This window comes from Rana temporaria, chromosome 1 (genome assembly GCF_905171775.1).
Source record: "Rana temporaria chromosome 1, aRanTem1.1, whole genome shotgun sequence".
Lineage (NCBI taxonomy): Eukaryota > Metazoa > Chordata > Amphibia > Anura > Ranidae > Rana > Rana temporaria.
In genome coordinates this window covers 354783581-355071938 of record NC_053489.1, presented here as the reverse complement: position 1 = coordinate 355071938, position 288358 = coordinate 354783581, and the positions used below count along the sequence as shown (strand labels likewise).

At 44.3% G+C, this 288358-nt stretch overlaps 1 protein-coding gene across 1 annotated transcript; it reads right to left on the bottom strand.

Moving 5' to 3' along the window:
- Window positions 1-90844: 90844 nt before the first annotated feature.
- Window positions 90845-287856, bottom strand: USE1 (unconventional SNARE in the ER 1). The gene is made up of 8 exons (XM_040321253.1): window positions 287639-287856; window positions 237446-237495; window positions 198538-198616; window positions 170158-170310; window positions 125246-125264; window positions 118715-118745; window positions 91512-91674; window positions 90845-91199 (listed from the first exon to the last, which is right to left on the bottom strand). The coding sequence occupies exons 1-8, from the start codon at window positions 287738-287740 to the stop codon at window positions 91017-91019; spliced, it is 780 nt and encodes a 259-aa protein (XP_040177187.1). The 5' UTR covers window positions 287741-287856; the 3' UTR covers window positions 90845-91016.
- Between the last annotated feature and the right edge of the window lie 502 nt (window positions 287857-288358).

The window sequence follows — 288358 nt, the reverse complement described above, 5'->3', positions numbered from 1 at the left end:
ACGATGTAGCATACACACCATCACTTTTTCACAACGCTCTAGCAAAGCGCAGTTCTGTCAATCACGCACAACGTCACTATAAAGGGTCGTTTCCATGCGGAAGACGGCCTCTTTTGCTGATATCGTGTTGCTGCGTGTTAGTAAAAGTTTGGTGAGAGACGATTCGTGATTTTCAGTGTTTGTGCTTTAAATTTCGTTTTCTGTCGTACAGTTTGTGTATTTGTCGTCGGATCTGTGATACAGTGCTTGTACTAAGGACGTATTTGTTTTGGCATTACGTTTTGTGTGCACGGTGCTGTTTAGCAGGTCGTTCTTCAGAGGCCATTCTGTACTTCAGGGCGTAATTTTTAGTCTGATCTGATTTGACGACCGTTTTCTAGCCATGTTGCGGGTACGAACTCGTCGCAGAGATCGTGCTGTGCTTGTTGTTAGGATGTGTGCTGCATCCCGGCGACGGTCCATGAACAGGGTGAGGAGGAGGTTGTGGACCAAGAACTGGTTGCTACGCAGGGACCAGTTCTCTCATATGCCTCTGCTGCGGGAGATCCAAGAAAATAACCCTGATGATTTCAGGAATTTTCTTAGGATGTCTGACCCCGTATTTCAGCAGCTTTTGGCTTCGGTGTCGCCATATATCACCAGGCAGGACACCGTTATGCGGGAAGCCATCACTGCTGAGCAGAGGCTAGTTGCTACGTTGCGCTACCTTGCAACAGGGAGAAGTCTGCAGGACTTGAAGTTCTCGACGGGCATCTCCCCCCAGGCTCTGGGCCTCATAATCCCGGATACCTGTTCGGCCATCATTCAGGTTCTTCAGGAGGACTATGTTAAGGTAAGTGGTGTTCTTTCAATGGTCAAACTATGGCCCCAAAAAAAAAATTAACCTGTTTCTAATATGCTCAGAATGTTCACTTTGTCTCCATGTATGCTGTTCTACACAATTTGTAAAGCCCTACATGTTTATTGTATTTAGCCAACCTGTCCATCATTCTATTTTGTGGCCAAACCCACCTAGCATAGTCCCTATACCCCCCTTTATTTGTGGCCTCCATTGTAGTGCTGCATTTTGTGTGTCCCTATATCCCCCTTTATTTGTGGCCTCCATTGTCCAAACCCCCCCCCCCCAGATTGTTTGACTACATACTAATATTTAGTTTTTTTTTTTTGTTAGTTTTTTTGGGGGTGGTTTCTCAGGTGACAAACTCATCTTGGGCCCCCCCTCCCCCTAATTATAGTTTTTGAACATCAGAGGGGGTGATTAATATGCTTAGTGTTCACACATTTTTTAATCTTAACCTTTTTTTTAAATTTTTTGGGGGGATCCCTTGAAATTGTAGATATATTCTGTTCACAATGTTTGTTTGAATGGATTTTTTCTTATCTTTCTATCCAGTTCCCCACCACGCCACAGGAATGGCAGACTGTGGCAGCGGACTTCTCCCAGCGTTGGAACTTTCCGAACTGCGGAGGAGCCATTGATGGCAAGCACATCCGCATTGTGCCCCCACCCCATAGTGGATCCCATTTCTACAACTACAAGGGGTTCCACAGCGTTGTTTTGATGGCGGTGGTCTCTGCCAACTATGAGTTTATGTATGTGGATGTTGGGAAAAATGGCCGGATGTCGGACGGCGGTGTCTTTGCGGAGACGGAGTTCGCCCAACGGCTTCAGTCGGAGGACCTTGCCTTGCCACCTGCGGAGGAGAACGAAGAGGGTCTGCCCTTCGTGTTTGTTGCAGATGAGGCTTTTGCTTTGCATGAGGCCATTTCCCCTACGCACCCTCACCCATGAGAGGAGGGTTTATAATTATCGGCTGGCCAGAGCAAGACGTGTGGTAGAGAATGCCTTTGGAATCATGGCCAGCCGATTCCGATTGTTTTTAACAGCAATCAACCTTGCGGAATACAAGTGGAATCACGTTATTTTATGTTGTTGCATTCTCCACAATTTTTTAAAAAGACATTCCCACAATTACCTCACGGTATTGCCTGATGAGGCAGATGTTGTGGCTCCGGAGCCGGGACGTGAGGCTAGCCATAGAGGCTTGGCCCCCCAAACCGCACGTGCAGTGCGTCAATCCTATGTGGACTATTTTATGGGGAGGGGGGCCATTGCAATGCCCGATCTTCATTAAAAAATAAAATATTCTTTTTTCTTGATTAAACAGTGTAAATTTATTTTGTATCTTTTTTTTTTTATTTTGTGTATTGTTTCTTTTTCCTAGGTTCTCATCCAGCCATGTGTTTGGGATGTCCTAAATTCCCATGAGTGTAAATCTTAATAACTCTACAAATATGCCTGAGTAATTTAATGAGTCAGCATTGATACCAATAACTACACACACATTTTTTGGAGTACATTTTTTTTTATTTTTTTTAATTAGTACAAAATAGAATCTTTTTATTATTTTTTTGTCTTTTTTTTAAGAAGTACAAAATAGAATCTTTTTATTATTTTTTTGTCTTTTTTTTAATTAGTACAAAATAGAATCTTTTTATTATTTTTTTGTCTTTTTTTTAATTAGTACAAAATAGAATCTTTTTATTATTTTTTTGTCTTTTTTTTAATAAGTACAAAATAGAATCTTTTTATTATTTTTTTGTCTTTTTTTTAATTAGTACAAAATAGAATCTTTTTATTATTTTTTTGTCTTTTTTTTAATAAGTACAAAATAGAATTTTTTTTTTTTTTTTTAAATTAGTACAAAATAGAATGTTTTTCTTTTTTTAACATCTAAAAGCCTTTTTTTCACAAACAAAATAAAAGGACCACAAACAATTAAACCCTCCCCAAAACATTAATAAAATTTTTGAGCTGATGTTCCAGCGTCTTCGCTTTGTGGCGAATTTCCCGGCAGGCCAGACGTATGTCCTCGACTTGGGCCCTGCATGTCAGAACCTCGGCGATGAGGAGCTGGGCACTATACGTGTCCAGTCCCTGACCAGCCCGATTTCCTCCTGAAATGTGGAACCAAAACATGTGTTAAAAGATTGTATGCCTATATCTATATTCCCTGAAAATGTGGTATATGTTACTTTACCGGATGTTGTGGCAGGTTCCCCTTCATCTACATCCCTCGGGGGTGTGGCTTGGTTGGCTTGTGCCTCCTGCCTTGCTGCTTCATTGTGCCCTACGAGATTGAAGAAAGGGAAAACAGGAGGTTAAAACATTAGAGCGGCCTGAAAGGACCCAAAAATATTTTAAATAAAATAAAAGATGGCAATATTGTTGTTTTTAAAAAGCGTTCAAAGAAGATAGACCAGTATTTAATCCATTCACAAAGTAATTTAAAATCTGGGTACAATTGGTGTATTTTTCTATATGTAAGCTAACCAAGTATCCCCTGGATCTGCTCACCCCTGTGTGTCACCCAACATAGGTTGTGATTGTGACAAACAATTGTGCTACTGAGTACACATGTTCAATAAAAAAATGATGAGCAAACGCTCCTTTTTCGGTATCTCAAGGTATTTAATTTTGTGCAAAAATAAGCAGAAACACATTTACATCAATACCAGAATTGAAGACACCTTTAACCCCAAAAAATTTCACAACTTTCATGTTTGTGTCGAATAATTGGTCCTAGGAGTCGTCGTTTATTCACCCCCAATTCCTACAATTATGTTTTTATTTATGATACAGTGCTTCAACTCCCCTTTGCACATGCAAACTAGGCATGATGCCATTTCTCAGTAATATGGTATTAGATTATTGAAAGTCAGCGAATGAACGACGACTACGACGACTGAATCATGCGTCCACATTCATAATATTAATTCTGGTCAACCTGCAAAAAAACACCACATGGCACAAAGAACACACCCAAATAATTAATAGACATGTAAAAAACGTACTTCTTCTTCGAATCACCCTATTTATTTTGGCGAGTTGGTGGGGTTCCCTCTTCTTTAAATCTGACCACCTTTTGCGCAGGTGCTCTCTGCTCCTGCGTCTTCCAAACTTCCGCTAGAGCCTACGGATAACCTTCTCCATTATTGTTGCCTTCACTTTATTTGGATGCATGTAGGGGCCATGCTTGGCATCATAGTCCTCCCTCCTCAATATGGTGACCATCTCCACCACTTCATTGAATGACATGTTGGAGGCTCTGCATCTGAATCTGCGGCGTGGTTGGGCCTGGCCTGCCTCCTGGCTTGAGCTGGAATAGACCTCCATGTTGTCCATCTTTTCTCCCTCACCAAACGACAGAGAAGGGGCGTGGAAAGGACGATACCGAACGTCAGGGGCGGGGTGTCGTGCGGAGCGTCACGCGTGCGTAGTGTAAAAAGGGATCGGACGTGTTTGTAAACGGCGTGCATAGTCTGTTGAAGAAGGCGGAAGTCACAATCTTTGCTAACGACGATACGTAAGTTATTTTTTACGACTTTATTATAGTGAAGAGGGAATGAGTTTGTGGGCTAGTTAGGGGAAGTAAGCTAGTGGCTTTAATTACATTAGGTTTTGGCTTCTGTTTCATGTGCAGAAAGAATGGATCCCTTCAAGGATGCGGAGTTCCTGACAGAATTTATCCAAAAATGGAAGGAACATCCTGTTCTGTGGCAAACCAAAAATACCATCAATAAAAACAAAGATGCCAGGGAAAAAGCAAAAGAGAGCATGCTTGAATTTCTGAAAACAAGGGTCCCCAACGCCACAAAAGCCACAGTGAAGAGCAAAATTAATTCCATCAGGGGCACCTACAGGGCCCAACGGGTCCAAGTCCTGGCCTCAATGAGGTCTGGGGCTGCAGCTGACTCCATCTACAAACCAACCCTGTGGTACTACAGTCAGCTGCAGTTCCTGGACGACCACATTGAGACCAGGGCATCCCTGTCTACCCTTCCCCCAAGAGGTAGCTCCCAGCTTCCCAGCAGCCAATCCTCCAGTCTTCTCTGCAGACAAGAGCAGGCAAGCTCGGAGGAAGAGCACGAGTTCCTGGAGGACCCCAATTGTGACCCATGGAGCATGGTATGTGTTTTTTGTATGAATTTAGTTAGTATATGACAAGTCTAGTAATAATGTTAAATTTCTGTTACTATTGTTCGAAATTCTAAGTGAATCTCCAAAATTTTGGGATAAGATCAATAGTCAGTAGTGGCAAAACAGGATGGGGCCAAAATTGGCCAATTAATAATGTTTCTGAAGGAGTGGGTGGCATTTTCGGAGAGGCCAGTAGGGGGGGGGGGGGGTAACGCAATACACCTGCAAGGGGTCCCAGATGGAAAACACCCTTTTTGAGTACGAAATTGACTACTTAATTTTTGGGGGAAAAGGCCACTTATTTCCAAAATTAGGCCTGCAACAACCCACATAATTCCAGGGGGACCATGTCTGAAGGTGTGTAAGGGGCCACATAATTAGGGATGGCGACCCTGTGTGTAATATATATTGACATTCAATTTGCATCACTCATGATTTTAAAAATGTGTGTGATTAATGACAAACACAAATAAACTATGTTCCTTTTTTTGATACACAGGCAGACCAAAGCCAGGAAGAGCCAGGGCCCACAGGGAGCCAGGAAGAGCCAGGGCCCACAGGGAGCCAGGGGGAGCCAGGGCCCACAGGGAGCCAGGAGGAGCCAGGGCCAACTGCAAGACAGGAGGTGGCAGGCCCCAGTGGGACCCAGGAGGCACACAGGCGGGATTCCATCTCCCGGATCCCTCCATTCCGCAATCCCGCTAAACGGGTCAGGAGTCTGCGCCAAATGGAGGAGGAGACCCAGGGACTGCTTCGCCAAGCTACTGCGGCCATCCGAGAGCCACCCAGTGAAGAAGAGGGGTTCGCAGCGCTCATTGCAGCCAAGCTCCACAATCTGGAGCAGAGCCAGCGTGTGCGCTGCGAACTCCTCATCTTCAAAGCCATAAGCATGGCATCCCTGGGGCAGCTCGATGACGACACCGACATTGTGCGGATTGCTCCTCCTGTCCTTGCTGCTCCTCCTCTTCATGAGGCTGCTCTGGCTCCTGGCACTACATCGCCTCCAGGAACCCAGCCCCCAAGGACTCGGGCTACAGGGAAGGCTGCAGAGAAGACTGCAGGGAAGGCTGCTGGGAAGAAAAAGCCCAAAAAATAAAACGGTGCCCCTGATGGAATTTTATGTTGACTCACAGGCTGAATTGGTGGCTTCGGGGACCCTTGTTTTCAGCAAAGTTCAAGCACGCTCTAAAGTGCTGCCTTCCTTGGCATCTTTGTTTTTATTAAGTTGTGTTTTTGGGTTGTCACCATTTTATTTGTTAATTTTTGGGCAGAATAAATGCACTTTTGAGTTATCAGCCAAATTTGACCATGTTTCTTTTCTGTAGATTTGAGAGATCATTAGTGAGTGGGCAGACCCTTTCCCGAAAAGTTCTTGGAAACATTAACAAGGTCAAAAAACATGCTTGTGGGTGAGTTCCACAAAAAATTATGTTGTTGCAGCCACTTCACACACTCCCAAATCAACACAAAATAGAGATTTCCACTAAAATTGGTGACAAAATAAAAAAAAAAAAAAAAAAAGGTTGCCCAATATATATATTTCAAATTTTGAAGATGGAAGATACAACTAAATAACAGAACACAAACATAAACATTATCAAACAAGAAAGAAACTACTTAAAAGCTTGTCATAACTATGTAACAAGATCAGCCGCAACAAACGTCCATTTTTGGGTAGCAGTTAAAAGCAGGGGTTAAAGAAGCGCTTTCTTTTCTTGTATATAAGCTGAAAAAGACCTAACGAATGTGCTTATTCCATTCTGAACAGTCGTTTTACCTGAATGAGCGCTGGCGTCTCCTAACTTGCTTCTGAGCATGCGCGTGCTTAAAACGACGTTTTTACGTACACACGGTCAATGTTTAGAACACAGAAAGCGACGTCGGCCAAAAACGACACATAAAATTGAAGCATGCTTCAATTTTTTTTGGTCGTTTTTTAGAAGACATAAAACGACGTTTTTGCCCACACACGATCAATTAAATTGACGTTTTTCAAAACGTCGTTTTTTTTCATCGCAGAAAGTGATGGTGTGTACGCGGCAATACTCTACCTGAATCTACCTATGAGTTTCCAGGGGCTAGAGAAAGAGTACATTTAAATGAGGGAAGCTTTTTCTTAACCGGCAATAGAGTAGACTTGCCTCCGGTAATCTATTGGATGTATTTATCCAAGTCATCCCCAAACAGGCGTTCTCCCCCAAAGGGCCAAAACAAAACAAAACCACTCATTCTCCAACAGAATTTTTATCCCAGTATTGTTGTATATCCTGGCTCCCTGTGTGATCCTTTGGTGGATGCGCTTTTCTGTCTCGCATTGGGAGCTGCGATGTGTATAAAGGGAGGCTTTTCTGTGTCTCCTGCTGTCCCCATCTGCTTTTTGGCGGATGGGGACACCTACACATCGGCACCATGTTTAGGTGCCAGAAGCGTGGTGTCTGCGTTTTCGCAGACGTAAACGCAGCTGGACGCACTTTACCATCTGATGGCATGGGGGTGCATTCATACATATGTGCCTCCCTAAGATAGTGGGCACCTCCTGCACTCACATATCAGCCATCCACACATGGTGTTGGGGGCGGAGCCTCATGGGTCCTTCCGGTGACTAAAATGGAGGTCAGGCATGGCTTGGATTTCATTTCACTCTTCACTGATGACACACACAGCTGTGGAGATTGCCTGCTGTGTCTTACTTTTATACTTGGGATATTCACCATACTCAGGTACTTGCTATATCCACCTCATTATATTCAGGCACACTTGCATTTCTTACACACAGCTCATTCCTTGAGAATTCATGATTTATTATTATTTTATCTTTTGGTTTGTTTTACTTCTTGATATCTTGGATTCCTCCACACTAAGTTCACCCCTTTCTTCTCTCTTCCTCTCTCATCTTATCACTTGCTATTACCCTTTTGTTATCCTGTTTTTCATCATCTCCAGGTCCCCACCATCCTGGACCCAGGCCCTTTACTGAGATATATACATCCTTATGCTAATACTCATTAACTTTACTTTACTATTTCAGATACCTGACAAACATTTATAGTTTATACTCCTGTATGGATTAACAAAGGTTTCTAGCGACACATCACTACACACACACTCACAGTTCACCTCTCTCTTCTATCCTGTCATCTGCTAGTATCCCTCTGATATCTCATGGTTCTAACCATCTCGCTACCATTTTTGGCCCAGGCCTTTCATTCAGACATAATTCTATGCTAATATTGATTGATTCTACTTTACTACTTTAGATGTCTGATAAAACATACTTATGTTCACAGTCTATACTTTTTATGGACCAATGAGGTCTTTACGGATACATCACTATACCTATGCCATGCCTGCTCTCTGTTTGGCCCCTGGAAGGGGTCCCTTTCTGACTCTGTCCCCTCAGCTCCCGGGTGAAGCACCTGCTGCTGCCGTCTTGGGGCCGCACACTTGTAGCCATGGTCAAGCTCAGTGGTGAGTATGGGGACCCACAACCCCTCCTGCCCTGTGCCTTTACAACTAATACTGTGCCAGATTGCCAAACATATTTACTTTTTCATCCTAGGTACAGTGTTACACACCCCTGAAGAGCGAGCTGGATCTTGCGAAACTAGGCTGGTCGGGTAGTACGATGCCCGTGTACTCTGTCCACTATTATACTTGTGTACTAATATTTATTGTTTATGTATCGTTTCAATTGACAATTGTTGGTGTTATCTATGTATGTAACAATTTTACTTTATGCATGTAAACAATTTTACTTGAATAAATTATATACTATACAATTACTGTTATCTTTACTGGCGGAAACGTTACCCACTTCATTTAAAGTCCCGGGCGAATCCTTTTGTTTTGACTATATGTAACAGGGATGGAAGTGTGTTACTGGGGACACCAGACCTTTCCTCTTTTTTCTTCTCCCCCAAAGGGAAACGCTGCCAAGTATTTCTTGCAGGAAGCCTCGGCCTCACAATGTTTTAACCAAAGTGACCTGCCCATCTGTACCTGCAGGAGATTCAAGCGAAATGCTTGTTCAACAGAGTCTATTATCGCATCAATCACAAATCACAAGGCCTTAGGAAGGTCCTCATAAACCTCAATCTCCTTTGTAGGGAGGCGGTTAATCATCTGCTTAATTTGTTCCTTGCGGAACTGATATATACCAATGGCTGTAACTGCAGGTTGTACTACAGCCCTAGCCGTAGCAGAGGAGGCTTTTAATAGGGACTCAAGCTTTTCATCAGTTGGATCCTTAAAACCCTGCACGTTGTCTAAATGACAGGTCAGGTTTTTGTTTGCACAAGAAATAGCTGCATCAATAGCAGGCACCCCCTATTTATTGGTGAAACCTTCCTCCATAGGATAAAGGAGGGAAAACTGCTTAGGAGGAGAAAACAGTTTGTCTGGGTGAACCCAGTCATCATACATCAGTACATCATACATCAGTTTATACAGCAATGGATGAACTGGAAAGGCGCATGCAGCCTGTGGGGATTTCCGGGATCCCAAAGAGGAAACAGAGGGCCTAGAAACTTCAACACAAGACAATTTGTAAGTGACACGAACCATCTCTGCATAATATTGCACCTGCATCTTTAGCGACTGGGAAGTCGCAGGAAACCTCTCATCCTTAGAATCCTTAGCCGTACGCGGGGATTTTCTGGTGCCTTTTACGCGCACTAGACCCTCTTTTCGGGGACATAGTCCTTACTGCAAAGCAAAGGTACTATCCACAAATATAAATGCAATCACTGTTGTGCTATAGTCTTACAATACACAAAAATATCAGCTCACTGCACAACCTGATGCCGAGTAGGAGTACTAGGTTTGCCGGGTTCAATCCACAGGGATGCTTACAGCTCACAGATGTGAGCAGGTTGCCCTTCTGGAAGCTCGTATTAGAGATCTGGAGGAGCAAGTTGCAACACTGGGTAGAAATGACAACCTTGAAAGGGGTCCTCTGCTCGCTGAGCAAGTGGTCAGTAAGGTTGATGTGGAGGGTGGAGGGGAAAGTCAGGATTATCAGATAGGGAGATGGGTTAATGCAGTTAGAGGGAGTGGAAGGGGCGTGAAGAAAGGGAAGGCCAGTCCTGTATTTGTGCATCAAAACAAATTTGCCAAGTTGGGTGATGATGTGGAGGTGGCAAACACAGAGGTGGCAGCCCTAGATGTTACTGCTACCCCTAACAGCCGGGAGAGCAACCCATCTAGTAGAGGTGGGGAGGGGAGTGCAGGTAGGCCTAGACAGTTGGTGGTAATAGGGGATTCTATAATCAGAAGGACTGATAGAATAATTTGTCGCCAGGATCGCTTCAACCGAATGGTTTGCTGTCTCCCTGGTGCCAGGGTTTGGCATGTGGTGGACCGGGTGGATAAATTACTGGGAGGGGCTGGGCATGACCCAGCTGTCTTGGTCCACGTTGGAACCAATGACAGTATACATGGAAGGTGGAGGCTCCTTAAGAATCAATTTAAAGAACTAGGCTGCAAGATGAAGGGAAGGACCTCCAAGGTGATATTCTCTGAAATATTGCCTGTGCCATGCGCAACACAGGAAAGGCAGGGGGAGATTAGAGAGCTGAATGCATGGCTAAAGACCTGGTGTAGGAAGGAGGGATTTGGGTTTCTAGAGCACTGGGCTGACTTTTCATTGGGGTGCAGCCTATATGCTAAAGACGGTTTGCACTTGAATGGAAGGGGGTCTGCTGTGCTGGGGGAGAGGTTTATGGGAATGCTGGAGGAGTATTTAAACTAGGATTGAGGGGGAGGGTGAATTAGAATTACATCGAGCAGACAGGTCAGTTAGTGGTCAGACATTAATGGAGAGTGGAATGGGGATAGATGGGGGGAGGGTTATGGCAGGTGACAAGAAAGTTCCCATGTTGCAAACAGCCATTGGAAATAATAGTGCCATTTGTACTACTATAAATTATATGAAAAACACCAGAGAAAAATGTAACAATACATTTAAGTGTTTGTTCACCAATGCCAGAAGTCTGCCAAGCAAAACAGGTGAGCTGGAAGCTCTGATGCATGAGGAGAGCTATGATGTAATCGGTATTGCTGAAACTTGGCTTCAATCCTCACATGACTGGGCTATTAATATTCCTGGCTATGCTCTCTTTCGGAAAGACAGGGTAAAAAGGAAAGGTGGAGGGGTCTGTCTCTATGTGAGAAGTGACCTCAAAGCAAGCGTGAAAGAGAACCTGGTTGATGGAGAGTGTGATGAGGCTGAAGCATTATGGGTGGAACTGCATACAGATGTGCGTAGTTCAAAATTAATCATTGGAGTTTGTTATAAACCACCCAATGTTAATGAGGAGGTGGAGACTCAGCTCCTTGCACAGATGGAAAGGGCTGCAAGGTCTGGGACGGTGATAATAATGGGGGATTTTAACTACCCAGAAATTGACTGGATTAATGGCACTTCTGGGACAGTTAAAGGACAAAAATTTAAAAACCTATTGCAGGACAATTTTATGGTGCAGTTTATTGAGGCCCCAACTAGGAATGATGCCCTGTTGGACCTGATAATTTCAAACCATGCAGAGCTTATTACTAATGTTCAGATAAAGGAACACCTGGGTAGCAGTGATCATAACATGATTTCATTTAATGTTAACTATAAGCAAGAAATACATACAGGAAATATTAAAACACTAAATTTTAAGAGAGCAAATTTTCCAAGGATGAGGGCTGCTCTCCAGGACTTGGACTGGGAGGGACTATTGGCACAGATGAACACAGAACAGAAATGGGAATTCTTCAAAAAGACTGTGTGGAACCTCACTGCAAAGTATGTTCCCATGGGCAATAAGTTTAAAAGGCTAAAAATAAAACCTATGTGGCTCACGGTCAAAGTTAAAAAAGCTATAAACAATAAGAAAGTAGCTTTTAAAAAATATAAAAATGAAGGAACACTAGTGTTGTTTAAATGTTACAAAGAATATAACAGGATATGCAAAAAGGAAATCAAGGATGCAAAAATTCAAAACGAACGACAGATTGCAAAAGATAGTAGGACAAACCCCAAAAAATTCTTTAAATATATTAATAGTAAAAAGGTGAAGTCTGAGCATGTAGGCCCCTTACAAAATAATCTAGAGTGGGTGACTGGGGACAAAGAGAAGGCAAATTTATTAAATGTTTTCTTCAGCTCTGTGTATACAATGGAGCATGGGGGAGCTCATGTCCAAAATGGGGGTGGGAGTGACACAGCCCCAAATCCACAATGGCTCAAAAGTGATATGGTCCAGAAATATTTAGACAGAATAAAGGTGGATAAAGCACCTGAACCTGATGGCATCCATCCACGGATCCTAGGTGAGTTGAGCTCTGTCATTTCAAAGCCACTGTATCTAATATTTAGGGACTCATTAAAGACAGGAATAGTACCACTGGATTGGCGCAGGGCCAATGTGGTGCCCATATTTAAAAAGGGAACAAAGTCTTTACCAAGTAACTATAGACCTGTTAGTTTAACTTCTATAGTTGGGAAGATACTGGAACGTTTAATAAAAGACCACATGGATGAGTTCTTGCTGGAAAAAAACTATTTAAGCAGCAGACAACATGGATTCATGAAAGACAGAAGTTGTCAGACAAACCTGATTTCCTTTTATGAAGAGGTAAGTAAAACCCTGGACAGAGGCGTGGCTGTGGACGTGATATATTTGGATTTTGCAAAAGCGTTCGATACAGTTCCGCACACACGGCTCATGTGTAAGGTAAGGTCTACAGGATTGGATATATCAGTTTGTAAATGGATAGAAAACTGGCTGAAAGACAGAATTCAGAGAGTCGTGGTTAATGATTCTTACTCTGAATGGTCCAATGTTATGAGTGGTGTACCCCAAGGTTCAGTGCTGGGACCCTTACTTTTCAATATATTTATAAATGATATTGGGTCTGAGATCAAAAGTAACATTTCTGTCTTTGCAGATGACACCAAGCTATGCAGTGGAATAACGTCCTTACAGGATGTCTCCAATTTACAAGCCGACCTCAATGCTCTGTCTGATTGGGCGACTAAGTGGCAGACAGGGGCGTAACTAGAAATCTCAGGGCCCCATAGCAAAATGTTGTATGGGCCCCCCCCCCCCTCGAAAAAAAATGAACTAATGCCATTGAACAACACATCTGGGGTAAAAACTGCACATACACTGACCTACCCGACTACTACACTGACCTACTGTACCTGATTCCTACACTGACCTACCTGACCACTACACTGACCTTCCTGATCCCTACACTGACCTAATTGATTGCTGCATTGAAATACCTGACCACTACACTAACCTGATCCCTACACTGACCTACCTGATCCCTACACTGACCTACCTGATCCCTACACTGACCTACCTGATCACTACATTGACCTACCTGATCACTACACTGACCTACCTGATCACTACACTGACCTACCTGATCACTACACTGACCTACCTGATCACGACACTGACCTACCCGATTCCTACTCCCACTTGCTGTCACTAAGGATGAGCTCCAGCGTGTTCGCATGCTACACGTGCGGAGCCCGCCAGGAAGTGAGCACAGCACTGCGCTAATCACAGCCAGGGAGACATTGTCCCGATGCTCGGCTGCAGAGATCGGGTAATATCTTCCTGGCTGTGATTAGCGCAGTGCCGTGCAGACTTCCTGGCGGGCTCCGCACGTGTAGCATGCGAACACGCTGGAGCTCATGCTTAGCTGTCACCTGTTAGTCAGTGTCCACTTGGCAGGGGAGAGGGCTTGGTGAGGGTGAGAGAGAAGGGGGGTAGGAGAGAGAGAGAGAAGGGGTGGGAGAGAATGAGAGAGAGAGAGAGAGAAGGGGTGAGAGAGAGAAGGGGTGAGTTGGTAGAGAGAGGGGGTGGATGGGAGAGAAAGTGGGGAGTGAGAGGGGGTGGATGGGAGAGAGAGGGGCTGGATGAGAGAGAGAGAGGGGCTGGATGAGAGAGGGCTGGATGAGAGAGAGAGGGGCTGGATGGGAGAGAGAGAGAGGGGCTGGATGGGAGAGAGAGAGAGAGGGGCTGGATGGGAGAGAGAGAGACTGGATGAGAGAGAGGGGCTGGATGAGAGAGAGAGAGGGGCTGGATGAGAGAGATAGGGGGGCTGGATGAGAGAGAGAGAGAGGGGCTGGATGAGAGAGCGAGGGGCTGGATGGGAGCTGGATGGGAGAGAGAGGGGCTGGATGGGAGAGAGAGGGGCTGGATGAGAGAGAGAGGGGCTGGATGAGAGAGAGAGGCTGGATGAGAGAGAGAGGGGCTGGATGAGAGGGAGAGGGGGCTGGATGAGAGAGAGAGAGAGGGGCTGGATGAGAGAGAGAGGGGCTGGATGAGAGAGAGAGGGGCTGGATGAGAGAGAGAGGGGCTGGATGAGAGAGAGAGGCTGGATGGGAGAGAGAGAGGGGCTGGATGAGAGAGAGAGAGAGAGAGAGAGAGAGAGGGGCTGGATGAGAGAGAGAGGGGCTGGATGAGAGAGAGGGGGGCTGGATGAGAGAGAGAGAGGGGCTGGATGAGAGAGAGAGGGGCTGGATGAGAGAGAGAGAGGGGCTGGATGAGAGAGAGAGAGGGGCTGGATGAGAGAGAGAGAGAGAGGGGCTGGATGAGAGAGAGAGAGGGGGGCTGGATTAGAGAGAGAGAGGGGGGCTGGATGAGAGAGAGAGAGGGGGGCTGGATGAGAGAGAGAGAGAGAGAGGGGCTGGATGAGAGAGAGAGAGAGGGGCTGGATGAGAGAGAGAGAGAGGGGCTGGATGAGAGAGAGAGAGGGGCTGGATGGGAGAGAGAGGGGCTGGATGGGAGAGAGAGGGGCTGGATGGGAGAGAGAGGGGCTGGATGCGAGAGAGAGGGGCTGGATGGGAGAGAGAGGGGCTGGATGGGAGAGAGAGAGGGGCTGGATGGGAGAGAGAGGGGCTGGATGAGAGAGAGAGGGGCTGGATGGGAGAGAGAGAGGGGCTGGATGGGAGAGAGAGAGGGGCTGGATGGGAGAGAGAGAGGGGCTGGATGGGAGAGAGAGAGGGGCTGGATGGGAGAGAGAGGGGCTGGATGAGCGAGAGAGAGGGGCTGGATGGGGGAGAGAGAGAGGGCGGGATGGGAGAGAGAGAGGGGCTGGATGAGAGAGAGAGGGGCTGGATGGGAGAGAGAGGGGATGAGAGAGAGAGGGGATGAGAGAGAGAGGGGCTGGATGAGAGAGAGAGGGGCTGGATGGGAGAGAGAGAGGGGCTGGATGAGAGAGAGAGGGGCTGGATGGGAGAGAGAGAGGGGCTGGATGAGAGAGAGAGGGGCTGGATGAGAGAGAGAGGGGCTGGATGGGAGAGAGAGGGGCTGGATGAGAGAGAGAGAGGGGCTGGATGGGAGAGAGAGGGGCTGGATGGGAGAGAGAGAGGGGCTGGATGAGAGAGAGAGGGGCTGGATGGGAGAGAGAGGGGCTGGATGGGAGAGAGAGAGGGGTTGGATGAGAGAGAGAGAGGGGCTGGATGAGAGAGAGAGGGGCTGGATGGGAGAGAGAGAGGGGCTGGATGGGAGAGAGAGAGGGGCTGGATGAGAGAGAGAGGGGCTGGATGGGAGAGAGAGAGGGGCTGGATTAGAGAGAGAGGGGCTGGATTGGAGAGAGAGGGGCTGGATGGGAGAGAGAGGGGCTGGATGAGAGAGAGAGGGGCTGGATGGGAGAGAGAGGGGCTGGATGGGAGAGAGAGAGGGGTTGGATGAGAGAGAGAGAGGGGCTGGATGAGAGAGAGAGGGGCTGGATGAGAGAGAGAGGGGCTGGATGGGAGAGAGAGAGGGGCTGGATGAGAGAGAGAGGGGCTGGATGGGAGAGAGAGAGGGGCTGGATGAGAGAGAGAGGGGCTGGATGAGAGAGAGAGGGGCTGGATGGGAGAGAGAGAGGGGCTGGATGAGAGAGAGAGGGGCTGGATGGGAGAGAGAGGGGCTGGATGGGAGAGAGAGAGGGGATGGAAGAGAGAGAGAGAGAGGGGCTGGATGGGAGAGAGAGGGGCTGGATTGGAGAGAGAGGGGCTGGATGGGAGAGAGAGAGGGGATGGAAGAGAGAGAGGGGGGGGGTGGTGAGTGAAATTGACCCCCTAAGCTGGCCTGCAGTCCTTCCTGTACACCCTGTACCAGCCCCTGTCTGTGGGTAGGTGTGTGTGATGCACCTACCTCCAGACCATCCTTGTCCTCTCTGTCCTCGGTCAGCCTGTTTCTTCTTGATGACAGGCACAGCAGGAGCAGACGTTGGGGGAAGGTGTGCAGGCTCTGGGACTGGGAGGATGTCACTGCTGCTCAGGTCAGGTCTTCTCTCACTCCCTCTCGCGCTGTTCCTTCCAGTCAGCCTCCTGCTGCTCACCGGGGCCACCACTCTCGGTTGTTGGCTGCTGTTCTCAGATGCTGTTGCTCTCCCTCTCAGTTGCTGCAAATGTGTCCCTCTCTGCTATGTCAAGGGGCGGCCTCGGTCGGAGCTCAGCTTTGTTGGGCCCCAGGAGGCAGAGCTGTAGCGCGGAGGAGGAGGAAGAAGAAGTGAAATCCTCCCGCGCTTTCAGCACTGAACACGGAGGGGGTGCACTGCAGCCGTGATGTCACTGGTTGCTACACGCCAAGCGGCACAGGCGTTAGCAACCAGTGCAGCAACCACCTCCTCCCTCCTGCGCAGCGTAATGACCAGAGTCTCTCTCTCACCGCCACTGATTATACCGATGTGAGAGAGAGAGAGACTCGGTTGGGACTGCAGTCAGATTTTCGGGCCGGGCCCCACTCGGCTGCGGGCCCCATAGCGCCCGCGTGGGTCGCTATGGCGGTAGTTCCGCCACTGGTGGCAGATGAGGTTTAATGTAGATAAATGTAAAGTTATGCACTTGGGGGCTAATAATATGCATGCATCATACATACTAGGGGGAGTACAACTGGGGGGGTCTGTAGTGGAGAAGGATCTGGGGGTTTTAGTTGATCATAAGCTCAATAATGGCATGCAATGCCAAGCTGCGGTTTCCAAAGCGAGCAAAGTCCTTTCTTGTATTAAGAGAGGTATGGACTCCAGAGACAGAGATATAATTTTGCCCCTGTACAAATCATTAGTAAGACCTCATCTGGAATATGCAGTTCAGTTTTGGGCACCAGTTCTCAAAAAGGATATAGGAGAACTGGAGAAAGTGCAGAGAAGAGCAACCAAACTGATAAGAGGCATGGAGGAGCTCAGCTATGAGGAAAGATTAGAGGAACTAAATTTATTCACTCTTGAGAAGAGGAGAATAAGGGGGGATATGATCAACATGTACAAATATATAAGAGGTCCATACAGTGAACTTGGTGTTGAGATATTCACTTTACGGTCATCACTGAGGACAAGGGGGCACTCTTTACGTCTAGAGGAAAAGAGATTTCACCTCCAAATACGGAAAGGTTTTTTCACAGTAAGAGCTGTGAAAATGTGGAACAGACTCCCTCCAGAGGTGGTTCTGGCCAGCTCAGTAGATTGCTTTAAGAAAGGTCTGGATTCTTTCCTAAATGTACAGAATATAACTGAGTACTAAGATTTGTAGGTATAGTTGATCCAGGGTAAATCCGATTGCCTCTCGGGGGATCAGGAAGGAATTTTTTCCCCTGCTGTAGCAAATTGGATCATGCTCCGCTGGGGTTTTTTGCCTTCCTCTGGATCAACTGTGGGTATGGAGTTGGGTGTATAGGATTTTACTGTGTTTTTTTATTTTGTTTTTTGTGGTTGAACTGGATGGACTTGTGTCTTTTTTCAACCTGACTAACTATGTAACCTTACAGCTCTGTGTCAATGCCGCTTACAGAAGGCTCTGGTGTGCTGGGCTTTTGAACCAGCCTCTTGGCACCTGCACGCAGGTGTCCTGCATTGCGCAAGGATCACTAGCAACCACTTTGGCCCTCCCCCATCCATGTCGCTATTCAGACAATAAAGCGCACTCCTGTATTGTGGCAGAGCCTGCAGCGAGGTGAGTGGTGTTATATTTGACTGACTTCACTGAGCATGTATCCTAGAAGGCTATGTAAGAAAACACCAGGTTTGCACTTACTCCCTCCAGTGGCGAGAACCAGGAAAGTCATCCTACTCCAAAGAAAACAATACATAAATAAAATGATCCTCTTCTTACCTGATTCACTCCGCAGGAAAGCTACTAAAAGTAGTTCCAACTTTCACCCATCATGGCGGGCAAGTTGTGCCAACCTTCAGGTTTATCATGGGTTTTATTAGAGAAAACCTCATACCTTGATTTGTAGAAGACTCTGCCAGAAACTTTTCGTGCCACAGATGTATTAGTACACCAAAGCCCAGTCCTCCGCAGAGAGACATTACAGGCAAACCTTGTTTCTTCTTACAAGAGGCCCGGGTACCAACCATATTAGGCCTTTGAAATCAGCCTGAGGAATGGATCCGGTTATAGCTCCTAGGTCTCCGCAGCCAGACCATCAAAAGAGCATTTTTCTTCTTAGCACATGTTGAACGTGACCAACCACTTTAACACTGGCGAAAAAACTGAGGTACTCTCCATTTGGGAGGGGTTATATAGGAGATTAACTAAATTTTAATTGGGTTTGCCAGTGTCCAATCACCTGTGGTGACTACATAACTCATTAAGTAATTAAGGCTCTGTGTCCCGTGTATGATCAAGAAAGATAAATTTTGCATATAATAGCACCTCAACATCTACTGGTTTCTCATTTGCGAGGGTTATTAGGACATTTAAGGAAAGTTATGTACACCTTTGGTATCACCAGGATTTCTTTAAAGCGCATCTAAAACCAAAGAGAAAAACTTCTTCCTTGTATTTCCAAATAAAACTTGTTTTGAAACTGAAATGTCCTTGCCTTTATCATCAAAATTTGGTTATATTCAAGATGTTTGCACACTTGTTTGTACCAGTCTCATGGACATGCCCTATTTTCAGGGACATCGGTTTTCATGAGAGAACCTTCAAAGATATCTCTAAAGCCAAAATCAAATGATAAGAAATTGTTTGTTATGCTAGTCAAGTCAATGAAAACAATCTTCCCAGGCAAATAGAAGCTCATAATTTTAAAGTGGCTTATATCAAAATGAATTTGCTTTGAACAAAGAACATTATATATTAGCTGTTATATTTTTTATATCATGACATGCTGCTTCTGCCATGCAAAATTGTCAGAAATTCTCAAGTCATGTGGTTTGATGAGTTTGTTTATGAAAATTATTTTTGATACAAAAATCTGTTTGTGCTTGATGGCACACCATGTCGGTACTTATGGTATGCTGTTGTTGTTAAGTCGTGTCCAACTCTTTGTGATCTCATGGGGCCGGATTCAGAAAAGAGATACGACGGCGTATCTCCTGATACGCCGTCGTATCTCTGAGTCCGGCCGTCGTATCTATGCGCCTGATTCATAGAATCAGTTACGCATAGATATCCCTAAGACCTGCCAGGTGTAATTGTCTTACACCGTCGGGTTTTAGGCTGCAATTTCAGGCTGGCCGCTAGGTGGCGCTTCTGTATGTTTTACACAAGGAATATGCAAATTAGGATTTACGCCGATTCAGAAACGAACGACCGCCCGGCGCTTTTTTTTTACGTCGTTTGCGTTCGGCTTTTTCCGGTGTATAGTTACCCCTGCTCTATGAGGCGTAGCTAATGTTAAGTATGGCCGTCGTTCCCGTGCCGAGTTTTGAAATTTTACGTCGTTTGCGTAAGTCGTTCGCGAATACGGATGGACGTAATTTACGTTCACGTCGAAAGCATGACGATTTGCCAACGTCATTTGGAGCATGCGCACTGGGATTCAGTCGCGACCGGCACATGCGCCGGCACAGTTCGTTCGGCGCGGGGACGCGCTTCATTTAATTGATACAGAGCCCCCTACCCGCCGAATTTGAATTCCGCCGGGTGATTTACGCTACACTGCCGCAACTTTACAGGCAAGTGCTTTGTGAATAAAGCACTTGCCTGAAAAACTTGCGGCGGCGTAACGTAAATGAGATACGTTACGCCAGCAGAAAGATCCGCTGATCTTTCTGAATCTGGCCCATGGACTATAACGTGCCAGGTTTTTCTGTTCTCCACTGCCTCCCGGAGCTTGCTGAACTTCATGTTCATTATTTTGATGATGCAATCTATCCATCTTGTTTTCTGTAGCCCTCTTCTCCTTTTTCCTTCCATGTTTCCTAGCATCAGGGTCTTTTCCAATGAGTCCTCTCTTTGCATTAGGTGGCCAAAGTATTAAGCCCTGTGCACACGATCGGTTTGTCCAATGAAAACAGACCGATGGACTGTTTTCATCGGACAAACCGATCGTGTGTGGGCCCCATCGGTTTGTTTTCTATCGGTGAAAAGAAATAGAACATGTTTTAAATATTTCCTATGGATAAAAAAACGATAGAAAAAAACGATCGTCAGAATCAAGTCGACGCATGCTGGGAAGCATTGAACTTCATTTTTTTCAGCACGTCGTAGTGTTTCACGTCACTGCGTTTTGGCACGGTCGGATTTTTGACTGATGGTGTGTAGGCAAGACTGATGAAAGTCAGCTTCATCGGATATGCAACGGAAAAATCCATCAGATTAGATTCCATTAGATATCCGATCGTGTGTACGAGGCTTGAGAGTTTCATCTTCAGGATCTGTCCTTCCAGTGAATATTCAGGGTTGACAGGTTTGTTCTTCTTGCCATCCAAGGGACTTTCAAGTCTTCTCCAACACAATAGTTCAAAAGTGAACTATGTGAAATCTCCATTAATCTACATGACAGGGCTAGGTGATGTCATCACACCGGAAGTCTAAGGTCGGCCATTTTAGGTTCAGTTTTTTTGTCTCCATTCTAATTCATCCCAAAGGTGTTCTATCGGGGTTTAGGTCAGGACTTTGTGCAGGCCAGTTATGTTCCTCCACCTCAAACGTGCTCATCCATGTCTTTATGGACCATGCTTTGTGCACTGGTCCGAATCATTAGGCGTGGGGTTGCTTTTCAGGGGGTGGGCTTGGCCCCTTAGTTCCAGTGAAGGGAACTCTTAAGGCGTCAGCATACCAAGACCTTTTGGACAATTTCATGCTCCCAACTTTGTGGGAACAGTTGGGGATTTTTTGCACATGTACTGTATATGTATATTTGTATTATTTGTTGGTGCAGCACTTTATTTTTTCTTATATTCTGGTGTGGAAACATTTGACAGTCACTTTTAGCAACACATTTTTTTCATTGGGAAGCCTTGTGCATCTTATTATATTATACTGGCTAGCACAGGATTTTTGTTTTTTTGGTGCATATTACAGATAATATCCCATCCCCCTTGTTTTTAGATGGCTAGTTGGCTGTGTATAGCCCACATGTATGACTTTAGAGTCACATGGGCTGCTCAGATGTGATAGGGAGAAAAAGCTTAGCATAGAAATTCACTGAAAACTGAGCATGTGCAGAGCTGCCACCACAGCTGCAAAGTCCCTAGCTGAATTGGGGACATGGACAGAAGGTAAAGATAGAGAGCCTAAAGCCTCGTACACGCGATCGCACTTCCATCGGACAAATCCGTGGATTTTTGTTCAAAGGGAGTTGTCCGTGAACTTGTATGCATACACACGGCAGAACATTTTCAGCCAACAAACACAAACGTAGTGACGTACTAGACGTACTATGTGGTTTTCCAGCTCTTTAGGGCCACCCTTTGGGCAACTTCTGCTAATGTTGTCTTATGGTTAGCATTGTACTTTGGATTTTAGTCCGACGGATTTGTGTACACAACGGTCGAATGATCCGACGTAACACATTTGTTGTCAGAAAATTTAAAAGCATGCACAGCCAACATTTGTTGTCGGAAATTCCAACAACAATTGTCCGATGGAGCATACAGACGGTCAAATTATCCGAAAAAAAAAACACGTCCGTCTGACAATTGTTGTTGGAATATCCGATGTGTGTGTATGGGTCTTTAGAATGAACCAGGGTTTTTTCAGAATACAGAAAATTCATCTCATAGTGACTGAGTGAGTATGCACAGCATGTAATACAGCATTTACAGATTTTATTAATTACCGTATTTATCGACATATAACACGCACATGCGTATAACGCACACCTTCATTTTAAGAGGGAAGTTTCAGGGAAAAAAACTTTTTTAATTTTAAATAAAGAACTTTGAAGCAAAATAAGTGTCAGTGCTTAGCAATGCTCATAATTGCCCATCATTGCAGCTTAATAAATGCCCATCTGTAGCCTCATAATTGCCCATCATTGCAGCTTGATCAATGCCCATCTGCAGCCTCACCATTGCCATGAATGCAGCCTGATCAATGCCCATCTCAAATCAGATTACTGCTGCCTCGGAGGAGGCAGGGGGGCGGGATGAGTGCCATCAGATTATATACAGCAAGAATCTCCTGTTTACTCGGTGGCCTCTGTAATAGCAAGTCTCGTCTCCTGGACTGGCTTCTATTATAGACCGAACACTGGTCCAATGCCAGCCCAGGAGACGGGACTTTCTATTACAGAGGCCACTGAGTAAACAGGAGATTCTCGCTGTATGTAATCTGATGGCACTCGTCCCGCCCCCCTTCCGGTCTCTCCGAGGCAGCCCAAATTGCAGTATTGGCGTATAACACTCGCACACTATTTTCAACCGATTTGCAGGGTGAAAAAGTGAGTGTTTTATGCCAATGTAGCACTACCCCCGAAGGAGCTGCTGGATATTTTCTCGCCTTCTCATGGCTATGAGTAAGCATCTATCTATGATGTGAAACATGTTAGCCTTTTTGTCCACTGTGTCCATTTACTACCATTGATTGGAGTGTTGCATGAATTTCTGGATGTCATACAGTTTTGGATTTTATCCTTTGTTAATTTTGTTTCAATAAATTGCCTATCAGACTGCGGCAGTCCAGGATCTTTTCTTCTTTCCACGGATCAGCGCAGAGTCTGCACCTGTCAGTGCAACAGGGCGGGAGCACAACATAGGTTGTAGGGCTTGGAGCGGTACTTTTTTCCAAGAAAGTATAGTCCCTCTGGAACTTCTTGAAAGGAAAAAAAAAGAACTCAGAGCAAGTTCTGCCAGTTCTCTTCTATAAATAGAACCAGGGGTCTGGCAAAGTAAGGGTTTTTCCCTGGTCATCAAGGGTAGTAATTGAATAGACCTGGTCATCCTTTCCGGGCCTCTGGATAACCACCCAATCAGAGTAAATATGCCGACCATAGCTCCAAGAGTCCCAACATCCCTCAAAATGATGAGCCATTATGAAAGACAAACTGAAATTCCTGGACGGCTTTGGCACTTTAAGGTAATCCCAAATGGCTTCCCGATACCATTTTTCATGATTTCCCTCAATCTCCTTCATAGTGGCCTCGGGCACATAAGGGAACTCCCACCCATAATCAAGGGCTACCCTTTTCATGAGAATCCTCTGTAGTCTAGCAAGTTTTGGCAAAGTACGGGAGTGCCCCAGTCCTGACATCACACAGGCCTCCGGAGATCTTTTTAGGATAGGTGTCATGGTTGGAGGCACATTCTTCCCTCCAGTAACGACACCTGCATTCAGCACAACTTCCCAATTCACGCTCGGGTTTTCTGCCCGCAGCGTTATATATCCCAAGGATTTATGGGAGAACGGTTCCTGAACTACAGGCTTGAATCTTTTATCCCATATCAGTTCAGGTAACCCCGAATCAAGCCAATGGTCATCTCCTGCATCAGATGACGAATCTATTTCAGAGTCTGCATACTCCTCTGCGGACAAATAGGTACGCATGACATTAATCACATTGCCCCCAGCCTGCTTACCAGATCCCGTTGCGGTCTCTATGAGGGCAACGTCCTCCTCGGAGTCCAGTCCCGATAGACACTGCGGTAGGCCTCGACCACGCCCGTAGGAAGCGTAGGAAGCCTTGACGTAGCCCACCTTCTTTTTTGGCAAGCATGGCAGGTGCAACCGCTGTACAAATAGTCTCCGTAGCAGCATCCACAGGTGATCTCTCCAGAGTAACTTCTTGTAGAACTTGAAACTGACAGGCGATCATCATCAAGCCTTTCAGTAAACTGTGCATCCTTCGATGAAGTTCAAGGCCTCTCTTGAGACACCAGCCTCGTGCTCGGCCTTCTCCAAGATAGGTCCTTCCTCCCTTAGGACGGTCAGCACAGGATCACCTTTCAATGCGTAGACCCAATCTGCCTACTGGGCCTACTCAGAAGATCACAACCCGGACCAACGTGGTCCCGGAGCCAGGATTACAGGAACACGCACCCCCGGCCAGGAGGGCCACACACAGGGGCAGTGGGATGACAGACTCAGGATCGACGACCCCAGTCCAGTGACGTCTGTCTCTTAAGTACCCCTCCCCAGCATGCACAGCTGGACGATCAACATCACTGATTGGCTGCCGAGTAGAAATACTCAAATCTCCTTGACCTAGCTGCTGCCACCCTTGGTCTGGAGTAACAACTACACCCCAGACGAACAATAGTGGTAACTCACAGCACAGCCATGGCTGGAACAGAAGCCAAATTTGCTCAAATGTCTGAGTAAATTAACTCTCAGACTTCCCTCTAAATTTACAGCAGCACCGGCTCAAAAAGGAGCAAGCCGCTACACCAATAAATACAGTATGTGGGTTTTACTGAAACTTTAACTTCTTCCTTGCTCCTGCAGACTTCCCTCTTGCCAGCCCCAGGATTTATGACTGGTCACACAAAGCTGCCATTTTTTTATCTGGTTAGGAATCTGCTCTTTTGCCAGTGTCAATTGCAGGGCCATCTTAATAGCATCATGGGCCCCTGGGCAAAGTAATGCTATGGGGCCCCTACAAGGTTGCCCCAATTTATGCACCTACTCTCAAGAATGGAAGTACAATATTTCTACTTTACAGCGTGTCACTTGCCACCATCACCTGTCAACAAATTCAGCGTGTCAATTGCCACCCCTCCCCTGCCACCAGATTCGGCGTGTCACTTGCCACCAAATTCAGTGTGTCACTTGCCACCATCACCTGTCAACTAATTCAGCATGTCAATTGCCACCCGTCCCCTGCCACCAAATTCAGCCTGTCACTTGCCACCGTCACATGCCACCCGTCCCCTGTCACCAGATTCAGTGTGTCACTTGCCACCAAATTCAGTGTGTCACTTGCCACCGTCACCTGTCACCAGGTTCAGCATGTCAATTGCCACTGTCACCTGCCACAAAATTCAGCGTGTCACTTGCCACTGTCACCAGATTCAAAGTGTTACTTGTCATAGTCACCTGTCACCAGATTCAGCGTGTCACTTGCCACGAAAGGATGGGGAGGGAGAAGGATGTGGGAGGAAGAAGAATGGGGGAGGAAGAAGGAAGGGGGAGAGAAGGAGGGGGGAGGAGGAGGGGGAAAGAAGGAAAGTGGGGAAAAAAGAGGAGAGAGGAGGAAGGAGAGAGGAGGAAGGAGAGAGGAGAAGGGGGGAGGTGGGGAGAGAAGGAAGGGTGAGAGAAGGAAGGGGGGGAGAAGGAAGGGGGAGGAGAAGGAAGGGGGAGAGAAGTCGGGAGGAGAAGAAAGGGGGGAGAGAAGGAAGGCGAGGGAAAAGAAAGAGGGGAAAGAAGGAAGGGGGGGAGAAGGAAGGAGGGGAGAGAAGGAGGGGGAGAAGAGAGAGGGAGAGAAGGAGGGGGGGAAAAGGAGGGGAGGAAAAGGAGGGGAAGGAGGGGGTCTGGTCACAGTGCTCACTTACTTGAATAGTCCCCGGGGGCTCTCAGTCAGTGACTTCTCTCATTGTGGTCTTCGGCTCCTTAATCTTCCCGCCCCCTCATCCCCTTCACAAACGTAGCGGCACACATGCAGGGAGAAAGGGGTGGGAGAAGGGATGTGTGTCATGCTGGAGGGAACGGGACAGGGCAGCGTGGGGATCCCTTCCAGGATGGCCACACCTTCGGAGCCGCTTTTTACTGCACATTGAGCAGTGAGGATGGAGCAGCTCAGCAGCCATGAAAGGAGGAGGAGGAGTCCAAGGAGAGGAGAAGCTGGATTGAACTACAGGTTTCCTGGCCATTCCGGGGTGTGCTACGGATGTTCCGCGAGTGGAGGAAGGTGTTTCTGAACTTTCTGGTGCTGTGGGGAGCCTTAGTTAGCTGGTATCTTTGGCGGTGATGTGGAGCTGTACACCGCCAAAGATACCAGCTAACTAAGGCTCTCCACAGCACCAGAAACGTTTTCCTTCGCTCGCGGGACATCCGCCGCACACCCGGGAATGGCCAGGAATAAATGCACCCTGTTCCCTACCAAGCTCCCTTACTTCTTTCCTCCTATAGAGCGGCCGACTACTCTTTCAGCGCACCTCGAGTGCACCAACTGACACTCCCCTGGCTAGTGCTATTTGACACGCTCTGATGGGGCCCCAGGTGAACGTGGGGCCCCCGGGCTGTGCCCAGTGGTGCCTACTCAGTAAGACGGCCCTGGTCAGTTGTCCTGCATTGTGCATGAGGATTTTGAGAGCCCATCAACATTTTTGGGGTAGGGGTTAAATGTTGGAATACGGAAGAGCATTGACTGCTGGGGGAGTGAGTAAAGTAAGTATTCCTCTCTCAAATGCCCCTAGGCCAGGCATGTCCAAAGTCAAGTTTTGAACGACCCACCTGGTTGTTTGGACATATATATCTTTTGTGGCCCCCGACGATCTCCCAGCACCGGGGCCACAAAGCCGGACAGGGACAGGGAGGAGGCAGGAAGAGCGCCGTACATACACAGGAGAATTTCCTGTTTACGGGTGGCCTCTGTAATAGAAAGTCCCGTCTCCGGCACTGCAATTGGACGACTGTTCTGTCCATCAAAGGAGGCGGGACTTCCTATTTAGGAGGCCGCCGTGTAAACAGAAGATTCTCCTGTAGGTAAACTTTGGCGCTCTTGGGTGCATTCCTGGCAACGGTGCTGCATTCTTGGCAATGGTGAGTGCATTCCTGGTAATGGTGAGTGCATTCCTGGCAATGGTGCTGCATTCCTGGCAGTGGTGCAGCATTCCTGGCAATGGTGTAGTATTCCTGGCAATAGTGCGTGAATTCCTGGCAATGGTGCGGCATTCCTGGCAATGGTGAATGCATTTCTGGCAATGGTGAGTGCATTTTCTGGCACTGGTGAGTGCATTCCTGGCAATGGTGAGTGCATTCCTGGCAATGGTGCGGCATTCCTGGCAATGGTGAGTGCATTTCTGGCAATAATGAGTGCATTCCTGGCAATGGTGGGTGCTGCATTCCTGCATTTTAAAATTAAAAAAAATCCTGAAACTTCGCTCTTAGGCCTCGTACACACGACCGGGTTTCTCGGCAGAATTCAGCAAGAAACTCGATGGGAGACGTATTCTGCCGAGTACACTTTTCGCCGAGAAACCCATCAAGGAACTCGTCGAGCCAAATAGAAAACATGTTCTCTATTTCCTCGTTGGGCAATGGGAAAATTTGGCTCGCCGAGATCCTCGGCGGCTTCACAAGGAACTCGACCAGCAAAACGATGTGTTTTGCCCGTCGAGTTTCTCGGACGTGTGTACGGGGCCTTCAAGTGAAGGTGCGTATTATACGCCAATAAATACGGTATATCCAAATAATACGCCCAATCTCATCTCTTTACTCACACACAGCCACAAAGGCAAGAGAATTCTTGTTGGGTAGTGTATTAGTGCTCGGACGAACACACTTAGACCGAATTTTTTATGGTTCAAAGAATGTCAGGCAAAATGGTCGGCCCTCACGCATGTTCACTTCATCAAATCTGGCCCTCTTTTAAAAAAAGTTTGGACACCCCTGCCCTAGGCTAAAAGAGCATTGGACCCTTAGTATACAGGGGATGATTTTACCAAAATATTTTTTTGTAAGCTGTCCAGGGTTCAGCTTTATAGATCTTTTTGAACAATATATAATATCAAAATATCAAATATTTTGCCTGTTCCTCTCAAGGTGGTGTCACAGTGGGAATGTGATGTTGGAGCTTTCGAGGAGGAGTAGTGCGAGGAGGCCTTGCAGGCTGTTCTCTGAATGTGGCTCAGCGCGTGTCGCAGCTCTATATTCTTCTGAGGGTTCACTATACGCCAGCTAGATTAGCTTTTTATGGTTCAAAGAATGTCAGGCAAAATGGTCGGCCCTCACGCATGTTCACTTCATCAAATCTGGCCCTCTTTTAAAAAAAGTTTGGACACCCCTGCCCTAGGCTAAAAGAGCATTGGACCCTTAGTATACAGGGGATGATTTTACCAAAATATTTTTTTGTAAGCTGTCCAGGGTTCAGCTTTATAGATCTTTTTGAACAATATATAATATCAAAATATCAAATATTTTGCCTGTTCCTCTCAAGGTGGTGTCACAGTGGGAATGTGATGTTGGAGCTTTCGAGGAGGAGTAGTGCGAGGAGGCCTTGCAGGCTGTTCTCTGAATGTGGCTCAGCGCGTGTCGCAGCTCTATATTCTTCTGAGGGTTCACTATACGCCAGCTAGATTAGCTTGCATGGGGGTGAGGTCGGATGCAGAATGTACCAGATGCAGTAGAGACCATAGAGATTTGATCCATCTCCTTTGGAGGTGCCCAAAGCTCCACCTATATTAGTCACAGGTAGGGATGAGCTTCGCGTTCGATTCGAACGTATGTTCGAATCGAACATCGATCGTTCGTCGAAAATCGAACAAAACGGGTCGTTCGCGCCAAATTCGAATGACACAAAACGTCCCATAATTCACTGGGGCGTTGAGCGCTGATGATTGGCCAAGCATGCTGTATGTCCCGCATGCTTGGCCAATCACAGCGCTCAAAAAACGAAGAGCCATAATTGGCCAAAGCCAGGGTGGCTTTGGCCAATTATGGCTCAGGGGGATTTAGTACACGCCCCCCACTATAAAAGGCAGCCTGCGCGGCTGCCTAGTGTAGTGTGTTGGCGGTTCTAGAGAAGATCAGTCAGTCAGACAGAGAGAGATAGAGAGATAGAGACACAGGGGTAGATTCAGGAACAATTTCCGCCGGTGTAGACTGAGATGCGCGGCGTAAATGCCAATTTGCGCCGGCGTATCTCCGCGCCGTATTCAGCAAACAATATTACGCCGTAACGTAGATTTTTTTTTTCGTTTGGACCTTTCCACGCCGGTGCGGCGTGGGCGCCCATTTACGCTGGTCTGAACTAGCGCGGCCCTGGTTTTTCTATTTTAAATATGCAAATGAGGGAGTTGGTCCGATTCAGCAAAATACGAATTGCCGGCGCAGGCTACTCCCGGTGCGTGTAACTCTGGTTTGCAGCGGAAAGTTACCCTTTATAAAGCAGGGGTAACTTTACACCACACTTGCACAGGTCAGCTGGAGAGCAGCTAAAGCAGCAGCGTTACAGACGACCTGAGCAACAACACTTGCTGGACAACACATAGAGGCGGTCCCCATGTTGGGAGAGGCCCTCAATAATTACAGCCCTCTCCTCTGGGCTGAAATTGGTCATCCGCCCACCTGAGGATTCCTCATCAGCCATAACTGCCCCACCACAATGCAAACGACCTAGCTTAGAAAAAAAAAAGCTTCAGTACATTTGCACCTGCAGGGCGGAAGTCTGGGCTGATTCATGGACTGGGCTTTGGTAGTGGGTCGGCGTAGCTCAGGGATCACGCCGGGGCGCAGTTCTGAGCATGTGCAGATTGGGGCATTTACCCCTGGATGTCACTGAGCATGTGCGGTCTAAGATGCGCCGCGCCGTGACCCCTGCGCCACGCTCCCCGCTTCATTAGCATAGGGAGCCACCCATTTTATTCTACCCCGCCTTACGCCGCGCTACGCCGCCTTACGCCGTGTAAAATCCGCCACGCCGGGGCAAGAGACAGAAAAAAGTTTCCTGAATCACTAGCATGCCTCTCTGCGCTGCTCCGGCGCAGTGTAAAAAAGATGCACTGCGCCGGACCAAAGATCTGCTGATGTTCCTGAATCTGGCCCACAGTGTCTTAACTAGATAGATAGATAGATAGATAGATAGATAGATAGATAGATAGATAGATAGATAGATAGAGTAGGAAGTGTAGTCAGTATAGTTAAAAGTACAGTTTGTAGAGAATATATTCACATCCTTAGGCGTTGTCAATATATTTATAAACTGTACAGCTCAGCTAGTTTATCTATTAGTATCTGTCAGGCAGGAGATTGTTCTACATGCAGCGCTCTAACGTGTTGTATTGCCTGCATTAGGGATTTACTTTAAATATAATTATTCTGTGTTATTTAACGTGTGCTAGTTAATTGCACACACAGACGCATTACCTGTTACTGCACGTGTGCAATTTATTTGCACAGAAGCGCAGTCGCTGTTAATGCAACTGGGCTATTGAATTGCACAGAAACGCAGTCGCTATTACTGCGTGCGTGCTGTTTAATAGCAACTAAAGGCAGTTGGTGTCACTGCGTGCGTGCTGTTAAATCGCATTTGACCGCAGTCGCTATTACTGCGTGCGTGCTGTTTAATAGCAACTAAAGGCAGTTGGTGTCACTGCGTGCGTGCTGTTAAATCGCATTTGACCGCAGTGGCTATTACTGCGTGCGTGCTGTTTAATAGCAACTAAAGGCAGTTGGTGTCACTGCGTGCGTGCTGTTAAATCGCATTTGACGGCAGTGGCTATTACTGCGTGCATGCTGTTTAATAGCAACTAAAGGCAGTTAGTGTCACTGCGTGCGTGCTGTTAAATCGCATTTGACCGCAGTCGCTATTACTGCGTGCGTGCTGTTTAATAGCAACTAAAGGCAGTTGGTGTCACTGCGTGCGTGCTGTTAAATCGCATTTGACCGCAGTGGCTATTACTGCGTGCGTGCTGTTTAATAGCAACTAAAGGCAGTTGGTGTCACTGCGTGCGTGCTGTTAAATCGCATTTGACCGCAGTCGCTATTACTGCGTGCGTGCTGTTTAATAGCAACTAAAGGCAGTTGGTGTCACTGCGTGCATGCTGTTAAATCGCATTTGACCGCAGTCGCTATTACTGCGTGTGTGCTGTTTAATAGCAACTAAAGGCAGTTGGTGTCACTGCGTGCGTGCTGTTAAATCGCATTAGACCGCAGTCACTATTACTGCGTGCGTGCTGTTTAATAGCAACTAAAGGCAGTTGGTGTCACTGCGTGCGTGCTGTTAAATCGCATTTGACCGCAGTCGCTATTACTGCGTGCGTGCTGTTTAATAGCAACTAAAGGCAGTTGGTGTCACTGCGTGCGTGCTGTTAAATCGCATTTGACCGCAGTGGCTATTACTGCGTGCGTGCTGTTTAATAGCAACTAAAGGCAGTTGGTGTCACTGCGTGCGTGCTGTTAAATCGCATTTGACCGCAGTGGCTATTACTGCGTGCGTGCTGTTTAATAGCAACTAAAGGCAGTTGGTGTCACTGCGTGCGTGCTGTTAAATCGCATTAGACCGCAGTCGCTATTACTGCGTGCGTGCTGTTTAATAGCAACTAAAGGCAGTTGGTGTCACTGCGTGCGTGCTGTTAAATCGCATTTGACCGCAGTCGCTATTACTGCGTGCGTGCTGTTTAATAGCAACTAAAGGCAGTTGGTGTCACTGCGTGCGTGCTGTTAAATCGCATTTGACCGCAGTCGCTATTACTGCGTGCGTGCTGTTTAATAGCAACTAAAGGCAGTTGGTGTCACTGCGTGCGTGCTGTTAAATCGCATTTGACCGCAGTGGCTATTACTGCGTGCGTGCTGTTTAATAGCAACTAAAGGCAGTTGGTGTCACTGCGTGCGTGCTGTTAAATCGCATTTGACCGCAGTGGCTATTACTGCGTGCTGTTTAATAGCAACTAAAGGCAGTTGGTGTCACTGCGTGCGTGCTGTTAAATCGCATTTGACCGCAGTGGCTATTACTGCGTGCGTGCTGTTTAATAGCAACTAAAGGCAGTTGGTGTCACTGCGTGCGTACTGTTAAATCGCATTAGACCGCAGTCGCTATTACTGCGTGCGTGCTGTTTAATAGCAACTAAAGGCAGTTGGTGTCACTGCGTGCGTGCTGTTAAATCGCATTTGACCGCAGTCGCTATTACTGCGTGCGTGCTGTTTAATAGCAACTAAAGGCAGTTGGTGTCACTGCGACTATTTTGTTACTTTACACTTGAGCCAAGTCGCTCTTACTGTGTGGTTGCTGTTTAATACCATCTGAAAGCAGTTGGTGTGACAGCGACTATTTTGTTACATAACACTTGAGCCAAGTCGCTCTTACTGTGTGGTTGCTGTTTAATACCATCTGAACGCAGTTGGTGTGACTGCGACTATTTTGTTACTTTACACTTGAGCCAAGTCGCTCTTACTGTGTGGTTGCTGTTTAATACCATCTGAACGCAGTTGGTGTGACTGCGACTATTTTGTTACTTTACACTTGAGCCAAGTCGCTCTTACTGTGTGGTTGCTGTTTAATACCATCTGAAAGCAGTTGGTGTGACAGCGACTATTTTGTTACATAACACTTGAGCCAAGTCGCTCTTACTGTGTGGTTGCTGTTTAATACCATCTGAACGCAGTTGGTGTGACAGCGACTATTTTGTTACTTTACACTTGAGCCAAGTCGCTCTTACTGTGTGGTTGCTGTTTAATACCATCTGAAAGCAGTTGGTGTGACAGCGACTATTTTGTTACATAACACTTGAGCCAAGTCGCTCTTACTGTGTGGTTGCTGTTTAATACCATCTGAACGCAGTTGGTGTGACAGCGACTATTTTGTTACATAACACTTGAGCCAAGTCGCTCTTACTGTGTGGTTGCTGTTTAATACCATCTGAACGCAGTTGGTGTGACTGCGACTATTTTGTTACTTTACACTTGAGCCAAGTCGCTCTTACTGTGTGGTTGCTGTTTAATACCATCTGAACGCAGTTGGTGTGACTGCGACTATTTTGTTACTTTACACTTGAGCCAAGTCGCTCTTACTGTGTGGTTGCTGTTTAATACCATCTGAACGCAGTTGGTGTGACTGCGACTATTTTGTTACTTTACACTTGAGCCAAGTCGCTCTTACTGTGTGGTTGCTGTTTAATACCATCTGAACGCAGTTGGTGTGACAGCGACTATTTTGTTACTTTACACTTGAGCCAAGTCGCTCTTACTGTGTGGTTGCTGTTTAATACCATCTGAACGCAGTTGGTGTGACAGCGACTATTTTGTTACATAACACCTGAACGCATAACTATGGCTGGAAGGACAAAGAGAGGCAGAGAGTCACGAGGGCAAGCAGGCTCTGCATCTAGAGGTAACGCTGGTGATGGATGTGGTGCATCCTCTTCAGCACGTGGCCGTGGCCGCTCATCCTTCTTTTCGGGAGCTGGCCGTGTTGAGCCTCAACATGCTGAGAAATTAGTTGAGTGGATGACCAAGCCGTCCTCATCCTCCTCATCCTCTCTCACACAGACTGATTATAGTTTGTCTGGCAAAGCAGCTGCCAAGGCGTCCTCTACCCTCTGCACAATGGGATCACACAATCCTTCCCTAGTCCCACCGTGTCCTCCTGAGGAGTCCCCCGAACTGTTTCAACACAGTGTTGGGTACATGCTAGCTGAAGATGCGCAGCGTTTTGAAGACTCCGATGACGGAACACTGATAGAGGAAGGCATTGATGTGAGCCCAGGGAGAGGGGGTGGCCGAGAGGGACAACAATCTGGGAGTGATGTTCCCCCAGCTGGAGCATACTGCCAGGTTGTCGCCAGTGATGATGAGGAGGGAGGGGATGATGAGGTCATTGACTCTACCTGGGTGCCTGGTAGGAGAGAGGAGGAGGAGGAAGAGGACGAGGCACAGGCACATCTTCAAAGAGGCAGGAAGCCCTCCAGGGGTCAGCTTAAGGGCAGTACACCAACTGCATTACGTGGCGCTGCTGTGTCTCAACGGTACAGCAAAAGTTCTTTGGTGTGGGCCTTTTTTGAAACCTGTTCATCAGATCCTACCTTTGCTGTTTGCAACATATGTCTCAAGCGTATCTCGCGTGGCCAAAACATCACCCGCTTGGGCACCACATGCTTGTCCAGACATATGTCGACCTGCCATGCAGCTCGTTGGCAGGCATACCAGAAAGACCCACACCAAAGACCAAAGCGGTCCTCCCCTTGCCCTTCTGTGACCTCAAACCCCACTAGACCCCCAGTCCTCTCTGCAGCCTGCACCGAAGGTGTAGAAATAGGTGTGTCACAACGTAGTAGTGGTAGTACATCCGGCCAATCTACTGATATTACCAGACAAATTTCCCTGCCCCAGCTGCTGCAGCGCCGAAAGAAGTACACTCCCAGCCATCCACATGCCCAGCGGTTGAATGCTAGCTTAGCAAAATTGCTAGCACTTCAACTGCTACCTTTTCAGTTGGTAGATTCTGCCCCCTTCCGTGAGTTTGTGGAATGTGCAGTACCTCAGTGGTAAGTACCCAAACGCCACTTTTTTTCACGGAAGGCGATTCCGGCTCTCTACCGGCATGTGGAAGGCAATGTCCATACCTCGCTGGACAGGGCGGTCAGTGGTAAGGTGCATCTTACCGCTGACTCATGGTCCAGCAGGCATGGACAGGGACGTTACCTGTCTTTTACGGCCCATTGGGTGACTCTGCTGGCAGCTGGGAAGGGCGCAGGTCAAGGTACAGTAGTTTTGGAGGTTGTTCCACCACCACGCCTCCAAAACACTACAACTGCTTGTGACACACCTCTCTCCTCCACCCCCTCCTCTTCTTCTTCCTCTGTGGCCTCTTCCTGTGGTGATGTTGGCTCAGAACCAGCCGTGCTCCGTAGGCGTACGACGGGCTACGCAGGAATGCAGGCCAAGAGATGCCATGCGGTCCTAGAGCTGGTGTGCTTGGGAGACAGGAGCCACACTGGGGAAGAGGTTCTTTCAGCTCTGCAGGGGCAGGCTCAGAGGTGGTTGACGCCACGCCAGCTGAAGCCTGGAATGGTGGTCAGCGATAATGGCACCAACCTCCTCTCTGCCCTGCGACGTGGAAAACTCACCCATGTGCCCTGTTTTGCGCATGTTCTCAATTTGGTGGTGCAGCGGTTCTTGGGCAGGTACCCTGGCTTACAGGATGTCCTGAGGCAGGCCAGGAAAGTCTGTGTGCATTTCCGGAGGTCATATAATGCCACTGCTCGGCTGACAGACCTCCAGAGGGAATACAACCTGCCCAAGAACCGCCTAATCTGTGACATGCCCACCAGATGGAACTCTACGTTGGCCATGCTGCAGCGGCTGCACACGCAGCAGAGGGCCATCAATGAGTACCTGTGCCAATATGGCAGCAGAACTGGCTCAGGGGAGCTTGGGTTTTTTTCACCACGCCAGTGGGCCTTGACCAGGGATGCATGTACTGTCCTGTCACCATTTGAGGAGGCCACGAGGATGGTGAGCAGTGACAGTGCATGCATCAGTGATACTGTCCCGCTTATTCACATGTTGGAGCACACCCTACGTGGAATAATGGACAGGGCCCTTGAGGCAGAACAGAGGGAGGAAGAGGAGGACTTCCTTACCTCTCAAGGCCCCCTTTATCCAGACACTGTTCCTGCTTGCCCACCTGGAACACAGGAAGAGGAGGAGGAGGATGAGGAAGAGGAGGAGGAGGAGGATTGTATCAGCAGCATGGAGGTGGAGCCTAGCACTCAGCATCAACAGCAGCAGTCTTCAAGGGATCATTTACAGTCCCAAGGAACACGTGGACTTTTACGTGGCTGGGATGAGATGGCTGAGGATCCTGTCGTCCTCAGTGACCCAGAGGACTGTGCCCCGAATGCCTCTGCAAACCTACGCTGCATGGCCTCCCTGATCCTGCAAAGCCTGCGTAAGGATCCTCGTGTACGTGCTATCAAGGAGAGGGATCATTACTGGCTGGCAACTCTCCTTGATCCACGTTACAAGAGTAAGGTAACGGATCTTATGTTGCCATCGCAGAGGGAGCAGAAGATGAAACTACTGCGGGAGGCCTTGCAGAAGGGTCTGTGCAATGCGTTCCCAGAACCGGGGGGATTACCAAAACCTGGCCCTGGACAACGTCTTGCTGAGGCTTCGGTGAGTCAGAGAAGGAGCGGTGGAGAAGGTGGCCGTCTGACCGATGCGTTCAGACAATTTTTTAGTCCGCAGCCCCAAGGTCTGACCGGTTCCAGCAACCATCGCCAGCGTCTGGTTTACATGGTCCGGGAATACCTAGCGGCAAGATCCGACTTGGACACCTTCCCCACGAAAAATCCTCTGGCTTACTGGGTCTTGAGGATGGATCACTGGCCAGAGCTTGCACAGTACGCAATTGAGCTACTGGCTTGCCCTGCATCCAGTGTTCTTTCAGAACGCACATTTAGTGCTGCTGGAGGCTTTGTGACCGATCACAGGTTACGCCTCTCCACTGACTCTGTTGATCGACTGACCTTCATCAAAATGAATCAGGCTTGGATCAACACCGGCTACCAAGCACCTGATGCTGATGTTACTGAATAAGAATTTTGTGTTGAAATATCAGATCCCTTTGAGACTGCTGATGCTGAGTGACTGTCCTGTTGTGCTGCTGATGGAATATCCTTCTCCTCCTCACTTTTCATGCTGTTAGCTAGTAAGAAATTTTGTTTTTCTGTGCTCCGCCACCAGTGCCTAAGGCCTAATTTTTCTGCCCCTGTTTAACAGGGGCGCCTAATAACAATTTTTGATGCAATACTTTGCACGTGGCCTAAGGCATCATTTTTCTGCCCCTGTGTAACAGGGGTGTCTAATAACAATTTTTGATGCAATACTTTGCATGTGGCCTAAGGCACAATTTTTGTGCCCCTGTGTAACAGGGGCGTCTAATAACAATTTTTGATGCAATACTTTGCACGTGGCCTAAGGCACAATTTTTGTGCCCCTGTGTAACAGGGGCGCCTAATAACAATTTTTGATGCAATACTTTGCACGTGGCTCCTTGTTGCGCTCCAATTACAGATATTGGGAGGGGTTGCAGTGTTATGTTGCGCCTACGGACACATTTTTATGCCCCTGTGTAACAGGGGCGCCTAATAACAATTTTTGATGCAATACTTTGCACGTGGCTCCTTGTTGCGCTCCAATTACAGATATTGGGAGGGGTTGCAGTGTTATGTTGCGCCTACGGACACATTTTTATGCCCCTGTGTAACAGGGGCACCTAATAAAATTTTTTGATGCAATACTTTGCACGTGGCTCCTTGTTGCGCTCCAATTACAGATATTGGGAGGGGTTGCAGTGTTATGTTGCGCCTACAGACACATTTTTATGCCCCTGTGTAACAGGGGCACCTAATAACAATTTTTGATGCAATACTTTGCACGTGGCTCCTTGTTGCGCTCCAATTACAGATATTGGGAGGGGTTGCAGTGTTATGTTGCGCCTATGGACACATTTTTATGCCCCTGTGTAACAAGGGCGCCTAATAACAATTTTTGATGCAATACTTTGCACGTGGCTCCTTGTTGCGCTCCAATTACAGATATTGGGAGGGGTTGCAGTGTTATGTTGCGCCTACGGACACATTTTTATGCCCCTGTGTAACAGGGGCGCTTAATAACAATTTTTGATGCAATACTTTGCACGTGGCTCCTTGTTGCGCTCCAATTACAGATATTGGGAGGGGTTGCAGTGTTATGTTGCGCCTACGGACACATTTTTATGCCCCTGTGTAACAGGGGCGCCTAATAACAATTTTTGATGCAATACTTTGCACGTGGCTCCTTGTTGCGCTCCAATTACAGATATTGGGAGGGGTTGCAGTGTTATGTTGCGCCTACGGACACATTTTTATGCCCCTGTGTAACAAGGGCGCCTAATAACAATTTTTGATGCAATACTTTGCACGTGGCTCTTTGTTGCGCTACAATTACAGTATGTTTGAGGGGTGCCCTTTTTTCTACAATTTTGCTTTCCCAAAAAGATAATGCCACCCCCCCACCACCCCTAAAATAATCGAGATATTGTTCCCACACAGCACGTGCGCAACCAGTATTAAATTACTTTGTTCTTATAATAATTTAATGTTGTGCAGGGACATTTCTAAACATGTGCCACTACTAGAGACACACAGCAGGTGTGATATTTGAAGGAATTTTTCATTTTTTTTTTTTCACTTTAAACATCATTAAAATCGCTGCTCCGCAAAAACGTCCGTTTTTAAAATATTTTTTTCGATTGATACATGTTCCCTGGGGCAAGACCCGGGTTCTGAAAGACGTTTACCAACATTAAATTGAATATTGGTCTTTAAAATGATCGTTTTTGAATTCGAACGTTCGAGTCCCATAGACTTCAATGGGGTTCTAAATGTTCGCGCGAACCCGCGGTCTGTTCGAACGTTCTGATGCGAACCGAACCCGGGTATGTTCGGCTCATCCCTAGTCACAGGTCCTGGATACCCTTGCTAGAGTCTTCCAGACTAAGATCCCTGCCAAACCTAAACATTGTTTGCTCGGTATACTAGACACACTCCCACTGGAGGACATCCATAAACAAGCTGTAGCGAGAGCTCTCTTCCAGGCTTGAAAATTGATCCTGAGATATTGGAAATCCACAGAACCCCCTACGTTGCAGGAATGGCTTACCCAAATGGGTGAAACTATCCGCTTAGAAAAACGTGTCTATCTACCAGTGGCGGCTGGTGAAGTTTTAGGATGGGGGGGCGCAATACCCCACCCTTCCACATTTGGTCCCTCCCACTTCTCATAAGCCACACCCCTTATAGAATCCACCACTCCATCCCCTGTATTCCACTTGCTTCCACTCAATGTCAGGAGTATACAGCACAGAGTATATAGCCCCAGCATCACAAATCATGGTATATAGCGCAGCCTTACAGATCGGTGCAAACAAACTAAAATATGACACTGTTAGTAATGAAGGACTCGAAATGGGCAGGAGATTACCAGAGACTGCGGACATACTGCACAAGATTACCAGAGACTGCGGACATACTGCAGGAGATTATCAGAAACTGCGGACATACTGCACAGGATTACCAGAGACTGCGGACATACTGCAGAAGATTACCAGAGACTGCGAACATACTGCAGAAGATTACCAGAGACTGCGGACATACTGCAGGAGATTACCAGAGACTGCAGACATACTGCAAAAGATTACCAGAGACTGCGGACATACTACACAAGATTACCAGAGACTGCGGACATACTACACAAGATTACCAGAGACTGCGGACATACTACACAAGATTACCAGAGACTGCGGACATACTGCAGGAGATTACCAGAGACTGCAGACATACTGCAAAAGATTACCAGAGACTGCAGACATACTATACAAGATTACCAGAGACTGTGGACATACTGCAGGAGATTACCAGAGACTGCGGACATGCTGCACAAGATTACCAGAGACTGCGGACATACTGCACAAGATTACCAGAGACTGCAGGAATTACTTGTCCTGCGACTTGGGACTTAAATGTTGCATGACAAGTCGTACCCCATGATTTCCCATGAGAACCGTTCATATCTGTGCGACTTCAAAGTAGTCCCTGCATTACTTTGGTCCCACATTGATGCAACTTGAGGTCCATAGACCTCCAGAATACACAGGCATTGCTTTAAGTCACATCAAAATTGCAGTAGAATTGTGCAACTTTCAGACTGCATTAGCCTGAAAGTCGCAAGATTCTGCCACAATTTTTTGGTGCGATTTTGCAGCGACTTGAAGCAATGCCTATGTATTCTGGAGGTCTATGGAACAGTTCTCATTGGAAATCATCGGGTCCAACTTATCCTGCAACTTTCCAGTCCCAAGTCGCAGGACAATTTGCAAGCGGGGGGTGGTGTGGTGTTGACGGCCGATATTTTCCCTGCACATTAAGTATAAAAAAAGTTTTTTTTTTAATAACTGGGGGAGTTGTCTGGTGGGGTAGTGTTAACGGCCGCTATTTGTGCTGTAATGAATTTTTACATAGAAAAGAAATGTTGTTAATAAGTGGGTAAATGAATTATAAAAAAAAGTTTTTTTTAATAACCGGGGGGGGGGGGGGGGGGGTCGGTTATTGAAAAAAACTTTTTTTGCACAGACGTGGAGCTACTCCTACAGCACTGTGCCTGGCGTCCCGCGCACAGACACAGTGCACATAAGGCCCTTTTTTGGATTTTTTTTTCTTCTTAAAGGGACAGATTTAAAAACATTTTTTTTTTTTTTTTACTGACTGGGGGATGGGGGGCGGCGCCCGGGCGCCCCTATGGACGGGCCGCCACTGCTATCTACACAGGGGTAAGAAAGGCAAATTTGATAGATTGTGGGCCCCATGACTGGACATTCCCGGACTTGCCCCATTGGATCTGGTTTATGACAGTTTATTCTAGCATCTGCTATTATTTTCACTTTTCCATATACATGCATGGGGAAAACGGAGTGTTCAGTTATTTGCAGTGGAGAGCGGGTTGCCATTGTTCTTTCAGACTGTTTTGTATAATATGTTGCTGTTCTGTATGCTGAAATTGTCAGATCTTTCTGACCATGTATGTGCAAATACCTTTTTGTGCTCAATAATCACCTTGGCCCAGATTCTCAACCAAGATACGACGGCGTATCTCCAGATACGCCGTCGTATCTCTGCGTTGAGCCGTCGTATCTATGCGACTGATTCTTAGAATCAGTTACGCATAGATATCCATTAGATCCGACAGGCGTAAGTCTTTTTCCGGCGTAAAGTTGCCCCTGGGTCTATGAGGAGCAGCCAATGTTAAGTATGGCCGTCGTTCCCGCGTCGAAATTTTAAAAAGTTACGTCGTTTGCGTAAGTCGTCCGTGAATGGGGCTGGACGTCATTTACGTTCACGTCGAAACCAATGATGTACTTGCGACGTCATTTGGAGCAATGCACACTGGGATATTTTACGGACGGCGCATGCGCAGTTCGTTTGGCGCGGGGACACGCTTCATTTAAATGATGCACGCCCCCTACCCGCCGAATTTGAATTCCGCCAGGTGATTTACGCTACGCCGCCGCAACTTTACAGGCAAGTGCTTTGTGAATAAAGCACTTGCCTGAAAACTTGCGGCGGCGTAACGTAAATGAGATACGTTACGCCCGCACAATTTTGCGCCGATCTACATGAATCTGGGCCCTTTTGTTTGATAAAAATATATATATATTTTGCCTGTTTCCTGGTCATGGAAGGCAGTATCAAAATCTTGGGTGGGCTGGGGTGCCCGAGGTTATAGCTGTTATTCTAGTGGTGTGATGTTGCTTGAGAAAGGCAGATTCATTTGTTAAGCTGCTTTTATAGAAAGTGTTCAGTTTGTAATTGTAATTTATAGTTGGCCACCTTCTTCAATTACCTTATTAAGACAAGTTGTTCTATTTGCACTTAAGTTCCCTGAAGCTAAAGTTCTTATCCTTAGAGATTTTTTATTGGACCCTGGTAAAGACAGATTTCACAGGAAAAAACATATTTTTCTATCAACCTCTCCTACTCCTCTGCCTTTACGTATACTTTATGTGAAATAATTAGGGCTTGGGACAATAGATGTCTGGAAGCATTTTCACCTTCTAAATTATTATTTACTTGTCAATCTGCCTCTCTTAAGTTTCTCACATATATTACATGTTTGCAATGGAAATATATAGCCAGATTCTTAAAGACTTACGACGGCGTATCAGTAGATACGCCGTCGTAAGTCCGAATCCGCGCTGTCGTATCTTTAAACGTATTCTTAAACTGAGATACGCTTCTCTTTTGCTAAGATACGACCGGCGTAAGTCTCCTACGCCGTCGTATCTTAGCTGCATATTTACGCTGGCCGCTAGGGGCGCATCCGTTGATTTACGCCTAGAATATGTAAATGAGCAAGATACGCCTATTCACAAACGTACTTGCGCCCGATACGCTGTTTACATAAGGCGTTTTTCAGGCATAAAGATAAACCACCAAAAAGATGGCGCAGCCCATGCAAAGTATGGACGTCGGAACAGCCGTCGAATTTTACGTCGTTTACGTAAGCGTACGTGAATGGGGATGGACGTAGGTTATGTTCACGTCAAAAGCAAGGAGTATATGCGACGGGATTCTGAGCATGCGCGCGCATGCGCCGTACCAACGGCCCTCATTTACATGGGGTCACAGGTAATTTACATGGAGCACGCCCCCTACCTGCCTATTTTGAATTAGGCGCGGTTACGCCGGGCCATTTACGCTACGCCGATGTAACTTAGGAGGCAAGTGCTTTGTGAATACAGTACTTGCCTCACTATGTTACGTCGGCGTAGTGCAAATAGGATGCGCTACGCCAGCATAAAGATACACGCCTCTACGTGAATCTGGACAATAGTACTTATCCTCTGAGTTCAATGCATTCTGAGCAACTGACCTGGAACAAGCATGCAGCAAATTAAGTCACAACTCCTGATCTGCATGCTTGTTCAAGGTCAGTGACTTGAGTGCTTTTCTGCTAACCTCTGGCCAGCAATATCTCCTGCTCTCTCTGGGGGTTATTTATGAAAAGCAAATCCACTGTGCACTTCCAAGTGCACTTGGAAGTGCAGTCACTGTAGATCTGAGGGGGACATGCAAGGAAAATAAAAAACAGCATTTTTGCTTGCACATTATTGGATGATAAATTCCCCTCATTTCAGATCTTCCCCTCAGGTCTACAGCGACTGCACTTTCAAGTGCATTTGTAGTGCAGAGTGGATTTGCCTTTAGTAAATCAACCCCCATGCGTGCAAGTAGCCACCCATAAACAGTCTTGAGGCTGCCAACAAATGTGAAAAGTTCCAGCAGCAAGACAAAGATGATGACACGCTTCAGTCTGATCACCACGTGCCTGCTTCATCAACTCCAAAGCATTTTACTACTGATTACAACATGTCTCATAGAAGCAAATTCTACTTGTCAAACCATTGTCACTTATAAATGAGGAAGTAGAGGTGTATACTGTTTGTCACTCATTTGTCAAGTCCTTTGCAAGCTTTGTGTCTGGGTAACTGCAATATCATAAGCAATACATCAAAATATCACAGCTACAAGATAACTTCAAAAACAGGCTAAGTTGTGTCAGGGAAATTTGACTGTACGCTATGCGCACACTATTTCTCCTGTGCTAATAAGCACCCATTTCGTCTAATGATACCGTATAATGCATCTTACCTTTAATTCTATTTCCCGTATATATCCCCAAGTAAATAGACCTCGCCACAGCTCATGTTCTCAGCTCCTCAGCATGACTGTCAGAGACCAGTCCACTGGTTCTTTTATTCCAAGACAACAAAATAAATTACAAACAGGAAGTCCTGGCTCCAACAGCCAATCGCCTCCTACACAGGATGTGACCTCACAGGATATGACCAAATAAGGATGTGACAACACAGGATGTAACAACACAGGATGTGAATGTCAAAACAGGAAAAATGAATTTATACAACAACCAATGAAAACAGTTCCTGCCGATGGGAGCTTATCTGCTGGTGTATGCCCATGGCACCACAAATATGTTGATCAGGCATACAGGGGTGACATGAGCGCACAGCCGCTAAACCGATAATGTGTTTGCAGAGCGGACACACCCCCAAGACGAACGTCTGTGCATCACATAGGGGCCCTTTCGCCGGCAGACATATCCTCACTCCGCAAACACCTTTCTCCAACCTGAGGAAGTTTTCCACTAACGGATCTCAACCAGTGTCAGTCTGCCCCAGTCAGCTCTTTAGAGCGGGTTGCAGGAGAACTAACACTGGGAGACACTATGACAATACATATTAAAATACATCTTCATAACATTTCCACAATAGTTCCTCCTCTTGTCATATGCTCTCATGTGTCCCTCAATGAATCTTGATCTTCTTCTTACACCTGGAAATGAATCAGTCCTTCCAGTCCATAAAAAGAAAAACACGGCTTGACATGTTCTTCGGGAGAGATGACATGGTGAGCTGTAGTAATCAACGGTCGGTCTGGGATCCTCTATGTCTAGTACATGGGTTGTGCTTCGGGCGTCTCATCTCATCAAGGAAGATGTGGTCATCTGCTCGGGCTCTGGTCACGGGTTCAATCAGGCAACAGGAGTACCTCACGACATATAGAAGGAATAGAAACAAAATTACATGAGTATATATATTCCTACTTCCTTCAACCACGATCCAATGAAAAATAAAAAATCTCCAAAGTTTCCCAAACCCTTAAAAGGATTCCAACCTTCACTCGCTATAGCTCTGGCTTCAACAGTTTAAATGAACACACTATCCACAATGGATGAGAATTGTTCAATTGTATCATAAGCTCAAGCCCCCCACCTTGTACATGTAGGAAACCATACCCAGACCTAGTTGGGGTTGTGAACAATTCCCTTCTAGCTGTCCCTGCCATTCTTACCTTCTCTCGCGCTGCGACATAAGATGCTGGGATGAGTTTTACCAGCACGCATGAACCTCTTGCATTGGGGGAATTACCTTATAAGTAGTGATGTACAGAACGCTTCGCCGGTGAATAGTTTGCGGCGATTTTCACATATGTTCGCGTTCGCCGCCGCCAGCGAACATATGCGGCCAAGAGTTCAATAGGGACAGGTATCTTTAACCTCAGCACTACTACACTCACGGAAGCGGAAAAAATTGTTTTGGATAAGGGGCTAAAATTTGTTCCTCCTAAAAGCCTAAATAAGTTTGACACGTTTATAGACGTCCAGAAGTTTGTGCGCAAGCTCAATATTCAACGCTATTTTCTGAGTAACCCAACTAGGCCAAACCTACCAGGAGTAACCTCAGAGATCATCCATACAGGCCTTTCGAACCCATCCCTTTTTAACCCTCCTTGCCCAATGGCTCCGAGTGTGAAAGTGTTTAGGGATTTGGTTTTGAAGGATTTGGATGACCTTCCCCCAAAAAGAACTTATTCTGACCCCAACATCAAGAAGGGCTTGAAGAGCTTATGCGAACGCAAAGATCTTATCATTCGCCCTGCGGATAAGGGGGGAGGGATTGTCATCTTGGACAAATCAGCATATCATGAGGAGATGCTTAGAATACTGGGGGACTCTGAAACCTACACCAAATTACTTTCAAACCCTACTAACAACTTTAAAACCTCTCTGACGAAGCTCATTGAAGATGGTACCCGGAAGGGAATTCTGGACAAAATAGAACGAGCCTATTTGGTCCCAAAAGTACCACGAATTCCGGTGATGTACTTTTTACCGAAAATTCATAAAGATAGTGTCCACCCCCCAGGGAGGCCCATTATCAGCGGGATCAACTCCATAACAGCACGTTTGGGCAAATATATTGACTTCCATCTCCAGCCCATAGTCAAGGATATCCCCTCCTACGTAAAAGATACTAGGCATGCCATCTCACTTCTTCAGGACATAGTGTATGAAGAGAACATGCTGCTGGTGACAGCGGATGTTGCCTCTTTATACACCTGTATCGCTCATGAGTTAGGACATAGAGCAGTTGAATGTTTTTTGGGGCGCTCAGAAACCCTCCCCGCTGCGCAAAAGACCTTCATTATGGAGCTCTTGCAGTTCGCTACTGCGCACAACTATTTTTGGTATGACGGGGAATACTATTTACAACGCAAAGGAGTGGCAATGGGGGCTAAGTTTGCCCCCAGTCTGGCAAACATTTTTATGGCCAAGTGGGAGGAGGATGTCGTCTATGCCTACAATCGACCAGAGGTAGTACTCTGGGCTCGATACATAGACGACATCCTCCTCCTATGGAGGGGGGACCTGGAGTCCCTTAACAATTTCATGGTCACCTTGAACACAAATGATTTGGGTATCAGGCTCTCTCATGAGGCTAGTTATTCTAGCATTCATTTTTTAGATTTGGAGATCTTTGTCCAAAATAATCAATTAACAACCAGAACACACTTCAAGAGCACCGACCGGAACGGTTATATTCCGGTCGACAGCTGTCATCACCCATCCTGGCTATCTTCGGTACCTAAAAGCCAGTTGTTGCGCATCAGACGTAACTGCTCGAATGCTGAAGACTACCAGGTGCAAGCGCAGATCCTTAAGCAAAGATTTGTAGATAAAGGCTATCCAGGTCATTTGGTCGATAGGGAAATCAACAACATAGCGACAGTTGACAGAAGCTCGCTCACTGTGGCACGACAAAGAGTGGTACGAGAGTCTAAGTTTAATAATTCTTTCTTCACCTCGTTTTCAGTGCAATACAGACAAATAAAGGGAATTATCTCTAGACACTGGAAAGTGTTGAGGAGTGATGGAATTTTGGGGCCATCCCTTCCCGAAAATGCCGGAATAATTTACAGAGGGGCCACCTCGTTGAGGAACCAGATCGCCCCTAATGTCCCTGACCCCCCCGTAAAGCCGTCTTTTTTTCCCCTCTCAAAAGGATACCATCCCTGTAGGACAGGGATATGCAATTAGCGGACCTCCAGCTGTTGCAGAACTACAACTTCCATGAGGCATAGCAAGACTCTGACAGCCACAAGCATGACACCCAGAGGCAGAGGCATGATGGGACTTGTAGTTTTGCAACAGCTGGAGGTCCGCTAATTGCATATCCCTGCTGTAGGAGATGCACAGTGTGCACCAATAACATATGTGGTAGGAAAAAAACTACAAGTTTTAGGTCTACCACCACGGGGATAGAGTACCCTATGCGTCACTTTTTCACATGCGCTACAACTAATATCGTGTATTTGATCACCTGCCCTTGTGGAAAACAGTACGTTGGTCGTACCATACGGAGCTTTTCCACAAGGGTAGGTGAACATGTGACCAAGATTTTGAAAGGCCGCACCAATCACACCGTACCCAGGCATTATGTAGAAAAACACAACAAAAAACTAGAAGGCACAAATTTCCAGATTATTGACAGGTTTATCCCCCACTGGAGGGGCGAACCCAAAGTCAGAGGGGTGTCTAGACTTGAGGTATTCTGGATCTACCAGCTGAAATGTTTTGTTCCATACGGGCTAAACGTTGAGTGGGACGTCAACGCCTTCATCAACCAGGCTTAGCGTTGTGTTTTCTTGATTTGCCTGGGTGATCTGAAATTGTTTGGATAGTGTGTGTTTTGTTGTTTAAATACATATGGAAGCCTGATAATCACACACCTCCTTTATAATTTTAAGTGGACAATATATGATGTGGCCGGTCTAAATGCATATAGACGATTGGTATTTTACATATTGTTTCTGTCTTTCCTTATTGTTCCTTTTGCTCAATGTTGATCCACTTGTCTGGAATCAAATCCTTGGGATCCACGTCTCCACTTTCCCAATGAATGCAGGAATACCTGGATGTGTCCATCCTTGGTGTCCATTAGAGGGAACTGTGGAACACCCAAATCATTTTTTCTGCTGTTAATGATTTCAATGAAACACTAACCCTAATTGCCCACAAGATGCCGCTGTCCTGTATGCAGGAATTTGCTTGCATAGCGTGGAAACGAGGCGTGGAACGCACTGTGACACGCGGACATACGGCGCTGTGTTATGGAGAGCGTGTGCGTCACGTCGCGGCGCTGCACGGATATATCCCCCGGAAGTGCGGCGTGAAAACGAGGCTTGAATTGCTTCGCGACACGCGGAAGCGCGGCACCATGATGGAGGTGATGTGCGCACGCGCATGACGTCATGACGCTGAGCGCTCTCTGTACCAATGGGCACAAACGAGGGGTGGAGAATCGAGACAGCGGCCAAATGGGAACTGATAGATATTCCCAGCACACATGCCCACTAGCCATAATGGCCCTCCCCACTACTTCCGGGCTTTGGAGGGCAAATCTAAACATGGGTTCCTGATTGGAACGCACGCCAGAGTCAGCTGTGGAGCGAGGTAAGATTGCAGACAGGTGGACATTAGGTTATATATTGGCAGTGGATGGCACAGACCTTTATACACACCCCAGTAGAAGTCCTTATAGCGACGAAACCGGTAGGGTATACAGGTCATACCGCCATCACCTGCACTAATTGTGGATTTATTTCTGTCCATTCACTGGACTGGAAAGTTTTTGTTTGCTGCATGGTTTTCTTTGGATTTTATTTGATTTTTTGTTGGACTTTTGAATTTCACTGCTGAACCGTTTTGCAAAACTTTTTTGTTCAGAGTGTTGTTTTTTATTCAGAGTGTTTACCTTTGAAGTGACACAAGTTTGAAGTTTTTATTAAAACTGTAACTTTTTACACTATGTGGAGCCCTTTTTTGTTTTTTTCACATACTCTGTTGTGATCAACCACCGATCCCACCACCTGATCTTTTTTGGAGAACACCTGAATCCTTTTGATTGTGAGTATAATCTTGCATCAGCCACTATCCCGAGACTACATAAGTTTGGAGAGACCTTGAAAGAATAACATCGCAAGGGCGACCAGAGAGGGCAATCGGCCCGTACAAGTATTTGGAGACCCACCCATCATATGATGAGCAGTGGGTCATTGGAATCTGGTAAGAGTACCCAGTTATTTTTCTCTCACAAAAGTCTGATTGGAGTGTGTTGCTGAAGATATACATCGCATCTATACAAGCAAAGGATCACATATATGTATTATTCCCAACAGGGGAACGGACTATACATAATTTATGTTGATTTATAATCATCCCAAATGATTTAAGATGTTTTTTCAAAAGGACTTGTTCTGAACCTATAACTTACTTGCCTTCACAGGCTAACTGCTATATTGTGCGTTTATTGAGTGTATTGACATCTCCCTCTAGGTTCCTAACAGGACACAATTGGTAATAGGTGTATGCTGATCCTCAGAGGTTCACATTAATACTCACACAGGAATATTTGCCTCACAGACACTTTTGTCTCCCAGGTGTACACTCCCATCCTACAAGTTTTATTCATTATTTGGGATCTCACCAAATCTCTAATCATTTATATAATTTTCACCACACTTCACGGTGTTAAGTACATATTTGGATTATTTCCAATTTTAGATTATCTCACTCTTTTTGGGTCCTCACCTAAGTGGAGTTGAGTTATATTGGCGCTACACTTTCTTTACATAAGCGATGTTCGACCCGTCTCCTATTAATTAACATTGAGCAAACTTTGACCCTCTACCTCACAGTCAGCAGACACATTCCAGCCAATCAGCAGCATACCCTTCCTCACTGACCCTCCCACCTCTAGGGCAGCATCCATTTTAGATTCATTCTGATTCTGCATTCTTAGTGAGAGGGACAGTGTTGCTGCTGCTGATTTTATAGGGAAAGCGATAGTTAGGCCAGTGTACTCCAGTCCTGAATGACTCATCTGATCTCTGCTGTTAGAACAGCACCCCAAACAGCCCTTGTTAGGGCTAATCAATCAGTCTGCTTTTTTTTTCTCTGTAATCTGTGCTGCGTGGTTTACAGAGAGAGACAGAGAGAGAGAGAGAGTATTTTTTTGGAGTTAGATAGAGCAGGCAGGCTAGTCAGTTAATGTTACAGTGTGTAGAGGATATATATACATCACCAGGAGTTGTACATATATTTATACACTGTATAGTTTAGTTAGATTAGAGGTGCAGGGTGCTGTGTAATATAAAGGGGTCCAGTGGTGCAGGGTGCTATGTAAAGGGGCCCAGAGCTGTGGGGTGCTGTATAATGTATTGTGTTGGCACAGTTGATAAGATATAAAAACAAAATTCACTGCAATACTAAATAGTAGTCCTTTGTCTGCCAGGGTGTCTTTGCCTCACAGGGTAAACTGTGCCCACCTGCCAGTGCCACATCTCATATCTGGTGGCACAGTAGCTTGCACGCATAGTACAACTAAACTAATCTAAAAAAAATGACAGGCAGAGGCAGGCCACCCCGCAGGGGCCGTCGGGGTCATGGTGCTGTGATTCCCTTTGGCCCTAGAATAATGCCCAGTGTTCAGAGGCCACGTACCCTGAACTCGAAAAGTTCTGAGGACATAGTCAGAGTTTGGTCTGTCACTGTGAACCCTAACCCTATTACAGACAGGGTTAGGGTTACAGATAGGGTTATGGTTACAGATATGGTTAGGGTTACAGACAGGGTTAGGGTTAGGGTTACAGATAGGGTTAGGGTTACAGACAGGGTTAGGGTTAGGGTTACAGACTGTAACCCTAACCCTAACCCTGTCTGTAACCCTAACCCTGTCTGTAACCCTAACCCTAACCCTGTCTGTAACCCTAACCCTATCTGTAACCCTAACCCTTACACTACCTGATCGATACAACATCATACCTGATGTTTTAAAGCACGTTATTCCAAACAATTTATGAATGTTAGGTGATTTATGCCCTTTATGGATTAAAAACAGACTCTGCGACAACTACGTAATTTTCCATGGGAGTTTTGAATGAATGAATGAAAAACGTATATAGCGCGTCACATGCAAACTGAATCGCCTCTGGGCGCTTGTTGTTCCTGTCTCTTGACATCAAAAGAACAGAGTTTTGATCTGTCTTCTGAAGGCCAGGTGGTTTTCCTCAAACCGAATGCTGGTTGGTAAAGCGTTCCATAGTCTAGGACCTTGGAAAGCAAACCTTCTTTCTCCTTTGGACTTGTATCTTGCTTTGGGTACCTTGACCAGATTTTGTTCGGTGGTTCAGAACGCGATTGGAACTTGTGTTTCAACATTCTTACATTTATCCCCCCCCCCCTTTTCTTCCTCATTACAACCTGAAGGAAGAAACGCAGGGAGTGGTGCAGGAAAAGAAAAAGAAACAATGAAATGGCTTATAATACTTTTACCTCCTTAGGCGTGTGTATTTATCCATGTGTACAGCTGTCTACATACACCTGCTTTCTATGTACATACACTTTCAGAAACTCCTTTGACCTGAAAAAAATACTTACAAGCAAAAATTGTTACTCTATCCTTCATATTTAACCTGCAAAGAATGGCAAACACTAATGACATTCCTGTACATTGGTAAATTGTCAATGACATTCTTTAAAACCAATTCAACTAAAACCCTCTGTAACCCTTACTTTCCCGTTCCTACAAAAATACAACAGCCTCGTCACATAGGAGGGTAGCTGCGGTAAGTTCGAACATATTCATGTTACTACATACAAACATTCAGATACAAATGTGGGGGAGATAATTCATAGTTTCCAAAACAAAACAAAAAAACTAAGAGCCCATTCACACAGGGGCAACACGACTTCTAGAACGACTTTGGGAGGCAACTTGGACACGGCTTGAGTACGAATCATCAGGCAACTTACAAGGCAACTTCAAGTTGCCTCCAGGACAGTACAAGGCAACTTCAAGTCGCCTCCAGGAGGCTTTCCAGTGGCCAATCAAACAACAATCAGCTCTATGGGAGGGAGGGGTTTGCCTGAGAAATGTATGTTATCTTCCTGTATTGTTGCTTCAGTTAAGACAGTGATCTGACTTCTGAGGCAACTTCCTTTGAAATCAATGGGTACAAGTTGCCTACAAGTCGCCTAGAAGTTGGATTGAAGTAGTACAGGAACCTTTTCTGAAGTCTGAGCGACTTCAGTAGTGTACATTAAGTCGGATCCCAGGTCGCCCCAGTGTGAACCGGCTCTGACTGCCAGAATGTTGCCTTCACTCTTTTAGCAATAGAAACAAATACAATGGGAAAAACATGCATGGACCAGCCATACAAAGTTCAAAAACAGGCATGAGAATTTTAACCACAAAAGTGTGTACTACACATCCATCATTACAGATTTCTGAAGCCACAGCTGAACTACTTCCAAGGTATTTTTATTCTGAGGTCTTGTACCTCCAGACATCTAAAAAACCTTCCAAAGGAATACACCTTACTGTACCCGCTGACTATATATGTCATTCTTTAAGGAGTCTCATGTCTGGAGCCCCAAACCCAGACCTCATCAGCGGTGCAGCTGTCTGACTGGTGTGGAGCCATCCTCCACTGCATGGACAGCACATTGCCCATGACGATTTAAAACACTTTTTTGGCGAACTCTGCGTCCAGAGAACCCTGCGCTTTATTTTCAGAGCGGTTATGGTTTGCGCCTTTATCACTATATAAGACCGCCATCGAGCCAGAGGATCTATACTGCTGCCTGAAGAACACTAAGCCCGAAGGTGGCATCCTCGTAACCTCTCACATTTACCTGGTAGAATTTAGTAAATGTATGGACTGAAGACCAAGTAGCAGCCTTACAGATCTGAGCCATGGAAGCCTGGTGATGCACTGCCCATGAAGCACCAACTGCTCTAGTCGAGTGCGCTTTCACCTGAAAAGGAGGGATCTTCTTTCGAATCCATCTTGCAATAGTGGATTTTGACACTACATACAGGATCGACCGGAACCTTAGTCTGAAAAGCAGAGTTAATTGTCTCCACCACCCCACTCCAATATCTGTGCAGCTTCGGGCATTGCCACCCCCCTGCAACTTTAAAATCAGAAAATACTATACTCGATGCCGTTGCAGTCATGCCTTCGGTGTGGATGCACTAACGAGTCAGTGGAACTTCAACAGAGCGTATGCCTTCCCTCCACCTCCGATCATTCTCAAATTTTTACAGAGGCTTCAGATGGAAGCAGTCGATGTGGTGACGATAGCACCCTACTGGCCAAGCAGGCCATGGTTCCCCCTCCTGAACCAGATGAGCGTTCAGGATCCGTTGCCTCTCCCTCTCAGGCCGGACCTTCTTTCTTAGGGGGCGACCCTGCATTCTTGTCCAGCGATACTGAGACTGATGGTCTGGTTCTTGAGAGGGAGAGGCTAGAGTCTCTCGGGTGCGCTTCAAGAGTAATTTCTACCTTCATGAGTTCTAGAAAGCCAAGTACAAACAGAGTTTACAGTAGAATATGGGCCAAGTTAATAAGCTTCTCTACTTCTGCAGGCAAGTCATGTAGTGACCATGGAGTCCAAGATATCCTCAGTTTTCTCAAGTCCGGTCTGGATCTTTCTTTATCTGTTAGCTCCCTTAGGGTGTAAGTTTCAGCTTTGTCAGCCTTCTCCAGAACATCATGGGCCGTTCACCCACTTATGCAGCAGTTCTTTCGTGGGGCATCGAGACTCAGGCCTCAGAGGAAACCTAGGTTCCCCAAATGGGATCTTCGACTCGTCCTTGACTCATTGTCAGCCCTCAACAACACAGATCTTTCTATTAAGTCAATAAAACTGGCTTTTCTCGGAAATTAGCTTTCTGGGTTGTCAGGAACCCTTTCTGACAACAATCGGTACCGAACAGACAGACAGCCTGGATTTGCACAGAAACCTTGTGATGTAGGGTCCATGTGAGGAGGACAGAAAATAAATACAGTCCACTGCGGTAAGCTCAAATTTATGGGTAGGGGGTCCTATAGCAATGAAGAGGAGGCGGGGTTAACCCACACGTAGTCTGCCATGGAGTCTGTCAGGAAAAAACTGTTTCTGTGTCAACAGACTTAGAGAAACCTGGTGTATAGGTTCAACGGGTAGCTTCTGTAAAACAGATAATACCAAATTCAAATTCCATGGGCACATGGGAGACTTAACTGGCGGATTCAAATGCAGTGACCCCCGAACAAAGGCCCTGCCTAAGGAATGAGAGGCAAGCGGTTTTTAAAAAAATACAGACAAGGCCAAGATTTGGCCCTTGATAGTGCTCAAGGCCAACTTCATATTTAAGCCTAACTGAAGAAAGGCAAGAATTCTATTAATGGCAAACTTCCTAGGATGCCACTTTCTGGGTTCACACCAGGAAACATATGCCTTCCAGATTCTGTAGTAGATGAGCCTGGAGGCTGGCTTCCTAGCATTAACCAGAGTGGATAGGACTGGCCCTGAGAGCCCATGTTTCCTCAGAATGTGGGTCTCAACAGCCAAACCGTCAAATTTAGACTTTGTAAGGCAGGATGGAATATTGGACCCTGCGACAGTAGGTCTGGACGTAGTGGGAGAACCCAAGGTCTTCCTACTGCCATCCTTACGATTTCTGCGTACCAGGATCTCCTGGGCCAAGCCGGGGCGACCAAAATCACAGACTGTCCTTCCTTCTTGACTCTCTGAAGGAATCATGGGAGAAGCAGAACTGGAGGGAATGCATAAATCAGCGAATAGAATTCTCAATGGGAACGTCCAATAGGACGAAACGCGTCTGGAGGCAGCGTCAGTGACGTCACCACGCCTAGGAGGAGGGCTCCTCAAGCCGGCCGGCTTTTTACCTTAAAATACACGCTGGTTTTAAACTGCCTAAGTGTAAGTACATTACTATTTTAATAAATCTGTTATACCTACGGTATCACGCTATTGCGTCCCTTTCGGTCTTCCTGCCTGCATGTGAGCCGGATTGGGTTACGATTGCTGCTCTGCTGTTTTACTGACGGGTTGTGTTTGCGTCCTAAACCGCAAGCACTCATCACTTTCAATACCAAGGCTGCCATTTGACTGGGAATCTTGGAGCATCTTAGCCCAGGGGATTTAAAGGCCGTGGCTGGGCTATAGCCAACTGCACTAAAGGCTTGCCATCTGGTAAGCAGATATACATCTCTGGTGGTGGGAGTACACAGATTGTATGCATGTCACCAGGTGCATTGAAAAGTTAACATCTCTACATGCAAATCAGCCTCTGATCAATATATTGATTCTGTCTTTGCTGGAGGACTAGTTGAAAATCCACTACCATTTATATCATCTGTGGACGGTCTAACTGTTACATAGATATTTGTTTTGACATTTGGCGCGGCTTTTTTATATTGTTTTATTTTTCTGTTACTGCTATGCCTCGTGCCCTTAGCCTTGCCAGGGCCGGGGCCAGTGTTTTTGTGAACACTCAAGGTCCTGTAGCCAGCCAGAAAGGGCGGGCCTCAAACTAAAAGTGGCATGATCCACCGCAAACCTTAGAAACCTTTGGTGAGCGGAAAAAATTGGCACATGTAGTTATACATCTCTGATGTCTATTGATGCCAGGAATTCTCCTCCCTGAAGGGTGGAAACAACAGACTCCATGCGGAAGGAGCGAATGTTCAGGAACTGATTCAGGCTTTTCAGATCTAAGATAGGTCTGACATCCCCGTTTGGTTTTGGAACCGTAAAAAGGTTTGAATAGAATCCTGACCCCTGATCCTCTGGGGCTAATTCCAAGATTACCCCTTGGGACAACAGGTGTTCCAAGGCCAGCAGTAGAGGCCTTCTTTTTTCTGGATCTTTGCAATTCTTGATCTCAGAAAACGGGGTGGCGGAAGTTCTCTGAATTCTAGCTTGTAGCCTGAGGACACTGTGGCGATGACCCACTTGTCCTGAACTTCGTTCCGCCAGGCATTTGCAAATTGCAGCAGCCTTCCCCCACTCGGCCAAAGTTTTGGGGGTCTGTTTAGACTTCGAACCCCAAGTCCTTTTCTGTCCTTGGGCTTGGCTCTGGGCTTTTCCCCTAGTGTTAGACTGGGGAGGCCGTCGCCACTGCCTGGAGAATGAGTTTCCAGGGGCTGGAGAAAGAGTACGTTTAAATGAGGGACGCTTACTCTTCTTTTTGACTGGCAATAGAGTAGATTTGCCTTCGGTGATCTTTTGGATGTATTTATCCAGGTCATCCCCAAACAGGCGTTCGCCCCCCAAAGGGGAACGCTGCCAAGTATTTCTTGCAAGAAACCTAGGCCTCCCAATGTTTTAACCAAAGGGACCTGCGTATGTGTACCTGCAGGAGATTCAAGCGGAATGCTTGCTGAACAGAGTCCATAATCCCATCAATCGCAAAACACAAGGCCTTAGGAAGGTCCTCATAAACCTCAATCTCCTCTGTAGGGAGGAGGTTAATCATCTGCTTCATTTGTTCCTTGAGGAACTGACATATACCAATGGCTGCAACTGCAGGTTGTACTACAGCCCCAGCCATGGAAGAGGAGGCTTAGGGACTCCAACTTTTTAACAGTTGGATCCTTAAAACCCTGCGCGTTGTCTATAGGAACGGTCAGGTTATTTTTGTACAAGAAATAGCTGCATCAAAAGCAGGTACCCCCCATTTCTTAGTGAAACCTTCCTCCATCGGATAAAGGAGGGAAAACTGCCTAGGAGGAGAAAACTGTTTATCTGGGTGAACCAAGGCATCATACATCAGTTTATCAAGCAAAGGATGAACTGGAAAGGGGCATGCAGCCTGCGGGGATTTCCGAGATCCCAAAGAGAAAAAAGAGGGCCTAGAAGCTTCAACAGGAAGCAATTTGTAAGTGGCACACACCATCTCTGCATAATATTGCACCTGCATCTTTAGCGACTGAGAGGTAGAAGGAATCCTCTCATCCTCACACTGCACATGAACCTCATCTCCAAAGAGGGATTTTTCACCCTCAGAAGGCTCATCTGATGAGAGAGCCGGAGCAGATGAAGGGGATCTTCCCCGTTTTCTGCTACATTTCAAGGAGGTTGCGATAATATTAGCAATCCTTCCTTCTAAGCCATCCAAAGCAACTTTTAAAGCATCCTCAGTGATGTATACAGGAGCTGCCATAAGGGAAGCTGCAAAACCAGACTGGGGCTCATCCTGTGAGGCTGCTATCAGGCTGACAGAGGGGCATGGTAAACTGCAGGCAAGCTCAGAATCCTTAGCCGTACGAAGGGATTTTCTGGTGCCCCTTTTACTGGCCCTTGACCCTCTTCTCAGGGACATATGGCCAGATTCACGTAGGTGAGCGGCGGCGTAACGTATCGTAAATACGTTACACCGCCGCAAGTTTTCATCGCAAGTGCCTGATTCACAGAGCACTTGCAATGAAAACCTACACCGGCGGCCTCCGGCGCAAGGCGGGCCAATTCAAATGGGCGTGTGCCCATTTAGGCCCGTGCCGGACCTACTGCGCATGCTCAGTTGCGCAATTCCCGTCATGCTTTGCGCGCCGTGATGTCATTTTTTCGAACGGCGACGGCCATACTTTATACAGCAATACGATTGCTGTGTAAAGTTAAGGCACCAAAAACGACGACTAACTTTGCGACGGGAAACTAGACTAGCGGCGACGTAGCGAACGCGAAAATCCGTCGTGAATCGCCGTAACTCCTAATTTGCATACCCGACGCTGGTTTACGACGTGAACTCCCCCCAGCGGCGGCCGCGGTACTGCATCCTAAGATCCAACAGTGTAAAACAATTACACCTGTCGGATCTTAGGGATATCTATGCGTAACTGATTCTATGAATCAGTCGCATAGATACTCTGAGAGATACGACGGAGTATCTGAGATACTCCGTCGTATCTCAGCTGTGAATCTGGCCCATAGTCCTTACTGCAAAGCAAAGGTACTATCCACAAAATAAATGCAATCACTGTTGTGCTATAGTCTTACAATACACAAAATATCAGCTCACTGCACAACCTGATGCCAAGTAGGAGTCTCAGGTTTGCCTGGTTCAATCCACAGGGATGCTTACAGCCCACAGCTCTGTGTCCATGTCGCTTACAGAAGGCTCTGGCGTGCTGGGCTTTTGAACCAGCCTCTTGGCACCTGCACACAGGTGTCCCGCGTTGTGCACGGTGCACTAGCAACCACTTGGCCCTCCCCCATCCATGTCTCATTTGGACAGCAAACACGTGCTCCCGGCGCGCCTTGATGTCATGGCGGCGCCCAGGAGACGAGGAAAAGGTGGGAGAGATTACTGGGGGCATCAATATGGACCCCTGTATGCGTTATTGTAGCAGAGCCTGCAGCGGAAGGAGGTGAGTGGTGTTTAAATTTGACCGACTTCACTGAGCTTGTATCCTGGATGACTATGTCAGAAAACACCAGGTTTGTACTTACTCCCTCCAGTGGTGAGAACCAGGAAAGACATCCTACTCATAGAAGATAATATACAAATAAAATTATCCTCTTCTTACCTTATCCACGTCACAGGAAAGCTACTAAAAGTAGTTCCAGCTTTCACCCATCATGGCGGCCAAGTTGTGCCAACCTTCAGGTTTATCAAGGGTTCCATTTGAGAAAACCTCATACCTGGACCTGTAGAAGACTCTGCCAGAAACTTTTCGTGCCACAGATGTATTAGTACACCAAAGTCTGGATCCCAGAGCCCAGACCTCCGCAGAGAGACATTACAGGCAAACCTTGTTTCTTCTTTACACGAGGCCCGGGTACCAACCATCTTAGGCTTTTGATATCGGCCCAAGGTATTGATCCGGTTATAGAGCCTAGGTTTTCACAGCCAGACCATCAAAAGAGCATTTTTCTTCTTAGCACATGTTGAACGTGACCAACCACCTTAAACACTGGCGAAAAACTGAGGTAGTCTCCATTTGGGAGGGATTATAAAGGGAGGAACTCCATTTTAATTGGGTTTGCCAGTGTCCAATCAGCTGTGGTGACTACATAACCTATTAAAGGGGTTGTAAAGGAAAAAAAATGTTTTCATAATAAGCATCCTTTACCTGCAGACATTCGTCTTTTCACTTCCTCATTGTTCGTTTTTGCTCAGAAGTTGCTCTATTTCTTCTCTGTTCTGTTCACTTCCTGCTAGTCTGATTGTTACTCACCACCGTGATGGGAGGCTTTACTGCAGTGGTGAGTAACGTCCTCACCCCCTCCTGGGAACTACATCTGTGTGGCAGGACGCTCTCTACGTGTAAGGCCTCGTACAGACGACCGGATCTATCCGCTGGGATTGATCCGCGGATCAGTTCCAGCAGATAGATCCGGTCGTCTGTATGTCCGAGCGGACATTTCCCAGCGGAAAAAATTTTTGTAGCATGCTACAAAATCTATCCGCTGGGATCCAGTCCGGCGGACTGATCCGGTCGTCTGTACAGACTCACCGGATCAGTCCGTCCGCTCCCCTCCCTCGCATGCGTCGTAATGATTTGACGCATGCGTGGAAGTATTTACCTTCCAGCGTCGCGCACGTCGCCGCGTCATCATCGCGGCGACGGTGCAACGCGTCACCGCGGATGTATTCGGCGCGGATTTCGATCTGATGGTGAGTACAGCCATCAGATCCAAATCCGCCAGAGGATTTATCCGCTGGAAACGGTCCGGCGGACATCCTCTCGTGTGTACGGGGCCTTAGAGACTTCAAGGAGGTGTGAATTACTGGGCGTGCCGCAATTCATACTGGGAAATGTAGTTCTTACATGAACAAACGATGCAAAGCAGGAAGTGAATGAGAGAACAGAAACTAGAATGCCGGAGGTGATATAGATGAAGGAATTTAATAGGTATTTACTAGTTTTTTAACAGAATCATTACACTATTCTGTCTGTCTACCTTGCAGACATTAATTTTAGGCAAAACATATTTTTCCTTTAGTGACCCTTTAAAGCGGAGCTCCACCCTAAATCGAACATAATCTTAATAGTAATAATGCTCATAAACAATGCTTAATTCGATATTTTCATATAAAAAAGTTTTACAGTACCTTATAAGCAAGATAGGCTTCCGGTCTGCAGCCCTCGGGTTTCCGTCGGGTTTCCCATTGTTTCCTGTCCCGCGCTGCGTCTTCTGGGAGCTTGTGTCATAGCTCCCTTGTTATTACATTCGGCCCTGTTAGAGGAAACATCGCGCGTCACTTCACGCTGCACGAAGTCGCACGATGTTTCCTCTATGTAAACAAAGGAAGGAGGGCGGTGCAGTGTCATATTCTACAGCGGGCGTTTGATCTACATTACAGGACAGATACCGAGCGGTGGATGCTGGGATTACAGCATCACCGCATCCAGGAAGTCTCTGCTGGTGGGATTCATAATGCCCACAGTGAAGATGGCAACGGCTGACGATAGATGATATAAGTTTTTATTACAGACAGCATCAGATCGGAACGGACCTTGAACACAAGAAACGTGAGTTTTATTAAGCCTCAACATTAACTGTTCAACTACCCCCCCCAAAAAAAAAACGTTTTGGCATGGGAGATCCGCTTTAAGTAATTAAGGCTCTGTGTCCCGTGATGTATGATCAAGAAATTACAATTTGCTACAATATAAAAGAGTGAGTGTACAGCTTGTATAACAGTGTAAATTTGTGGTCCTCTCAAAATAACTAAACACACAGCCATTCATGTCTAAACCGCTGGCAACAAAAGTGAGTACAGCCCAAAGTGTCAATATTTTGTGTCCACCATTATTTTCCAGCACTGCCTTAGCCCTCTCTTGGGCATGGAGCTCACTAGAGCTTAACAGGGTCCTTTTTCCACTCCTCCATGATGACATCAAGGAGCTGGTGGATGTTAGAGACCCTTCTCCACCTTCTGTTTGAGGATGCCCCACAGATGCTCAATCGGGTGTAGGTCTGGAGACATGATTGGTCAGTCCATCACCTTTACCCTCAGCTTCTTTTGCAAGGCAGTGGTCATCTTGGAGGTATGTTTGGGGTCGTTATCATGTTAGAATGATAGAATGAACTGTAGCTTCCCAGTGCCGGCAGCACTTATGCAGCCCCAGACCATGACACTCCCACCATCATGCTTGACTGTAGGCAAGACACACTTGTCTTTGTACTCACCTATTGCCCGCCACACATGTGTGACACCATCTGAACCAAAGTTTATCTTGGTCTCAGGAGACCACAGGACATGGTTCCAGTAATCCATGTGCTTAGTCTGCTTGTCTACAGCAAACTGTTTGCGTGCTTTATTGTGCATCATCTTTAGAAGAGGCTTCCTTCTGGGACTACAGCCATGCAGACCAATTTGAAGAAGTGTGTGGCGTACGGTCTGAGCACTGACAGGCTGACCCCCCCCCCCACCCCTTCAACCACTGCAGCAATGCTGGCAGCACTCATACGTCCGGGCCGCCATCAGAAATTACAGGGCCCCTTACACAGCTTCAGGCATGGGCCCCCTGGAGCAGAGAAGTGCGGGGGTGCTGCCCCGCCTGAAATTGAGAAGCGGGGGGGGGGGGTCTGCCGCTAGTTAAGAAAGAAAATTAGCAAAAAAAAAAGAAATAAGGAAGAATATATATAAAAAAAATATATATATATAAAAAAGGGGGGGTAGCCATCCGGGGCCCTGGGAACCTCTGGGCCCTTTAATAAAAATAAAGAAAATATATATATATAAAAAAAGAGGGGTTGCCATCCGGGGCCCTGGGGACCTCTGGGCCCTTTAATTAAAAAAAAAAAAATATATATATATATATACACACATTTTTTTTAATAAAAATAAATTACAAAAAAAAGGGGGATTGCCATCCGGGACCCCCTGGGAACCTCTGGGCCCTTTAATAATAAGAAAAAATAAAAAAAATAAACCTCTGGGCTAAATATTTTGTTTTATAAAAAAAAAGAAGGGGGGGGGTTGCCATCAGGACCCCTGGGGACCTCTGGGCCCTTTAATAAAAAAAATACATATATAAAAAAAAAGAAAAAAAGTATATAAAAAAAATGTAATTTTTTTTTATTTAAAAAAAAGGGGGGGGGGGGGTTGCCATCCGGGGGCCCTGGGGACCTCTGGGCCCTTTAATAAAAAAAAATATATATTTTTTTATAAAAAAATAATTAAAAAAAAGGGGGGGTTGCCATCCGGGCCCCTGGGGCCTCTGGGCTCTTTAATTAAAAAAAAATATATACCGTATTTATCGGCGTATACGGCGCACTTTTTTGCCCAGGGCAACATCGTGGGTGCGCGATATACGCCGATACCCGCGCTTTGTTCGAACCACTGTGCCGACATATACCGAGCGCAGTACACTCGGGTATAGTCGGGCAGGCTCGGCTCCTCTCGCGGTTACGTCCTGTGTGTCCTGTACGTCCTTTACGCGAGAGGAGCCGAGCCAGCCCGACTATACCCGAGTGTACTCCGCTCGGTATATGTAGGCGCAGTGGTTCAAACACAGCATGGGAAGCGGGGATCGAGCGGGGAGGACACCACGATGGCCGCAGAAGGACGCCGGACCGGGCGAGGCCGCCGATGGACGACGGGCAGGACGCGATGGACGACGGGCAAGACACAGACGAGGGGCATCCAAACTAAGTTTTTTTTTTTTGCAGGAATCTTCCTTCAAGTTCACGGGTGCGCACTATACACCAGGGCGCGTTATAGCCCGATAAATACGGTATATAATTTTTTTTTTTTTAAAAGGGGGGTTGCCATCTGGGGCCCTGGGGACATCCGGACCCCTTACAAAAAAAAGGGGGGCTTGCCATCCGGGCCCTCTACAGGTGTACTGCCTGTACCCCCCTGATGGCGGGCCCGCATACGTCTATTTCCCAAAGACAACCTCTAGATATGACACCGAGCACGTGCACTCAACCTCTTTGGTTGACCATGACGAGGCCTGTTCTGAGTTCTGAAAAATTCTGTTCTGAAAAATTGCAAGCTCTGGAGGAACCAAGAGGAGATAAGAGTGGCAATAACGAGTACAGCGACAGGGAAGAGCCCAGAACCAGATGTATTCAGGATTCGATATTAAAAAGAAATTTAGAGAACAATACCAAACTGTGCTCATATATGAACAGACTTGGAGAAGGGGTGAAGATGAGGAAGGAATAACTACAGGCATACATTACCGTCATACCCAAAGAGGGAAACAGCTCAGATATAGGAGGGGTGAGGATTGGAGACGAAGAACATAAATTAGCTTGCCAACAATGTCTTCTTCTATATATCCAACCCTGGAACAACGCTCCTAAATCGAATAAAAGCGCAAAGAAAACATGGAGAACTCTCAAATTTAAAGATCAAGCAAGTTTTTCAAAGTTTTTGCAATAGGGCTTCTTAGGCCCGTACAGACGACCGAACATGTCTGCTGAAACAGGTCCGCGGACCAGTTTCAGCAGACATGTTCGGTCGTCTGTACAGCCGAGCGGACAGGATTCCAGCGAACATTTGCCCGCCGGGCCTTTTTCGACATGTTCTGTACAGACCTACCGTACATGTCCAAGCGGCCGCCATCCCTCGCATGCGTCAAATGACTTTGACGCATGCGTGAAAGCATTGAACTTGCAGGGCCGCGCACGACGTATCGAGTACGCGCGGATTTCTGTATGATGGTGTGTACAGCCATCATACAGAAATCTCCGGGCAGACATGTACGCTGAAAACGATCCGGCGGACCGTTTTCATCGTACATGTTTGCCCGTGTGTACAAGGCCTTAGCGTTTTTAGAGTTTTTCCGTGTTAGCGTTTTTTTTTAAGAATAATAATATATATACTTTTTTCTTTTTCAATGGATCAAAAACGTTAAAAAACACTGATGATGTTTTTGAACATTTATCTGTGTTTATCGACATTTATCAGCATTAGAGTGTTTTTACAGCTGAAAAAACGTCTCTCAGAACCCACTATTTTTTTTTTTTTTGGGGCTGATTTACCAAGCCTTTGCTCCATGACTCATGGAGCAAAAGCAGGAGTAGCAGCCGTTTTGACATTTACTAAAGAAATACGCTGCTAGTGCAGTGTATTTTCTTAGTTACTAAAGTGCTCAGTGCGCCCAGGAGAGGGCGCATTGTGCACTACTATAGACCTGGCGCACGGCACATTGAAATGTAAATATCGGGGATTCGGGCGGGAGATTATTAGGGGGGAGGTGGGGTGATGCATGGGAAGTGAAGTGACATGTGTTTGAATGTGTTTGGCGCGCCGAATTGAAAGTGATTTTTGGAAACCGATCCCCGTACGCTTGCACAGTGCACCTGAACCTCGGGAGATTCATTTGCATACTGGGCATGCGTACAGAGAAATTTCGGAGCTTCCTGTGCGCCTTGTCAGTACGCCGAGAAAATCTTGGTAAATACCAAGCGGCGTACCCATAATTGCGCTGCGTGACGTGGCGCACGGGAATCTCCAAACGGTTTTCAGCCTGCGCTGACCATGAAGGGGAACTCCGCGTCAAATTTCAAACAAGAAACTGGCACGGGTCCCCCTCCAGGGGTACATTAGGCTCTTAGGCTTGGTCTGGAACGTGAGGGGTTAAACCCGCGCCGATTTAGGCGCGGGGTTCCCCCCCAGATCCAAACCAAGCCCTCATCCCAAGCACGCAGTCTGGCCGGACAGGAATGGGGGTGGGGACGAGCGAGCGCCCCCCCTCCTGAGCCGTACCAGACCGCATGCCCTCAACATGGGGGAGTGTGTGCTGTGGGGAACCACAGCACTCTTGTCTCCATGTCGATAGGGACAAGAGCCTCTTCCCGACAACCCTTGCCATTGGTTGTCGGGGTATGCGGGCGGGGGGCTAATCGGAATCTGCGAGCCCCCTTTAATAAGGGGGCCCCCAGATGCTGGCCCCCCACCCTATGTGAATGAGTATGGGGTACATCGTACCTCTACCCATTCACCTGGGGGAAAAGTGTAAAGTAAAAAAAACACACCACACAGAATAAAATAATTTATTAGTCAGCTCCGGGGCCCCCCCTTTCTTCTTTAGCTCTTTCAGAAGGGGGGGTTTCTTCTCTCCCGATTTTCCGCCGGGACCCTGGGCTTCGGCGATTTCTGCAGGGGGAGGGCGCCATCCCACCCCGGTCTTATCCGGTGTCTTCCTCGGGGCCCCCCAACCCATTTGAGCTCTATTTCATTAGGGGGGGCATCCGGACTTTGGCGACTTCTGCCGGGAGATGGCGCCTATCCCCCGGTCTTTCCGATGCCTTCCGCCAGGGCTCCGGTCTTGTTCGTCTTCTGCCGGGGGTGCGCCAACTCCCCGGTCTTTTCTCTGCTGTCTTGGCGTTCCCTCTTCTGCCTGTCTCCTCCGGGGGACAGGGCTTTCTTTCCGCTGCCTTCTCTGTTCCCTCTTCTGCCTGGCTCCCCCGCGGAGCCAGGGCTTTCTTTCCACTTTCTTCTCTGTTCCCTCTTCTGCCTGGCTCCTCCGGGAGCCCAGGGCTTGTCTAGGCTGTCTTCTCCCTTCTCTTCAATTTGATGTTGACACGACGAGATCCCGCGCTGACATCCCGTGTGAGCGGTGGGCATTGACATATAGGGCAATGCCACCATGTGACCTCAACCCATGTGACATCACATTCCCTGGGCATGATGGGAATGTGATGTCACATGGGTTGAGGTCACATGGTGGCATTGCCCTATATAAGTCAATGCCCACTGCTCAGACGGCATTCCAGTGCGAGACCTCGTTGTGTATACATCGAATGGAAGAGAAGGGAGAAGACAGCGGAGACAAGCCCTGAGCTCCCGGAGGAGCCAGGCAGAAGCGGAAGGCACCGCAGAAGCCCGGAGGGTGGCGCCCTCCGGCGGAAGACAGCAGAGACAAGCCCTGGGCTCCCGGAGGAGCCAGGCAGAAGGGGAAGGCACCGCAGAAGCCCGGAGGGTGGCGCCCTCCGGCGGAAGACAGCGGAGACAACCCCTGGCCCCCGCGGAGGAACCAGGCAGAAAAGGCCATCGAGAGGCCCCCCCCCGGCAGAAACCGACGAAGCCCGGGACCCTCCCCCATAAGCAAGGAGCTTCATGGTGAAGGGGGTCCCGGCGGAAGACGGCGCAGAAGACTGGGAGGGTAGGTGCACCCCCCAGCAGAAGGCCGGGGCCCAATGGGGTGGTGGTCGGGGGCCCCGGCAGAAGACCCCCAGCTGACTAATAAATTAATTTATAAATGTGTGTGGTGTCTTATTTGTTTTAATTTTTTTCCCCCAGGTGAATGGGTAGGGGTACAATGTACCCCATACTCATTCACATAGGGTGGGGGGGCCGGAATCTGGGGGCCACCCTATTAAAGGGGGCTCTCAGATTCTGATAAGCCCCCCGCCCGCATACCCCGACAACCAACGGCCAGGGTTGTCGGGAAGAGGCTCTTGTCCCTATCGACATGGGGACAGGGTGCTTTGGGGTGGGGGGGCAGTGCCCCCCTCCCCCAAAGCAAACACTCCCCCATGTCGAGGGCATGCGGTCTGGTATGGCTCAGGAGGAGGGGGGGCGCTCGCTCATCCCCACCCCCATTCCTGTCCGGCCAGACTGCGTGCTTGGGATAAGAGCTTGGTCTGGATCTGGGAGGAACCCTGTGCTGGTTTTCGGCGCGGGTTTAACCCCTTATGTTTCAGACCAAGCCTAAGAGCCTGGTATGCACCTGGAGGGGAACCCACGTTATTTTTTTTTTGGTTTGGAATTCCCCTTCATGAACAGCGATCGGTCATTTACCCATGTCAGTCCCACCCCCCCTTCAGTTAGAACACACCCAGGGAACATATTTAACCCCTCCCTCGCACCTAGTGTTGGCAGTGGCATTTTTATAGTAAGCAATGCATTTTTATAGCACTGATCGCTAGAAAAATGCCAATGGTTCCAAAAAAGTTTCCGATGTGTCCGACATAATGTCGCAGTACCGATAAAAATCGCTGATCGCCGCAATAACTAGTAAAAAAAAAAAAGATTAACAAAAATGACATAAAAATAACCCCTATTTTGTAGACGCTATAACTTTTGCCCAAACCAATCAATAAACGCTATTTGCGATTTTTTGGAACCAAAAAGATGTAGAATACGTATCGGCCTAAACTGAGGGATTTTTTTTTATAATATATATTTTTGGGGATATTTATTATAGCAAATAGTCCAAATTATTCTTTATTTTTTAAAATTGTCGCTCTATTTTTGGTTATAGCTCTAGAAAATAAAAAAAACGCAGAGGCGATCAAATACCACCAAAATAAAGCTCTCTTTGTGGAAAAAAAAAGGTTGCCAATTTTGTTTGGGAGCCACGTCGCACGACCGCGCAATTGTCAGTTAAAGCGACGCCGTGCCGAATCACAAAAACTGGCCCGGTCATTGACCAGCAATATGGTCTGGGGCTCAAGTGGTTAAAAAATAACAAAACACTAAAGTTAGCCCAATTTTTGGTGATAATGTGAAAGATGATGTTACACCGAGTAAATAGATACCTTACATGTCACGCTTTACTATTGCAAACACTCATGGAATGGCGCCAAACTTCAGTACTTTAAAATCCCCATAGGCGACTTTTTTTTTTTTCAGGTTACCAGTTTATAGCTACAGATAAAGTCTAGTGCTAAAAGTATTACTCTCGCCCTAACGCACGCGTCAATACCTCACATGTGTGGTTTGAACGGTGTTTACATATGTGGGCGAGACTTACGCAAGTCCCGCCCACATATGTAAACATCGTTCAAACCACACATGTGAGGTATTGACATGTGCGTTAGAGCGAGAGCAATACTTTTAGCACTAGACCTCCTCTGTAACTCTAAACTGGTAACCTGAAGAAAAAAAATGTGCGTGTTCGCTTCTGACTGGGAGGACAGGGGCATTTTAATTATTATTATTTATTTTTGTTACGTAATAATTCACTAAGACCTCCCCTTCAGGCTAGAAAGCATGAGTTCAGGGAAGAAAAAAAAAGCTCTCATGCTTTCAGCAGCCATTGCAGCTTTGTTCCTGCATGTGAGATGAACTGAGCATGCTCAGACACTTAGAAAATGTTTCCTTTCTTTTTAAAGGGTGAAAATCACTTGGATGCTCATATGGGTGGGTTAGTAATTTAAGGACATCCTTACCAGGTGTAAGCACTTACAAGCTCACCCAAACTAGAGACTGAAATTAATTAATTAGCACACATGTTATAAAAAGCGTGGATCGATCAGTCCTCAGCTGTCCTCAGAGGGGCAAGCTGGCAGGTATGTTGTTGCTAAACAGAAATGTGGTTTGGAGCATGTTTATTTTTATTTTGACAATGTTTTTTGTTTATTTTTAAATGATGTTCACTTTGATGTATTTGTCTCTGCTGCCTTATTTTGAAAAAAAATCTGAAGATGTTGGGACGGTTAACCTATGTTTATTTTGATTTTTTAAATGTATTTTTGTTTGTGTGTGTGTTTGTATGTCTTTTTTGCTTTCCTTGTTTTGTTGACCAATAAAAATTTCTTTCAAATTTTGAAGTTTGTTTTTTGTTACTTTTTCATGCTACAGATTTTGACAGCTGCAGCTGAAATAGGTTTGGGCCCAACAAATTAGGTGTGATTTTTGTCTAAGCTTCTTTCCTGGTGTGTAATCATGAAATGTTTGCCATGTTTATTCACCAGGAAATTAAAGACAACGTGGTAAGTATTTTCTTTTTACTGCAGTGGTCCTCAGCCCTCAAGTACAGGACATGTTTTGTGGATTTCTCTTATCAAGAATTGCTGTCCAGACTGTCTTTTAAAGCACATGATGAAGCAAAACCTGCAAACATGGCCTGTTGGGGGGGGGGGGGGGGGGGGGTATTGGTGGACAGGCTTGAAGTGCTGATTTACAGCACTGTGCTTAAATCTAGCGCAAGGCAATCCTATTCAAATTGTGGGTGTTTGAGGGAAGCCAAGTGAGTGTTAGAACCCCTGCTTGTGTTTTTTTGGGGGTTGAGCTTTGTGTCACTTTTCTTAAAATTGGCTTCACTTCCTGTCACACAGCTGAACAGGAAGTGAGGTTAAAACCCTACCAGTGTCTTTTCTTGGGGACACAGGTCGATCTAACTAGTGTCCCCATTAAGCAAATTGCACTCCAGCACTGCTGTGTACACCCCAAATCATGGGTCTTCAAACTACGGCCCTCCAGTTGTTAAGGAACTACAATTCCCATCATGCCTAGTCATGTCTGTGAATGTCAGTGCATTACAAGGCCTCATGGGATGTGTAGTTCTACAACAGCTGGAGGGCCGTAGTTTGAGGATCCCTGCCCCAAATGATTATTTAGTTTGGGGTTTAGTAAAGGCAAAGCCACTCTGCAGTACAAGCTTAGTCGCTGAAAATCAGAGAGGAAGCACTGATGGTTTTAACATCCAATCCTGTAGAAGCAAAGTTTTTTTGTTTTCTTCCTTGCTTGTCCACTTGTAGTGCAAAGTGAATTTGCCTTTAGTAAATGGACCCCCAAAGTCCCTAATAATTTGGGGTGTACACAGCAAAATGCTAGAGTGCAATTTAGATAATGGGAAACTATTTAGATTGATCTCTGTGTCCCCAAGAAAAGATATTAGTAAGGATTTAACCTCACTTCCTGTTTGGCTATGTGACAGGAAGTGAATGAATTTGAATTAGAAAGGGTGAAGACACCTCACAAATGTTACTATCAGGGGGTGCAGACATCCCCAAAAAATGAGCAGATAATACTTATTTGCAAATTAATAATTTTTTAGTTAACATTGGGTGGTGTTTGTGGGGGGCCCTAACACACACATTCATACATATTAGCAACGCTGTATCCTGGCCTATTGGCATGGTTATATTTTCTTAGGCCTCTCAATAAAACTCTCTGAAATTTGTGCTTAAACTAGAACTATAATCAACACTTTTTATTTTCTTTACATTTGGATAGAGTGAGGGAGGGTTATAGGCCCTGTCAGTTTATTTTGTATTATCTGTGTCCAATTGGGGAGATTTGCCTTCACTTCCTGCCCCATAGCCAAACAGGAAGTGAGAGAAAAACTATGCAAATTAAGGGAATCCAGTAACCCCCTCCCCCCCAGAACTAGTGTGTGGGTCCCCTGAAAATTCCTGGGCGGGTCATACAAAAACAGGGTGTGGCCTTGACAGGAAGGGGTGGGTCATTTTTCTATTAGGAGGTGCGGAAATGTAGTCAGGCCTAGGGCAGCACAAATCCTAAATATACTACTGCATATTAGGGCTTATTTATACCGGATCCGATTTACAGCATGTTTTTATATTGCGGGAGGAAACCCACACAGGCACAGGGAGAACATGCAAACTCCAGGCAGATGGTGTCACGGGCGGGATTCGAACCAGCGACCCTTTTGCTGCTAGGTCAATGTGCTATACACTACACCACTGTGCTGAACGAACATGATTGCAGCTGAAAGCATGAGATCTTTTTTTTTTTTTTTCAATACCATGCTTTCCAGCCTTATTGACCCCGCCTCTCTCCATAAAGAGGACCTGTCACACACTAGTCCTATTACAAGGGATTGTAAAAAAGAGAAAAAACTGCGCTAATCTAGAAATATAAAGTGAGCGGCTACACAAGCAATATGACAAAAATTGAATAGAAACAGTGAAAAAATATGCAGCGCTAATAAAACACTTATAAAGGTATAAAAGTGAAAAACATGAGTCAATGTGATAAGATCACAGTAGCCTGTGAATGAGTGTCCATTTGAAATGAAAAACAAAACACAAAACAAAAAGTCCATCAATAGGGGGTGTATGGCCACATCCTCATCATAGGAAAGACTTTCTGCACGGTAAAAACAGGAGTAGATGGAATACTCTTACCGGATAGCGTGGATCTGCTTGTCAGCGACAAAAAAAAATGGCGTGGGGTCCCCCCAAATATCCATACCAGGCCCTTCAGGTCTGGTGTGGATTTTAAGGGGAACTCCACCCCAAATAAAAGAAAAATGGCGTGGAGTCCCCCTAAAAATCCACACCAGACCCTTATCCGAGCACGTTAACCTGGCCGGCCGCAGAAAAGAGGGGGGGACAGAGTGCGGCCCCCCCTCTCCTGAACCGCACCAGGCCACATGCCCTCAACATGGGGAGGATGTCCCCCATGTTGATGGGGACAAGGGCCTCATCCCCACAACCCTTGCCCGGTGGTTGTGGGGGTCTGCGGGCGGGGGGCTTATCAGAATCTGGAAGACCCCTTTAACAAAGGGGACCCCCAGATCCCGGCCCCCCCTATGTGAAATGGTAATGGGGTACATTGTACCCCTACCATTTCACCCAAAAAAAAGTGACAAAAGTGTGAAAAATGACAGTAGCCGGTTTTTGACAAATCTTTTAATAAAATCTTCTTTCCGCGGTTCCTTCTTCTTCTTTCATTCAGGTTTCTTCCTCTGCTTCTTTCTTGGGTCTTCTCGTCCACATCTTGCCAGATGTCTTCTCCCATCTTCTTCTCTGTCCGTCGACCTTCTCGTCCCGCATCTTCTTGATCTTCTGGGCGCTGCGCTTGAAATTGAAGACCCCGCCGTGTTCCCGCTCCTGGGACCCGCCCCCCTCTGACGCCACAGGTAAACTCATATGAAAGTCTGCGTGTGGTATATGTGCGTCAGAGGGGGGCGGGGTCACATGAGCGTCACACGGCGGGAACTTCAATTGGAAGCTTGGCTGCATAGTGCGGCGGCTTCTTCTTGAAATTGAATTCCCCGCCGTGTGACGCTCTGTGACCCCGCCCCCCTCTGACGCACATGACTTTCTAAGGAGTTTACTTGTGGCGTCAGAGGGGGGCGGGTCCCAGGAGCGGCTAATTCAATTTCAAGCGCTGCGTCCGGGGAAGAAAAAGATGTGGACGAGAAGGCTGAAGGACAGACGGAGAAGACAGGAGAAGACACCGGGCAAGATGTGGATGAGAAGGCTGAAGGATGGACGGAGAAGACAGAAGACCCAAGAAAGAAGCAGAGGAAGAAACCCGAATGAAAGAAGAAAAGAAGATTTTATTAAAAGATTTGTCAAAAACCGGCTACTGTCATTTTTAACACTTTTGACATTTTTTTGGTGTGAAATGGTAGAGGTACAGTGTACCCCATTACCATTTCACATAGGGGGGGCAGGATCTGGGGGTCCCCTTTGTTAAAAGGGTCTTCCAGATTCTGATAAGCCCCTCGCCCGCAGACCCCCACAACCACCGGGCAAGGGTTGTGGGGATGAGGCCCTTGTCCCCATCAACATGGGGACATCCTCCCCATGTTGAGGGCATGTGGCCTGGTGCGGTTCAGGAGAGGGGGGGCCGCACTCTGTCCCCCCCCTCTTTTCTGCGGCCGGCCAGGTTAACGTGCTCGGATAAGGGTCTGGTGTGGATTTTTAGGGGGGCTCCACGCCATTTATTTTTTAAATTCGGGGTGGAGTTCCCCTTAAAATCCACACCAGACCTGAAGGGCCTGGTATGGATATTTGCGGGGAACCCACGACTTTTTTTTTTTTTTTACGGCGGGGTTCCCCTTAATATCCATTCCAGACCTGAAGGGCCTGGTAATTTAATTTGGGGGAACCCCTACACATTTTTTGTTTTTGTTTTATGAATGAATCATCTCTGAATTGTTAGAGCCGACAATTCATTATTGCCGCGTGTGAATTTTAAATGACTTTTTTCCTTCAGAATGTCATTTTGTGCAGGGACAGTTCTAAGTACTGTAAACATGCGCTATTTCACATGCTGACTTTACACCCCCCCGAAATTTACGAAATTTAAAGGAATATTTCACTTTTATTGTTTCACTTTAAGCATTATTAATTTCACTGCTCCCGAAAAAACGGCCGTTTTAAAAAATAAAAAAAGCATTGATACATGTTTCCTGGGACAGGACTGAGGTCCCCAAACACCTTTTAGGACAAAACTTGCATATTATCCTTTAAAATGAACACTTTTGATTTCTCCCATAGACTTCTATAGGGAGTTTGGCGCGGCTTTACATATTACTTGCAATGCGCCGGCTGCTACGCTGGTTCATGTGCCTAATTAAGGCTTCACCCGGAGTACTAATTAAGGCATGAACCAGCGCAGCGCACAGAGGATAGTAAATCAGCCCCAGTGTCTTTTCTACCAGATAGATAGATAGAGCAGGAAGGCTAGTCAGTTTAGTTAAATTTACAGTGTGTAGAGGATATATATACATCCTGGCGTTGTTCATATATTTATACACTGTATAGCTTAGCTAGATCAGCTATTCCTATTGTTAGGCAGTAGATTGTGCTAGATGCAGTGCTCTAACGTGTTGTATTGCCTGCATAGTGTTTAGTTTACACCTAAACATAGTACTCAGTGTTAGTGGACGTGTGCTATTTAATTGCCCATAAACGCATTAGCTGTTACTGCACGTGGGCTATATATTAGTGTATAAAGGGATATTGCATGAGTGAGAACGTCATTCGCAGTCGGTAGAAAACATTGTGAAAACGATCATGCAGTACGACGATACGAAACTTGATTTTTGGACTTTATGATCAGTGGATGAGTTTGTGGGTTAGATATGGGGAGAAAGCTAAGGCTTGACTGACATTAGTTTTTTTTATACATTTTGACTTGCAGAAATAATGGAGGCCTTCAGAGAACAGGAGTTCTTCACAGAATGTGTTCAAAGGGGGCCCCAGATGGCAACCCCCCTTTTTTCTAGAATTTTTCTTTCCCAAAAAAATTATTTATTGAGCCAAGATCTGGCATTGTAATGCCCCCCCCACCCCTAAAATAATCGACATATTGTTGCCACACAGCACGTGCACTTTGGGGGGCCAAGCCTGTATGGACAGTCTCACGGGCCACCACCACTGGAACATCAGTGGCCTCATCAGGCACAAGTGTCATGAGGTTTGTTGAGGGTCTCTTTAGGAAATTGTGCAATATGCAGGAGCAAAGTATGACATGGTTCTGATTCTACTTAAGAAACCTACAGTCCTTATCTTGTTTGCACCGCCTGTATACTGCTGTTCAAAGTATATAGGGCCAAACGGTCTTGTCAGGGCCGATCCTCGCTGTTCTGTCCCTAGATACAGGTCCAGTTGTTTGTATGTTATTAGTTGACATTGCATTCTTTTTACCTGTCTTATAATTCATTTACTTTATATTGTGTGGCAACAGCACCATCTACTGACCAGTTCAGAATTGCATTTAGTCTCGTTTTTGCAATGTATTGTGGGAGCCACCAGAGGTATTGTGGGAACTTCCTGCTTCTTCTCCTCAGTCCTGTCTTATACAGTATGCAGTCACCATCTTGTCTCAGGAGCCTAATCATCATCCCTTGGTTCCTACCTCATCAGCCAGTTATTGAGCCTGTTTTCAAGCATAGTCGGTAAGGGCACTATCTTGTGACATTTATCTTAGCTTAAATGTGTTACTAGTCTCTCATAGCTAGTTGCTATTATTCGTATTGCCATGTGCTGCATGCATTGCAGATATATTCTGTGTCTTAGGCCATGTACCATAGATATGTTCTAAATGCTACTGTTTTATTCTGTAGTTTCACCGCTTTCCTGTCATTCTACTATCTATAAAAGAGGAAGTTAAAGCAGTACAATTTCTTCTCTTCTTGAATACGGGATCGGTTTAGCTACATGTCAGATTACACACCGTGCTAACGTGTATGAGGACAGTATAGTGAAACGACTGCTGAGAATAAGATCAGACTATACGGAGCCCGCCATTATCCACGCAGGGCCTACATACGGATATCGCAGCAGTCTCCTAACAGTCACAACACGGAGCCCGCCATTATCCACGCAGAGCCTGCATACGGATGTCGCAGCGGTCTCCTAACAGTCGCAACATGTCTAGGAGTCGAGCATCTTCACTCAAGACAAGGTCTCAGATAAGTGGCTCTAGCAGGACATCAATCGGAGAAGCCGCCGCCATTGCCCGTGCAAAGGCAGAAGCTGCAAAGGCAAAATCCAGCTTCACAGAACAAGAGATGCAGTTAAAGATGGAGAAAGCGCAGCTTGAAGCTTCACTGGATATGGAGAAAGCACAGCTAGAAGCTTCGCTGAATAGACAGAAAGCGCAACTTGAAGTTACTCTAGAAAAACTCGCTGCAGATAAAGAAACAGCAGCCGCCATCGCAGAAGCAGAATTTCTGGAAGCCACGGAACTTCAGGAAACCAAGAGTTATCGCAGCATCGTCCATCCAGGACTTGAATCCCAAGATCCACAACAGCGAACTTCACAATACGTCTATCAGCATTCCAAGCCAGATGACGACCCAGCGCCACAGCTTAATACAAAGCAGTCTGTTGACGAGCCAAGCCAACATGCTTATACGGATCATCAGAAAGTCGACTATGAGTCTCCTTGCACCAAACTAGAGAATACTCATCAGAGTGAAACCAGCTACATCGAAGTCTCTCCAGAACAGAGAATCAGAAATCGGCCCCTGCTAAGAAAGATGCCTTTTGCTTCAGAACGTTATTACACAGATCCGGTTAAACCAGAGACTTCCAACAGGTATGGCCGTGTACCACACATTCACTCTGACAACACAACACCAGCCGGTCCCAGCGCTAATCAAGCCACTATGGACATTGCAAGGTTCCTTGCTCAACATGAGCTTGTCATCAAGGGACTTGTAAAGTTCACCGACCGCGCTGAGAATTATAGAGCTTGGCGAGCTTCCTTCCAAAATACCATGAGAGACTTAAATCTGTCATATAGTCAGGAACTGGATGTCCTGGTGAGTTATCTGGGAAATGAGTCTGCCGAACACGCTAAAAGGATTAGAGACATCAATGTAAATTATCCAGATGTTGGTCTACAAAGGGTCTGGGATAGACTTGATGAGATGTATGGTGCAGCAGAGGTTATAGAAAATGCCTTATTCAAGAGAATTGAGGACTTTCCCAAATTAGCAAACAAAGTCTATTCAAAGCTTAGAGATTTAAGTGACTTACTAATGGAGCTGAGTGTAGCAAAGGCAGAAGGGGATCTGGTAGGATTGGCATTCCTTGACACTGCTAGAGGGGTGAATCCCATAGTCCAGAAGCTCCCATACAACCTGCAGGAGAAGTGGGTCATGCATGGTTCTCGGTATAAACAGACTTATAATGTACCATTTCCTCCATTTAATGTGTTTGTAGATTTTGTCTCTGAACAAGCAAAAATTAGGATAGATCCTAGCTTTGATTTCATGTCGTCATGTGCCACCCCTTCAGTCAGTAAACCACGTAGAGCTATGATAGAGGTCCACAAAACTAACGTTTCTTCCACAGGTTCAGTCCATAAAAGGTTCAGCTCTTATCAAAGAGGAGACAAACCCAAGGACCCGAGCAATCAGTGTCCCTTACACAGGAAGCCTCATTCCCTACTTAAGTGCAGAACCTTCAGAGGAAAGTCATTGGAAGACCGCAAGACCTTCCTCAAGGAGAACAACATCTGCTTTAAATGCTGCTCTTCAACTTCGCCAGGGACTGTGAGGTTAGTGCAAAGTGTGCAGAATGTGACAGCACAGATCATAACACAGCTCTACACCCTGGGCCACCACCGTGGGCTTCACCCCAAACCCAAGAGCAAAGCGGGGAGCGAAAAGAAGAGAATACTGACACGTTGGCAGTTACTTCTAAATGTACAGAGGTTTTCAGAGACCTCAGAGGAGGCAGATCCTGCTCTAAAATCTCCCTAGTGAGGGTTTTCCCTAGAAGACAACCGAGACAAAGCCATCAAAGTGTATGCAATTCTAGACGATCAAAGTAACAAGTCGGTTGCGAAGTCTGCCTTCTTTGATAGCTTCGACATCAGAGGACCCGGTGCCCCCTACTCTCTAAGAACTTGTGCTGGTACTGTGGAAACAGCCGGAAAGGAGGGCAAGCGGCTACATAATTGAATCCAGTGATGGTCAAGTGCGTCTGCCTTTACCAACTATCCTAGAATGTAACCAGATTCCTGACAACAGGTCTGAGATACCCACGCCAGAAGTAGCAGAGCATCACCCTCACCTGAAGCGTATAAGACACCTGATCCTGAACCTTGATCCCGAAGCTCAGATAGTCCTACTCCTCGGGAGGGATATCATACAGGTCCACAAAGTTAGACAGCAGATCAATGGATCTCACAACGCTCCATACGCCCAGAGGCTCGACCTAGGATGGGTCATTGTAGGAGAAGTCTGTTTGGGAGGTGTACACAGACCAACAACTGTCAACAGCATGCTTGCCAGTACACTTGAGAATGGACGCCCATCTTTCCTACAACCATGTGAAAATCACCTTTTCATTAAGGAACTGCCTCAAATCACTTCATCATCAGGTGCCCTTGCAGGTCCTGCCTATGATGACTTCATCTGGGATGTCAATCAAGACCACCTAGGATCCACAGTCTTCCGCAAGACTAAAGAGGACAATCGTATGTCGATGTCATTCGAAGATAGACTGTTCCTAGATATAATGGAGCAAGGTATGGTGCAGGACGAAGCAAAAAGCTGGGTTGCACCTCTACCCTTTAAGCCTCAAAGACAGCGCTTACCCAACAACAGAGTTCCAAGGATCAGAAGATCTACCTCTCCTGAACAATGGAAACATGTACCTACACATCTCAACCCTGCGGACCTAGCAACTAGATCCGTCGCTGCTGACCATCTCAAGGATACAATTTGGTTTACAGGCCCCACCTTTTTGTATAAGCCGATGCCCAACACAACAGAAACTGCCATGTTTGAACTAGTAGACCCACATACCGATGTTGAGATACGTCCTCAGGTATCTGCGCTACATACGGAGACTTTGGACCACGACCTGAAATCCCACAGATTCAGTAGGTTTTCTACTTGGAGATCTCTTGTCCGTGCCATCACTTGTCTGACTCATATTGTTCGGTCGTACAAAGCAACCTCATCGGCAGATAAAAATACCTGTAGAGGCTGGCATCATTGCAAACGTGTCTACACAGCTCTTGAACTAGAGCGATCAAGGAATGTAATCATCCGAGCTGTACAGCGTGAAACCTATGCAACGGAAATCAACTGTATAGTCAGCCAAAGATCCGTGCCCAAAGGAAGTGTTTTAAGGAAACTTGACCCAGTGATTGACGAAGATGGGCTCTTGAGAGTAGGTGGACGTCTTAGGGAAGCCAATGTGGACCTAAAAGAGAAACACCCTGTGATAGTTCCTGGACAGCATCATATAACCACTCTGCTCGTGCAACACCACCATGAACAGACAAAGCACCAAGGTCGGCTGTTCACAGAAGGAGCTCTAAGAGTGGCTGGACTGTGGATTGTTGGAGCTAAAAGATGTGTATGCAGATTCATATTTAAATGTGTTACCTGTCGGAAACTTTGTGGTATGTCGCAACCACCGAAGATGGCAAACCTCCCGTATGACCGACTAAGTACGGATCCACCCTTCACTAATGTTGGCTTAGACGTGTTTGGTCCTTGGCCTGTTGTTGTCCGTCAAACCAGAGGAGGCTGTGCACATGGAAAACGTTGGGCGATTATGTTCACCTGTCTGTCCATCAGAGCTGTCCATATTGAAGTAATTGAATCGATGGATACTCCCTGTTTCATTAATGCTTTCCGACGTTTCATCGCCATCAGAGGACCTGTCAAACACATTCGTTCTGACCGAGGCACAAACTTTGTCGGAGCAGCGAGAGAACTACAACTCTCTTCCAACTTAGATGTCAACATAGAAAGATACCTCAGTGAGCGAGGATGCACTTGGACCTTCAACCCACCACACTCTTCACACATGGGAGGTGCTTGGGAGAGGATGATAGGCATCGCACGGAGAATCCTTGACTCAATCTTCTTACAAGAAGGATCTTCAAAGTTGACTCATGAAAGCCTGACTACCTTCATGGCGGAAGTATTGGCTATCATAAATGCTAGACCGCTAACTTCGATTTCTAGCGATCCTGATGTCCCAACAGTTCTTACACCTGCCACACTGTTTACACAAAAGACTGAACAAATTTGTGCTCCTCCTGGAGAATTTAATTCCAAAGATCTTTACAGAAATCGATGGAGACAAGTACAGAGTCTCTCAAACTCGTTCTGGGATAAGTGGAAAAAGCAATACATTCCCACTCTGCAACCAAGGAGAAAGTGGCAAACCAGCAAGCCTAACCTCCAGCCCGGCGATGTAGTCCTAATGAAAGACTGCCAGTCACGAAGAAACGAGTGGCCGTTAGGTCTTGTGACTAAGACATTCCCAAGTAAGGACGGCATTACACGTAAAGTAGAACTGAAAATACGCAGACAGGGAGAAACCAAATTGTTTCTCAGACCAGTAGGAGAACTCGTTCTACTGTTTACACCCAACGAATACAATAATGACGTCGGTTGACGTCAAGCGGGGAGTGTTCTGTCCCTAGATACAGGTCCAGTTGTTTGTATGTTATTAGTTGACATTGCATTCTTTTTACCTGTCTTATAATTCATTTACTTTATATTGTGTGGCAACAGCACCATCTACTGACCAGTTCAGAATTGCATTTAGTCTCGTTTTTGCAATGTATTGTGGGAGCCACCAGAGGTATTGTGGGAACTTCCTGCTTCTTCTCCTCAGTCCTGTCTTATACAGTATGCAGTCACCATCTTGTCTAAGGAGCCTAATCATCATCCCTTGGTTCCTACCTCATCAGCCAGTTATTGAGCCTGTTTTCAAGCATAGTCGGTAAGGGCACTATCTTGTGACATTTATCTTAGCTTAAATGTGTTACTAGTCTCTCATAGCTAGTTTCTATTATTCGTATTGCCATGTGCTGCATGCATTGCAGATATATTCTGTGTCTTAGGCCATGTACCATAGATATGTTCTAAATGCTACTGTTTTATTCTGTAGTTTCACCGCTTTCCTGTCATTCTACTATCAATAAAAGAGGAAGTTAAAGCAGTACAATTTCTTCTCTTCTTGAATACGGGATCGGTTTAGCTACATGTCAGATTACACACTGTGCTAACGTGTATGAGGACAGTATACTCGCTATAGGCTCACTATGCAAGCCGCTTAGGGCCCCGCAAAGCTGCAAAGGGCCCCCCAAATTACTAGAGGCCCCGCCTGGTGAGAAGTCATTTTTGCCCCCTCACCCCGCTTCTAAACTCGCTGGCTGAGTCATTTCCGACTGTAGAACACCCCCTCACCCCGCTTCTCAACTTTCTTTAATGTGACATGTCACTGTCGTCAGCCCCCCCCCCCCCGATTCTCATTTTTAATGTGCCATGTCATTTTGCTTAGGGCCCCAGGGAGGTCAGGATCAGCACTGGGTCTTGTAATGACTTGGAGGGAGTGGCTGCGGGGAAACTCATGCAATTTTTTTCAATGATTTTTATCCATATTGCAGGGACCAAACATTAAATTAAAGCCGCAGGCAGTATTAAATTACTTTTTTCTGAGAGTAATCTCATGTTGTGCAGGGACATTTCTAAACAAGTGCCACTGCTATAGGCACCCAGCAGGTACCATATTTAAAGGAATTTTTTTTTCACTTTAAGCATCATTAAAATCGCTGCTCTAGAAAAGACTACAGTTTTTACAACTTTTTTTTCTATTGATACATGTTCCCTGGGGCAAGACCCGGGTTCTCAAAGATGTTTTCCAACAATAACTTGCATATTGGGCTTTAAAATGAGCACTTTTGAATTCGAACGTTCGAGTCCCATAGACTTCAATGGGGTTCTAAATGTTCGCGCGAACGGTCGGTCTGTTCGAATGTTCTGGTGCAAACCGAACCCGGGTATGTTCGGCTCATCCCTACTGGCCACATTGAACTGGTGGTTTGAGGCCAAACGCTATAATGCTGCGGTATGTGTGGAGGCAGCTTGGTTGGGTTCCCTACGGGCGCTGCATAACTTAGCTTATAGGGGTAATGAGGGCCTTCCGGGGGCCGACCAGGCCGACGCTTAGGGTGTGGGTGGCCGCGCGTCTTAGATTCTTTCTTGAGGGGTGCTGGTTTCCGGCCCAACCTTTATGGGGGAATCCTAACCTACCTCATTTTCTGACCGTACCCGACCCACAGGTCTGGGCAAGATTCGGTATAAAGACTTTGCAAGATATTATGCCATCGGGCACCCTGCTGTCATTCTCACAAATGACCCAAACTTATCAGCTGCCTGGCTGGATGGTCTTCCGGTATACCCAGCTCCGCCACGCGGCTGGGGCCCAGTTTCCCGCTCCTTTGGAACTTAGGTCAGACCCGGTGATGGACCTTTTGTCCGGTGGTGACCTGCTAAAACCTCTCTCTACCCTCTATAGTCTGTTACTCCCCATTAATTCTCTCAAACTGAACAGGCTCTGGGACTCCTGGAAATCGGATATACCAGCTTTAGAGAGGGAGGACTGGGAGGATGGTTTGGAGCGTGCTCCTAAACTGGTTATTTCTGCAGGTGATAAGCTCATACAGACTAAATTTCTGCACAGGGTTTATTTTACCCCGAAGCGTCTCTCCCGGATTTACCCTCATAGGGACCCACAGTGCCCGCGGTGCCGGACGACGAACCGGGGCACTTTCCTGCATATGTTTTGGACATGCCCTGCTCTGCTACCCTTTTGGTCGGGTGTTTTTGACCACTTGAATGTTCGCCTGGAGCTTTCCGTCCCCATGACACCCACATTGGCTTTGTTGGGTGTCATTGATGACGAGCAAAGGTCCCATCATAGTAAGTTACTAATTTTATATCTTCTGTTCTATGCTAAAAAAAAAAGAAATTTTAGGCAGGTGGACCTCCTCTGTTGCCCCCCTCTGTGTCCTCCTGGGAAAGTAAAGTCAATGCAGCTCTGCCCATGTATAAGCTAACGTACATCAGCCGTGGTTGCCCCTGAAAGTATGAGAAGGTCTGGCTGCCGTGGACAGAGCACTGATCATTCTAGCTGTGACTTGTTGTAGTCCCTCCTCTCTCTTTCTTTCCTCTCTCCCTTCCTCTCGCCTCCTACCTCTCACGCTTCTTTCCCACTGCTCTCAGGGTTGGGGGGTTCATTGGCCGAGTTCCATACATTTTTTATTTTTCTCACATATCTGGATTGGTGTTCCTATCCTGGTTATAATGATGTACGAGCATAGTTTGTGTAACTTGTGTGTTGCAAACTCTGCAACACAGTGGCCGGGATTCAGATAGCACTTACGCCGGCGTATCTCGAGATGCGCGGCGTAAGTGTAAATTTGTGCCGTCGTATCTATGCGCCGTACCCACAGAACCAGATACGCCTCAAAATAGGCTTCTTCCTACCGGCGTAACTTTTCTACGCTGGCGCGGCGTAGGCGCATATTTACGCTGGACGGAACTGCCGCTCCCATGGATTTTGTATTCAAATATGCAAATGAGTGAGATACGCCGATTCAGAAACGTACGTTTGGCCGTTGCGGTGCGCGTAAGTGGAAAGTTACCCCTCATAAAGCAGGGGTAACTTTGCACCAGACTTGCACAGGTCAGCTGGAGAGCAGCTACAGCAGCACCGTTACAGACGACCTGAGCAACAACACTTGCAGGACAACACATCTGTATGCCAACATGCCAGGGGCAGCCGTGGTCATAGCACTATTGCGTCGACGGGCGCGTAGGAGGGCACGGGAGAGGATATACCGAACGCGCATTGACGTCTTTGGCATGGGTGAATCAGAGGTGTATCGCATCTTCAGATTCAGCCCTGAAGCCATCCTGGAAATAGCCAGAACCCTGCATGATGACATCACCAGCAAGACACACCGCGTACATGCAGTGCAGCCACTGGTCAAGGTCTTTGCAACACTGCATTTCCTTGCAAGTGGATCTTTTCAAAGAACAAGTGGAGTCGTGGCTGGTTTGTCACAATCCACCATGAGCAGATGTGTGCACCAGGTTGTCCCCGCAATCCTCAGACGCATGTCACACCACTTCATCAAACCCACCCAGGAGCACCTGCGGCAGAAGGCAATGGCAGATTTCTACAGAATTGCAGGATTCCCACGCACCGTGGGGGCCCTTGATTGCACCCATGTGGCACTAACGCCCCCCCCGTGACAGAGCACATATACTGCAATCGGAAGCATTGGCATTCCATCAACGTACAGGTCATAGCCGATGCCCAATGCCTCATATGGCACGTCTGTGCCAAACACCCAGGGGCCAGCCACGACAGCTTCACATACCGTCAAAGCAACATCCCAACGGAATTCAAACAGAACGTGTATGGGAACAGCTGGCTGGTTGGTGAGTGACATGGGAGTCAGGCATGACTGTCCGACCCCATGATGCAGACATCACAAGGGGCACATGCACGACTAACATCCTCCTGTCTTTTCTCTTCCAGTTGATGCGGCATATGCACTTGGACCCCATCTCATGACTCAATTCCGGAATCCCCAAACCAGAGGAGAGAGAAGATACAATGATGCACATGCACGTACCCGTGGAGTGGTGGAACGCACCTTTGGCCTCCTGAAGTCCCGTTTCCGATGCCTGGATAAGTCTGGGGGGACCCTGTTGTATTCCCCAAACTTTGTGTCCCAGATCATCGGTGCATGTTGCATTCTACACAACTACACCATGAGAAAGGGCCTGGAGATTGACCTATGTGATGACCTGACCCCCCAACCACACAGTCCCCCCCTGCCCGAGGGTACCCCGTCTGTTGAGGGAAGAACAGTCAGGAGATGCCTCGTGGTAGGCTTCTTTGCAAGTTAAACACACACATTCATCATGGCAAAAGGAGAATGCACGCATGCACACCAGTGTGGTCCCTAGCACACACACCCCACATCCTCATCATGTTGGATTAGCCCAAGTTCACCATTCAGGACTTGGGAGCAGCAACGCCATGCCAAGGCTCCAATTATGTTGCTGTACATTTATACACCATTCACATGGGTCGTGGGGATAACTTCTCCCCAACGACCGAGGGTGACACCCCTTAATGGCAGGAGTGTCACCCCCCACATTCACACACCAGTCACACTGTAGCCTGCACTACTCCCCGTGTGCAGGGATTAAAAAAAACCTCATAATCTGAGTGCAAATAATAAAAACACTCATCACCTGAGTCTAAGAAAAAAGACAAAACTCAGCACTTGAGTATAAAATAACATAAAAAAATTAATCGGCCCTGTCGTGGGCTACGTCTGGTCCCTAGGCTCCTGGGGCGCAGTTGCCTGGGGGGAGCCTCAGGTGGGTGGGGCATCTGGTGGTGGAACATCCCCCGGTCTCTCCCTGGCTGCCCTCCAATGCCACGGCTATCCGGTGGAGGTAGATATTGGTGGCAGCCTGCAGCCAGCGGTGGTGCTGCGCTGTTGGCGCCTTGTCTGCCTCCCCTCCTCATGGACAGCAGCTGCCAGGCTCCGGACCTCAGTAACAAGGCCAGATGTGGTGGCCTGCAGCTCCACCATACAGGTCAGAAGGGCTGCGCCGTTGCCAACAACATCCTGCAGGCTCTCGTTGATGGTTGCATTCTGGCCAGCCTGCTGGGTGAGGGCCTCCTGCACAGCGACAGTGCAGGCAGCCTGGCTCTCGGCCGAGGAGGCCAGGCTCTCTGCAACTCGGTGCAGATCACCCGCTAGGGAACCCATATGGCGGGTCTGCCTGGTCTGGTCCCTCGCCAGATGATCCTCAAATTCCTCAGGATCACCCGTTTTTTCTGGTAGCCTTCCTAGGGGCAGGAGAGGCTTGGGGCCGGCTGTAGGTGATGTCCCTTGAGGGGGTATCCCTGATAGGGGAGGGACCAGGTATGGGGGTCTCCTCCACAAGATAGACTGCATCCTCTATCCCGACGTGCTCCTCCTCCACAGGTGAGGGGTCACTCTCCACCACGGATGGCGTGGGTCGCCCAGCAGCCGATGACGGCCCAGCTCCCTCCTGCACATCTGTGGATGACACAAAACATTCACATGTTGGTGGACCCACACACTTGTCACATGTTCCCTTACCCCCCCCCCCCCCACACATGCTACACACCAGAAAGAAGATAAAACACACTTACCTGTACTCAAGGGATGTTCCCCAGAATCAAAGCCCTCCACCAGCTGCCTATCCAGGCACCTGGCAACGATCATCTCATCTGCCGTCAGGGAGATATTTGCGGCTGGTCCTCCTCCTGTGCCAGTGGCATGCCTCCTGATCGCCACAAGCTTCTCCTTGACCAGTCTCCGCAGATCGTTGATTTTTTTCCTAATATGTTTAGGCTCCCTAGCAGCCATGCCGAGGGCATTCACCTGTGTGGTGATCTCCAAATACATGCGGGTTTTGTCGTCCTTGACAGTGGTGCCACTCTGTGGCCCATAGAGGTGGGCGCCGTATTGGGAGAGGCCATCAATAATTATAGCCTTCTCCTCAGGGCTGAAGTTGGTCATTCTGCGGTCCGTCGAAGTACCTGGTGCAGACATATTTCCAAACAAAAAGTACTAGCACCCAAAAATGCTTGTGTACTTTTGCACTTGACGGGCGCATGTCTGGGCATATTTATGCACTGGGCGTAGGCAGTGGGCCAGCGTATCTTAGGGGTTACGCCGGGCGCAGTTGTGTGCATGCGCAGATGGGGGCAGACAATCCGTCGCCGTTTAAGATACGCCCAACGTATCTCTCTGCGACACGGTCGGACCATCATTTGCATGGGGTAACGCCGACTTACACTTACGCCGCCTTACGTCATCGAAAATACGTTCCACTGGTGCATCTTGGTGAGTAATATCTTTCTGAATACAGTACATGCCTCTCCGCGCTGGTCCAGTGTAGCGTAAATAAGATGCGCTACGCCGGCGTAAATATGCGCCAATGTATCTGAATCCGGGCCATTGTATTTACTTGGTGAAATGTCTGTATTGCTGGTATTTTATTGTGTATGTTTTCCTTCAATAAAGCACTCCTGATTGTTAAAAAAAAAAAAAAAAAGATTAAATCTAATTGCGTAAATTATAGGAAGGCATAAGTAACACTATTAATATATACATATATATACCCACATGTAAACACACACATATATCATCAGTATATTGGTTAAGCTCTATAAGAGGGAGGCGAAGGGGGAAGCAGACACCTAAATATGTATTTTCTCTGTCAGACTTGAATTAGCCATTAATCTAAGATAGACAATCTCGGCCAGGGTGTACCAAAATGGCCGCCGCTCAGCCTCAGAAATGCTACTGCGCATGCGCCGTGACTCCGCCTCCCAAGATGATGAAGCTGTGCACATGGATGCAATGTCAGAAGACATGAAGAGGGTGAGGCAAAAAACATTGGTATGCTATTGTAGGCTCTAAAAGGTACCTTGAGTTGTCTTGCCCCGAAATAGCCAGCCAAAATCCACAGAGAAGCAGATGCTCCTGGATGTTTTAGACAGACCCCAAAAATATCCACAGAAAAACGGGCTCCCATACTTATGTGAGGCATTTAGCAGTCCAAGTAACTGACTTTGACAGCAGCGGGAGCCAATCAGGAGAGTGAGGAGGCAGGGCCGTTTTTTTTTTTTTTAAATAAGACTTCACAATGAATGAATGAATGAATGAATGAAAAACTTATATAGCGCGGCACATGCGAACTGAATCGCCTCTGGGCGAACAATCATTCTAATACCAGTTTAACCACTTCCATACCGTAGGGCAGGGATATTCAATTAGCGGACCTCCAGCTGTTGCAGAACTACAAGTCCCATGAGGCATAGCAAGACTGACAGCCACAAGCATGACACCTAGAGGCAGAGGCATGATGGGACTTGTAGTTTTGCAAAATCTGGAGGTCCGCTAATTGCATATCCCTGCCGTAGGACATCATATGACGTCCTGGACTTCAGTGGGGGATATCTGAATGATGGCTGCAGCTACAGGCATCATTCAGATATCCTTTTTTTCAGATGGCAATTCTGCGCACCGTAAGAATGATCATAGTGGCGGTTCCACTACTTGATCGTTCTTACATCCCCCCTCCCGCCGCCATCCGGTGCTTCTCTGGGCTCTTCCATGCCATCGGGCCCGGAGAACGAATCGGCCACCGCCGAATGAAGAGCACAGAGATTTCCGGTGATCACCAGTCATCTCTATGATTGTCGGAGGCCCGGGTGCGATGTTATGACGTCACGCCAGGGTACCCGGATGTAAACAAAGCCGTAATCACGGCTGATAGGTGAATTTTTTTTTCACGATCTCATGCTTTCCAGCCTGGAGGAGAGATGTGGGGTCTTATTGACCCCACATCTCTCCATAAAGAGGACCTGTCGCACACTATTTATATTACAAGGGATGTTTACATTCCTTGTAAAAGGAATAAAAGTGATCAATTTTTTTTTTAAATGTGTAAAAATAAAAAAAATATATAAAAAGACTTAGTTAGACTTACCAGGGACGGTATTTCTAAGAGCCTTTCAGGACAACCTAGGAAACACATGCTAAACCTTTAAAACCCTCCTCTTCCACCATGGCCTCAGTTATTGTGGTCCGACTCTCTGGAAGACAAAGCACAGAAAACCACAACACCATGATAGATTTGTACTTATTACTTTAACATACATTAAGGGAGGGAAATAGCGGTTGTCCTGAAAGGCTCTTAGAAATACCGTCACCGGTAAGTCTAACTAAGTCTTTCTCTACTCGCCTTTCAGGACAACCTTGGAGAGGATAAACAAGTAACTTACCCTAGGGTGGGACTACTGCCTGCAGCACTTTTCTGCCAAAGGCTTGATCTGCGGCAGACAATAGGTCCAAGTAGTGTCTTAAGAACGTTGAATAGTTGTACCAGGTGGCGGCCTTGCAAATCTGTTCAGGTGTAGCACCTGCTCTTTCAGCCCAAGAAACTGCCGTTGATCTTGTAGAATGCGGTAGAATGCCTAAAGGAGGTGTTACTCCTTTGGCTTTGTAAGCTTCTGTAATTGTGAGTTTAAGCCACCTTCCTAGCATACTTTTGGACGCTTTTTCTCCTTTACGAGGTCCTGAGAAAACTATAAACAGTGCATTTGTTTTTCTAAACTCTCTAGTGACTAAGAGGTATTGCTCAAGACACCTTTTCACATCTAAAGTATGAAACGCTTCTTCTCCAGCGTTAGAAGGATTCAAAGAAAAAGTGGGTAAAACAATTTCCTGTGAACGATGAAAATTTGATGCCACCTTTGGGAGGAAAGCAGGATCTGTCTGAAGAACTACTCGATCCGAAAAAATTCTTAAAAAAGGTTCAGTACTGGCTAGTGCTTGGAGCTCGCTAACTCGCCTTGCTGAAGTTATTGCCACCAAAAAAACTGTTTTCAGAACGAAATTTTTTAGAGAAATATTAACTAAAGGTTCAAACGGAGCTCCCGTTAAACCTTGCAAGACAACTGATAAGTCCCAACTTGGAATTTTTTTAGGGGGCACTGGTCTGTTTCTTGATAGTGCCCTGAAAAATCTGGAAATCAACGGTTCTCTAGACCATGTTTTTTCAAAATAAACAGAAAGGGCTGCTACCTGCGTTTTTAACGTACTAGCTGCCAGTCCTTTCTCCATTCCCTCATGGAGAAACTCTAGAACCGAAACTATACTTTTGACTTGGAAATTCTTGGAAGAACACCAAGAATTAAATATTTTCCATACCTTCCTGTAAATAGATCTGGTTACTTCCTTCCTACTTGACAATAAGGTTTTCACTACCTTGTCAGATAAACCCTTGTCCTTTAGAATGTCCTCTTCAGAAACCAGGCGCACAGATGTAGTCTGTCTGTTTCTGGGTGACACACTGAATCCTGCGTTAGAAGGTCTTTCCTGGCTGGTAGTCTCCACGGGGGTTCTACAGCTAGATTAACACTGTTGCAAACCAAGGCCTTTTTGGCCAGAAAGGAGCAATTAGAATCAAGCTGGTCTTCTCTTCCCTGAATTTCCTTAATACCAGCGGAATTAGAGGAAAGGGGGGAAACGCATAGCACAGATGGTAATCCCAAGAATGGGCTAGAGCATCTATGCCTAACGCTTGAGCCCCTCTGTGTAGGGAAAATAATTCTTGGACCTTGGTATTCTGTTGACTGGCAAAGAGGTCCACCTGAGGAAGACCCCACTTTATTGTGATCATATTGAACACTTCTTGATTTAGGCTCCATTCCGCTTCTACAACTTTCCTTCTGCTCAGTAGGTCTGCTAGTAAGTTTCGAGTCCCTTTTAGGTGAACTGCCGACAGAGAAGTTACATTTATTTCCGCCCAAGATAATAGCTGGTTAGCAAGTTCCATCAGACCTTGGCTCCTGGTCCCGCCTTGTTTGGTCACATAGGCCACTGCTGTTGTATTGTCTGATAATACTTGTACATGATGACCCTTTAGTAGCTGATGGAAAGCCAGGAGTCCCATCAAAATGGCCTTTAGTTCTCGCCAATTTGATGACCTCCTTGCTTCCCCCTTGGACCAAGACCTGTGTGCCGTCTGTCCGTCCAGGTGAGCCCCCCATCACCAAGAACTTGCGTCTGTCGTCAGACGCTTGTCCAAAGGAAGGACCCATGAGAGACCCTTTGATAGATTGGCTTGATCTCTCCACCACCAAAGGGACCTTTTTACGTTTGATGCTGGCTTGAAAAGTTTTTCCAGGGACTCCTGATGAGACCAGACTTGTAAGATGTTTCTCTGTAGAGGCCTGGAGTGCAGCCTTGCCCATTGTACAGCAGGAATTGAAGCTGTAAGCTGGCCTAGAACTGCCATTGCTGTCCTTACTGACACTGCTAGATTTGTCTGGATCTGGCATATTGAGGAATTGATTTTTTTCTATTTTTTCCCGAGGGAGAAATACTCTCTGAAGGACTGAGTTGATGTTGTAACCAAGGAACCTCGTCTCCTGTGAGGGGTCTAGGTTTGACTTCTCCAGATTCAATAACCAGCCGAGGCTCTTGAGATGCGATTGTGAGATCTGGAGATTTGTCACCAACTGCTCTCTTGAATCTGCGAAAAACAGGAGATCGTCCAAGGAACAACCGAGACCCCCCTCAGTTTCAGAGGCTCCAAGGCTTCCGCCATCACTTTCGTAAATATCCTGGGGGGAGGACGAAAGACCGAACGGTAGGGCCCTGAATTGTAGGTGCCAAATTGAAGTACCTAGGTTGACTGCCAACCGAAGAAATCTCTGGGAAGCCTGAGCTATTGGTATGTGGAGGTAAGCGTCTCTTAAGTCTAGAGATGCCATGAAGCACCCTGGTGTTAGCAGTCTTGTTATCGTATGGATAGTGTCCATGCGAAAATGTTTGTACCTTATTACCTTGTTCAGAACTTTTAGGTTTAGGATCAAACGAAATTTCCCCGAAGGCTTTTTTACTAGAAATATGTGGGAGTAGAACCCTTTTCCCTCCTGGTGTTTTGGGACTTGGACAATAACTTCCTGTTATATCAAATCCTTTAACAGGGTCATCATTGCGGAAGCTTTCTCCTGATCCCTTGGTAGGGCTCTGACAAAATCTGGAAGGTGGACAGTCTGCGTATTCCAAGTTGTACCCCTGTGCAATAATGTTTCTTACAAAGGGACTTTTGACCCACAGACTCCACTGAGGGAAGAAAGCGGACAATCTTCCCCCCACAGGGGTTAGATTGTCATTTATCCTTTGAGGACTGGTCCTGAGAGGACTTAAAGAGAATTCCACCCCTTCCTCTACCCCTTTGGGGGAACCACCGTTTTTTATGTTCCTCTTTTTTATAGGTCTGTTGAAAAGGACGAAAATTTTTCTTAATGGGTGGTTTCTTTTTGGCCGGGAAGGCCTTCTTTTTGTCAGCTGTTCTGTCCAGGACTTTTTCTAAATCTGGCCCAAACAATAAATCACCCGAAAAGGGAAGTCCACAAAGTTTGATTTTAGAAGCTGTGTCCCCTGTCCAGATTTTAAGCCAGACTGCCCGTCTGGCTGAGTTTACCAAAGCGGAAGACCTAGCTGCCATTTTGATTGACTCCGCTGATGCGTCAGCCATATACCTAATTGATTTCAAGATCAAAAGGAAAAGATTCTAATCAGTCCTTCCTTGACGTGCCTGCTTGTATATGGCTCATAAGTTTCTCCACCCAGCACTCTAAGTTTCTTGCTACAACTGTAGAGGCCATAGCTGGCTTCAGACTGAGTGAAGTAGAGTCCCATGCTTTTTTGAGCAGAGAATCTGCTCTTTTATCCATGGCGTCCTTTAGCACTCCCATATCCTCAAACGCTAGATCTGTGCGGCGAGAAACTTGGGAAAAAGCTGCGTCAACACAAGGTTTTTTGTTTCAAACTTCTGCATCTTCCTCATTGAAGGGGAATCTCTTCTTTAAATTTTTAGAAAAGAAAGGACCCCTTTCAGGGTCTTTCCACTCCTTTTTGATAGTATCTGACACCACCTTGTGGACTGGAAATACTTTAAATTTGGATTCATCTAAACCCTGATACATTTTGTCATGCAGAGACAGTTGAATTTTTTCCTCCTGAATTTCAAGAGTAGTATAAATTGCAGAAAGTAGATCGTCCACTTTGTCTAGAGAGACTTTATATCTAGAACTTCTACTATCTTCTTCCTCTTCCTCTGAACCCATGACTGAGCGAAGAGTACTTGTCCCTTCATCCCCCGAATCCGCCCTCTCTGATCTAGAGGTGGAAGCTCTAGGGCTTGGTGGCGATTGCTGAGATTCAGTTTGAACCACTGGTTTGTGCACCAGCAAAGTTTTAACTTAACACAAGGAACTTTTAAGTTCCTGCACTGAAGAAAACAATTCTTTGTGTTGTTGAGATGTTTTTTTTTTCTTCAACAAGATCCCTGATACAGCTTCTGCACATTGCTTTCTGCCAGGAATCCCTAAGGGGGTTCTTGCAAGAAGGACACTTCCTACTAGGTGGTGGTTTTTTAAATTTTGCTTTCCCCTAAAACAAATGACATATGACATGATGACAGATATGACATACAGTAAAGTAAAAAACGTTCATTGTATTCATGAAGCAAATTTCCCAAAAATAAATTAAACCATTTATTTTGTAGCCATGAAACAATGAGGCCTAATATGCTTCAGTAACAAGCTGAAGCTTATAACCATCAACAGCTCTTTGAGGGCTTATATCTGGTGTACATATCCAGTCTATTGATTTTTTATTAGAGAGTGAACATGGTTGAAGTATGACGATATTGCTTATCGGAGACGGGGGAATATTCTGATGAAGAGGATCATACTGATAAAGGTGAAGCAGACAAAGATTAGCATGATCCATAGGATCCAGTTGACAGACTTCTTGGCGTGTTGCTCGAGGCGGTCTGATTCAGTCTTTAGTTTTTCAAAGTTCTGGTCCGCTAACTTCAGAGACTGAGAGAGTGTCTGAAAGAAGTGAAGCAAAAAGTCACTGATTTGAGTCAGTTGCTGTGGGAAGCAGCTTCAGACAATAAAAAAAAACTGACTAGCTCCCCCAATGAAGGGGTTATGCATTTAGCAAAGAGGAATACAATTTTTTTTCAAGCATAAAAATAAAACATGAGTAACAACACAGTAAATGTGGAACTATAATAAACCACAGTAGTGTAGAACAAACAATGTCCCGGTACATGGTGAATTAAGTGAAATAACTGTACAGTCAAGTAGTAGAAAATTCCAAAAATGACATTTACTGCAATGGTTATGTCCCCACTGTACCTGGTTGTCCTGTTTAATGACATTTTGTGCTGCTAATGTGTTGCTTTTAAGATTCTGGGTCAGGCGCAGCATCTCTTCTGCTAACTTTTCTTGCATGTTGTGATGATGCTGTAACACTGCATCAAGCTCTGCTTCTGACTGCTTGTCATTGGAAATGGAGCCCCTGAAAGATAAATTAGTTATTAATTACAACATTTTATATTTCTAGTACTTGCTAGAAAAAAAAATAAAAAAGGATTTTTTCCCCACACCTGTAAATTCTGAAACCTGAAATACAGTACAGGACATGTATTCATAGACCCCAAGTTCTAGGCTTGTACATTCAGGTGATTGGATACTAGCAAAGCTTTCGAGGACATGACTCCTTGATGCTTCCCCGATAACCCTACCTCACTATGCGAGTCTTAAGTTTTGAAACAACCAACGCAGAGTAACTATACTGTGCTCCCAAGATATGGAATTTACAAAAAATTCTAAATTCCTAAAGTATTAATAGATAAATAAGAAGGTTGGACAACTAGGCAAACAGAACTGTGCCAACAGGCCTAACAATAAGGGCAAAAAGGACCCAACTTCAGCGTGTCACTGCAAGAATCGTGTGTCCGAAAGCTGCATCTGCAGAAGACTAAACGTTCACCTGTTTGAAATTTGAAAAGGTATGAACAGAGGATCAGGTTTTAGCTAAGCTACTGAGGCCTGTTGCCAAAAATCACAACCCCTACTGATATGGTGGAATGTGGGCGATTTGTCCTCAAGAACGTAAGCACTAGTGGTCAGATTTCTTATTAAATTGAGCAATGATGGACCTGAAAGCAGGGTGTCCTTTGTGAGGTCCTGTGGAATCTAAAAAAAAAATAAGGAAACTGTATTCCTGATCAAAGCTGTGCTTTGAAGAATACACTAAAGGCTCTGATAATGTCCAAGCACTGCAGAGATATTTCCTTTTATTGCTTTTGAGCAATGCCTAAGGATGGTAGGAATATGTCCTCATTGAGGTGGAAGACTGATATCACCTTAGGAAGAAAGGATGGTCTTTGGCATATACAGTCCTGATCAAAAGTTTAAGACCACTTGAAAAATGGCAAAAAAAAATATTTTACATTGTTGGATCTTAACAAGGTTCCAAGTAGAGCTTCAACATGCAACAAGAAGAAATGAGAGCGAGACAAAACATTTTTTGAGCATTCAATTAATTGAAAATAACGAATAAACTGAAACAGGCTGTTTTTCAGCTGATCAAAAGTTTAGGACCACATGCCTTTAAAAGGCCAAATCTGTGCAAAGATGTGGATTTTTTGTCATTTTCTGTCAGGTAGTCTCACGTTGTGATGGCAATGGCAAAAAAATTCCCTTTTTGAACGTAGTCGGGTTGCTGAACTGCATAAGCAGGGTCTCTCACAGCCCGCCATCGCTGCTGAGCTGGGAGGACGCAGTAAGACAGTCATTTTGAATTTCTTAAATGATCCTGAGGGTTATGGAACAAAAAAGTCAAGTGGAAGACCCAAAAAAAAATTCACCAGCACTGAGCCGGAGGATCCAATTGGCTGTCTGTCAAGACACTGGACGATCCTCGACCCAAATTAAGGCCCTTACTGGTGCTGACTGCAGCCCCATAACCATCAGACGGCATCTGAGACTTAAGGGCCTCAAAAACAAAAAACGTCTTCAAAAACCTGGTCTCCTTGAACGTCACAGAACTGCTTGTTTGGACTTTGCAAGAGAGCACCAAACATGGGACATTCAAAGGTGGAAGAAAGTTTTATTCTCCGATGAGAAAAAGTGTAACCTTGATGGTCCTGATGGTTTCCAACGTTACTGGCATGACAAGCAGATCCCACCTGAGATGTTTTCTACGCGCCACAGTGGAGGGGGCGCCATAATGGTCTGGGGTGCTTTTTCCTTCAGTGGAACAATAGAGCTTTAGGAAGTGCAGGGGCGTCAAACGGCCGCTGGCTATGTCCAGATGTTGCAGAGAGCATTCCTCATGACTGAGAGCCCTCATCTGTGTGGTAACGACTGGGTTTTTCAACAGGACAACGCTACAGTACACAATGCCCGCAGGGCAAGGGACTTCTTCCAGGAGAATAACATCACTCTTTTGGCCCATCCTGTGTGTTCCCCTGATCTAAATCCAATTGAGAACCTTTGGGGATGGATGGCAAGGGAAGTTTACAAAAATGGACACCAGTTCCAGACAGTAGATGGCCTTCGTGTGGCTGTCTTCACAACTTGGAGAAATGTTCCCACTCACCTCATGGAAACGCTTGCATCAAGCATGCAGAAACCAATTTTTTAAGTGATCAACAATAATGGCGGAGCTACTTATTACTGAGTTCATGTTTGGAAGTTGGATTTCTGTTTTGGGGGGGGTTAGGTTTTTTTTTGGAGGTGTGGTCCTAAACTTTTGATCAGCTGAAAAACAGCCTGTTTCAGTTTATTTGTTGTTTTCATTAAATTGAATGCTCAAAAAATGTTTTGTCTCACTCTCATTTCTTCTTGTTGCATGTTGAAGCTCTACTTGGAACCTTGTTAAGATCCAACAATGTAAAATATGATTTTTTGCCATTTTTCAACTGGTCTTAAACTTTTGATCAGGACTGTATTAGGTTTTGCCCATATTGAAACAAAGCCAATATGTGCAAGTACACACCATGACACGTGTGTTCTATAACCCCTCCTTCCTGATAGGGAGCATGAATAGCTATTTTGATATAAGGAAATGGAGAAGATGAACATACCAGCCTTGTTCTGAAGAAGGGGCATGTCTCTTGAAATGCGTTAGCTGGCTTTAGGATATTGAGAACTAAAAATAAGGATCTCTCAAGGTGCAAATCCCTTTTAATTCCAGCTGTGAATAAATAAACGATTGAAACTGCAAAAAGGGGGAGAGAGGGGGAAAAGCATTGGAGTGGGAGCTCTCGGTATCATATCATCAAAAACTTATAATAAAAACCCTGTTTGGGCTCAACCGACTCCAATGACATAAAGGGGATAAGGAAAAGAGGAAGTATAAAAAGTCAAAATCTATTATATCAAAAAAAACATAAATGGAATAGCCAGCAATAAAAACTGAATCATTCACAGCGTGTCAATCATACTATGATAAAAAAAAACTCCATGTCCACCATTCTTGCCCCTATACAGTGACAGTAATTTATTATATTTTAGGGCTGTTACTGATTAAAAAAAATCAATTAATCAAACACAAAAATTTTAATCGATTAATCGACTAGTTTCGCTTAATTATAACGCACAGTTTTTCTGTTTCAATGGTTTTTATTAATCATTTACGTAAAGTGCTTAAGATACGTCAAATAGAGCAGCGAACAATCCTTGCGTGCTCTGCACGTATTAAGTCGTAAGATAAGGAAATAAATAAATAAATAATACAAAGTAAAATAAAAATGGTGAAATTCTACTGGTTAACAAGAAAACAAGCATCCAAGCATGGAAGCAGTACAACAATGCAACAAATGAATGCTTATGCTAAATATGAAACAAATATGGACCCAACTCAAGGGTTAGGTCTGGAATTGCGGCCCCGCTACATATTATAGCTAATGCTGGAGACCGAGCAATGTCCAATGTCAAGATATTGGAATACCACGGAATCTATCTGTACTCTATAGAAAAGTCATTCCAATAGACATCACACAAATTTCAGGTATATAGGATAGCTAGGTCGTTACGTAAAGTTCCTGTTCAAGTAACCTCACAGCGAGAGAATCTGGGCAGCTTGAATCCATAACAAGTATAATACTATCAACGTTTAATCAACCTAGTTGTCCCCTGTAGGGGAACCTATAATCAACAACATTGCGGAAAAGGTCTAGGTTATAACACACAGTTTTTACATTTTTTTTTTATTAAACTCTCCCCCCATACTGTAATATCCACATCTCCCCCCTATACTGCAATGTCCACATCTTCCCCCCATACCGTAATGTCCACATCTCCCTGCTTGTGCCGCTACTAGGCCGCCACCGGGTGTACCGAGATGGCCGCGGTCCTTTCCTATGGGCAAGACCTCGGAGCTCAATCGGCGGATCGCCCCGATCAAAATTATTATGATTGATCAAAGAAATTAACGATTAATCAGGGAATTAATCGTTACTTTCCGCAGCCCTATATATATATATATATATATATATATATATATATATATATATATATATATATATATATATATATATATATATATATATATATATATATATATATAAAGGGCTGTTACTGATCAAAATTTTTGTGTTCGATTAATCTTTTTTTTTTTTATCGACTAATTTCGATTAATTATAACGCACATACAGATCCAACTACTTTTAGCTGATCTCCTTGCAGGCTGATTCCCAGTGCAGCTACCAACCACTGGAAAAATGGCCTGTAGAAGTCCCGTGAAGGGAACCATCACAACTCCCAGTGGATGGTTGTAGAATCCCAGGTTGATAGAGGGAAGTGATAGAGGGAAGTGTAACAGCCCTTGCGTGTGGCAGATAGTAAGGTCCCGCCGGCATGCAGATATGAAGGCACAGCAAAGGAGCCCTTAAGATGGACACGGCAAGCCCCGCCGGTGACCATGACGTCACCGGATCTCCAACGGAACTCCCGGAAACCGGCGGAGATGGGAGTACCAATCCAAAGAATTTTGATCGATCAAAAATTTTTAAGATTAATCGATGAATTAATAGTTAATTTCCACAGCCCTAATATATATATATATATATATATATATATATATATATAGCGATGAATGTGAAAGAGTACAATATCAAGCTGGCATATAGTGATAGTTGTTGTTAATTCCTTGATGTATCCAGAAGGGGGGAATTTCTGAGATATGAAAGGGGAAGGGACGGCTCACTGGGTCAACAGTGGTCTAGAGGAGGTATATGGAATTGAAAGGTACAGTCACAGTATGTACTTGGCATGAAACACCAAAGAATTGAATGCAAAACAATGTCCTGTAACCTCCCTCCCACTGATTTGATATCCAGAGCATGCATGCAAGTTGATAGTTCTGGTCAGGAGGGGACGCCGGCGGTTGTCTCCCGCAGTCGACCGTTGTGGTGGATGTACACAACTCCCTACTCCACACCCCATCCTCCCACGGCATATGCTCACTACACATGAAAGTTTGGAATGAACAGATATGTGACACCAGGTGATCGACAAGATGTGCTAGGGGTTAATAACCTATCAACGCATGTATTGACCCAACTCCAGACCAAGCTTCTGGTTAGAGTCCTAACTTTCTGGCTGACTATGCAGGGCTATTTGACATAATCAAAGACATTTACCTTTTTGCGAAAAAAATATATATTTTTAAGGTTTTACATTATGGCAAAAAGCTTGGCAGCTCCGTTGGGGTCCTTAGGGGATTGGTCTAACCTAACCAGACACGAATATTGTACTCGAAGAGATCTTACTGATCTCTGGGTGGAGGGACATGTGGACGTAGATGAGGATACTAAGGAAGATCCAGCTGAACTCATGATGAGTCTGGCTTTGGAAACATGTGGCAAAACAGACAATGCAGTGCCTTGGCTGGTTCGGTTAAGGTTATGAAACTGAGGGATGTAGGCCTATACAATCGCTCTAGGACTTGTCCAGTCTCTGGTGCAGCCTGCTTTGTGAGAACAGTTACCAGTGACTAAGAAAACTAAGATAGGAACACTTCCAACAGAATAACCTCACACAGGAGGAGAGATCTGCATTTCAGGGTCTACACGCCAATGAGGACCCGATTATGAAGGTTGCGGACAAGGGGGGAACATTGTCCTGATGGATTGAGCTGTGTACCAAAAGATGTGTTTTCGGATACTCAGACAGTGGTACACCGCCGTTCCCAGCATCAATCAGGCAAGACAGGTTACTGTCCACACTTAACTGCACATTCAGCAACGCTCTCATTGACAAAGACAGTTGAATACCTCAAAAGTAGAGTTCCCTAGGACCCCTGTGTTCTATGCACCCACCGCGGCCGTCCTACTATTTTGGGGGTTGGTTCCCTCACTGAGAGAATTCGGGAATATATAGACAAGATTCTGCAACCCTTTGTCTGGTGCCAGTTTTCTTATCTAAAAGACACTTCTCTTACTTATACTGCTACATGACGCTACCCAGGGATACTCTCTTGGTCACCTTGGATATAGAGGCTCTGTATTCCTCAATCACACATGACAAGGGTTTACAGATCATAAACAGTTCTGGACAGTAGACCTTTGGACAAAAGAAAACACAATGAACTTATTGTGGAACTATTGGACTCTCTCTTGAGAAACAATAAATTTAGATTTGGCAGAAAGTGTTTCTTCCAGGCGCAGGGCACGGCCATGGGCACCAAGTGTGCCCGGCCTATGCTAATATTTACCTGGGAGAGTTGGTTTTTTGATGGAGGGGGGGGGCATTGTAAGTGTGCCTGTCTAGGATATTACCCTAGTACAGGTACATCCATGACGTCATCTTATGGCAGGGCACCGACATTGAGCTCAAGCCATTTATGACGTCTTTGAGTGACAATCCATATAATCTTATGTTTACAGGCGACTCCAGTGAACACAGTGTGACCTTCCTTGATCTCACAATCTCCCTGGATGAGGATGGACATGTGAGAACTAGGCATTTCAGGAAATCTACTGCAGTGAATCTCAGAACTCATCGCAATTGCACGGAGGAAAGGGACTTTGAACAGGAGGCTTGTGTTTTGAGGGAGAGATTACACTCTAGAGGCTATAAGAAATGTGAAACAAGAGGTACTCCCACGCTGTCAGAAGATCTGAATGGACATAAAAATAAAAATAAAAAACAAATAAAGCAATAAAGTGTTGAAATAAAAGGGGGGGGGACGACACTGCTGTAGACACCTGGTGATCTATCCTAAACGGAGAAAAAAGTGTCAAATGAAAAAAGTGATGTTGTCTGCGCTGTGTGACAAAGGTGCGGGGGGGGGGGAATAGATAATGTGACTATAAGTGTTGAGGAATGGAGAGCTTCAGTGTGCAAAGAACACCTCGTGACTTCTTAGCAGCTTACCTCACGGGTGTTATTTTAAAAGCCTGATAATTCTCAACGAATACACATCCAATGATACGATCAGCCTGAGTGTGCAACTAGAGTACCCAACCAGGGGGGTATATATCGTGACTCTCACAGCAACTAGACTAAAAGCCCAGCAGATGAAAGGAGATTCTCTGAGTGGTGATTCTAGGAACCCAGCACAAGTTTTAGAGGGGTAAAAACTCCAAAGTGCACACACCTCCAGTGATGTCTAGCAGCTTACCTTAAAGCTGTTACACTGACAGCCTTTATCACCTCATGTATAACACAACAGACACTGCGATAAGCCTATGTGCGGCCAGGGGAATCAGTCTCGGATGGTACCATGTGAAAAGATGACAGAGGAATATATAGTGTAACTCTGTTAACCAAAAGTCCAAGCAGATAATAAGCACACTCGTATGGAACAATAAATAGTGGGCATATCCCCACGAGCGCCGAGCTCGCATACCTCCGTATGTTCCTCTCAGGTCTCTCCTTATCTCACAGTGTATAGCGGATGGCACTCAAAGAGTGGCAGTATGATGAAAGGAAAAAATGAAAGGCACATTGCGTAATCCCATAAAAACTTGAACACATTTATTGGTAGAAAAAAGTTTAAAAACTCACATTTGCATCAAATATACGATCAGTGACAACTACGAGCGCCGAGCTCGACTGCCTGCCGTCAGATGGTACTAGGGTCTAGTGCTCCAATCCCGACGCGTATCGTCACATTCCCTAATGAAGAGCACTAGACCCTAGCACCATCTGACGGCAAACAGACACTTTACTCTTCAAACGCAGAGAGGAACAAGCAATAGAGTCAGGTCCTTTTAGACTCAGCTTACAGTAGACTCAGGTCAATAGTGTTAAACAAATTTGTTCAGCACATTGGAATTTTCTGAGGGAATATTCTTCAGTCAACAAATTTATCTCCAGTGAACCTCAATTGGTGTACAGGAGGAAACCCCACTCTCACAGAAGATGTGTGGGCATGACATGTTGTGGCAGCTGTGAAATCTGCCCTTATATCATTGAGGGTGACACTCTCCAACTTTCCACAGCCACGGTCCTGAGTTGTAGACAGAGGGCTAGTTGTGACACTATGGGGGTCATTTATGTCATTACATGCTCCTGTAATTCCTTTTACATAGGCAAGACCCTCCAACCTGTGCGTAAGATTTTTCAGGAGCATTTGTATGAGATTAAGACTTACCATTTGAAGTTTTTTTTATTGCTAGACACGTATGCCTAAAGCATGACAGAACCCCCCGATGCCTTAAGCGTATGGCCAAAAGGCAATTGGTGTTGAATACAAAGGTGATGCATGGATTCCACACTGGGGAGTACATTAAAGAAATGTTTCTAGGCATGTTTCAAGACTAGGTAATAAACAAAGACCGAGTGATTCTTGTGCTTTGGGACAGCGGTGCAAACATGGTTAAAGGAATGAGGCTTGCTGAAGTGTTCGACCCCAGTTGCATGGCACACACCCTGCAACTTGTGGTAAATGAGGGTCTGTCAAGTCAGAGAGCTTTGATAGATATAATTGGCATGCTGAAGAGCTGTGCAGGCCATTTCCACCATTCAGTCCTTGCCAAGTAGCGACTGCAGTGTATTCAAGCAGACACTGGCCTACCCAAAAACAGCCTAATTCAGGCTGTTTAAACACATTGGAATTCAACACTTCACATGCAAAAAGAATGCTGAAACAGAAGCGAGCTCTGAGCATCTATTCAGGCGAACATGGAGGATATAGTTGTCCTCCTGCTGATCAGTGGGACATTGTAGCCAATGTCATTGAGACCCTCCTCCCCAGAGGAAGTGACACTAGAGGTGAGTCATTACGACTCATCTGTCATCCCATGTGTGAGAGTGCTGAAGATGCTTCAAGAGAATGAAGGACCCAACACAAGTGGCATTAAAACATTCAGGCAGGTCATGAGGGACAGCCTCACCAAACGCTTTGAGAAGCATGAAGAGAATAAAAATGCTGTGCTGGCATGTCTTTTGGATTCTGAATATAAGAATCATGCTCTCTCTTCTGATGATGTATTGGCCACTTTCCAGTGATAAGGAAAGAGTTCCCTAATGTTAAAGGATAAGCTCACCTTTTGGGAACGTTGCATCCATATTTAGGGTGTGACATGGCATCTGCCTGCACCCCTCTGATTCCACACTGTGATAGCAGGTGCAGGATATTCTCCTTAGACCCACTGTCACAATTTAAAAAGTGCACAGCTCCACTCACATGGCTGCATCATTCATTGACAGTGATCTGTGAATGAATGAACTATAACTACCATCTTCCACTGCAGCAGACGGCTTTTAGTTCTCAAACTGCAAGGGTGCTGATGAGCGCTCTCATAGTTCATTGATCTTTTTGCTCTCCAGTAACTGTCTGTCCATATGGGAGGTACAGGCAGACCGCTAAACTGAGGTTCTGCAAGAGTCTGACATCACATCCATGATCTGCTGATCATGGGTGCAATGCTCAGCAGGCTCCAAAAAAAAAATAGACATTTTTTTACCTGCAAAAATATGTGCATTTATTCATTTTTTTAAAAAAAGATGAACTTGGCCTTTAAAAGGGGTTGTAACGGACATTTTTTTTTCATAATAAAGCATCCTTTACCTGCAGACATTCCTCTTTTCACTTCCTCATTGTTCGTTTTTGCTCAGAAGTTGCTCTATTTCTTCTCTGTTCTGTTCACTTCCTGCTTGTCTGATTTTATTGACCACGTGACGGGAGGGTTTACTGCGGTGGTCAGTAATGTGCTCACCCCCTCCTGGGAACTACATCTGTGCGGCAGGGCGCTCTCTACGTGTTAGAGACCTCAAGGAGGTGTGAATTACTGGGCGTGCCGCAATTCATACTGGGAAATGTAGTTCTTACATGAACGAACGATGCAAACCAGGAAGTGAATGAGAGAACAGAAACTAGAATGCCGGAGGTGATATAGATGAAGGAATTTAATAGGCATTTACTAGTTTTTTAACAGAATCATTACACTATTCTGCAGACATTAATTTTAGGCAAATTATTTTTTTCCTTTACAACTCCTTTAAGGCTGGATTGGAGATCCACCAAGTGGAGGGATTACTTGCTTTGCTGCATAGGAGCAAAGGTAGGTTAAAATAAGGAGTATGCTTGCTCCAGGCTGCCTAGATGTGCTGGAAAAGTCTTAAAGAGGATGTCAGCTGAAAAAAATATATATTAAAAGCTAGCAGCTACAAATACTGCAGCTGCTGACTTTTAATATTAGGACACCTACCTGTCCTAGAGGCCAGCGCCGTCCGCAGCAGAGGACGAGCGATCGCCCCCCCGCCATCCTCGGTGAGGGAACCAGGAAGTGAAGCGCTCCGGCTTCACTGCCCGGTTCCCTACGGCGCATGCGCGAGTCGCGCTATGCCTGCCGATTGGCTCCCGCTGTGTACTGGGAGCCGAGTGTTCCCAGAACACAACGGGGGGGGGGGGGCGACGGGAAGTGACATCATGCCCGCAGTCTGCTCGAGACTGTGTGGCCGGAAGTGGGTGCAAATACCTGTCTTTAGGTTCTTTAGACAGGTATCTGCACCCCCCTCCCCCCTGAAAGGTGTCAAATGTGACACCGGAGGGGGGAGGGAGCCAATATGTGCAAGTACACACCATGACACGTGTGTTCTATAACCCCTCCTTCCTGATAGGGAGCATGAATAGCTATTTTGATATAAGGAAATGGAGAAGATGAACATACCAGCCTTGTTCTGAAGAAGGGGCATGTCTCTTGAAATGCGTTAGCTGGCTTTAGGATATTGAGAACTAAAAATAAGGATCTCTCAAGGTGCAAATCCCTTTTAATTCCAGCTGTGAATAAATAAACGATTGAAACTGCAAAAAGGGGGAGAGAGGGGGAAAAGCATTGGAGTGGGAGCTCTCGGTATCATATCATCAAAAACTTATAATAAAAACCCTGTTTGGGCTCAACCGACTCCAATGACATAAAGGGGATAAGGAAAAGAGGAAGTATAAAAAGTCAAAATCTATTATATCAAAAAAACATAAATGGAATAGCCAGCAATAAAAACTGAATCATTCACAGCGTGTCAATCATACTATGATAAAAAAAAACTCCATGTCCACCATTCTTGCCCCTATACAGTGACAGTAATTTATTATATTTTAGGGCTGTTACTGATTAAAAAAAATCAATTAATCAAACACAAAAATTTTAATCGATTAATCGACTAGTTTCGCTTAATTATAACGCACAGTTTTTCTGTTTCAATGGTTTTTATTAATCATTTACGTAAAGTGCTTAAGATACGTCAAATAGAGCAGCGAACAATCCTTGCGTGCTCTGCACGTATTAAGTCGTAAGATAAGGAAATAAATAAATAAATAATACAAAGTAAAATAAAAATGGTGAAATTCTACTGGTTAACAAGAAAACAAGCATCCAAGCATGGAAGCAGTACAACAATGCAACAAATGAATGCTTATGCTAAATATGAAACAAATATGGACCCAACTCAAGGGTTAGGTCTGGAATTGCGGCCCCGCTACATATTATAGCTAATGCTGGAGACCGAGCAATGTCCAATGTCAAGATATTGGAATACCACGGAATCTATCTGTACTCTATAGAAAAGTCATTCCAATAGACATCACACAAATTTCAGGTATATAGGATAGCTAGGTCGTTACGTAAAGTTCCTGTTCAAGTAACCTCACAGCGAGAGAATCTGGGCAGCTTGAATCCATAACAAGTATAATACTATCAACGTTTAATCAACCTAGTTGTCCCCTGTAGGGGAACCTATAATCAACAACATTGCGGAAAAGGTCTAGGTTATAACACACAGTTTTTACATTTTTTTTTTTATTAAACTCTCCCCCCATACTGTAATATCCACATCTCCCCCCTATACTGCAATGTCCACATCTTCCCCCCATACCGTAATGTCCACATCTCCCTGCTTGTGCCGCTACTAGGCCGCCACCGGGTGTACCGAGATGGCCGCGGTCCTTTCCTATGGGCAAGACCTCGGAGCTCAATCGGCGGATCGCCCCGATCAAAATTATTATGATTGATCAAAGAAATTAACGATTAATCAGGGAATTAATCGTTACTTTCCGCAGCCCTATATATATATATATATATATATATATATATATATATATATATATATATATATATATATATATATAAAGGGCTGTTACTGATCAAAATTTTTGTGTTCGATTAATCTTTTTTTTTTTTATCGACTAATTTCGATTAATTATAACGCACATACAGATCCAACTACTTTTAGCTGATCTCCTTGCAGGCTGATTCCCAGTGCAGCTACCAACCACTGGAAAAATGGCCTGTAGAAGTCCCGTGAAGGGAACTATCACAACTCCCAGTGGATGGTTGTAGAATCCCAGGTTGATAGAGGGAAGTGATAGAGGGAAGTGTAACAGCCCTTGCGTGTGGCAGATAGTAAGGTCCCGCCGGCATGCAGATATGAAGGCACAGCAAAGGAGCCCTTAAGATGGACACGGCAAGCCCCGCCGGTGACCATGACGTCACCGGATCTCCAACGGAACTCCCGGAAACCGGCGGAGATGGGAGTACCAATCCAAAGAATTTTGATCGATCAAAAATTTTTAAGATTAATCGATGAATTAATAGTTAATTTCCACAGCCCTAATATATATATATATATATATATATATATATATATATAGCGATGAATGTGAAAGAGTACAATATCAAGCTGGCATATAGTGATAGTTGTTGTTAATTCCTTGATGTATCCAGAAGGGGGGAATTTCTGAGATATGAAAGGGGAAGGGACGGCTCACTGGGTCAACAGTGGTCTAGAGGAGGTATATGGAATTGAAAGGTACAGTCACAGTATGTACTTGGCATGAAACACCAAAGAATTGAATGCAAAACAATGTCCTGTAACCTCCCTCCCACTGATTTGATATCCAGAGCATGCATGCAAGTTGATAGTTCTGGTCAGGAGGGGACGCCGGCGGTTGTCTCCCGCAGTCGACCGTTGTGGTGGATGTACACAACTCCCTACTCCACACCCCATCCTCCCACGGCATATGCTCACTACACATGAAAGTTTGGAATGAACAGATATGTGACACCAGGTGATCGACAAGATGTGCTAGGGGTTAATAACCTATCAACGCATGTATTGACCCAACTCCAGACCAAGCTTCTGGTTAGAGTCCTAACTTTCTGGCTGACTATGCAGGGCTATTTGACATAATCAAAGACATTTACCTTTTTGCGAAAAAAATATATATTTTTAAGGTTTTACATTATGGCAAAAAGCTTGGCAGCTCCGTTGGGGTCCTTAGGGGATTGGTCTAACCTAACCAGACACGAATATTGTACTCGAAGAGATCTTACTGATCTCTGGGTGGAGGGACATGTGGACGTAGATGAGGATACTAAGGAAGATCCAGCTGAACTCATGATGAGTCTGGCTTTGGAAACATGTGGCAAAACAGACAATGCAGTGCCTTGGCTGGTTCGGTTAAGGTTATGAAACTGAGGGATGTAGGCCTATACAATCGCTCTAGGACTTGTCCACAGTCTCTGGTGCAGCCTGCTTTGTGAGAACAGTTACCAGTGACTAAGAAAACTAAGATAGGAACACTTCCAACAGAATAACCTCACACAGGAGGAGAGATCTGCATTTCAGGGTCTACACGCCAATGAGGACCCGATTATGAAGGTTGCGGACAAGGGGGGAACATTGTCCTGATGGATTGAGCTGTGTACCAAAAGATGTGTTTTCGGATACTCAGACAGTGGTACACCGCCGTTCCCAGCATCAATCAGGCAAGACAGGTTACTGTCCACACTTAACTGCACATTCAGCAACGCTCTCATTGACAAAGACAGTTGAATACCTCAAAAGTAGAGTTCCCTAGGACCCCTGTGTTCTATGCACCCACCGCGGCCGTCCTACTATTTTGGGGGTTGGTTCCCTCACTGAGAGAATTCGGGAATATATAGACAAGATTCTGCAACCCTTTGTCTGGTGCCAGTTTTCTTATCTAAAAGACACTTCTCTTACTTATACTGCTACATGACGCTACCCAGGGATACTCTCTTGGTCACCTTGGATATAGAGGCTCTGTATTCCTCAATCACACATGACAAGGGTTTACAGATCATAAACAGTTCTGGACAGTAGACCTTTGGACAAAAGAAAACACAATGAACTTATTGTGGAACTATTGGACTCTCTCTTGAGAAACAATAAATTTAGATTTGGCAGAAAGTGTTTCTTCCAGGCGCAGGGCACGGCCATGGGCACCAAGTGTGCCCGGCCTATGCTAATATTTACCTGGGAGAGTTGGTTTTTTGATGGAGGGGGGGGGCATTGTAAGTGTGCCTGTCTAGGATATTACCCTAGTACAGGTACATCCATGACGTCATCTTATGGCAGGGCACCGACATTGAGCTCAAGCCATTTATGACGTCTTTGAGTGACAATCCATATAATCTTATGTTTACAGGCGACTCCAGTGAACACAGTGTGACCTTCCTTGATCTCACAATCTCCCTGGATGAGGATGGACATGTGAGAACTAGGCATTTCAGGAAATCTACTGCAGTGAATCTCAGAACTCATCGCAATTGCACGGAGGAAAGGGACTTTGAACAGGAGGCTTGTGTTTTGAGGGAGAGATTACACTCTAGAGGCTATAAGAAATGTGAAACAAGAGGTACTCCCACGCTGTCAGAAGATCTGAATGGACATAAAAATAAAAATAAAAAACAAATAAAGCAATAAAGTGTTGAAATAAAAGGGGGGGGGGACGACCCTGCTGTAGACACCTGGTGATCTATCCTAAACGGAGAAAAAAGTGTCAAATGAAAAAAGTGATGTTGTCTGCGCTGTGTGACAAAGGTGCGGGGGGGGGGGAGGAATAGATAATGTGACTATAAGTGTTGAGGAATGGAGAGCTTCAGTGTGCAAAGAACACCTCGTGACTTCTTAGCAGCTTACCTCACGGGTGTTATTTTAAAAGCCTGATAATTCTCAACGAATACACATCCAATGATACGATCAGCCTGAGTGTGCAACTAGAGTACCCAACCAGGGGGGTATATATCGTGACTCTCACAGCAACTAGACTAAAAGCCCAGCAGATGAAAGGAGATTCTCTGAGTGGTGATTCTAGGAACCCAGCACAAGTTTTAGAGGGGTAAAAACTCCAAAGTGCACACACCTCCAGTGATGTCTAGCAGCTTACCTTAAAGCTGTTACACTGACAGCCTTTATCACCTCATGTATAACACAACAGACACTGCGATAAGCCTATGTGCGGCCAGGGGAATCAGTCTCGGATGGTACCATGTGAAAAGATGACAGAGGAATATATAGTGTAACTCTGTTAACCAAAAGTCCAAGCAGATAATAAGCACACTCGTATGGAACAATAAATAGTGGGCATATCCCCACGAGCGCCGAGCTCGCATACCTCCGTATGTTCCTCTCAGGTCTCTCCTTATCTCACAGTGTATAGCGGATGGCACTCAAAGAGTGGCAGTATGATGAAAGGAAAAAATGAAAGGCACATTGCGTAATCCCATAAAAACTTGAACACATTTATTGGTAGAAAAAAGTTTAAAAACTCACATTTGCATCAAATATACGATCAGTGACAACTACGAGCGCCGAGCTCGACTGCCTGCCGTCAGATGGTACTAGGGTCTAGTGCTCCAATCCCGACGCGTATCGTCACATTCCCTAATGAAGAGCACTAGACCCTAGCACCATCTGACGGCAAACAGACACTTTACTCTTCAAACGCAGAGAGGAACAAGCAATAGAGTCAGGTCCTTTTAGACTCAGCTTACAGTAGACTCAGGTCAATAGTGTTAAACAAATTTGTTCAGCACATTGGAATTTTCTGAGGGAATATTCTTCAGTCAACAAATTTATCTCCAGTGAACCTCAATTGGTGTACAGGAGGAAACCCCACTCTCACAGAAGATGTGTGGGCATGACATGTTGTGGCAGCTGTGAAATCTGCCCTTATATCATTGAGGGTGACACTCTCCAACTTTCCACAGCCACGGTCCTGAGTTGTAGACAGAGGGCTAGTTGTGACACTATGGGGGTCATTTATGTCATTACATGCTCCTGTAATTCCTTTTACATAGGCAAGACCCTCCAACCTGTGCGTAAGATTTTTCAGGAGCATTTGTATGAGATTAAGACTTACCATTTGAAGTTTTTTTTATTGCTAGACACGTATGCCTAAAGCATGACAGAACCCCCCGATGCCTTAAGCGTATGGCCAAAAGGCAATTGGTGTTGAATACAAAGGTGATGCATGGATTCCACACTGGGGAGTACATTAAAGAAATGTTTCTAGGCATGTTTCAAGACTAGGTAATAAACAAAGACCGAGTGATTCTTGTGCTTTGGGACAGCGGTGCAAACATGGTTAAAGGAATGAGGCTTGCTGAAGTGTTCGACCCCAGTTGCATGGCACACACCCTGCAACTTGTGGTAAATGAGGGTCTGTCAAGTCAGAGAGCTTTGATAGATATAATTGGCATGCTGAAGAGCTGTGCAGGCCATTTCCACCATTCAGTCCTTGCCAAGTAGCGACTGCAGTGTATTCAAGCAGACACTGGCCTACCCAAAAACAGCCTAATTCAGGCTGTTTAAACACATTGGAATTCAACACTTCACATGCAAAAAGAATGCTGAAACAGAAGCGAGCTCTGAGCATCTATGCAGGCGAACATGGAGGATATAGTTGTCCTCCTGCTGATCAGTGGGACATTGTAGCCAATGTCATTGAGACCCTCCTCCCCAGAGGAAGTGACACTAGAGGTGAGTCATTACGACTCATCTGTCATCCCATGTGTGAGAGTGCTGAAGATGCTTCAAGAGAATGAAGGACCCAACACAAGTGGCATTAAAACATTCAGGCAGGTCATGAGGGACAGCCTCACCAAACGCTTTGAGAAGCATGAAGAGAATAAAAATGCTGTGCTGGCATGTCTTTTGGATTCTGAATATAAGAATCATGCTCTCTCTTCTGATGATGTATTGGCCACTTTCCAGTGATAAGGAAAGAGTTCCCTAATGTTAAAGGATAAGCTCACCTTTTGGGAACGTTGCATCCATATTTAGGGTGTGACATGGCATCTGCCTGCACCCCTCTGATTCCACACTGTGATAGCAGGTGCAGGATATTCTCCTTAGACCCACTGTCACAATTTAAAAAGTGCACAGCTCCACTCACATGGCTGCATCATTCATTGACAGTGATCTGTGAATGAATGAACTATAACTACCATCTTCCACTGCAGCAGACGGCTTTTAGTTCTCAAACTGCAAGGGTGCTGATGAGCGCTCTCATAGTTCATTGATCTTTTTGCTCTCCAGTAACTGTCTGTCCATATGGGAGGTACAGGCAGACCGCTAAACTGAGGTTCTGCAAGAGTCTGACATCACATCCATGATCTGCTGATCATGGGTGCAATGCTCAGCAGGCTCCAAAAAAAAAATAGACATTTTTTTACCTGCAAAAATATGTGCATTTATTCATTTTTTAAAAAAAAGATGAACTTGGCCTTTAAAAGGGGTTGTAACGGACATTTTTTTTTCATAATAAAGCATCCTTTACCTGCAGACATTCCTCTTTTCACTTCCTCATTGTTCGTTTTTGCTCAGAAGTTGCTCTATTTCTTCTCTGTTCTGTTCACTTCCTGCTTGTCTGATTTTATTGACCACGTGACGGGAGGGTTTACTGCGGTGGTCAGTAATGTGCTCACCCCCTCCTGGGAACTACATCTGTGCGGCAGGGCGCTCTCTACGTGTTAGAGACCTCAAGGAGGTGTGAATTACTGGGCGTGCCGCAATTCATACTGGGAAATTTAGTTCTTACATGAACGAACGATGCAAACCAGGAAGTGAATGAGAGAACAGAAACTAGAATGCCGGAGGTGATATAGATGAAGGAATTTAATAGGCATTTACTAGTTTTTTAACAGAATCATTACACTATTCTGCAGACATTAATTTTAGGCAAATTATTTTTTTCCTTTACAACTCCTTTAAGGCTGGATTGGAGATCCACCAAGTGGAGGGATTACTTGCTTTGCTGCATAGGAGCAAAGGTAGGTTAAAATAAGGAGTATGCTTGCTCCAGGCTGCCTAGATGTGCTGGAAAAGTCTTAAAGAGGATGTCAGCTGAAAAAAATATATATTAAAAGCTAGCAGCTACAAATACTGCAGCTGCTGACTTTTAATATTAGGACACCTACCTGTCCTAGAGGCCAGCGCCGTCCGCAGCAGAGGACGAGCGATCGCCCCCCCCGCCATCCTCGGTGAGGGAACCAGGAAGTGAAGCGCTCCGGCTTCACTGCCCGGTTCCCTACGGCGCATGCGCGAGTCGCGCTATGCCTGCCGATTGGCTCCCGCTGTGTACTGGGAGCCGAGTGTTCCCAGAACACAACGGGGGGGGGGGGGGCGACGGGAAGTGACATCATGCCCGCAGTCTGCTCGAGACTGTGTGGCCGGAAGTGGGTGCAAATACCTGTCTTTAGGTTCTTTAGACAGGTATCTGCACCCCCCTCCCCCCTGAAAGGTGTCAAATGTGACACCGGAGGGGGGAGGGTTCCGATCAGCGGGAGTTCCACTTTAGGGTGGAGCTCCGCTTTAAATGAAATGGGTAGATGGTACAGCTTGAGAGGAGGCTTCCATGAGGCCTATGACTCTCATGGAGACTCTCATTATGGGAGGTCTCTCTGACCTAAATTCTCAAGTGTGAGCTCTAAGAGAGAATTTTCTTATCTAAAAAAAAAAAAGACCTTTCCTTGGGATGTATCCAGGATCAGAGCCAAGTATTCCAGGTGCGGAGAAGGCTGGAGAGCAGATTTTTTAAAAGTGAATACCCAGCTGAAATTCTGGAGCAAACTCAAAGATCAAGCGCTACAGCACATTTGGGTGATACCACCACCAAATTGTTTTTAGCAGAGTACATTAAGCACAATGTAGTCAATATATCTTTTCTCAACAGTTACCAGGTGGTTGATCTACAAAACTTCTGCTTTTAAAATAATGGTGGGTTTTGTTCCACCACCCCCCCCCCATTTACATATATATATATTAACTCACGGGACACCGCAAGAAGGGGTCAATTTAGTCAATGTACATAAAGTATAGTCACTCGCTTATTTACCTTTTTTTTTTTTTTACTTTTATTTTTACTTTCCTTATAGTATAAGGTCGTAGTCACTTTTTAAGGTAACACGTATAGATAGAGCACTTTTTTACAGGGGGAAATCTGCGAGAGGGGGGAATTTCTTTTTTTTTTTTGGAGGGGGGGGGGGGGGGGGGGGGAATTTTGGGAGAAATTTAGGGCATAATCTGTATGACTAATGGAATGTGTTTGTTTACAAGTGATGTGATGATGTTAATTTAGGAAAATATATTTTCGTATAGATGTATTTTACTGCATATTTATGTCCCTCGTCCTTACTTTGGTGGTCATATATAAATGTAAGATTGGGCGACAAGATTGGTCTAAAAATTTAATTTATGGACCGGGTGGCCTCTGCTTGTTTATTAATGGTGGCTGTAGGAGATATTTGGCCTGGGAAATATATGTTCTGCCAGGGAATCTTTTCTTTTAAAGTTAAAATGGCTGGTTCTGAGTATTCGAGTAGAAACATAATAAAAAGATGTGATTGGATTAAATTTAAAGTAGACATATTTGCTATGGGAGATTGACCTCGGAGGATAAAGTAGTAAATTTAGACCTGGGGTAGGGGAGAGCCCAGGTCTGAGCTCCTCGGCCATCTTGTGCCAAACCCCCAATTAGGTTATACCCACTGAAGCCACAGTCAAGTGGCTCAGTATTGGGTGCGCGCCCTTTTGGGCCTAGAGGGGAGGGAGGAATTAGAAGGGATCAGGAGGGTGGGTATAGGTAGGGCTGGGTGGGGGGCTTCACCCCCTTTTTTTTTTTTTTTTTTTTTTTTTTTTTTGAGAAGTGAAGATTACCTCTCTGAATGTTAAAGGCCTTAATGTCCCAGAAAAAAGGAAAATGTTGTTGAATTATCTGAGGCGCTCTAGGACAGATGTGGCCTATGTGCAGGAGACACATTTTAAAGCAGGTGGACTTCCACTCCTTCAAAATAGATTTTTTCCTTGCATGTACCATGCGCCAAATCAACAGGCTAAATCTAAGGGAGTCTCAATATTAATATCTAACCGAGTGCCATGGTCCCTAGTGGATAAACGGGTAGACCCCAATGGAAGATTCCTCTTCCTTAAAGGAAGTATTGGAAATATTAAGGTAACAATAGCTACACTCTATGCGCCAAATACACATCAGGACCAGTTTGTAAAGAAAACTTTTTCAGATCTAAAGGATCTTAAATATTTGGGCACAAATATTCTTTAAAATGAATTTTCCACCAATTTATAACTCATTACGAGCCCTCGTCGATAAATGGCGACAGGGTCTTCATTCGTGGTTTGGTCGTATTAACATAATTAAAATGTCCGCTCTTCCGAAAATTATGTATTTACTTCAGGCCTTACCAATTAGGATCCCGGCGATTTTCCTGGGCCAGATACGTAGTTTATTTATGAATTTTATTTGGGCAGGGAAACACCCTAGGATCCAACGAGATTTGCTGATTATGCCTAAGAATTTTGGTGGAATAGCGGTCCCTGATATATTTAAGTATTACCACGCAGTACATTTATCCAGATAAGTGGATTGCAGCAGACATATTAGATTTAAGAGATGGGTCGATATAGAACAGCAGCTGAGTACAGTCCCCTTATGTAGGGCACCATGGTGTTACACAGCATTACCGGCCTTTCTTAAAAACCACCCTATAATTGGCACAAATCTTAAAAATTACTGCACGTATATGCCGAAACTGGAATTTTCCTTCAATGCAATAACCTCCGTTTCCTATTTTGGGGAATCCAAGTTTCAGCCCAGGCGTTGAAAGTGGGACCTTCCAGTCACTTAAAGAGAAGGGAGTTTATCAGGCCTCACACTTTATTAAATCAGAAAATTGGCCATCTATTAAAACATTAACACAAGTAGGAGGCCCCTTTGAAGTTAATATTTGGCAGGCTTTGCAAAAAAGCCACTTTATGAGATCGTTAGGACCTGGAAGTAATTTTCATCGTCAGTTAACAACCTTTGAGTCTTACCTTAATGATTCAGAACCACTATCCCGAGGGATTTCTAAAATGTATGGTTTATTAAACAAACCTTTGGACGATCCGAGATACCAGGTTTTAATACATGGGAGAAGGACCTAGACAGGACTTTTACTCCACTACAACGTAAACAGATTATCTACCTGACTCTAAACTCCTCAATCTGTACAGGAACCCAAGAATTAAACTATAAAGTCCTGATGCAGTGGTATTACACCCCAGTAAGACTTAAAAAATGTTGTACCGAAAACTCGGACAGATGTTGGAGATGTGGAGAACAAAGCGGGAGATTGATCCATATATTTTGGTTATGTAAAAAAAATAAGATCCTATTGGACGATTTTGAGAATTTTACAGACATTTTCAGACTTAAAAATACCCAATGATCCTGCATTCTTTCTGCTTCACCTCTCCCAGTTCCCAGCTCAGACGTATAGGAATTCAGTACTTTGCCATATGGTGAATGCAGCTAAAGCAGGGATTCCCTTACACTGGAGAGATACTAGGCCGCCAACAGTTTTAGATTGGATAAATAGAGTTGGAGATATAGAAGGCATGGAAGACTTAGTCCTCTCAGCTAAGGGTAAGAAAAAACAATATGAAGAAACGTGGAAGAGCTGGAACCTATTTAAAAATTCAGATGAGGGGAAGAGACTAATGGACCAATAAGGAGTAAGAGAAGCGCAGGGAAACTATATAATAATGTGAAGGATAAACTGACCTCTTTATTGTGATATATGGTTAAAAAGATGGAGAATGGAGGGATCGAGTGTGATCGAGTGTGAGTATTAGAAGAGGGTAAAAAAAATAAAAAATAAAAGTAATGGTGGGTTTTCATAATAAATATTCACAACAGCTTTGAGAGAAAGTTTGGAATTTAAAAAAAAAAAAAGGAGTGATAGGTTGGACTTTATGGACTGGTGTCTTTTTTCAACCTCACCTACTATGTAACAAAAATATGGAAGTGCACACTTGCAAAACTGTAAAATCCATTAAAAGAATTACATTGTTTTGTAAAAATGTAAAAAGTTATATAAAAATTACTTCAAGGTAAACAAACACTGCAATAATATCGCAAAATAAGTTCTCAAAATTACTTTTCATTTTAATAGGAGAGTACAGACACATGAAACCGGTCAATGACTGAAACAAATTTCGAGAAGAGCCTGCCATCATTATCAACTGAGGCTTTCACAAGTCCTCTGGGCCTCAAACTTTATAGATAATGCTCAGTAGTAAACTTAGAAAGCATAAGGCAGATCCACAAAGAAAGTACACCGGCGTATCTACCGATACGCCGGCGTAATTTCAAATTTCCCGCGTCGTATCTTTGTTTTGAATCATCAAAACAAGATACAACGGCATCTGGGTTAGATCCGACAGGCGTACGTCTTCGTACGCCTTCGGATCTTAGATGCAATTCTTCGGCGTCCGCTGGGTGGCGTTCCCGTCGTATTCCGCGTCGAGTATCCAAATTGGCTATTTCCGACGATCCACGAACGTACGAGCGGCCGTCGCATTCTTTTACGTCGTTTCCGTTCGGCTTTTTTTCGGCGTATAGTTAAAGCTGCCATCTGGTGGCGTACGCAATGTTAAAGAATCACTAAAGGAATTTTTTTTTTTAGCTAAATAGCTTCCTTTACCTTACTGCAGTACTGGTTTCATGTCCTCATTGTTCGTTTTTGCTTTGAAGTAGCTGTAATTCTGCTGTGATCTCCACACTTCCTGCTTGTCTGGCTCCTTATGAAAAATCTCATGGCAGCTTTTCACTGCGGTCCAAGCTGTGTGTCTAAAACTCCTCAGAACCAATCCGATTCATTTTAAAAACAAAACACTGCCCTGGATTTGTTTGTTTTTGTTCTGTGGGTCTCTTTACTTCACATAAACATGAAACCAGTTTAAAAACGAAAGTGAAACTACAGGCACATTATATGATTGAATTTAATCTATTTTTAATCATTTCTAAAAGGAATCAGTTAACTTTTATGTCTCTATACCCTGTAAACAGTCATTTCAGCAAAAAAATTTTTTTTCCTTTAGTGATCCTTTAAGTATGGCCGTCGTTCCCGCGTCGAATTTTTAATTTTTAATTTTGTTTGCGTAAGTCGTCTGTGAATGGGGCTGGACGCCATTTACGGTCACGTCAAAACCAATGACGTCCTTGCGACGTCATTTAGTGCAATGCACATCGGGAAATTTAGGGACGGCGAATGCGCAGTTCCATTCGGCGCGGGCGGCGCGCTTCATTTAAATGAAACACGCCTCCTACTCGCCGCATTTGAATTCCGCACTGTTACGCCGTGAGAGATACACTACGCCGCCGTAACTTACGGCGCAAATTCTTTCTGGATTCAAACCAAAGCCGGGTAAGTTACGGCGGAGTAGCGTATCTCAGATACGCTCCGCGGGTGCAGATCTTTGTGGATCTGCCCCCAGGTCTGTAATTGAATTAGAGGTAGGAGTGTCTGGTAATCCCACACTCTCTATTCAAACAATGTATGTAGACATTCACTCATCTAATGGAAGTTTCAACTGGGCCTCATGTATAGGAAGCACAAAAGAAAAAGTATATCATTCTGTTTATTCTCCACTACAGCCTGCACTGTACATAACTCAACTAAAGGTACATTAGCCAAACCTTTTTAACCACTTCAATACAGGGCTTTTATACACCCTTCCTTCCCAGACCAATGTTTAGCTGTCAGCACTCTCACACTTTGAATGACAATTACTCAGTCATGCTACACTGTACCCAAACCGAATTTTTATCATTTTTTTCTCACAAACAGAGCTTTCCTTTGGTGGTATTTAATCACTGCTGGGTTTTTTTTTTTTTTGCAATATAAGCGAAAAAAGAGATTTAAAAAAAAAAAAAAAAAAAAAACGCCTTTTTTTAGTTTCTAGTGTAAAATTTTGCAAATAAGTATTTTTTTTTCATAAATTTGGGCCAAACTGTATACTGCTACATATCTATAGTAAAAATAACCAAAAAAAGTGTATATTTTTTGGTCTCTGTGAAAGTTAGAGAGTCTACAAGCTATGGTGCAAATCATTGAAAATTATCACATCTGATCACACCTGATGTACTGAAGGCCTATCTCATTTCTTGAGACCCTAACAAGCCAGGAAAGTACAAATACCCCCCAAATTACCCTATTTTTGGAAAGCAGACATTCCAAGGTATTTAGTAAGAGGCATGGTGAGTTTTTTGAAGTTGTAATGTTTTCCCACAATTCTAGGGAAATAAAAAATTGTATTTTTATTTTTATTTTTTTTCACAAAATTGTCATAACAACAAGTTATTTCTCTTACACAGCACATGCATACTTGCAATGACACCCCAAAATACATTCTGCTACTCCTCCTGAGTATAGTGATACCACATGTGTGAGACTTTTACACAACCTGACCACATACAGGGAGTGCAGAATTATTAGGCAAATGAGTATTTTGACCACATCATCCTCTTTATGCATGTTGTCTTACTCCAAGCTGTATAGGCTCGAAAGCCTACTACCAATTAAGCACATTAGGTGATGTGCATCTCTGTAATGAGAAGGTGTGTGGTCTAATGACATCAACACCCTATATCAGGTGTGCATAATTATTAGTCAACTTCCTTTCCTTTGGCAAAATGGGTCAAAAGAAGGACTTGACAGGCTCAGAAAAGTCAAAAATAGTGAGATATCTTGCAGAGGGATGCAGCACTCTTAAAATTGCAAAGCTTCTGAAGCGTGATCATCGAACAATCAAGCGTTTCATTCAAAATAGTCAACAGGGTCGCATGAAGCGTGTGGAAAAACCAAGGCGCAAAATAACTGCCCATGAACTGAGAAAAGTCAAGCGTGCAGCTGCCAAGATGCCACTTGCCACCAGTTTGGCCATATTTCAGAGCTGCAACATCACTGGAGTGCCCAAAAGCACAAGGTGTGCAATACTCAGAGACATGGCCAAGGTAAGAAAGGCTGAAAGACGACCACCACTGAACAAGACACACAAGCTGAAACGTCAAGACTGTGCCAAGAAATATCTTAAGACTGATTTTTCTAAGGTTTTATGGAATGATGAAATGAGAGTGAGTCTTGATGGGCCAGATGGATGGGCCCGTGGCTGGATTGGTAAAGGGCAGAGAGCTCCAGTCCGACTCAGACGCCAGCAAGGTGGAGGTGGAGTACTGGTTTGGGCTGGTATCATCAAAGATGAGCTTGTGGGGCGTTTTCGGGTTGAGGATGGAGTCAAGCTCAACTCCCAGTCCTACTGCCAGTTTCTGGAAGACACCTTCTTCAAGCAGTGGTACAGGAAGAAGTCTGCATCCTTCAAGAAAAACATGATTTTCATGCAGGACAATGCTCCATCACACGCGTCCAAGTACTCCACAGCGTGGCTGGCAAGAAAGGGTATAAAAGAAGAAAAACTAATGACATGGCCTCCTTGTTCACCTGATCTGAACCCCATTGAGAACCTGTGGTCCATCATCAAATGTGAGATTTACAAGGAGGGAAAACAGTACACCTCTCTGAACAGTGTCTGGGAGGCTGTGGTTGCTGCTGCACGCAATGTTGATGGTGAACAGATCAAAACACTGACAGAATCCATGGATGGCAGGCTTTTGAGTGTCCTTGCAAAGAAAGGTGGCTATATTGGTCACTGATTTGTTTTTGTTTTGTTTTTGAATGTCAGAAATGTATATTTGTGAATGTTGAGATGTTATATTGGTTTCACTGGTAAAAATAAATAATTGAAATGGGTATATATATTTTTTTTGTTAAGTTGCCTAATAATTATGCACAGTAATAGTCACCTGCACACACAGATATCCCCCTAAAATAGCTAAAACTAAAAACAAACTAAAAACTACTTCCAAAAATATTCAGCTTTGATATTAATGAGTTTTTTGGGTTCATTGAGAACATGGTTGTTGTTCAATAATAAAATTAATCCTCAAAAATACAACTTGCCTAATAATTCTGCACTCCCTGTATAGAGGTCTAACATCCAAGTAGCACCGTCAGGCGTTCTACGAGCATAAATTGCACATCTCATTTCTCAAACAGGTACTGGTTTCTGGCAGGTACTCTGGTGGTGAGGTGGCAGGTGGTGAGGTGGCGGGTACTCTGGTGAGGTGGCGGGTACTCTGGTGAGGTGGCGGGTACTCTGGTGAGGTGGCGGGTACTCTTTATTTAGGGGGGGGCAATCTGGGAAGAGTAGTAGCGTGTAAAATATGTGTAACACACTGTTAGCTGATCTCCTCCTCACACTGGATCACTGTGTGAAGAGGAGAACCCAGCAACAGTAAATTACACACAATGGTGTGTTTTTGTTTACATTTAGTGACTGGCTGTGATTGGACACAGCCAGTCACGTGGTAAAGAGACAATTTCATTGGCTCTTTACCCTGATCGGGGCTGGGCTATATCCAAGGGAAAAGCCTCAGCCCTGATCACCGCGATGAGCGCCCCCTGGGGCGCGCGGACACCGTGCACGCGGACACTGTGCACGCCGCTGCACACTCTGCATCATCAAATCCGATAATACCGGAATCTCCGCCACCCGCCGCAACATTCAGCCCATCAGGCATCGGCTGTGTCACGAGGGACACACCGGATCCCCGGGGGCGGGCACCATGCACGCCGCTGCTGCAGCTCTGCATATGGGAGCCGGTTTACCAAATTGAAAGCTCTGCCGCCGCCACTTCACTACCCCCATCGGGGGACGGCTGTGTCCCGAGGGACACAACGGATCCCCGATCGCTGCTCTGCGGGCCCCTGGGGGCCCGCAGTAGCGGCGGAAAGCCGAGGACCTCATATGACATCCACCCAGGATGGAAGATCCCATCTGTGGACGTCATTTGACAATGGCTGGGTAGTGAAGTGGTTAAAGACAAGTGTATTAAAACTATGAAAATAAACTTAACATTCTAAAATTCTTCAAAAATGTAGGATCTGAAAAATACCCACTTCCTTTTCCTTGGATAGCCATCACTTGAATCTAAAAAAGAAAAAGCAGAAAGAGGAAGTTGCAGTTTAAGGCCCAGTTTATTAAATAATGGTAATTGAAACAATATGAAAAAGGAACTAAAACGTATAAATCAACACATTATATAATATTGTACACATTCTAAACACACAAAACTGGTGGGTTAATAATAAATATGCACAACAGCTTTAAGAGAAAGTTTGGCATTTAATAAAAACAGCAATGATGGGTTGAGAAGATGAAGAAACAATTACCCTTTTGCTTATCCATTAAATAATAGTTTCACTCTCACTAAAAATTATACATTGACAGTTTCCCCATTAAAAATGACTGAACATGAACCCTGTTTCCAGGAGTGTGGCCTTGATCATCCTGTTTTGATGTCAACAAGCTGCTATTGGTCACCACTAGGATGTGATGTTAGGACTGCATACAATATTGCTGAAAACACTTGTCATCTTTAAAGATATCATAATCTTTCCTACCTGTACCTTGTGTTTTCCCCTGCTAAAGATGCAAATTAATCATGTAGTTTTATTATGTTTCATGATGTGTCCACACAGCTTAAAGTAGAGTAAATCTTCACATTTCTAAAGCCTCGTACACACAGTACGATTGTTGGCCAACCAAGGGTCTGATTTTAGTCAAAAGGGCATGTGCCAGGCTCTTGTCTTGCATACCAACGGTACACAATTGTCGTGCCACAAACACGAAGGTAGTGACATACTACAAGGAATTTCAGTTGAGCACCACCCTTTGGGCCCCTTCTGCTAAGTTTGTGTTTGGTGAGCATTAATTAATTCCGAGCATGTGTGTTTGTACTTTTGACTTTTGTGGGACGGATTTGTGTACTGACCATATGAAAATCAGACGTTGAGCCATTGTCTGCCGAAAATTTACTAGCCTGTCATTCAACATTTGTTGGTCAAAAATTGGACAACAATTGTCAAAAAGAGCGTACAAACGGTAAGAATTTAGGACAACAGTTTGTCAACAGACAATTCCCTTCCAACAATCGTACCGTGTGTATGAGGCTTAAGTCAGGATTTTCTGTTTGTGTTCAAACATGAGGCACGCGGGTATGGCACTGCATAGGTTAACGTGTGACCTCTGTCTGTAGTAATAACATTTCCTATGATGAAACAATTAACATGCTGGAAGAGATGTGCATCATCAGATTAGCATTACACATGAAACCAGAAGGCATGCACTGAACACTGTGTGACCTGGAACAACAAGTTGCCTGTCATTAGGGACAAGCTAGGTTAATGAATACATGGACATAGGGGAATTGATCAGCCATGACACTTCAAACGGCAGCCAAATTATATGAGCCTGTCATTACAAGGTAAAGCTAACCAAAAACACAGGAAATTCAATGACACTGCTACCTAATCTAGTTAAAAAAATGCCTTTAATAAAGGAAACCAATATTTTTGCAATCTTGAGGTTTAACTGATTCTCTAACCACTTACCAACCAAAATTGTCCCTCTTAATGACCAGGCCATTTTCTATGTCACTGTGTCACTTTAACGGACAATTGCGTGGTCGTACGATACTGTACCCAAACAAAATTGATGTCCTTTTTCCCCCACAAAGAGAGCTTTCTTTTGGTGGTATTTGATCAGCGTCCGTGGCCCATCTATTGTCAATCTCACAATCTCAGGGAACCAGGGTCTTCTGGGCCAAGATGGTGCCACCAGAATGACTGGAACCTCTTTCCGTGCAACAAATGTGGAAGGAAAGGGATCGGAGGGAAAGCATAAACCAGGGAGTATTGTCTCAATGGAACCATCAGAGCATCTGCTGATTGCCAAATGATCCCTTATTCGGGACACAATTTGCTGTAGCTTGTTGTTGAATCTGGATGCCAATAGGTCACCCTCTGGCCATCCCCAATGCTGGCAAATTTCCTGGAATACTCCTGTGTGTAGGGACCTTCCCCCCGGGCAGATCTGGTGGTGACTGAGATAATTCTGCCTTCTAGTTCTCCACTCCCGGGATATGGACCGACGATATAAAATTGGCACATGTCCCTCTGCCCAGGCTAGTATGTGGTTCACCTACTTCAGAGCTGAACGGCTCCTGGTACCGCCTTTGTGGTTTATATAGGCCACTGCTGTGACACTGTCGGACTGAACCCTGATAGAGCAGTCCTGAAGCTCCACCGTCCAGCACTGTAGGGCCAGACGTACTGCCCATAATTCCAGGACTTTGATGGGCAAGATCTGTTCTGTCCCTGACCATTTTTCCCTGAGCTGTGAGCCCATCTAGGGTAGCTCCCCAGCCTGAGAGACTGCCATCTGTAGTCACTACTCTCCAAGTTACTGGGAGAAAGGATTTTCCCTTTTGCAGGTTCTAATACTGCAACCACAAGTTTAGGCTTAAGCGTGCCTGAGAAGATAAGCACATTGGATAATCCAGGACTTTTCTTCTTCTCATCCAAGCCAACAAGATGTCTTTTTGTAAAGGCCTGGAATGGAACTGGGCATAGGGCACTGCCTCGAAAGAGGATACCATCCTCTCTAGAAGATACAGAGCCGAAAGGAGGGTTGTCTGGTGCCCCTTATCTGACGCACCTGAACCTTCAGGGCATAGATCCTTACAGGAGGCAAGAATACTCTTGCTTGAACTGTATCTAGGATCAGACCTAAATACTTTAGACTTTAAGCTAGTTTCAAGGCTGACTTTTCGGTATTTATGATCCCGCCTAAGCTTTTTAAATACCGCACTGGACATATTATGCTCTGTTCTAGAGCCTGTAATGAGTAATCTCTGAGTAGGAGGTTGTTCAGATACCCGAGCACTCGGATCCCTTGGGCCCTTAAAAGACCCAGTACTGGTGCTAAGACCTTTGTGAACACCTGGGGAGCTGTAGCTAGCCCGAAGGGTATAGCCACAAACTGAAAATTACGTTACTCTACTGAAAAACATAGGAACCGCTGATGAGGTTGGAAAATAGGTTTGTGTAAATCCTTTATATCTATGGATGCTCTGGAGTGAGGCTACTACTGAGTGGACAGACTCCATCCGAAAGGACTGTATCAATAGATACTTGTTTAGGGATCTTAGGTCAAAAATGGGCCTTGTGTCCCCATTTGGTTTCTGAACCATAAACAGGTTTGAATAAAACCCTGTGCCCCTTTCGGATACCAGAACATCTATAATCACTCCTTCATGCACTAGATAATGTAGTGCCTGAAGCAATAAGTTGGGGGCGTCTCCTCAAAATGGCTTGGTGCTGGTTTTAGAAGAATATTGGACCCAGGGCTTCTTCTGGCCCTGCGGCTTGCCCTTAGCGCTAGTGCCCTGTTGGCAGTGGAACCTCCTTGACGCTGAGACATTGGGGAAAGCAGTCCTTAAGGTTTTAAAGAGGGACGTCTGGTGCTTTTCTTAACAGGAAGAGAACTCTTCCCTCCGGAGATTTTTTGGATATATTTATCCAAGTGATCACCAAATAAACGTTCCCAATGAAAAGAGGAACCTGCCAATAACTTTTTACAAGGAAGCTCAGCTGACCAGTTCTTAAGTCATAAGAGCCTGCGCTAATGTATAGATGAGAGCCAGACGAGAAAACTGCTGTAATGAATCATTTAAGGTGTCAATAGCAAAACACAGCGCTCGAGAAAGATCTGTCTTTTCAGGCAGATCATCCTCCTGGTTAGATTTATCAAGCCGTTTGACCTGATCCTTTACGGACTGGCAGATACCAATTGCTGCAACAGCTGCGGGAATAGCTGAACTGGCCAAAGAAAGGAAGCCTTTAATAATGACTCCAATTTCTTGTCAACAGGGTCTTTCAAACCCTGTGCATTATCTACTGGACAAGTTAAGTTCCGGTTTAAGGAAGAGATTGCTGCATCTACTGCTGGCATACTCTTTTTTAATGAACTTTTCATCCATGGGATTTAAAAGGGAAAACCTCTTAAGAGTAACAAAAATGCTGTCAGGATGTTCCCAATATACAACAGGAGGTGTAGTGGAAAAAGCCTTGCGGCCTGAAGAGGCCTGAGGGATCCCAAAGAGGACCAGGGGGGCTCAGTCACCTCTGCAAGAGGCAACTTAAAGGCAGAACTAACCATTTCAATCAGAGTCAGGATCAAAAAAGTATTTGCGGCTGAGAGGCAGACATCAATAGGATATCTGCTTGTCCAGATTGCTCGGAAGACGACTCAACTGCTGGACACTCCACTAAATCCTGAGCCTTTAGCTCTTCCCCATTCTCAACCCACTCCTGCTCTAAACTAGGAGACTCCGGGGAGGGGGATCTGTCACACTTCCTGCTACCCTGTGGGATGGAGCCAATCATACCAGCAATCATGTGCTCTAACCCGGTTAGGGCCTAGGACAGTTCATTCTTAGTGATGAAGGGTGAAGCGGCAGCGTTGACTGTAGGCACAATACCAGATAGGCGCAGTGGCTCAGATTGCCCGGAAGCCTCTGGTCTTTCAGGGGATACAACTAGGTTTCAGGGGATACAACTAGGTTAATCAGGAACTACTGAGTCCCTCTCATATTTCTTGAAGACATTTACTTGCCACAAAAAGTACTTGGGTGTAGTTTTAAAACACCTCAGAAGGGAGACCCTTTAAAAGGGCTCACCAAGCCCCTATGCAACAATCCTGCCAAGCACATTTAGCCTGCCAAGCACCACCTGGTGACTCACATGACCCAGGTAAGGAAGGAATGAACCACTGTAAGTGTCTGCTCAGAGCCTGCTCTGTATCCCACAGCTGCCTTAGTAAGCACCGCAGGCTTGGCCTACACAGCTTAAAGCTGGGTTTGCTCCGGAATGCACATGTGTGGTCCCGGCAAACAGGCGTGGTTGTATTCGCGTATGATGCAAATCCTTGTGCTCCCAAATAAAAAGCTATTGCGAATAAACGGCGAAGCAGTGTGCGACATGGCCGCCAATCAAACTGCTGAGCATAGCGGCACTCAAGCGAACACACATGTGCCCTGGCGAACCAAGGCAAAATGCAGGTAAAAACAGCCAGACACAAGCAAAAAGGGTACACTTTGCAAACTCCCACAGCTAGCCCAAAACTCCCCGTCTGGTCACTGCACATAGGTGTCCAGCCTCTAGCTAGCTTGACTGATTGTTACAATCACTGAGACACCCCACAATAAAAAATAAAGTTTCAATTACCCGCCCAGGCACAGGGCCACTTAGAAACTAAGGGCCCAATCTTCACCCTTTCTGGTGGGTTCCTGTCACTTGAGGACCTTCAAGGACTGGGTACCCTTTTCTTCCACTCCCTGGACCTATACAGCACCCTGCAGGAATTCCTTAGTGCTGCGGTGTCCAGGATTCCACTTCGCAGGGTCCAGCGCCAGAGGCCGCATTACAGGCAAAAGCCTTGCAAAATCGCGATTCTTCTTTGTGCAGCTTGGGTACCATTTATCTAGGCCTATAAAGCCTGTGTCAAATGGATCCGATCAGTCAATCCCTTGATCCATTTAAGAACCTATTGTTGGACTAGAGACCTGGAGCTCAGAGAGCTCAAACAAACCATGCCATCCACCTTGCAGACACTGGTAAAAAACTGATGTGCTTCCTGTATGGGAGGGGGTTATATAGGGGATCACTTCCTGTCCAACGACCTTTTCTCTACCAGTGTCCATTCACCTGATGATGAAGTATAACCCAGTAGGTAATGAATATTAGCCTGACTCTGTGTCCCATGATGTATAAAAAAGAAAAGCGTATATTGATTGGTTTGTGCAAAATTTATAGCGTCTACAAAATGGGAGATAGATTTATGGCATTTTTTTTTTACTACAAGTAATGGTGGTGATCTGCGATTTTTAGCAGGGTTGAGACATTGCGGCGGACAGATCGGACATTTAACACTTTTTTGGGACCACTGACATTTATACAGCAATCAGAGCTAAAAATAGCCACTGATTAATGTATAAATGTCACTGGCAGGGAAGGGGTTAACACTAGGGGCAATCAAGGGGATAAGTGGGTTCCCTGGGTGTGTTTCTAACTGTATGGGGGCTAGGCTGACTGGAGGAGGAGAGAGAGATCGCTATTCCTAATCATTAGGAATGGGGATCTGTCTGTTTACATTGACAGATCCCCGTTCTGGCTCTCGTTACCGCAGCAGCGGGTGGCCGGCGGACATCGTGCCCGCCGGCCACGCGCATCTGGTTCTCCATCATACAGCGCGCCTGCTACAGCTCCCTAAAGGAGCCGATGTACACCTACAGCGATTTGCGGGAATGTGCATACCTGCCACCCTATAACGACGGCGGCTGGTCGGCAAGTGGTTAATGTCTTGATGGATTACCAATAAAGGCTATACAATTTTACTTAAAGTCGAATCAGTGCCAGGCTTTTCACATTTTCCGGTATTTTTGCAGATGCTGAATGGCCAAATACAAATGTATAATTCATAGTGAAAGTGCATATATACTATAGTCTAAAGTCTAGTACCTTGTATCCAAGTTCATATTCTAAATTTATCATAAATAAATGTAATATTTTACAGTGGAAAAAAATTACCAGTAGAAGGGATGGTATTCTGGAAAAAAAGAGGAAAAACAGTTAAACGGTAAATCATGAGAGCATATGTACCTAAAATACAAAAAGTGATGTTATTTGAAATATAAATAGATAATTCACATAACAAAATATCAGTTCAAGATCAAAATGGACTTGCAATACTTTAAACTTCACTATGTCTTTATGTACAAATACAAAGTAGAAACAGACCCAGATTTACAAAAAACAGTCCAGATGTCAACATTTACATACCATTATTACTTTATTTAAATTTGAATCTATCAAATATTCAGCTCAACAAGCTGAACTCCATTATGACTTTCATTGCACACTGTGCACTTCTCATAGTGTGCTTTAAAAGCTACAGCAGGCCAGAAAGCTACACCTAACTTCCAGTATTATCTGGCTCTTTCCTTCCCTTCTTCATGTGTGGGCATTACCTGGGCAGTCTGCATGCAAATACAGCCTGCCTAGGAACTCCCATTTCCCCATACCGACAACCACCCCACACCATCAAGGCATTTTAAGTTACAATCCGTTTAATTTTTTCAAGCAACAAAATAGATGGGTATAGAAAACAAATCTTTGTTCAGACCGACAATGTCACAACAGTGACATTACAATGCTGTGCATGTTACCAGCATACCAATGTAACTGTATTTTTGCAGTATTCTTGTTTTGGCATGTATAATGTACTTATGGTTAAATAAAGCAATTACAATGCTGCTAGGGAACAAAGTATTGCCATGGAATAAGTAGTTTGCGGTTCCATACAACACACTTCAACCAGAGAGTGAAAATTGGTAAAATACCCCAAAAAGACACATGACTAAAAGGAACGTATATCCAATTTTAACCAAAACTGTCTGCAGCAATAAAGTGACAACGATAAAACCAACCCCTTCTTATGAGACAGAAGGGAGAGAGGAAAAAAAAAGAGAAATGACAAAGGACAGAAGTACCGTATTTATCTTCATATAACGCGGCCCGGCGTATAGCACGCACCCCCAACCTGGAAGGAAAATTCCTGAAAAAAAAAGAAATACTTACAGTTTGGATGCCCCTCGTCGGTTTCTTGCCCGGCGTCCTTGTCCAGTCTGGCGTCCTTCTGCGGCCATCGTGGTGTCCTCCCCGCTGTGTTTTTCAGCCGATCCCCGCTTCCTGCGCTGTGTTTGAACCTGAGCGCAGTACACTCGGGTATAGTCGGGCAGGCTCGGCTCCTCTCGCGTAAAGGATGTACAGGACGTGACCGCGAGCGGAGCCGAGCCTGCCCGAGTATACCCGAGTGTACTGCGCTCGGTATATGTCGGCGGAGTGGTTCAAACACAGTGCGGGAAGCGAGTATCGCATATATCGCGCAACCCATGATTTTGCCCTGATTGCCGATAAATACGGTACTTGAAAAAGGTAGAGAAAAATAGGAAACCAGAAAGGGAGTCTCCCAGGTCTCGCTAATCCAATGCTAGTGTATTCACAGGTTCCATGTATTGTCACATTTGGTTTGGGTATTATGTGCGCAGGAAGGGTTATCATTATCCAATTCAGTTTCTGTTTGACACAGTCAAAAACCACTACCAATCAGCAGTTCCAATTCCATACTATCACAGTTCTAGCAGCAAGAATAATGTAAGAGACCAATCTCCTAAAATCTCTGAACAACCCAATCCCACTGCAGGTCTATTTTTTTTAAAGAGGGCAATTTCATAAGTTCCGAGTACGTTCAGCCCTATAACCGAATTGTAGTCTAGCCAAGGGGACCATACTCTATCGAATTACTTTGGGCAACCCCGATCTTTGTATGTCAGTTTGTACATGGGAATCGCCTGAATAAGATTAAGCCATGGAGATAAAGAGGGAGAGACATTGGACTTCCAGTGCATCATTATTAATTTATTGGCAAAAAAACAAAACAGAAGGTGTAAAAGTTGTTTTGTTTCATTAGGTAGACTGTCATCCTCTACATAGCCCAATAGGCAATGTAAAGGATTATATATATGTTAGGAATCTACTGGTAAAATGAGTGACCTTGGACCAAAAGGTACATATGGGTGGGCATTCTCAGACCGTATGGTAAAATGACCCTACAGCCCCAGAGCATTTGGTACAAGTGTATCAACTTAAATGATGTTAAACAATGAGTGCGGGGCATATTTCAGATTAACCTTCGAAAATAAGTAATTTGGTGGTATCTATCTTTGTAGTCTATCTAACTTTGAATTTCGTTTCTGAACAGGAAATCCCCAATCCTCGGGAAGCTCTAAAATTTGGCTGTAGTCTCAGGGGAAAATCAGGATTTTTCAGTAGGGGAGCAAGAGGGACGTGGGGGAAATAAAGTTGTTTGCTAGCCCCCTCTACCTATCCCAAACAGCCATTGGGGGTGATTTACTAAAACAAGTGCACTAAGAATCTGGTGCAGCTGTGCATAGTAACCAATGAGCTCCTAATTTCAGCTTGTTCAAGTGCGCTTTGACAAAAAAAAGCATGGAAGATGCTTGGTTACTGTGCAGAGCTGCACTTGTTTTTACACTCTTCATTTTTTGTTTTTTTTTATCATATTTTTATTGATTTTTTTTTACAGAAATACAACATACCAACATCACATCAAAACAAAACAATAATTCTGCAAAGTACATTTTTAAATCCCAATCTCTTATTTCAGAAAATCTCCAGAATATCAATATAACAAAAACAAAACCCCGAACACCCCCCCTCCAGGCCACCTCTACAAATCCTTCCATGCAGTTTAAGGCATCATATCCGGCCATTATGTATCTACTTATTTCCTCGTTGTTCATTCTATGATATTCTAAGAGTGGCCCAGGAGAATAAAGCCAGTCCTGGGGCTGTTAGCCAAAGTCCCCACAGTTTAACTACCGTATTTATCGGCGTATTACACGCACCCCATCCAGTACACATCCCCCCTATCCAGTACCCCATCCAGTACACAGCCCCCCCATCCAGGTACACATCCCCTCCCCATCCAGTACACATCCCCCCAACCCTAGTATATAGCCCCCATCCATTATACATCCCTTTTCCAGTACACAGCCCTCCTGCACTCCCAGGAGACCCCAAGTCTCCCGGGACAGTGCTGCCAGCATTTTCTACAGTTAAGTAAAAAAAAAATCACTGTCAGCCCCTTCCACACTGCTCCTCCTGTGTCACTCCTAACGTATTGAAAAACAAAGCTTCCATATACCTCAATAGCTCAGTTTTTTTCACTGACCTGGTCACATGACTGCTCTTCTCTGATGTTACACAGATGGTCATGTGACCGCTCTCCTCCTCCAAATCAAAGCTACACTTGGAGGAGGAGGAGAGCAGCCCGAAAAAACAGAGCTATAGAGATATTTACAAGCTTCATTTTACAATGACTGTTGAATGTGGGGGGAAGGGGGAGAGATGAGAGAGATAGACAGAGAGCACAGAGGACAGAGGGGACATATGCCTCTAACACGTGTCATGCGATGTGTCAAAAACTCTCCTTCTCCAGGCGTTGCTTCCAAAATATTCAGACATAGGTTCCTTCATTATATGATGTTTATTCTCCAAAGATATGACAGCAAACAGTTAATGCTTACATTGATTACAGCTGATAAGACATCATGGCAGGTTGGCATCTCAGAAAGTTAACAGAAGGAGGAAATAGATGGTACATCTTCTCTGCTGGCTAGAGTCCCTCCTAGCAGGTTGGGTTCCAACCCCCATCTCTCTGCAGAGTCCAATGACCCCGAGACCCCCGTCGGGCCGGGTGACCCTGGAGTTCCTAACTCACTACACTACCCACATGTGTTCTTATACAGGTTTAAAAGCCAAACTTAGCATAATTACATATATAGATTAGCTCCATGAAAGGTTGTGATGATCGTTAACACCCACTTATGTATATTTAAGTAACATCTCCACCCACCGTCTTGACATAGGACTTTCAAGAATAGATGTGGCCTACACTACACCAGTTGTTCTGTTGTCCTATATTGACCTTGTCCTTAAAAGCTACCATGTTTAAACCAAATGCTTCAGAAACATTTAATTCATAAAAATATTAATGAATTTAAAATCTAACAATTCCCCCTTAATGCACTGTAATTAACTAACAAAATAAGTGCATTCATCTTAAATAATAAAGGTTTCTGATTCACTTTTTCCAATATAAACAATACAATTTAACATTTCAGATATTGTACATAAACTTTTTCCAAAATTCTGATATATTCCTGTAAAATATTTAACCATTTGATTCCTTTAAGAAACTATAAATTATTATATTATTAATTAATTTTAATTTATTCTCCATCTAAATGATGTAATATTAAATTTTTCTTCCTTTACCTTCATAAATGTTACTTCTTATAACTTCAACCATATCATATAATTATTTTATCATAAAGAATAAATATATTTGATGTATACAATTATATTACTCTATAATTTTAATTATTAATTAATAAATACAATTTTTTTTGCATTTCTTTTGAAATTTCAATAACCAAATTTCTTCAGTATAAGTTTTTTATACATTATCCTTGACACTGAACAATTATAAACATAATCTACTCGTTTGTGGATACATATAAACATAACTTTCCCATTATTTGATTGTCATTTTTTTATATATTCTATCTTTCTTTCTATTTTTTTTTTTATTTATTTATTTATCCATCTTTTTATCTCTCCATTTAATTTATTTATCTATCCATGACCAGCAAGCAACTCTTTCTTTTATTTATTTTTTCCATGTTCCATATTATTTAATTCAACAATAATTCTGTTTAGACACTTTAAAATCATTTCTTCCACACAAGCCTGTATGTATATTAACTATATGAATACTTCAAATGTATACTTTGTTATACATTCTTGTAATAACAAACTATCCATCCAATTTTCCCAAGTTATGTGTTCTATAAAAATGAATAAAAATTAATTATTCTATGTGAAATAATAATTCTATGTGTATCAATATGTATTCTTATAAAAGATTTAGAAACCAAAATATAACAACTATTTTTCCATATTTTCAAAAAATAAAAAAATTCCTTTAATTAGAATTACATTCCAACTCCCCCTTACATAATGATCAATCGATCAATATGTCACTTTTTTTTATTTTTTTTTATTTATCATCAAAAAGTCAGTCCCCACGGACCACCAACATACAAAAATTACAGTTAAAGCAATATGACTTAGTTACAGTTACGGGAACAAGCGTAGTCCTATGATCATACAAACAGTATTTCAATGGGATAGTAAGGTGTAACTGAGCCCCCTCAGGGCGTGTCTATTAGGAAGTAGGACTATCCCCAGAGGTCCCGGTATTGGGGCCCGGTTGGACCGACCTCCCGATCCATTTTCCATTTTCGGTAGAAGAAATAGAGTGAAGGTTAGAGAGCATAGTAGAAAGGGGTAGAGAAGGGTATATTAGAGGGAGGGTGGGGAGAGGGGGGGGGGGTTCCTGCACGAGCAGGGCTGGTGTAAAGCGCCCCTAAGGGCGCAACGTATGTCTATTTCGTTCATGAACCGTCAGCATGTCAGAGAGAACAGGTGTTATACCTGTTGCTGGGTTGACGTTGGAATATGTCACTTTTGATGTAAGTCCATATGAATAAATCATTGAAGTTCATCCAAAAATGATGATCCTTGATAACGTAATCAAAAAATAATTTTGAAAAAAATAGAAGTAATAACAAAATAGAATTTTAGTTGTGCTTGTTTCATGGTCATGAAAGAATCCAAAAAAAATAAAAATAACCTTCCCAATTGAAACTTCCAAATAATATTTCAGCTGGCTTTACTATTGAAATCCGTGGTACTTTCAGATCTAAAATTCCTAACCATAACTTTAGCTACTGGAATAAATTATGAAACATACTCATAAGAAGTAGAAATCTTATTCAAAACATCATTTCTATTTAAATTTAGCAAAGGCCTAGCCATATTTTGTGAACAAACTTCTGAAATTCCTATACCTGTACTTTGTCTTATGCAACAGATTGCAAATAACTATATATGCTAATTTTAAAAAGACATAGAAGAACAGACATTCTTCATTTTTCAAAAAAAAATGTAACCAACCCTTACTTTAGAAAATGGTTTAAACTAAAAATATACCAGGTAAATAAGTCACCTAGTATATATCTTTCTTGAATCATCTTACCCTATTTAGACTTTAAAAATACTATTGTAGCGTTCTATTATATCTGGGTACTAAAGATGATAAGAAACAATAACTTTATCAAATACTAAAATTGCATACATGTCCTTCATCTGTCCTATAAAAATGAAAAAAATCATTATCTGATTCCATGGTTTGAAATCAACCCCAATGAAACGTGACAAAGCTCATAACTTGGCTTTAATTAAAAATATATTAATTTTTCTAGAATTACCTCAATTAATTTTATCAAAAAAAATAACTAAAAAGGAAAAAACATCCTTGTATCCTCCTTTAGCAGGTGAAAAAAATATAATATACTCAATCTACATAGATTGCAAATGTCCCAATACTTTGTTTACTCTTTGCCTTTTGAATTGCTCTATAAACATAATAAAACAATATTCAGAAGTTTGATGACAAAAATGCTCTAATAATGAGTAATTCAAAATTTCTTTCATTAGCTCAAACAAAAATCAATTTGTCAGTCAATCTGTCAGGTACCTGGATATGCAAAAATAAATATTTTGATTTAAAAATAACTCTATCCATTATTGTTGGAATCAATTATTTTTACAATGAATTTTATCTTCATTATCAGTCTGTACTGAGACAAAATTTTCATGGTCCCCCTTTTTATTCTGTGACTAATTATATTTTGTAAAAGTAATATTTTTACCAGATTATTGTATTTTTCTTTACTATACTTTACTTATAACCATATTAATTTTGCAAAAGAACATTAAGGTTGGGCTTTGCTAACTATTTAACATCCAGTTGTCACTCAGACAAAAGCTTAATCAAAGCCTTGTGTTGACACCTCATGTTTAAAAATAACACCTTTCGTTTTTCAAAACAAATGGTGCAAAACCCACGTGTTTTTTCAAAACAATTACTTTAGTTAGTAATACCTTTATAAATATTTTTTTCCCATCCATGAACCTTTATTTCAGATTTCTGAAAAAAGATTTAAACACTTAAATGTGTTTATATCCATAGAAGTGAAAAAAACTCATGGTATGACTTACCATCTGCTTTGTAACTCGACCTCCATTTCTCTGTTAATAGTACATTCTTTCACATGTCACACTCCCAGAGAAAGATCTGTCACTGTCAGTCTTAGCTACCCATTCACTATATAATTTGTCTAACCAATCTCATTTTATCGTTTTTACAATTTTTAACCTTTTTTAAAAAATTTAAATATATTTGGTTTGTACATCTGCTAAAAATCATGTACATAATGTTATAATATGACTTTGATTATAGTAATGACAAAACATTGTTTAGGAGAAAATCTCATGAAACTTCACAGATTAGTTCCAGCCTAATGAACTGTGAATTGGCCAATTTCCCGAGAAAATTCCTCCAAACAAAATTCTCATTCTCATCAGAAATAGTCAATTATAAAAACTTTAACAGTAGTTTTTTCTTCTATTTTCGCTAATTTTGGATTGAACAAAACTTTCATATTTTAATATTTTTCCTGGGTAAACTTAAGTAAACAATCTACTGCTTTTAATTTAATAACCAAAACCAAGTTTGGAATCTTTTGTAAAAATTGCTCAATCCTTAACTTATTATTTTCTGCAACCAAATCTGTAGGATTTTTGTTAAATACTAAATACCTTGTTGTTTTCCATTAACTGAATTGTATACAGTTCTTAAATAATTTTAATCAATAGTTTTTCCTTTAAACTTCTGCCCCTGTTTGTGCTTTGAATGACATGCAATTACAAATTTTTAGCCATCCCATGTTAAACCACTTATATAAAAAACATATTTACCCCTTGTTTAGAATGATTTTCCTGTGTACACTTAAAAAAACAAGAGATGCAATGTCCTTTAACTTTGTCTTAACTTTAGTTTCTTTCGTTTGTTACATTGTCTGTCTTTGGTGATTTTTCTTGTTGCATTTTTATGTTGCTGTATATTCATACGTTGCTTTATCTTGGAAGAATAATGTCCTTATTTTCTTTGAAGAATTAATTTTCTATCAGTTCTTGTTCATCTCTGGCTCGCCTAGTTCCTTTTTATTTTTGGCTCACGTGTTAAATGTAAATGTTTAGTTAATCTGTAGGTATCCTCAAGTAAACAAATGTAAAGATTCGTGCGTAAAAATAATGTCTTTCTCCTTTTTGTGTAGCGAAAGGAATGTATAATGTATAGTGTATTCTTGGACCGTTCAAACATCAAAATCCCGACTTTCATAATAGCTCACTCAAAGTGTACATCTGCCTGTGTAACTACAATGGTGGCCTGTGAAAATAACGTGAAGCATTAGATCCTATTTCTTCTGTGAGAACTCTCACCTTTTTTAGAACCTTCTTGGCAGCTCTTCACGTACGTAAACGTCTACGATCTTTCTCCTTAACCAGAAAGTCCTCGCTGGATTTTCCATGATATCTTGAACATTCTGTCCAAAATAGTTGGCCCATTAGCTTTGTGTAAGCTTCGTAAGCTTGTAAGCAGACAAGCATTCTAACAGGTGAGAAAACAAGACAGCGTAAAAACTCACCATTTGTGTTTTTTGAGCCTTCTCTCGTCTGATGGAAACACAAACGCCTTTTTGCTTCTAGGTCCTTTGGTCGTATTTTTCTTCAAGACTTGAAAAAACATCTTTATGACTTCATGTCCATTTCCCCCTTTCAAGGCTTTAGGAAAAAAAATCACCAATATGGCTGGCTCGCCAAATGTTGAATGTGGGGGGAAGGACAGAGGGGACATATGCCTCTAACACGTGTCATGCGATGTGTCAAAAACTCTCCTTCTCCAGGCGTTGCTTCCAAAATATTCAGACATAGGTTCCTTCATTATATGATGTTTATTCTCCAAAGATGACAGCAAACAGTTAATGCTTACATTGATTACAGCTGATAAGACATCATGGCAGGTTGGCATCTCAGAAAGTTAACAGAAGGAGGAAATAGATGGTACATCTTCTCTGCTGGCTAGAGTCCCTACTAGCAGGTTGGGTTCCAACCCCCATCTCTCTGCAGAGTCCGATGACCCCGAGACCCCCATCGGGCTGGGTGACCCTGGAGTTCCTAACTCACTACACTACCCACATGTGTTCTTATACAGGTTTAAAAGCCAAACTTAGCATAATTACATATATAGATTAGCTCCATGAAAGATTGTGATGATCGTTAACACCCACTTATGTATATTTAAGTAACATCTCCACCCACCGTCTTGACATAGGACTTTCAAGAATGGATGTGGCCTACACTACACCAGCTGTTCTGTCGTCCTATATTGACCTTGTCCTTAAAAGCTACCATGTTTAAACCAAATGCTTCAGAAACATTTAATTCATAAAAATATTAAAGAATTTAAAATCTAACAATGACACAGCCTCCTGTGCCTCAGCTGTGTAGATGGGGCTGGCAAGTGACTTTTTCTCAACTTTAGACTTAGCAGGGATCGCTGTTCCAGGGCCAGGGGAGGTGGGACGGCCGGCCTGACACCCCACCCCCGCTAAGGATGAGCTCCAGCGTGTTCGCATAGTACACGTGCAGAGCCCGCCAGGAAGTCTGCACGGCGCTGCGCTAATCCCAGCCAGGGAGACATCGTCCCGATGCTCAGCGGCAGAGATCGGGAAATGTCTCCCTGCCTGTGATTAGCGCAGCATGGTGCAGACTTCCTGGCGGGCTCTGCACGTGTACTATGCGAACACGCTGGAGCTCATCCTTACCCCCCGCCATGGGCGGCCTGCCCGATCCCTGACCCCTATTGGTAAAACATGATATCGGCGTATAACACGCAGGCACTGTTTCCCCTCTGTTTTCAGGGGGGAAAAGTACCTGTTATACGCCGATAAATACGGTAATATAGCTGGTGTACCCTTATTCTGATAAACTGATAAACCTGTTCCATTAGTATTGAATAATTTACCTGAGAACGCCATTCCTCAAATAATGGTATACTGGGGATATCAATCTTCTGGCAATTAGCTTGCGGGCCATGAACAGTAATCTTCCAATTGGTATTAAAGTTTTCCTTGAGTACAACTCTTCATTAAAATAACCCAGTAAACAGATCTTAGGATCCGTTTTCAATACTATAGTACTATAGGCTCCATTAATTGTGGTCGCCTGTGGTCATTAAATCTGACCAGTCTGGGGCACGGCCACAACATATGGAGCAAGTCAGCTGGAGATTGCAATCTGGGGTTTCCCTCTGCCTCCCCTTATATAGCTTTTTCCAGGGTCCTTTATATAATAAACAATTGGGATAAGCATTGAGTAGATGATACAGATACCAATGGGGCCCTATTCATAATATTTTGCTCCTCCTCTGATATGACTCCCAGATCCATCTCCCATTATAAGTTGACTAAAGACTAGTGAAATCCGACCATTTTTCCCATAGCCCCTGCCAATAAGGATAGCAGTGCAGTGCATTGATCTTATATTCATCCTGACACTTCTAAAATGTGAATTGACCACATGTCGTAATTGTAAATATTTATAGAAATTATTACGAGGCAATTAATAAAACTCCTGTAATTCCTTAAAATGCTGCATAACATTTTAAGGATACTCCTCCAATTTACAAAAAGTTCTTCATAGTGCCTGTTCCCCATAATGGTAAAAATTCTGACACCACTTCATATTTCATTATGCATCTCATTTCCTGCCATACTTTGTTCATAAGTACCATTGTTGGGCTAAGGTGCAAATGATCCTGATTCTAGCTGGGCTATAAGGTTATAATGCGGGCTGTGGCTCAGAAGCACAGCCTGTATAGGATCTCTCCAATCTATCATCCCCCACCCCGCAAAATTATGTAGTTGGGAAGCTATAAAGTAAATTCTTTGCTGCGGCACCGCTAGACGCCCCCCCTTTCTTAGCACACTGAAGGGTAGAGTTTGATCCTAGAGCTTTTTCCTTTCCACAATAACTTTGAAAACCAAAAAATCTATTTTCTTAAGCCATTTCAAAAGGAATCCATATAGGCGAAAAGAAGTAAGACATAGTAATTGGGGGGCCCAAATCATTTTTTATAAGATTTTCTTGGCCCACCACTGATAAAAGGTAACTTGGACCAAGCTAGACTCTTGTCTAAATTTATTCAAAGTAGGAGTCAGATTATATTGTAAATAATCTTTCACCTTCGGATATATCCATATTCCTAAATATTTCGAGGATGGCACAACTTTCATTTGCAAAAGCCTCACTTGGTATGTTCAAATTAGATTCATCTAAAGGAAAAAGAACAGATTTGTCCTAATTTATAACAAAGCCTGAGAATGAGCCGAAGGTTTTTATAAGGGTCATTAATGAAATCAAGGAATTATCCGTGTCTCCGAGAAATATCAGAGCATCATCCGCATATAGAGAAATTTTCTAATTTCGTACTCCTCTAATAAAACCGCAGATGTCCTCAGACTGTCGAACGGCTTCAGCTAGGAGCTCTACAGCCAGCGCGAATAGCAATGTAGACAAGGGACACCCCTGCCGAGTGCCCCTTGATAACGAAAAATAATTATGTCACTAAACTAGTTCAATGCTTCCGGGCATGCGTCGACTTGATTCTGAACATGCATGGATTTTTGACCGATGGACTTCCACACAGACGATTGTTTTTTGCCATCGTTTTTTTATCCATAGGAAAATTTTAGAACATGTTCTATTTTTTTTTCAGAGATGAAAGACACTCCGATGAAGCCCACACACGATTGGTTTGTCCGATGAAAAAACGGTCCCTCGGTCTGTTTTCATCAGACAAACCGATAGTGTGTACAGGGCTTAAGCATACTATATAGCATATTATTATTATAATACAGGATATTATATAGCGCCAACAGTTTGCGCAGCACTTTACAATATAAAAGGGAGACGTTACAATACAATAAAATACAAGAGGATTAAGAGGGCCCTGCTCAGAAGAGCTTACAATCTAATAGATATATATTAAGCTATACAGTAAGCTATATATATTCAAGCAGAACCTGTTTAGATACACAATAAAAAATTAGAAAAAGGAGCTGAAAAAATAAATAAAAAATACTCCAAATATTTCAGCCATCAGACAGCATTCTTGCTAGAAGCAGGGAAAATCAAGTGTTGCTCATTTCTATCAAGCCAGCTACTAGCCTCTTTGGGGGTCATCAAAAAACCGAGTTTCTCCCTTAAAGAGGAGGTTCCATAAAAAAAAAATAATAATTAAAAGTCAGCAGCTACTAACACTGGAGCTGCTGACTGGCTACCTGTCCTAGCCGCCAGCGATGTCAGCCCCCGCCGAGGCCGATCCTCGATCCTGGCAGCTCCAAGCGCCACCATCCACAGTAAGGGAAACAGGCAGTGAAGACGTACGGCTTCACTGCCCGTTTCCTACTGCGCATGCGCGAGCAGCACGGTGCTTTGTGAATGGGCCGGCTGCTTTCTGGGACACACACAGTTCCCAGAATGCAGCGTGCCCCATTCACAAGAAGACGCCCAGTGTAGGAGGAGGAAGAGAATCCACCGCGGATGATGAAGAGGCAGATTTGGCACTTCCGCATAGCAACAGCTATTTAGGGTGAGTAAAAAAAATGTTTTTTCATTTATTTTATTTTTTTAGGTTTTTGGTGAAATTTTTTTTTTTTGGTGGAACCTCCACTTTAAACACAATACAGAGTTTAGCAGGGTGGAGCATAGCATATTCAATTTGAAGGGTGCAAAGACGCCTTTTAATACCTATAAACTGTGCTCTCTCACGTTGGAGCCATTAACTTTGTTAATGCCCTTAGTTCGGGCAAAAAAAAAAGAATTTGTCTATCGCTACAGTGGAGCATTTTTAAGATGATGTTTTTCAAATACGTCCAGCAGCCATTTTTAAATAAACTCGACAGGGTCCCTCCCTTCCATGCACTCTAGGAGTCCAAGAATGCGTATGTTATTCCTTCTAAGTCTATTTTCAATGTGATGACGTAGATTGAATCCCCACTGCCTTCAGTTCATGTTGCATATATCCCAACACCTTTTCTATGATAGCGACCCGAGTCTCTAGTGCCAATGTACGTTCTCGCACCTTCTGCATGTCTGGGTGCATAACAGGAACATCCTCCCTTAGGCTAATGAACTGGGTAGATAATGCATTTAGGGTAGGATTACAGTTCTGTATAGCCAAGAACACATCTTTAAGGCAGCTATACTAGGCTGGGAAAGATCACTCTGGACAGAAGTACCTAGTGCAGAGCATCCACCCCTCTCAGCCATAGCCATACAATCCTCTGCTTGTCTTCCCCCATCCACTACCTCTGTTACATCACATACTGCTGTAATCTCTGCTGCATTCACCAAGTCTATCTCTTCTCTAGTCTCCGACATTGCCGTTCCAGCCTCTCTCTCTCTGATCTGGCATCTCTCTTCGCTCCACCATCTTTTCCTGCTCCAGCATCATCTCCCCCATCGCTCTAGTAACCGCTCTGGTAGCGGAGTACTGATGCAGGATGGATCCCGTTGATTGACCGCAAACGGCCCGCTGTCAGCCCCTGCTAATAGCTCAATGATAAGCGGTATACTATGGGGAAACGACTAGAGATGCCTCCAATACTACTAATTAGCTATCCTTTATCTGAACTTGAGCGGAGCCTAGGAAGTCAGCATCTCTCTCTCACATGCCAAGCCTAGACATTCCACCGGATTCAGTTTTAGTAAAAAAAAAAATAAATACATTGTGCAAGCAAGATAAAGTAGGGCGCGGAATATGAGGGTGCAATCGGTACCAGATCCACATCAGGGTTCTAATCAAGCCTGTTAAGCAAAAGAGTGATTCTATGGAGACCCATTGAGGAGCCGATGCCATAACGGCAATGTGTGCCAACTGGGCTATTTGCGCCACTTGGTGATAAGCTAAAAGATTAGGGATCCCCTTTGTGGTTTAGGAGTGTATAGTGTCAGCCTGTTAATTCTCATTTTATCGCCTCATATGAAGTGAAGGATCTTATTTTGAATCATTAGCAAGTCCTTCTGGAAATACAGAATTTTGGGAAGGACATTAATTTTAACCGAGTGAATCCTACCAAACCATGACAAGGTTGAGGTAGACCATTTGTCCAAGTCTGTTGAGATTTCTTTAAAAAGAGATGGGCATTTGTAGCGGTGCAATGTGTCTAAGGTCAGATTTAAGTGAATACCTAAGTAGGGGATTTATTTAGAAAGAAAGAAAGGGTTGGGACTTTAAATGAGATGCGTGTTGATGCAAACAGTATGTATAAGTAAATAAGTAAAATTGTATAGCGTAATAACCAGGCTCAAACTTACCAACCAAATTGCAAGCCGAATTTAACTGACTAACTTCGTATGTTAAAAACAGAGGATTGGTTGCACACATTTGCAAATATATGGATAAGCCACAGGCCGCTTACAAGGCTCTCTGTATTACTGTGGTCCTAACTAAACTTTTCTAGTTTCCTCAATGAGGCATACAAGTGCTAATGAGTAGATGGAGAGCAGGTGACTAGGGGTGTGTGTCACCTGCCAACCTCCATCTAAAATAGGTATGGCAATAAAAAGCACTGGAAAAAACGCATAAGGGTAAATGTATAAGCATCAAAATCGTATTGGTAAACATGGAAATGGGTTTGGGACTTTGAATGAGGCATGTGAATAACACATGCCTCCATCCCTAAAAGTTGAAAGAAAGAAAGGGTTGGGACTTTAAATGAGATGCGTGTTGATGCAAACAGTATGTATAAGTAAAATTGTATAGCGTAATAACCAGGCTCAAACTTACCAACCAAATTGCAAGCCAAATTTATTTTAGAGGTCCATTGAAATACAAAATTAGAGCAGAGTGAGGTAATTTTGGGTGACAGCATAATATTAATTGCCAGAGATTTATTCTTGTTAAAGGAAAGGCTGGATTGTAGTAATTTAACATGGTTGTAAACCTGCACATATACCCAGTGAAGTGACCAGCATTAAGTAAGAGAGAGAGATGAAACAAATCCTCTTTGCTGAGGCGGAGTGATTTATTGCACGTGGGGCACGTGAAAAAGTCCCAAGAAACCCTTTCAAAATCTTTCTGGAGGCCCAAATAAAGAAGCCTGGCTTCCCTGTGAACTGAAATGTCCCAGCAAGACTGGATTGCTGACATCAGGTTCTGTGTTCTATGAATTTCATCTTAAGCTTGTTGAAAAAAGCCTGTTTGATCTACATGGCTATACACGTATCTCCAGAAACAAGTTTATTCGCCATGCAAGTGATACAATGAGAATTTTAAGATCACAGTTGGTCAAAGAAATACAGTGCCTTGAAAAAGTATTCACACTCTCTGAAATTTTCCACATTTTGTCATGTTACAACCAAAAACGTAAATGTGTTTTATTGGGATTTTATAGGATAGACCAAAACAAAGTGGCACATAATTGTAAAGTGGAAGGAAAATAATTTTCATTTTTTTTTTACAATTTAATATGTGAAAAGTGTGCCGTGCATTTGTATTCAGTCCCCTTTACTCTGATACCCCTAACTAAAATCTAGTGGAACCAATTGCCTTCAGAAGTCACCTAATTAGTATAGTCTACTTGTGTGTAATTTAATCTCCGTATAAATACAGCTGTTCTGTGAAGCCCTCAGAGGTTTGTTAGAGAACCTTAGTGAACAAACAGCATCATGAAGGCTAAAGGAACACACCATACAGGTTAGGGATAAAGTTGTGGAGATGTTTAAAGCAAGGTTAGGGTATAAAATAATATCCCAAGCTTTGATTTGAAGCTCAGGTGGGAGACTCTTGCCTTTATGGAAAAATGGCAAGAAGAAAGCCATTGTTGAAAGAAAGCCATAAGAAGTCCCGTTTATGGTTTGCAAGAAGCCATGTGGAGACACAGCAAAGATGATGTGGAATAAGGTGCTCTGGTCAGATGAGACCAAAATTAAACTTTTTGGCCAAAAGCAAAACACTATGGGCCGGATTCATGTAGCCCAGCGTACTGTTGTGCGGGCGTAACGTATCTCCGATACGTTACGCCGCCGTAAATTAGGGCGCAAGTTCCGTATTCAGAAAGAACTTGCGCCCTAAGTTACGGCGGCGTAACGTATGTGGGCCGGCGTAAAAGCCGTTCGTAAAAGAATCCCAGTGCGCATGCTCGAAATTCCGCCCCAAATCGTCAATGCTTTAGACGTGAACGGAACTTACGTACAGCCCTATTCGCGAACGACTTACGCAAACGGCGTAAAAATTTCAAAATTTGCCGCGGGAACGACGTCCATACTTAACATTGCGTACGCCTCATAATAGCAGGAGCAACCTTACGCCGAATAAGCCCAACGTAAACAACGTAAAAAAATAGCGCCGGGCGTACGTACGTTTGTGAATCGGCGTATCTACCTAATTAGCATATTCCTAGCAGAAATCTACGGAAGCGCCACCTAGCGGCCAGCGTAAATATGCAGCCTAAGATACGACGGTGTAAGACACGCCAGTCGGATCTTAGGGAAATCTATGCGTAACTGATTCTATGAATCAGGCGCATAGATACGACGCCGCAACTCAGAGATACGACGGCGTATCTGGAGATAGGCCGTCGTATCTCCTACATGAATCCGGCCCATTGTGTGGCGGAAAACACTGCACATCACCCTGAACACACCATCCACACCGTGAAACTTTCTTCACTATCACTATATGAAGTCATTTATACAAATTTTTTTCATACTTTATTCATAGACACGTATGTCATTCATACATTTAAAACACTGTTCTTATATATAGAATTATCTCCCCTTCTTTTGGTGTATTATAACATTTTGTACATTATTACAGCCTGGGGCTGCGGTATATTTATAGCACATTTGTATTTATATATATATATATACAGCTATCAATTGAAGTTAGGGGGGCAACTCACACACATACATATACAGTATATCTCTTTATGTTTACTTCTTACACTTGTGTTTATTGGAGTATGTTTGATTGATTCACTTCTGGGAGTTTCTTTCATTAATTGGTTCTCACCCGTAGGTGGTCAATATTGGTCACATGCCTTTTGTAGGAATCACATATATTTGAAGTGTGTTTTATTTGCATGTCAGCCATGACTAAGCACTGATCTATAATGTAAAACGCGTAGGCAGCTATCCCTATTTTTTGCTGCATTTTGTAGTGCATTTTTCATTTGTTTTACAATAAAGACAACCAAAAGGTTTTTTGGCGTGCGGATGTCCATTTTCTAGCCTCTACTATTTACCGTGAAACATGGTAGTGGCAGAATCATGTTGTGGGAATACTTTTCTTCAGCAGGGACAGAGAAGACAGTCAGAGTTGATGGGAAAATGGATGGAGCCAAATACAGGGCAATCTTAGAAGAAAACCTGTTTGAGTCTGCAAAAAAACGTGAGACTGGGGTGCAGGTTCACCTTTCAGCAAGACAATAACCCTAAACATACAGCCAGAGCTACAATGGAATGGTTTAAATTAAAGCATATTCATGTGTTAGAATGGCCCAGTCAAAGCCCAGACCTAAATCCAATTGAGAATCTGTGGCAAGACTTGAAAATTACTATTCACAGACACTCTCCATCCAATCTGACAGAGCTTGAGCTATTTTGCAAAGAAGAATGGGCAAAAATGGTTTTATGGTATTACTGGATGGACTTGTGTCTTTTTTCAATCTGCACAAGATGTGCAAAGCAGGTAGACACACACCCAAAAAGACTTGCAGCTGTAATTGCAGTGAAAGTGTGTTCTACAAAGTATTGGGGCTGAATACAAAAGCACGCCACACTTTTCAGATACAGGCGAAACTCAAAAAATGTTGAATATCGTGCAAAAGTTCATTTATTTCACTAATGCAACTTAAAAAGGTGAAACTAATATATGCGATAGACTCATTACATTCGAAGCAAGATAGTTCAAGCCACGATTTATCATAATTGTGATGATTATGGATTACATCTCATAAAAACCCCAAATCCACAATCTCAGAAAAGGTGCAATAGTGCAAAAGTGTCCCACTCTAATCAGCGAATTAAGCCATAACACCTACAAAGGGTTCCTGAACCTTTAAATGGTCTCCCAGTCTGGTTCAGTAGGAATCACAATCATGGAAAAGACTGCTGACCTGACTGTTGAGCAGAAAACCATCAATGACACCCTCCATAAGGAGGGAAGGCCTCAAAAGGTAATTGCAAAAGAAGTTGGATGTTCTCAAAGTGCTGTATCAAAGCACATTAATAGAAAGTCATGTGGAAGGGAAAAGTGTGGAAGAAAAAGGTGCACAAGCAGCAGGGATGACTGCAGCCTGGAGAGGATTGTCATGAAAAGGCAGTTTAAAAGTGTTAGGGACTTTCACAAGGAGTGGACTGAGGCTGGAGTCAGTGCATCAAGACCCACCACACACAGACGGATCCTAGAAATGCGCTTCAAATGTTGCTGTAGGCCTCCTAGGCAGCTTTTTTCTTTTTCCTTTTAGGCAGCTTCCCTGACCAGTTTTCTTCTCATCTGTTCATCAATTTTGGAGGGACGTCCAGTTCTTGGTAAAGTCACTATTGTGCCATATTTTCTCCACTTGATGATGACGGTCTTCACTGTGTTCCATGGTATATCTAATGCCTTGGAAATTCTTTTGTACCCTTCTCCTGACTGATACATTTTAACAATGAGATGCCTCTGATGCTTTGGAAGCTCTCTGGGGACCATGACTTTTGCAGTAGGATGTGACTAAGAAAAGGTCAGGAAGGACCTACTAGAACAGCTGAGCTTTAACCACTTCCCGACCGCCTCATGTAGATATACGTTGGCAGAATGGCACGGACAGGCACATCAACGTACCTGTACGTGCCTGCCTAGACGTGGGTCGGAGGTCCGATCGGGACCCCCCCCCCCGCTACACGCAGCGGTCGGGTTCCCTCGGGGAGCGATCCGGGACGACGGCGCGGCTATTTGTTTATAGCCGCTCCGTCGCGATCGCTCCCCGGAGCTGAAGCACGGGGAGAGCCGTATGTAAACACGGCTTCCCCGTGCTTCACTATGGCGCTGCATCGATCGAGTGATCCCCTATATAGACTCGATTGATGACGTCATTTCTACAGCCACACCCCCCTACAGTTGTAAACACACACTAAGTGTACACTAAATCCTACAACGCCACCTGTGGTTAACTCCCAAACTGCAACTGTCATTTTTACAATAAAGAATGCAATTTAAATGCATTTTTTGCTGTGAAAATTACAATGGTCCCAAAAATGTGTCAAAATTGTCCAAAGTGTCCGCCATAATGTCGCAGTCACTGAAAAAAATCGCCGATCGCCGCCATTAGTAGTAAAAAAAAAAAAATGCAATAAAACTATCCCCTATTTTGTAAACGCTATAAATTTTGCGCAAACCAATCGATAAACGCTTATTGCGATTTTTTTTTACCAAAAATAGGTAGAAGAATACGTATCGGCCTAAACTGAGGGAAAAAAAATGTTATATATGTTTTTGGGGGATATTTATTATAGCAAAAAGTAAAAAATATTGCATTTTTTTCAAAATTGTCGCTCTATTTTTGTTTATAGCGCAAAAAATAAAAAACGCAGAGGTGATCAAATACCACCAAAAGAAAGCTCTATTTGTGGGGAAAAAAGGACGCCAATTTTGTTTGGGAGCCACGTTGCACGACCGTGCAATTGTCTGTTAAAGCGACGCAGTCCCGAACTGTAAAAACACCTTGGGTCTTTAGGCAGCATATTGGTCCGGGGCTTAAGTGGTTAATTGGGGGTAATCAGAGGGATTGCATGATTCTGAAAACGGCTACATCCCCAGTTATAAGAGGGTTTGCACACTTATGTGACTATATTCCTTTTTTTTATTTTTACTTCCTCCCCTAAAAGATTTCAGTTTGTACTTCAATCAAGTTGTACAGTTTTTATAGGTCACATTAAAAAGGTTCTGTAATTATTTATCTTTGTCTAATTTTTACATCACAGAAACCTGACATTTTAACAGGGTTGTGTAAACTTTTTATATCCACTGTAGCTGATGCTACATGACAAAAGATTTTAAAATGACAGAAAGCTAGTTAATCTTTAAATAATTAGATTAAAGCCTAACGATGCATTTAATGTGAAGGTTTTCCTGAAAGAAACCCAAACAATTCATATCTTGCTCTATTGTGATGCATGCAGACATGACAGGGCCTTGTCTCTTTATTCAAGGTTGTCTTATGGAAATGGTTTTTGTTGTGTTATGGGAATTTTGAATTGTTTCAGTGTATTTTATTTTTGATACCGTTATAACCTTGATCACTTGTGTGATGTTATACACAATGCTATCATTTGACACTTTGTTTTAATATTAATGCAAAACTTCACTCTCTCAATTAGCATCGACTATTTGTATTCCTTACTCTGCTAGTAATAGTAAATAGATAGGAAAGTTGATCATATTTACTTGTTTTAAACTTTTTTTATTATTTATTTCTTCAGTTACTTCCTGGTTTCCAGGCCTAGGAAAAATATATGCCATACATCCCAGGAGGGGAGGAGTATTTTCTCAGCTAAGCACACCCTCCTGCATGCATGCCTGAGCTTAGGGTAGATTGGTTCCAAGAAGTAAATGCTACATGAATCGTCTGCCCTCATGAAGGCCACAGACAGAAATGCTAGGGAATGTTTTTGTTAAAGTGATTTCTTAGCAAAATAAAGCAATGAGGCATGGATGGGTGAGTTTGCTCTCAATATTAAAAATGTATTTAAAATAGTGTTTTTGGTTTGTGGCGCTCAGACGCAGCGTAGTTCCGCTTTAACCTAGAAAAATATTACTTTTCTGACAATGAGGGACTGACTGACCCATTGTAATATAATTTGACTTTCCTGATAGTGTCACTATACACCGTGTTAAACTCCACTTATTTTCACACTCCAGAATGGGAAGCTATGTAGTCCTTGCCCCAATAAAAAGTAAATCCCCCTCCACAAAACTTTAAGACTGAGGGTAAGACAAGTCTATGCATAATAGCAGTATTACTTTTTGATCAGTGCAATTGATCCTCTGCAAATTACCAACTCTAGCAGAAGCAAAACACCCACACAACTGAACCCAACCAAGTCCATTGGTTCATGTAATGTTAAACTGTACATGTAATTTAATCCCTCACGCAGTAAAAGCGCCAAACAAGTTCCACAGTCGGAACATATAAATTTACATTTTGTTTGATCTGTAAACTGTATTTTATCCCAATCTCCAACATAAATCTTTTACACTGGCTAGCCCATGCTAAAAACGTAAAGTGGTTGTAAACCCTGTTACGCCACTTGTACCTAAAGGTAAGCCTATAATAAGGCTTACCTAGAGGTACTGTAAATATTTCTCCTAAACCTGCACGTTTTAGGAGATATTTACCATATACACTTGCTCCAACGTCATCTGTGCATGTACACTGAAGAAAAGGCTCGCTTATGCCTTTTCTTCAGCAGCGTGCCGTGACCGGTCTTGCATAGTATAGTGTGGCATTATGAGGAAAGGGCTGATGTGGTTAGGAAGGGAGACACAAGGTAAATTCCTTTTTTCATACGGCTCCAGTGCGCAATCACAGCGCTGGAGCCCGGAAATAACTCCAGGAGACATTTAACCGGTCACAACTGTGTGCAGGCCTACTGCAACAGCTTCGATTTAAGGTAAGCATTTCATAATGTTCATCTTACAGGGTTTATTTTTTTTTTTTTTTCGGGTTTACAACCACTTTAACCTACTCTGTTGTCAAAGATTGTCTGGAAGCTCGTACTTTTCCATGAAGGTTCCAATGTGCTGTCTCTTAACAGTAATTTAACCAACAGGGATAAGGTGTTACTTGTTTAGTTTATGTTTAATCTTGCATGCAGATACTGTTTTTGTCTTGTAATGAACTTAGCCTTTTGCACCAATACTCAGATGCTGCGGTCACCTTAGGCCTGTTGGGTCTTGTATTAAAGCAAAATGAAAGTTTGTTCAGTGTGCATTATATTATTTTACACATTAAATATTGCTGGCATAATTTTCAGCTGCCATGGAAAAGTATCGACTAAAGTAAACTAAACTGATTAGTTTCTATGGACTTAAAGAGGCCATACAAGCTGCTTTGTCTATTTTAACCACTTCAGCCATGGAAGAATTGGCTGCTCAATGACCAGGCCATTTCTTGCGATTCCACCGTGTTGCTTTAACCGACAATTGCACGGTCATGCGATGCTGTACCCAAACAAAATTGACGTCCTTCTTTTTTCCCCACAAATGGAGCCTTCTTTTGGTGGTATTTGATTATCTCTGCGATTTTTTTCCCCTCGCTAGGAACCAAAAGAACGACAATTTTTTAAAAAGGCGATTTTTTTCCTCAGTTTAGGCCGATATGTATTCTACATATTTTTGGTAAAGGGACCAACGTACAGCTACGATGGTTTGTGGGATCTTGCCGACCTGCTGCAGTATGGTGGCGGCTGGTCCGCAAGTGGTTAAGGCCCCTTTCACACGGGCCGATAGAATTCAGCTTTTAGCTGCGGATAGATCAAGTTATCTAATGCAGCTAAACTCAGACAATGCTTTCCTATGGCCCCATTCACACACTGCATTTAGCAACGGTTTCGTTACATGGGGTTTGGTGCAGTTAGAAAAAATTATAGGCTTACCTGTAGGTAAAAGTCGAAAAGTGGGGTATACAACCACTTTAAGTTAAAAAAAATCTATTAAACATTTTTTTTTTAAACGAATGATGAAATAATCCAATTGGTATTGTGGACTCATATTTATTTTACTATAAAGCCACAACCATTCCCAGTGGTCCTTTGATGCCTAGCTCTCAAAAATAATAGTAGTCCCTATCTTAAAGCAGAGGTTCACCCAAATAACATCTATATCAGACCAACTTCTTTATACTTCTAACATGTACAGTCCGCATTTTTATTTATTTTTACGCTGTACATACCGTATAATCTATATTTGTAATCTGGCTTCCGGGTACTTCTCCCCGCGGGAGTAGGCGTTTCTATGCTGAGGAGAAATGTCCTCTGGGAGGTGGCCCAGATGATTGACATCCTTTCAGAAAAAGTTCCCCCTGGCGGATAAGGCCCCACCCCCCGTATTGCGTAAGCGCGTCACGAGTCACTGTGTTTCCAAAAGAAGCCGAACATGCAGAGCTGCGAGATGGCTATATACGGCGCCTGCGCTCTGACTAGGAGCCGTGTAGAGCTGACTGCGCAGGCGCCGTATAGAGCTTCTTCATGTTCGGCTTCTTTCGGAAACGCCGTGACTCGTGACGCGCCTACGCAATACAGGGGGCGTGGCCTTATCCGCCGGGGGGAACTTTTTCTGAAAGGACGTCAATTATCTGGGCCACCTCCCAGAGGACATTCCTCCTCAGCATAGAGACACCTACTCCCGCGGGGAGAAGTACCCGGAAGCCAGATTGCAAATATAGATTATACGGTATGTACAGCGTAAAAAAAAAAAATGCAGACTGTACATGTTAGAAGTATAAAGAAGTTGGTCTGATATAGATGTTATTTGGGTGAACATCCGCTTTAAGCTTGGCAAAAGTGTCAAAGGCTGTCACTATTCTCTATAGTTGGGCCTGCTGCAGTACAGATAGAGACACCTGAACAGTGGAACAATGCATGGATCCAGGGCAGGCAGAGTAGTGTAAACATCACTTTTGTAAATCATAGGTATTTGTTTAAGTGGACATTGTACAAAGGGCAAACTGGCTTACAGCAATACAATCAAGGATTTAAAAATTCGCAATTCTTTTAATTTTCATGCCACTTTTGAAGTGACATGTTGATCTAATAATTAAGTAAAATACATTAATCACTTGTATATAGCTGGTGGAATGGCACTATAACTTTTATAAAAGTTAAAAAGTGAATCTGCGCAATGGACCTAAAATATCATTAAAATAAAAAAATGCCTGCAGCTAGGGGTGTTTCACATCCTGGGGTGAATTAGTAAGAAGCTGCCTCTACTTGATTAATCCACCTAAGTGGAGTAAATAGATAAATTGATTGATGTAGAATTAGCGCTAATTAAAATTCATGGCCTGTCTAATCTCTAGATTAGGGGTCCTCAAACTTTTTAAACAGGGGGCCAGTTCACTGTCCCTCAGACCGTTAGAGGCCCGGACTATAAAAAAAAAAACTATGAACAATTTCCTAAGCCCCCCCCTCACCATTGCAAGCCCCTCACGATCATTGCAACCCTCCCCCTTCATCATTATAAGCCCCTCATTGCAAGCCCCCCCTCACAATCATTAATTGCAAACCGATCATGATCATTGCAAGCCCCCCCACCTCACCATCATAATTACATCATCATCATCCCCTCATTGCAAGCCCCCCCTCGCCATCATCATTGTAAGCCCCTCATTACAAGCCCCCCCTCACAATCATTAATTGCAAGCCGATCAAGATCATTGCAAGCCCCCCCAATCATCATTACTTTATCATCATCAGCCCCTCATTGCAACCCCCCCTCACCTTTGCAAGCCCCCCTCACCATCATCAGCCCCTCATTGCAACCCCCCCTCACCATTGCAAGCCTCCCCCCACCTTCATCATTACATCATCAGCCCCTCATTGCAAGGCCCCCCCCCCCACCACCATCATCAGCCCCCCACCATCATCATTACATCATCATTTTATCATCATCATTACATCATCATTTTATCATCATCAGCCCCCCCCCCCACCATCATCATCATCAGCCCCCCACCATCATCATCATCACATCAATATTAGCCCCCCTCACCATCGCAAGCCCCCCCTCCCTCACCATCGTAAGCCCCTCACAGCACTTTCTCCTTACTGTGCCACTGCTCACTGCACTGCTGTGACGGTCCCGCGGTGTCATGCTGTGCTCACAGTGTTGGTAACAGTTCTGGCGCGCTGTGATAAATGTCCCGCCCTCCTCCTCCTAGACCAGCTTGTCTGATAGACAGAACACTGGCCCTATCACACAAGCTAGTCTAGGAGGAGGAGGGCGGGACATTTATCACAGCGCGCCCGAACTGCTAACACCGTCATCCCCGTGACACAGCGGGATCGCTGTGTTACAACCTGCAGTGTAACCGGCGTTGCCTGTCAGGATCGGGAGGGCCGGTTACAATTCTTCCGCGGGCCGTAGTTTGAGGACCCCTGCTCTAGATTAAAGTGCAATAGTGAACGTAATAAATATATGAATAAATTGATAAATAAATGAATGAATAAATGCCTGTGCCACAAAGGTGCAATAGTAATATCCTAAACAAAATTTGGTGCATATATACCAAAATTAATGTAAAAGCATGGGAACACTGCATTCAAAAAATCCTGCAGCCAGAAAATCCTGCAAAAAATCCAGCGAGTGTTCACTAAAGTGCAATAAATTCAGCAGAAAGTCACAACACTGCCTGATCTGTCAGCACGATATGTCTATTTTGATTTGGCTCAAATGTGAGTACCAATTTTTAGCGTGTATAGTATAAATAAAAAGGATTTTAAAACGGTATTATACTATCTGGGATTCCTTTCTCCTACCCATGGGCTAACATTGGAGGCACCAACAGGAGTAGAGTGGGACGAGTTAACGCCAGAGTGCTGCACAGTGGCACACACTGTGACTGCTTCTTACCCCAAGAGGGGCTGCACGGACTGCAGTGGACACCATTTGGAATGCTATAAATGATCATAGCACCAGACACTGGGCACTTAGCACCTGAAATCACAAGATTGTCTCTTGATTCACATTTATGGACTTTTAACTTTGCACATTTTTATTTTTGCACATTGAATATTTGCAGGATCTTTCTTGCATGCAGTGTTCCTCATATTTTGCACAATATTTATTGCACTTTATTGAACACTTGCAGGATTTTTTGGCTGCAAGATTTTTTGCATGCAGTGTTCCCATGCTTTTACATTAATTTTGGTATATATGCACCAAATTTTGTTTAGGATATTACTATTGCACCTTTGTGGCACAGGCACTATTGTTGAGCATTTATTCATTAATCTATTTATATATATATATATATATATATACACACACACACACACACACACACACACACACACACACACAGTGATTGAAAAGTAACTCCCTATTATAAACTAATACATTTTTTATATTAAGCTACTTTTTCTCAATTCTTTAATGTACCGGTATGTTCCTTAATCTATGACATGGTTTCAGATAGGATTGTGGGTCCTTTTGTCTTTCACGATACCATGAATAGTGTTGCTCACGAATATTCGCATTGCGAATATTCGACTCGAATATAGCATATTCGAGAAATCGCGCTATATTTCGAAATTCGCGGTGAATATTCGCAATTCCGAATATTCGATTTTTTACAATTTTTTTTTTGAATCAGATCACATCCTAGATATCTCCATCGACGTCTAAAAGCATTGCTGGTATCATTAGAGACCCTGGGCCGAGTAGCTGAAGCGTTCATTGAATTTTCCAGAAAGATCGCAATGCGATTATTCGGCAAACGCAATATCGCGCGATTATTTTCCTCGCCCCGATCTTCCGCATCAGAGCGATTTTTACAGTTTCATTTTTAAAACAGATCACATCCTAGTGATCTCCATAGACGTCTGAAAGCATTGCTGGTATGATTAGAGCCATTGGGCCGAGTAGCTGAAGCGATCATTTTATATTGCCGAATAATCGCAATGCGAATATTCGGCAATAGGAATATTGCGCGATTATTTGCTCCGCCCTTTTGCATCAGAGCCAATCAGAGTTCTCCTTCCACACTCGTCACAGGTTAGCAACCAATAGGAACCTGCCTGCATGGACATTATATAAGCTCACTCCCAGCACCATTTCATTGCAGATTCAGAAGCTTGCTATAGAGTGTGGAGGCTGTTTCTGTGTTCCTGGTTTCCTGGTTTCCTGTGTCTTTGTTCTTGATTGATTTAGATCATCACCAGCATTGCTATTTAGTGATTCCAGTGGATCTTTTCCAGTATATCAACTGCTTTTTTCAAAGCAATAGACCCAAGAGCTTTTTTCAAAGCTACGTTTTGTGCTGTTTTGTGCTGTTTTTTTCATTTGTGTTACTGTTTGATCCTGCAATCCTCCCTGTTCAGTTATATTTGCAAGAGATTTCAGAACACATATTGATCTGAGCTTTATAAAAGAGCTTTTCTAAAAGCTAAGTTTTGTTCATCTTGTGTTACTGTCAGATCTTGCAGGTTCACTGTTCAGTGATATTTGATAGGCATCTCAGTTCAAATTTTGTTTAGTTTTCCCTAAAGAGCTTTTATAAAAGCTAAGTTTTGTGTTCAGTTTAGTTAAATTTTGTGTAGTAAGTGTACACACTGTTAGTGTACATTTATTTCATCTAGCTTAGCTTAGTGTGTGTTTAGTGTCTGTGTTTTGTGTTTAAAAAAAAAAAAAAAAAAAAAGTTAGTGTTTGTTTAGTGCTTTTTTTTTTTTTCTTTAATTTTGTAGTCCTTGTCTGGTGTACTACTTTTCTTATAGTTTAGTAGCTGTCTGTGTACGTCTTTGTCTGCGTGCCTGTCTTGTAAAAAAAACACAAAAACACATTTTGTTCACATTTTCCCCCCCAATAAAGTTTAACCCCCCCACACACATATCAGCAATTATGAGCGGCATCCGTGGCCGTGGCAGTAGGGGTAGGGGAGTTACTCCCAGTGCTGGATCGCTGCCAGCACGGGGTACCTCTCGTGCCCCTACTAGTGGTAGAGGATCGGGTGCAAGGGGAGTACGCCTGATCCGGGAGTTCTTCCCATCGGGCAGCCGCCCGATATTGCCATCTCAGGCTCAAGTAGTGGTGGACTACATGGGGCACAGCAGTGCCACTGAGTCGTCGGTCCCGACTCACAGTAGTACCACCATTACACCGTTGCCTGTACTACCCCCCCCCAGCCCCCAAGAGTCCAGCATCTTACTGTTCGACAGCGACAGTGATAGGGATCTCTTGGGGGAGGCCATGCATCAGGCAGACCTCCAGCTCTGTCCTGATGGTCAGGACCTTTTTGAAGGGATGGATGAGGAGGATGGGATACCTGCTGGCAGTATCCCAGAGACATCCCTTCAAACTGGTGCTGCTGTTTTGGTGCAGGAAACAGCAGCACCTAGTCAGACCCAGGCGTGGGTGAGGGGACAGCGGAGCCAGGCTAGAGGCTCCATGTCACGTGGTTCCCTCAGACCAACACATCTCAGCCCTTGGTCTGACATCTCTGGGGGCGAAGAGGGTGACCCATCATGGTTGCCATCTGACGCGTCGGCTCACTACGTCAGTGACGACGGGGAAGGTAGGCACCCTGGTGAAACGGTGCGCCAGGTCACCACCAGGGAGACCATCGTCAGGGTCTCCACTGGTGATGGCAGCAGGAGGTGTCAGGAGGAGGAGCAGCAGCAGCAGCAGCAGCAGCAGGCAGCTCCACCTGTGCGCACCGAATCCCAGCAGGTGCAAGTAAGCGTCACCCCATCTGACAGGAGGGCGGTGCTGAAGTCACCTGTCTGGAATTTCTTTACCCTGGTGGCAGACAACCCTACCGTGGCCATCTGCCGGATTTGTAAAGTGAGGGTGAAGAGAGGGAAGTGTTTGGCTCGGGTGGGTACCACAGCCCTGAACCAGCACCTCAGGATAAACCACTGGGCGTTGTATGAGGAGATGAAGCGTGGTGGTGGTAGCAGCGCCACCACCACAAGTGAGCAGGGTACAGCAGCCCCTGCCACATCTTCATCTGTTTCCAGCAGGTCATGCCCCCCCGCTCCCTCTAGTAGAGGTACTGGTACCGGCAGCCAGACCTCTACTTCCACAGCACCCTCCACGTCTGTGTCCCGCACTGCCGTCCGGCGCCAGGCGTCGATTTCAGACGCCTTTGACCGCACCACTCCCTTCCCCCCTGGAGACCGACGTGTGCGTTCCCTCAATGGGCTCCTGGCAAGGGTTATTGCCCAACATCTGCTGCCCTTCAACATAGTTGACAGCAACCCCTTCAGGCAGATGTTGGAGCAGGCCCAACCCCAATGGCGTGTCCCCAGCCGCCATTTCTTTGCCAGGACTGGTGTCCCTGCCCTACACCAGCACATTGTTCAGAATGTAACCCTGTCGCTGGATCACGCTGTCAGCGACAGGGTTCATCTGACAATGGATGGCTGGACCAGCAGGCATGGGCAGGGACGCTACATCAGCTTCACGGCCCATTGGGTTTCCCTCCGAGGCGTCGGTGAGGGATCGTCGGCAACCGATCTTGTGGTGCCGCCCCGGGGTGTCCAGGGGAGAACTGCTGGTCTCCCTCAAGCCACTGTCTCCGCAGCTGCTGAGCCTCCCAGCAAGCGCCCCCGTAGCTACTCAAGTGTGGGGCACGTGCGCTGTCAGGCCGTGCTCCAGCTTGTTAGTTTAGGGGACCGGAGACACACTGCAGAAGAAGTGCTGAAAGCACTTCAAGCTCAGGTCCAGAAGTGGCTGACACCCCGAAGGCTCCAGCCAGGTATGGTTGTCTGCGATAACGGCAGCAACCTACTCGCCGCCCTCCATGCTGGCAGTCTGACGCACGTGCCCTGTCTGGCACATGTCCTCAACCTGGTGGTGCAGAAGTTCCTGCGCACTTATCCAGGGTTGAGTGACATTGTGGCAAAGGCGCGTAGGATTGCCAGCCACTTCAGGCGCTCCCCAACCGCTACCGCGTCCCTGTCCAAATTGCAGCGGAAGTACAATCTGCCCCTTCACAGGCTGATTGTGGACAGTGTGACGCGGTGGAACTCCACCCTCCACATGCTGAAGAGGTTGTGGGAGCAGCAAAGGGCGGTGAGGGAGTACCTGATGGAACTAGGCACTCAGAGGGCTTCACCACAACTCCCTTTCATCGCCTGTGCGCAGTGGGGGCAGATAAACCAGGTCTGCCAAGTGTTGTCCTCCTTCGAGCAGGCGACCAAGATGGTCAGCAGTGAGCAAATTGGCCTCAATAGCGTGCTGCCAATACTGTTCATGCTGGAGAGGACACTAGATCGCCTGCTCGAGGCTGGGGAGAGTGCCTTGGTGGAGCAGGAGGAGTCAGCAATGCTCCACCGAGACCAGGGCCAGGACCAGGAGGAGGAGGAGGAGGAGGAGGATGATGATGAAGAGGAGGAGGAGGTGGTTGCTGGTGTCGTCCCGGAGTCAGGGCCTGGTCAGGAGGGAGAGCCGGTGTTGGGGGCACCGATAGTCCGGGGGTTGGGCATGTCTGAGTTTGACCAGCAGCGCCTCAGGGAAGAAGAGTCGCACCTCATTCACCTGGCCAGCATTGAGGAGTCACAGCGGGCTGTGCTCTTCCCCATGGCTGCCCACATGCTCAGATGCCTCAGGAGGGACCCCCGGGTTAAGACCATCAAGACGAGGGATGATTTCTGGATGGCCACCCTTTTGGATCCCAGGTGCAAGGGGAAACTGGAGCAGTTCATCCCAGCCAGCCGGAGGCAGCACCGGATGGAGGAACTGCAGGCAGCCATTGTCAGACGGTTGGAGCAGGCAACTCCCCGGCCTCCAGTTGTCCCCCCTCATCTCACCCAGCAGGTGGCTGCACCCAGCTGCAGCCGAGCAGGGGACCTAATGGAAGAGATGAGGATGTTCTTCCAAACCGAGCGACCCAGTACCACCACCAGCAGCAGCAGCAGCAGTCACCACCAGCGGCTGGCCCACATGGTGGCAGACTACATGGCGTCCGTCGGTGCTTCTGACAGTATGAGCACCGACGACCCCATGGAGTACTGGGTTGCCAGATTGGACACCTGCCGCGAGCTCGCTCAGTATGCGCTGGAGTTATTGTCTTGCCCCCCCTCCAGCGTACTATCTGAGCGGACATTCAGCGCGGCAGGTGGGGTGGTCACGGACAAGAGGACCCGTCTGTCCACAGAGTCCGTGGACAGACTCACATTCATAAAGATGAATGAGTCCTGGATCGGCGGTGACTTTCTGGCACCCGTCGTCGGTTCAGGGCGCTGAAGGGTCCCTTGCCATGCATTCCCTGATGAAGCCCCGGACCTGATGTATTTACAGTGCTGAATATAACTATTTCAACATCAGAGAAAATCAATGTTAATATTTGGTACAGTAGGCTTTCTTTGCAATTACAGCGGTCAAAAATTTCTTGTAGTTTTACACCAGCTTTGCACACACTGGAGGAGGGATTTTGGCCCACTCCTCCACACAGATCTTCTCTACATCAGTCATGTTTCTGGGCTATCGCTGAGAAACACGGAGTTTGAGCTCCCTCCAAAGATTCTCTATTGGGTTTAGGTCTGGAGACTGGCTAGGCCACGCCAGAACCTTGATATGCTCCTTACAGAGCCAATCCTTGGTTATCCTGGCTGTGTGCTTTGGGTCATTCTCATGTTGGAAGACCCAGCCTCGACCCATCTTCAAAGCTCTAACTCAGGGAAGGAGGTTGTTGCCCAAAATCTTGCAATACATGGCCCCGGTCATCCTCTCCTTAATACAGTGCAGTCACCCTGTCCCATGTGCAGAAAAACACCACCAAAGCATGATGCTACCACCCCCATGCTTCACATTAGGGATGGCGTTCTTGGCATGGTACTCATCATTATTCTTCCTCCGAACACGGTTAGTGAAATTATGATCAAAAAATTATATTATAGTCTCATCTGACCACATGATTTTCTCCCATGACTCCTTTGGATCAGTCAAGACAATTATGTCAGCAGTTATTTCACACCCTATATACTCTTATTAAGACTGCTGTACATCATGGCAACTCCTGCCCATGTGATATGACTCTGTATCAACTACTACTGTTAATACTACTACTGCTGCTTCTGCTGCTGCTGCTGCCCAGTCAAGACACCTATGTCAGCAGTTATTTGACACTCTATATACTCCTATTCCTACTGCTGTTCATCATGGCACCTCCTGCCCATGTGATATGACTCTGTATCAACTACTACTGTTAATACTACTGCTGCTTCTGCTGCTGCTGCCCAGTCAAGACACCTATGTCAGCAGTTATTTGACACTCTATATACTCCTATTCCTACTGCTGTTCATGATGGCACCTCCTGCCCATGTGATATGACTCTGTATCAACTACTACTGTTAATACTACTGCTGCTTCTGCTGCTGCTGCCCAGTCAAGACACCTATGTCAGCAGTTATTTGACACTCTATATACTCCTATTCCTACTGCTGTTCATCATGGCACCTCCTGCCCATGTGATATGACTCTGTATCAACTACTACTGTTAATACTACTGCTGCTTCTGCTGCTGCTGCCCAGTCAATACACCTATGTCAGCAGTTATTTGACACTCTATATACTCCTATTCCTACTGCTGTTCATCATGGCACCTCCTGCCCATGTGATATGACTCTGTATCAACTACTACTGTTAATACTACTGCTGCTGCTTCTGCTGCTGCCCAGTCAATACACCTATGTCAGCAGTTATTTGACACTCTATATACTCCTATTCCTACTGCTGTTCATCATGGCACCTCCTGCCCATGTGATATGACTCTGTATCAACTACTACTGTTAATACTACTGCTGCTGCTTCTGCTGCTGCTGCTGCCCAGTCAAGACACCTATGTCAGCAGTTATTTGACACTCTATATACTCCTATTCCTACTGCTGTTCATCATGGCACCTCCTGCCCATGTGATATGACTCTGTATCAACTACTACTGTTAATACTACTGCTGCTTCTGCTGCTGCTGCCCAGTCAAGACACCTATGTCAGCAGTTATTTGACACTCTATATACTCCTATTCCTACTGCTGTTCATCATGGCACCTCCTGCCCATGTGATATGACTCTGTATCAACTACTACTGTTAATACTACTGCTGCTTCTGCTGCTGCTGCCCAGTCAATACACCTATGTCAGCAGTTATTTGACACTCTATATACTCCTATTCCTACTGCTGTTCATCATGGCACCTCCTGCCCATGTGATATGACTCTGTATCAACTACTACTGTTAATACTACTGCTGCTTCTGCTGCTGCTGCCCAGTCAATACACCTATGTCAGCAGTTATTTGACACTCTATATACTCCTATTCCTACTGCTGTTCATCATGGCACCTCCTGCCCATGTGATATGACTCTGTATCAACTACTACTGTTAATACTACTGCTGCTTCTGCTGCTGCTGCCCAGTCAAGACACCTATGTCAGCAGTTATTTGACACTCTATATACTCCTATTCCTACTGCTGTTCATCATGGCACCTCCTGCCCATGTGATATGACTCTGTATCAACTACTACTGTTAATACTACTGCTGCTGCTTCTGCTGCTGCTGCTGCCCAGTCAAGACACCTATGTCAGCAGTTATTTGACACTCTATATACTCCTATTCCTACTGCTGTTCATGATGGCACCTCCTGCCCATGTGATATGACTCTGTATCAACTACTACTGTTAATACTACTGCTGCTTCTGCTGCTGCTGCCCAGTCAAGACACCTATGTCAGCAGTTATTTGACACTCTATATACTCCTATTCCTACTGCTGTTCATGATGGCACCTCCTGCCCATGTGATATGACTCTGTATCAACTACTACTGTTAATACTACTGCTGCTTCTGCTGCTGCTGCCCAGTCAATACACCTATGTCAGCAGTTATTTGACACTCTATATACTCCTATTCCTACTGCTGTTCATGATGGCACCTCCTGCCCATGTGATATGACTCTGTATCAACTACTACTGTTAATACTACTGCTGCTTCTGCTGCTGCTGCCCAGTCAAGACACCTATGTCAGCAGTTATTTGACACTCTATATACTCCTATTCCTACTGCTGTTCATCATGGCACCTCCTGCCCATGTGATATGACTCTGTATCAACTTCTACTGTTAATACTACTGCTGCTTCTGCTGCTGCTGCCCAGTCAATACACCTATGTCAGCAGTTATTTGACACTCTATATACTCCTATTCCTACTGCTGTTCATGATGGCACCTCCTGCCCATGTGATATGACTCTGTATCAACTACTACTGTTAATACTACTGCTGCTTCTGCTGCTGCTGCCCAGTCAATACACCTATGTCAGCAGTTATTTCACACCCTATATACTCTTATTAAGACTGCTGTTCATCATGGCACCTCTTGCCCGAGTGATTTGACACTGTATTGTCAATGTCTACTACTACTATTACAGCTCAGTCAAGACACCTGTGTCCCAATTTTTTGGTACACTATTGACTACTATGACCACTACTGATGCTGTACAGTATTCCCCAAGTGTTTTTATGCTATGTATTACTATTACCACTACTGCTTGTAAATCATGCCTGTGTGATACTTAGTGGGAATGCTTTAATAAGCATTCCCAGTATGGATACCCGTAAATGTATTAATCTTAATTAGTGTGAATGCTTTAATAAACATTTCCAGTATTGATATACGTAAATTTAGTAATCTTATTATTCCTTACGTTTTTTGGTTCTGCGTAACTTCGGCATACTTTCAGCTATTGAGACCATTCAACTGTAAAAATGTTCGTCTCTTTCAGCTAATGATGGGACTTCTTCAAGTTTTTTTCTACTTTTTACACTTTTATAAATTTTAAGCTTTTAGACCCTTTTTTTAACATTGAAGTCAATGAGAACATCCTTTTCCCCTTTGAATTCACATGCCCTGCCAAAAGTTTCAGCTACTTCATACTTTCACTTACAGACACTGAAAAAACTGTAAAGCGGTCACAAAATATTTAGCTATCCGGCTATGACTTTTCAGATCTTCATCGTTTACAATTTTTTGTTGAAAACGCAATTTACGTTTTGCGAATTTTTCACAAAAATGCGATAGGTTATAATGTAATCCTATGGAGGGGATTTAGAGTCTGTCATGTGACCTTAACATTGGAGATCTTTGTAATTAAAAATATCTTTACAAAAAGGGGAAACAAAATGGTCTCACGCCCACAAGATCTACTTTTCATACACAATTTTTATATCAAAACGTAGCTATGCTTGTCTGGTTTCTGGCAATGTGATCAATTCTGCGATACGTATTTTAGTTTTAGTTATTGGAGCAACAGCCAGAAATTATGTCTCATAGACTCTCATGTTAAATTATCTAAAAAATGTTGCTGCAAAACTCACAAAGACGCTGTTTTCTAAATCGCAGACATGGCCACATTTTTAAGTTTATCAACATAAATTTCATATCAATGCGTTCACAAGGGCCGTGTATTTCAAACGGTGTAGTCGTTGTATCGATCGCATGTACGGTTGAGGATTTATTAAGCTTTGTTTGGAGGCTTAAATCATGTATTTGATCTGTGAATTAAAAGCGTTTGTAATGTTATTTCTTTCCATAAATAACTTTCCTGACCTCAGTGCAATATTCCTCCTCACTGACCTGGGGGGGAGGGGAAACCTCTTGAGGGGGGAGGGGCGACCAGGAAGTCAGCATACTCTATACTTTGCAGATAGAGAAAGAAGCTGTGTGTCCTAAAGATAGTGTAGTGGTTATGGTGAATGTCTTTGGCAAGGGGCTCAGCAATTAAGCTATTCAGCATTCCCACTCGCATTTTCCTCAGGAAATGCATTGTCTAGTTACATTATATTTTAATACTACTGCTGCTGCCTCCATGCTGAGTAAAGCTTCATGACCTCTCTGGCACAGCGGATTCACCAACAGCCTCCGCTTCAAGCTACCAGACCGGATCGTAACAGCAAGTGTAACTAAAACAATTAACCTTATGTTAAACCCTGGTTTGCGGCCTTTATACTGCAACCATTAGGCTGTCTGCAAGAGCAAATCTGCACTCTCTCTCTCTTTCTTGCTCTCTCTCTCTCTCTCTGTATATATATATATATATTTATTGTTGCTTTTGTTATGTTCATTTTTCAACAGTTTATTTTGTGTTCGTCGTGTCTGTGTCCGTGTGCTTTAGTTTGTCCTAGGTTTATGTTAAATAAAATGATAGTATAAAATGTTTTTGCTTATTATGAAGTTAGATGTGTTGATGTTGATTTGTTCGATGTGAAGTTAGATGTGTTGAAAAACCTAAAAATCGATCTCAAAAAGAAATGAAACATTTCCAAAAAATAACATTTTTTAATCAAAAAATTAATTCAGACATAGCTGAGCATGAGCTTCTGAAGCCTTTCCAGCTCAGCAAGATATTCTAATTGCTGCTGGTCTAGCTGCGTATTTTGCTGGACCAGGTATTTAATTTGTTCATGATTTCCCTTTATCCTCTGATGTGTCTTCTTTAGCAGCGCGTGCTGCTGCATCATCTTTCTTGCTACTGTTAGGATATAATAAAAAAACATTTGGATTTCAAAGAACGTTACCAAATAAATAAAATATTTTTTTTGCTTATTAATCAATCATTATCATGTGTATACACTTGTTATGTGTCTAACACATCCCGGGAGTGCAGAATTATTAGGCAAATGAGTATTTGGACCACATCATCCTCTTTATGCATGTTGTCTTACTCCAAGCAGTATAGGCTCGAAAGCCTACTACCGATTAGGCATATTAGGTAATGTACATCTCTGTAATGAGAAGGTGTGTGGTCTAATGACATCAACACTCTATATCAGGTGTGCATAATTATTAGTCAATTTCCTTTCCTTTGGCAAAATGGGCCAAAAGAAGGACTTGACAGACTCTGAAAAGTCCAAAATAGAGAGATATCTAGCAGAGGGATGCAGCACTCTTAAAATTGCAAAGCTTCTGAAGCGTGATCATCAAACAAAAGAAACGTGTGGAAAAACAAAGGCGCAAACTTAACTGCCCATGACCTGAGAAAGGTTAAGCGTGCAGCTGCCAAGATGCCACTTGCCACCAGATTGGCCATATTTCAGAGCTGCAACATCACTGGGGTGCCCAAAAGCACAAGGTGTGCAATACCCAGAGACATGGCCAAGGTAAGAAAGGCTGAAAGACGACGACCACTGAACAAGACACACAAGCTGCGACGTCAAGACTGTGCCAATAAATATCTCAAGAAAGATTTTTCTAAGGTTTTATGGACTACTGAAATGAGAGTGAGTCTTGATGGGCCAGATGGAAGAGCCCGTGGCTGGATTGGTAAAGGGCAGGGAGCTCCAGTCCGACTCAGACGCCAGCAAGGTGGTGGTGGAGTACTGGTTTGGGCTGGTATCATCAAAGATGAGCTTGTGGGGCCTTTTCGGATTGAGGATGGAGTCAAGCTCAACTCCCAGTCCTACTGCCAGATTATGGAAGAGACCTTCTTTAAGCAGTGGTACAGGAAGAAGTCACCATCCTTCAAGAAAAAAATGATTTTCATGCAGGACAATGCTCCATCACACGTGTCAAAGTACTCCACAGCGTGGCTGGCAAGAAAGGGTATTAAATAAAAAAAAGTAATGACATGGCCTCCTTGTTCACCTGATCTGAACCCCATTGAGAACCTGTGGTCCATCATCAAATGTGGGATTTACAAGGAGGGAAAACAGTACACCTCTCTGAACAGTGTCTGGGAGGCTGTGGTTGCTGCTGCACGCAATGTTGATGGTGAACAGATCAAAACACTGACAGAATCCATGGATGTCAGGCTTTTGAGTGTCCTTGCAAATAAAGGTGGCTATATTGGTCACTGATTTGTTTTTGTTTTGTTTTTAAATGTCAGAAATGTGTATTTGTGAATGTTGAGATGTTATATTGGTTTCACTGTTAAAAATAAATCATTGAAATGGGTATCTATTTATTTTTTGGTTAAGTTGCCTAATAATTCTGCACAGTAATAGTAGTCACCTGCACACACAGATATCCCCCGAAAATAACTAACACTAAAAACAAACTAAAAACTACTTCCAAAAAAATTCAGCTTTGATATTAATGAGTTTTTGGGGTTCATTGAGAACATGGTTGTTGTTCAATAATAAAATGAATCCTCAAAAAATACAACTTGCCTAATAATTATGCACTACCTGTATACTTCTAGCATCAATACCATATTATGGTTCTACAATCTGACAGGTGCGCTTTATATGTTGTCCATTTTTATATCTACATTTTGTTGTTGAAATGTTATTAATCATTGTGCACATATTTACCTTCCTGAGCGAGGCTCACAGGACCGCTCTCTTCCTCCTGCTCTTCCGCTTGAGAAGCTGGGGTGGTGGGGGGGGGAATCTCCTCAGCTTGCTCCTCAGCAGGAGCTGGGGTTGGGGAGTGGGAGGGCCCTGGCTGCTCCTCTTCATCCATCTCCTCCTCTGCCGCATCCTCCTCTGCCGCATCCTCCTCCTCCTCCTCATCGGCCTGGCGCCTTCTGCGCTTGGCGCGGATAACTGGCATTGGAGCTCCTATAATAACACAATGTTCATATATTATAAAAATGTTTTCTAATGACGTATGCAAATTCTGTGTACTCTGCTGTATTGTATATGAATACAAATTGATTTATATAGACAGTTAACCAATGGGACAATGTTATATTAAAGGGTCTTGTGGGCACTACAGGGGACTGAGCGTGAGCTGGGATGCAACCATGTTAAAATGAGCTGTTTTTGTCTCCTTTGTTTTGTTCAGACCATCTCATGTTAAAAAAAGGGCCTGATGGAGCACACGGGATTACTATAACAACCCCACTCCTAACACAGGAATTTAGTGGTAATCTATATATATAAAACTCAACGTGTGTGTGTGCATAAATGTATGTATGTATGTATGTATGTATGTATGTTCCAGCATCACGTACAAACGGCTAAAGATATTTATATGAAACTTGGCACACAGGTTACTTATATGTCAGCCACAAACATAGGATAGGTGGTTTAAACCTTACCCACCCCCACTTGCCATGGTCGGGGTTTTTCTTTAAAGTCCCATGCAAAGCAATGGGAAAATTATGTTCCCACATAACTTCTGTGTTCCTGTCTGCTGCCCCATGTCTTTTTTCAACAGTACTATGAATACCTTGGCCGGTGGTGATATATGTTAGCACAACATGGCATCTTGGTTAACAACATCTGACCTTACATGAATTACATATGACCTTACATAACTGTCACCAAAGGAGCTGCGGTGGCTCCACGCGATTGCCACTGCACTGACAACTGATTCACCTCTGCAGCTAGGGGTTCGGATCCCGCTCTCGGCTACCTGTGAATTGAGTTTGGTGGTCTCAGCCCCGCCACTGGTGGGTGTGCTATGCGAGGTTGGGTTGGGAGGACCCCCTCACACCCGCCATTGCCAACCGGGGCATGGAGAAAGGTGGCAGATTGCCTCTGGGGGAGGCCTCCCAACTCCTGCAGGCCGGCTCCTCTCTCTTTCGAGTTCACGCACAAAATACACTTTTTTAAAAAAAAACATAACTGTCAACAATAACTTACCTGGATGATATTTAGCCCGAAGACGTCTGACATTACCCATTTGGCGCCTCTTGAGGTCAGACCACTTCTTAACAATGGCCTTGTGGTCATGTTGGCCGCCAAAGTCAGCGATTAGGGCGCTGACCACAGCCCTTTTCTGTGGCTGCCGCCGCAGGTCATCATATCCTGTTTCCAGGAACTTCTGCAAGATGAAGAACAAAGTATATTGTAATACTTCTGTTGACAGCCTTATGGATATATGACGTAAATGTATGCTATTCAACAATTGGAAGCATTCTCGCCTTATTAATCAATGACAGGGGTAACATGAAAGATTTTATATCCTGCCATTTCGGTCGCCACCTTTTTTGCATAAATATAGCAGCCATTATCATTTGCATAATTATGAATATATTATTAACAACACAGGATACACGTATAGGGGAGATATGCGTTGCTAACTCTTTTCCCTGTCAGGAGCCTAACGCCCCGGGGGGTCAGAGACGGGACCTTTTTCGGAGGACCACTGACGTATGTACCAGTCGCAGTTTTTTGTGATGTCACTCTTTAGGTGTGTGCACATTTTTCACTGCATCCGGGTGGAGTTTTTGGGTTGTGTTTTGCACGCCACAGGCTTTTCAACAGGAAAAAAACAGCTGGAGGCAGAATGGTTGCAAAACACTACGTGTTTGTTACTTAACTCTGGGTTTCAAGACCAGTCCACCTCCAGCTGTTGCAAAACTACTACTCCCATCAGCCACGGTCTGTCAGTGCATGCTAAGAATTTTACTTTTGCTGCATTTAGGGTGCCACAGTTTAGAGACCCGTGCATAAAGGCCTGAAAAATGGGGGCCTGCAGAACTTACAATACTAGAAGTGCCAGCATTCCCAGGCATGCTGGAAGTTGTAGTTCTGCAACATCTAAAGGGCAATATGTATTCGAACGTCCTTGGGCCTTGAGGACAGGACGTTCGCATACGTCCTATGTCCAAAAAATTTTTAAATTCATTATGCTAAATAACAAGGAAAAGTGCCTAAATACACATTTGCCAACCAGGGTGTCTGCAGCTGTCCAGGCATGCTGGGACTTGTAGTTTTGTAAAAGCAGGAGACACATTTTTTGTGAAATACTAATATATGATCATATATACTAACTTTTAAACTAGACTTAAATGCTGGGCTGGGCTGGGACTTGTAGTTTTGTAAAAGCAGGAGACACATTTTTGGTTAAATACTAATATCTGATCATATATACTAACTTTTAAACTAGACTTAAATGCAGTTGAAGATGATGAAATAACAGTGGTCAAAATACTTACACAAATCAGCAACTTTTCCTCAGACTTAGTGAAATTGCTTCCAACCATGTTGCTGTGTGATTGCGCTGCGATCATAAGTTGGAAACTGGCAAGGCTCCAGGAAATGGTCGCGTGTTGTTCGCGTGTTGATTGCGCTGCTTGGACCGAGATGGGTCCATATGGCTTCGGCTGTATGGACCACAGTAACTCTTTTCCCTGTCAGGAGCCTAGGAGCCTAACGCCCCGGGGGGTCAGAGACGGGACCTTTTCGGAGGACCACTGACGTATGCAACCGTCGCAGTTTTTTGTGATGTCACTCTTTAGGTGTGTGCAAATTTTTCCTTGCACCGGGTGGAGTTTTTGGGTTGTGTTTTGCACGCCACAGGCTTTTCAACAGAAAATAACCAGCTGGAGGCAGAATGGTTGCAAAACACTACGGGTTTGTTACCTAACTCTGGGTTTCAAGACCAGTCCACCTCCAGCTGTTGCAAAACTACTACTCCCATCAGCCACGGTCTTTCAGTGCATGCTAAGAATTTTACTTTTGCTGCATCTAGGGTGCCACAGTTTAGAGACCCGTGCATAAAGGCCTGAAAAATGTGGGCCTGCAGAACTTACAATACTAGAAGTGCCAGCATTCCCAGGCATGCTGGAAGTTGTAGTTCTGCAACATCTAAAGGGCAATATGTATTCGAACGTCCTTGGGCCTTGAGGACACTGAAGTCAGGACGTTCGCATACGTCCTATGTCCAAAAAAATTTTAAATTCATTATGCTAAATAACAAGGAAAAGTGCCTAAATACACATTTGCCAACCAGGGTGTCTGCAGCTGTCCAGGCATGCTGGGACTTGTAGTTTTGTAAAAGCAGGAGACACATTTTTGGTTAAATACTAATATCTGATCATATATACTAACTTTTAAACTAGACTTAAATGCAGTTGAAGATGATGAAATAACAGTGGTCAAAATACTTACACAAATCAGCAACTTTTCCTCAGACTTTGAGAAATTGCTTCCCACCATGTTGCTGTAATATTGGGAAACTGGCAAGGCTCCAGGAAATGGTCGCGTGTTGTTCGCGCAATTGCGCATGCGCGATCGAAAAATCGCAATCGCAATATGTATTTTGGTTAAAATATCATACATATTCGATTTCAGAGTGCTGCTACAGCAGTTTTCGAAATATCTGCAATAAATTTCGCATTCGCATGTTGCGATATTTCGATAAAATATCAGGAATATTCTGAGCCAATCAGAGCGCTCCTCCAGCATATCTCGAAATTGCGCAATAAATATCGCATTCGCATGTTGCGATATTTCGATAAAATATCACGAATATTCTGAGCCAATCAGAGCGCTCCTCCAGCATATCTCGAAATTGCGCAATAAATATCGCATTCGCATGTTGCGATATTTCGATAAAATATCACGAATATTCTGAGCCAATCAGAGCGCTCCTCCAGCATATCTCGAAATTGCGCAATAAATATCGCATTCGCATGTTGCGATATTTCGATAAAATATCACGAATATTCTAAGCCAATCAGAGCGCTCCTACCGCAGTTATTAAAAAATCGCAATTATTTTCGCATTCGCAATAGCGAAAAATCGCATTCAATTAATTTCGATAAAATATCACGAATATTCGAATTTAGCGAATATATCTCGAATATTCGAATATATATTCGAGATATATCGCGAAATCGAATATGGCATATTCTGCTCAACACTAACCATGAACACCGAAAGATTTCTCACTATGCTGCAAGATGAAATCTGAAATCTAGCCTGGGAGAATATTGAAGACTTGATTTTTATGCAAGATGGTGCTCTTCCACATTTTGCCATTGTTTGTGAAAGGCTGAATGAACATTTTCCTGGGAGATGGTCCGCATGAGTGGCCGACCAGAAGCCCTGATTTAACACCCTGCAACTTTTTTCTTTGGGGTTGGTTGAAGGAACAGGTTTACTCTATGAAACCAAAAACTTTAGAAGAACTTGAAGGGCAGAAGTTATTGAAGTTTTTTCTGCCATCACATACAGTGGGGATCGAAAGTTTGGGCACCCCAGGTAAAAATTTGTATTAATGTGCATAATGAAGCCAAGGAAAGATGGACAAATCTCCAAAGGCATCAAATTACAGATTAGACATTCTTATAATAGGTCAAAAAAAGTTAGATTTTATTTCCATCATTTACACTTTCAGAATTACAGAAAACAAAAAAATGGCGTCTGCAAAGGTTTGGGCACCCTGCAGAATTTATAGCATGCACTGCCCCCTTTGCAAAGCTGAGACCTGCCAGTGTCATGGATTGTTCTCAATCATCGTCTGGGAAGACCAGGTGATGTCAATCTCAAAGGTTTTAAATGCCCAGACTCATCTAACCTTGCCCCAACAATCAGCACCATGGGTTCTTCTAAGCAGTTGTCTAGAAAACTGAAACTGAAAATAGTTGACACTCACAAAGCTGGAGAAGGCTATAAGAAGATAGCAAAGCGTTTTCAGATGTCAATATCCTCTGTTCGGAATGTAATTAAGAAATGGCAGTCATCAGGAATAGTGGAAGTTAAAGCAAGATCTGGAAGACCAAAATATCAGACAGAACAGCTCGCAGGATTGTGAGAAAAGCAATTTAAAACCCACGTTTGACTGCACGATCCCTCCAGAAAGATCTGGCAGACACTGGAGTTGTGGTACACTATTCCACTATAATGAGATACTTTTACAAATATGGTCTTCATGGAAGAGTCATCAGAAGAAAACCTCTTCTACGTCCTCACCACAAAAATCAGCGTTTGAACTTTGCAAATGAACATATAGACAAGCCTGATGCATTCATTTTGGAAACAAGTTCTGTGGACCGATGAGGTTAAAATATAACTTTTTGGCCGGAATGAGCAAAGGTACGTTTGGAGAAGAAAGGACACAGAATTTATTGAAAATAACCTCTGTCCAACTGTTAAGGAGGGGGGTGGATCAATCATGCTTTGGGGTTGTATTGCAGCCAGTGGCACAGGGAACATTTCACAAGTAGAAGGAAAAATGGATTCAATAAAATTTCAGCAAATTTTGGATGGTAACTTGATGCCATCTGTGAAAAAGCTGAAGTTAAAGAGAGGGTGGCTTTTACAAATGGATAATGATCCTAAACACACCTCAAAATCCATGGGGGATTACATCAAGAGGCGTAAACTGAAGGTTTTGCCATGGCCTTCACAATCTCCTGTCCTCAACATAATTAAAAAGCTATGGATTGACCTTAAAAGAACAGTGCATGACAGACAGCCCAGAAATCTCAAAGAACTGGAAGACTTTTGTAAGGAAGAATGGGCAAAGATACCTCAAACAAGAATTGAAAGACTCTTGGCTGGCTACAAAAAGCGTTTACAAGCAGTACAAGATATTAACTCTGCAGGGTGCCCAAACCTTTGCAGACGCCATTTTTTTGTTTTCTGTAATTTTGAAAGTGTAAATGATGGAAATAAAATCTAACTTTTTTTGACATATTATAAGAATGTCTAATCTGTAATTTGATGCCTTTTGGAGATTTTTCCATCTTTCATTGGCTTCGTTATGCACATTAATACAAGTTTTTACCTGGGGTGCCCCAACTTTCGATCCCCACTGTAAGAGTTCCTGTGAAGCGGCTTCAGAAGCTACAGGCGAATGCTGGTTAACATATCGAACTTTAAATAAAACTCCATGTTATGTGTGTTCTTCTCATATACATTTTTTGTAAAAATAACGATTAAAAAATAAAATTATAAGAGGTTTAAAATAAGGAGTTACTTTTCAATCATCCTGTGTATGTATATATCTATCAACATTTTACCTGGTTCACCTTTTAGGCACCTACAGACTGTAGGTGGTGGCTAACCATGCATGCACAAGCTTTCTTAAGATCCATTCTGATATAGTATAGTATATTTGGATATATTATAAAAACATGTCCTAGGGAGATGAAGTACTCAGGTACCAATGTGTCACAGGGTAGAAAAAACACCAGGGGGTGTTCTAATTTCTATATGCAGAAAGCCTACAAGCAAGCAGAATTATACATTTTGTTTGTTTTCAAATCATCAGGGAAGGGAGAAAACATCACCCACAGAAATTAGATCAAATCTTGATTATTCAGTTGTATGGTGCAGCACACACAGCTAATTATATAGGCTGAGGCTTAAACAGCAAGTATTGCTGCTGCGTGTGAATAAGAGGTTTCCTGTGATCAGGCCCAGTCATTAGCTACTTTATGCTCACCTTTTCCAGCAGCTCACTCCTCATCTCCCCTGTGTAACGTGCTTGTGTTTGAAGATGGACAGTCTTGGTCACTGGTGTACGTTCCTTGCTGATTGTAGGTGTGCGCCCCGGAGCAAGAAACTGATTAGCCAAGGCTTTTTCAGTGGGAGATGACTGCAGGAAATGAACACAGCTTTATTAGTCATAAGGTCCAAACAGTAGTACATGTCAACATTATTAATGCCTAAATCTTGTTATTTCACCCCTTTGCCAAAGCATTATGCTTTATGTTTTATTGGTTTGCAAGGGTAACTGGATTGGTCTCTACTGAGATCTGCTTTAATATTTTAAAATCAGTTTTATACAAAGGAGGACAAAGAAACCTTCAATTTAAAACATATCTAAACCCAAGAGCAAACACTAAAATATATATATATACACTCTTACTCCTTGCTAGTACTAGGTTGGACCCCCTTTTGTCTTCAGAACTGCCTTCATTCTTTGTGGCATAGATTCAACAAGGTATTGTAAACATTCTTTTTTCCATAATTGCATAATAATAATAATAATAATAATAATAATAATAGCATCCAGCAGTTGCTACAGATTTATCCGCTGCACATTCATGATGCAAATCTCACATTTCACCACATCCCAAAAGCGCTCTATGGGATTGAGATCTGGTGACTGTGGAGGCCATTGGAGTACGGTGAACTCATTGTTATGTTCAAGAAACCAGTTTGAGAGAATTTGAGCTTTGTGACACCAATGCAGACTCCCTGTGCCCATCATCAATGCAGACTCACTGTGCCCATCAGCCTCACTGTGTCCATGAATGCAGAGTCACTGTGCCCATCAATCAGCCTTACTGTGCCCATCAATGCAGAGTCACTGTGCGCATAAATGAGCTCCACTGTGCTCAACAATGCAGAGTCGTTGTGCCCATCAATTAGCCTAACTGTGCCCATCAATGCAGACTCACTGTGCCCCATCAGTCAGCCTAACTGTGCCACATCAATGCAGAGTCACTGTGCCCCATCAATGCAGAGTCACTGTGCCCATCATCAATCAGCCTCACTGTGCCCCATCAATGCAGACCCACCAGTGCCTGGATGCATCATATACAACGGGCACCTCCCGCTGTGTCACAAACTTTGATTTGAATATCCCGACGCGCCCATCCTCCTCCTCCAGCGGCCACTGTAACAAAGTCAAGCCTCTTAAACTGGGTCCTGTGATAGGCAGAACACGCATTGGATCAGTGTTCCGTTTTAACAGGACCCGGTCTAGGAGGTGGGACTCTGTTACAGTGGCCGCTGGAGGAGGGAGGAGGAGGATGGGTGGGATATTCAGATCAAAGCTCTGTGAGACAGTGGGAGATGCCCACTGTGTATGATCCATCCACTCACTGGTGAGCAGCTGCCCTGGGCAAGTTCAGTGAGATAAAGTTGAAGAGGAGGAGGGAGGAGACGACTGACAGAGGCGCGCCAGGATGACATCATCTGTGCAATCGTGATTCATCGATATTTTATTATTTTCAACACCCCTAATGTATTATTTTTATGATATATATAGTTATATATATATATATATATATATATATATATATATATATATATATATATATATATACACACACACACACACACACACACACACACACACATATACACACACAGTTGTGCTTAAAAGTTTATATTCCCTGGCAGAATTTATGATTTCTTGGTCATTTTTCAGAGAATATGAATGATGACACGAAAAACTCTCTTTCACTCATGGTTAGTGTTTGGCTGAAGCTATTTATTATCAATTAACTGTGTTTACTCTTTTTAAATCATAATGGAAACAGAAACTACCCAAATGACCCTGATCAAAATTTGACATACCCTGGTGCTTTTGGCCTGATAACATGCACACAAGTTGACACAAAGGGGTTTGAATGGCTATTAAAAGGTAATTATTGTGTATTAAAGGTTAATGCATTTCTGGACTCCTGACAGACCCTTGCATCTTTCATCCAGTGCTGCACTGACTTTTCTGGATTCTGAGACACAGGGAAAGAAAAAGAATTGTCAAAAGATCTGCAGGAAAAGGTAGTTGAACTGTAAAAAACAGGAGGAGAGGGATACAAAAAGATATCCAAGGAATTGAGAATGCCAATCAGCAGTGTTCAAAATCTAATCAAAAAGTGGAAAATGAGGGGTTCTGTTGAAACCAAACCACGGTCAGGAAGACCAACTAAAATTTCAGCCACAAGTGCCAGAAAAATTGTTCGGAATGCAAAGAAAACCCCACAAATAACATTTGGAGTGACGAGACCAAAATTTTGCTTTTTTTTTGGCCACAACCATAAATGCTACTTTTGGAGAGGAGTCAACATGTTATACTTGCCTCCTCTGTGCAGTTGGTTTTGCACAGAGCAGCCAAGATCCTCCTTTTCTTGGGTCCCTCCTTCCTTTGAGTGACCCTCAGCCAGCCGCTTTCTACAGGTTGGCACCCAATTCGAGTCAGAGCTCCGTGTATCTATTCAGACACGGAGCCCCAACCTGGCCCCGCCCCTTCTCTCCCCTGATTGACAGCCAAGGGAGTTAATAGCACTGCTGCTGTGTCTCAGCCAATTAGGAAGAGTGTACTGGATGGCTGAGGGGATGATGGACATTTTTGGAGAGAGAAGGAGCTCAGGTAGGTAATTGGGGGGTGCTGGGGAGGCTGCTACACACACAAGTTGTTTATCTTAAATGCATAGAATGCATTAAGATACAAAAAAAAAACTTCTGTCTTTACAAATCCTTTAAGAACTGGGGTAAACTTTTGATCAGGGTCATTTGGGTAGTTTTTGTTGCCATTATGAGTAAAACACAGTTGACTGATAATAAATGGCTTCAGCCAAACATTAACCATGAGTGAAAGAAAAGTTTTTGTGTTATTATTCATATCATTCTCTGAAAAATGGCCAATTATAAATTCTGCCAGGGTATGTAAATTATGAGCACAACTGTAGCTAGTGGCACTTATTGTGATCTCTAAATAGTGTCTCCAAATCATTGCATAGATCAGAGTTTCTCAACCAGGGATCCGGAGAACCATAGGGTTACTCCAGAGGTTGTTAGAGGTTACTTGAGCAAAAAGCGATTTTTGCCTCTCAGATGAATAACCACTGACACCAATGATTTTTTTTAGCTATCTGTAAAGGGATTATTCCCAGTAACCACAAATATAAGGAGTATTCTTTCCCACTGACCATAAGACAAATGTACCGTGAGCTGCAAATATAATAATTATTGGCAGGGGTTCCCTGGAGCCAAAAAGTTATATCATGGGTTACTCCAAGTTAAAAAATTGAGAAAGGCTGGCGTAGATGTAGAAATTAAGAGAGCATTTCACGTCTCTCTTGTTATGGCTTAACTGCTTGCTGACCAGCCGCCGGCCCCCTGCGCGAGAGCCCGTAGCTATACGTCGGCTCTCACGCAGGCCACTAGGGGCGTGTGCCACCGGAGGCGCGCGCTCGCCCCCGACTCCCGTGCCCGGTGGGCGCGATCGCCGCCGGGCACACGCGATCACTCATTACAGAGCGAGGACCGGGAGCTGTGTGTGTAAACACACAGCTCCCGGTCCTGTCAGGGAGAGAAATGCTGATCTTCTGTTGATACAATGTATCAACAGAAGATCAGTCATTTCCCGGTGTCAGTCCACCCCCCTACAGTTAGAACACACCCAGGGAACATACTTAACCCCTTCCCCGCCCCCTAGTGTTAACCCCTTCACTGCCAGTGGCATTTTTATAGTAACCCAATGCATTTTTATAGCACTGATCGCTATAAAAATGCCAATGGTCCCAAAAATGTGTCAAAAGTGTCCGAAGTGTCCGCCATAATGTCGCAGTACCGGAAAAAAAAACGCTGATCGCCGCCATTACTAGTAAAAAAAAAAATATTAATAAAAATGCCATAAAAATACCCCCTATATTGTAAATGTTATAACTTTTGAGCAAACCAATCAATAAACGCTTATTGCGATTTTTTTTACGAAAAATATGTAGAAGAAAACGTATCGGCCTAAACTGAGCAAAAAGTAAACAATATAATTTGTTTTCAAAATTGTCACTCTATTTTTGTTTATATGTAGAAGAATACTTATGGACGTGAACCGAGGAAAAAAAATATTTTTTTGGGGATATTTATTAAAACAAAAAGTAAAAAATATTGCTTTTATTTTTGCTCTATTTTGGTTTATAGCGCAAAAACTAAAAACCGCAGAGGTGATCAAATACCACCAAAAGAAAACTCTATTTGTGGGGGGGAAAAAACGCCAATTTTGTTTGGGAGCCACGTCGCACGACCGCGCAATTGTCAGTTAAAGCGACGCAGTGCCGAATCGCAAAAAGTGCTCTGGTCTTTGACCAGCAATATGGTCCGGGGGTTAAGTGGTTAAAGGAGTATCTTTTTGAACTGATATACATCTGAGAACATGGGCTATTCCAGTAAATGTTTATCTCATATGGACAGGATGTCTGGAAGACTTTAGTCCATACTGATACAGCCAGTTTCAGAATGGGCAACTGATGTTTGGGGGAGAATCATTTAGAGACCTGCCTCTAGACAGCACACCTCTGAGTTAGCAAGGACACCAGAAAAAACCTATGTGATCAGATGTTTCAGTTGTCCCACAAGGTAATATTCCCAGCAGAGCCATTCCAACTTCCTTGTTGTCTTTGTAGCATGGTCAGTTTTAATTTAGGTCCAGTAGTATCCCATGTAAAGTTAAAGAACAAAGAATTGAGCTCCTAAAAAAAAAAAAAATCACAGGTATGTGGGTAGGTACATGCATTTTGGCAAGAGGATCATTTTTTTTTTTTTCAATCAAGTTTAAGTTTATTTTGAAAATATAAACAGTACAATCGAGTTCATACATCAAGGATAACATCACAATGCATTACAGGAAGATACATTTCGACATCACATATTCCTAACTATACTTAGGTCACAATCGAATAAACGATCTTTATTCAAAAATAAACAGATTTGGAAGAAATAAAAAGATCATGTGTCCACAAACCGTTATAACGGAAATATAGTATTTACCCTAAATTTTCCTATATAAGGTTCCCCTGAGAGATATTCAAGTGCAACGTAAAAGTTGATACTTGTGATACCATAACACATGTGATATTAGTCAATAAAATAGAGTTCATTCTTAAATGACCCTCATATAACCCCCTTACCTTAGTAAGAATCCAATCATTTCACTAAGAGTAGGACCCCACCTTCTGTCCTAATACTCCCACCGTCTTCTCTCTTTTTCCCCCTACTTACTTATTGTAGAGCAAATTCACTTTGTGAATTAGAAGTAGATCAATGAAAATTTTTTTAAATTGAGAAGATTAATATTATGACCGACAACTCGTTAATTCCGGATCAGTGTAATAACCTTACGATACCTTAAAGCATCACTAAACATTTAAAGTAACAAAATGTTTGAGGAATTGACACCATTTTTAAGATTAAGTCTATGGATCCCGATAACTCAAAAAAAAATATGGCAAGTCCGGAAATCTCAAAATACTCATGGCGACAAAAGGTTCAATCAGAATGGACTAAGTAAAAAATATAGGAATATAGAGGATTAAATCCTCAAACAACACTATTATGTAATGAATGTACTTTACGATAGCAAATAAAATAAAAAATAGAGTAAAGAACTCCAATCATAAGAAAAAGATATAGAAAACCAAAAAAGGAAAAATAGAATGGAAATTTAGAAAAGAGAGAGATAAGAAAAGGGAGCCTACCTGCCAATTCCACATCACAAAAAGCAGTAAATCGTCTTATGAAACTATAAGTTGTTTATGATACCCATCTATTGTAACCATGGTCCCCAAATTTCATTGAACTGGTCTTCAGAATCTAACATCAAGCCTATCCTCTTCTCTTGCTCCATTATCCAAGTCACCTTTCTCTTCATATACAATATCGAAACAGACGTCCTTTTCCAGGCAGCAGCTATAGAAATTCGAGCTCCTACAAGTATAAACAATATCAATTTCCTGGTAGACTTGTGAGCTTGCGGTATAAGTCCATTTAACAAAGCAATCGATGGAGATTGATGAATATTACAACCAGTTATCCTTCTAATAATGTGAAAGACCATATTCCAGAATTTACGTATTTTCGGGCACTCCCACCATATATGAATCATAGAACCAACCCCACCACATCCTCTAAAACATAGAGGAGATTGAGAAGGATAAATATTTGCTAATCTCAAGGGCACTAAGTACCATCTAGTGAAAATCTTTAAATTTGCTTCTATAAGTAACACATTAGTAATCCCTTTTATAGATCTTTCAAAATTAGAATACCAGTCCTTTATATCCCAATCAATCTGAAGATCCCTCTCCCAGGCTATCATATGTGGTAATTTTTGACTATTATCAGCTAGTGATCTATAAATAAGAGAAATCCCCCCTCTTCTTCCTATGGCTTGGTCACATCTAATTTCATAAGCTGTCATAGAGCCCGAAACGGCTTCATCCAACCAAAGCTTTGTAGCATACTTATAAATATGAGAAAATCCCGTTGTTTCAGAGTGAGGAAGACCTAGGTTTTTCACAAAATATTGTTCGGTATGGGGACCTGAATGAGAAAAACGTCCAATGCGGTACACCCCCTTGTCAAGCCACCATTTGAAGGATTCCCCTTCTAACTTAGAGATGAAGTCAGGTTCTCTAAATAGATTGGCTAAAGGATGACCCTTGGTAATCAAAGAAGGATCTTTTTTAAGGGAGTCCCATAGTACCATGGCTTGAGAGAGAGCTGGTGACATAATAGGAGGTCTACTTTTGGGAGTAACCCACAATAAATCTTCTAATGTGTAAGAGGGAGTAGCCTGTTCCTCCAAACATACCCAATCTGGTCTATCCCCTCGGACGTATACATCCGAAAGTTGAGCCAATCTAGCGGCCTTGTAATACCACATTAAATTTGGAAGGCCGAAACCACCCTGTTCAGGCAGATTAAAAAGAGATTGCGAAGAAACACGCGGATTCTTCTTCTTCCAAACAAATTTAGTAATTTTGCTCTGGAAGGCTTTCAAATGGTTTGTCTTTATTGGTATAGGGAGTGAACGGAACAGGTATAAGATCCTAGGTAGGAGAGTCATTTTAATGGAACTTATCCGTCCTATCCAACCTATGTTATGTGTATTCCACTCTTCTAGATCAGTTTCAAGTTTTTTGTACATGGGAGGGTAATTGGCCTGATAAAGATCTTCGAATTTCGAAGTCAAATTAATACCTAAATATTTAATGGACGATGTATTCCAGCAAAAAGCATAATTTTTCCGAATGAGGGAAACTATAGAATCAGAGAGTGACACATTAAGGGCCCTGGATTTAGCAATGTTGACTGTAAGACCTGAAACTTCAGAGAAGTCATCTAATAGTTTATATATAGCAGGTAAAGAAGAGCCTGGGGAGGTGACAAACAACAGAAGATCATCTGCGAATAAAGCGCATTTATGTTCCTTCCGGTTACAGTTAATCCCCTTGATATTCGGGTCATTCCTGAGTGCTATAGCTAGGGACTCTATTACAACAGCGAACAACAGAGGGGATAGGGGACAGCCCTGGCGAGTACCCCTTTTAATTTTGATAGTCTCCGAAAATAATCCCAGCAGTCGGATCTTGGCCTCAGGCGAAGAATATAGAGCAGCTAGAAAACCCAAAGTCCTGGGACCAAAACCCCACCTTTGCAAAATCAAGAACATATACGACCAGGAAACCGAATCAAAAGCTTTCTGTAAATCTATTGACAAAAGCATACCTTCCTGTTTGTCTTTCCTAATCCAGCCAGTTTGCAATATTGAAATTAAGTCCACCGCCCTCCTGATCTGATCCGGGGCTTGTCTATTAGGAATAAAACCTACCTGATCTTTATGTATATATAGACCTATGAAGTTCGAGAGTCTATTAGCCATTATTTTAGTCATTATTTTTAGGTCATTGTTAATCAAAGATATTGGTCTATAATTCTCAACTAAGCTGGGATCTTTGTCAGGTTTAGGGATTACAGAAATGTATGCCATATTAAGTTCACTGCCTATTGGATTACCTTCGGACAAACCATTGAAAAACCGTGCAAGATAGGGTGCTAAGAGGATCGAAAACTTCTTGTAATAAGGAGACGAAAATCCATCAGGGCCTGGTGCTTTGTTAGTCTTCAACCCTTTAATAACCCCTATAATTTCCTCAACCGTTATAGGAGCTTCCATTTCGCTACTATGTAAATCCGATAATTTTGGGAGATCTAGGCCGTCAAGGAATTCTGCAATTCTGCTAGAGTCACAACCACCATCGGAATGATAAAGCCTTGAGTAAAAATTTTGAAAGGACTCCATCACCTTTTGAGGGTTTAGAGTAAGGGAGCCATCGTTATGTTTAATCTTAGGAATGATCCTAGATCTAAACCTGGGAGAAAGTTTATTGGCCAACATCGGGCCAATTCTATCTCTTAATTGATAGAATTTAGTCCCGGACCACTTAATGGCTTCATCCGCTCTAACCGTAAGTGCAAGATTAAGAGCAGTTCTGGCTGCGTCTAAAGCAGAAGTAGGAAAACCGATAGGGTCCCTTTTATGTTGCGAGATTAAAGTATTAAATTCACGTTCTAGCTTCTCTATTTCCATTTTTTTCATCCTTTTTTGTCTGGCCGCTATCTGTATTAGTTTGCCCCTGATCGTTACCTTGTGAGCTGCCCACAATATTTCTGGGGAGATCTCGTTAGTATCATTAACCTCAAAGTAATCTTTTATGGCCTGTTCAATTTCATTAGCTATATTGGGGTTTTTCAAAAGTGATTGATTAAGGGTCCAATGAGAAACCTTCTGCTTAGCGTGTACCCTTTTCAATGTCAATACGACCATGGAATGATCAGACCATGGGACATCTATTATAGATGAACGTATAGCGCTAGGGATATAATGAGTAGATAAAAAGATATGATCTATCCGCGAAAACGACCGGTGGGGATTAGAGTAGTGCGTATAATCTTTCGCTGACGGATTTAGTTCCCTCCATATATCCGACAATCCGGATTGGTGAATTAAGCGAGCTATTTGTGTGCTGGCCTTGGTTGGTCTGATCAATTTAGTCTTTGATGGACCAGATTTATCTAGCCCTGTATCAAAGGCCAAATTGGAATCACCACCCATAATTATGATTCCCTCCATTAAAGACTGAAGTGTCCCAAACAAATTGTCAAAAAAAGATTTTTGTCCCTTGTTTGGGGCATAGTAGGAAATGAAAGTGTATAAGTTTCCATCAATCGTGCCCTTAACCAGGACAAACCTGCCTTCCGGATCAACATACTCTTTAGACAAGGTAAAATTGCAGTGTTTGGAGAACAATACAGCTACACCTTTGGTTTTATTTTCAGCTTTGGATAAATAAAATGTAGGGAAGTTTTCATGTAAGAACGAGGGGGTGTACCGCCTTGGAAAGTGAGTTTCTTGAAGAAGTACTACATCAACATGAATGGTCTTATAGTATTGCAATGCTTTTCTCCTTTTGATTGGAGAGTTCAACCCCTGTGTGTTATGAGAAATAACACTAAGGGAAGATGGAGAACTAACTGAACCAGCCATGTATTAAAATAGTATGGATCCCAAGCATTGAGTCTAACAGGGGTGTGATGGTTTCATAATCAAGACCGTAAGAGAAATAAGTATTTGATGAGCCATAAAACCGCATCATTAACCTCATCCCAATATGAGCATAAATTGGCAGGTAGGCTATAGAGGAAGAAAGATCAAGGAAAACAGAAAAGGTCAAAGGAAAAGAATATAAAAATAAATTTATCAGGATTAACCAGAACATTATAGGGCCTAACGATGGCCCTGAGTAAAGGGAAGGCAATGTCCCCCTCCCTTCACTCAAAAACAGAAATTTAGAATAGCCCATAAAGAGGGCTACAAACTCACACCCCAGGACGACCAAACGTCAATCTAAGGAGTGAGTTGAGGCCTAGCGACTCACCACTGACCTGCTATTATTGACTAATGATATATAAAACATTGTAATCCCTTTAAAAAAAGGGGAAGAAAAAAATGAAAAATACAACTTCTATATAATTCACACATCAATCGGGGATGGCATTAAATGCATGTTCTCCGTATATGAGTGGAGAGGAAGAGAAAGAAAACAAATGAAAATTATCTTCTCTCTCCCTCTCTCCCACTCCCCATAGACTAACACATCCAAAATACTTATATATACTCATACTCTAGAGTAGAGACATAGTTACCAGCAAATGACCCAAAAAAAATAAATAGGTAAATAGATAAAATAAATAAATAAACAAAGGAAAGAAGGAAAATGAAAAAATTCCCCTTCCATCCTCATTCAGGTAACAGAGTCATCTTTAACCTTCCTGTACTTGACTTTTGTCCATGTAGATGATGTCGGACTTATAGGGGTCTGTCTTTTAGTCGAGCCCTGCTGGATCGGAGAAGTGTCCATATCAGGAACAGTAGATATTATATTGAGACTCATCAGTAGACGTTCACCTTCTTGAAAGTAGTGGACTGCATAGTGGTTGCCTTTATAAGAAAATTTCAGAGCAAAAGGAAAAGCCCATTTATATCTTATCTCTTTCTGTAGAAGGGCTGATAACAGAGGTTTCATCGATCTTCTCTTCTGTATCGTATAAGGAGAGATATCGGAAAAGATTTGAATATTGGCTCCTTGATAGGTTAGTTGTTCCCTTTGACGCGAACATTTCATTATCTCCTCCTTAGTAGAAAAATAATGAGGTTTAATCACTATATCTCTTGGCAAGCCATCTTTCCGTATAGGTCCCAGTGACCTATGAGCGCGGTCTAAGTCCAACTTGTGGGCTGGAATGTGCGGCAACAACATTTTGATAATATCCTGTACTGCAGAGTCAATATCAAGAACAGATTCAGGAAGGCCTCTGATCCTAAAATTCCCTCTCCGAGATCTATTTTCAAGTTCATCGATCCTGGCTTGTGCTAATTCCAGCTGATCCTGCATGTATTGTAGGTGATCGGCATTTTGAGTTGTCCTAGCAACATTAACATCCAAATTATGTTCAATAGTTTCAATTCTTGAACCTAGATTTTGAAAATCAGCTCTAATTTCTCCAGTTATCCTTTCAGCAGTTTGTGCCAATCCTCTTTCCAGCATTTCAGATATTCTAGCATACAGTTCAGACACATTAAAGGTAACATCAAGAGCCTGTTTACTATTTGTTGTAGCATTTACTGTTTCACATGAGGGAATCAACATAGACGACAGTTGATTAGATTTCCCAGGGATCGGTTCCTGAGGTAAAGTGTGGTGTATTATAGAGGGAATAGGATCCATATGTGATGAATTCACATTTGCTGTGCATTGAGCATACGTTAGAGGTACTGTTGACATCTTAGAAGGATCCCTTGCAACAGCAGCTTGCTTATTGTTTACTTTGCCCTTTTTCTTATTCCTATATGATTTAACAGGCATGTACCAGTCTCTGGATATATCTACCACAGAATGGTAATATGGTAATGTTCAATTCTTATGTATATCACTCTAGTATCTTTGTATTATAAAAAGTCAGTATGATTTCATCCCATGACAGAGGTCAGTGGTAAGGCAAGTCCCCTTTTAACAAGCCTTCATCCCAGCAGCACGAATTGTGAGGTAAAATAATCAGCTGTGAGGTGAATAATCATCACAGCCAGAGGGCCTAAGGAACATTGCAGATGCCGACTCTTACCTCTTGTACATATAGCATTTTCTTCACACAATACTCCTCTGGCGGATATTGGGTCTGTCTTTAAGCATTCAAAACCAGGGAACATAAATAATATAGGGCCTGGCATCCAACTCAGAGCCTCCTATAGGTGCTGTGTCACAATATAGACAGTGGTGTCTTAAAGGCCACAAAATGGCGTCTCGAAGGTAGCTTCTTGTTCCTCTCTCTAGTCGTCAGTCAGCTTTCTAAAGCGAGTTTCTTTAATCCGCTTGCGTGACTGCATCGAGTGTGGTCTCCCCTCACAGAATATCAGTCTCAGGCGATTCACAGAGCGATATTTTGATGGATTGGCCGAGAAATCCCCAGATGCCAGTCAGAGCTGTTAGCTCAGGCATCCATCGCGATGCATGCAGGCCACGCCCCTCAAGAGGATCATTTTAAACCAGATTCATTTTTTCTGCAACAGACAGAGGTAACTTAGACCATTTTTGCAGTTTACATTTAAAGTAAAATTCAAGCCTAAACCTAACTAGTCCCCTGCACCCTCCTAACACCTATGCTGACTAACCTGGGTAATAAAAATATATGTACATACTTAACTATTTTCAGCCCACTCCGGTCAAGTTATGCGATCCCCTGCATCAACAAGTGGCAGCTACAGGGGAGAGGAAAGTGTTTTACTACAGCTGGGAATGCCTGTGAGCAGGGACTTCAGCCATTAATGGCACTCCCTTCTGCCCCCTTGCACTGACTAAAGTGTATATATATTTTTTACACAAGTTACAGTTGTGCTCAAACGTTTGCATAGCCTTAGAGAATTAGTAATATACAGTATGCACCATTCTTAAAGAAAACATGAGTAAGTGGGCGAAATACATTTCTTTTATTTCTTATGGGATTAATATTCAACCGTAGGTCATAACAGAATGGCCTAATCATAAAAAAAAAAACAAGGCAACAAGTGGAGCTACACAATTAATCGTAAAAAAAAAATTGCAATCCAGATTTACCCCACCCCCCCAACCCCAAAATCTTAATAAGGCATTTCCTCGATTCAATGAGGAGAGTTCTCTGCTCACAGCCCAAAAAAAACACAGGCAGCCTGCCAAGTTTATCACAACATTGGCAGCGCTGGGATATAACTATAAACAAAGAATCTTTTCTTTCGTTTAAATAAAAGAAATAAACTTCCGTCTGTGAATAAGGTCAGTTTAACCACTTAAAAAGACTAAACCTTTTTCTGACACTTGTTGCTTACATGGTAAAAATCAGTATTGTTTGCTAGAAAATTACATAGAACCTCGAAAAATTATATTTATATATATATATATATATATATATATATAGGGCCAGATTCTCAGTGGAGATACGACGGCGTATCTCCAGATGCGACGGCGTATCTCTGCATTGTGCTGTCATATCTATGCGCCCGATTCTTAGAATCAGTTAGGCATAGATATCTATTAGATCCGACAGGCTTAAGTCTCGCCGTCGGATCGTAACTGCATATTTACGCTGGCCGCTAGGGGCGTGTACGCTGATTTACGCGTCGAAATATGTAAATCAGCTAGATACGCAAATTCACAAACGTACGCCCGGCCGACGCAGTAAAGTTACGCCGTTTACGTTAGGCTTTTCCCGGCGTATAGTTACCCCTGCTATATGGTGGCGTAAGTGCGGCGTACCAATGTCAAGTATGGCCGTCGTTCCCGCGACTAAATTTGAAAAATTCTACGTCGTTTGCGTAACTCATCCGTGAATGGGGCTGGACGCAATTTACGGTCACGTCAAAACCAATACGTCCTTGCGGCGTATTAGGAGCAATGCACACTGGGAGATTTCCACGGACGGCGCATGCGCCGTTCGTGAAAAAACGTCAATCACGTTGGTTCACAGAACATTTACATAAAACACGCCCCCTTGTTCCAAATTTGAATTAGGCGGGCTTACGCCGTCCGATTTACGCTACGCCGCCGCAAATTACGGAGCAAGTGCTTTGAGAATACAGCACTTGCCCGTCTAAGTTGCGGAGGCGTAACGTAAATCGAGTACGTTACGCCGCCGCAAAGATACGCCGAACTACGAGAATCTGCCCCATAAATTTTAGCAGAGACCCTACAGACTAAAATGGCAGTTGTTGCAATATTTTATGTCACACTGTATTTGTGCAGTGGTCTTTCAAATGTAATTTTTTGAGGAAAAATACACTTTAATGAACTTTAAAAAAAAACTAGACAGTAAAGTTAGCCATATCTTTTGCATAATGTGAAAGATCTTAAGCCAAAAGATCTTTATTTCAAGCAAAAAATTGTGATTAATTTTAGCCAGAATCCTGCAGCTCTAGCAACAAGTAGACAAATGAAATGACCCCTGTTCAAAAGTCTGCATACCCTTATGCTGGCCATATACTATACGAAAATTCAGCCGAAATCCAGTCGTTCAGACAGTTCTTTCGTTTTTCGAACAGTTAATGGGCACAAAATCGATAATCGTGGGACGTTTTTAAGCCGAAAAAATGAAGGACACATTTGGAAATTTTCGGCCGAACGAATGATAAATCGGAAGGTTAATGTGCTTCCCATCCGAACTTTCTGCACTAGGTATATGTAAAAAAAATTAACCAAATTTTTTTTATTTATGTCCACTGACCGATTTATTATAAAGAAAGAAAGAAAAAAAAAAAAAAGAAAGAAAAAAAGAAAAAGAAAGAAAAGAAAAGAAAAGAAAAGAAAAGAAAGGAAAGAAAGAATCCGTCCGGGGATCCTCCAGCCTCTATTGGCATTCCACAGGGAATGCTTGTTCATGAAGCCAAAGAGATCTTATTCTGCTTTTACACAAGCATGTATGCATCCAAACTCACCTACTCTGACATCGAACTAGCGGATTATCTATCAGAATTTACATTCCTAACCCTTACAGTGCTCTTCTAGGTTTAGACATAACTTAGGATGAAGTTAAAAGTGCCGTCTTGTCTTTGGGCAAAGCATCTGGTCCCGATGGCATTCCTTTTGTGATATACAGTAGGTATTTAGATGTTATAGCCCCAACCTTAGTACAAGTATACTCTGTAGCTTTCTTTCTACAGACATAAGGCCTCAGTTGTACTTATACCCAAACCAGATAAAGATCCCACAGACTGCACGTCCTATTGCCAATTTCATTATTAAAAATATACCATAAAATTCAGGGAAAATTCTAGCCATTCTCAGACAGGGTTTATGCCTGGCAAATGCACATCTATCAACATCCGTAGGACACCAATAATAGCACAATTGCAACATTTTCTCTCACTTACCTGTGCATTAGCCTTTCTAGATCCTGCCAAAGCCTTAACATCTATCAAATGGCCTTTTTTTAGTCAGCTTACTTGTAAAGGTTTTGTTGTGGGAGATAACTTTAGGAAATTAGTGTCTTTATTGTATCCTGATCCATATTATGCTCTCCTGGTAAATGATTTGTTGTCTCTTTCCCTGCCACTGCACAGGGGAGCTCGCCAGGGTTGTCCCCTGTCACCCATTCTTCTTCCTGTCACAATTGAAACCCCTGCATTAAGAATTTGCCAATCTAATGCCTTTCGAGGTATAACAATCTGTGACATAACCGACAAAATCAGTCTATCATGTAGATGATTTTATCCTCAATATTTAATGATCCTGTGATACATTAGAGCAGGGGTCTCCAAACTTTCCAAACAGGGGGCCAGTTTACTGTCTCTAAGACATTAGGGGGGCCATTAGGAGTAGAAAAGGGCCCAGCATCAGTGGGAGGAGGTGGTGTCAGTGGTAGGAATTGTACCCCATCATTGGTGTCCTTTTGCCCAATTGTTGGTGTCATTGGGAGGAATTATGCCCCATTGTTGGTGTAATTGTGAGGAATTGTGCCCCCTCAATGATCTCAGTGGGGGGGGGGAGATTAATGTTGGTATTAGTGGATGAAATGCCCCAAGGGCCTGGGGCCTGATAAAAGCAAGCAAAGGACCACATCTGGCCCCCGGGCCCAGTTTGGAGACCACTGCATTAGAGGAAGCGATGCAAATCATTGAGAAATCTGTAGACATGTGCACACTGAAAAATTTCGTTTCGTAATTTCGTTTTCGTCCAAAAAATTAATTTATTTAGTTACTCCCGAAATTCGTTTTTATTTATTTCGTTTTTCGTTAAAAAATGCATTCGTCCGAAAATCCAAATTAAGGTCGAATCTGTCTCTCTATGTCGAATCTTCATGTCTTTCTATGTCGAATATGTCATTGAAGGCTATGGTGTCTGTCGAATGTTATAATAGAAAAAAAAAAAAAAGATTCGATAGAATCTTAAAAAAAAAAAAAAAAATTGAAGGCTTATGGTGTCTGTCTAGAAAAAAACAAATTGAGGCTATTGATGTATCATATCATATGTAATGGTCATGTGGTTCAGTCCTTAACTGCATATATAAACACATATCCCAATAAAAGAGAACTGGGAACAAGTAGGACCATTATGAACACACTGACTAATTGGTTATGCAAAAAATATAATATTTATTATCAAAAAATGATGGTGGAAAGATACATGATAGGGACTAAAAAAATATTTCTGTGGGACCTGATTCCATAAGAACTTAGTACAGGTAGCCACATAAACATACACACATGGACAGAACAAATAACATAAAAAGACTGTCCGGACATCGAGAGGTTAACGAAGGGTGTCCGTCTCTTGCTGGGAAATCCCAAATTAGATACGGCTAGCTGTAAAAGAGATAGGCTCTCCTCCCTGACCTCCCGAGAGCGAGCCACAGTGAAAGGGGAGAGAGATTAGATAGAGAAACTAGTTGCAGGCTTTCTACAGATATTTGACATATGTGTCCGTGGAGAAAAGGGAGAGAATCATTTGTGGTTTAAATATTCAATTGTATTCACTCCTATTAACACGCTTCCTTGCAACGGGCAGCAGTTCATCAGTATATATAGTTTCAGAGAAAACAGTGATTCAGGCGTTGTACATTACTGCTCCTGAAGTTTTGCAGTTTTCACATAACAGATAAATGAAGGAAGATGTGAATTGGTGACAGCTCTCCGTGTAGTATCTGCAGTGCACTTCAAAGGCTTGCACTCTGTGTATAGAAGGCAATAAAACAACACAGGCTGCTGTCATATTGCAGGGGGAATGGATATCAGAGCCGGTCTGATGAATGGATCACATAGTAGTGTTGTAAATCCCGAGAATTAGTACAGATAACTGCACTGCACTTCAGTGGGTGTATGCTGTGCTCGGACGCCGACAAAGCGGCACGGAATGCTGTTGGAATGTTACTTGTTGGGAATGAATGAGATCCACGGAGCCTGTTTAGTAGAAACACATCAGTGTAATAGCTAGTATAGCAACGTTTAATTCCATGGATGTTCTCTTATATTCTCAAGAACCATCTAGTGGTTCATCTCCTCAAAGGCTCGGCGTCTCTTCTAGTCGGGCAGTCATACAAACGCCGATTAGATGGTTCTTGATGTGTTTCTACTAAATTGGCTCCGTGCGTGGATCTCATTCATTCCCCTGTAACATTCCAACAGCATACACCCACTGAAGTGCAGTTATCTCAGCGTATTAATAAGGATGAACCTTAAGTAGGTAAAAGGATTGTAGATTCAGTTCATTGTTTAAACCTTGTGGCATAAGGGAATTTAGGCGATATATTATTACCATTTTATGGTGTCTGTCAAATGTTTAAAAAAAAAAAAAGATTCGACAGAATCTTTAAAAAAAAAAAAAAAAAAAAAAAAAAAAATCGAATCTTTTCTCTCTATGTAGAATAGCACATTCGACCACAAAACGAAAACGAAAATAAAGCATTTGTTTATGTCGGATCTTTCGTTTTTCGTTTTCTGTGCTTTCGTTATCGTTTGTTAAAACGATAACGAAAATAGCTGAAATTCGGACGAAAATGCATTCGGACGAAAACGAATGCACATGTCTAGAAATCTGCAATAATGGTGGTCTGTGAACTTTTGACACTAAAACAGTATGCCCTCCCTAACACCTGTTTCAGTACCTTCAGTACAGTACCATGCGTACCAAACTCAATACGGAACTACCGCATTAACTCATCTTCTCTGGGTTGGAAACTATTGATAGATGATAATCTAAAGCCTCTATCCATGATTTACAGGGCCTTATTGAGGGTCTGGAGACTCTCTGTACTGTCTGGCGGGTGGAGGTTTTGGGATTGGATGGGAAGGAGTCGGAGGATATATGGAATTACCCCAAGTTGCAGCTAGATTCCGGTAGAGACCGACTGATCCAATTTACAATTTTACACAGAATATATTTTACTCTCTAACAGTTACATGGGATTTATCCCCCTGTTTTGGCAAGATGTTGGAGATGCGCAGCAGACCCGACTGAATTTACTTGCATATTATGGAACTGTCCCTCGATTCAAATATTTTGGGCTGAGCTCTCATGTTTTAATTTTCCAGCTCACTACTGTTTCAATCCCACCGAGTATTGACATATGCTTAATGGGCCTAGTTAATCCCCTGGCCCCAACTACGGCTCTAAAGAGTTCTGTTAGGACTCATTTAATTTTATGCTAGGAATGCCATAGTGCTAAAAAGGAAATCTCCCATGGCCCCCGCTTTAAATTATTGGAAGCATTTGGTCAATTCAGCCATGCCGCTTTATGAATTCACATGTACAGTAAGTCCACTGCATACAAACATTTAACTTGCAAACTTTCAAAGATGCAAACAATCCTGTAAAGTTGAACAAACAAAAAAAGAACCGACAGGTAGCTGTACCAACACAAGCAATGTTGGTGCAGCGACCTACTATGCGGTGCCTTTGTGTTCTGATAGGGGGCTCCTTCCGCCGTGCACCTTGGTGCCGATGCCAGGCCAAAGGGGAGAGCCACAAATTGATAGTGGTTGTCCCCAATTGTAAAACGCAGGAATCTTTGATGCCCGACATATATGGGGACATGCAAGTATGCGTTCTTGATGTCCAAGGACGCCAGAAAATCCCCTGGATGGAGTGCAGCGACCATAGAGCGAACCAATTCCATCCTGAACCTTCGTACTTTTACAAAGGAGTTGAGGGCCTTGAGGTCCAGGTTTGGACGAACCCCGTCCTTCTTAGGGACTACAAACATATTGGAGTAGAATCCCTGAAACCTTTCCGGCAGTGGCACCGGTACTATTACCCCACATCTCAGCAGGTCCTGTACCACCCCCAATAGGGCGCCCCATCGAGCCGGAAGAAGATGACGTTTTGGGAGGGAAAAAATCTGTTTGGTGGACAAGAAAGAAACGCTATCTTGTACCCTGGCGAAACCACCGAGCTGCGAATTTGCAAAGGCGACCCACCACCCGAGAGCCGGGCAGGGGAAAACCTTCATGCAGTCGCAGATTTGTTCATAGGCTTGTTTGGCTTGTGAACCCAGGGAGGCTTCTGGCCCTTTGTTGGCCTGGGAACACTTACCTGCGGGGCCCAGATTGGCGAAAAAAATGCTTCTGAGCGGAAAAAGGAGGGCCCTGGCCTATGGCGTAGCTCCTTACCTTTTCTGAATTGTGGGAGCAGCGTGCTCTTACCCCCCAGTGGCATTCTTAATAATGTCATCCAACGAGGCTCCAAATAGCCTCTCACCCATGAAGGGAAAATCTCCTAGAGCTTTCTTGGACCAACACTTAAACCAAATCAGGTGACATAGTACCACAGTAGGTACTGATGCTCTGGAAAGCAAGCGAGCTGTATCCAGGGCTGCATCACAGACATACTTAAGGCCATGCACTAACTGGTCGGCCAGTTCCACATAGACCGGGGAAGCCTGTTGCTTCTCCAACTCCTGGTGCAGCAAATTTTGCCCATTCTGTAAGAGTTGTGACACCAGGGCGGCAGCCAATACTGGTCGCAAGGCTGACCCCAGCATGGTGAACATGGTCCGGGTCACAGCTTCGGACCTCCTATCTGTAGGGTCCTTAAAAGCAGGGGTCCCCTCTACCAGAATTGTGGTGAACCTGTTCAACCTGGATACCGGGGGGTCCACCACCAGAGGAGATGCCCATTTGTTCAGAAGGCTCTCTTCAAAAGGGTAACAGGCCACCATGTGTTTTGGGACCGAAAAGGCCCGCTGCCGTGGTTCCCATTCCTTGTCTCTAAACTTATCAAAATAAGTTACATAAGGAAACACCTTAGTAGTGCGTGTCGGTTTGTGCGACCCAAAAGTGAGACACTTCAGTAGATGCCCCAGCTGCATGCTCCAGCTTGAGGGTTTCCCGCACTGCGGTGATAAGTGCTCCAACAAGCGCCTTCTCCTGCGCTGACCCGGACACAGAGTCCTCCTCACTGTCTGAATGGTCCTGGTCTGCATATTCTGACACTTAAGAAAAAGGGGTCCTGTGTCACAGCCAGGCCCGAGTCTGAGTCAGAACTTTCCCCAGAGGATGGTGGGGAGAGGGGCGTTTTTTACCCCCCTTTCCGCCCACACACCGCTCCCACCCTGGCAACAAATGACTCCAGGACTGCCGACAGAGCGTCCACAAGCACCGCAGGTGCAGGGGCACCAGTTGCTACCATCGGAATGTCTGGGGAAGAAACGCCAGCTTCTGACGCCATGCCAACCCACACACCTGACAGCCACTTAGGGACTAGCTCAAGGTACAAAAAAAATGCCCACCCTCCTAGCTGCACATACCGAGGGGTATTCCCAGAGCACTCACCACCCTGAACCAGTGTGTGTCTGAGGAGATCTGCAGTTTGTGCCGTTCAGTAATAAGGAAGCGCTAGAGGCCAAACCATGTGAAAAAACCCAAGATGGTCGTCGGTTACCTCAGGAAAACAGCACACGAGCTACAAGAAAATAGCCGACTGCTGTATAGGCCATAAAAACAGCGCGGCCACAAGGAAATGGCGCCGATTGATTCCGAGGTAAAAAATTAAGGGCCAAACACTGGGCACACAAACAGGGACCCCCAAAAAGGCAGACCAGCTACATCAGAGCAGACCCGGGCACCCACGCAGCCCCCAGCCAGGAACCGTAGCCCCCCTCAGGGACCCCCCCAGTGAGATACACAGCAGGCCCAGTCTAGCCTGGGGAGGAGGGATGGACAGGGAGAGAGGAAAGGGAGGACTAGAGACCCCCTATCGACCAACCCAGGTAGGCCCAGCTGTTCCATCCTGTCAAGACAGGAGGAACTGTACTTACCCGTCCCTGCGAGGACTGCTGGACGCGTTCCTGACAGACCCAAACCGAGCAGTATGGAGTGGCTGCTGGCCACGGCCCACTGACTGGACAGCAGTAGCCCGGTCATATGAGGGCCCCAGAGCATATAGCTCACCGGCCACCCCTGGAGCAAACTGGGTATGACGTGGCCAACCCAGCACGAAGCTAGGGTCTGCTCATGCTCGATGGCCGTACTGGGCTGACTACAAGGATCTATATTATCCAGCTTGTCACCCAGCCGGCAGTTGATAGTAGATCTCAGGATCCAATAGTAAAAATAAAAGTAAAAAGTTCTCCAGGACCATGGGCCCTTAGGGAGCCAGGTCCTTCTATACTAGGCAGAGAAAAAATGAGCTGCTGAGTGCAGGGTGAGGGGTTATGACCAGAGGGACCGCCCCCTGGGAGGGGCTACTCAGCTTTGGTATGGTTACATGTTTTTAAATATCTAACATGTCTGCCTAGTCCTCTCCTAATAGACGGAACATAACCCAAATGTCAAGATTTAAGGAAGCTGTGTCCGTCCATGGACGAAAGAGAAAGAAAGATTTCTTTAATCATACATCACAGGACACAGAGGCAGTTATTATAATAACTACGTGGGTTATATGCCACCTAAAGGTGAATGGACACTGGTAGATCAAATCAAACAGAAAGTTCTCCCCTATATAACCCCTCCTACACAGGAAGGCCATCGTTTTTTTTCGCCAGTGCCTGTAAGGTGGTGGCCACTGATGTGATACATGTGCTCTTGGAGCATACTTGGAGGTCTGGACGGTTCTATTAAGAATCATGGACTTCAATCTGACCCATTCGAAAAAGCTATCAGCCAAAATGGATGGTATCCGAGCCTCATTGGAAGGAGAGAAGATTCCTTGGGGTTTGCCTATAATGCAGTATTATGGCGCTGGACCCTGAGTAATGGAGTCCTGTGCAGTGTTTGTTCTGACCAAGCTGCATTCCCTGCAGGGTGCTATACAGGTCCAGGGGAGTAGACCCCACATTAAGGGGGACCCAGTCTCTGAAGGTCTTGTATGACAAAGCTCACCGTGATGGATGAAGATCTGACTCCTGTTATGTTCAGAGTCCTGCAGCAGGAATGGTAAGTCTGCATTTGTTTTGTTTTTTTAAAAGGAGAAACTGCAAAGAGAGATTTGACTGTCGGTTCTCCCGGTGGCCACTGGGGGCAGTGTGTAGTTTAATCATGCTGTGTACTTCTTAGTCGTGTGGGCTGCGGTTTCTCCTCCAGCCACTGGAGGGCGCAGGTTTTGCCAATTTTTATATTGGCAGGAAGTGGAAAAGCGGCCATGTTGCCATGTGGTCAACAGGTCAGTAGGGCCTCTGGAGACATGACAGCAGCCCATGGATACTAACAAAGTGTGAGTACTTACTATGGGAGAACTGTGTGGACAAGTCAGAATTATATGCTGCATATGTATTGCTTAATCTGGGGGTGACTGTTCAACTAAGTCAATACACCCATGGACAGATAGTGTTTTTTATTGTTCGGAAGGCAGGTGCAGCGTAGTTTACCTGCTTGGAATTTGTTGCTTAACCACTTCCCACCCGCCGTATGAAGAATGACAGCCGGGAAGTGGTTCCATTATCCTGACTGGGCGTCATATGACGTCCAGCAGGATAAAATGCTGGCGTGCGTCCTGTGGGGGTGCACAGCGCGGCTAGTCAATCTGACACATCGCATCTCCAATCGTGATAAGAAGCCTCTGTCAGCACATCGATTAGCAGCACAGCCCCCTCAGATGTACCAATCACCTGCCCAGTGCACAGCAATGTACCAACATTAAATTCTGCCAGTGCCCACCACAGTGCCAATCACTGCCCACCACAGTGCCAATTACTGCCCAGTGCCACCTGTCAGTGCCAATCAGTATTGGCTATGAATGTCAATCACAGCCGCCTGTCAGTGCCCATCAGTGCCGCCTATTGGTGCCCATCAGTGCTGCCTATTGGTGCCCATCAGTGCTGCCTATTGGTGCCCATCAGTTCTACATATCGGTGCCCATCAGTGCTGTCTCGTCAGTGCCGCCTATCAGTGCCCGTCAGTGAAGGGGGAAAACTACATTTTATGACAGAAACTGTTTTTTTTTTATTGTATTTTTTAGAAGGTTTATCAAAAAATAAAAACCCCAGAGGTGATCAAATACCACCAAAATAAAGCTCTATTTGTGTGAAGACAATTATAAAAATTTAGTTTGGGTACAGTGTTGCATGACAGCGCAATTGTCATTCAAAATGGGACAGCGCTGAAAGATGAAAATTGTCCTGGGCAGGAAGGGGCGTAAAAGGCCCGGTATTAAAGTGGTTAAAGGCATGTTTAAATATACACGTTTGTAAAAACATGGGCGTGGGAGCACTTTAAGGAATTTCAGGGTCCTAAATCATCTATAAACGCACATCTTCACGTGGCGGTTTCCAGGCTCATTAGGGATTTCTGCATTTGCGGTGGAAAGCCGTTTTGGGTTGTTCACAGCTCTGGAGGGTTCACAAAGGGTCTAGCCCCAGCGCTGGGCTTGCTGAAGACACCTCAATACTCATTACCTCAATAATCTTTGCTCAGGGAGCAGTCGATTCCAGGGGTTTCGATATATTGCTACAGGAGGAAGCTGTGTTTAGGTTAAGAGTGAAAAAAATATATTCTAAATAAAAAAAAATTATATATATATATATATATATATATATATATATATATATATATATATATATATATATATATATATATATATATATTACACACACATACACACACATATACATATACACACACACACATATACATATACACACTCGCGCTAGAAGAAAAAATATTAATATATTAAACCAAATAAAAATATGAATGTTGCAGCTGTTGTACACAAAGTGCAATAAACTCGACAAATACAATTAAATGAATATATTACAGCGCTCACAATAGTGTAAATAATATATCAGAAAATAAAGTGAAAGCAGTTCATAAGTAAGTGAATGTCCATATATTGGTGAATGATGTGCTCCAATTTCCAAAAGTGCGATCGTACTCCAAACTGAAGGTGCACCACACTCCCTCCTGTGTCCCCACTCACCGGATGGAATGGACCCCAGCTTTCCAGTCTAGGGGTCGTTTCAGGCTTAGAATGTTGGCCAGGGATGGCTATTCACATCAGGATACCAGGGAAATCTCCAATGCTCATGACAATCAAGCGTGGATCATAGTACCCAAAACGACAAAGGAATGGGACTATAGTGAAGTACACTGCTTGGTGAAGGTATTTATTGCACAGATAAAAAAGGTACTTTCAAAATGTAGGATAAAACAGGCATAGATTTAGCAAAGGATTGCAATAAGAAATGCCGCTGCTGGCATGTGTTCCACAAAAAATGGAAGTGACGTCATGTGGATTTGAAACCGGAAATTGCGTCAATGCATTTTTGCATTTTTCAGTGGAACGCACGCCAGAAGCAATGTTTCTTATTGCAATCCTTTGCTAAATCTATGCCTGTTTAAACCTACATTTTGTAAGTACCTTTTTTTATCTGTGCAATAAATACCTTTACCAAGCAGTACTTCACTATAGTCTTTTTTCTGTCGTTTTGGGTACTATGATCTAATGGTCTTGAGTCCTGTATCTCAGCACCGTTGAGCCTCTGGAAGCCAGCTTCGGGGAACTTCAATTACAGAATTTGAAAAAAAAAAAATTGCAAAGGAAGTGGCACCCGCAGAAATATGCGAGTGGGAGATTTTCTTTTTTTATTACCCAATCAGTAGGGGAAAGGAGATTGGCCTTAAGTACGATTAAGGGTCAGAGTTCATCCCTATACTTTTTTTCCCCCAGAGGCCGTTGTTTCTCACTTCTTGTTTCAAACAGCATGTAACTTGGACAGTCCCGCCTGTCAGGCCATTCTTGTGTCCTTGAGACTTGAACTTGATCTCGACTGTCCTTGCAGAGGCCACTTTTTGAACTGGGGGATTCTATTGGTCTTTTTTATCTCGGAAGGTGGCTTCCTTGGTTGCTTTCACTTCACTGAGTGGAGTGTCATGCCACGCACACACAATTTGAAATTTCCGACAAGAAAACAGAAGATTTTTTTCCGACTGAATTTTAGCTCAAACTTGTGTTGCATACACATGGTCACACAAAATTCCGACGTCAATAACGCGGTGACGTACAACACTACAACGAGCCGAGAAAAATGAAGTTCAATGATTCCGAGCATGCATGTTTTTTTGCGCGTCGGAATTGCATACAGACGATCGGAATTTCCAACAAGAACATTTCCCGTCGGAAAATTTGAGAACCAGCTCTCAAATTTTTGCTGTCGGAAATTCTGACAGAAAAAGTCAGATGGGGACTACACACTGTGGCCCGGATTCACGTAGAGCGGCGCATCTTTAGACCGGCGTAGCGCATCTCATATGCGCTACGCCAACGTAAATCACTGAGGCAAGAACAGTATTCACAAAGCACTCGCTCCCAAACTTGCGCCTGCGTAACGTAAATTGGCCGGCGTAAGGGCTTCCTGTTCCGATTGATCTACGTCCTGTGATGTACTCCAAGAAAAGGATTTTACAGGTAAGCTGTAGAAAAAAATCATATTATTGCAATAGGTTTCCAACTTGTTCATTCCATTCCTAGAAGACTTGATGCTGCCCTTACAAATCATGAAGGTCATACAAAATACTAGATGTAGTAGTTTTTGTTGTGGGGTGTATTCAATTTTGCATCAACTAATTTGAGTAACTCTGAAGATTTTGTAACCAAGTTATATTATTAACCTTACTTTCATGTAATGGAGCTAAACAAATGTTCTATAAAACTAAGTTTTGTCAGAATTTTGGAAATTGTTCTTGTGCTCATTGAGATATTGATTAAAATCTTACTTTTCAAAAAGGGTATACGCATTATGCTGAGCACTGTATATAGTATACCAATAACCAAAAATATAACAAAAATGCAGCTCTAAAAATAATAAAAAAGTGACTATAAATTGAAGTTTGTCAAAACGGATGCAAAAACCCCCAAAAAAAAAGTAGTTCATATTATTATGGACGTGTAACATAAAAGTGCTCCACTTCAGCCTTCACCGGCGTACCAATCTTTCACCAATGTTAAAAATACACACTTACCAGAGAATTATGCCGTCTATTACTAGAACAGCATTAAGCGCTTTGTGTAAATGGTATCCAGCATCACCACTCTCACTCCACAGATGGGAGGACCAGACTGCTCTTTTCCACTCCACCAGGGGATAGTACTAGAGTTATCAGCATGGAGTCACCAACCAAAAACAATATTTTTGCTCATAGTGTAGTAGTTTAATATTTCCAAATATACATTAAAAACATCCAGTATAAAAACAACGTGTATAAAAAAAAATGCAGCTTTCAAACTTACACAAAGGGTCGCCGAACCTGCAGAGAATGCGGCACGTCCTCTACAGTGTAGCTCTACATACATTTCACACAAATATGCATCTTCAGGTGCAGACTGTCTATAGCAGCCATCATTATGTAGCTTTTACTCGAAAAATTATCAGATTATTGCATAGTCACTCCAAAAGCGGTATTTTTTTGTAAGAAGTTCTCATTGTGTGTACTACGCATAACTATCCGTTCACACCAGATGTGTTGGGACTGTGCTGGGCAGCCCTGCCCAGTGCAGTCCCAATGAGACACACTAAAAAAAGCATTGTGTCCTATCAGGCCAGTTCACATCACTGTGATGTGGTGGTGTGTACTGTAAAAAAAAAAAAGTATGTCGTACAGTATTTTCTGTTCAGAGCATCCACCGCATAGCACCATAGTACAGTCAACATAACTTAAGGAAATGTCACTTTGCAACTTTACAATAACGTTTGAACCATACAATAAAGGAAATGGTGCAATGCACTGTATATGGGCTTTGGCATTAGAGTCATCACACCACTTGCCAGTTGCTGCATTCTAATACAGCTGCTGGTGTAAATGGGCCCTAATAGTTCATTGAGATGACTACATGTAATCACCAGGAAGAATAGGAAGCATCTTGGTATGTGGCATGCTTTTATTTGAACTGCCTTCAGGTGTTTTACCTACTTTATAAACCAATACATTAATGCCATTCATGTTATTTTTTTAAATTCAATACGTATTTTAAGTTCATTCAAATCATATTTACAAGTTGTGTAACTAGGAATAAAAGTGGGTAAACAAAACAACTGCTCTCTGCCAGAGTGCAAGTGATGCATGCATTACAATTTTCCATGGTGATACATGTTAATGATTGTTGCAACTAAGTAAACATACTTTATACATGGCTGGTTACATCTTGCCATTGATTTATTTGGAACATTACTGACTTTGTGACCTTAACCGCTCATTTCAAGAATCAGAAAGATCAGATCGGCAGAAAACATAAGCCATACATTTTTGTAGTATGAGGCTGTAATTAATGGATCACCTTATTGGATCATGTATTTACATAAGGGTTTTGCCAGGAATGAAACCTGGTTTATAAAAAAACATAGGTACACACTGTATATCACACATTACATACTACAGGAAGTTATTATGCAGTAGTGGAAATAAGCCACTGTTTGGACAACTAATCAAACACGTGTCACCAGAACTGAACAACTATATCTTGTCCCCATCTGTCTTTATTTATACTCTGGTAGCTCCTGGCACCTGGCTGGCTAGGTGACAAAGTTTACCTGGATTGGTAGCAATTATTTATTAGCTACTTTGCAGCATTGACTGACAATTATACATTAAGTGTTTTCAACATTTTTTTCCCCATAAAGTGATTGAAAGGGCTGTTTTTTATTATAACCAACGGGTTTATATTTACCCGCTTTGTGCAGTAGCCCTGATCCTACTCTTCTTGGGTCCCCTGCAAGCGGTCCTGTCTTGTTCTCTTCTTAGTGTGCCACCAAAGGAAGATACTTCCTATGGTGGCACACCAGTGGGCTTGATCCTGAGTTGCGCTGCCTGTGTCTATAGACGCAGACAGATAGACTCGGCCCCACCCCTCGCCACTCTCTCCTCACAGGCTGTGTTCGACAGCAGAAGGGGCCAATGGCTTCTGCTGCTGCCTCAACCCCCAGTGAGGAGAGAGCAGCTACTGTGGATCGAGATCTCAGGTAAGAATTTAGGGATGGCTGGAGGTGGAGAAAACCATGAAAGGTTTTTTCCTTACTGCAGTCTTTACAACCACATTAAGCCAACAACCATCTCCCTATAATAAGAGGCATTAGTGGGTTGCCATGCACATGTACACCAATGTGATATGACTCTACATGGCCAATGAAGCCATTTCTTGGTTGTCCGATGTTTAGTTAATGCAGGATAGTCGGGCAACTAGCCTTCACAGGAGTAAAGGTCAACCTTGACTATTACTCCGTTATTACTATATTACTCCATTATTCAGGTTTCTTTATCAGGCATTTTATCTTACATATGCGGTCTTTAAATTGCAAGACTTACCAATTTTTCAGCCTCTAACAGGCCCTTTAAAAAGTCCACTTTCCTGGAATACTCAATCAGAAGTTCAGGAGCTGGCTTCCTGTCAAAATATAAGAGGTTTATTTTAACAATAAATTAATGCCATTGCTTCACATTCTTTTTATTTTAGATTTGTACCACATTTGGACCACTGGTACGATTTCCAGCTCCAGAGTGTCTCCAAATACAATGTAGTGTACTCGCCCATTGCAGATTATACAAGACTATTCCTGAGAAATATTTTGCTGGCAAGAAATTAGCGCACTTCCGTGCAGGAAGAATACTGCTGTCCGACTTTGTAACAGACAGTACCCTAGTAACTATGACACATTTCTGTCATGAGAATAAACAAAGGAAAATTCTGTTCTAGGAAACTGTCAGAACAGAAATGACCCAAACACCATTTCCGCAAAGACCTCTGCATCCACATTAATTAGAACTATTTTAAGGCAAAATGTTGTCCGTTTACTACCTCTGATAACCTTTTGATTAACGTTTCTTTATGACCCTTTTCATACGCCATAAAACTGTGCTAAAGTTTAAGGTACATCCTTCCCACAGCAATTACACGTACTACATTTCCACTACGAACAGTGTGATATTTACACAAAAATAACACATTGGAGTGTCCAAATGTATTTATAACACTGTCACAATTAATCGAGTAAATAGCAGGAAGCAGTTACTTTCCTTAAACACTTTTAAATACGTCAATATGAGAGTGGTATATTTCCCCCTCTGTTGCTCTGGAAACCATTATTTGTGCTATTTTTATCAATTTTCCAGTAATCCATACAATGGCCAGGCTCCAGCCTCTTGGAAACATTTATTATGAGACAGTCAATAGTATTTCTATTTGCATTAAAAAAATATATAAAAATATGGAGCATGGGGAACCTTGTGTTGTTTATAGCAAGATGCTTTATTAGAATGATTTGAAAGGACAACAGTAAGTTACTCTTAACGGTTGAATGCAAAAAATGAATTTGTGTATTTCGCAGAATTAGAAAATGTTTGATATCTAAAAAACACATCATGCCACCTAGAAGATTAATTATTTTCTCCACAGATTACCTATTAGCCGTAATTCTTTCTAAGGAAAATAGGAAAGAAACTGCGCTAAAATAACATAAACGGGAAAGAGTGAAAAAGAGGAAAAAGACCTGCAACCCAGTGACAGTCTATTCACTCCGAGAGCTGCGATTAGCATGTAATCAATAAATACAAGTGAAAAATGTGAGAAATTAAATAAATCGCGCCAACTCTAAAACAAACACCTTTTGAAAGCGCAAAATTATGATTTTAAATGTGAGTGATATAGCTCACTAATATATCAAAGACAATGGAGTTTGATGGCCACTATAAGGCACTATGTGGCAATCTCAGAACCCCTCAGTGTTGGTACTATCATATCACTGTTTTACTAACAGAAGAATGAATTATATACATTTAGATCAAAAAACACATATAAACAAAAACTGGAAACAAAAATAAAATTAACCACTTAGTACCCGCCCGCTCTGTTGTTCTGACAGGACGTCATATGACGTCCTGTCATTTAAAGCCGCTAGGAGGGGGGGTGACTGAGATCCACGGTCCTGCTCGTGGAGATCCACGGTCCTGCTCGGGTGCGCGCGCACCCGTCACGTTACTGGGAACACAATGTAGGTGCCCGGCGGCCGCCAGGCACCCGCGATTGCCCAGTAACCAAGCAGGACCGTGGATCTCTGTGTGTAAACACAGAGATCCACGTCCTGTCAGGGAGAGGAGACCGATGCTGTGTCCCTTGTACATAGGGACACAGATCAGTCACCCCCCTCCCCCTACAGTTAGAACACTCACTAGGCTACACATTTAACCCCTTCCCCTAGTGGTTAACCCCTTCCCTGCCAGTCACATTTATACAGTAATCAATGCATATTTATAGCATTGTTCACTGTATAAATGTGAATGGTCCCAAAAAAAAAAAAAAAAAAAGCAGATCGCCGCCATTCCTAGTAAAAAATTTTTTTTTAAAAAAAATCATAATTATGTCCCCTATTTTGTAGGCAATATAACTTTTGCGCAAGCCAGTCACTATACGAATATTGCGATTGTTATTTAATTTTTTTACCTAAAATATGTACAATACTTATCGGCCTAAACTGAGATAAAAAAAAAAAAAAATTTTACAAAAAATTGGATATTTATTATAGCAAAAAGTAAAAAATATTGTGTTTTTTTTTCAAAATTTACGCTCTTTTTTTGTTTATAGCCCAAAAAATAAAAACCGCACAGGCGATCAAATACCACCAAAAGAAAGCTCTATTTGTGGGAAAAAAAGGAAGTCAATTTTGTTTGGGAGCCACGCTGCACGACCGCGCAATTGTCAGTTAAAGCGACGCAGTGCCGGAAGCTAAAATTTCGTCTGGGCAGGAAGGGGGTGTATGTGCACAGTAGGCAAGTGGTTAAAGTGAAATGAAAAATAAAAAATAAATAAATTATGAAAAATTAAAGATTAAAAATTGTGGCAATAAAGTCCATAAGTTTTCAACAAAATTAATTATCGAACACCCGTGGTTTGTGCCAAATTTCAGATAGGTTGCAAACGTGTCCAAAGAAAACATTGATGTATCCTCTACCAGACTATGGATTGGCTCCTTACCAAATCTCCATGATCCCTTATTACAGGGGATCATAAGCAGCATGTAATGGGTAGTCACTCCTAGTCTCATAGTTCAGACATATACGGTCCAATTTCGGTCTCATTCACAAGTGATTTCACCGGCATCAATGCCCACCATGTAAAAATAATAATAATAGCTCCACATAGTGTGTTAAATGAGTAAAAAGGTTTATTATAAAGTAGTAATGCACTTACAAAAATGCAGATAAAAGATTGCCTTGAATATGATGTGCCGGCCGGTACACAAATTCTCAGACACCCGTCCACTGGGGGAACGTTTGGAGCTTCTTGGGTGACGACAGCGCGCGACAGGGCAGAGCGGTGCGCTGTCGTCACCCAAGAAGCTCCACATACATTTTTGCTATAATAAAATATCCCCCAAAAAAATAAAAAAAACATTTTTTTTCCTCAGTTTAGGCCGATACGTATTCTTCTACCTATTTTTGGTAAAAAAAATTAGGCTTGTTTCTTTAAAATATGTGCCGTGGGGCTGTTTAACTTTAATTCCTCACATTTGAACAAAACTTTTTTTTGTTCTGGACAGACTGGAGATGGATTAGAAGATCTGTCAGTTCTTATTGGGGTCTGTGCCGCCGTTAGGGAGATTCACCCTCTCTATATTTGTCCTGTTTACTATTATCATTGAACGTGTAAGGTAAAGAAAATCCCGAATTCTGGGTTGTCCCCAGAAAAGGATGGAGGGGAAATCTTTCAATGGGGACACTAGTTCTGATGACCTGGGAGTCCCTAAGAGAGTCCCTTAATTTTCAGGGATTTCCTCTCACTTCCTGTTCTGGCTATGGGACAGGAAGTTTAGGGAAATCTCCCCAATAGGACACAGTCCTAGATGGCAAAAAATAAAAAAATAATGTGACCCTTACTCTACCCAAAATGAAAAAAAAAAAAAAAAAGGTTTTGTCTATACGTCTACTTTAACAATGACTGTTTTAGACTGTGTGTACAGGTACCATACCTATGCTCCTGTTGTGATAAGGTCTGTGCACCAGACACTGCATGGAAAACATAATTTAACCTCCCTGGAGGTATTCCAGAGTGTGGCTCTGGGTTAGATTTCAGTACCATTAGCGGTAACCCCGAGCCACATTCGGGATTGCATTGCAGGATGCTGGTGCAGGTTGCTTACCTTGTTCCCAGGATCCTACAATGTCCCCCCACTATGTTCGCGGGCTGCCTCCTCCGCTTGATGCCTCTGTGTGCCAGGCTCCGTTCCCTGCGAGCATCGCAAAGCATGGGGCGAAGCATGACGGCAAATAAAAAAAATGTCAAAATTTATAATACATACAGTACACTGTAATCTTAGAGATTACATTACTGTATGAAATTGTTTCATATCCCTTTTGTCCCTAGTGTTTTGTCCAGTGCCCTGCATGCAGTTTTATATTATATATACTGTTCTTTCTGCCTGGAAACTTGAGATTGTCCAAAGCAACCAAAAAGTGTCCCTTTATGTCAAAAGTGGTTTGAGACCAGCTAGAAAACAGCGATAGTAAATAAGAACACTTGAAAAATTGAGCGATAGTGAATAGTGTGGAAATTCAATTTTATTATAATTATTATATTTTTTATAATTATTTATAGTTATATTACAACTTATGATTTTGTGTTTAAAACTTTATCATACCCGGGGTGTCTACTAGACTCTTGTTTGGGCAGATTTAAGTGTGTTATTACTAAGAATTACGGGCCTATAATATAAAACGCCAAATTTCTATGCAAAACAATAGTATCACTTTGAGACGCAAAAACCTGACAATCATACCGCCAGGGTGGTTAAAGTCTAGCTCCAATCAAAACTTTAAATTTTAGAGCAGACTTGAAATGACTTTTGTCAAGTTTGTAGTGCTGTCCGTGACCCTGTTGGGGTGATTTCCGTTTGTCTATTGTCAAGCCTTAAAATATATTCCAATCAAACTATTAACATTTAAACTGAAAACCAGCCATAATCATGCAGTTATTTATTCATTATTGCATCAAATATTTTTAAAATGGATGTAAACCTACTCTCATCCTTTTTAAACTACTGCCATAGTGGTTATCTAGAAGGATATACATGCCTCTTACATGTACAGTGCCTTGCAAATGAATTCACCCCCCCTTGGCATTTTTCGGGTTTTGTTGCCTCACAACCTGGAATGAACGAGGATTTGCAACATTTAAATTTACAGAACATGCCCACAACTTTGATGGTTTTTATTTATTTATTGAAAAGCAAACAACACATAGGATAAAATAACAGAAAAAGTAAATTTGCATAACTATTCACCCCCCTAAAGTCAACTTTATAGCACCACCTTTTGCGGCTATCACAGCTCCAAGTCGCTTTGGATAAGTCTCCATGAGCTTGCCACATCTTACCACTGGGATTTTTGCCCATTCCTCCTTGCAAAACTGCTCCAGCTCCCTAAAGTTGGATGGTTTGCGCTTGTGAACAGCAATCCAAGTCTGACCACAGATTTTCTATTGGATTGAGGTCCGGGCTTTGACTAGGCCATTCCAACACATTTACATGTTTCCCCTTAAACCACTCAAGTGTTGCTTTAGCAGTGTGTTTGGGGTCATTGTCCTGCTGGAAGGTGAACCCTGGAAGGTGAACCTCCATCCTAGCCTCAAACCACACACACACACACACACAGAGTGGTACAGGTTTTCCTTCAGAATATCCCTGCATATAGCACCATCCAACTTTCCCTCAACTCTGACCAGTTTCCCAGTCCCGACTGCTGAAAAACATCCCCACAACTTGATGCTGCCACCACCATGTTTCACCATGGGGATGGTGTTCTTTGGGTGATGTGATGTGTTGGGTTTGCTTCAGACATAGCATTTGCTTTGATAGACAAAAAGTTCAATTTTAGTTTTATCAGACCAGAGCACCTTCCTCCATACATTTTGGGAGTCTCCCATATGCCTTTTCGCAAACTCAAAACGTGCCATTTTGTTTTTTGCTGAAAGTAATGGCTTTCTTCTGGCCACTCTGCCATAAATCCCAACTCTATGGTGCGTACAACTTATTGTCGTCCTCCAGTCTCTGCTGTGGAACTCTGCAGCTCCTCCAGGATTACCTTAGGTCTCTGTGCTGCCTCTCTGATTAATTCCCTTCTTGCCCGGTCCATGAGTTTTGGTGTGTGGCCGTCTCTTGGCAGATTTGCTGTTGTGCAATGTTGTTTCCATTTGGTTATGATAGATTTGATGGCTCCTAGGGATCAGAGATTTGGATATTTTTTTTAGAACCAAACCCTGACTTAAAAGAAGTACTTCTCAACAACATTGTCCCTTACTTGTTTGGAGAAAAGAAAAAAGGGGGGTTCCCCTGGGTGGACTTTTGAGGCACTAATAGTATTCCAAAATATACAGGATATTGAGAGTAAAAAAATAGTTTTATTCACAATTGTACATATTTATCAAAAAAATGAAATATTAAAATATACAGTTCCAATGATTGTCACCATATAAGTAAATACATGAAGAACCTTGTAAATACATGTTACCTTAAACAGAGTTGAACAGCCCCGCCCACTGGACGGTCTCTCCAGACATAACCCTCCGCCCTGCAGTCAGCACCTCAGTTCGTAAAAAGCAGTACAAACTTAAAAAGGAGGGGGTGGGTGCTGTGTCCGTCCATGGAGGACAGAAAAGGATTTTACGGTGAGTACAAAAAATCCTATTTTCTCTTTCCGTCCATGGACAGACACAGCTTCTTAAATCTTGACTTGTGGGACGTCCCCAATCAGTGTCAAAAAAAACGAGGTGGGAACAGCAATCAAAAAACGAACTTCATCCCAAACAAGCAGAGCTCCTCAAGGAGGAGTTGCAACTTTAAACAGCCGCCTGCAAAACCTTGAGGCGGAAGGAAGCATCTGAAGATGCACTCACATCAACCTTGTAAAGTGTGGACAGAAAAAAACGCACCAGCAATATTAAACCAACAACTGGAAAGGTTGGGGTGATGAAAAATAATAATGTCCCAAAGTGCAATAGATAGGTCTCAATATGTATCCATAAACATGACAAATGCCACCACTGTGAATCCTGGAATACGTGAGAGCCCGCCACCTACCAGAGGGGCAAGCTTAACCAGCATTAACACAATGCCCGGCCATGGTCTCCGTCCACAAGATTGGAACACAGGAACCCCAAACCGAACTTCTTCCGATAATGAGGGTGCTAGGCTCTTACATACACGCAGTCCATAGGCACATGAGAGGCAAGGAGACCATAGCATAATTCCGTATAAACGATTTATTAAATAAAAGTAATGTACTTACAAAAGTTGTCTTTAAAAAAGCATATAAACGATGATGGCCGGCACTATAGGAGCCCTTCCTCCTTCAAATCGACGCGGTGACGTAACTGTACGCCATCCCAGACGCGCTTCGTCATACGCAGACGTTCCCCATTGAAAACTTCTGCGTATGACGAAACGCATCTGGAATGGCGTACAGTGACAGACAATCGTGCTCTTCTGATGCACAAATGCAGAGAACAAGCTGACAGAAGGAAAAAGTTTACTTTATCAGTCTGCAGCTTTTTTATTGTCCAATCACAGCCTGGGGGGGAAGCTGTTTTTTTTCCAACAAGGCAGTTAATATAAAAACAAAAAAATAAATAAAGGTAAATATATAAAAAAAGATGCCTGGAGATCCAAGTGCTGGTTTTAAATATGAAAAAAAGCCAGATACTCCTGCAATAACTTAAAGTGGACTTTCCATTAAAATGGAAGGTATGCTTTATTGTTATGTGTAGTAAGTGGATTGCGCTCCCGTTTTTTCTCTTACCACCTATTTCTAGGTACTAGATAAATTATTGATCATTAATACGCATCACCTCTGTTTAAAATAAGTGTGCCAATATTCTTCTCAAAACTCCTGTGAGTTTATAACACAGCGATAATGACACCACTTCTGTGATATTCCCGGCACCGCTAGAAATGGCCACTCACCAGATCTCAATCAATCAAATGCCATTGGATCATTCCCAGGATAACCAATCCTCTAACACGTCTGTTCACCAATTGCCAGATGCCTTCAATATGCCAATGTGGTCTCTGTCTCTCCTACAATTGCTCATAAAAAAGGAGGAGTGCCCCTCATGGTGTAGTATGTAAAAAATGTATTGACTATTTAAAAACAAACCGGTATTGCACTCACATTTAGATGTGCCCGTATGCCGGCACCAAGCTTCTCCAACCATGTATGCAAAGTAAAAATCGTTCCTTTCGTGTCCCTCGAGCGCCCACCTCACGATTAGCGCACGGTTCTGTGGGTATCAGAGGCTGCCCAAGGCTATTTGCAGACAAGGTTCTGGGCTCCACCCTCCCGAGTATTCCAGGGTTGCAAGGGAGAACCCAGGGTGTGCAGGTGTGCAATGGAGTAGCTAGAGTAGCCGGAGAGTGCAGGCTGCACTTTGAAACCCAGGGACCGGAGTCTGAGGTTGCTGACAGGAGTCAGGAGGGCTCCATGTGGGAGCCTGAGCAGTGGTGCTGCTGCTGAAGAGAGCCAGGTGGCTCTGTATTTTCATTGGCATTTTTGCATGTGAGAGCCAGGAGGCTAAACATACTATCATTTAATATTGATGGTGAAAACCCCTGCGAGGGAAACCACTTGTTTTCATCTCTGGAACTTTGATTTTCATTAATAAAAGTGGGCCAACAAGCCCTCAAAAGGAAACATTTGTGTGGGACTGTTCTCGCTAGCGGGTGCTACACTTAAGCTAACAACCCCCAACATTACAAGTGGCTCGAATGCTGGCAGAACTGGAGATCCCTGGAAAAGTAAGTTCATCTGTTTTATGAACTGTGTTTGTGTGCTTGAGACAGCACAATCTGTGTATGCAGCTGAGGAAAGCTTGCATGAAGTGAAAAGCAACTTGCTTTAAAGTGACAGTGCTTCACTTTTTTGCTGGACGGCGCAAAAGTTTGGTGGAGTGACTCCGAAGATGATGCAAGGAGAGTATTGTTTTTTGCTACACCAGCTCCAGTTAAAGGGTAAGTGCATGCTGTTGCCCCTGGCAACGCTGGTACAAGCAGGCCAGCTGTTAATGTGCAAGGTCCCAAGCTTACAAGAGGATGCAATTGGGGAAGCCCTGTTAAGGCTCTGAAGCAAGAGCGCTGTTTTGTGGTGCAGAGAGTGTCTCCAAGTGCCCTTTGTCTCGGTCTCCAAGACAAGGTGACATGGCCAAACAAAAGCTCTGCGACAATGTTTGGGAAGCCTGATTTGAGTGCCAGGAGTGTCCAAAAGGCTGATCAGAAGTTTGAGAGGTATGTGGTTGCCCATGGCAATGGCGGTGATGTCAAGTCTGCGGACCACATGAGAAACCTATTGCCGACAGAGGAGCGTGGCAAGTTAAAAGCAACAATGCTTCAAGGATCGCAAAGTCGCTGCCTTTGGGAAAGTCAGAAAAGTACAGCTGGAAGAGTGCCATCTCCCTTAGCAACGAAAGATCATATGTTAACCAAAAGGAGCTACAGGGCAGATGTGGAGAGGCGTCCCACTAAAGATATGTGCAAAAATGTACCATGCCTGGAATGTGGTCGACTGGGGCATGGATATTTTTCTTGTCCCAGGTTATGGAACATAAGACATGGAGACATGGCTACTAGACAGAAGTCTTTGTCTGCAAGCCCAGATCCTTGTGCAAGCGTGTTTGCAATCACCTCTGGCAACAGTGAGGAAGTACCCGTTTTGCCTGCAGGGGGTGCTAAAGAGTCAGAAATGGCTGCTGCAGTTTCATCCCATGGTCACCAGGGATAGTTAGCCAACGATAGTGCGATAAAGGATAGACAACGTACTCAAATGAACATGGCAACCCCTGTTACAGTGATGGGCAAGACTGTTGCTGGTAAATGCATGGAAAAGATTGACTAAGTGAATGTGCACACTGGAGTTGAAGTGACCCCAAATGGGAGATCCACTGTCTGTGTGGAAAAGGACTTGCCTCGCTGCAGAGCCCTGTCCAGTGGGGAGGCAAGTGGTAAACTTGAATGGGACAATGTGATGGGTAAAACTGCTAATAATAGGATTTTTATAACAGCTTACCTGTAAAATCCTTTTCTTGAAGTACATCACGGGACACAGAGAAGCATAGTAATTACTATGTGGGTTATAGAGTCTACCTTCAGGTGATGGACACTGGCACGCCCTTAAGGCAAGAAGTTCCCTCCCCTATATAACCCCTCCCATACCGGGAGTACCTCAGTTTTGTAGCAAGCAATAAGTGTCCCAAATACCCCAAAAGAGGGGCGGGAGCTCTGTGTCCCGTGATGTATTTCAAGAAAAGGATTTTACAGGTAAGCTGTTATAAAAATCCTATTTTCTTTATCGTACATCACGGGACACAGAAGCATAGTAATTACTATGTGGGACGTCCTAAAGCAATGCCAATGAGGGGAGGGAGACCCCAAAAGATAAGCCGGGCGCCATTAGACATGAGGAATCAAACTGCAGCCTGCAGCACACTGCGCCCAAAGGCGCTCTCCTCATTTTTTCTTATGTCCAATTGATAAAATTTAGTGAAAGTATGGACAGACGACCATGTCGCGGCCTTGCAGACTTGAGCCATGGAGGCTTGATGATGCACTGCCCAGGAAGTACCCACCGCTCTAGTGGAATGTGCTTTAACCTTAAACGGGGGAACCTTTCCCCTCAAGCCATAGGCTTGAGTAATGACCTGCCAAATCCATTTGGAGATAGTGGACTTTGACGCTGCCTGCCCACATCTGGGACCTTCTGGCAGGATAAACAATGTATCAGTCTTCCGGACCTGAGCAGTAGCCTTAAGATAGATCTTAACCGCTCTTAATACGTCTAGCGTATGCAAAGACTTCTCCTTTGCAGAACTAGGTTCTGAGAAAAAAGAAGGGAGAACAAGATCCTGATTCAAATGAAAATTTGAAACAACTTTAGGAAGGAAAGCCGGGTGAGGCCATAGGACCACTCTATCCTTATGGAATATAAGGTACGGTTCCTTACAAGATAAGGCCGCCAACTCCGAAACCCTCCTAGCGGAGGTTATGGCTATCAAAAAAATCACCTTCCTGGTCAGAAGGACCAAAGGAATATGAGCCAAAGGCTCAAATGGTTGTTTCTGCAGGACAGAAAGGACCAGATTCAAATCCCACGGACACAAGGGAATCTTGACTGGTGGATTGAGCCGGATCACACCTTGCAAAAAGGTTTTCATCAGGGAATGTGTAGCTAGTGGCATTTGGAAAAAAATCGACAAGGCTGAGATTTGGCCCTTAATGGTGCTTAGGGCCAACTTCATGTCTTCCCCTAACTGCAGAAACTCCAGAATTCTGCCACTGAGATACCGCCGGGGATGCCAACCCCTGGTCTCGCACCAGGCCACATAAGATTTCCAAACTCGGTAATAGATAAGTCTGGATGCCGGTTTTCTGGCATTAATCAAAGTAGATGCTACTGAATAAGAGAGACCCCTTCTCTTTAAGATATGGGACTCAATAGCCAAACCGTCAAATTCAGAGACGGTAAGGAAGGATGGAATATTGGCCCCTGGGACAGTAGGTCCTGCCGAAGCGGAAGGGACCACGGTTGCCCCACGGACATCCTTACAATGTCCGCGAACCAGGCCCTTCTGGGCCATGCCGGAGCCACCAGAATCACTGGTCTTCCTTCCGACTTTACCCTGCGAAGAAGACGGGGTAATAATTGCAGAGGAGGAAACGCATACATTAGGGAGAACTGGTCCCATGGGCACACCAGTGCATCCGTGCCGTAAGCAAGTGGATCCCTGGTTCGGGACAGAAAGTTGCCCACCTTTGCATTGAACCTCGATGCAAAGAGATCGACATCTGGTGTTCCCCACCTCTGACAAATGCCCTGGAAGATGTCGGGGTGAAGAGTCCATTCCCCTGGAAGCACCTCTTGGCGGCTTAGGTAGTCTGCTCGCCAATTGTCTATTCCAGGAATGAACACTGCAGATATGCATGGGACATATTTTTCTGCCCAGGTCAGGATTCGATTCACCACTCTTTGGGCTGCACGACTTCTTGTGCCCCCCTGGTGATTTATGTATGCCACAGCTGTGACATTGTCCGATTGAACCCTGACCGGAAGACCCTTCAACCTGTCTGACCAGGCTGACAGGGCTAGATGAACTGCTCGAATTTCTAGCAGATTTATGGGTAGAGACCTCTCGGAGGTTGACCATTTCCCCTGGAGAGACAAGCCCCCCAGGACTGCACCCCAGCCTAGCAGACTGGCGTCCGTGGTCACAACCTGCCATGTCATGGGAACAAAGGACTTCCCCCTTTAGCAGGTTCTGGGGAACCAGCCACCAACAAAGACTCTGCCGGACTGACCGGGAGAGGGACATAGGCAGGTCCAAGGCTTGAACTTTTTTGTTCCATGCGGCCAGAATGGCGTGTTGAAGTTCCCTTGAGTGGAACTGTGTGAATGGAACGGCCTCGAATGAGGCTACCATTTTCCCCAGTAACCTCATACAGAGGCGAATGGGAGGCTGATGCCTTGTTTTGACTACTTGAACGAGTTCTCTTAGAGCCTCGAACTTCCTTTGGGGCAAGAAGACCCTTTTTTGCTTTGTGTCTATGAGTAGACCCAAATATTTGAGCCTTTGCACAGGCATTAAGGCTGACTTGTCCAGGTTGAGGACCCAACCCATGGACTCCAAAAATGTTACGGTTCTGTGTACCGCTGAGTTTAGATCGGCCACTGATCGATCTACCAACAATAGGTCGTCTAGATAGGCTACTATGGATATGCCTTGCCTAACAGTGGGGCCAATACCTTCGTGAAAACACGAGGTGCGGTGGCCAGACCAAAGGGCAAGGCCACGAATTAAAAGTGGCGCTGGTTTACCGCGAAGCGAAGCAGCTTCTGATGGTCGGGGAAGATAGGAACGTGTAAGTATGCGTCCTTTATATCAATGGACGCCAGAAGTTCCCCTCCTTGCAGGGAGGCAACCACCGACCGGATTGATTCCATCCGGAAAGATTGGACTTTTAGGAACTTGTTTAAGGCCTTGAGGTCCAGAATGGGTCTTACATCCCCGTTTCGTTTGGGGACGTTGAAGAGGTTGGAATAAAACCCCAAACCTTGTTCTTCCACCGGCAGTTCTCTGATTACCCCTTGGGATAATAGATGATCTAAGGCCAATGCCAAGGACCTTCTTTTTCTGGGGTCCTTCGGGACGTTTGAGGCTAGGGAGCGAGGTGGAGGAAATTCGCTCAACTCCAGTTTGTAGCCCCCGGAGACCGTAGAGAGGACCCACTTGTCGTGGATCCTCCCTAGCCAAGCCTCCGCAAACAGCTGAAGTCTTGCCCCCACCCGGCTGAGTGGGGGAGAACCTTCATAATGCTGACTTAGCTGCTGGCTTGGCCGGCTTACGGTTCCAAGGCTTTTTGGAAGCCTGAGGCTGGCCCTGCGGCTTCCCACCCGCATTAAATCGTCCGGGAGGCAGTCGGAACTGCCTGGTACCGGAAGAACTAGGGATAGGAGAGGAGGACTTTTTAAAGGAGGGGGAACCCCTAAACCTTTTCTTTACAGGTAACAATGTACTTTTGCCACTGGAAATCTTCTGAATATAAGCATCCAGATCTTCTCCAAACAAACGCTCTCCATGAAAGGGAAACCCCGCCAGTAGTTTTTTACACGGGGCTTCAGCAGACCAGTTCTTTAGCCAGAGTAATCTGCGCATATGAACTAGCGAGAGAGTGAGACGAGAGGACTGCTGAATGGAGTCCTTGATAGCATCTATGGCAAAGCATAATGCTCTGGGAAACTCAGCCAAATTCTGGGCCTGTTGAGCCGGTAATTCCTTTAAGACCCCCTTAAACTGGTCTTTCAAGGCCTGGCAAATCCCAATAGCTGCAACTGCAGGCTGGGTTATCCCTCTAGCTGAAGCAAAAGAGGTTTTTAATAACGTCTCTAATCTCTTGTCTGTCGGATCTTTGAATACCAGAACATTGTCTACTGGACAGGTCAAAGATTTATTTACGCAGGACACAGCTGCGTCAACCTTGGGGATGCCCCATTTTTTAGTGAATTGTTCCTCCATGGGGTATAAAACCGAAAATTTCTTGGGAAGAAGAAAATATCTATCTGGATGTTCCCAATCCTTGTAGATAAGTCCTTCCAGTAGGGGGTGAAGCGGGAAGGAATAGTTAGCTTGAGGAGCTTTTAAGGAGCCTAAAGATGAGACTGCACTCAAAGCTGGCTCTGAAAGTGGCAACTTGAAGGCCGAACGGACCATCTCAGTGAGGGACTGGACCGACAATTTTTCGGATTGTGATGCCGAAAAAGGTTCTCCCAAAGTGGAATCCTCAGAATCCACTGCTTCCAACTGACCTTCTGCCATATCTCCAGAGGGTAAATCAACCTCTTCTGAGGATAAATGCCCCAAATCGAGGGACTCCTCAGAGGGAGAGGGGGACCTTGTGCGTTTTTCTCTAGAGAGAGAGGATGTAATCAAGGTCGCTAACTTCTGCTCCAGACCCCCCATAGCTAAGGCCAGAGCCTCCTGTGTCACAAAAACTGGAGCAGGCGGGACAAGGGCAGAACAGGCACCTGACAGCCCTGATGGTTCACCCTGGGCCTCCTCCAATTTATTAGGAGAGGAGCCAGCCGCAGGAGCATGCCCGAGATCCTCTGAGCCTGATGGCGATCCCTTTGCTTTCTTGCTTCTAGTCCCTGAGCCTTTAGCCATGATAAAGCTGAGGTACTCACAAAAAATTGCAACTACTTGCGAACCTATAGACCAGCACGGACGCTGCTATTTGATGGTTGGCAAGGTGCAGAGCCCACTATGCGCTTTAAGTAGATGACACTGTCCACCACCAGTACAAAATACTGAACGTATGTGCACAAGATCTCTGTGTCCACCGTCAGCCAGGAACAGTGAGGTGGACTGGAGCATATAAGGACTAGGTGCAAATCACCTGACCTGCTCTGTCCTGTAATCTCGAGTCTCATAGAGAACAGCTGAGATAGACCCCCTGCGTGCATGCGCCGCTGCTGGGCGTGTACCACGAGGCTACGTGCGCACACGTAGCCGCACGCGTCTCACAGATGTCTCACATGCCGCGCACCGAAGCAGCGTACAAAATCTTTCATTTGCGCGCGTGCGCTTAAGACACAATCAATGTCGCGCGCGCACGACGCTACGCGCTCGTGCATGAGGATGGAACTCCGCAGCTCCATGTGAGGACCAGGTAAGCCAACTGAAGCCAAACTTTTTGGGCAACCTTCCTTCTGCTTTAAACCTGCACAGGAGGGGCTGACTACTTGAATATAGATACCCCTCCTCCCCACAGCATACAGGACCATAAGGGAGAAGCACAGACAGAAAGCTTTAGGCAAACATAATGGCTCAATAAAGGAAGGTTACTTCCAGGACCTTCACTTACCTGATCCAACGCTGCAGGACTCTGCATAGACAGTCCAATCTTCGCCCATCACGGAGAGCAGCGTCTGTAGACCTTCAGGGACCGGGGTCCATGGACAGGAACACCACACCCCTGGACCCATATCGAACCCTGTCAGTAAACTTTTGGTATTAGGAAATTGACCAAAGTACTGAATGACCAGGATCCAGCTCTCAAAGAGAAGCATTACAGGCCAAACCCCGTTCTTCTTAACCGGGGGCCCGGGTACCGTCCACTTTGGCTCAGAAGCACTTTGGACGGATCCGGATTTCATGGAGGCTTTTTTACATCCAATATGGATCCCTCCAGTGGAGCTCCTTGGAGCACATGTTCACTCGTGACCAACACCTTAGACACTGGCGAAAAAACTGAGGTACTCCCGGTATGGGAGGGGTTATATAGGGGAGGAAACTTCTTGCCTTAAGGGCGTGCCAGTGTCCATCACCTGAAGGTAGACTCTATAACCCACATAGTAATTACTATGCTTCTCTGTGTCCCGTGATGTACGATAAAGAAATTGTGTTGGCTAAAGTTGATGGTCCAGTTACTAATGGGCTAGTGCAGCTCACTAGAGATAAAAACGTTGCTCTGAATGCAGTTAAAGATGTGCTATCTCCCCTAGCAACTGTGATGAAGGCCACAGTGGTGTCCCTAGAAACCCCCAGGGAGCTCTGTGATTTGGAGCCGGAGGTTGCCCGGGACAACTATGGTGCCACTCTGGTGAATAGGAGGGTACCTGAACATGGTGATAACAACATGTTAAATGCTGAAACTAATATGTTTGAAAACACTTGTAGCACTACCCCCGAAGGAGCTGCTGGTTTGTTTTGGGTGGCACGTTTCCTCATGGCTCCTCCGCCGTCTTAGGGGTGTATGGTGCATATAGCAGTAGTAAAGGAATGCCCACGACAGGAGTCTTTTGCTGTGCTCTTTATTACCCAGCTGGGTAAAAACAATAAAACTTGTGGTGAGGAAGGTAGAGTTGAAAGGAGAAGAGGAATAGCAAATTCAGGCGTAGCAATAGGGAAACAATCCTGCTCCCACATGTAACACTTCTTGCGCCATTCCTGCTTGAGTGGGAATAGCATACCTTGACAGGCCTCTCTACCTGACCTGGCAGCCAGAGTATCGCTCGAACTTTTAAGGAAAAGTCTCTGCCATAGACCCCCCTGGAATGAACTGGAACCTTTTGGGAGAAATCTCTGCCACAGACCCTCCTGGAATTAATTCAGAGAGAAACCTCTGCCACAGGCCCTCCCGATTGGTAGAATTACACCTGGATCTCCTTCAAGTTACTTTCAGGTACCGACTGACAGGTGACCAGCCTCCCAGTGTCCGGATACCTCGATCACCGGTGGTTTGCGAGACCCTATTGGATCACCAGCCTCTCATTGGCTCTCCTCAGATGGACTCCCCACCGAACAGCTATACCGCTTGGGATCTTCAGGATTGAGAACCTAGTCGACCACTGGGCTCCCTGCCACAGCTCAATTGCTCCGGACCAACATGGTTCCGGAACCAGGAACTCCGCGTGGCACGCACGCCCCAGTAGGCCATAATGGCGTGGTGCAGACACCCCAAAGGTGGATGCCGCACTCGAAGAAGAAGACCCAGAACTAATGGCGTCTGCCCCATAAATACCCTCCCCCAGCATGCACAGCGAGGCCCAACCCTCCTGATTGGCTGCTGGGGAAAAGCACCCAAGCCTTGACTCCACTGCTACCACCTACTGTCCTGGGGTGGGAAGAACACCCCAGCAACAACAGATTGAGCCCTCAGCACAGCCAAGCTGAGACAGAGACCCAAGTTTGAACACATTAACCAGATCAGAGTTTAACCAACACTCTGATCTCCCTCTAAATTTAAATAGCACCGGTACTTTGAAGTAACCAGGCGCTACATACTCCTCCCACCTGAATAGACACTGTCCTTAGTGTCCCAATAAAAAGGTATTCAAGCCTGAATACCTGACCTGAACCTGCTTTACAATAAAGAGAAGAAATAGAAAGATGCAAAGATAGAACAATATAAAACATTCTTTGTACAATCCTTATAGTATCACTTTAACAAAACATTCCTGACTATCTATCCTGCCCCATTCTCCGACAGTTTTGATAGTAGATCACGACCTGTAAAATATAAAAATGAAGGAACATACACAAAAATATACATCACTATACAGTTAAAGTCACTAAGGTTGAAACTGAAGCTTCACCTTCCCCAGTAAAGGCGAAACCTCCTTTTCCTCCCAAAAAAAAACATCAAAGAAACCAAGTGCTGAGAATTTCTCAAAAGCAAGGCTTATGGGAAATATATTTACAAGTTAGTCTCTGCGGTGGTAGAAGTTGCAGAACACTGCCCCTATCGGTCAGTGCGCTGGTACTACCATCATAAGGCAGTCCATGCTCAATTAGAGCAACCAGGAGAAAAGGAGAAGTAAAAAAAAAAAAAACGTTTCCTCTTCTTTCTTTTCATGCTGTGAAGAAGCCAGCGGGCCTTAATCTCACTAACTTATCATACCCCCCGAAGTTCTGCACATACAGCCAAGTGTGGATCCGGTGGAAATGAAAACAAAACTGAAAAGGGGCAATCATTCCCGTCCATAACTTCTTAGAAAGCAGCAAACAAAAGGTGACACTGTAGGCATTGGGCCTACTTGTAGAATCTTGGGTCAGGCAAGGTGATGTCCCCTCTCTTATTTGTGGTGGTTATAGAATAAACTTGATCCACTTTTCCGGGACATTCAAGAACCACCTTGTCACTGTAGATGTACCGACCAGGGCTCCAATCCCTCAGGCAATCCTCATACCGATGACTTAAATGAACAAAGGTATAGTTCGTGTCACGAGCAGCCTCCGGTACATTCAAACATTCCCAGATGGCATCCTTGCACCAGTCCTCTCTCATCTTTTCGATCAACATCATGAGAGCTGGAGGCACGTGGGGGACCTCCCACCCGTAGTCCTGGGCAACCTTCTTTATAACGATGCGCTGAAGACGGGCCAGTTTCGGCAAGGTACATGACAATGGCGTCAGGCGCTCTTTTTGTAACAGGCAAGGCAGCAGTCAAGGGAACAATCTCCTTAACAACACTGGTGCTTGGCACCGCAACTCCTCCTTGGTAGAAATACGCCAGGATCTCCTTCAAGTTACTTTCAGGTACCGACTGATAGGTGACCAGCCTCCCAGTGTCCGGCTACCTCGATCCCCGGTGGTTTGTCGAGACCCTATTGGATCGCCAGCCTCTCATTGGCTCTCCTCAGATGGACTCCCCACCGAACAGCTATACCGCTTGGAATCCTCAGGATTGGGAACCCAGTCGACCACTAGGCTCCCTGCCACAGCTTAATTGCTCTGGGCCATCATGGTTCTGGAACCAGGAACTCCGAGTGGCACAAACGCCCCGGCCTGGTAAGCCATAACGCCGGGGCGCCGTGGTGCAGACACCCCAAAGGTGGATGCCGCACTCGAAGAAGAAGACCCAGAACTAATGGCGTCTGCCCCATAAATACCCTCCCCCAGCATGCACAGCGAGGCCCAACCCTCCTGATTGGCTGCTGGGGAAAAGCACCCAAGCCTTGACTCCACTGCTACCACCTACTGTCCTGGGGTGGGAAGAACACCCCAGCAACAACAGATTGAGCCCTCAGCGCAGCCAAGCTGAGACAGAGACCCAAGTTTGAACACATTAACGAGATCAGAGTTTAACTAACACTCTGATCTCCCTCTAAATTTAAATAGCACCGATACTTTGAAGTAACCAGGCACTACACACTCATGATGGAAATGGTTTAATGCAGTCTGGCAATGACAGGTGTGAAATCATTCATGCATTTAATGAAGCGCCACCAGAGCAAGGAGGCGAGGGTGTGGTATTGCAGCCTACTCTGATTAAAAAATGTGTTTCCACACTCTGGTTTGAACAAAAGTGGCATGTGCAAGGGGTCTGTTAGGTGTTGGTGGAAGTGCCAGATGGCACAGCAATAAATGAAGTGATTGTAGTCAAATGTCCAAATGTTGTGTTATGCGATGATGTTCAGCGGTCAGAATAGTTGCTGGCAGAGGATCTCATGCCAATGGAGTTTGTGTATAGTGAAGCTGCCGTAGACAACCGCTCCGCTGGGTGCAGTTCCTCTCCAGACACTTCCCTGCCTAACATGGGTGAAATTAAATATGACAAATGCATTGATATTTCTGACCATGATGAAAAATGCAGCGCATTGGCGATTTCTGATGGTTTGGTTACCATGGGTGACATCAAAAATAATGGTAGACCTGATGGACTTTATCAAGTTGATATGGTTGTAGCAAACACTAAAAATTGCAGTGAGATAGGGAATGGTAGGTTTGACACAGAAGACGTGAAAAGGTATACCAGAATTAGGCCCCCTACAGGTTCAGGAGGGTAATTCTGGGGAAGGTTTCCTGAGGTTTGAGGAACTTCTAGAATCTGAGAGGGATCCTGGTAAACAATGGTCGAAAAGGAAATAGCCCAAAGCGCAGCAAGGTGTCGCATGACTTAGAAAACCTCAGAGTGGCAAGACAGTCAGGATGTCCTTCAGAGGGAGACTAGGACGAGGCTGCAGTCTTATGAGGGTGTTAAGTGATGAAACTGACAGAATGAAGCATGTAGTGTACATGGGGAAACAAGTGACGCCAAGTTTGGACAGTAAGGGGGTGCCCATACTTAGAGCTCAGAGAGAGACCAGTGTCACCCCCAAAAAAAGAGCCCCCACTTATCACTAATTAAGTGTTTAAAAAGCTGATCCCTTCCAAATTAAATAAAGGGAAAAGGGGGGGGTGGTCTATCGGAAATTGAGGGAGCCCTTGGTAACCTTAATGGTATCGGACCCTCAAAGCTCAGAAATCAACCTTGGGTGCAAAAAGGTGCCAAGAGTAGTAAACTCCTTACTGATAAGGTGGCTAGTGTAGGTCCATGGGAAATAGAAAGACATCGCTGTTGGAAGCGTGCACGAAAAAAGGCATGGGAGTGTCTTTGCAGAGCCCGAGTAAATGTATCAGGGGGATGTGGAGAAAGTCACCTGATGGGACAAGATTTGACCCATGTGCGTCGTAGCTTGCATGGTCATGACAAAGTGAGGAGGTTGGACTGGTGTGTGGTACCCCAAAAGTGTAGTGACCCAGAATTCTAAAGTGGACGAGTTGGGGGGCTCCAGGGAGCTTATAATGTACAGAGGAAACTGGCGTTTCAGTTTCCTCATTATTTAATAAAGTCCACTTTGGGACCTGGAGCCCAAGGTGTGTGCTGGCCTATTTGTAGACACCTGACCATGGTTCTGGGCTCCACCCTCCTGAGGAGTCCAGGCTTGCAAGGGAGAACCCAGAGTGTGCAGGTGTGCACTGGAGGTTCCACCTTCGGAATAAAGGAAGGTTGCGGGCGCAACACCGGTTTATCCTTTGGAGGATCAAGTAATTTTGGCCATATTCAATATATTTCAAAAATATATTTGTGAATATAATATTGAATATAATTTTAAATATTTTTGAAATGCAAAAATATTCATAAATACATGTTAAAGCGGTTGTAAACCGCATATATAATTGTATTTTTTTTTTTTAAACCTGCAAGGCAAAAGGCAAATTCAGCTAGTATGCACCGCATACTAGCCGATTATTAAATACTTACCTCGGAACGAGGTGAAGGACACTTACCTGGTCCACGCCGAGCAAGATGTCATCTTGCTCCGCCGTGTCTTCCAGGTATCGCCGCTCCAGCGCTGTGATTGGCTGGAGCGGCGATGACGTCACTCCCGCACGTGCGCGCAGGAGATTTAAAAATAGTCATGGTCCGGCGGCTGCCGGTCCTTTCGCCGTGGATTCCCCCTGCGCATGCGCCGCTGCAATCAGTGGCGCATTGCGAGGGGAATATCTCCTAAACCGTACAGGTTTAGGAGATATTCTTTATACCTACAGGTAAGCCTTATTATAGGCTTACCTGTAGGTAAAAGAGAAAAATAAGGGTTTACAACCACTTTAAATGTACTTCTGAATATATTTTTGCAGCCATAAATATATTGCAAAGTGCATTTTGGAATGCATTGTGAATGTATACAGAAATATATGTGAAATGTACTTCTGAATGCATTATATTTCTGAATATATTCACAATGCATTGCAAAATGCACTTTGCAATATATTTATGGTTGCATAAATGCTAAAATGCATTCAGAAGTACATTTAACATATATTTATGAATATATTTGCAACATATTTCACAATGCATTCCAGAATATACAGCATTTCCCAAATATATTCAATAATATATTCACAAATATATTGAAATATATTGATTATGGCCAAAATTGTAGCATTTCAAATATATGTCAATATAATTAGGAAAAATATATTAAGAATGTTTTTTTAAATATATTTAAAATACATTTTTCTTCCACATGGGATACTCACACGAATACAGCAAGGGGCGCCAGTGGACCAAAAAAAAAAAAATAATCACCACAGATGCCAGCACCTCAGGCTGGATAGCACACCCGGCAGAGCTCCTTGCCCAAGGCCAATGGAACCAGAATGGGTCATCAAATAAGAGGAAAATGGAAGTTATGCACCAAGAGCTGAGGTCCTTTCAAGCACAGATCAAGAACAAGAATGTTCAAATACAATTAGATGATGTAGCATATCTAAAAAAGGTACTAAAATGAGTTTTCCAGGACTCCCTTTGAACCTCTCGATGCGTGTTCAGACAAAATACTCACCTTAAAACCAGTACTTCTAGTGGTATCAGCCAGCAGAGCGATGGAAATTCAAGCGCTGTCAACTTTGGAGCCATACTGTACGATCCTCCTAGACAAAATAATGCTTTCTCTTGACCCAGCCTTTCACAGGTCACAGTTCGTTATCATTCCTTCCCTCCCAGCTGACCTTAACAGCAGCAAAAGGGAAACCTACTCCAAATTATAAGAAAACACTTTTAGCTTGCCTGGAATGGACCAAAGATTGGTGGAAGGCCTCGGCTCCATTTGTTCTATACTCGGAACAAATCAAGGCCAATTACATTCAAAGAGCACAATAGCGAGATGGGTTAAGACTGCCATTATGCTGGCATCACTCCCAAAGTCTAACACCTCCCAGTGGCATCACAGCGCACTCTACCAGAGCTTGGGTTTCCTCTTTTGCAGAGCCAGAAGCAGATCTGCAGTTTGGTGACATGGCTGAGCTTTAAAACTTCTGTAAGGCACCATTGCATGGATCGCCTGTCCAATCAAAATCAAACTTTCAGTAGCAAAGTTCTCTAGATGGTGGTGGACCCATTCTAATAAGTATTCCTTGCTACATCCTCCCAGATGCTGCCTTGGAAGACGACCTGAGAAATCAGAGTTGGGTACCTGGTAACTCCTTATCTAGGAAGTCTTCCAGGGCAGCACTGGTCCCCCCCAATGCAAAATTCTTTATTCCAGTAGATAAAAGTATTAAGACCACCTGTTTTTCCTTCAGTATTTATACATTACTGAGGCATGCAGGTGTGTGGCTCCCAACAGGCTATTACAGAGACACAGACAGAAAGGGACCCAAAAGACATGCTCATGCCAGAGTGAGACTGCAAACTCTCTTACTGCCCTCCTGCAGAACCTGAAAGCCGGCAAGAATGGCCAGAACAAAAGCCACCACAACTGCTGGGAACTCGCCACTCACAAACTTTAATTGCTGACAAAACATTTCCAGTGAGGAGGCAAAGTCAGAGACCAAATCTGAGGGCTTTATGAGTTGGCCCAAAGAAACCCAAGGCCAAGATTTTGTCAGCAAAAAGGATGCCTTACTACACCTCAAACTATCACCCCTGATGGGCAGCAGCAAATCTGGAGCTATATGGGGACCACTGACCCAAACGACCATCCAATCAGAAAGAAAACAGCAAAAGTTACAGTGCTCTCCTAGATAGGAGGAAAGAGATGCTCGATACTGACAATGTCATCAGGTGTGTTATTCAAACTGAGCTCAGCCTGGGCTTTGTGCGCGACGATCTTGACCTCCTGATATGGACTCCGTTTTCTACTGACCTGTCTTCTGCAATACATCTACCGATCCTTTTGTACCTGTTACCAACCCTGGCTATGCTCTCAACCAGGCCTCATGTGGATTCTATTGCAATGCTCACAAAAGCCCTACAAATTAACAATAACCTAAAATATACAGTATCAATTGTATTATTTTGCTGTGAATGAACAGCAAAGTCTTGCATATTTGTTGTTGCAATAAACTAACTGACCAATTTCTAAAGCATAACCACAACATCCTGAATCTTTAGGAACAAAGATTACACTGGTGGTTACTCAAACCTTTCGCTGCCAGAGGCATTTTATTTTTGCATGAAAAAACACCCTTAAAATCTAATTTTCTTTTCTTGTGAAAAAAAAAAAAAAAAAAAAAAATCGAATTTTCTGAAAGCAGAGGGCCCATAGAATACGAAACATGGCAGCTGTAATTAGCACAACAGTTTATCAAATCTATATTTTCTATATATTAATCTATATTTTCATAAAAATACATTCAAATGCATTTTAATATACACAAACACAATATAATCTCTAAATTTCATTACACTTTAAAAGATGAGGCTCAGTCGAGTAAAAATATACCAAATATATAAAGACCTAAAACTGCATTGCAAAATGGCGACACAGAATTTTCAATAGGAACTTTAAAAACCTTTACAGCTATGTGATGGTTTTTCCAGCCACATCAGCCTGGGATCTGAAAAAATGTGACATGCAATTTGACCTGTCAAATCGCAACGATGTGAACGGGGGCTTAGTGTCACGGATTCCCACAAAGTGTCAAATATATCAGTTAAGGTCAGAATGTCCATCCGCAATATCACAGTCCAGCTATAAAAGTTGGGAATTGCTGCCACTACTAGTATATAAAAAAAAAAGTACACATTCCAGTATGTATACCATAGTTTGTAGATGCTATAACTTTTGTGCAAACCAATAAATATAAGCTTATTCAGATCTTTTAACCCAAAATATGTAGCAGAATACATATTGGCCTAAGCTTGATTTTCTTTAAAACATTTATTGGACATGTTTTCTAGCAGAAAGTAAAAAATATATATTTTTTTTCAAAATGGTCAGGCTTTTTTTTGTTTTAAAGGGGTTGTAAAGGTACAATTTTTTTTCCCTAAATAGCTTCCTTTACCTTAGTGCAGTCCTACACTTACCTCATCCTTCGATTTTGCTTTTAAATGTCCCTATTTCTTCTGAGAAATCCTCACTTCCTGTTCTTCTGTCTGTAACTTCACACAGTAATGCGAGGCTTTCTCCCTGGTGTGGAGTGTCGTGCTCTCCCTTTCCCTTGGACTACTGGAGAGTCAGAACGCCCACTGACACACAGCTCCTTTCTCTATCTGCAACGTAGAGAGCGTCCTGACTCTCTAGTAGTCCAAGGGAGGGGGCGAGCTCGACACTCCACACCAGGGAGAAAACCTTGCATTACTGTGTGGAGTTACAGACAGAAGAGCAGGAAGTGAGGATTTCTTAGAAGAAATAAGGACATTTAAAAGCAAAACCGAAGGATGAGGTAAGTGAAGGAGGAATGCACTAAGGTAAAGGAAGCTATTTAGGAAAAAATAATTGTACCTTTACGTGAAAAAAACAAAAAAAAACACAGTGGTGATCAAATATCACCAAAATAAAGCTCAATTTGTGGGGGAAAAAAAAGTTACATAGAATTTATTTGGGAACAGCATTGTATGACTGGGCAATTGTCAGTTAAAGTAATATAGTGCCGTATCGCAAAAAATGACCTGGCCATGAAGAGGGTTAAATCTTCAAGGTCAAGGTGGTTACTTTTGTTTGTATTTAGGCTTTTTGTGTTCATGCATACTTCAAGTAAAAAAGTGCCTCACACCAGAAACAAATAAAGACATGAAATAAAGTAAGAAAAAATATTTATTGTTAACTTAACTCCAATTAGTAAAAGTTTTTGAACCATAAAATTTGTAGTTAACATTTTAGGTAACCCTTTATAACTCGAGAATTCTTCTCCCTCAACCTTTTTTTAACTGTTTAAAATATGTATTAAGCTGGTCAAAGATCGGTAGAATTTTAAACAAGAATTCTTTGGAAAAGAAGGTTCTAATAAAGTTCATTCATTTTATAGATCAAACTGATGTTAGTATTCTACCACAGTTTTGAGAAAATTTGAAGAAGCATGAAGGAAAATTCACAAATGAACGAATTTCCAACAGTGTATGTGGTTTTTATTCAGTAAAGTTCATTCATACCTAAATCCAATATTAAAAGCAAACAAAATCTTCCATGTGACAAATAAATGTTATGAGAATTGTTGTACAAAAAAAGCCCAGATTCACACCAGTGTGACTTGTAAAAACGGTTTGACAGTTTAAAATTGCATGACAAGTCGCACCCTATTTGTGCCTATGGAACTGTTGTAGGTGCGACTCCAACTTGTGCCGATTCTGAAAAGGTTCCTGCACAATTTTTGCCGATTTCATGTGCGCTTGCATAAACATCTTTGCAAGAGGTTACACAGATGTCAGCATGCCACACAGGAAATTACACTGACTAAAATTCTATCCATCAATGACCAGCTTTAATTGCAGCGATTATGGATCTTTGACAGGTGATACAATTCAGACTACCACAGTTTACTTTGAACTCCCCTCAAACTACCCAGTTTTCTCCTCCTTGACTAAATGCCAGTGGCGGCTGGTGCTCAAAAATTTTGGGGGGGGCGCAAACGAAAAAATAAATAATAATAAAAAAAAAACTGCAGCCTCACTGTGCCCATCAAATGCAGCCACTGTGCCATCAATTGTCACCACTGTGCCATGCCATCAAACTCAGTCACTGTGCCATGCATCAAACGCAGCCACTGTGCCATCAATTGTCACCACTGTGCCATGCCATCAAACGCAGCCACTGTGCCCATCAACTGTCGCCACTGTGCCATGCCATCAAACTCAGCCACTGTGCCATGCCATCAAACTCAGCCACTGTGCCATGCCATCAAACTCAGCCACTGTGCCCATCAATTGTCGCCACTTTGCCATGCCATCAAACGCAGCCACTGTGCCATCAATTGTCACCACTGTGCCATGCCAACAAACGCAGCCACTGTGCCATGCCAAACGCAGCCACGGTGCCCAATTGTCGCCACTGTGCCAATTGTCGCCACTGTGCCCTTTAATTGCCACCACTGTGCCCTTTAATTGTCGCCACTGTGCCAATTGATGCCACGGTCACTGTGCCAAATGTCGCCACTGTGACAATTGATGCCACTGTGCCCATTGTCACCACTGTGCCAATTGATACCACTGTCACTGTGCCCATTGTCGCCACTGTGCCAATTGATGCCACTGTGCCCATTGTTGCCACTGTGCCCATTGTCACTGTGCCAATTGTCGCCGCTGTGCCCTGTAAAATGCCCCTCCCACTGCCCGACACTTACCTTTCTGTGGTCGGCCATCTTCCTTCCACGTCCCTCGATGTCTTCTCCTGCCCTCCATGACGCTTCAACCAATCAGGTTACCGGTAACCAGAACTGGTGAACCTGATTGGCTGAGACGCCCGTCAGTCTTATCCAAGGAACGCACACCCCGTACGTCCCTTAGATAAGTATCTGGAAGCCGAATACAGCCTGAGAGCTGCTGGCTCTGATAGGCACTTCCACACAGCCAACCAGCTGCTGTTATTCACATGGCTGGCGCTCACCATCCGGCCATCTGAATAGTCAGCGGCAACAAAACATAGATTCATGCAATGCATGAATCTATGTATCGCCACTGCTAAATGCTAATGTATACCTATGGTATAGGAACTTTTATTTTTTACCTCATTCTGATAGTTGCCCTGCTGTGTCCGGCTTTCATGCATCTGAGTGACATACCAAGAACTAGTATCAAATAAAAGTCACAAATCCATATACCTAGATTTCTTCAAGGTCAGCGACTCAAGGTGTTGAAGCAAAAGTGCAGCACAATAAAGTCCTTCAATGGAAAATCAAGATGACACCTAGTGATACGGCAAAATCTTCAACGAAAGTGATGATAACCTCCACCAACAAAAGAAATGCCTCCTTACCAGATGAGGTGGACCATATGCTTTCACAAGTGGTCATAAACAGCTTGGGCCAGATTCACGTAGCCCGGGCGCAGCGTAACGTTACCGATTTAGGTTACACCGCCGCAAATTTTCGGGCTAAGTGCCCGATCCACAAAGCACTTACCTGGAAATTTGCGGCGGTGTATCCTAAATCCGTCCGGCGCAAGGCGGGCCAATTCAAATGGGGCGGGTACCATTTAAATTAGGCGCGCTCCCGCACCGGACATACTGTGCATGCTCCCGACGCAAATTTCCCGACGTGCTTTGCGCGAAATAACGACGCGCCGACGTTTTGTGAATCGCGTTGTGAAAAAAAGACTTGCGCCAAATTTTTTTTTTTTTTTTTTTTTAAATTCAAAAGCGACACGGGAAAGACTGGTATACTTTTACATGGTGTACTAATTTTACACTTTGTAAAAGGTGCCCTATCTTTGCGACGGCAAACTAACGGCGACGTAATGACGGGAAAAAGTTTAGTGGATCGCCGTAACTGCTAATTTGCATACCCGACGCTGGTTTACGACGCAAACTCCCCCCAGCGGCGGCCGCGGTACTGCATCCTAATATCCGACAGTGTAAAACTATTACACCTGTCAGATCGTCTGCCTATCTATGTGTAACTGATTCTATGAATCAGTCGCATAGATAGAAACAGGGATACGACGGCGTATCAGCAGATACGCCGTCGTATCCCTTTTGTGAATCTGGCCCCTTGTTCTCACCATGAGGGAGATGGTACGGAAAAATCCAATGCAGTGGTGGATCGTACGGTCCAGATGAGGTGGACCATATGCTTACACAAGCGGTCTAAAACAGCTAGTTCTCACCATGAGGAAGATGGTACGGATATATCCAATGCAGTGGTGGATCATAAGGTCCAATATGGAATAAAGGTAGAAACACAATCTAAGTGTAAACTGTATTTATTCCAAAAACTAGTAAAAAACAAAGCTTCACCTAAGCCACAGACAACTCTGGGTGTATACACAGGTATGCTGGCCGATAAGGTGATTGGCAATAAAAACAATGGAGAGCAAACAGCCGCGAGCGGCAGTGGAAAGGACGCAGTTGACGTCACGGCAAATAGCTCCTCCCCTGTACGCACGTTACGTCCGGTGTGGACTTAGTCAGCGGTGGGTCACCTGTACTTTGAGGCATTTGTGATTGCCTCCTTTTGTGTTCAGCTTGCAATCATTTTAGTTTAATATTTGTTATTATTTGTGCGCCGATTGCTGTTTTTATTATTGTTGAAGCAAAAGTGCCAACATGATGTACTTTCAGAAAAACAAGTTAGAAGCGGCAGCATACACATTTCTCTCAGAATAGGTTTCTGTTGCGTTAACATTTCAGCAGAAAGTCTGCTTTAAAGTAGCAATCACCTGTGTAATAGAATTTTTACAGATATAATGGCATATTCAACAAGAATACTGGGCCTGATCCACAAAAACCCGGCGTAACTTAATTTTTCCCGTTTAAGTTACACCGCCGCAAAATCTCTACCCAAGTGCCCGATCCACAAAGCACTTACCTAGAAATTTTGAGCGGTGTAACTTAAATCCGTCTGGCGCAAGGCGTTCCGAAACGAATGGGGCGAGTCCAATTTAAATTAGGCGCACTCCCGCGCCGGACGTACTGCGCATGCTCCCGACGTTATTTTCCCGACGTGCTTTGCGCGGTTTTACGTTGCGCCGGGTTTTGAGAATCGCGACGGGCGTAAAAAAAAAAAAAAAAGTTGCGGCGAAAAAAAAAAAAGACAGCGACGCGGGATAGAAGGGTATACTTTTACAAGGTGTAAAACAGTTTACACCTTGTAAAAGCAGCCCTAATTTTGCGACGGCAAACTAATACTTACGGAGAAAAAACGAAGCGTAAAAGCTTTGTGGATCTCCGCAAGTGCTAATTTGCATACCCAACGCTGGATTTCGACGAGAAATGCCCCCAGCGGCGGCTGCGGTACTGCATCCTAAGATCCGACAGTGTAAGTCCCTTACACATGTCGGATCTTCTGCCTATCTATGTGAAACTGATTCTGTGGATCAGTTCCATAGATAGAAACAGGGATACGACGGCGTATCAGTAGATACGCCGGCGTATCCCTTTTGTGGATCAGGCCCACTGTTCACACAGTATACTAGCCCATACCAGTTTTTGAGATTTCTCTTTATTGAAGTTAGATCACTAATAAATACATTCCAAATGGATGCCATGGGTTACTGTACTTTGCTCTTTTGTTAAAGAGCAAGGAAGATGGACTTGGAATCATTTTGTTGTGTCACTCAAGGATCTAAGTACAAGTTAGATTACCGAGTGTCAGTTACCAAGAAAAAAAATACAGAGCCATTTTAGGGCAGTAATGCCCCCCTTGCTGTAGAATACAATTTGCACAGATAATTTCTCCCCAAACGAACAGCATTTCAATGACACAGGTTTTTGCCAATACCAGTTGCTGCTCATACTTTAACTGAACTGCTGAAGTTGTTTCACCAACAGATCTTACACTGTGTATAGTGAACCTAAAAGAAGGCCACAATCACAATGCAAAGTACTGTGACATTGCAGCAAAGAAATAGGACATTAAAGAGGATGTGCCATGGGAAAATAATACTAAAAGCCAGCAGCTACAAATACTGCAGCTGCTGACTTTTAATATTAGGACACTTACCTGTCCTGTAGTCCAGCGCCGATCGCAGCAGAGGACGAGCGATCGCTCGTCTCTCTGCTGCTCCCCCCGCCATCCACGCTGAGGGAACCAAGAAGTAAAGCGCTGCGGCTTCACTGCACGGTTCCCTACGGCGCATGTGCGAGTCGCGCCGCGCCCGCCGATTGGCTCCCGCTGTGTGCTGGGAGCCGAGTGTTCCCAGCACACAACGGGGGGGGGGGGGGGCGACGGGATGTGACGGAATGCCCGTCTTTTGCCCGTGAATGCCGGGCCGGAAGTGGGTGCAAATACCTGTCTTTAGACAGGTATCTGCACCCCCCTCCCCCCTGAAAGGTGTCAAATGTGACACCAGAGGGGGGAGGGTTCCGATCAGCGGGACTCCACTTTAGGGTGGAGAACCGCTTTAAGTCGCACTTTTTGGGGACCAGTGACACCAATACAATGATCAGTGTTTAAAAAAAAAAAAATGCACGGATCACCATAAATTACACTGGCAAGAAAGGGGTTAACACCAGGGGCAACTAAGGGGTTCAAGTGCGTGCCTGGGAGGTGCTTGCTAACTGTGTGGGGGACTGTTACACTGGAAAAAAGAGAGAGATAGTTTTTCAGCTATCACGCCCACCGGACACGCTGATTGGCTCCCGCTGTGTCCAATCACAGTGGGAGCAACATGTGCGCACCCCACTGCGTGCACAAAATCACATGCATGATTTTGCGCAGCCGGGACACCCTGCCGCAGTATATGCATGTGGGGCGGTCTCGAAGCGGTTAATTTATTTTAGAAATATGGGAATAGTAAAAAAAAAAAAATTTAAGAAAGGTTCCAGGCAATAAATCTTGCGGTCATTTACAAAATAACAGCATAAGCAACAAAAAGAACACAAGTTTCAGATAAAAAACGCATCATAATAATAACAACAGTAATCAGACCAAAAATGTATGAGTATGTCAATGCTTCAGTTCTTAAATCAATAGAGGTTTTTCAGAAAACTGAAATGGTCTACTGGGCAGCCACTAATATGTGTGGGAGTAGTTTTTCATATGGCTACATTGTAGATGGTACAACTTAGTTAACCAGTCCAAGAGGTCAAGATAACTTGTTTTTAAAGTTGGGAATGAATAAGATTTTTGACTCACTTCCAAAAGGAGACTGCTACAGGGTAATTCCACAAAATGTAAAAATAGGTCACCTCTGTCTCTACAGCCTGTATAACACAGTGGAAAGCTGAAACATAGATCATATGAATTATTTTAGGGAGTAGCAGTTTATACAGGCTTTCTTTAGTATTTTCAGATGAAGTTTTCAGGGGCTGTGAATAGCTTTTTTCCAGCGCTTTAATCTCTTTTTAAAGCTCCAAGAATTATTTTCAAAAGTGTCAATGCTGTAGTAGGAGAATAATATTGTGTGTGAGTAGAAAGGCAACAATAAGGCTCTCTCTAGGGGGGTCATGCTGCTCCAGGACCCCTTCAGTGCTGCTGATGTAATCAAAGCCTTTGTCTCCGATCACAGTCTTTGCTAGTATACGAGTCAATACGAACTCTGGTCCTCCCAATCAATAAAGGATTACATGACTAAAGCTGACCATACACTGTTCAGCGGGCTGAACATAAATAAAATTCCTAGATCCACAAATCCTCCTTGCTAGGACATTTTATTCTGACAGCTGCACCCACAGAATAAATCTGTATAAGATGGCCCTCCAACAAGTTTGTCCAATGCTGAAAGGACATCCAAATTGGCCAAATCTCGAAAATGTTTATAAGGACACAAGATTCTTTTAACAACCGATTCCCTTGATGAAAGTGCAGTTTTTTCCCTATGACGACAGAATATTTGGTTGCAGATGTCGAGAGTGAAACTATCCAAAGAGCACTGTCTTGAAGAAAGCTACCATCAGCCACAAGATTCTCATGCAGAAGATAAATTCTGGATTAAAGAGTTTGAACCTAAGCTTAAAGAGTCTGAAGCTTCTACTGAAGACGGAACAGTATGACCTGAGACATATGAAGGACAAGATCCAGATACCCCATGCAATAAGCTGGTACCAGCGATGATTTCTGAAGATCCACCTGAACCTCTGCAGCACCTGGAGATACATGGTCTGACAGACCCCTGGCTGACTGTTCCCTCAACAGGGGATTGTCCAAGTATCTCACATTGGGAATTCCCCAAGAGTGCAACAGGGCCAGCAAAGGGGATTTAAAGTGATTGCAAAACATTACTATAGCAAATATGTTATACTTGCCTGCTCTGTGCAATGGCACATTCACCCATACAAAAACCCTAGACACAACTAGAGCTATGCACCTTAAAGTGGATCAATCAACATTGATTGTTTTTTAATCTTTATTCTGCTAGCATTAGTAAATAGATGCAAATATAATATACTTTCCGGTTTCAAACTTAATTTACAGTACTTCCTGGTCTCCAGGCCCAGGCAAATTATGTCCTGCATCTCAGGAGTCTTCAGGAGGGAAGGAGAGGAGGAGGGATTTTCCTAGCTAAAGCACACACTCCTGTATGCATGCCTGAGCTAAGGGCAGATAGATTACAGGAGATAAATGCTAAATGAATCATCTGCACAAACTCAAAGACGGCCACGGTCAGAAATGCTTAGGGGTGGTTTCAAAGTGATTTCTCAACAAACTAAAGCATGGAGACATGGATGGGGGAGTTTGCTTTGAATATTAAAAATGTATTAAAACAGTATTTTTGGTTTGTGGTGCTCAAAAGCAGTGAAGATCCACATTAAGGATCCATATTCAGAAACAAGACACTAGGCTATCGATACTGACAAACACAGATTCACACTGGGGCTCTTAGCACACACAAATACTCTCTCACATTGCCACACACACTGTTTTTCTTCCAAATGCCATTTAGTGGTGCCTAGGGATGAGCCGAACAGCCCCGGGTCGGGTCGGTTCGCAGCAGAACATGCGAATAGGCAAAAAATGTGTTCAAACACCGTTTAAGTATATGGGACACAAACCAAAAGTGCTCATTTTAAAAGGCTAATATGCATGGTATTGTCATAAAAAGTGTTTGGGGACCCGGGTCCTGCCCCAGGGGACATGTATCGATGCAAAACTGCAGTTTTTTCAGGAGCAGTAAATTTAATAATGCTTAAAAGTGAAAGAATAAAAGTGAAATATTCCTTTAAATTTCGTACCTGGGGGGTGTCTATAGTATTCCTGTAAAGTAGCGCATGTTTCCCATGTTTTTAACAGTCTCTGCACAAAATGGCATTTCTAAAGGAAAAATAGGATTTTTTGTACTCACTGTAGAATCCTTTTCTCTGTCATCCATGGACGGACACATCCTTCTCAAGTCTTGACAAGTGGGTTATGTTCCTGTTCACAGGAGAGGACTAGGCAGAAACATGTTAGATAATTAAATACATGTTACTTTAACAGAATTGAACAGCCCCGCCCAGGGGGCGGTCCCTCCGGGCATAACCCTCCTCCCTGCAGCATGCAGTTTCAGTTCGTAACAAGCAGTACAAACCTAAAAAAGGAGGGGTAGGTGCTGTGTTCGTCCATGGACGACAGAGAAAATAATTTTACGGTGAGTACAAAAAAATCCTATTTTCTCTTATCGTCCATGGACGGACACAGCCTTCTCAAGTCTTGACAAGTGGTACGTCCCCAAGCAGTGTCAAAAAACGAGGGGTGGGAACCGTATCAGTAAAAACAAACAACTTCACCCCAAACAAGCAGAGCTCCTCAACGGAGGAGCAAATTTAAACAGCTGCCTGCAAAACCTTGCGGCCGAAGGTAGCATCTGAAGATTCACTTACATCAACCTTGTAAAATTTGGAAAAGGTGTGAACGGACGACCATGTCGCCGCCTTACACACCTGTGAGACAGACGCTTGATGTCAGAAAGCCCAGGAAACACCTATTGCCCTGGTCGAGTGTTCCGTGACCGAAAAGGGGGGCACCCAAGGCCAATCTGGAGAGATTAGAATAATCGGGATCCCCTCGGCCTCCACTCTGCGGAGCAGCCGAGGAAGCAACTTCAATGGGGGAAAGGCATAAATTAGCCGATACTGACTCCACTGGGCCACCAACGTGTCTGCCCAGGGATCTCTGGACCTGGCCACAAACCTGGACACCTTGCGGTTGACACGAGAGGCCAGGAGATCCACGTCCGGTGTGCCCCATCTCCTGCAAAGGCGTTGAAACACCTCCAGATGCAATGACAATTCCCCCTGGTCCAGCATCTGGTTACTCAGGTAGTCGACCTGCCAGTTTTCCACGCCTGAAATGTAGACGGCCGACACGCTTCTTTCCGCCCACCTTAGGATGTGAGCGAGCTCGGACACTGCAGCCGAGCTCCGTGTTCCCCTCTGATGATTGACATAAGCCACCGCCGTGGCATTGTCCGACTGAATCCTGATCGGGCGACCTTGCAACCTCCTCGACCACGAGGAGAGGCATAGCCTGATCACCCGGAGTTCTAGGACATTAATCGGCAGGCGAGATTCCGCTAGAGTCCAGCGACCCTGGGCCGACTGCCCCCCCCCCCAACCCGAGAAGCTGGCGTCCGTCGTAATCACCGTCCACTGGAAGGGAAGAAATTACTTCCCGGACCGAAGAGCCGTGGATCTCAGCTACCAATTCAGAGAGACTCTGACTAGGTGGCTTACCTGAATCTGACGATCCAGAGACAAAAGGAGATTTGATCCACTTGGACAGTATGTCCTTCTGCAAAACATGAGTGTGGAACTGGGCATACGGTACCGCCTCGAAGGAGGCTACCATCAGGCCCAGGACTTGCATGCAAAAAACAGAGAGACGATCATTTATGGGATGCCAACACCTTCACTGCAGACTGAAGAGACTGCAATTTCTCCAGGGGAAGAAGGACCGAGGAGTCCAGAATCAACCCTAGGTACTCCAATGCCGAGTCGGAACCAGGACCGACTTCTGAATGTTCAACACCCACCGGAATTCTTGGAGGGTCTGGCTGGCTATAGACAAATCCTCCTCTAATTCTGAGCCAGAAGCTGCTCTCAGAAGAAGGTCGTCTAAGTCGCCCACGATGGCAATGCCTCGCTGTCTCAGCAAAGCTAGGATCGGTGTGATCTTGGTGCTGACGCTAGTCCAAAAGGAAGGGCCACAAACTGATAGTGGTCCTCCCCTATCGCAAAGCGCAGAAACCTCTGGTGACTTGCGCAAATTGGGACATGCAAGTATGCGTCCTTGATGTCCAAGGGCACAAGAAAGTCGCCCGGATGGAGCGCAGCTACCACCGAGCGAATGGATTCCATGCGGAACTTCCTTACTCTCACAAAAGGCATTTAGGGCCAAGAGGTACAAAATTGGGAGGACCCCGTCCTTCTTCGGGACCACAAACAGATTCAAATAAAATCCCTGAAACCTCTCGTCCTGCGGAACGGGTAAAATTACCCCGCAACTTAGCAAGTCCTGCACTGCCCCTAGCAGGGCAGACCGACTAGCCAGAAGGAGAGGAAGACTTGAGGGAAAGAATCTGTTCGGTGGATAGGAAAGAAACTATCTTGTACACCGAAGAGACCACCGCGCAGACCCATTAAACAGCATGGGCTCCCCCCTTAGTCCATTACCAGGCCCTTTGGGTTCGGTATAGATTTTAAGGGGAACCCTGCACCAAAATGTAAAAAAAAAAAAAACACGGAGTGGGGTTCCCCCCAAAAATACATATCAGACCCTTATCCAAGCACGCAACCTGGCAGGGCCGCAGGAAAAATGGGGGGGACGAGAGAGCGCCCCCCCCTTAACCGTACCAGGCCACATGCCCTCAACATGGGGCCTCATCCCCACAACCCTTGCCCGGTGGTTGTGGGAATCTGCGGGCGGGGGATTTATCGGAATACCGCCCCCCCCCCCCATATGAATTGGTAAGGGGTACATTGTACCCCTACCATTTCACATAAAAAAAGTGAGAAAAAAAAAACACACAGCTTAGAACAAGACCTTTAAATAAAAAAAATCCAGCGCTGTAATCCTTCTACGAGTTTGACCCGCGCGCTGCGAACGATACAGCCTCCTCCAAAGGAGGCACCCGGCCGAATGACGCACGACCCGTCCGACAGTTCTTTTATAACCGAGGGAAGGGCCACCCATCGCGTGGACGGGTGACCCCGCCCCCTCTGATGCAACGGGGAAATGCCAGGGTTACCCAGTGGCGTGTATGGGTGACCCCCGCCCCCTCTGACGCAACACGGGTTTCCCATTGCATCAGAGGGGGCAGGGTTACCTGTACACGTCACTAGCTAACCCCGGAATTTCCTGTTGCATCAGAGGGGGGCAGGGTAACCCATCCACGTGACGGATGGCCCTGCCCTCGGTTATAAAATAATTGTCAGACGGGTGGCACGTCATTCGGCCAGTGGGTCGGACTCGTAGGATTACGCCACTGAATTTTTTTTATTATTAAAAGGACTTGTCCCAAGCGGTGTGTGTTTTCTCACTTTTTTTGTGAAATGGTAGGAGTAGGGGCTTCCAGATTCCGATAAGCCCCCCGCCCGCAGACCCCCACAACCACCGGGCAAGGGTTGTGGGGATGAGGCCCTTGTCCACATTAACATGGGGACATCCTCCCCATGTTGAGGGCATGTGGCCTGGTACGGTTCAGGAGGGGGGCGCTCTCGCCCCCCCTCTTTTCCTGCGGCCTGCCAGGTTGCGTGCTCGGATAAGGGTCTGGATTTTTGGGGGAAACCCCACGCCATTTTTTTTTATTTTGGTGCAGGGTTCCCCTTAAAATCCATACCAGACCTGAAGGGTCTGGTATGGATTTTTTGGGGGAACCCCACGCCATTTAAAAAAAAATTGGCGCAGGGTTCCCCTTAATATCCATACCAGACCTAAAGAGCCTGATATAGAATTTGGTGCAGGGTTTCCCTTAATATTCATACCAGACCCAAAAGGGCCCATGCCGTTTTTTTTCAATGACTTATCTGTTCTGTCGGGACCCGACAATTCATTATAGTCGCGAGTAGTTTTCAATTACTTTTTCCTTTAGAAATGTAATTTTGTGCAGAGACTGTTATAAACACGGAAAACATGCGCTACTTTACAGGTATACTATAGACACCCCCCAGGTACGAAATTTGCTTACTGGGCACATATATCCCCTTCCTGCACAGGCGAAATTTCAGCTTCCAGCACTGCGTCGCTTTAACAGACAATTGCGACGTGGCTCCCAAACAAAATTGACGTCCTTTTCTTTCCCGAAAATAGAGCTTTCTTTTGGTGGTATTTGATCACCTCTGCGGTTTTTATTTTTTGTGCTATAAACAAAAAAAGAGCGACAATTTAAAAAAAAAAAAAAAAACACAATATTTTTTACTATAATAAATATCCCAATTTTTTTTTTTTTTTTAAAACGTATTTTTTTCAGTTTAGGCCGATTCTTCTACATTCTAAACTTAGTCCCATGACTAAGTCTTTTATGACGAAACATGTCGGGACATGGCTGTGCGGCAACCATCTGAAGTGAATGTGTGACGTATCAAGGCCAATCAAGGAAGCAGAGATCCAGGAAGGAACAGAGGGGTGGTGGTGAGCGTTGACACTTTGGGTCTGCTGTGACCAATATACTCGGTTTTTGGTTCATCTCTGAACGAGTGCTTGCTGTGCAGTGTATTGCTCTGTTTTTTGTGAGTGTTATATTTGAAGATTTAAGTGTGATATTAAACTGATTTTACGGTATCACGCTATTTTGAGCACTTCTTTTATTTACATGCAGAGCTTTCTGGCAGTGAATTGGTTGGAACTGGGATTATCTGCTATACCTACCAGTGAGGTTTTTGTACACGTTTACACGCCAAACACGAGAGTGTAAGGCAATTTGAGTTGGTGAGTTTTGCATCTGAAGGGGGATGGATTCACTGACACCGGGTGTGGTGGAAGATTGGAAGCTATTATTATTATTTTTTCACAAACTTACTTGATGTGTTATATGGACTTATATTTAATTAATATTTAAAGACATTTATATATTTTTTGAAATTTGTGCACATATTCACTTTTGTCACATGGTGATGTTTATGGACATTAGCATTATTTTTGAATACCTGTGAAAACGGATATTTCATCTTACATTGTTTACAGCGCTGCTTATATTTTATTACACTTATTTTTTGGGTTTTAGAATATGTTTTTCACGGTTTGATTTTTTCAAAGTAGCTGCTTCACTCTTTTGCCAATTTGATTAACATTATATGTTCATAAGCGCAGTGGTGGGAACACAGAAAGGGAGTATTCATCTTTGTTACCATTATTTACATAGTGATTAAAAACCACCAAAAGAAAGCTCTATTTGTGGGAAAAAAATTAATCTGGGTACAGCATTGCATGACCGCTCAATTGTCATTCAAAGTGTGACAGCGCCGAAAGCTGAAAATTAGTCTGGGGAGGAAGGGGGTTTAAGCGCCCAGTAAGCAAGTGGTTAAAGTGGAGGTTCACCCGGAAATGTTAATTTTTCACATTAGATTCATGCTCATTTTGTCAAGGGGAATCGGGTAGTGTTTTTAAAAATGAAGCAGTACTTACCGTTTTAGAGAGCGATCTTCTCCGCCGCTTCCGGGTATGGGCTGCGGGACTGGGCGTTCCTATTTGATTGACAGTCTTCCGACAGGCTTCCGACGGTAGCATCTATCGCGTCACGATTTTCCAAAAGTAGCCGACGGTCGGTGCGCAGGCGCCGTATAGAACCGCGCCGACGTTCGGCTTCTTTCGGCTACTCGTGACGCGATGTATGCGACCATCGGAAGCCTATCGAAAGCCTGTCAATCAAGTAGGAACGCCCAGTCCCGAAGACCATACCCGGAAGCGGCAGAGAAGATCGCTCTCTAAAACGGTAAGTACTGCTCGGATTTAAAAAAAAATACCCGATTCCCCTTGACAAAATGAGCATCAATCTAATCTTAAAAAAAAAATTTCGGGTGAAATGACCAGGTCACCAAACAGCATTTCTTTAATCACAATAAAGACCAGAATTTGTCCTGCCCTGGTCTAGTAAGTGTTAGAGGAAAAAATAAATAACAAAAACGTACCTTGCATCCTTCTTAATTGAAGCAATCATCTCTTCTAATGCCCCAACAAACTAGAAAATATAAGAAAAGAATGGTCAACACATGGCAAACTACCAACTTTATATTTGCATTTGTGTAAACTGCAAAAAAAAAAAAAAAGAAGTACATACTCAAAGCCTTACAAAGAACCTATTAAAAAGGACAGTAATAAGGGAAATGCTTATCTGTATACAGTCCATCAATGGTAGTACCTATATTATGTAGTCTTTTATTTAGCCAGCCATTTTGAGTGCTTTTTCATTTCTAATTGATTTTTGCAAATCTGTTTAATTTCATGCAAGAAAGACACAAATTCCAAGCAGGCAACCCTTTGCCGGGGAGAAAAAAAAAAAAAAAGAGAAAGAGACATTGTAACACACTGACATTCACAGACATGACTAGGCAGGATGGGAATTGTAGTTCCTGAACAACTGGAGGGCCGTAGTTTGAAGACTCATGGTTTAGACCTATAAGGAAGAGTCAGCCAGAAAGAGGAATACTTTTGCTGTGCTATGTTTTCAAACTCAGTTTTTATGGAATCCTTTTTCAAATATTAAATGTTAATATGTAAAACATGTTAAAAAGGATAAAATATAAATACAAACCAAACATTAAAATAAATAATCTGACCTACAACCATTGCAAATAAGTTTACCTTCTAAACATGACAGTTTGGAAATGAGGCCTGGTTTCCTCCTCTGGTTCAAAACGGAGGTCTGGTTCTCTGTCCATCATTGCGGCTGTGTCGTTTTGGAAATTAGGCTAGGCCATCAAACTGATATTATGAATGGCTATTCTATAATACTAATAAGACTTGGATTATTGTTTAAGCGGCAACACATTCCCTTTTTTCATAATGAGGTTTGGCCACCCATTTTAAAATAACGGTGGCCATTTTTGAGAAAATTATCTTGCACAAACAGCTGTGCTCTTTCCATCATGGACCTGATATATGCGTGGGCATTGGCATAAAGTCCATGCCCCCGATGACGTCATGTATGACAAAACTAGTAGGTCCAACTACACCACACTACTCTGATCCTGATCTGTAGACTTATGTAGAAACTTTTTATTCATGTGATACACTGTATCTGACCGGTGGAAACTTTTAATATAATTTTTTCAATAAAACCACCACGGTTTTACACTATGTGGCGACTTTCGCACTTTTTTATATAACTTTCATGAGAGAGTGTGAAAAACCAGCACTGTCGGCTGTGACGTTATCCTCCTTTATACCCAGTGGATGGATCCTTCATGATGTGTGAATCCATGTGAGACTAGGCTCCTATAACGTGGAGTCTAGATATCCGGTAATGACACATCTTGGTCGTCCATCATCTTTGGACACGTTTGCAACAATTTCATCACATTTATTCCTATATGGATACCTTGATGGACTGATGAGTGTCACTTACATTCATCACTACTTACATAGCGTGGCAATTGTTGTTTTATACCTTCTACATGTGTTATACCCATTTTAAGGGTGCAACATGTTAACATGTTCAGCAACCCCCCATCATTCTTTGTGACAGCAGATTGGGATTCCTCTACCCTGCAGCCGCTGGCACATTTAAAAGTCAGAGCGACTGTGTCATTTGTTTACAGTAATCTGTGCATAAACTACAAGTAACATCTACCGCCACGGCAAACTGCTTGTAGTTCTCAATGGAGTGCAAGAGCCCACAGACACTTCCTCCAAATCTCAAACAGAAAGCCCTACAGAGGCATGGGCAAGAAAGCTGAGGGGAAAGGTCTGCAGGAATCCTGACATTGCACCCGTAATCCACCGATAACGAGTACAGTACTTTTCAGGCTCCTGTAGAAAAAAATAAAATGCTTTTTTTTTTACCTGCAAAAATATGTATATTACATTTTTTTTTTTTTTTAACGTGGCTTTTTATGGTTTTCAAACTGCTTTTGAATTCTCCTTTCCCCACGGTTTAAATACAGTTTCTTCATTGTTTTACAGATTTGTTTACAACATTGTACTTTTCCAACTTGTCACTTTTAGGTAAAAAATAAAATAAAAACAAGCAGTAAAAAGCAGCAAAATACAGAGGATATTTGGATAAATGATTAGCCAACTATCACCAGTGTTAATAACCCCTGAATGTGTTTTCTCCTTTAAAAATGGGTATGTTCTTAAAAAGGCAGGGCTCTCAATTTGGGACAAAAACAAATACTTATCTGCAAGAGCCTTGGTATTCTAAATGTATGGCCTTCTCTAAATCATTATGAACACCACTATTTATTGTTGCTCCATCAGGAAATCACAGCAACAAAACCTCCATTGACGTCTCCATGCATATCGGAGTCAATAGCCCTCACCTTGTCAGTTAAGCGTGCTGGATCCCTATATATTTTTCATTTTTTGAGTTTGCTGGGACATTAGAAGAGAACCTTATGCATATTGTACATAAATTAGGTTGAATCAGAGTCAAGTGTTAAATTTACCATCTGTACATCAACATTGATAAATAAATACTGTACAAATACATACATATTAACATAAACATGAAAGTGAAGGGTTTTAACCACTTGACCACTGGGCACGAAAACCCCCTTAATCACCAGACCAATTTTCAGCTTTCGGTGCTCTCACAATTTGAATGACAATTACTCAGTCATACAACATTGTACCCATCTGAAATTTTTGTCCTTTTTTTCCCACAAATAGAGCTTTCTTTTGGTGGTATTTGATCACCTCTGCGGTTTTTATTTTTTGCGCTATAAAAGAAAAAAGACTGAAAATTCTGTAAAAAAAAAAAAAAAAAAATCTAGTTTCTGTCATATTAGCAGGTTATTTCTCACACACAGCATATGCATACTACAAATTACACCCCAAAACACATTCTGCTATTCCTCCCGAGTATAGCGATACCACATGTGTGCGACTTTTACACAGCGTGGCCACATAGAGAGGCCCAACATGCAGGGAGCACCATCAGGCGTTCTGGAGCACCCAGGCCAATTCTGACATTTCTCTCCTACATGTAAAAATCATCATTTATTTGCTAAAAAAATTACATAGAAACCCAAAACATTATATATGCTTTTTTTTCAAAGACCCTAGAGAATACAATGGCGGTTGTTGCAACTTTTTATCTTGCACGGTATTTTCGCAGCAATTTTTTGAACGCGTGTTTTTAAAAAAAAAACAGTTTTGTGCTTAAAAAAAAAACAAAAAACAGTAAAGTTAGCCCAATGTTTTTGCATAATATGAAAGATGAAGTTACGCCGAGTAAATAGATACCCAACATGTCACCCTTCAAAATTGCACACGCTCGTGAAATTGCGCCAAACGTTGCTACTTAAAAATCCCCATAGGCGACGTATTGCAAGGTATTGGAGTATTGAGGGTATTGCGGAGTATTGGGGGGGTATTGCAGAGTATGGGGGGGTATTGCAGAGTATGGGGGGGGGTATTGCAGAGTATGGGGGGGGGTATTGCAGAGTATGGGGGGGGGTATTGCAGAGTATGGGGGGGTATTGCAGAGTATGGGGGGGGGTATTGCAGAGTATGGGGGGGGGTATTGCAGAGTATGGGGGGGGTATTGCAGAGTATGGGGGGGGGTATTGCAGAGTATGGGGGGGGGTATTGCAGAGTATGGGTGGGTATTGCAGAGTATGGGGGGGGTGGGTATTGCAGAGTATGGGTGGGTGGGTATTGCAGAGTATGGGGGGGTGGGTATTGCAGAGTAAAATAAAAAAAATGATGAGTGCAATACTCTGCAATACCCCACCCCATACTCTGCAATACCCCACCCCATACTCTGCAATACCCCACCCCATACTCTGCAATACCCCACCCCCCCAGGGTGGGTATTGCAGAGTATGGGGTGGGGTATTGCAGAGTATGGGGTGGGGTATTGCAGAGTATTGCACTCATCATTATTTTTATTTTGCAGAGTATTGCGCAGGGATGGCTGGATCTGTGACTGCAATTGTCACAGATCCAGCCCACAGTGCGGCGGCTGCTGCTGCCGCCCGATCCCCCCCCCCCTCCCTCTCCTCTCACACTGTACCGAACGGTACAGAGAGGAGAGGGAGGAACCGGCGTCATTACATGACGCCGGTTTGTTTACAAGTGATCGCGCCGTCATTGGACGGCGCGATCACGTGGTAAGGAGCCGCTTCCATTGGCTCCTTACCGCGAGTGCTGTTGCTGCGGGTCCCGTAGACCCGGCGAGCACCGGCGATCGCGTGTGCGCGCCCGCTCGGGCGCGCACAACGCAGTCTCTGGGAGGACGTACATTGACGCCCTCCTAGAGTACAGGAACCGCTCTGTAGCCGTATTTTGGCTATAGGGCGGTTACCAACTGGTTAAAGCGGAGATCCCACAAAAAAAAAATATTAAAAGCCAGCAGCTGCTGACTTTTAATATATGGACACTTACCTGTCCAGGGTGCACGCGATGTCGGCAGCCAAAGCCGATCTGTCGCTCGAGGATCGGCTGCTGCCATCCTCGGTAAGGGAATCAGGAAGTTAAGCCTTGCGGCTTTACTTCCCAGTTCCCTACTGCGCATGCGTGAGTCGCGCTGCACATCCTCACTGGTCCTTGCTGTCTTCTGAGACCTGTGTGTCTCCCAGAAGACAGCGGGGGGAGGACAGAATAGGCACCAGAAGAGGCGTATATCACTGAGGTGATCTATGCTAGGAGTGGGAGCAAATACCTGTATAACTTTAAGTTTCTGGAGAGGTAAAGAGGGCCTTATAAAAAAGTCCTTCATCATGATAAGGGTTCATTATAATCTGGTGAGTGTGTTGATTCTCTGAAATGTTCACAAGTGAAGTAAAATTGAGCTAGCGCTATATTTGAAGGGGGATCAGTCACTTTAGTGGAAGTTGTTTGCTCAGTGCATTGCCACTGAATAAAGAAAAAAAAGAGGCCACTATATTTAGACTTCTTCATAAGCACTTGAACTTTTAGCATATGTTCTTTGTGCATTTTTTGTTAATATACAATGGAAAAGGCATGTTGGTGTTTTAACTAAGCATTATATTGTAGTATGTTTTATATGGATGCATTTGATAATAGAAGATAAAGGTTCACCATAATACATTTTAGGATTAGCTCTGTATGTATTGATCAATTTTTACTACAATCATACAGATATTCAAACAGAAGCTTTATTTACCCAGTCACAGCACTAAATATATATTTGTTTGGCTTGTGCATCAGTAATGCAAAAACACAAGCTTACCAAATAGTTTTTCAGGTAGATGACCTCCCAAATTCCTGTAATGGTTTGTACCAAAATGTTGCCTTGCAGTTATTTTTACTAAATCATATTTTATATCTATTCTTTGCAAGGTTTCCACAAAAAAAAAAAAATTGTTTGAGAAAAAAAAAAGTTGCTAATAAATGTCAATATACCACTAAACATTTTCAGGTGTACAAAGTTCATTCCTACAATTAAATTTAAAGTATGTGAGGTTCTCTCGTCTGGTTGCACCATCATTTAACTACTTGAGCCCCGCCATATAGTCAAATGACGGCGGCAAGGTGGCTCTATAAATCCCAGCCGCCGTCTTTTGACGTCTTCGCGTCCTCCGGCCACTGGGGGGCGCGCGCGCACTCGGCGCGTCCCCGAGTTGCCGATGCGCTTGCCTGGCGGCTGCGATGTCCGCCAGGTACCCGCGATCGGCAATGACAGAGCAGGGACGTGGAGAGAGGAGACCGATGCTGTGTCCCTTGTACATAGGGACACAGCATCGGTCAACTCCCTCAGTCAGTCCCCCTCCACACACAGTTAGAACACACCCAGGATACACATTTAACCCCTTCCTCGCCCCCTAGTGTTAACCCCTTCCCTGCCAGTCACATTTATACAGTAATCAGTGCGTTTTTATGGCGCTGTTCGCTGTATTAATGTGAATGGTCCCAAAATGTGTCAAAAGTGTCCGCCGCAATATCGCAGTCCTGACAAAATTCGCAGATCGCCGTATTGCTAGTAAAAAATAAAAAAAAATGTCAGAATTCTATCCCCTATTTTGTAGCCACTATAACTTTTGCGCAAACCAATCACTATACGCTTATTGCGATTTTTTTTTTACCAAAAATATGTAGAATACATATCGGCTTAAACTGAGAAAAAAAAAATCGTTTTTTTTTTTAAAAATGGATATTTATTATAGCAAAAAGTAAAAAATAGTGTTTTTTTTCAAAATTGACGCTCTTTTTTTGTTTATATCGCAAAAAATTAAAACCGCAGAGGTGACCAAATACCACAAAAAGAAAACTCTATTTGTGGGAAAATAAGGACGTCAATTTTGTTTGGGAGGCATGTCGCACGACCGCACAATTTTTATTTAAAGCGACGCAGTGCTGAAAGCTTAAAATTCGCCTGGGCAGGAAGGGGGTATATGTGCCCAGTAAGCAAGTGGTTAAACTTCACAGTTTTACTGACACCATGTGGACATAAAACATACAGCAGTATACATATGGACATGTCTACAAGCTGGAAATGTTTGCTAGAGGGAATGATTTGAGGTAAAACGTGAAAATTATTAAATGACATTCTAATTTATTGACAAAAACTATTTTTTTTCTATTTGGTATGTGATAGGAAGTGTAAATTGGCTTAGTAAATGGTGGAAAAACGCTTTAACCACTTGCTTACTGGACATATATACCCCCTTCCTGCCCAGGCGAAATTTCAGCTTTCAGCACTGTCACGCTTTGCATGACAATTGCACGGTAATGTGATGTGGCACCCAAACAAAATTGACATCCTTTTTTTCCCCACAAATAGAGCTTTCTTTTGGTGGTATTTGATCATCTCGGCAGTTTTTATTTTTTGCGCTATAAAACAAAAAATAGTGTAAATTTTGAAAAAAAAAAAAAACTGTATTTTATGCTTTTGCTATAATAAATTTCCCAATTTAAAAAAAAAAAAAAAAAAAAAAATGTTTTCCATCCAGTGTAGGTCGATACGTATTCTTCTACATATTTTTGGTAAAAAAAAAAAATAAAAAAAAATCGCAATAAGTGTATAGTGATTGGTTTGCGCAAAAGTTATAGCGACTACAAAATAGGGGATAGAATTATGACATTTTTTTTTTTTTTTAGTAATGGCGGTTATCTGGGATTTTTGTCAGGACTGCAAAATTTCGGCGGACACATCGGACACTTTTGACACATTTATGGGACCAATCACATTTATACAGCAAACAGTGCTGTAAAACTGCACTGATTACTGTATAAATGTGACTGGCAAGGAAGGGGTTAACACTAGGGGGCGATGAAGGGGTTAAATGTGTGCCCTGCTAGGCGATTCTTACTGTGGGGGGAGGGGACTGACTGGGGGAGGTGACCGATGGGTGTCCCTATGTACAAGGGACACACCATCAGTCTCCTCTCTCTGACAGGACGTGGATCTGTGACTGACGATCGCGGGTCCGTGGCGGACATTGCGGCCGCCAGGCACGCGCATCGGCACCTGAGTGACGCAGTGGGCACGCGCGCGCGCCCCCCCCAGCGGCCGGAGGCCCGAGGACGTCATATGATGGCCTCTTGGCCCTGTAGAGCCACCTTGTGGCCATCATTCGACAATGGCCCGGGTCCTAAGTAGTTAAATGCAAGATGTAAATTACCCTAGACCTAAGCTTGGGAAAATGAAGGGCATTGGGTTTCCATGGTTTCATCGCCACATTCTCTTGGAGCCCACCACAACCTTTTACACCTAACTGGAAGTGGCTACAACTCATCCTGAAGCACTGTGAGAGGTTTAATGAATATGGATTCTTTCTATGCAATACGTTTTAAACTTTCACAATTTTTTTTTTTAAACTGTATTACCATGTGAAGGTACATTATACAAAGAGAAATATTGAATAAGTATAATCCAAAGCATACAATAAACATTACACAACAGGGTTACAATTTAATATCAACCCTCATTTCGAGACCATTGTACATACCAAATTTCCATCATACTCTCTATAAAACTTTAATACACCATACTTTCTAAAAATAAATAAATAATAATATAACAGAACAATGCAATAACACTCTGGCGTGTACCAAATTCAATCCTGGTCCATGCTTCAATAACAATATCATAACCCAGCAATACCCCATTCCGGAAAAAAGAAATAAAACAAAAAAGGACCAGCATGCCCCTGGAACCTCCCTCCTACCCAAAATTATGCAGCATTTCGTTATGGACTAAACTTTCACAAATTGAACAGACATTCTGACATGTATATAAGTCCCTAAAGACATCTGTTGGTGACAAAATGCATAGAGCAGAGTTTTGAAAGTCAATGTCATCATGCCATGCTGAGAGAATCTCAGTGGTGGGATGAGCCTTGGAATTTTGTGTTTTTACTATTTTATAATTTGGTGGATTTACTTTGATAATCTGCACTGTTGGAGCCTTTTCCTATATGTGTCGGGGACATTGGTGTGTTGGTCAGTATATTGCTGGAGTGTTGGTTATTTTATTCCTGTTTAATCCCAATTTGCAATACTTAGGCACATATTGACCACTATTTTGTAAGGGTCCATCCCTCTGGTAAAAGGGCGGTAGAGGAATTTGGCACACTCAGGAGTGTCATTTATAATGCATTAGAAATATTTGCCAGCACACCATGGAATGATGTAAATAGCGCCCAAACTGATGTTTTATTGCACGATCACAACACAAAGAAAGTGCAACGTTTCGGAGCCACGTAGGGCCCCTTCGTCAGACATGTGTTCACATGCCTGACGAAGGGGCCCTACGTGGCTCTGAAACGTTGCACTTTCTTTGTGTTGTGATCGTGCAATAAAACATCAGTTTGGGTGCCATTTACGTTGTTCCATGGTGTGCTGGCAAATATTTCTACTGTAACGTGTACCAGTATCCAGCTGGTTGTTGCTACAAGCACCCAAACCCAAGAGCGGATCCAGGAAAGTGTGCGATGGGAATATGAAGTATGTATCATTTTTTAATGCATTTCGCAAAACATTTTTATTATACTGTTTATATTGTGGTGGAGCACATATTTTTAAGCATGCAGCAAGAGAGTCTCACTTTAAGCACTGAAAAATTATAAATTATTGCGCTAAGAACTAATAGTGTGATACCAGTACAAATAATCAGGTGCAATCAATAATGAATTAATAATAATGTGTCCACATGGGGATAATCAAAGAGATACTGCACTCTAATATTGACAGTGCATATCCAACAACGTGAATAACTAATGATGTAATACCAGTACAAATCATCAGGTGCAATCAATAATAAATTTGTGATAATAATGTCTCCACATAGGAGCAATCACAGAGAGAAGTGATCTCTAATACTGACAATCAGGGCCGCCATCAGGGGGGTACAGGCAGCACACCTGTAAGGGTGGCAACCCCCTTAAAAAAAAAAAAAAAAAAAAAAAAAAAAATTTTTTTTTTTTTTGATTTTTTTTTTTTTTTTTTTGGGGTCCGGAGGTCCCCAGGGCCCAATATGGCAACTCCCCTTTTTTTTTATTTATTTTTTTATAAAAAAAATATAAATTTTTATTTTATTTTGTATTAAAGGGCCACTTTTTTTATTTTTGTTAGAGGTCCAGAGGTCCCCAGGGGCCCGAATGCCCCCAGGGCCCCGGATGGCAACCCCCCCCCCTTTTTTTTTTTTTTTTATAAAAAAAAAAAAAATTCTAATATATTTTTATTTTATTTTTTATTAAAGGGCCATTTTTTTTTTAGGGGTACGGGAGGCCTGGGGATCCCCAGGGCCCAGGATAACAACCCCCCCCCCCCCTTTTTTTATAAAAAAAAAAAGTATTTTTTATATATTTATTTAATTATTATAGGGCCCAGAGGTCCCCAGGGCCCCGGATGGCAACCCCCCTTTTTTTTAATAAAAAAAAATTATATTATATATATATATATATATATATATATATATATATATATATATATATATATATATATATATATATTTTTTTTTTTATTAAAGGGCTCAGAGGTCCCCAGGGCCCCATGTGGAAAACCCACTTTTTAATTTTTTTATAAATGTTTATTTTTATTATTAAAGGGCCCAGGATGGCAACCCCCCTTTTTTGTAATTTCTTTTTATAAAAAAAATAAAAATAATTTATCCACTTGCCCACCGGGCCTATTCTGGCACTTCTCTCCTTCATGTAAAAATCACAATTTTTTTGCTAGAAAATTAATCAGAACCCCCAAACATTATATATTTTTTTTAGCAGACATCCTAGGGAATAAAATGGCAGTCATTGCAATACTTTTTGTCACAGCGTATTTGCGCAGCGGTCTTACAAGCGCACTTTTTTTGGGAAAAAATCACTTTTTTGAATTAAAAAATAAGACAACAATAATTTTTGCCCAATTTTTTTATATATTGTGAAAGATAATGTTACGCCGAGTAAAATGATACCCAACATGACACGCTTAAAAATTGCGCCCGCTCGTGGCATGGCGTCAAACTTGTACCCTTAAAAATCTCGATAGGCGACGTTTAAAAAATTCTACAGGTTGCATTTTTTGAGCTACAGAGTAGTTCTAGGGCTAGAATTATTGCTCTCGCTCTAACGATCGCGGCGATACCTCACTTGTGTGGTTTGAACACCGTTTTCATATGCAGGCGCTACTCGCGTATGCGTTCGCTTCTGTGGGCGAGCTCGTCGGGACGGGGCGTTTTTAAAAATAAAATTTTTTGTTTTCTAATTTATTTTTATAATTTTTTACACTGAAATAAAAAAATAAATTATCACTTTTATTCCTATTACAAGGAATGTAAACATCCCTTGTAATAGAAAAAAGCATGACAGGTCCTCTTAAATATGAGATCTGGGGTCAAAAAGACCATAGACCATAGATGTCATATTTAGGCTTAAATGCAAAAAAAATAAAAAAAAAATAAAAAAACTTTTTCAAATGACAGAATTTTTTTTTATTTTTTATTAAAGGGCCCCGGATGGCTACCCCACTTTTTTTATACATATTTTTCTTTATTTCTTCTTTTTTTTGTAAAGGGCCCCCTACACTTCCCAATTCGCACCAGCCCTCCCCCCTCGCTTCTCAATTTCAGGCGGCAGCACCCCCCCCCCCGGTTCTCTGCCCCAGGGGGCACATGCGTGAAGCTGTGTAAGGGGCCCCATAATTCCTGATGGCTGCCCTGCTGACAATGCATATCCATCAGCGTGTTGAATAAACCACCACGCGTTGATAGTCAATCTCGCAACACGAGCATTAGAATTAGCCAACTTTCACCTCCGCTCCACACGATTCCCGAAGATGTGTATTGTCCGTGAACAGTGTCAACTGAGTCATTTATAGTGTTCAATAGGACGTATTCCCGGAAGTGAGCAAACGGAGGGAGCGCATACGTTACATCATTGCAGGCAGCAAAGTTAAATATATCACTGAACCAGGGATCGACAAATCCCGGGCGCCAGGTCGCCATGGCGACTAGAAATAGTGTCCTGGCGACTTGGCTTGAAAGGTGGGCAAAAAAAAAAAAAAAATAATGTTTTTTTTTTTTTTTGTGAGCTGGTGCCATCTGGTGGTGAGCCGTTGGTATTACAAGTTATTACCACCAGATGTATTACAAGTTAAGCATTACAAGTTAAACAGCAATTCTAATGTCATTTTTCAATATTTTCACTGCCATCTTTTTCCCTCTAATTAGAACCCCCAAACATTATATATATTTTTTATCCTAACACCCTAGAGAATAAAATGGCGATCGTTGCAATACTTTCTGTCACGCCGTATTTGCGCAGCGGTCTTACAAGCGCACTTTTTTGGGAAAAAATTACACTTTTTTTAATTAAAAAATAAGACAACAGTAAAGTTATCCCCATTTTTTTTAATATTATGAAAGATAATGTTACGCTGAGTAAATTCATACCCAACATGTCACGCTTCAAAATTGCGTTTGAACACCGTTTACATATGCAGGCGCTGCTCACGTATGTGTTCGCTTCTGCGCGCAAGCTCGTCGGGACGGGGTGCGTTTTCTGGCTCCTAACTTTTTTAGCTGGCTCCCTAGATTCCAAGCACATTTGTCAACCCCTGCACTGAACAATCTTTAATATAAAACCAATACAATACAATTATCTTCACTAAAAAGGGAGAAAAAACACTATAAATGCAATTATCACATGCAATGTGGCAATACAATATAATGAGGTACTGAGACAATCCTGATAGTTCCCTCTAGTGGCCACAATTGATATAGTTAGCTTGCCTCCCATACAAGTACAAAATAATTTAAAATAATTAATTTAAAATTGTGTTCAACACATTAAAATGTGACACATAAAAACCTTTATAAAACGATTATTAATGGTATACAGTCCATTAACTCACGGGTAGGGGAATATGTGGACAAATTTGTCTAACCTTTGGTATCCCAGACTAGGGCTTTCCTTAGAGATACAAAACACCTTATCCAGATCCTTGGCAATGTAGTGTTGGATCCGCAAAAAAAGTATCTGCTAGCAACGGCTGATGTATCATCGCTCTATACTAATATTAACCATGAAGAAGCCATAGGAGCTACGAAATGGGCTATGAATAATTTTGGCCAGCTTGTATCAGAACAACAGAGGTTTGTACTTAGATGTTTGGCCTATGGATTACAACATAATTATTTTTGGCACCAGTCTGAATATTATAGACAGCTCAACAGCATTGGGATGGGTGCTAAACATGCGCACAGCGTAGCAAATGTTTTTATGGCGGAGTGGGAGGAGTCTACCATTTATGACAACAAGCCGGACCAGTTGTTACTATACAGAAGATTCATTGACGACTGCATACTTAACTGGGATGGGGACGAAATGTCCCTTATTCAGTTTTTTGACAGGTTGAATGTGAACCAAAAAAACATCAAATTAACCTACATAATAAGTGAAAGCACTATACAGTTCTTGGATCTAGAAATTAGTTTAGAAAATCAACATATCACGACCAAAATGTATTTCAAGCCTGTCGACAGAAATAGTTACATTCCGGTTGACAGCTAACTTTGCTGCCTGCAATGGTGTAACGTATGCGCTCCCTCCGTTTGCTCACTTCCGGGAAAACTTCCTATTGAACACTATAAATTACTCAGTTGACACTGTTCACGGACAATACCCATGACTAAGTCACGTGACAAGTGACGCAACGCATAGGAGCCTATCGTGACGAGACCATCGGAGTCCCCGAGTGAGGATCTCATCTTTGTTATTGAGCGGCTAACAAATAGGGGAATTCGTGAGTGCATCAGTCTTCACCCATTGTACCGTTTCACTAATTGTTACAATATTATGCTATTGTGTTTTTTTTCTTTCACATATCCTCGGGAATCGTGTGGAGCGGAGGCGAAAGTTGGCTAATTCTAATGCTTGTGTTGCGAGATGGACTATCAACGCATGGTGGTTTATTCAACACACTGATGGATATGCATTGTCAGTATTAGAGATCACTTCTCTCTGATTGCTCCTATGTGGACACATTATTATCACTAATTTATTATTGATTGCACCTGATGATTTGTACTGGTATTACATCATTAGTTATTCACGTTGTTGGATATGCACTGTCAGTATTAGAGAGCAGTATTTCTGTGATTATCCCCATGTGGACACATTATCAATTCATTATTGATTGCACCTGATTATTTGTACTGGTATCACACTATTAGTTGTTTTTAGCGCAACCATTTATAATTTTTCAATTCTTATTTTGGTTGGGTCACCATTTACCTATTGCAGCTTCTTACATTTGGTTATTAATTTGTGTGTTGTTATTTAAGATTAGTAGCGCTGTAGTTTCTCATTTTTTCACTTTAAGCACTGCAGTTGTTATATACACGTTATTGTCTAAATTGCTATATGCAGTCATTGTATAAAACTGTATATATTGGTCTTTCTACGTGCTGCTTTTTAATCTAGGTAAATTGTGTTAGATTTTTTTTCTATATACTAGCTTGGATTTAATTATTATTTTTTGTATCAAGTTGACACACTGCTGCGATCATCAAATGATCATTTTAAAGCCTTCTTTAGTGAGGAGTTAACTAAAAAGGTATTCGCTTAGATCAGGCACAATATTTGTAGTGGAGCAGTGGATTTTTCCGTTTAAGCACAGAATTTCTTAGGTAAGGAACTGGAAAGATACAATTAAGGCCTGCAGCAAATAGGAATTGAGTAAAGAATACAGATTGTTGGGGTGTGTCCGGATGTGAAAGAGACCAGATGTGTGGTGGCAGAGCTCCACTTCCATGCAATCCTATTACCTATCCTCTTGCTGAGGTTGACATTGGGCTTTTTACCTGAGGTCGTCAGATGGTTCCCGCACTATGGGACGCCGTAAATACGGCTAACGCGCAGTCGACAGCCATCTTGCCCACGCGCTCTCCACCCTCCTCTTCATCCTGTGTCGCAGCAGGCACATAGACGGCCCCGGGAAGCATGGGAGACGCGGCACCCTCCACAGCAGACCTTATGGCGGCGATTACTTCTCTGAAAGAGACCCTCACCTCCAAAATTGATACGGTGACCACTAAAGTCAGTCTCATCCGCCATGACATGGATAAGTTCCAGTCCTGGATGTCGGAGGCAGAATCCCGCATATCCCAGGTGGAGGACACGGTGCAGGAGGACTCTAGGGACCTGCGGCTTTTTCAAAAGCAGGTACAATCCTTGCAGGAAGAAAACATTGACATGGAAAACAGGCTCAGGAGGAATAATCTGCGGGTGGTGGGACTCCCTGAGGGCGCCAATCCCAAGTTTGCCGAGAGGTTTCTCACCACCCTACTGGGCCTTTTAAGGATCTCCCTCCTACGTTTGTATTGGAGCGGGCCCACAGGGTCCCCACTAACCCACCCATTCTGGGGGCGCCACCTAGGCCCTTCCTGCTTAAGCTCCTGAATTATCGGGACAGGAACAAAATGCTGGCGGCTGCTAGAAATGCTGCGGAGCTTACCTATGAGAACTTTAAGATCTCCTTGTACCCTGATTATTCACCAGAAATACAGCAACGATGCCGCACCTTCACTGAGATACGCAAGCGTCTTCGGGAGAAGGGCCTAAAATACAGCCTCCTGTATCCCAGCAAACTTAGGGTAGTGGACATCGGTTCCACTCGTTACATTGAGAATCCTAATGCCGCGGATGCCTGGCTCAACTCCCAATGATTCATCCGAGCCCTCTATGTTGACCTACAGTTTCTTTGTCGTGAACGTTTGATAGAAAGACAAAATTACTGCTCTCCAAGCTTCTGATCCCTCACATTGCTCCTGCCCTACTCAAAACCGACAGGTGATGGCTCTGCACAGGTCCATGAAGAAAGAACACATTCTGGACTGCCGCACTCCGTTAAATGGCGTCTTTATTGTATAAAAACAATGTAATCCAATATACAGTCAAATGAAAAGTGGACAAAACAAGAACAAAATGGCTAACGCGTTTCACATCGTGAGATGCTTACTCATAGCACTCATGGATTACATTGTTTTTGTACAATAAAGACGCCATTCAACTGGGTGCGGCAGTCCAGGATGTGTTCGTTCTTCTTGAACGTTTGATCCGGTTCCTGGGATTCCGTTTCTTCCACTGTACGCCAGAAGCGGTGCTCCAGGACTACGCCACACCAAAGACGCGACTCCAGTGTTTACATTGTTTTCATCTTTTTCACTCTGGATCCCCCTTGGGCAGGAAAAAAGATTTCCCGGTGAAGTGCCTCGTCTAACCCGGCCCTGTGGATAAGCTTCTAGAGGTCCCTGTGACCTGAAGATTCATGTTTTTTTTTGTTATGGGACAAAGCCCTGCATCTTTTTTTGTAGCTCACTGGCCTCCCCTTTTTTTGGCCTTTGAGCTAGGTTTGTATAGTGTATGGGTAGGGTGTTATGCTTTTTGGGGAGAGGGGACTATCTGCTATGTCTACACACTCTACTGCTCAAATGTTCTGCTGGACTCAGACTTAACTGACTGTATGGTCCTTTTATGGGTTTACTCGCTTGCAATGGTTTGCTGGCTTCATCCTGCTCTTGCTCCCCCCTGGCGTTCCATGATGGCTGCCTCAGATGCTGAGTCACTGACTATTTTGTCGTGGAACGTCTGGAGGATTAATTCTATGTTTAAACGGTCATTGCTTTTTCAATACTTAAAATTGCATAACCCACACATAGTGCTGTTGCAGGAGAAGCACCTGACAGGTAGCAAGGTGCTAAAACAAAAGCAAATCTGCGCTATCCAAATGATAAGCAGCCACAAACAATCTAGTGAAACAAGAAAGTGGTGAAAATGTGCAAAAACAATTTTGTGGCGCTAAAAATAAAAAAGTGATGTAATACTGATAGTCTGTATCAACTCCAAGTGACAGTGTGGTCAAATGAAAAGTCCATATATGATAAATCAATAACAATGAGTTGTTGAAAGTGAACTGTTGATGGAGGAGTAATCAAGTGAATAATTCCAAACACCACGGTGAATCAAAATAAATGAATTGTGAGAATAACCACCACCAGAAGCGGAGGCTTACCAGAGGTATTGAACCCAAATAAGCATACGCCTAAAGGGTCAATACAGGCTGAATGTAAATGGATGAAGACCACATCAACCGGATCTGGATATACAGTTGTGAGGATATCCTGAAGGCATCACGTAAACAAGCACAAGGGAGGAGTAACGGTAACTTAGAGGCAACGCTCAAACGATCAGACCGTGTCCAAAGTACATAAAGGAAAAACGAAGGCACATAGTGTGATACCGTAACAATGTTGAAATTTAATAACGGTTAAAAACACTTACAGTTTTGCTGAATATAAGAGACGTCAATAAAAAGTAGCGCAATACCTCTGGTAAGCCTCCGCTTCTGGTGGTGGTTATTCTCACAATTCATTTATTTTGATTCACTGTGGTGTTTGGAATTATTCACTTGATTACTCCTCCATCAACAGTTCACTTTCAACAACTCATTGTTATTGATTTATCATATATGGACTTTTCATTTGACCACACTGTCACTTGGAGTTGATACAGACTATCAGTATTACATCACTTTTTTATTTTTAGCGCCACAAAATTGTTTTTGCACAGGTAGCAAGGTGCTGGCTTTGAAAAAGCCATGGGTGCAAAGGGCTCTTCATGAAACCTACTCCTTGTATTCCCGTGGGGTGTCTATCCTGATTAGTAAACGCATACCTTGTGCGATTCAGGATGTACATTTAGACCCCCAGGGGAAATACATAATGGTAACGGTATACAGCACGAAGTATGTTCTTGTTAAAGGAATTTTTGTTTTTTTAAATTAACAAACATGTTATACTTATCTCCACTGTGCAGTTCGTTTTGCACACAGTGGCCCCGATCCTGGCCATCTGGGGTCCCTCGGCGGCTGTCGCAGCTCCTCCCCGCAAACAACTACACACAGACATGCAAGCTTGCATGGTGTGTAGCTGTTGCGGGCGCGCTCCCGGGGGGGCAGCATCATCTGATGTTTTTTTATCTTAATGCATAGAATGCATTAAAGGTGAAAAAAAATTCCTTTACAACTCCTTTAACCACTTGCTTACTGGGCATGTATACCCCCTTCCTGCCCAGGCGAAATTTCAGCTTCTGGCACTGCATCACTTTGACAATTGCGCGGTCGTGCGACGTGGCTTCCAAACAAAATTTACGTCCTTTTTTTTCCACAAATAGAGATTTATTTTGGTGGCATTTGATCACCTCTGCATTTTTTATTTTTTGTGCTATAAACAAAAAAAGAGCGACACTTTTGAAAAAAAAAAAAAAAAAAAAACCCAATTTTTTACTTTTTGCTATAATAAATATGCAATAAAAAAAAAATTCTCAGTTTAGGCCGATACGTATTCTTCTACCTATTGTTGGTTAAAAAAAAACACTATACGCAAAAAGCGTATAGTGACTGGTTTGCGCAAAAGTAATATCGCCTACAAAATAGGGGACATAATTATGAAATTATTTTTTTTACTAGTAATGGCGGCGATCTGCACACGCTCTATGAGAGGCTGGCCCCGCATTGCCCAGCACGAGTTTTGTTCATGGGTGGCTTTAACACCACTTTGTTCCGTGACCTGGATGGACCTTCCCCTCAATCCAATTTTAAATCAGACCTTGGTACGTAGGCCCAGGCAACAGACTTCCATGAGGCATGGAGGTGGTTGCACCGCAAGATTGAACATACTCATGCTTCAACCTCCTCCCGCATTGATCTGGCTTTTGCCATTACGACCCTTCTGAACCACGTACAAGAGTCATGTTACTTCTCCTCTGACCTCTCTGATCACAACCCACTTAAACTGACCATTAGGACTGTCAGTTCGTGGAACAGAGCCCTTTGGAGGTTACAACCCCACTGGTTCTCTAATGAGTCAGTCCATGACAAGATCTCTCCTCACTTACAAGAATTCTGGGCACACAACGCGGGGGTCGGCCTCCCTTGAGATGACATGGGATGCTTTCAAGGCAGGGGTCAATATATCGCAGCTGTGGCAGAGACAAGGGCAGAGCTTGGTGATGAAGTCTCCAACCTGCAGCACAAAGTTGATGACGCCCTACAGCAGTACTTGGCCTCGGCCTCCAACTTTAAACATCTGTTATCACTTAGGAGAGAATTACACCTCCATGTCTTGGCTAATACTAGGCTTGGCATACAACATTGCCAATAAGAATACTTCGAACATAGAGACAAGAATGGCAGACTGCTAGCACTGCTTGCGCAGCAAGATAGACCCTTGGCGGTTATAACTAAAATCATTATGGCAGGGGGTACAGTGGCCACCTCACAGGAGGACATTCTATCTGAATTTACCGCATTTTACACCTCTCTGTATGCTTCTCTTGCTGCCTCCGAGTTTTGACCCTGCACCTATGGTGTCTATGTTGGACACGCTGGCATTGGGATGGCTCTCTGACACAGAGAGGTCGCTCCTAGTTTCTCCAATCACTCCGGAGGAGGTTACACTGGCCATTAAGTCTTTCCTGGCAGGAAAAACCCTGGGGCTGGATGGCCTCCCACTAGAATACTACAGGGCCCATACTGAAAAACTTGCCCCCAAACTTGCACAGATGTATCAGGCCTGCCTAAAAAGAGGATCTCTTCCTCCCTATATGAAAGAAGCCCACATCGTTCCAAGCCCAAAAAGGACCCCCAGGTGTGTGTCTCCTACAGACCAATCGCACTCCTTAACTGCGATTGGAAGATACTTACCAAGTTATTGGCCACTAGACTTAAAGTGGTTGTAAACCCATACAGACCACTTTAACCTACAGGTAAGCCTAGATTAAGGTTTAGGTTTAGGAGATATTTGCAAAAAAAGACTGCACCGATGTCTACGGCGCATGCGCACCGTAGACAACGGCGCAGGCGCACTGAGCATGCCGTTAGTTAGGACGATCGTGCTGTCACTGACGGCTCCCGCGTGCATGCGCAGGAGTGACGTCATCGTAAAAAATGAAAGTTCTCCTTAAATTTACATACATTTTTAGTAACTCCCCACAATGGCTGACCAAAACCTTTTTTACCTCTGTTAAACAACTTTTCTTGTCCTTTCTTTGGGGGCCCAAGCCACCTAAGTTCAAATACGACATTTTGACCAGGCCTGTGGATAGTGGGGGTTTGGCTCTCTCTGATTGCCACAAGTACTACTTGGCCGCCCAGCTTGTGACCACCCATTGGTGGTTGCAGCCGGATCTGACCAACTCTGCGACAGTGCTGGAGGCGGCTATAGTGGGGTCTTTGCAGGCCTTCCAGGGGTTGCTGTTCAGAGGCCTTAAAACGCCTCACCACCTCACTCCTTCCATGCGTACCACTTTGTGGGCATGGAGGGTGTGCGAGGCCATGAAGGCATCCCAGTCAAACTCCTGGTCTCCTCACACACCACTGTGACTGAACCCTAACCTTTCCCAGTTTAATACCAACCCGGATCCGCAGGCCTGGGCCAAATACAAAATAGGGAGTCTAGAACACATTGTCATTATTTGGAGCTAACCCCCTTTCACGCGTTACGTACCAAATGTATTGTACCTAACGGCGCATTTCAGATACCTTCAAATGGCTCATGCCTATAGGTGTCAATTTTTGGGGCGACCGGTGGAACTGATATACTCAGAGCTGGAATCAACCCTTCGGGTGAAAGACTTGGAGAAACCCACGTCTCAGCTCTATGGGTCTCTGCTTGTGACTGCCAGCCCCGAGTTGTCCTCCCTCCACAGGAAATGGGTGGGGGACATACCGGGACTGGACAGGGATGACTGGAAGGAGATTTGGGACTTCCCCTTCTCCCCTCTAGTCTCAGTGAGAGACAAACTGGTGCAGTACAAAATTGTGCACAGAGCCCACTACACACCTCACAGGCTACACAAGATGTGGTGGGCGCACTCTCCGGCGTGTTGGTGTTGCTCACACCAACAGGGAGAATTTTTCCACATTTTGTGGGCTCGTCCAGCAATTGAACATTATTGAAAAGAGGTTCTTAAGATCATTGCTAAGGTCACCAAGTCCTGTGTTCCTTATGATCCTAAATATTGTCTACTGGGGTTGAACTACTGTCGATGGAGCCAGGAAATTACTCATATCCCTGTTACTGTACTATGCTTGTAAGGCCATCACAATGACCTGGAAACAACCGTCTCCCTCTACTGTCAGGTTTTGGAAAAAAGCCTTGTAAATGCCAGTCTACCCTTCTATAAAGCCACCTACTTGGGCAAAAGTTTGATAAGGTTTGGGCATGCTGGCTGGATAATAGTACCACGGCAACTGAAGGGATGACCAAAGCCTAAATTAATTAATATTATGTTTATTTAGCATGCATCTTGTAAATTAAGTGAACCCAGTTACTCCCATACTGCATCATCTTGAGCACAGATTCCCCTGAACTAAACCTCTCCCCACATTGGGGGGGGGGTAGTATACAGTGGGGCAAAACAAAGTATTTAGTCAGCCATCAAGTGCAAGTTCTCCCACTTAAAAAGATGAGAGAGGCCTGTAATTGTCATCATAGGTATACCTCAACTATGAGAGACAAAATGTGGAAACAAATCCAGACAGACAATCACATTGTCTGATTTGGAAAGAATTTATTTGCAAATTATGGTGGAAAATAAGTATTTGGTCAATATCAAAAGTTCATCAATACTTTGTTATATATCTTTTGTTGGCAACGACAGAGGTCAAACGTTTTCTGTAAGTCTTCACATGGTTGTCACACACTGTTGCTGGTATGTTGGCCCATTCCTCCAAGCAGATCTCCTCTAAAGCAGTGATGTTTTGGGGCTGTCGCTGGACAACACAGACTTTCAACTCCCTTAAAGGTTTTTTATGGGGTTGAGATCCGGAGACTGGCTAGGCCACTCCAGGACCTTGAAATCCTTCTTACGAAGCCACTCCTTCGTTGCCCGGAGCGGTGCGTTTGGGATCATTGTCATGCTGAAAGACCCAGCCACATTTCATCTTCAATGCCCTTGCTGATGGGAGGAGGTTTGCACTCAAAATCTCACAATACATGGCCCCATTCATTCTTTCATGTACACGGATCAGTCGTTCTGTTCCCTCTGCAGAGAAAAAAACCCCAAAGCATGATGTGGCCACCCCCATGCTTCACAGTAGGTATGGTGTTCTATGGTTGCAACTGAGCATTCTCTCTCCTCCAAACACACGTTGTATTTCTACTAAACAGTTCTACTTTGGTTTCATCTGACCATATGATATTCTCCCAATTCTCTTCTGGATCATCCAAATGCTCTCTAGAAAACCTCAGATGGGCCCGGACATGTACTGGCTTAAGCAGGGGGACACGTCTGGCACTGCAGGATCTGGAGTCCCTGGCGGCGTAGTGTGTTACTGATGGTAGCCTTTGTTACGTTGGTCCCAGCTCTCTGCAGGTCATTCACTAGGTCCCCCCGTGTGGTTCTGGGATTTTTGCTCACCAATCTTGTGATCATTTTGACCTCACGGGGTGAGATCTTGCGTGGAGCCCCTGATCGAAGGAGATCATCAGTGGTCTTGTATGTTTTCCATTTTCTAATTGATGCTCCCACAGTGGATTTCTTCACACCAAGCTGCTTGCCTATTGCAGATTCAGTCTTCCCAGCCTGGTGAAGGTCTACAATTTTGCTTCTGGTGTCCTTCGACAGCTCTTTGGTCTTTATCATAGTAGAGTTTGGAGTGTGACTGTTTGAGGTTGTGGACAGCTGTCTTTTACACTGATAACAAGTTCAAACAGGTACCATTAATACAGGTAATGAGTGGAGGACAGAGGAGCCTCTAAACCACTTGTGGACCGCCGATATATGTCGGGAGAATGGCACGGCTGGGCACAAGCACGTACAAGTACATTGCCCTTTAAGTGCCCAGCCGTGGGTCGCTCGTGACCCGGTCCGAAACTCTGTGACCGCGGGTCCCGATCGGGTCACAGGAGCTGAAGAACGGGGAGAGATGAGTATAAACAAACCTTCCCCGTTCTTCTCTGTGGCTTGTCACTGATCGTCTGTTCCCTGTTATAGGGAACGACGATCAGTGATGTCACACCTCCAGCCACGCCCCCCTACAGTAAGAATCCCTCCCTTAGGGCACACTTAACCCCTTAGCGCCCCCTAGTGGTTAACCCCATTCACTGCCATTGTCATTTTTACAGGAATCCGTACATTTTTATAGCACTTTTCGCTGTGAAAATGACAATGGTCCCAAAAATGTGTCAAAAGTGTCCGCCATAATGTCAGTCACGAAAGAGAAAAAAAACAAACAAAACAAAAAAATAAATAAATAAAAATTGCTAATCGCTGCCATTACTAGTAAAAAAAAAATATTAATAAAAATGCCATAAAACTATTCCCTATTTTGTAAACGCTATAACTTTTGTGCAAACCAATCAATAAACGCTTATTGCGATTTTTTTTACCAAAAATATGTAGAAGAATACATATCGGCCTAAACTGAGGGAAAAAAATTTTTTATATATTTTTTGGGGATATTTAATATAGCAAAAAGTAAAAAACAAATTCAAAATTGTGACTTTATTTTTGTTTATAGCGCAAAAAATAAAAAACTGCAGAGGTGATCAAATACCACCAAAAGAAAGCTCTATTTTTGGGAAAAAAAGGACGCCAATTTTGTTTGGGAGCCACGTCGCATTACCGTGCAATTGTCAGTTAAAGCGACGCAGTGCCGAATCGCAAAAAGGGGCCAGGTCCTTTACCTGCATAATGGACCGGGTTTTAGCCCTGGTTCACACTGGGTACGATTTGGAACGATTTGAGATGCGATTTGACATGCCAAATCGCATCTCAAATCGGCGGCAATTGTCGGCAATGGCACTGTCCTAATCAGTGCGACGCCGCATCTGCGATTTCAAAAAGTAGTTCCTGTACTACTTTTTGCGATTTTGGGCCGCGATTTACATTAAATTGCGGCCGAAATCGCGGCAAAATCGCAGCCACGAAATCGCGGTAAAATCGCGCATTTTTCCGCGATTTTGAATTCGCAGCAGTGTGAACCTAGGCTAAAATGGTTAAAGAAGAAGCTACAGGTCTGTGAGAGCCAGAATCGTGCTTGCTTGTAGGTGACCAAATACTTATTTTCCACCATAATTTGCAGATAAATTCTTTCCAAATCAGACAATGTGATTGTCTGGATTTGTTTCCACATTTTGTCTCTCATAGTTGAGGTATACCTATGATGACAATTACAGGCTTCTCTCATCTTTTTAAGTGGGAGAACTTGCACAATTGGTGGCTGACTAAATACGTTTTTGCCCCACTGTGTGTCTATGTTGTAGATAGAGTGCATGTTGCGGTAACATGAAGATTGCCCCTGCGTGTGTAACTGTTTGGCCCATGCGAGGGCTAGTTTTGTATGTAACTAAAACCTTAATAAAAAAGATAAAAAATACATTTAAAAAACTGATTGTTATGATGCTGACTTTTCTAGTGGGGCAGAAACTCCAGAAGCAGACAAATGATTGAAGCAAAAAATCTAGGAGCAATACACTTTGGAAGGAAGAATTGCCGGCAAAAAAAATAAATAAATAAATAGAAAAAGAAAAGGTGTGGGGTCTGGCTTGTTTTTTTTTTTTCGTTTTTTTTAGGGGGCAACCCCACGCCAAAATAAAAATAAATAAATAAAATGGCGTGGAGTTCCCCTCCCCCAAAATTCCATACCAGACCCCTTTCCGAGCATGTAGTCCGACAGATCGGGAAAGAGGGCGTGAGTGTGCTCCCCCGAACCATAGCAGGCCTCGCTCCCCCGAACCATAGCAGGCCTCGCCCCCCCCAAGTTGATGGGGACAAGGGTCTCTTCCCCACAACCCTGGCTGGTGGTGGGGGTCTGCGGGCAGGGAGGCTTATCAGAATCTGGTAGCCCCCTTTAACAAAGGCCCCCAGATCTCAGTTTCCCTTAAGTGAATGAGTATAGGGTACATTGTAATTCACCAAAAAAAAAAAAAAAGCAGTGTAGTGCGACAAAAGACAAGAGACCGTTTTTGACAAGTCCTTTATTAAAAATGTCTATCTTCGGTCTTCATTGTCTGGTGATGTTCTTCCTCCGCCACCACTCCCACTGAAAAAAAAAAAAATATATAAAAGTGATTCTCCTCAATGATGGGGTCCCGCTGATCTGTCCGCGTCGATGTGTGACATCTTATACAACGAGACGCCACCCCTTGTGATGTCTCTGCCCGGGGCATGATGGGTCCGTGATGTCACAGGGGCGGGGTCTCCAGATGACGCCATCCGATGGTCACGCCCCATAGCTATACAAGAAATGTGTGACATCAGAGCGAACAGATCGGCGGGACGCAGCGTTGGAGGAGGGTTGTTTTTTTTTTTCAGTGGGTCGGCAGCGGGAGTGGCAGCAGAGTAAGATGAAGCAGACCAGAGGAAGAAGACCTTTTGTCACACTACACTACTTTTTTTGGTTAATGGGTAGGGGTACAATGTACCCCATAATCATTTACATAGGGGTGGGGGGACCGGGATCTGGGGACCTCCTTGTTAAAGGAAGCTTCCAGATTCTAATCAGCCTACCGCCCGCAGGCCCCCACAACCATGGCCGGTGGACAAGTTTGTGCCCGCCACCCTAAAGCACCCCCTCCATATTGACGGCATGCAACCTGGTATGGTTCAGCTCATCCCCTCCTCTTCCTGTACTGCATGCTCGGATAAGGGACTGGTATGGATTGGGGGGGGGGGGGCAGGGCATGCCATTTTTAGATTTTTTATTTTGGCGTGGAGATATCCCCCTCCAAATCCCACACCGGTTGTTCTCGTAAATATTTTTTTTTACATTCAGCTGTCAGCAGGGAACCCCGGATGTGGGTCCATTGAAGTCTATTACATGCAAAACTCCTACTGGATGCACTTGACCGAAAATGACATTTTTAAAAACTATAATATATATATATATATATATATATATATATATATATATATATATATATATATATATATATATATATATAAATAAAATGATGATAAAATTATATATATTTTTTTTTTATCATTATTTATTACATACCGTATATACTTGAGTACAAGCCGAGTTTTTCAGACCTTTTTTTAAGGCTGAAAATAACCCCCCTCCGCTTATACTCGAGTCAGTGTACCTGAAATTATTAGCTCCTCGTGGTCCCTTCCGTGATAGGCGTTTCTCAGCAGACACAGTTCTGCCTATCACGAACGAACGTTCTCTCATCCTTGGACTAAGTTTCCCAGCAGACACTGTGTTCACAGACGTCTATTCATCCTCGGACAAGAGGACGTCCGTAATAATGCGAGGAGAGAGCTGGGTGCAGCAGCGCTTGTGGGCAGGATGTGAAGTGCCCACAGCGGTGATCTGTGCCCCTTCTGGCTCATCAATCCATGGCCCAGCCATGCTCATCCATCCATGACTAGAGGTCGACCTATATGGGTTTTTCTGTAGCCAATGCCGATATTTAGAAATTGGGGCGGCCGATAAATGAGCCGATTTTTGTGGCCGATACTTTAGGCCAAAAAACAAACAAACTCACCTGCTCCACTCCTTCCTGCTTGCTCCTGTCACTTGATGTCCTCAGTACAGATGGCACTGGTTTGGAACTGACAGATGGCACTGGCTGGCATTTTTCAGGTGGCACTGGTTTGGAACTGACAGAAGGCACTGGCAGGTGGCACTGGCTGGCATTTTTCAGGTGGCACTGGTTTGGAACTGACAAATGGCACTGACAGTTGGCACTGGTGGGTGGCACTGGCTGGTGGCACTGATTGGCACTGGCAGGTGACACTAATTGGCAGTGGCACTGGCAGGTGGCACTGATTGGTGGGGGCATTGACAGATGGCACTGATTGGCGGTGGCACTGGCAGGTGGCACCTATTGGCCGTGGCACTGACAGATTGCACTAATTGGCACTGGCTGGTGGCACTGATTGCCGGTGGCACCGACAGATTGCACTGACTGGCACTGATTGGCGGTGGCAATGGCAGATGGTACCGACAGAGGGCACTGATTGGCGGTGGCACTGACAGATTGCACAGACTGGCACTGGCTGGTGGCACTGATTGGCGGTGGCAATGGCACTGACTGGCGGTGGCACTGACAGATTGCACTGACTGGCACTGGCTGGTGGCACTGATTGGTGGTGGTAATGGCAGATGGCACTGACAGATGGAACTAATTGGCACTGATTAGCGGTGGCACTGGGTGGATTTACACTGAGCCGAGTGTAACTGTAAGACCCCTTTCACACTGGGGCGTTTTTTTTACGCCCTGCCAGCGCAGTGCCTCAGTGTGAGCACTTTAACGCTAAGACCCCTTTCACACTGGGCGTTTTATAGGCGCTTTAGTGTGAAAGCACTCTGGCTTTCACATTGGGATTGCAGATGCATCTTCTTTCAGGTGCTTTTTTTTTTTCTTAACGCTAAAGCGCCTGAAAAACACCCCAGTGTGAAAGGTGTCTAACTGTGTGTGAAACTGACAAGTAACACAGAGGAGAGAGAGAGTGCTGTCAGAATTGAGCTCGATGTGGGGGTGGGCGGGACCCAGCAGCTATATTACACCAGCCAATAATTGGGCTGCTTAAGGGGGCGGGGCCACATACACATAGCGGCCCGCCCAGATACCATCCCAGCTGTATCTGCTGGGTCAAGCCCCCCTCCCCCCCCCCCCGACATCAAGCTCAATTTCTGACAGCTCCTCTCTCTCTCTTCTCTGTTACTTGTCAGTTTCACACATTCAGCGTGGCACTTGATGCTTGTCAGAGCCGCTGAGTGTAGAGAAGGGAGGAGGAACGGCGGTCAGTGTAAAATATCGGCCTAATTTTGATAATAAAAATGGACAAATATCGGCCAGCCGATATATCAGTCAACCTCTATCCATGACCCAGCCATGAATGCATATCCATGCCCAGTCATACCTCATCCGTGCCACATCAGTGCTCATTCGGGCCACAAAAGTGTAATAGGTAGTCAAATTAGGTTTGAAATGTATGTCCCTAGAACACCTGATGGTGCTCTCTGCATGTTGGCCCACTATCTGGCCAGGCTGTGTAAACGTCTCACACATGTTGTATTGCCATACTCGGGAGGAGAAGCAGAATATATTTTGGGTTGCAATTTTTGCTATGTACATGCTATGTGTTAGAAAACCTATGTTAGAAATACCTACGGTTCCTGTGACTTGGCTCCCCCCCATGTGGGCTCTAACGCACCCTCGCGGCTGGATCAGATAAGTACTCTCTTTTTTGCACATACCCATGACCATGGCTAAGATCGTGTCCCTTAATGTCAACGGCCTAAACTCAAATAGGAAAGAGCATCTAGGGAGCTCAGGCATTCTGGGGCGGACATTGTCTTCCTCCAGGAAACGCACTTTAACAAAGGGGACTCCTTTGCATTTGCGTCCGGACAGTATCCCCAGGCCTTCCAGGCGTTTAATCCCCGGAAGAGGGCGGGAGTGGCCATACTTTTCAAGCGCGGTTCCCCCTTCACGTGCTCTGAGTCATTTATTGACCCACATGGACACTACATTATTTTGAGGGGCCTTTGGCAGTCGCAGCCCATCACACTGTGCACTTTGTACGCTCCCAATACCCACCAGATTCACTTCCTCTCCAGAGTACTCGACGTGACTGTTCCGGACGCCTAACGAATATCTGCTGATTGGCGGGGATTTCAACCCGTGTCAGTCAGTGGCCCTTGATCGCCACGTACTGAACCCCTCGGATCCCCAGACCCGGGCTCACAGGGACTCCAAACTTTTCCGTCAGCTCACTAGGCGCTATGCCCTGTTTGATGCGTGGCGCGCCCTCAACCCAGGAGATAAAGCAGTTCACATTTTACTCGGGCCCGCATCGCATGCACTCCCGCATAGACTACCTTTTTGTCAATAACGCCACCCTCCGCGTTACTAGGGAAGCCCAGATTTTACTGATATCCTGGTCTAACCACGCTCCTGTGGTCATGACCCTAGACCTAGGTGCCCCTATCCACAGACCATACCACTGGCAGCTGAACAACTTTCTGCTCCAGTATGGCCCCTCTAAACAGGAACTGGACTCCGCACTGCAGCACTACTTTCTTGAAAACGATACTCCCGACATCTCCCAGGCCACTCTTTGGGAAGCCCACAAGGCGGTCCTCCGGGGCCGCTGAATGGTGCTTTCCTCGGCCATGAAGAAGGATGCGAAGGCATCTAAGATGCAGGCGGAGAGGGACCTGAGGGCCCTAGAGCTCCAACTGCAAACCGCACCATCCCTATCCCTTCTTAAAAAGATTATCTGCTTACGGAAAACACTTTGAGATCTGGCCCTTGGCCAGGTGGAGAAGGCTCACTCCTTGTTGGTTCTCAAACTGTCGGAACGCTCCCACATGACCACCCCTCACCAGATCAAAGGATGGGGCGGGCCACCTCCTATCCCACTCTCGGGACATAGCTCACGCCTTTCTATACGGCTCTGCATAGTGATCCTGAAATCCCGCATTACCCCCCATCCCCTGACCTGACTGACCGCTTGCACCACTACCTGGAGCTAAGCGGAATCCACAGAATCCAGGCGTCAGACCTCCTCTCCCTCAATGCTTCCATAACGGTGGAAGAACTCACGGCCGCCATGAAGTCCCTGCCCGCACATAAATCCCCCGGTCCGGATGGCCTCCCCTATGAGTACTACAAAACGTTCCTCCCCATTCTCCTGCCGCATACGTGCAAGTTGTTTAATGCCATCTTTCAGGCTACCCCCCATCCCCTCGGACGTGCAGAGGTCGTTCCTTACGCTGATCTCCAAACCTGACAAGGATCCTTCCCTGTGCGCTAGCTATCGCCCAAAAGCGCTTTTAAACTCGGACCTAAAAATATTCACCAAGCTCCTCTCGTTGCGTCTGAACATGATACTCCCTTCCTTGGTTCACAAGGACCAGGTGGGCTTCGTCCCCCTCAGTCAAGCGGGGGATAACACGAGACTGGTAATCGATTTGATAGAGGTGGCAAACAGGGACGGCCTAGAATCATTGATATCCTGAACAATTCTGACCGGGGACTGGGGTTCCCCGACCTGCTCAAGTACTACCAGGCAGCCCAATTGCGTGCCATTACCTCGTGGTTCCCCCAGCGTTCCTATAACAAGTGGACAGAAATTGAGAAAATATGGCTTGCACCTACACACCCAAATAGCTTGCTCTGGAACGCAAACGCGGAGGTGGACGCAGATCTGCTCCTGGGACCTATGCTCCATCTCCAGGCGATCTGGCGTAGACTATCCCGTACACATAGCCGGTCTCTTCTGACCTCTTTCCTGTACAACCCCAGTATGCCTGATGGTCTGACTCACCAGATGTCGTCGCCTTGGGCAACGGCAGACCTGTTCCACTTTGGCCACCTGGTGGACCCTATAACCCATAAACTGCTTCCATTCTCTGACTTACAAAAGAAATTTGATTTACCTCGCCAGGTGTTCTATGGGTATCTGCAGATAAGACACTACGCACAATCCTTTGCCCTGAAGCTCCAATTCTCAGTGCCAACCCCTTTTGAAAAACTGGTGTTAGGATCTGCCCGCCACGGTTTGATATCGGACATATATCAGCTACTAAACTATCACTCCTTCCCCACCCAGAGTAAGCACGCATACATGCTTTGCTGGGAAAAGGTGTTAGGGTAGGAGATCCCAGAGGCAACGTGGCAGACGATCTGGTCTCAGGCAGCCAAAAGCTCTCTGCACACTCTATAAGGAAAATGCTTCCAAAATTCTCTACTTTTGGCATCTGACACCGGATGTTCTCCATGCTATTTATCCAACCAGTTCAGATAGATGTTGGCGCTGCCAGGGAGCCCTTACCACATATACTGGACCTGTCCCAAGATAGTACCATTTTGAACAGACACACAGCAGCCGCTGTCCTGTCTCCTAGAGTCCTAGGAGTGCTGGTTCTCAGGTCTCCGAAACTATTCCTGCTCGGGGTATCGCCCTTGCAAATTCCCAAATGTTCCAAAAAACTGCTGAGGCATATTTTGATGGCTGCGAGGTGCCTGGTTGCCCTCCATTGGAAGCGTCTATCCCCTCCATCTCAGGCAGACTTGTACACTAGGATTAAAGACATTGAGTTGATGGAAAAAATTACAGCCAGATTACAGGATAGATTTGAACAGCATGATGCGACTTGGGAGGAATGGCCCTGACACGAGGACCCGTCCTAGCTGATAACCGAGCCTCCCCCCCTACCCTATTCCCCTCTACTCCTATATCTACATGTTCTATTTTCGGTTTCCACGATTTCACTACTTTACTGTTCCTTCCTCTCTGCTTTCTCTCCCTTTTCCATGGTTTTTCTTTATGTATGTTTTGACACGGTTTCCTGCAGATTGCACTTGAGATTCAGTTGCTTATAAGTGGAGTCGCCAAGCTCCCTCTGTTGTCTGCCTTGTGATTTACTGCACTGTGTATTGTTCTCTCTATGTGTCACGGGTATTAACCTGTGGCTAATAAAAACTGTTATTTGAAAAAAAAAAAGAAATACCGTTACCGGTAAGTCTACAAACCTTCCAGGACGACACACCTGAGAGATGAGAAATAAGAACAAAAGATGATCGGGACAGCCGCACTCCAATCCAACATAACTTTAATGTAAAAAAATGGAAACAGGCACTACAAGTCACAGCAACAGAACCTAGGACACCTGACGCGTTTCACACTAACTTCAGTGTTTACTCATAGCTATGAGTAAACACTGAAGTTAGTGTGAAACGCGTCATATGTCCTAGGTTCCGTTGCTGTGACTTGTAGTGCCCGTTTCCAGTTTTTTACATTAAAGTTACGTTGGATTGGATTGCGACAGTCCCGATCATCTTTTGTTCTTATTTGCCATGTGCATTGCTAGCACCCTTAGTTCCTGAGAAGAAGATTGCACCCAACAAGACCTGCCTGGAGTGGCAATCTCTGTCTCTTTATAGTTCTTGGATTTTGCACCTGTGAGATGAGGGCTCCTCCCCACAGGAAACACAATCAATCGACAGCTTGTTATAAGTCCCCACCCTTCCCCTTGATCCCCAGTATGTAATAAAGTAATCCCGAACTGGTTCACAATGCATATCGTTCCATATAGGTACTTTCCCCCTAGCGTTTAGCTTATCTTTCCCTCCACATAGGGCGGGAAGTAGGCCTATCGTCCTGGAAGGTTTGTAGAAATACCGTTACGTCCAACGTAGGTTTTCTCCTATCACCTTCCAAGACGGCACACCAGAGAGGATAATAAAAGGAACCACAGGCCTACTTTAGGGTGGGGCCCCTGCCTGCAAGGCCTTTCTGCTAAATGCCAGATTTTGACTTGAATTTTTTACCTCCACTCCCTAGTGTGTGATTAAGGTATCCTAGCTGGATCATGTAACCCAGAGGTCGTCAACCCCCGGTCCGCGGGGCAAAGCCTCTCTAGCCGGGCCGCAACGCAAGGGACACTGTCCGGGCCATACCGTCGCTATATCCGGGCCACGGAGGAGACCGTCAAAAATGCAGCTGCCCGAGCAGAGAGATGACGCCATCTTTCTGCGCTATGCAGAGGCACGCCGCTGTCCCGCCCTAATATACGGGGCTGCAAGGCTACGCGCGGCCACCCGATGAGAGCGAAAGAGAATGACATCTCTCCGCCCACCCTCTCCATGCATTCCCGCAATCTCTAACGGCTCCCCTCACATTCCTGTGCTGAGACTAAGTACAGTGGGCACTGCAGAGGGACTTGTAGTTTTTTTATACTGGGACATTTATTAATTTTTTTCATACTGGGACATTTTAATATTTTTTCATACTGGGACATTTTATTAATATTTTCATACTGGGACATTTAAATAATATTTTCATACTGGGACATTTTAATAATATTTTTACACTGGGACATTTTAATAATATTTTTACACTGGGACATTTTAATAATATTTTTACACTGGGACATTTTAATAATATTTTTACACTGGGACATTTAGGGCTGGTTCACACTGCACCGATGTCAGAGTTCGGATGTGATTTGCACTGCAGTGCACATCACATGCGATCTCTGTGCGATGCGATTTCAGCCATACAAATTGTATGGCTGAATTCACATCAAACTCGCACAGGACCCTTTTTTTTTGTTCACACCCATGCGATCCGATTCCTGTCTGAGTTTGCAGATCGCACTGCGATATACAAACTGATTTGGGGGTGTTAACTTTTAACGGACACTCCCAGCAGTTTGCATAGGGCAATGTGAACTGCCGCCGCAAAACCTGTGATGCGGCAACACATTGCGATTCCTCCAACCGGGCCTTGGAAAAATATTCTTCCACAAACCGGTCCTTGGTGCCAAATAGGTTGGGGACCACTGATGTAACCGACCTGCAGGTCTGCTACACCTATGCTCCTGCCTTATCTTCGGATGCAGGATCTAGGTGGCCTGGGCTCTTAAAGATAAAATCTGAGAGCCTGTGTATTTTTTAAGATGGAAAGATTGACTGTGTCAACCTTCTAGCAATTGTGGTCTATAATGTCTGCAACTGCTGCATAGGACCACCAAAAAGACAAATTTAGAGATTTTTTTTCTGTGAAACAAGGAACTACATTGGTCAACAAAGAACATCTGGTTTTAAACCACTATTCTGTTCAGGAGAACGATTTAGAAAAAGGCCTCCTGACAGACAATCCTTGTGGGTCCCCTTTTTATATTTATTTGCCATAGCCATGGTGAAAAGGGAAAAAACCCACTTAAAAGCGGTTGTATACCCGCAATTATTTTTATTCCCACCTGAAAGGCAAAAGCCATAATGAGCTAGTATGCAACGCATATTAGCTCATTATGAAATACTTACCTGGGAACAAGGTGAAGAGAACTTACCCGGTCCACGCCGAGCGAGATGTCATCTTGCTTCAGTGTGTCTTCCAGGTATAGCCGCTCCAGCGCTGTGATTGGCTGGAGCGGCGATGTCGTCACTCCCGCGCATGCGGCAAGGTACTGCGGCTGCCGGCCCTTTAGCCGAGGATCCCCGCTGTGCACCCGCCGCATGCGAGCAGAATATTTCCTAAACCGTACAGGTTTAGAAGATATTCCTTATACCTACAGGTAAGCCTTATTATAGGCTTACCTGTAGGTAAAAGTTAAAAAACGCCTATACAACCACTTTAAGGAAAATAGATTAAGGGAAGCTTATTCCCTGGGCTCAGATGACTGGACAGGCATGCAACCAAGCATACCCAACTTCTGGTTTTCTTCCCACCTGAATGCTGACATGTCAGATGTGAAAGTGTTCTATATCCCCAGGCTCCTTATAACCCTGCAGGTAGACCACGCCGCTCTTCACGCTGTCTCCGGACGTTTCTAGCACTTCCGGGTTGTGCTGTACCTCCGCCCGCTTCCTGTGATGCGGTCGTATCCAGAACAAGGCTTGGAGTGCAGTGCAATAGGGAACCCGGAAGTGAAGAGAGTGGCCGAAGGCGGTGGTTTTATGCAATACAGCGATGGCGCACACTCCCTGCGGCCAGAGCGCTGGTGCACACTTGGGGCGACCTGTGAGAAGGACCGAGCCTACAGCTTAGTTCAGCCTTCCCCGGCCTCCCTAGAACCCACCCGTCTCAACAGGGGTACCATCAGACACTCCCCGGTCAGGATTTGACAAATTTGCTTGGAATCTAGGAGCCAGCTAAAAAAGTTAGGAACCAGAAAACATGCTCATCCCACCAAGCTCTTGTGTAGAAGCGAACACATTCGCGAGTAGCGCCCACATATGTAAACGGTATTAAAACCCACACATGTGAGGTATCGCCGCGATTTGTAGAGCGAGAGCAATAATTCTAGCCCTAGACCTCCTCCTCTGTAACTCAAAACATGCAACCAGTAGAATTTTTTAAAAGTCGCCTATGGAGATTTTAAAGGGTAAAAGTTTGTCGCCATTCCACGAGCGGACGCAATTTTGAAGCGTGACATGTTGGGTATCAATTTACTTGGCGTAAAATTATCTTTCACAATATAAAAAAAAAAAAAAAAAAAAATCGGGCTGACTTTACCGTTGTCTTGTTTTCTAATTAAAAAAAGTGTATTTTTTTTCCCCAAAAAAAGTGCGCTTGTAAGACCGCTGCGCAAATACGGTGTGACAAAGTATTGCAACAACCACTATTTTATTCTCTAGGGTGTTAGAATAAAAAATATATATAATGTTTGGGTGCTCCAATTAGAGGGAAGGAGATGGCAGTGAAAAACACATTAGAATTGCTAGATTGCTGTTTAACTTGTAATGCCAACGGCCACCACAAGATGGCGCCAGATCACAGAAGGAAGCTTAGGCCTGCAGAAGGCCGCGGCCTCAATTACTGGCCGGCACGGCGGGGGATGTAGGGGCACACGGAGACACAGGAAATTAAGGCGGCGGCTTTGCGGCCTTCTGCAGGCCTAAGCTTCCCCGGGCGCCAGATCACTATTTCTTGTCGCAATTGCAACCGGGCGCCTGGATTTTGTCGAGCCCTGTCCCCGGTCATTTGGTCTTTAAACAAAACAAACATGTCGCTGTGTTCGGGAGAAACACAATCAATACTGGGGATCAAGGGGAAGGGTGGGGACTTATAACAAGCTGTCAATTGATTGTGTTTTCCCTCAGGAGTACCGTCCTTGAAGGGGATAGGAGAAGTATCTTATACATGGACAACTTTATGTAAAAAAAATAAAATAAAATAAAAAACGCATTTTCATTTTCGTTTCACATTTTCCAAAAACTTGTTGAACAAAATGACATGTTCAAAAGACTCATTATGCCTCATAAAGTATATGTTAACCACTTGGTAACCGCCCTATAGACAATATACGTCTACAGGGCGGGTGGTTAACTCTAGGAGGGCGTCAATGTACGTCCTCCCAGAGTCCGTCTCCCGCGCGTCCCCTGGGACGCGCACACGGGAACATCCGTGACCGCCGGGTCCAGAGGACCCGGCCGATCACGAATCGCGGTAAACGGCCGCTGATAGCGGCCGTTTACCATGTGATCGCTCCGTCCAATGACGGAGCGATCACATGTAAACAAACCGGCGTCTTTTGATGGTGCCGGTTCCTCCCTCCTCTCTCTGTACCGAGCGGTACAGTGTGAGAGGGGGGAGCGCGGGTGTCAGCAGCGCTGTGGATGGATCTGTGACTATTGCAGTCACAGATCCATCCATCCCTGCTCAGCCATCCCTGAAACCCCCTGCAATACTGTGCAATACACTCTGCAATACCCCACCTGCGAAATACTCTGCATACCCCCCACCTGCGAAATAATCTGCATTACTCCGCGCACCAATACTCTGCATTACTCCGCGCACCAATACTCTGCATTACTCCCCGCACCAATACTCTGCATTACTCCCCGCACCAATACTCTGCATTACTCCCCGCACCAATACTCTGCATTACTCCCCGCACCAATACTCTGCATTACTCCCCGCACCAATACTCTGCATTACTCCCCGCACCAATACTCTGCATTACTCCCCGCACCAATACTCTGCATTACTCCCCGCACCAATACTCTGCATTACTCCCCGCACCAATACTCTGCATTACTCCCCGCACCAATACTCTGCATTACTCCCCGCACCAATACTCTGCATTACTCCCCGCACCAATACTCTGCATTACTCCCCGCACCAATACTCTGCATTACTCCCCGCACCAATACTCTGCATTACTCCCCGCACCAATACTCTGCATTACTCCCCGCACCAATACTCTGCATTACTCCCCGCACCAATACTCTGCATTACTCCCCGCACCAATACTCTGCATTACTCCCCGCACCAATACTCTGCATTACTCCCCGCACCAATACTCTGCATTACTCCCCGCACCAATACTCTGCATTACTCCCCGCACCAATACTCTGCATTACTCCCCGCACCAATACTCTGCATTACTCCCCGCACCAATACTCTGCATTACTCCCCGCACCAATACTCTGCATTACTCCCCGCACCAATACTCTGCATTACTCCCAGCACCAATACTCTGCATTACTCCCAGCACCAATACTCTGCAATTGCCCAGCACCAATACTCTGCAATTGCCCAGCACCAATACTCTGCAATTGCCCAGCACCAATACTCTGCAATTGCCCAGCACCAATACTCTGCAATTCCCCAGCACCAATACTCTGCAATTCCCCAGCACCAATACTCTGCAATTCCCCAGCACCAATACTCTGCAATACCCCAACACCAATACTCTGCAATACCCCAACACCAATACTCTGCAATACCCCGGCTAATACTCTGCAGTACCCAGAAAATACTCTGGGAAAAAAATGCGTTTTAACCACTTCCCGCCCGCCGGCCGTCATGACGTCCTTGACTTTGTGCAGGGATATCTGAATGATGCAGGCCGGCGATTCCCTACACCGTAAGAACAATCATGTCGGCTGTTCCGCCTCTTGATCGTTCTTACGGGAGGCGAAAGGGGACGTCTCCCCTCCCTTCTCCCTCTGGTGCCTCTTCTGACTCACCGCTACGATCGAAACCAGGATCATTTTATTTATTTTTATTTTTTTTCAGGCTTCCCAGCCTAGAGGTGAGATGTGGGGTCTTATTGACCCCATATCTCACTGTAAAGAGGACCTGTCATGCTATATTCCTATTACAAGGGATGTTTACATTCCTTGTAATAGGAATAAAAGTGATCAAAACATTTATTTTTGGGGAAAAACGTATCAAACTAAAATAAATAAAGTGAAATGAACAATAAAAATATATATTTTTTTTTTAAAGCGCCCCTGTTCCTGCGTGCTCGTATACAGAAGCGACCGCACACGTAAGTCCCGCCCACATATGAAAACGGTGTTCAAACCACACATGTGAGGTATCGCTGCGAACGTTGGAGCAAGAGCAATAATTTTGGCCCTAGAGCTCTTCTCCAACTAAAAAGATGTAACCAGTAAAAATATTTAAAGCGTCGCCTATGGGGATTTTTAAGTAGCGAAGTTTGGCGCCATTCCACAAGCGTGTGCAATATTGAAGGGTGACATGTTGGGTATCTATTGACTCGGCGTAACTTCATCTTTCATATTATGCAAAAACATTGGGCTAACTTTAATTTTTTTTTTTTTTTAAAAGCACAAAACCGTTTTATTTTCAAAAAAACGCATTCGAACAATTGCTGCGAAAATAACGTGCGCGATAAAAAGTTGCAACGACCGCCATTGTATTCTCTAGGGTTTTTGCTAAAAAAGCATATATAATATTTTGGGGTTCTATGTAATTTTCTAGCAAATAAATGATGATTTTTCCATGTAGGAGAGGAATGTCAGAATTGGTCTCGGTGCTCCAGAACGCCTGATGGTGCTCCCTGCATGTTGTGCCTCTGTATGTGGCCACGCTGTGTAAAAGTCTCACACATTTGGTATCGGCATACTCGGGAGGAATAGCAGAATGTGTTTTGGGGTGTAATTAGTGTTATGCATATGCTGTGTGTGAGAAATAACCGGCGAATATGAACATTTTGTGAAAAAAAAAAATCTTGATTTTGCAAAGAATTGTGGGAACAAATTACAACTTCTAAAAACTCACCATGCCTCTTTCTAAATACCTTGGAATGTCTTCTTTCCAAAAAGGGGTCATTTGGGGGGTATTTGTACTTTTCTGGCATGTTAGGGTCTCAAGAAATGAGAGAGGCTGTCAGTACATCGGGTGTGATCAAATTGATCAATTTTCAGTAATTGGTACCATAGCTTGTAGACCCTATAACTTTCACCCAGACTAAATAATAACCCATTTTTTTTTTTTTTTTTTTTACCAAAGATATGTAGCAGTATACATTTTAGGCCAAATTTATGAAGAAAAATTCATTTTTTGCAAAATTTTATAATAGAAATGAAAAAAAATTCATTTTTTTACAAAATTTTCGTTCTTTTTTCATTATTAGCGGAAAAAATAAAAACCGCAGAGGTGATCAAATACCACCAAAAGAAAGCTCTATTTGTGGGAAAAAAAGGACAAAAATTTCATTTGGTTACAGTGTTGTATGACTGAGTTATTGTCATTCAAAATGTGAGAGCACCGAAAGCTGAAAATTGGTCTGGTTATTAAGGGTGTTTAAGTGCCCAGTTGTCAAGTGGTTAAGGTGTTTGCTTTACAAAATTGGGTAATTTTTTGGGCGTTTCCATTGTCCTGGTGCTCCAGGGCCTTCAAAAGTCTAAGGCCCCATACACAGCGGACCGTTTCCACAGATAAATCCTCTCGAGGATTTCCGCGGATTTCCATGCGATGGAGTGTACTCACCATCGCACGGAATCCGCTCCGAAATCCTCTGGCGATGACGTGTCGCGCCGTCGCCGCGATTATGACGCGGCGACGTGCGCGACGCTGTCATATAAGGAATTCCACGCATGCGTCGAATCATTACGACACATGCGGGGGATCCCTTCGGACGGATGGATCCGGTGAGTCTGTACAGACCAGCGGATCCATCCGTTGGGATGGATTCCAGCAGATAGATTTGATAGCATGTCATCAAATATTTATCCGCTGGAAATCCATCCCAGGGGATAAATATCCGCGGAAACAGATCAGCTGGAGTGTACACACCATAGGATCTATCCGCTGAAACCCATTCGCTGGGATTTTTCAGCGGATGGATTCTATCGTGTGTATGGGGCCTTAGAGGTAGTCAAGAAATTAAATTACTAATTTATCCTCCTAGAACGCCTGACGGTTCTTCCTGCATGTTGGGCCGGGCTGTGAAAAAGTCACACATGTGGTATCGCTATACTCAGGAGTAGCAGAATGTGTTTTGGGGTGTAATTGGAAGTATGCATATGCTGTGTGTGATAAATAACTTGTTGTTATGAACATTTTGTGAAAAAGAAAAAAAAAAAAACACGCAACGTAATTTTGAAAGGAATTTTGTGAAAAAAAATGGCCAGTTCACACCAGATGCAGTTCCGTACAGTTTTGTGTGCATGTTTTCTGCACTAAAAATGTATGCACAGTGTATTCCAATGGCTCTAGTTCACACCATGCAGTCAGTTTCCGGTGCAGAAACTGACTGCATGGTGCCAACTAGAGCCATTGGAATACATGGAAAACACTGTGCATGCATTTTGTGCAGAAAAAAAGAGATTTTTAATACAGCTTACCTGTAAAATCTTTTTCTTGGAGTACATCACGGGACACAGAGCGGCATATTCATTACTATATGGGTTATATGGAGTACCTTCAGGTGATGGACACTGGCAATCTCAAACAGGAAATGCCCCTCCCTATATAACCCCCTCCCATAGGAGGAGTACCTCAGTTTTGTAGCAAGCAGTATGCCTCCCAAAATGGTCCCCAAAAGAGGGGTGGGAGCTCTGTGTCCCGTGATGTACTCCAAGAAAAAGATTTTACAGGTAAGCTGTATTAAAAATCTCTTTTTCTTTATCGTACATCACGGGACACAGAGCGGCATATTCATTACTATATGGGATGTCCCAAAGCAATGCTTACAATGAGGGGAGGGAGAACATCTCCAAGACAAAAGGATTTAATTTAGAGATATACTCAAATCATAATAAATCCAACTTCGTTGAGAAAAATATTTTTAAATTTAACTCAAAAAAAGGGGAGCCCCCGGAATCCGAGGGTCTCAAACTGCAGCCTGCAGTACTGCCTGCCCAAAGGCTGTATCAGTATTCCTTCTTACGTCCAACTGGTAGAATTTTGTAAACGTGTGGACAGAAGACCAGGTTGCCGCCTTGCAAACTTGAGCCATAGAGATCTGGTGGTGTGCTGCCCAGGAGGCGCCCATGGCCCTAGTAGAATGAGCCTTTAATGATAACGGAGGAGGCAACCCTTTCAAGCCGTAGGCCTGAGAGATTAACTGTTTAATCCACCTTGAGATGGTGGATTTTGCAGCTGCCTGCCCCTTCTTGGGCCCATCCGGTAAAATGAACAACACATCTGTTTTCCGGATCTTCTCTGTAGCTTTAAGATAGGCCTTCATGGCCCTGACAATATCCAAGGTATGCAGCAACCCTTCCTTTCTGGAAGTAGGTTTAGGAAAGAAGGATGATAATACCAAATCCTGGTTTAGATGAAAACTGGATATAACCTTTGGTAGGAAGGAAGGATGAGGGCGGAGAACGACCTTGTCCTTATGTAAAATAAGATATGGTTCCTTACAGGATAAGGCGGCCAGTTCCGATACTCTTCTGGCGGAAACTATGGCGACCAAAAATACTAACTTCCTTGTCAGTAGAACCAAAGGAATTTCAGCCAACGGCTCAAAAGGTTGTTTCTGTAAACTTGACAGAACAAGATTTAAATCCCACGGACAAAGCGGGGATTTAACTGGAGGATTAATACGTAAGACCCCTTGAAGGAAGGTCTTAACCAGCGAGTGGGTGGCCAGCGGCCGCTGAAACCACACTGACAAAGCTGAAATCTGTCCCTTGATTGTGCTTAATGCCAGTCCTTTATCCACTCCGAGCTGGAGAAAACTTAATACTCTATCGATGGTAAACTTGCGAGAAAGCCATCGCTTGGACTCACACCAGCCTACATAGGCCTTCCAGACCCTGTAATAAATCACCCTAGAGACCGGTTTCCTGGCTCTGATTAGGGTAGAGATTACTTTCTGAGACAGACCTCTACCCCTGAGAATCAGGGATTCAGCTTCCAGGCCGTCAAATTTAGATGCCGTAAGGCAGGGTGGAGGATCGGACCTTGCGATAGCAGGTCTGGCCGTAGAGGAAGAGTCCAAGGGTCTCCCACTACCATCTTTAGGATTAGTGAATACCATGCCCTTCTGGGCCATGCTGGAGCTACCAGGATGACTGGTATGTGCTCCACCCTGATCCTGCGCAGCAGGCGGGGTAGTAACTGGAGCGGGGGAAAAGCATAAAGAAGTTTGAACTTATGCCAAGGGCAAACCAGCGCATCGGTTCCGCAGGCCATCGGATCCCTTGAGCGGGATATGAACCTGTCTAGCTTCTTGTTGAGTCTCGATGCCATGACATCCACGTCCGGCACTCCCCATCTTTGGCAGAGTGCTTGAAAGATTTGTGGATGTAGAGACCATTCCCCCGGCAACAGAGTCGGGCGACTTAAGAAGTCCGCCTGAAGGTTGTCCACTCTTGGAATGAATATTGCCGATATGCAGGGCACATGAGCCTCTGCCCATAGGAGAATCAAGCTCACCTCTCTCTGAGCGGCTTGACTCTTGGTTCCCCCTTGGTGATTTATGTATGCCACGGCCGTGGCATTGTCCGATTGAATTCTCACCGGGAACCCCTGCAATTTGGACGTCCAAGCCCTGAGGGCTAGTCGAGCAGCTCTGAGCTCCAAGATGTTGATGGGCAACTGCCTCTCTGGCTTTGCCCAAGTACCCTGGCGAGTGCAACCATCCAAAATTGCTCCCCAGCCCGTCAGGCTGGCGTCTGTGGTTACTATCTTCCAAGCCACTGGGCTGAAAGACTTCCCCTTCACTAGATTCTGAGGGTCTAACCACCAACACAGACTTTGTCGGACTCTTGATGAGAGCGGCAAAGGGATATCCAAGGCCTGTGGCCTCCTGCTCCATGCTGACAGGATGGCTGCCTGCAGGATGCGAGTGTGGCTCTGGGCGTACGGTACCGCCTCGAATGTGGCCACCATCTTGCCTAGTAACTGCATACATAGGCGAATAGTTGGTTCCTTTTTGCTTAGAACCAGTAGGATTAATTCCTTGATGGCTTTGACCTTCCTCAGAGGTAGAAACACTCTTTGTTGTTCTGTGTCTAACCTCATGCCGAGATATTCCAACTGCCTTGTGGGCTGGAAAGCTGACTTTTCTCGATTTAGGACCCAGCCGAACCTCTCGAGGTATTGGACAGTGAGGGCCACTGCTCGTTCCAAGCCAGGAGACGAGTGATCTATGACTAGGAGGTCGTCCAGGTATGCTAGGATCGTGACCCCTTGGATCCTTAGCTTGGCTAGGATTGGGGCTAGGACCTTCGTGAACACCCGGGGGGCCGTAGCCAACCCAAAGGGAAGCGCCACGAACTGGAAATGACGCGAAGCCACCATAAAGCGTAGATATCTTTGATGTGGCTGATAAATTGGAACACGAAGGTAGGCATCCTTTATGTCTATGGAAGCCATGAAGTCGTCCTTCTGGAGTGTGGCAGCTGCTGACCGCACGGATTCCATCTGAAATGAGCGGACCTTTAGGTATGCATTTACCATCTTTAGGTCCAAAATTGGCCTGACATCTCCATTGGACTTTGGGACGATGAATAGGTTGGAGTAGAAACCCAGCCCTTGTTCTAGGACTGGTACCTCTATTATTACTTCCTGGGAGAGTAGATGATTTAATGCCGTCATTAATGCGGCTCCCCTCTCCGGATCGTTTGGAATCCTTGACTCCTGGAAATGAGGAGGAGGAAACCTTAGGAAGTCTAATTTGTAGCCCGTGGCCACGGAAGACCGTACCCACTTGTCGGGAATGCTGGCTTCCCAAACCTCTGAAAAGAGACGCAGCCTTCCCCCCACCTTCGTGGGTGGGGGCGCCCCTTCATAAGGTCGGCTTGGGGGCTGGTTTTGCTGGTTTGCGAAACCACTGCCTCTTGCCTCTAGCAGCCTGTCCCTGCGATCTGCTATTGAAGTTAAAGTTTGATCTTGCAGGAGGCCGTCGATACTGTTTGGCATTAGAGGGCCCCTGCCCAGGGGAGTGCTGTCGTTTAAACGCAGGCCCCTGAAACTTCTTTTTGGTTGGCAAAAGAGTACTTTTGCCGCTTGAAATGGTCTGAATGTATTTATCCAGGTCTTCTCCGAAGAGTCGTCCTCCATGGAAGGGGAACCCTACCAGGAGCTTCTTGCATGGGGGCTCGGCCTCCCAGCTCTTTAACCATAATGAGTCTTCTCATATGGATAAGGGATAACGATAAACGTGACGCTTGCTGGATAGAATCCTTAATCGCATCTACCGTAAAGCGTATGGCCCTAGGGACATCCGAAAATTCTTCTGCCTGCTGGGCAGGAATAAGTTTAAGCATCTGCTTAGTTTGATCCGATAATGCTTGTGCAACCCCAATCGCAGCCACAGCTGGCTGCACTACTGCCCCTGCAGTAGTGAAGGAGTTTTTAAGTAGTGCTTCCAAGCGTTTATCAACCGGATCCTTGAACACCTGTATGTTTTCTACAGGGCTTTTGAGGCGGCCTTAGAGAGCCCAAAGCTAAAACAGTCGATACTTGGAGATCTGGTACTGGCAAGTTGAAAGCACTATGGACCAAGTCCGTTAAGGCTTGAACCCACCAGCTCTCCCTTTGGGAGACTGCCCCAGACTCCCCTGTATCCGGATCCTCGATCCCCGAACCTGCTTGGTCCTTGTCCAAGAGGTCTTCCAATTCCCCTGCGGAAAGGACCTCCTCCTCAGAGGGTCCACGCTCGGGCGACGGAGATCTATTCCGTTTTCTGCCCCGCAGAGCCATGGTTATCATCTTTTCCATTCTTTTTTCCATCTCCTTTAAAGAGGTGGATAATACCTCGTCCGTGACCATCCTAGGGTTGGACTGACCCGAGCCAGCTCCAGCCCCAGATCCCGATGGCCCCAAGGCTCCCTCTCGGGAAAGCAGCGGCATAATTTTTTCCGAGACCTCAGACTCTCTGGGGGAATCCCCACCTCTTGTACCCTCTGACCCGGATGCCATGGTACAATACCGAGGTACGCCTGCTAACTTATCGGTGTTTGGAACTATAAACAATTATTGCCCAAAAACCCGTTTGGGGGATAAACAAAAAATGCCTTCTCTCCCTTTGATGGATTTTTTCTTTTTTTTTAAACCCAAGAAAGAAAAAACATTCTGTCCCCCTTAGTAGTATTGCCAAAAAAAAACTGCTGAGATAGAAAGAACAGCCTATTTCTAGGCTTGAAAACAGTCTTATGAAGACTGTAATATCTTTTTTGGCCACTGTGTGTCCTCGGCGCCCCGTGCTGCCGCTCTGGTCTCTTCCTCCTCAGTTCCAGCATAAACTGAGCTGATGGAACGAAAGGAAGGGCCGCCCCTTCCTTAAACCAACTGACCCGCCCTTCCCCCCTCAGCTAACGGCGCAAAATTGCGCTCATAACACGGGGACGTGCGCGCCGACGGGGGGGGTGGGGGGAAGGGAGCCCACGAGGAGGCCAGCGTTTGCCTGTCATCCAGGCTAGGAGGAAGGACCAATGCAGCATCGCCTGGAGGCTTGCAGGTAAGCACAGCTCTCTTTAACACACACACACAGCCACTCAATGCTTTTCAATACTACCAGGGAGGTCACCTCTTATGGGGAAATAACACATAGAGCCATCCTATCATTAAGATATGTGACTTATTTTGCCAGATGCAGCGCATAACTTTAGGCATATCCCCTGTGACCCCCCAGAAAAAACCTGCTAAGAACCAAGTTCCGCAAGTTTCCTCTCACTTACTTGCTCCATGCCGCAGGACTTTGCCAAGCAAGAGGCCCAATCTTCCCCCATCTCCGTGGGGCTGTCTAGACCTTCAGGCCCTGGGTTCCTATGAAGGATCCACTGTCCTGGGCCCATATAGCACTCTGGCAACAGAAACATTAGGTCCCCCAAAGGTTTCTAAGTTCTGGGCCCAGGGTCCAGCTCTCTAAAAAGAAAAGCATTATGGGCTATACCCCAAGGGTTTGGGGTCCGGTTACTGACCACTTTAGCGCTGAGGCCTTTGGACAGAACCGGTTAGCTCACCTAATCCCAAGGATGCGGAGGCAAGCTAAACCATGACCAACACCTAAGACACTGGCGTAAAAACTGAGGTACTCCTCCTATGGGAGGGGGTTATATAGGGAGGGGCATTTCCTGTTTGAGATTGCCAGTGTCCATCACCTGAAGGTACTCCATATAACCCATATAGTAATGAATATGCCGCTCTGTGTCCCGTGATGTACGATAAAGAAAAAGCACACGGAACTGCGTCTGGTGTGAACTGGCCCTTACAACTTTAAAGCGGAGGTCCACCTGAATTTTTTTTTTTTTTTTTATAGCCAGCAGCTACAAATACTGCAGCTGCTGGCTTTTAAAAAATGGACACTTACCTGTCCAGCGCGCCCGCAATGTTGGCAGACGAGGCTGAGAAATCGATTGGTCCTCGGATGCTGCCACCGCCATGCTCGGTGAAAAAAATCAGTTAGTGAAGCCTTGCGGCTTCACTGCCCTGTTCCCTACTGCGCATGTGCGAGTTGCGCATGCGCAACAAAAAGGGCTATTTTGGGGGGTATCTGTACTTTATTGGCTTGTTAGTGTCCCAAGAAATGAGATAGGCCATCAGCACAACCGGGTGTAAACAATTTTCAGTGATTGGCACTATAGTTTGTAGATTACAGGCGGTCCCCGGGTTACAAACAAGATAGGGTCTGAAGGTTTGTTCTTAAAGGGGTTGTAAAGGAAAAAAAATGTTTTCATAATAAGCATCCTTTACCTGCAGACATTCCTCTTTTCGCTTCCTCATGGTTCGTCTTTGCTCAGAAGTTGCTCTATTTCTTCTCTGTTCTGTTCTGTTCACTTCCTGCTTGTCTGATTTTACTGACCACCGTGATGGTCAGTAACGTGCTCACCCCCTCCTGGGAACTACATCTGTGTGACAGGACGCTCTCTACGTGTTAGAGACTTCAAGGAGGTGTGAATTACTGGGCGTGCCGCAATTCATACTGGGAAATGTAGTTCTTACATGAACGAACGATGCAAACCAGGAAGTAAATGAGAGAACAGAAACTAGAATGCCGGAGGTGATATAGATGAAGGAATTTAATAGGTATTTACTCGTTTTTTAACATAATCATTACACTATTCTGTCTGTCTACCTTGCAGACATTAATTTTAGGCAAAAATATTTTTTCCTTTAGTGACCCTCTAAGTTGAATCTGTAAGTTGGAACAGGTAAATTTTTTAAGTGTAACTCCAGCCAAAAAAACAATTAAGCTTTATGGATAGCATAGGGAAGGGTTAACACCCCTGTAATATTTGTTTTGCTGTCCGTGCCCCTGTTCAGAAGATTTCACCTCACTTTGTCCCAATGACAATTGGATTTTGAATATTTTGGGTTGTTGTGGAAACAAGCATCAGTGGCAGTAACTTTTTCCCATAACTCTTAAGCTGCGTACACACGACCATTTTTAATGTCCTAGAAAGTTTTTTTCGACGTGATTCTTGTCAAGCCTGCCTTGCATACACATGATCGTGAAAAAAAAATGCTTGAGCAAAGCGTGTGATGTACAACACATACGACGGCACTATAAAGGGGAAGTTCCATTCAGATGGCGCCACCCTTTGGGCTGCTTTTGCCGATTTTGTGTTAGTAAACGTTTGGTGAGAGACGATTTGCACTTTTCAGTCTTCGTGCTTTTCAGTCTGTTACAGCGTGACGAATGTGCCATCTCCATTACAAATGCTAGTTTTACCAGAACGAGTGCTCCCGTCTCATAACTTGCTTCTGAGAATGCACGTTTTTTTCACTTCGTTAAAGCCTACACGCGACCATTTTTCACAACGTGAAAAAAGACGCGAACATTTCGGGCACGTTCTACCTTTTTAATGCCCATTTTTCACGTTGAGAAAAATGCTCTGGAGCCTACACACGATCGTTTTTAATGACCATTTTAAAAAATTGAATTTTTCACGTCATGAAAAACGGTTGTGTGTATGCGGCATGACAGGAGTGAATTTCCCTTCTATGGGGTAGATCTCCTCTCAGTTCCTGCTGTCTCCCTCCGTTTGAAAGTAGGAGTTGTTTGTAAGTCAGATGTTTGTAACTAGGGGACCGCTTGTATATAACTTTCACACAGAACAAATAATATACACTGATTTGGGTTATTTTTACCAAAGATATGAAGCAGTATAAGTTTTGGCCAAAATTTATGAAAAAATATTACTAATTTGCTACATTTTAAAACAGAAACAAAGAAAAATGCATTTTTTACAAAATTTTCAATCTTTTTTTCATTTATAGCTAAAAAAAAACTCAGTGGTGATTAAATACCACCAAAAGAATGCTCTATTTGTGTGAAAAAAAAAAGGACAAAAATTCCATATGGGTACAGTGTTGTATGACTGAGTGCCATTCAAAATGTGAGAGGTTGAAGTGCCCAGTGGGCAAGTGGTTTAGAGGGGCAGAAGGTACATCACACCACTAGGGACTGACTGAGGTGTCAGCAGTTGGAACTAGGGCTGCAACTAACGATTATTTTTATAATCGATTAGTTGGCCGATTATTGTTTCGATTAATCGGTTAATAACCTTATAAAAAAAAAAATTTGCTGCGATTTGCATTTTATTTATTTTTTGGCAAATTTGTTGTTGGGCATATTAGAAAACACAAATTGCCACAAAAATGTTTTTCTGCAGCTTCTCCATTGAAGTATATTGAACCAAAAAAACAAAATGGCACCATTTTGCGTTAAAAAAAAAAGTCCTTGCCCTTTCCAAATATGCAAAAGCTGAAAAAATCATGGATGTGAAACCATGTAAATTAACTGTAGTGTGTTTCTCCAAAAAGCACATAGGTGTGAACCAGGTCTGAGATGTTTAGTAACATAATGGGGTTAAAAAAACTAAAATTAGTACAAAAAGAGCAAATAATCGCTACTGTAAGGGGTTCATTTTTTCTGTGGGACAGTGAAAGTAATATTTACAGTAGAGATTTGCTCTTTTTGTACTATAAAGGGCATTTTTTTATTTTTTTAACCCCATTATGTTACTGGTCGATTAATCGATGATGAAAATAGTAATATATAGAGGGGTTGTCAGCAGTATTGTTCATCTTCCTTTAAAAAAGTAATTAGTTACAATTACAAGTTACTTGTCCGAAAAAGACAGTTAGTGACTCAGTTACTTTATTGGAAAATTAACTAGTTACTCGGCAAAGTAACTGAGATTTTTTTTTTTTTTTATATTCTACAATGCAATTACGGTTAATCATATGCCTTTTTTTTCTTTGTGTGACTTTTCTACTGCAGGGCATGTTTTTTTTAAATCCATACCAAACCTAGAAATCTAGAAAGGATTTTAAAAGGTGGACCACATTCAAAAAAATTTAAATAAAAAAAAGAATACCAATACTTTTTTTTAAATGTGTTCCCAAATACAGCCATGTCCCCCACATATGCAGCCATGATGTCCCCCACATATGCAGCCATGATGTCCCCCACATATGCAGCCATGATGTCCCCATACCTAGATTTTTTATTTTTATTTTTAAATATTGTATATGTTTATATAAGACAGCAACAGGGTTACAAATATACACATATTATATGTACATTTATTCATAGGTAAATATTAATGATACACTAATGTCCTGGTCTCAGGGGCTGCCAACTGTCAGCAGATTTATAAACAGTTGGAATATGAGACAGCAAGCCTGGCCAGCATCCCTCTCTGGGGTGTCCTTACACTCAGTTGAGCAGACAAGTCCTCCAATCAGGATGCAGCAAACAGACCCCCTGTGGAAGTTCGTACATCTGTTCAGATAATTTCCCTTGATGCCGCGGCCGCGTTAATCAGCGTGCGGGGAACATTACAGCTTTCATTTGAATAGCTGTGTGTTCCCCGCCGCGCTGCGTAGACACTCCCCCTTGCTCGGGATTGGACGGGTGATCTGCACTTTGATAGACAGATCACCCGTCCAATCCCGAGCAAGGGGGAGTGTCTATACGCAGCGCGGCGGGGAACAGACAGCTATTCAAATGAAAGCTGTAATGTTCTCCGCACCCCAATTAACTAGGCGGCGGCGGGGGTCGGGGGGGATCGGATCGGATCTGGCATGGGGGGCATTTGCGGGAGTACAAGTACTCCCGCAAATGCTCAGTATCGGTAATCTCTGTAACGCTGCCCATGTAGTGGGAACGGCGTTGCCGAGAGGGTAAAAGTAATCAGGTAGATTACTAGTTACCCGCAGGAGGCCAATCGTTACGTAACAGCGTTTATTTAAACGCCGTTACTTGCAACACTGGTTGTCAGATAACATGGCTGCTAAGGATGAGCTCAGGCGTGTTCGCAACTAGCACATGCAGAGCCCACAAGGAAGTTGGCACTGCACAGCGCTAATCACAGGCAGTGGGACATTTTCCTGGTGCACGTCTGCAGAGATCGAGAAATGTCTCACTGCCTGTGATTAGCGCTGTGCAGTGCCGACTTCCTGGCTGACTCTGCACATGCTAGTTGCGAACACGCCTGAGCTCATCCTTAATGGCTGCAGACCTTCTGTGGGCACTTCCGCACTTTTCCTCTGTGGACTAAGCCCTGGTTCACACTGCTGCGAGATTGAAATAGTGCGAGTTCAGCTGAACTTGCACAAATTCATTCCTGAATGTCAGTCTGATGATTTCAGAGACATCTGTGCAGTTTCCTGCACAGATGTCTATTAAAATCGCACCCGAAATCGCCAATAGTACAGAAACTACTTTTGGGAATGGGTGCGGCGTCGCACCAATTCAGACGGTTCCATTGCAGGCATGCGATTTGACATAAACCGCATCAAGGCAAACCAGGGCTAAACAGAATAAAGTTCTTCTCTTCACTTCACTTCACTGCTTTAAATAAATGGCAGTGCAGCATGTAGAAGTCCACACTACTACTGCAAGCCACATTATAATTCTATGTTCTGTGTAATATAACTGCGGCCCCTTGCGTTGTTTATTAGACATGAGAAGGAGAAAACATGAGTGAACACAGTGAATGGTTTTCTAGTGTTGCAGAACTCTGAGGGCTGGTATAGAGCAGAACACGTCAGTGAGGTCTCTCTCACCTTCTCCAGCCTCCACTCGCCATGCTCTCTCTTCTCACAGGCCATAGACTCGCACCGTGACAGCAGCCGCACGAAATTCAGTTCCAGCCTGGTCTTAGCCATGTTGACAAGGTGTCACAGGATTATACCGGAAGTAGCGGAACGCGTAGTGCCACCTCACATCCTTACGGCGCCGCCATGTTAAGACAGGCGGAAGCAACTCAAGCCTGTATTACAGTTTGGGCATATTGATTGGTGTTCTGTCGAGAAGCGCCCGCGCCGAACTGCGCATGCGTCGTACGTAACGGCGCAACAGCTGAGTTTACGATCAGCTGTTGTGTTGGCTAGACGGCGCCTGCGCACAATAGGCGACTGAAGACATTTTTGAGTCAGATTGTGCTTCGCGCTGACGAGGCACGTTCATGTAGGTGAGGGGCGGGTTTTTACATGAAGTGGCACATTTTTCAATGATGGGCAGTGCGTCAATGTGAGAAGAGAGGAGGATACATCTCCACCACAGAGCTCCGGAGGGGGGAGCCATTGCAATTTGCCCGGACTACAGGCAGGTCACAGCTATCTGGCCGGGAAACCTGCCTCCTCTGCTCATGCTCTGAAGAACTACAAATACCAGAAATCTCTGTCCGTAAGGGGAACAACTTCCAGCATGCACTGTGTACAGTGGCGGCTGGTGTTCAAAATTTTTGGGGGGCGCAAACGAAAAAAAAAACAATTGCAGCCTCA

Coding starts and splice junctions, on each gene's coding strand:
- USE1 (XM_040321253.1), bottom strand. CDS start 287,740: ATGGCTAAGACCAGGCTGGAACTGAATTTCGTGCGGCTGCTGTCACGG. Junction 198,617..237,445: donor TCAATTAAGAAGGATGCAAG/GTACGTTTTTGT, acceptor ATATTTTGACAG/GAAGCCAGCTCCTGAACTTC. Junction 170,311..198,537: donor TGTTAGAGGCTGAAAAATTG/GTAAGTCTTGCA, acceptor CATTTCCTGCAG/TCATCTCCCACTGAAAAAGC.